Source organism: Pinus tabuliformis, chromosome 3_1 (genome assembly GCF_031772625.1).
Source record: "Pinus tabuliformis cultivar Carrire ecotype Pingquan chromosome 3_1, CPIR1, whole genome shotgun sequence".
Lineage (NCBI taxonomy): Eukaryota > Viridiplantae > Streptophyta > Pinopsida > Pinales > Pinaceae > Pinus > Pinus tabuliformis.
This window is the reverse complement of record NC_142301.1, coordinates 948,282,118-948,570,475: the sequence shown is the minus strand read 5'-3', so window position 1 is coordinate 948,570,475 and position 288,358 is coordinate 948,282,118. Positions and strand designations below refer to the sequence as shown.

General features: G+C 35.6%; 1 protein-coding gene and 1 long non-coding RNA gene across 5 annotated transcripts; both read right to left on the bottom strand.

Annotated features, from left to right (window-relative positions):
- Nucleotides 1-75,004: 75,004 nt before the first annotated feature.
- LOC149190912 (agamous-like MADS-box protein MADS1) lies at nt 75,005-283,607 on the bottom strand. 4 transcript variants are annotated; one of them, XM_089413471.1, is made up of 8 exons: nt 283,370-283,525; nt 282,908-283,219; nt 76,423-76,495; nt 76,139-76,200; nt 75,881-75,980; nt 75,703-75,744; nt 75,460-75,501; nt 75,005-75,376 (listed from the first exon to the last, which is right to left on the bottom strand). In XM_089413471.1, the coding sequence occupies exons 2-8, from the start codon at nt 283,087-283,089 to the stop codon at nt 75,290-75,292; spliced, it is 588 nt and encodes a 195-aa protein (XP_089269597.1). In that variant the 5' UTR covers nt 283,090-283,219; nt 283,370-283,525; the 3' UTR covers nt 75,005-75,289. The 4 variants fall into 4 exon arrangements, with proteins under 4 accessions (XP_089269597.1, XP_089269596.1, XP_089269594.1 ...); XM_089413470.1 differs by having other exon boundaries at nt 75,006-75,376; nt 76,423-76,504; nt 283,456-283,607; XM_089413468.1 differs by having other exon boundaries at nt 75,006-75,376; nt 76,423-76,504.
- Nucleotides 240,795-241,188, bottom strand: LOC149190913 (uncharacterized). Its single transcript, XR_016256530.1, has 2 exons — nt 241,095-241,188; nt 240,795-241,016 (listed from the first exon to the last, which is right to left on the bottom strand). It is a non-coding gene; the product is annotated as an uncharacterized LOC149190913 (long non-coding RNA).
- Nucleotides 283,608-288,358: the final 4,751 nt, after the last annotated feature.

Here is a 288,358-nt window from a genome sequence, read left to right as displayed (position 1 = left end):
TGCTTGACCTTCTGATGTGAGGAAGTATTGCGAAGGGATTAATCTCCTGGGATAGGGGACGTGGAGGAACTTGGAAGGTGAGTGACTACATGAAATGGGTGACCAGATTGTTTGAGGAACTATGTAGCAGAGAATGGAAGGTCAGGGATGGATTTGTTTTGGTCATTATATTTTCTAGATGGAATCATATACACATTAGAAGTGCACTCTAGAACAATGAGCTGATAATTGTTCAATGAGAGGACAAGTGGCACAGGATTGTAGCATTGTAAATTGGCTACAACTTTGACTTTGTTATTGGATTCTGGACTTCATGGGAAGGATGTGAATCCTAGCATTAATTTTGAGGGTGGATGTTGTCACCATTCAGTTGAGTGTACCATCATTCAGAGGGTTGTCATCATCATGTCAGGTTCCAATGGGTCATTTTACACTTTGTTCATGCTCCAGTTGTGCCTAGGTAAGGTTCATTTCCCTCTCCTAGGGTTTTGAAGGCAATTTCTCTTGGATGGTCAAATCATCAGCAAAACTTGTATCCTGATGTTCATACACCTTTCCCTATCCTTAATGTACCTTATTAATCACTTCCCATCACTGGTAACCCTCAAATTCCTCATTTTCACACAAACCCTAGTTTCTTGCTACAACTTGGCAATTTTCTAGGCTAGACCTGTGTTTTGCCCTTTTGGACCCCTTCCCCTCACTCAATCTCTGAATTCCACTTTCCTCTACTTCCTAACATCCCTCCCTACTTCCCAAAATTTTCTCAAGAATTTAGAAGCCCCTTATCCCCTTAATTTTGCTTCATTTTGACAAATCCCCTATTCCACACAGCGGGATAAGTTCTACTCCAATTATGTTTCTGAGCAAGAAAAGATGAATTTTGGAAAACTGAGAGAGGTTTTTATCCAAAATAGTCCAAGGAAGAAAATCCTCCTTCACTTTTTACACAGGTGTCATGGTTTTAGATAAATGTCAAAAATACAGTTGCCTCAGGAGAATTGATGCACCTCTGAAGTGACCTTGGGAAAATCAAGTTTTCTCCTAGCTTGCTTGGCCAAATGACTTTCATTATGAGTCAAATGATAACTAGACACAAATATATTTCCAATGAGCTATCATGAGCTCAATTGGGAGTTGAGGAAGACCTTCAAAAGTTGACTGCAACAACACTTTGCCTTTAGGCAGCCTCATTTTGCACATTTTGACCGGTCTTGGGAGGTTTGAAATTTGACAAGCAAAATGAACCCCAAATTGAAAAATTAAAATTAGGTTCGAAACTAGACTCAATAATATTTCCAAAGAGCTATTCCATGGCCAATTTGGACACTAGGAAGGCCTCCAAAACTCTCCTGCAAAAATCAGGACGCATTGGGTTTGGAGCGCATCGCTTTGGGCAGTGCACTGCAGTGTAAATTTTGAACGGGTGCGACGCATAGAGAAGGCGCGACGCGTTGGGTTTGTGGCATGGCACATAGATCTGTAAGCCTGATTTTACCCATAAAATCTCTCAAATTTCCAAATTTTCTCAATCCTATGGTGTGCAAGTAAGTCAAGCTTTCTTCCCTTGGTAGTGAATGAGTTTTTCTTAAAATTTATGGTGGTTTAGTGAGACAAAACTCAAACCCTACCTCCTTGCAATTCTTGCTCAAAAACAATTGCCTAGGGTTTTCACTTGTGTTTTTTGTTGCAAACTCCACAAAATTTCTCACTCCCTCACTCTTTCATTCTCTTATTACATTTTATCAAACCATTCCCCCAATCCTCATATCCCTAAGTCTACTAATTCTAAAGCCCTAATTGCTATCCCAAACCCTAGTCAAATATCCCAAAACCCTAATTGTTATCCCAAACCCTAGTTAAAGATCCCCAAACCCTAATTGTTGTCCCAAGAACCTAAGTACTATTCCCTAAACCCCCTATTTCCCAAAAAACTGGTCAACAACATTCCCAAAACACCTCATACACTTTCCCCTTCACAGTCCCTCATACATTCTCATCCTTGGTAGCAAAAATCTAAAGACACGATAAATCTCTTCATACTCCTCAAGAAAACTCGAACATTGGCAACCATGGAGTCTGATACTTCCTATGACTGTGATGAGGAGACACTCAGTGATTCTCCTAGAGAAATGCATGCACTAAGGAGGCCTCGCAAAAGTGGAAAACATAACCGAGAGGAACCCACTTCACTTGCCGAGTTGCAGCAGCAGCAAAATGAGTACTATCTCCACCCGGGGTGGAAGGGGTCTCATTTTCACCATCAGTAGAGAAGGTACAGGACAAGGGTAAGAATCCCTTGCATGATGAGGGATCGTCAAGAGGTCAAGAGGTAGATTTCATCCTCATTCAGGATGATGAAACAGATTTGGGCTCACAAAGCTCAAAGCTCAAAGAAGTCATTCGGGAGCAGCAAGATGACACTCATCATTTGTCTCTCAATCTGGAAAGAGCCAAGTGGATAATTAACTATTTGGAGTAGAGGAACAAACAACTAGAAGATCAACAAACCATAATGGAGTTGCAAAACATACGAGAAAACTGCCAAGCTGCCAAAAGAAGGAAGGTGAAGCTCACATCACTTGAGCAAGAAATCAATGCTGATCAAGAATCATGGCTTGAAAGAGCTAATATCCACTTGGAGAGTCAGTTGGAGAAAGCCATCGATGAGAAGAATATGTTGAGAAACATGGCATATCATTATTTGTCAAGGAATATGGTGTGCCAAGCTAAAATCAGGAGCTTGAAGGAAAAATTGAAGAAGAGATTGAGGAGGCAAAAATCGTAAGATATACTTCAGATCTTGGCTGAGGCTTCCTTGGCCCAACACAGAACTTGAAGAAGAACACTCAGCCCAAATTTCAAAAATTTTGGGACACTTTCTTCATTCTTGAAATTTTTGGGCTAAAACACAGAATTTTCTGCCCTATGCATCGCGCCACCTGGCACTCGATTTTGATGGGAACTTCCAAATGAAAAAAACTCAAAACTTTTGGATTTGGCATGAAAAAATATGCTTTCCTACCAATGACCAAGAAATTTTGACAGGTTTTGAGCCCTCAAAAAGGTCAAAAACACTCAAAAAATGACCTTACTGCCCCTATTTTGACACAGAGGAAGTAGTGTTGGGAGAACTCAATTTTGGAGGGGAAAAGGGAGGCCAAATTCAGAAATTCCACTTGGGTTGGAAAGTAGACAGGTGGACCTTTCCAAAAAGAACACTTGGAGAAAATTTGGATGTCAGGAAGGCCTCCAAAAGTGGCTGCAAATAGGTGCTACAGATAGAGAAATCAGCGCAACGCATAGGGGAAATTTTGCTCAGTTTGACCAAGTATACTCTATTTTTTGCCTAGTTCCTTGACAGTTTGACTTTCCTCTTTCTTAATGTCAAACTTATGTTTTAATTTAATGTAAATTGATGGATCTTGATGTAGTTATGTCAAATTTTCACTCATGTAAGTAGATTCATTCATAAAAAATTAGTTTGCAACTGAATGAATCAGTTCCCTAGTTTTTAGAGGCATGTTGTTCCACTGCATAATTTGTAGTTCTTAGTTTAGAATTAGTTGGAAAAGCTCCTAAACTCAAAATCTCAACCCCTGGAGGCTAGGATGAATTTTTTTTTGCCTATATCTTATGTTTTTTTAGTCATTAGCATGGTTGGACTTTTGGGAAAGCTTGGAGCTTATTGTATACTCATTTCAGCAGTTTTGGCTAAGGAAAAGACCAGTGGTTTGCAGCACTCTATGGGATTCATGTGGCATGTTGCTTTGATATTGTGTTTCCTTTTGTAAATGTAAGTTTTATGTATGCCATTATCTCTCTTGTTTATTCTTAACTAAAACAAACAAGGATAAAGGTAGAATCCATTGAAATTGCAGTGCTCTACCTAGGGTTTGCTTAGTTATTTATGTTTTCAGCTGTTTGAAGAGGATCCTTGAGGTTTTCTTGCCCCCTTCAACTCCTCACCTATCTAAATCTCTCCATTTCATTCAATTTGAAGTATCGAATCACTTTCATACCTTTCCCCATTAAGACCTCTGCAAAACTGAGCCTCATTCCCAAGACCCAAAATTTTCCTTTCCATTCGAGCCAACAAAACATCATCAAATTCAATCAAGCCCTTTTGCACAAATACCTAGCCTAAAATCAGTCTTCATTCAAGTCACCTCAAGCTTCATTGATCATTTTTGTTGAGATTGATAGGAGAGAGCCCTCTCCTGATCTGGTAGGGCTAGCTACCAGGTTAAGCTTGGTTTGATGTTACCCTCGATCCTACCTTTCTCAGCCTGAGGTAGATTTAGGCACTAACATAGTGGTGACCATACTAGGGAAGAAACTATTATCATTGTTTTTCTTTGTAAACTATAGATGGAGCTTGGAGATAGCCAGGTAGCCTTCGAAACGCTCTTGCTTTGCATTAGCGAAAGTAGATGAATGTTGCTTCAGTGAATCTCTAGTCTAGTTTATGAACTGAACATCTGGTTTCCTCAGTAAAATGTAATCAAGTTCAAATCTGATTGTTGATGGTGGACAACAATTAGACACCGCAAGGCTAAAATCATTCACCTGGTGACTCTAAATCAGTTTCGAGATCAGATCCAAGGACTCCACTAGAGGATGAACTTGACCAGCAGAAACATGAAAGGACAATATGGAAAGATCAGGTATTCAAGTTGGAATTTCATCCAAGAAATTTTGTTCTTTGTCATAAATTATTTCTTCTCTTTTCTCGAGAATGTCAAGAAGGCTTTGCAAAGTATATTGTATTTGAGAAAATATCCTCGGCCTGCATTTGATTCCTTCCCTTTGAATATTGTGAATACCAAAGATTTGCATGCCTTTGAGCTTGATCAAGACCCTTCTTTTGAATCTTGTGATGACCGTCTTCAAATTGATGAGCCTTAAGAGATCAAGATTGATTCTACAACTTCTGTACATATTCCTATACCTTGTAAAATTATAGATCGATACAAGCCTCTGATTTTACCTCCTATATCCCATGCTTTCCCTAAAAATCATGACCTATATCTACCAAGATTTGATGGTGAACGCGACAATATCATTGTTTAGAGACATGTATTGAATTTTGAGTCCTTTCTTGACCTTTTTGAAGTTGATGAAGAAGATGTTAGTATTAGGCTTTTTGCTCTTTCTTTGCAAGGCAAAGTCAAGAGTTAGTTTAAAACCCTGCCTGATGCGAGCATCTAAGATTTTTAGCAGTTCGTCAAAGTTTTTCTTGACAGGTGGGTGGTAAGACAAAACACTTTCTTGATTATAGAAGAGTATAACCAACTGAAAAGATTGCCAGGGGAGACAGTACAACAATTTTCTACCAGGTTTAACCAAGTTTATTATTCGATGCCTGTTAATATAAGACTTCCTCTTGGATCTGCTCTCTTGCACTACCTGGGTGCCTTTGATCTGGAAATGGAGTTTCAGCTGAGAGAAAGGAATCTTGCAACACTTGAAGAAATGTAGAATAGTGCAGTAGATGTAGAGGCTCATTTGCTAATCCGAAGGGCAAAGTTGAAGGAAGAAGAGATGAAAAACATAGATCCAGAGGAATCGACATCTCTAGAGGTAAAGCTTGACATTTTGGTAAGTGTAGTGGAAGAGATGATGCAAAAGGATCATCACAAGGAACAAGTATAATGTTCAAGCCCATGGCTCGCTAATTGAAGAAGAACAAGCTGCCAATCCAAAACATTTTCTTTCTTATCCCAGTTGTCATATATCTGATAATGATTGTTTTATAGATCATCTTGGAGAAGAGAGATCTGTTGATATGACATGTATGCTTGATGATGTATTTTTTACTGACGATTTGCCTCAGTTTGATTAGTATGATGATGATTATGTTCTCCAAACCGAAGCTAGTCTTGCAGACAAATCAACAGCTAGTTTGTGGGAGAAACAAGTTCACTTTCAACAGCTTGAATACAGTGATCATCCATAGCATATTAACTATGGAAATGATGAGGAAAGTGCAGAAAATTTTGAAGTAAGTGAAGGATCTTTGCCTTTTTGTTTTGCTTCGTTTCAGTTCATTAGAGATAACTTTCATGCAATCAAAAATCAACTGTCCACAAGTCTTGATTTGGACCATCTTGAGAGCAATGAAAACCTTGTTCAAGACTTTTCATATCCAGAGTTGTAGCCCCCGAATCCCATTGATTGTCAAGTTGTAGATGAAAACATGGAAGCTGGACTATATGATCAAATGATGCAAGATGATTATGTACCTTTTTGTTTTGAATCAATTCAGTTTTTGAAGGAAAATTTGCATAGTACATCTTCAGTAAAGGATGAGCAGCTTGTAGAAAATCATGCAATCTCATTAGAACCAATAGAAAATGGGTTGCAGTAGTCTTTTCAAGTTTTTCATGATCCAATAGCTGATGTTTTGGATGAGGTCTGCAATCAAAGTCCTTCTCCATTGACTATATGTGAGCTTGAAACATGTACTGATACAAACTTGATCCGGCAGCCGGCCTCTTTGTCATTTTCAGCAGGAGTCTCGTCACAAAGCTCAGATCAAAGTTTGCATTCATGGTATGAGGAGAAGAAAAGTAATTCAGTGGATGAGCTAAGTCTCAGTGTGCATGAATTCCAAGATCCTTATGCAGTGTTTTTGGAGTCAGATAGAGAATCCATATTATTCAACAGATCTGTTCACAAGTTTTCATGGGAGTTGCCTTTCAGTAGTTCTCTCTTGTTGTTCATAAGCGAGCACTTGCGGAGAATTCAAACAGCAGCCAGAATACTTACTTGGTTGCATTGGTTGTTTCATTTCACTTGATCACGTGATGAATGGAATTGTTAGAGTAGGTTTTGATGAATAAGCTCTATTTTGAGCATATTTTCCAGTTTGTCGGTTGTGTTTAATTATCGAGTTAGTTTTTAGTTGAGTGAGAGTTAACTTGTGTCGTCAAGTCGTCAGTTTTCAATCATGCATTTCAGCTTGATTTTTTGACTCCATTGCCCAGTGGATGAAGGCACTATTTGCTTTCCAAATATCTGTAGTTCTTGGCACCTCCAAGGAGCTACCATCCCCATTGGAGCCAATGTTAGTTTCAGTCTTTGCAGCCCTCCTCCAATGATCAAACATGCTCTTAAAAAGTGATTTTAAGGTGTCAAGGTCAAATTTTATCATTTCAGTGAGTCTTCAAGCAAAATTTGGTCACTAGGTATTAGGTCTAGGGTTTGTTTTCACCCCTTTCAAAGTTGTCCAAATGTCGGTCCATGTCACCATTCAGCTAAGTGTACCATCATTCAGAGGGTTGTTATCATCATGTTAGATTCCAATGGGTCATTTTACACCTTGTTCATGCTTTAGTTGTGCCTAGGTAAGGTTCATTTCCCTCTCCTAGGGTTTTGAAGGCAATTTCTCCTGGATGGTCAAATCATCAGCAAAACTTGTATCCTAATGTTCATACAACTTCCCCTATCCTTATTGTACCTTATTAAAAACTTCCCATCACCGATATCCCTCAAATTCCTCTTTTTCGCACAAACCCTAGTTTCTTGCTATAACTTGGAAATTTTCTAGGCTAGAACTATGTTTTGCCCTTTTGGACCACTTCCCCTAACTCAATCTCTGAAATTCCACATTCCCCTACTTCCTAGCATCCCTCCCTACTTCCCAAAATTTTCTCAAGAATTTGGAAGCCCCTTATCCCCTTCATTTCTCTTCATTTTGACAAATCCCTTGTTCCACACATCAGGATAGGATTTACTACAATGATGTTTCTGAGCAAGAAAAGATAAATTTTGGAAAACTGAGAAAGGTTTTTGTCCACAATAGGCCAAGGAATAAAAACGTCCTTTAATTTTTACACAGGTGTCATGGTTTTAGAGAAATGTCAAAAATACATTTGCCTCAGGAGAATTGATGTACCGCTAAAGTGACCTTGGGAAAATCAAGTTTTCTCTTAGCTTGGTTGGCCAAATGACTTTCTTTATGAATCAAATGATAACTAGACACAAATATCTCTCCAATGAGCTATCATGAGCTAAATTGGGAGTTGCGGAAGACCTCCAAAAGCTGACTGTAACAGCACTCTGCCTTTAGGCTACCTCATTTTTCTCAGTTTGACCAGTCTTGGGAGATTTGACTTTTGACAGGGCAAATGAACTCCAAATTGAAAAATTCAAATTGGGCTGGAAAGTAGACTAAATAAGATTTCTAATGAGCTATTCCCTGGCCAATTTAGACACTGGCAAGGCCTCCAAAAGTCTCCTGCAAAAAGCACGACGCATTGGGTTTGGAGCGCGGTGCATTGAAAGGGCGCGACACATTGGGCAGTGCTTTGCAGTGTAAATTTTGAACAGGCACAACGCATAGAGTAGGCGCGGCGCGTTGGGTTTGTGGTGCGACAGATAGAGCTGTAAGTCTGATTTCACCCATAAACTCTCTCAAATTTCCAAATTTTCTCAATCCTATGGTGTGCAAGTAAGTCAATCTTTCTTCCCTTGCTAGTGAATGAGTTTTTCTTAAAATTTATGGTGGTTTAGTGAGACAAAACTCAAACCCTACCTCCTTGCAATTTTTGCTCAAAAACAATTGCCTAGGGTTTGCACTTGTGTTTTTTGCTGCCAACTCCACAAAATTTCTCACTCCCTCACTCTTTCATTCTCTCATTACATTTTATCAAACCATTCCCCCAATCCCCATATCCCTAAGTCTACTAATTCTAAAACCCTAATTGCTATCCCAAACCCTAGTCAAATATCCCCAAACCCTAATTGTTGTCCCAAGAACCTAAGTACTATTCCCTAAACCCCCTATTTCCAAAAAAACTTGTCAACAACATTCCCAAAACCCCTCATACACTTTCCCCTTCACAGTCCCTCATACATTCTCATCCTTGGCAGCAAAAATCTAAAGACACCATAAATCTCTTCATACTCATCAAGAAAACTCAAACATTGGCAAACATGGAGTCTAATCCTTCCTATGACCATGATGAGGAGACACTCAGTGATTCTCCTAGAGAAATGCGTGCACTAAGGAGGCCTCGCAAAAGTGGATAACATAACCGGGAGGAGCCCACTTCACTTGCCAAGTTGCAGCAGCAGCCAAACGAGTACTATCTCGACATAGGGTGGAAGGGGTCTCATTTTCACCATCAGCAGAGTAGGTACAGGACAAGGGTAAGAATCCCTTGCATGATGGGGTATCGTCAGGAGGTCAAGAGGCAGATTTCATCCTCATTCAGGATGATGACACAGATTTGGGCTCACAAAGCTCAAAGCTCAAAGCTCAAAGAAGTCATTTGGGAGCAGCAAGATGACATTCATCATTTGTCTCTCAATCTAGAAAGAGCCAAATGGATAATTAACTATTTGGAGTAGAGGAACAAACAACTAGAAGATCAGCAAACCATAATGGAGTTGTAAAACATACGAGAAAACCGCCAAGCTGCCAAAAGAAGCAAGGTGAAGCTCACATCACTTGAGCAAGAAATCAATGCCGATCAAGAATCATGTCTTGAAAGAGCTAATATCCACTTGGAGAAAGCCATCAATAAGAAGAATATGTTGAGAAACATGGCATATCATTATTTGTCAAGGAATATGGTGTGCCAAGCTAAAATCAGGAGCTTGAAGGCAAAATTGAAGAAGAGATTAAGGAGGCAAAAAGCGTAAGATAAACTTCAGATCTTGGTTGAGGCTTCCTTGGACCAACACAGCACTTGAAGAAGAACACTCAGCCCAAATTTCAAAAAATTTGGGACACTTTTTGCACTCTTGAAATTTTTGGGCTAAAACACAGAATTTTCTGCCCTATGCGCCATGCCACCTGGCGCTCGCTTTTGATGGGAGCCTCCAAATGACAAAAAATCAGCATTTTTGGATTTGGCATGAAAAAATATGCTTTCCTACCAATGGCCAAGAAATTTTGACAAGTTTTGAGCCCTCTAAAAGGTCAAAAACACTCAAAACATGACCTTACTGCCCCTATTTTGACACACAGGAAGTAGTGTTGGGAGAACTCAATTGTGGATGGGCAAATGGAGGCCCAATTCAAAAATTACACTTGGGTCGGAAAGTAGACAGGTATACCTTTCCAAAAAGCACACTTGGCACAAATTTGGACACTGGGAAGGCCTCCAAAGTTGGATGCAAACAGACACTATGCATAGAGAAATCAGCGCGGCGCATAGGGGAAATTTTGCTTAGTTTGAGTAAGTATACTCTGTTTTTCGCCTAGTTGCTTGATAGTTTGAATTTCCTCTTTCTTAATGTCAAACTTATGATGTATTTTAATGTAAATTGATGGATCTTGATGTAATTATGTCAAATTTTCACTCATGGAGGTAGATTCATCCATAAAAAGTTAGTTTGCAACTGAATGAATCAGTTCCCTAGTTTTTAGAGGCATGCTGTTCCACTTCCTAATTTGTAGTTCTCAGTTTAGAATTAGTTGGAATAGCTCCTAAACTCGTGAGCTCGACCCTTGTAGGTTAGAATGAGTTCTTGTTTGCCTATATCTTATGTTTTTTCAGTCATTAGCATGGTTGGACTTTTGGGAAAGCTTGGAGCTTATTGTATACTCATTTTAGTAGTTTTGGCTAAGGAATAGATGAGTGGTTTGCAGTGCTCTATGGGATTCATGTGGCGTGTTGCTTTGATATTGTGTTTCCTTCTATAAATGTAAGTTTTATGTATGCCATTATCTCTCTTGATTCTTCTTAACTAAAACAAATAAGGATAAAGGTAGAATCCATTGAAATTGCAGTGCTCTACCTAGGGTTTGCTTAGTTATTTATGTTTTCAGCTGTTTGAAGAGGATCCTTGAGGTTTTCTTGCCCCCTTCAACTCCTCACCTATTTAAATCTCTCCATTTCATTCAATTTAAAGTATCAAATCACTTGCCTACCTTGCCCCATTGATACCTCTATAAAACTGAGCCTCATTCCTAAGACCCAAAACTTTCCTTTCCATTTGAGCCAACAAAACATCATCAAATTCAATGAAGCCCTTTTGCACAAATACCTAGCCTAAAATCAGTCTTCATTCAAGTCATCTCAAGCCTCATTGATCATTTTTGCTGAGATTGATAGGAGAGAGCCCTCTCTTGACCTGGTAGGGTTAGCTAGCAGGTTAAGCTTGGTTTGATGTTACCCTAGATCCTACCTTTCTCAGCCTGAGGTAGATTTAGGCACTAACAGATGTGTAAGCCACTAGATTCCCTTATTGATGATGCAGGAATCGTATCCTTTTATTTGCTGGTTTAACAAATGTGCATACGTGGTTATTATGCATACCGTAATGAGCTATGTTATAAAGGTCCAATAGACTATATGTTTTTCATGTTTCAACAGTGGTCATTGTAAATAATGCAATGAGCTAACTTATAAATCTTCATGGGTAGTATGTTCCATTGCAATAGTGTTGCTAGTTATAGGTGTCATTGAACACCGAGGGTGGTTTTACCCCAAGGGAGAGGGTTCTATAACAACCCTGGTCAAAATTCCATGTAAAAGTTAATAAAGGAATAAATAAGAACAAGGTCACGAGACAGATATTCCAAGCTGAATGGTGGGAAAACCATCCTAGTGGGTCTTATTTTAAGTTATTATGGCTAAAGGAACTTGGAAACGGCAACGAAAAATGATTTGGAAAGGAAAAATGGCATTTTGGCACATTTATTTATGAAAATAATGGAAATTAGGAGAAAATGAAGTTGAAACGTCACAAGTTACACGTGAGGAGGAAAATGAAAAAAATAGAGGCCTCATTAATAAAAAGGCTTCTGGGCATGAGTTGGCAAGATTTTTTCTCAACCTTTTTGCCACATCATTATTGGAGGTATCTTATTATTCACTCTCTCTCTCACTCTTGGACACTTGAGGTTTTCTTGGAGCACTTTGGCATTGGACCAAGAAAGGAAAAGAAGGCAAGAGGAAGGAAAGATCAAGCAAATAGAAGAGGATCAAGCAACTAAAATACGATCCTTTACAGGTATCAATTTGCATGTGTGATTTCCTTGCTAGATTTGGAATGCATGGTATTGCATGTGCTTCTTTGTTTTCATGGCATGGGTTTTGCCAGGTGTGATAATGTTTTCAGCCAAGCCTTTCCATTTTTGAATAGACACAGTGTGATGGGTTTATCATGTTTGGTTGAGATGGATTACTTAATGGATTCGAAGCCCTGTGAGGTGGATCTCTAAAAGAAATATCACATGGCCTAGTGATCCCTGAACTGGACTGTGGATTGTGGTCAATCCACTAGTTTGTTGACCCTTGAAATAGATTGGGGTCGTAGTAAAATGAGGTATTGTGTGCCTCGGTGGGCCTACGAATCATCAATCGGTTAATGATAGGATATATGGTAAAGCCTAGAGGTGGTTTCCCTTGATTAGGCCTAGGAATCCTTATTAGTCAAAGGCGGTATATATGGTAAAAGCTAGAGGGTGGAGTCTTGGTTAAGGCCTAGTAATCCTGTGTGGATTGTGGGAAAGCCTAGAGAATTGGAGACAAGAAAATTCCTGACGATGTAGGTAGATAAATCTAGTGGCATCCATTCTTGTTTTATGGTCTAGTGATCTAGGATGGATTGTGGTAAATCCTGGTTTTAATTGATGAGGGTGAGGTGTTTTAGCCTCGAGAATCCTTGGTTAAGTTTCATTTTAAGTCCCATATTCATGCTTGGAATATGGCACAAGGGGGATTGATTGAAAGAAATATTTGGCTAAGCCAATCTATGGTTGTTCGTTGCATTCATTAATACGAGGCTATTTCTCCTTGTTAATTCATGATTACTATACATGTTTACATGTCGATTATATGTCTATTCCTTCCTTTGTATTTTGTTGTTATTAGAGGTTTGATGCACTAAAACATCAGCTTGTCTTAGGGGCTAGTTACTTGAGTGGTTGGGATGGCTCTTGGGAGTTCTGTTGCTAATGTGGAAGGTGTGGTGTGCTTTTGTTGATTCCACTTCCGTAAGGTGAAATAGGAGGTTAAATACCATTATAGTGGTCTCTCGTAAAATATTTACCATGGTTGGCTGGTTACTTGGGTAGATGTGGGATTAGGGTGTTTAAGTCAAGTGGTAAAACTTGACTGTAATGAATAATTTATAATTGAGTTGTGGCATGATTGAATCTAAGATGGTTAGTATAATTGATTAGTTAGTATTACATGACGAACTATCAAAATGTATATGCATGAATATGTTTTGATAAAAGTTTATTACAAGTTGTAAACACATGATTGTGTTAGTTTACTTCATATTGTTGGTATTCTCGTAACAATGCAATGTCGAATTGGAATGTTTTGATTATTACCATAATTTTTATTGACACTTACACATTAATGATAAATCATTTTTTTTTTAATTATTAAAGTTTTGATTAATATTATATGCACATGCAAGAAAAATACAATGATTGGACAAGCGAGTATTGGTTTAACCATTCATACCTATGATTTCTTGTTCTTGAAGATGACAGAACTTGGATCTTGATACAATAGTCTTGTTAAAGTGACTGATTTGATAGTTCTACTAGCTTCATGTTAGAGCTAGTAGTAGTCAAATGATTTTCATTACCTTGTTTGTTTAAACCTCACAACTTTACAAATTGATGATTCCATGATGATGATAGTTGGTTTGCATCTTATATTTAACAAATATTTTAATTACATATTTTATAAATGCATCCAGTGTATGTGAATACTTCAGTGACAAAACATAGTTAATCTAATGAGAAAACTCCATCATTTTGTGGAAACATGGTGTTTTTAGCTCTCCTCGTAAAAGTAAAATTTAGATGGTGTTTGAATATATTAGTGTTACTAGTTTGAATAACCAAGAGAAGTATTTGTGAATGAATTGAATATAGTAGTGTTGGTTAATAATTTTTTGTTATATGCATATGAATAAATGAAATGAAATGTTGCATGAGTAAGAAATTCTAGGAATGACAATGATTAAATTATTGTTCCCTTAACTGTTGTTTTGGAAAAAAAAACTTATGGAAACTTTATTCTAACATGAGGATGTATCCTTGCTATATTAATTTCAATGTACAGAAATACGTTACAAAATTTTGTAACAAAGTGTTATTACAGAATATTTTTATGGAAGGTAATAGGACCAATACCTTTCTATGTGTTGAAACATTGAAAACATACATGCATGTGAAAGTGAAATGCATCTTGAATGTATTTGACAATTTTTTTGCGCGTAATAGTATTTTGGTAGAAGATATGTTTTGATAGAAAATTGTTATGACTAATATTGTTGATGTGATTAAGTAGGGGTAGCTTAATGGCAACATATGAACCTATGAAATGTAAAATGTTTCAATGTGAATTTCAACTGCATATGATAAGGTATAATTATGTTTAATGTTACAATATGCATGATTGGTATGATTTTATTAAAACTGCATGTTCATAATTGTATGAAAATTTGAAATGAATACCAACTATATGATATGATATGTTAGTTATGAAATATTGTCAATTTACTTTTACAAACTATGAGACCCATGTTGGGGATCAAGTATGAATGCATGATGTGCATAAATGTTCCTTTTTCTTTAATGATAATGTGCATATTGTTAGTTAAAGTGGTAAAAGGTGCTAAATGAGAATTTCACATGCCAGATAGTTAGGGACAATTTTAAAATACCAAGGAAGCCCAAAGAGTGAGCTATTGAGATCTAATTTCCTCACAGACTAGAGAAAAATTGTTGGAGATAAATGAAATGAGTCTCAATATAATTCTAATTATTATGTGAAATAAATGTTGGTGGAACCCTCAAATAAAAGGTAGGGCATTGTCAGGGTAATTGGTATGATGCTTCCAAGATGAGTCCTATATTAGACCAAGTGTTGTCACTATCAGAAAATTGTTCTGGATGTGAAAATAGCTCAAATTTGTTGTGGAAACCATTTACCATTGCTTGGGACGAGCATTTATTAGCCCACTATAGTTTTCATAGTAAAACAAGTTAATGAATCAGATAAATGATGTGTTAAAGATTATTTTTATATATATTTGTGTAAGGATTTTATGTACATCTTGACAGGAAAGGAGCCTAGTTCTCATAAATGAACTACTAAAAATTTAAGTCCCTCTATTGTATTACCAATCTTGTGAATTTCTTTAGCAGGGTCTAAGACACTATGCACTTGATGATATTATTAATCATTTTGACGATTACAGAGCTAGATTGTCTCTGAGTACATGTAACAATGTTGCGTGGATGTTGTAACAACCCTAGTGAAAATTCCAAGTAATAAAAGTTAATAAAGGAAAAAATAATAACCATGGTTTATGGGACTCTTATTTCAAGCTTAACGTTGGACAAGACATCTTAGTGGGTGTTCATTTGGTTTATTATGGCTAAAAAAATTGGCAAATGCAATGAATAAGGCTTTGGAAAGGTAAAATGGAATTTTTGGCACATTTATTTATGAAAATAATGGAAATGATGAGAAAAGGAAGGCAAAAGGTCACAGGTTGCATGTGAGGAGGAAAATGAAGGAAAATAATGGAAAATGAATAAAGTAGAGGCATGTTGGGTGATTTAATTGTCTGTTAAATCCCTAATACTTAATTTTCAACCTGAGGGTTTCGTAAAACTTAGAAGCAAACCAAAATATATCGGACCTCAGATGCAACTATAATCAGATTTAGAAGATAAGTTATGGAAACTGAAGGGAATGCAATTATAAACTAATTATAAGTGCATATTACAAATATAAAATTTAACTAAGTAATTTCTAATTCATTATGTAATAAGCAGGAGAAGCCGCTGCTAACTTAGGAGAACCTGATTTGTCCTTCTTCTAAAATACTACTTGATGAACATAAATAAAAAAAACACTAATGGAAAATAGCTTAAGATGCATAAACAAATAATAGAAGAGGTTCCTAACTAAGGAGGTCCTTGCTATTCTTCATTACAAATTCATTCATTGTTAATGCAATTGTTGGAAAACTAGAAATTCAGAAAATCACTTCAAACTAGAAAAAGAGAATGAATTTCAATTATTACTGATATGAAATGGAAGATAGCCTAACTTAGACCCTTGTTTGTCCTTTCATATGCTGATAAGATTTAAACAAAAATTAATTAATTAATAATGAAAAATATTCAAACATCTAAGTAATTAAATGAAAATAAAATCTATAATGAAATAAAATGTGTCTTTGATCCTTTTAGAGTGAGCTCAATTCTCTTAAGAACAAAGTGACAAATTATTCCATAAATTCATATAATACATTAAGACAATTTATATCTAAAACTATAGAAAGAAAAATTTATTGTATTCCATCATAAGTTAGAATATATGCTCCAAGAGTCCTCTCTTTGGAATGGAGGAGGTACTCCTATTTATACAAAAACATAAGAAACTAACTTATTAATGGAGATCCACTAATCCCTCCTAGATCCACAAATTCTTCATATGGTTACAACCAATATGAGACACATACTCCGTTATCCATGATTTTTCTCCATGAGATATGCTCGACCCCTATCTCAAATCTCCTTCAAATCTTCAAGAGAATTCGAATTTGAGTCTTGGAGGTGACATAAAGTGTCTTGGAACCTTCCAAATCACCTACACATGTCACCAAACTCGTTCCACCTTTGGGTATAACCAAATACATGTTATTTTTCTAACTTTTAATCATAAATTCACTTTAAATACATAAAATAAATAACTTTGGAAAATGAAAATAGAACCCATATGGTAATGGAAATATAATGATAATGTGATGAAATGAGGTGACAAAATGAGGATAAAGGTGAAAATGGAGTGAATGTGTATGCTAATTTGGCGGCCCAACATACCCCCCAACTTAAGTTATTGCATGTCCTTATGCAATCTATTACATTGATTTACTTTAATCATGATTTGATGTTTTGAATTTTATTCCTTTATAGGAACTTTGGCTGATGTTAATTCTTGCTTCATCTTCGCATAATCATTTAATAACTTTGTTCCTTTTGCAAAGTGTCCTTTTGAAAAATATTTGATTGCAGCATATTACATTGGTTGGTTCTTGTGTGGAAACCATCTTTTATTAGTATTGGTTCTTGTGTAACAATACTTTTGTTATTTTTGTGTTGCATCAAAAGACTTTGAAAACATTTAATCAACCATTCATTCTATGATCATCATTTGCAAAACATATAACATTTTAAATCATAATGCAATAGTATTTGTTTGGAAAAGTATGATGGTTAGGATGGCATGTGTATAAAGGACATATATGACATATGAAAGGTGATAATGGAATGTGAATGTGATATATATCATGAAATGTGAATATGAGGTATGAACATGAATTCCCCCTCTAACTAGAGATATGACAATGTGAAAAGGGAAGTGAGGAACTTTCCAAAGTTACAACTTTAAGCATTTTAAGGAATTTCATGAAGAAACATTAGAAAACCACATACCTTCACTTACCCTCAATGTGCATGAGTTGTGGATTGTGAAGAATGTGGCTGCTAATGATGTTGGATCATGGAGTATGTAAACAAAGGAATTCAGATGTTCTTCTGTGTTCTCTTTGCTGATGACAAAGTTTGAATCTTTATTGCTGCTAAAACAAATTGATCATCTGCAAACTGTTAAAATGATATAGTCTTCAATCATTACAACACTCAATGGTAAAATTCTAATCATGCGAATAAATGTGTCGATGTCAAGCATGAAGAGAATTCATTGGATTACCAACCATTGATGCATGTCGTTAACAAATGCGAAGCAACTCACCATTAATGTCAATGAGTGCCAAGGTACCTAAGTACATCTTGTGAAGGGTGAATAGATGAGCTGATGTCGAGCAACTTACAAGATCCAACGATCAAGGGACATTAGTGTATTCCCATGATTGCTGGCGAGAGAGCCTATCATTAAGGCATACAAGCCTCAAGGTACTACTAAGGACTCTAGCCTTAAAACTAGATAATGTGATGATGTCGATAGGCCAAGACTTGTTAGAAGGGAGGCCTTAAGGAATCCTCCATCATCTATCTCGAGCATGAAACAATAATTTTGAAGGATAATGGATGAGAAATTTTGCAGTGGATCAAGGTTTATTTGGAAAAATGAAAAGGAAATGGAATGAATCAGCTTTGTAGAGGAGCTGAATGTTTTTATTGACGGGGTACATTTAGTGAAAGTGAGGCAGGAAAATGACTATAAAGGAAAAGTTTTTGACTGAAAAAGTGAGAATGCAATGAAGGTTTTATTTACTGAAAGAGGAGGAATACAATGATGAATGTAAAGGGAAATTAGGCAAATTCTTTATTGACTGAAGAAGCATGGATGCAATGGAGGCATTAGCATCTAAAAGGCTTGCAAGTGATGGATCCGATCTGACGTCATCTGCTCATGCATTGATGTTTCATCTTTGTTGCTGCTTTGATCATTTTATTCTGAAAGAAATGTGGTATTTGAGAGTATTTTCAATTATTTTATAGATATGATGACATTCTCCCCCTTGGATTACCCAAAAGCATGTCCTCATGCTTGAAATGGGGTCTTTAAAAGACAATGTTTGCTTGTGGTCATTTTCTTATCTTCTTGGAACCTGCAAAAACTTAGTATTTTCTCTATAAAGAAATGTAATTGTATCATAAGAGAGAGGTGATCAATCTCTCTATTTATAACATTTACAAAAAAAACTGAGAATTAGTACTAATAAAAAAAATCATGAAAGAAAAATCGAAAGAATTTATACCTGTGTCGAAACTAGTGCCTCATTTTACCTATTATATCTTGTTAGAAATTTATTCATTATTTAAATGTTTAAAATTTTGATGATATATTTCTCATTATGTATATCCCATCGATATCTTTCCAATGATGCTTGAATCATCAAAATCTGATGTGGTATGAGAAAGTTGTGCTTATTTGAAATTTGGGTGAAACAGTGAAGATTGTCATAAGGTTTCTTAGTTGCAGGATTGCACTCTTCCTGAATCTAAAAATCTTGTCTATCTTCTTTGGCTGAGCCATGACATAAAATTTTCTAGTTTGTGATTCCGTTGGCTTTTGTACCTGCAAGACTCAAAGAAACATGATCATATAAAAATACTTTATGAAACGAAAATGCATGTCTACAGAATTCAGTCTTCCATACCCAGGATTCTCTTCAAGGCATTTTGTAAAAAAATAATCCCGTAGATGAAGCAACCTTATCGTTCTTCTTCTTGATCCATTTTCAGTGTTGAAAATTAAGCTGGCAGATGGAAGGTGACTGTGTAATAGTGATGTGGTAGTTGGTGACATGTCGATGACATGGAAAATTGATGATGTGACATGTTGACTGTTTCACTGAAGATATGACAATGAATGTGCAATATTGGCCAATGTTGTGTTGCCATGTGGTGGCAAAATTTTTGTTTAATTAAGTTGTGTCAAAATTGTAGAATAATGAAAAAATTCCAATCCCCACAAAATTTTAACTCATGACCTCCATTATGCAATTTGAATGACTTACCAAAAGATCACAAATCACATTTATGAATTTAATGAAATTTTGGAAATTTTTATTATTCTAAAAATGAAAATTGAAATAATAACTTGACAAGTGGCCAATCTAAATCCTAGATTTTTAGGAAAATATTATTCCAAAATATTTTCCATATCATTTTTCATATCTTTTCAATTCATACTTTCCAAGATTTTTAGGAAAATGGAATTCCAAAATATTTGCCAAATCATTTTTCATATCTCTTGAACTCATCCTTTTTGCCCAGAAAGTGGATATTTTTTAGCTAATTTTTATTCTATAAAATCTTGGGAAATGTTTATAATTCTTTTTATATATATATTTTTTTGTTGCAGGTTGTAAGCATGGAGAAAAGATCATTTCTGAAAATTTCTGCAGTCAAATTTTTTTTTGTTATTTAATTATTATTATTTTTTTAATTTATTGATTGATTTTTTTTCTCTACAGCTTGGAAACGCTATTGCGTGGCTAACCATGGCTCTGTGGCTGGGCCGTTGGATGGTCGTGGCCTTGGCCTTAACTGCAAGTTGCATTTAATTTAAAACCGTTTTTTTTCACACAACCTAGCAAATAAGGCTCCAGAGAACCACAAAATTCTATCAAACGATTGTGAATTTTGAGGAAAATACACACACTAAACATAAGTCACCCCGTTATGAGAAAAACCCATGTTTTATATTTTTTGAGATTCATTTTAGTTGGTCACAAATTTGACATTTTTAACATCCGCGTATTTGGCTTATGCTCAAGTAGCTACCAAGTGAAATTCATTTTTTTTTTTCAAAATCAGGAGAATGCATAGATAACTTTCATTTTTTCCAAAATCACGCATAACATTTTCAACAATTCTAGCTTCCATGAATTTTTGTTTATTTATTTAGATTTGCTTTATTCTCATTTTCGTTTTTGTGTTTTTATTTAATTTTATTCTTTCTTTATTTTTTTTAATGTTGTTTTGGTTTTGTGTTTTAAATTAATTTTTTTTTTTTTCAAATTTGTTTAAATAAGCAAAACACAATTTTTTTTTTTTTAATTTACATGTGTTCCATTCACTTTTAATATATATATATATATATATATATATATATAAACAATTTTTTTTTAAAGAAACATTTTTTTTTTTTTTTATGTTCCATTTACAATTTAATGAAACATTTAAAAAAAAAATGTTCCATTTTAAAGTTATATATATATATATATATATTAAAAGAAAAAATAATGAAAGATAATTTTTTTGTTTTTTAAAAAAAGATATACTAACAAGAAAATTCCTTTTTTCTGATCCTCTAGGTCACACCAAGCACAGGAGGAGATCATACTCAAGTTTTTATTAGTTGATTCCTTTATTTTAAGAAATTATATGCAAAACATTTTTATTGAATTTTTTCTTGCCAAGGATTAGTAGATGTGCGACTCTTAATGCACCACAAAATCACAAATTTATCCTAAAAATAACAAAAACGTGTTTTTTATCTGTTAATCATATTCTATTGAAAAATAAATCAAACATTCTCTTAAGTATAAGAGAATTGCCAATGCATCCATTTGCACAACAAGATCATGAGTAGACTCATATTCAAGTTTGAAAAGTAAACCCTATTGAATTCTTGGACATGATCATGAAGGCTGACTAATTGAAACCAAATTTAAATGTGATCTTTAGTTTTTTTTATTTTCTTCAATTGTCATAGCACGAAGCTCTTTAGATCTTGTTTTTGCAATTGGATTTTTTTTTTTTTTCAATGAATGGGGGTTATTGATTTTAATGTTCTATGTTTTCTATATGAAAATGAAAATAAATTTAAAAAAAAAAATGCCTAAATGCATCTAACCCCAAATGAAAATGACCTTAAAAGAAAATGTTTCCTAGACAATCCTCCTAACTTAGTTACATCTAATTTTTCTTCGCCAGCAACGACACCAAAATGTTGGGTGATTTAATTGTGTGTTAAATCCCTATTATTTAATTGTCAACCCGAGGGTTTCATAAAACTTAGAAGAAAACCAAAATATATGGGACCTCAAATGAAACTATAATCAAATTTAGTAGATAAGTTATGGAAACTGAAGGGAATACAATTATAGACTAATTAGAAGTGCATATTACAAATATAAAATTTAACTAAGTAATTTCTAATTCATTATGTAATAAGCAGGAGAAGTGGCTCTTAACTTAGGAGAACCAGATTTGTCATTCTTCTAGAGTACTACTTCATGAACAAAAATCAAAAACCACTAATAGAAAATAGCTTAAGATGCATAAAAAGTAATAGAAGTGGTTCTTAACTAAGGATGTTATGAAACCAACTCAAGAAAAAGATAGAAAAGATAGATCAACGCCTTAGAATTCAGCCTCTTCGAGGGGGCAACCTCCTTTACATTACATAAATGAACAATTCTTGGATAATTCAAATGAAAAAACCCCTTTCTATATATAGGAGTCTAAGGAGTCACAATATAACCCAGCCGACCTAACAATAATAATATAAAGCCACAAAAATAACAATAGAGGGATTCTATGGGGCACAATAATAACAATATGGGGATAATAGGGGCACAACAATATCAATAAGGGGTACAACTACAATAGTAATAAGGTAATCACTAGTATTATAGGGACCCAACATGCCCCTCTCCTTCAAAAAAGTGTTGTCCTCAACGCTTGAGAAGTTCTAGATGCTTCTGTATAAAATTCTCATCCTCCCATGTGGAATCTTCAGCGGATAAATTCTTCCACTTGATAAGATACTCCGAAATTGATCGATTTCGTAGCTGTCGAGTTCTTGTTTCTGTGACTGCTTCCGGTTCCAATATAATTTTTCCTTCCTCATCAAGTTCTGGCAACATTGTTTAAATTAGGAGCTTGTCGCCTATAACCTTCTTTAAACATGAAACATGGAAAACTGGGTGCAATCGAGAAGCTGCAGGAAGCTCCAATTTGTATGCCATAGTACCAATCTTTTGCAACAACTTGTATGGAACATAATACTTTGGTGATAATTTATTATCCTTCTTAACTTGCTTGAGGGACATTTGCTTATATGGTTGTAGCCGTAGGAATACCAAATCACCTACGTCAAAACTTCTTTCGCTACGAAGTTGATCTGCCTATTGTTTCATTCTATTATGTGCCAACACGAGGCTATCCTTTAAGAGTTGGAGGACTTGTTGTTGATGTTCGATGTGATGTTCCACTGCTTGAACCTTAGAATTTTCTCTTAAATATGATGTGATGGATGGTGGCTAATACCCATAAAGTGCCATAAATGGGGTCATTTTTGTTGTTGTATGGAAGGAAGTGTTATACCACCATTCAGCCAGAGGCAACCATTTGACCCATTGTGTCTGTTTATCAGATACAAAGAAACGAAGATATCCTTCCAAACATTTGTTTACTATCTTAGTTTACCCATCAGATTGAGGATGATAAGATGAGCTATGAGCTAACTGAGTACCAAGACAAGAAAATAATTCTGTCCAAAAATTTCCAGTGAAAATGGGATCTCTGTCACTTACAATAATCTTTGGGTTTCCATGTAGCTTTTGAATTGTTTCCATTAATGCAGTAGAAACTGTACTGGCTTTAAATGGATGTGATAATGCACAAAAGTGTGCATACTTGGTAAGTCTGTCAACTACCACCATGATGACAATCTTTCCCTCAGACTTGGGTAAACCTGTGATAAAATCCACTGAAACCTCCTCCCAACGTTGGCTTGGAATGGATAAAGGTTGTAATATACCCGGTGTCTTAATTGTTTCAATTTTATTTTGTTGCCAAACCAAACATTCCGCCACAAACTTTTGAATATCTGATTTAAGGCCATCCCAAAAAAATTCCTTCTTAACCCTGTGGTAAGTTTTTAAAAATCCTGAGTGCCCTCCTAAGGGAGAAGTGTGCAATTCCATAAGAATCTTTTGTTTTAGCTGGGAATTCTTACAGAGGTATAAGCGATCTTTGTACTATAACGAATCATTTTTCCAGCTAAATGTATCAGACATACTAGAATCTTGTTGTAACTTTCGAATAAGTGCCCACACTTCTTTGTCATTCTTCCATTCCTCCCTTGCTTTGTTTATCCAATCTGGTTGGATAATAGAAATGGCACACAACAATGCTTCCACATCCTCATCCTTTCTTGAGAGTGCATCTACCACCACATTTTGCTTCCCTTTTTTGTAGATGATTTCAAAGTCATAACCCAACATCTTTGTGACCCACTTTTATTGCTCTTCAGAAGATAATCTTTGTTCTAAAAAGTATTTAAGGCTATCATGATCCATTTTTACCTTGAAGTGTCTTCCCATTAGGTAGGGTCGCCATTTATTAAGTGCATAGAGTATTGCCAACATTTCCTTCTCATAAATAGCTTTGTGTAAAAACTTTCCCTTGATTGGATGACTTTCAAAAACAATGGGTCTTTCATCTTGCATTAAAACAGCACCAATTCCATTTCCTGAAGCATCACATTCCACAATAAAGGTTTTTGTGAAGTCCGGTGTAGCTAAGACCGGTGCTTGGCACATTGCCTCTTTAAGATGTTCGAATGCCTTTGTTGCTTCTGGAGTCCATGAAAATGCATCTTTCTTAAATAATGTTGTTAGAGGTGCTGCTATTCTCCCATAATTCTTAATAAACTTGCGATAATACCCTGTCAACCCAAGAAATCCTCGCAGATGCTTTATGGATGTGGGAATTTTCCATTCCTTAATGGCTTTAATTTTGCTAGGGTCTACCTTAACTCCTTCATGAGATATAAGATGACCCAGATATTCCACCTCTTGTACTCCAAAGAAACATTTGGATCTTTTTGCATATAATTGTTTGTCCTCCAATAGTTGTACCACCCTGTCAACATGTTCAACATGATCCTTCCAAGACTTGCTGTAGATTAGTATATCATCAAAAAATACTAACACAAATTTTCTAAGGAATGGTTTGAAAATTGAATTCATCAAACCTTGAAATGTTGAAGGTGCATTGGTAAGGCCAAAAGGCATGACCAAAAATTCATAATGACCCTCATGAGTTCTAAATGTTGTTTTCGGAATGTCTTCAGTCTTCATTCTGATTTGATGATATCCTAAACGAAGATCCAACTTGGTGAAGTAAATTGATCCATGCAATTCATCTAGTAATTCATCAATGACAGGAATGGGAAACTTATCTTTAATAGTGAGCTTGTTCAGCTCCCTATAATCCGGACACATGCGCCATGATCCATCCTTCTTGTGCACCAATACAACTGGAGCAGAGAAAGAACTTTGACTCGGTTGAATTATACCAGCCTCTAGCATTTCTGCAACCATACGTTCAATTTCACTCTTTTGGGCATAGGGATATCTGTATGGCCTGATGTTTGGAGGAACACTTCCTGGAATCAGATGAATAGCATGATCATGATCACGAATAGGTGGGAGACCTTTGGGAGTCTCAAATACCTTGGAATGATGTCCAAGAATTTCTGTAGATCTAGAGAAATAGATGATTCCAATGTGGAAACATCTAGCGAACATAATTGTGCAATTACACTTTTTTGTTCATTTTTTAGAAGCTTTGTCATACTGTTAGAGCTGATTATCTTTCCTGGTTTCCCTGTAATACCCCTTAATTCAACTTCCTTTCCTTCCACAGAAAATTTCATGAAAATTTCTTGAAAATTAAAAGCTATTGTACCCAAGGATTGTAGCCATTGGACTCCTAGTACAACATCAGCACCTCCCATTGGAATGGAAAGCATTGGGCTAGTCAATAAATATTCTCCCATGGATAGCTTGATATTATGGCACTTTCCCGAGCAATTTATTGTTCCTCCATTTGCAACCATCACTTGACACTCTGGTGCTAGATATAAGAAGCAATTCAATTCTTTTGCTACCTTACAATGAATAAAATTGTGGGTACTTCCTGAATCAATCAACACTATTACCTTTTTCTTCTTGATTTGTCCTTCTATATTGATGGTTTGAGGAGTGGTAATTCCCGCCAATGCATTACAAGATATGTTCGGATTCATTTCTTCTTTATCTAGGCTTTGTTCCTGGAGTATATCCTCTTCTTTTGACCTTTCTTGCTGCTTTTCTTCTTCCTCTTCACAATCTATGTAGAATAATTTCTTCTCAGCACACTTATGACCTTTAGTGTATTTTTTATCACAACTGTAACAAAGCCCTTTTGCTCTTTTTTCTTCCAATTGTTATGGTGTCAACCTTATAGGTTGTGGAAGACTAGGGGCAACAACACTTCCATCTTTATAGTTGTGAGTGGTATGCTTCCTGGTTGCCATAATTTTGCTTTCCATTTTTCTTGCTAACCTGAATGCCTTCTCTAATGAATCAGGTTCCCAAAGGCGAACATCATGTTGGATATTATCCTTTAAAGTCCCTATGAACACATCAATCCTATGCTCCTCTGGAATAATTTTTACCCTTATGTTCAATTTTTGGAACTCCTCAATGTGCTCCATTATTGAACCCTTTTGTTTGACACTTATCAATTGGCTAAAAAAAGTGTTGCTTTTTGTATCCTCATAATGTGCTGTGAATTCTTCCGTAAAAATTGCCCAAGTGATAATTTGTTTATGAGAGCAAAGCCATTGATACCATACAAACTGATTTGATTCCAAATATAAAGTTGCAATACGTACCTTTTGTGTGTTTTTCACATTATTGAGATCGAAAAATTGCTCCATCTGTAATATCCATGTTGCGGGATCCTTGCCATCAAACTTCCTCATATCGATTTTTGGAATATGGTGGGTCTTCGATCCAACATTAGGGTCTATGGAATCACGATTAACATTTCTTTTGTTCTCATCATGAGTTTCCTTTACTACCCTTTCACCATTAGTGACCATTTCTTGTAGCAACTTATTCATATTTATCTTCAATTCTTCCATGTCTGTCTTCAAATCTGTCTTCCAATCGTCCATCTTAGCTTCCATGCCATTCATCTTAGCTTCCACACCCTTTATCTTAGATTCCATGCCATTTATCTTAGCTTCTATTAGCTTTTGTGAGACTGACATTTGTTGCACTTAGTCTTGTAATTTTGATATATCATGTAGCATTTCTTCCTCTTCTTCGTGAGTCATGCTATTGCTTCCAGGTTTCTTACTAGGTGTTTGCATTTTCTTTCCTCTGGGTATTAGTTACTAATAAAATGCTCTACTATGCCCTTTGAATTCCTTCAAAATAATTTTTCAAACCAAGCTTAAGAAAAAATTTAAAAAAATCTACACACCTTTTTTCACTTTGTAGGAGCTCAATATTGCCTTTGATGTATCTTTGTAATTTCGAATCATCCAGTTCTGAAATTGCGACCTATAGTACCCCTCTGTGTCCTCTTTCCAATTCCACCAGTCTGATCCCAATTGGATTCCCCAAGAAAGAATTATGTCAAATCTCCAACAGTGACCTGATTATAGACTAGTTCAGTAGAGCGAACTTGTACAACGTGCCACGTGTCCCTGTTTTGACCTTTGGCTTTGAAAAAGATATACAAGAAACTACTATCCGTCCTCTTTCTGTAACTTCTTACTAAATTTCAATCCGATGCTCAGAGAGAAAGTTATGATGATTTTCCCCAGGTCACCTATTTGGAATGTAATTTAGGAGTCTGCAAAAAGACCAACTTCCTCAGATCATATCTTTGAAAATGTAGTGCGAAAAGCTTTGAAATTTGGAACCGAGATTCAATGCGACATCTTCTCAAATGGGTTTTTTTTTAGCTTCTGAAACATCGTAGAAAAAAAGTTCTAGTGAAGATGCCACGATGACCTGTTTGGAGCAGCGAAACCCTAGAATCCAAAGCTCTGATACCAAATGTTATGAAACCAGCTCAAGAAAAAGATAGATCAACGCCTTAGAATTCAGCCTCTTCGAGGGGGCAACCTCCTTTACATTACATAAATGAACAATTCTTGGATAATTCAAATGACAAAACCTCCTTTCTATATATAGGAGTCTAAGGAGTCACAATATAACCTAGCCGACCTAACAATAATAATATAAAGCCACAAAAATAACAATAGAGGGATTCTATGGCGCACAGTAATAACAATATGGGGATAATAGGGGCACAACAATATTAATAAGGGGTAAAATTACAATAGTAATGGGGTAATCACTAGTATTATACGGACCCAACAAAGGAGGTCCTTGCTATTCTTCATCACAAAATTAATTCATCATTAATGCCATTGTTAGAAAACTGGAAATTCAGAAAACCACTTAAAACTAGAAAAAGAGATTGATTTTCAATTATTACTCATATCAAATGGAACAGAGCCTAACATAGACGCTTGTTTTTCCTTTTATATGTTGATAAGATTTAAACTAAAATTCATTCATTAATAATGAAAAATCTTCAAAAATCTAAGTAATTAAATGAAAATAAAATCTATAATGAAATAAAATGTTTCTTTGATCCTTTTAGAGTGAGCTCAATTCTATTAATAACAAAGTGACAAACTATTCCATAAATTCATATACTACATTAAGACAATTTATATATAAAACTATAGAAAGAAAACTTTATTCTATTCCATCATAAGTTAGGATACATGCCCCAAGAGTCCTCTCTTTGAAATGGAGGAGGTACTCCTATTTATACAAAAACATAAGAAAATAACTCGTTAATGGAGATCCCCTAATCCCTCCTAGATCCACAAATCCTTCATATGGTTACAACCAATATGAGACACATATTCCTTTATCCATGATTTTTCTCCATGAGATATGCTTGACCCCTATCCCAAATCTCCTTCAAATCTTCAAGAGAATTCAAATTTGAGTCTTGGAGGCCACATAAGAGTGTCCTTGAACCTTCCAAATCACCTACACATGTTACCAAACTCATTCCACCTTTAGGTATATGCAAATACATGTTATTTTTCTAACTTTTAATCATAAATTCACTTTAAATACATAAAATAAATAACTTTGGAAAATGAAAATATGAACCCATATGGTAATGGAAATATAATGATAATGTGATGAAATGAGGTCACAAAATGAGGATAAAGGCAAAAATGGAGTGAAAGTGTATGCTAATTTGGCGGCCCAACAAGTCCTAATTGATAAAAAGGATTATGATGATTAGTTGTACCTTTTTTAAGCTCCTTTTTGGAGCTCTCTCATTATTCCCTCTCTCTCTGATACTCTTCGAAACTTAGAGTTTTCTTGGAAATTTTGGCATTGGATCAAGAAAGGAAAATGAGGCAAGAGGAAGGAAGGATCAAGTAGCTACAACAGTATGCTTTGCAGGTATTGATTTATATTTGTATTTTCCTTGCGAGATTTGGCATGCATGGTATTTCTTGTGATTATTTTGTTGTTGTGCAATGTGTTTTTCCAGATTTGACAATGTTTTTAGCTTAGTGTTTCCATTTCCTGATAGCCATGGTGTGATGGGGTTCTCATGCATTGGTTCAGCTGAATTGTTGGATGGATTCGAAGCTGAGTTAGGTGGATCTCTAAATGATAAAAAACATGGCCTAGTAACTCCTGAACCAGACTGTTTGTTGTGGTAAAGCTAGATTTTGTGTTGCCTCGGTTGGCCTCAGAACACTTGCCGGTGAATTACAGGATATACAATAAAGCAAAGAGGTGTTTTCCATTGATTAAGCCTAGAAATAATTTCTAGGGAATGGCGGGATATACAGTAAAGCCTAGAGGGTGGTGTTTAACTTTTAGGTTCTAGTGATCCCTAGATAAAACTGTGGATTGCGATAAAGCCTGAGATACTAGGAGTCATGAAGATTCCTCACAGTGTATGTGGAGAAATCCAGTGGCATCCATGCTTATTTTTCGTAATGAGCAAGTGGAGGTCATGGTAAAGATTGTTATTACATGTTTATTGTGTTGGCCTAGTTATCCGAGATGGATTACTGTAGGGCCTACTTTCTATTAATGACGGTGAGGTGGTTTAGGGTTGGGATGCCTTGGTTGGTTCCTTTGGTTTGAGTCCCACATTCATGCTTGGAAGATGGCATGGGGGTGAATGGCTGAAGAGAGATTTGGCTCAGTTGTTCTATGTTTGGGATGAATGTGGTAGTCCTATCCTTGGTTTGGATTTTGCTTCATTTGTTGGAAATAATACTAAGAGGGGGGGGGGGGGTGTGAATTAGTATTAGCCAACCCAATAATCCTTTTCTTTTCATACTAAAATTCATATATCCTACTTCAGTGAAGGTAACTCATGTGTACACGCAACTATGTTTAAGGCAACCAACGTATATCAAGCAAACTTATGATTCAGTTAATTCATCATATCTCGATCTTTAATCAGTGCATCAATACTTCATTAACCATATAAATAGTAACCATGTGCAGTAATATCAAAACAAACCATCACACATAAGAAACACACATGAACACCAAGATATGAGGTGGAAACCCAATGCGGGAGAAAACCCACCTGATGTTGTCTTCTTTTTAATATAAGAAAAACCTATTTATAGTCTTGTACTCGTGCAGACTCATACCAGTACCTAGGCACCCACCTGCAAAAGGCTACAACCTTCTCTTGTTCTCCAGCTACTACTGGAAGGGAGCTACAACCCCCTAGCTCTTGTACTAGCCGATCTATTTACTAGGACGTAGGCACCGACCTACTAAAGGCTCGAACCTTCACTCATTTTCCAGCTACTACTAGAAGGGAGCTCCAACCCCTTGGCTCTTGTACTGGCTAATATGTGTACCAGTACGTAGGCACTAGCCTACAGAAGGCTACAACCTCCTCTCTTCCTCCAGGGACTACGTTTCATAAATTTTCATACTGGATACTCCTGGAACATAACACCACAATCTGAAGGCCATGTTTCATCCAATTTTCATACTGGACCCATCATGAAGCTCAAAATCAATCACCACTATAATAGAAATATCAAATACATCTACATCAACCAATCACTGAAACTCAAACATCACAATTGAATCAATCAATATGATCATTCAGAATACTTTCACGAGAATACAGTCACCAGAACCCAAAGCAAAACCCAGAACTCTGCAACAGCAAACAGAAGCAACTGAAACATACTTCAGAAGGTATACGCTACTTCCCTGTGTCGAACCAGTGTGTGTATGCGCTTTTATCAAATCCAACCAATGTATACATATGTAAATGTTAATTCATAATTTTACAGCTATTTTAGACTTCAATTATACATAGATCATAACATTTACAGAATAATACATGCACCAGTATTAAGATCTAGAATATACATGAGCAAAACCACAAAATGATAATACATTCCAAGCCTTAAGATCTCGTTCCATCATCCGTCATCAGCCACATAGGTGCATCCTCAGCAAAGCATCACAAACCCATAACCTGCATATTGGATCTCACACTTCATCAAATATTCAATACTTGCACACTTTGGCCTAAGGATCTTTTCCTCCTTATATAGTTTTAGGCTTTTCTCAATACCATGGACCAAAACCACTTAGGACCAATACCTTGGATCAAATACCTAGGGTCAATACCTTGGACCAAATACCTTGGACCAATACTATGGATCAAAATACCATGGACCAAATAACTTAGACCAAAAACTTAGTTTTCCAAGATATACGTGCTTTTCCTTCTGTGAAAGTGCGTGTGTATGTATACACTACTTGTTTTCAGTGAATCTGCGTGTATACACAACTTGGTCAAGGTAAACCTGCGTATACCCCTTTCTTCATTCTTTGAAGTTTGATCTGTAATTCTGTGTCATTAACTTATTGTACTGTGATATGTCTGAGTGAATTGCCATCAAGGGCAACACCTGTATTATAATGCCAATAATCTCCCCATTTAGACTTGATGGCAACAACAACACCAAGTCACTCTCCCCCTTTGACATCAAGGGCAAAGGGTCATGCTCCCCCTTTGATATACATTATGATGATCATGCTCCCCTTGAGTATATGTTGAATTCTCTGATATGCTGAAGTGTACTGAATTAGCTCCCATGATTGAGTCCGTGCTCCCCCTGAGCACAAGTAAAGTCTACAAAAAGATTTTCTAAGAGAATAACATGACTCTATATAGACATCACCAATGACCTTCCTATCACCAATGACTCATACATACATCCATCTTCGAACCAAGTGGGGATATACCAAATTTGACTCATCCACCCAAGCAAGTGGGGATATACCAAATGTTTATACATGACTGAAATATAGCAATTATTACATCATCCTTCCCATGGATAGTGGGGTCAAAAGGACTCATCAAAAGACTATGACAGATAGAGAAAAATTATTACATCATGATTCTTTATATGACCTTTACATCGAATGATATACATGACATTTGTAATAGGGACCAACAAGCAAGACCATGATAGTCATCAACAACTATCATACACCATGAGCATCTGTCAATAGCATCCAGACCATCAACATGTATTAGTTCCCAAGACATCAACCTTCCACGTATCATCACTAGGGAACATCCCACATCTGATAAGCATCAATCAAAAGTCATCATCATTATGTGACTAAGTAATCCATGCCTTCAAATAGCTATATATTCATGAGACCTATAATAACGCTATTCTCTTGGTCAACCAACAATATTTATCAATATGCAAGTAATCATCATCATTGATTAGGTACCAAAGACTTCTAAACATAATGCCAACAATGCTTTATTAGAAGCATAACATGTTCTCCCCCTAAACTTGTTCCACCTGTTCATTGTCAAATCTCATCATGCATATTTCAGTAAGAATTATCAAGGCATCATCATCAATCAGATATAAATCAAATTATCAACAACTTGTGAGGATCAAAAACTCTTCTAAATAACATCCACAGACTGTAGTCATCTATCATTACGTCAGAAAAGATAACTGATAATTATTTGAATCATTTCAAATCAGTCTTTCCGAGTCTGTCCCACTGCCTTTTTCCTCAACCACATATACGTGACTGTGCAGCTTCGAACTCATGTATATACGTGACTTGTCTTCATGAAACTTGCGTATGAGATTTAGAACATTGAAGTTTCATACTTTCATCTCCCTTTGAGTCTTTTATGTCTGTATACTTTGCTATACGACATCTTTCTGACTGTACTTCCTTTTTCTTCCATATCTTCAAGTGTGATGATGATTTCTCCCTTTGGTATGGTGGCCGAAATTTGCTTCTGCATTCCTTTGCTTTGTGTCCAAACTTGTTACATGCATAGCATCTTACATGTTTCATATTCCTTCTATAGTAGTCAATGGCTTTGTGACCAAACATATTGTAAGAAAAACAATATCCCTTAAAGTACCTGGAAGCTGATGATCTTTCTGTGTGACGACCTTGAACCATTCTACATCTGCATCTCGCTGCAACATGTCCAAAGTTATGGTATATAAAACATTCAACATTATTCATTTGAGGAAATAACCGACTACCACTTCCATAGTTAGGAGTAAAATATTTTCTTTGAAGAATTTCTTTCCCTGGTTGTTGATGGGGCTGTCCTCTCATCTCCTTGTTTAGCATTTCAGATTTTGCATTAGAGTTCCTTGCCTCACCTTGTGAGCTATATTCACCTTCAACAGATTCATGAAAACCAAGACTAGTTTTGATGGTAGGAGACCTTTGACTACTAAGAATATTATCCAATATCTTAGTACTATTTTGAAATCTTAACAATTTATCCTTTTCTTCTAATATACCTTTTAAGATATTTACCTCAACCTGATATTCCTCTTCTTTTTCCAGATATTACTTCTTCAATATTTCTTCAGACTTTCTTCCTTCTTCCACTTGTTTTCTTAATTTAAGAATCTCATTTTCTTGTTCTTCATCTGCTTGAGATGGTTCTTCATTCTGCTTATTTTCAAGATCTTCTTTTAGCTTCTTTCCCATTGTTTCTATGAATCTCCTTCAAGCGATCAAGCTTCTACCAAAGGACCTTCTCTGATACCAATTGTTGGAAATAACACTTAGAGGGGGGGTGAATCAGTATTAGTCAACTCAATAATATTTTTCTTTTCATACTCAAATTCATATACGCTACTTCAATGAAGGTAACTCGTGTGTACACGCAACTGTGTTTAAGGCAACCAGCGTATATCAAGCAAACTTATGATTTAGTTAATTCATCACATGTTGATCTTTAATCAATGCATCAGTACTTCATTAACCATATAAACAGTAACCATGTGCAGTAATATCAGAACAAACCATCACACATAAGAAACACACATGAACACCAAGATATAAGGTGGAAACCCAATGCGGGACAAAAACCACCTGTTGTTGTCTTATTTTTAATATAAGAAAAACCTGTTTACAATGTTGTAGTAGTGGAGACTCATACTAGTATGCAGGCATCCACCTGCAGAAGGCTACAACCTTCTCTCATTCTCCAACTACTACTGGAAGGAAGCTACAACCCCTAGCTCTTGTACTAGCCGATCTATTTACTAGTACGTAGGCGCCAGCCTATTGAAGGCTCCAACCTTCACTCATTTTCCAGCCACTACTAGAAGGGAGCTCCAACCCCTGGCTCTTGTACTTGCCGATATGTTTACCAGTACATAGGTGCTGACCTACAAAAGGCTACGACCTTCTCTCTTCCTCTAGGGACCACGTTTCATAAATTTTCATACTGGATACTCCTGGAACATAACACCACAATCTGAAGGCCACGTTTCATCCAATTTTCATACTGGACCCATCAACAACATTGAAGCTCAAAATCAATCACCACCGCAATACAACTATCAAATACATCTACATTAACCAATCACTGAAACTCAAACATCACAACTGAATCAATCAATCTGATCATTCAGAATACTGTCACCAGAATATAGTCACCAGAACGCAAAGCAGAACCCAGAACTCTGCAATAGAAAATAGAAGCAACTGAAACATACTTCGTAAGGTATACCTTACTTCCCTATGTCGAACCAGCATGTGTACGTGCTTTTATCAAAGCCAACCAGCGTATACATCTGTAAATGTTAATTCATAATTTTACAACTATTCCAGACTTTAGTTATACCCATATCATAACATTTATAGAATAATACATGTGTCAGTATTAAGATCTAGAATATACATGAGCAAAACCACATTATGATAATACATTCCAAGCCTTAAGATCCCGATCCATCATCCATCATTAGCCACATAGGTGCATCCTTAGCAAAGCATCACAAACCCATAACTTGCATACTGGATCTCACACTTCATCAGATATTCAATACTTGCACACCTTGGCCTAATGATCTTTTCCTCCTTATATAGTTTTAGGCCTTGCTCAATACCATTGACCAAAACCACTTAGAACCAAGACCTTGGATCAAATACCTAGGGTCAATACCTCAGACCAAATACCCTGGACCAATACCATGGATCAAAATATCATGGACCAAATACCTCGGACCAAAAACTTAGTATTCCAAGATATACGTGCTTTTACTTCTGTGAAAGTGTGTGTGTATGTATACGCTACTTGTGTTCAGTGAACCTACATGTATACGCAACTTCGTCAAGGTGAACATGCGTATAACTCTCTTTATTCATTCTTTGAAGTCTGATCTGTAATTTTGTGTTGTTAACCTACTGTACTGTGATCTGTCATCTAAGTGAGTTGCTATCAAGGAAAACACCTATATTATAATGCCAACATCATTAAATATGAGGTTATTTATCCCTGTAATTCCATATGTATTATATTGGTTTATATGTCGATCATATGGTTGTGATTTACTCAGTATTTATGTTGTTATTATGTTGGTTATGTGTATTTTTTATGATAGTGGTTATGGATGGCTCTCATAATGTTTTTACTTGTAAATGAATGAATAATGTATCTATGACCTAACAGATGATAATGTAACAAATGATATAAGGGAACAATGCTTCATAGCGATTCTCAAATAAGTATGAGACCCCTATTCTTAAATATGTTGTTTACACCTGTAAATTACATATTTGTGATAAGTTTGATGAAATGTCTATCATGGCTATTAGGGGTCTGGTTAAGGGCTTGTTCAACTGTTTGCATTTTCATCATTGTTTCCTTCTTATATTTCTATTCTGAAGGTGTCATTCAATTATGGGTAGTGACCTAGGCTCTTGGCCTAAAAAAGTGGCTCAAATCCTGGGGACGTGTTGATGGTGTTGGACCCGCCAACATGTCAGGGGATTTCCCTGGTAAAAAGTCCCAATTAGTCCTTAGCCCATTTGGTGTAGGATTCCTAGCAGTAGGTCATATGGTAATTCTTTGACGGTGATTTCGCACAGAGGCAGGTAAGAAAACTCTGTTGATAGCAAGGGTGTGACAACTGCAGTGAGTCAAGGGAGGTGCATGAGAGGTTTTAACACATGGGGGTTGAGATGAGTGCGCCACTTGGAAACTTGTGATAGCATGCAGTTAATAAGGGAACACATGAGCAAAGATACATCACAACATGGAAGGCAAGTTAGCAAGAAATCCAAAGTGATGGTTAAACCAACAAAAATTTTTAGAAAGATTCATACATACATACATACATAGCTATACATGCATGCGTAAGTAAATAGATACATATATCATTTAGAGTAAACTAGATAGAATACAATACAATACAACATATAGATGAAACATGCTGGCTCTTGTTATATTAAGAAGTGTAAGTTCCAGTCATGCAATACATCCATGTCCAGCCACTAGTTCCGATAGCAGAACATTACAACCACAACCACATGCTCCTCCAAAGAGATGTAGTAGCTCTATGCAGTGGAGAAGCCAACGCTCATTACAATCATGTCCAAGCTCTCTCCAAGATAGTCTTATCAGAAGCTTGGCTGACCAAAAGCCTCTACAATGAGTTATGAGGGACTATTTATAGAAAAGGGTAGGGTGGCCCTTGACATTCCCCTTTGTGACAGTTCAAATACCCTCATGACTCTTCATCTACTCTATGACTATTAGATCCAACTATTGACACTTGACGTACACTTGACATGAAATTACATTACAATGCACATGTGCCCATGTGAGACAAAATGGCTTGAGAAAGCCATGCTAGACATCACCCTGACTTAGACAACCATGGAATTCCAACTCCTCAACATCCTAGCACTGATCAGTAGTAACATACTGATGCCAAGATTGGTAGTCCTTGATGGTGTCTGTGTGCTCCAAGGTGACATCTTTCTGGAACCTGACTCTTGCCTCCATAGCATCCCGGTACACTACTCAAGCTCCTCTGTCCAGCTCATTTGTAAGCATGCATATCACTATCTTCAATGCAGCTAGACCAGCAACATACTTGTGCATGATATCTTCACTGATGGGCAAGTCTGGGTTGGTAGCAATGCGCATCAACTCGTTGAAGTACGAGTCAAGCTCTAGTTGGACCTATGCCTTTGTCTTCGACTGGGTGAGAGTCCCAATATATGGGATCGCATGTGCACACACCACAACATCCATACACTTGAACACACGTGCATGAGAAGCCTATATACTAGTGATAAGCAGCGGGAGCTATTCATAGCTATAGATCTGACTCTGGATATGTGCCTTCAGCTCAAACACACTGACCTTCATAATCTTAGAAAAGTGAAGAGGGTCTCCCTTGTATATCATCATCCATGTTTGCATGTAATCAAAAACATCATACAAGTTCGTCAAGATACGTGCTCTTTTAGTACATCGCTACTGCCATTCGTTGAGATGGACGATTGCCTTACAAACAATACAAAACTTCGAGTACAACACTTGCATAACTGTGTCGAGGGACAATACTTCATTTATTATTACCTTCTTTAGTTCATCTAGGGCAGACGTTGTCACCAACTCTTCTCCTTGCTTGGCCATTCGTAGCTCCTTAGCCATTTGCTCATTTTCAACTATCAGAAAGCGAACACTTGAGCTTGTGGCTTTGGCATACACTCTAGTTGCATTAGCCAAGGTTGTTGGATGTTTGTGCACATCAGACACAATCACTCGTTCCTCAACTTGTGCAGGATATGTATGATCATCCAGAGTCGACACTCTGCGAGACTGCATAACTCTATGTTGAGACTCCTCGAATGAGATGTTGTGCATCTCTCCTTCCAAATGATCTCTGAGGATCTCAGTGCCTCCTTGGTCACTTGAGACTTGCTCATCATCTGGATGCGGTGAAGTAGGTAAGTTGACCTCTTGGTGGTGAGGCATAAGGTCAATGTCCTGTTCTAATTCTTGTTGCTCTATATCTGTATCCAACTGTTGAAGTGCTTATTCTATCTCATGAGCGAAGTCTTCCTCCTACGATGGTTCACCCTATCTACCTGATGCCAGCTATTCTGATGAATCCACTACTAGTACACGCATTGTTTCATCTTGTTGCACATGTCGTGCCCCATGTTGTACCTATTGCTATTGTGTTTCCCTCTCCTTCCTGGACAACCCTTGTTCCTTCCAGAGTTTCTCCTTCAGCCCATGTAACTCCTCGGCTTCATCAATTCTTCTCTTCTCCCTCTACCTTTGTGTGATTCACTTGTTGTGTTTTTGCCTCTTTGCCTCTATAACCATAGCTACTTTCTCTACCAATGGATCTTATCAGAACTTCTAGCTTTTCTCTTCCTCCATGCAATCGACAATCTTCCTCTTGCCCTTGTCGCACACTAGTATGCTTGCCCCTCCTGCTTCTGGTGCTAGTGCTCTCCAGGATGCTGCTTCACGTTGCTTCACTAACCACTCCACAGTGAAGTCCACTGGTTCATTTAGTCTGGAGGAGTTGTAACAATATCTCCATGGGTCCTCCTCTGCCCCATAACATGCCCCGTGGATCCAAGTAAACTATACTCTCGTGTAGTGATCTTTCACAATAGAATATGGGTCATACGGATTGTAGCTTTAGAGGTCAAATGTATACTTCTTCATCAGTTCTGCTTTGACATCCGCTTGCTTGAAACTCCGAATCTCGTATAACCCAATCCGCAACAGAAGAGTGGTCCAAGGTGCCTTCTTCTTCTGGTGCAGTCTAGTTGTCAATCCCATCGAGATGTGATATGCTACTTCCTGCATGACGGTTGTGTCCAAGGCAAACTTTGGTAGAACATGCGGATGCTTCTCTGCATTGAAGACTTGTATGAAGGTGTCAAATGGTGAGGCATACCAATCAACAATGTCTATGAGTGCCTCCATTGATTCCTTCGACATGCAGGGTGGATCCTGTTTGAATATCATCTTGTAAACTAGGGTGAAAAAATGATCGGACAACTGTGTGATTACTCCTCTGAAGCTACATTCAGACAACAACTTACAATATGTGTTGACAACAGTCTCTACCAGTGACCATACCCACTCCAAGCCTAGGAACTCCTATCGGGCACAGATTGCATCTAAGATGTAGGCGGACATGTAGATCTCAACTTTCATACCTTCGAGTGACTGTCGAGCCTTCCTTACCTGTTACATCAGTTGATGAGCCAACATTCCAAGCCAGTTACATGGTTTATCCTCTCTGGCTAGTTGGTCCAGTGTGATCATCCATATCTTTGGGAAGGTGTCGGTGCTTTCTTAGCCACATAGTTGACATGAAAATATGACCACGTATTGATATGCCTTCCCCAATATCTTATTCTTATAGATATGGTTGGGTGTCATCTTGAATCTAGCTACCTCCTTTACCTAGTTCTTCAGAATTTCTCTAGAGTTCGCCCTGCTGCTGGGTAAGCTGAAAGGTCTCTCCATGATGGTCACAGTCTTCGATATTTGATGCATTTCATCATAATCTTGTGCCTAGAAGGTGGCAATTTTTGTCTACTGAAACTTCTCAGAGTCATCGTCTCGGAATCAGTGTGTGAGATGATCCAACTTATCATGTCCACGCATGGGAACGTGGGGTATCTACATCGAATCCAGTACAAGCTGGACTTGTGAATGTTCACATAAACCTAACGATGTTTGAGTTCTTCCACAAAAGTGCCTGCAAATGTTTCATTGACCTCTTTCCATTTCAGCGTGATTTCCTTGTCTAGAAATTGTTTGGTATCTTCATATATCGGTAGAAATGCAGACACCTAGTCAATTGCTTCTCTAGTGGCACTTCTGTCAGTGTCCTTGGATTGTGCTCTCTTGGAAGCCATTAACCCTATATTTCGAAGAGGTGGATGAACACCTGAAAGATCTGGAGACAAGGCAACATGCACGGTAAGAAATCCATCAGAGAAAACCAAACCGAATACAGTGAATGACATAAAAATACCCGGGGAATGTTAGGCAAAGATTGCACAACTTCTTCTGGGAGGCTGGGTGACTAGGTGCTAGAACTATGCAAAAGGCTATCTGTGATGTCTAAGAGGCAAGACTAGTTGCTAGATTTATGCAATGTGCAATCTAGGCTAACCATTGATTGTTGGGATTGCACAATGCACAATTCTAGCTGGAAATGATTGCAGGCTCAAGGACTGCATTGAGCAATTTTCTAGGTCAACAGTCACTGTCCCTCAGAAAAGCACAAAATAGCCCTGGAGGATAGTGTCTGGGTAGAAATTCACATTTCTGGAGAGGAAGACAGAGCCTTTCTTTTCTAGATTACGCAATGTTGTCTGGGTGAGGCAGAGTTCGGGCCAAGACTGCTCAGACCGGCCAATGGGCAACTGAAAGTAAATATGAAAGTGGATGCATGGTGACACTAAGTGAAAGCATAAGTGATTGATCGTGCATGCAAATATTGAATGAAAGATTCAGTAAAAAGATGAACATGCATGTGGGTGAAGCGAGTCACCAAATCAGCGAATGTTCATGCCAAATAGTTTCATGCATGCAAGAGCAGTGAGAGAGCAATGAAGACTGAAATGGTGCTAGTACAAGCTAGTATGCATGTAAATGACATCAAGAGTTCAAATAAATCAAGAAAACAACACTCACACAAGTGAAAACACAAAAAGTGATAGAAATGTTGAAAAACACAAGTTGAGACCACTTACCCGTGAATAGCTAAGTTGAATGTGTCGAAGAGTCCTGGATGTGCTGTGGGATGTAAGAGCTTCAATATCGATGTGAAAGAATTAGCTCTGATGTGTTGAATAAATAAGTTTGAGCTCATGATGTGCATGCCACAAATCGAGGAAAAACTGACACTTGGAGGAAAGTTTCTAAAACAAACTTTGCATGTAACCTCCAGCTACTAAAAATAGCTCCCTAAATCATGGGATGCTTTTTACATGTTGCCATTCGCTATTCCAGGAAAAAGAAAGCCATGCATGCAAGTCAAGTTTCCTTGGTCTTGGTGGAACTCATCAACCCAACTACTCATTCATGAGGCTACTCAAATGCTGGGAGAAAATGCACATTTCTAGATGGGAGATGGGTTGGCTTCCCAGGAGATTTGCACAATTTCTGGGTAGAGAAACTTACTGTTGCCGAGGATTGCACAATTCCTGGGCTAAGCAGGCCTGTTGGGAAGGATTATGAAGTTATTTGGGTGAAACCTGACTGGCAGGATTGCACAATTCTGAAGCCCAGTAGGCTACCAGACAGAATTGTGCAATTTCTGGAGGGAAGGTTGGTTTCCCTCTAGAATTGCGCAATTTCTTGGTGAAGCTGCTCAGCCTGCAGCTTGACCAAGTCTAGGTGATCAACCTGTGAGGGGAATATATCAAGCTTGGATCGACAAGTTGTCTTTGTGCAAGAAAAATAGTGAAGCTTGTCTACTTGATGAATCAAGACAAGGTGCTGTGAAAGGTTGGTAGGGAGGCTCCAAAATGAAGTGGAGGCAAAATTTTGGAGGGTGGTTGTAGCCACTACAACACTTGGTGACACACTTGTAGAATTCCAGCTCTCTGAATGGACCTTGTTCGTGAAAAGAAAGTCTAACACCTCTGGAAGTATTGTTCAGTTCTCAGTTTGTCTTGGTTTCACACTAGCCTGATTGTAAGATGTAGCATTTGCCAAGCTCTTGGTCAATTGACACACATTGCAAGCCAAGGAAACATAGTTATTTCGATTAGGGTTGAGGGGTATGTTGGTGCACAAGCATTATAGTCGTCGGAGTCTTTGTTTCATCTATGGTGTTTCTCCACTGCTAGCAGGCTTAGACAGTAACCCAACAGAGTCACATAGGAATAAAAGCATGGCTTTGTTGCTAGCAAGCCTGGTTAGTACCCTGGTGGAGTTACTTGCATCACCTCTCTACATAGTAAGCCTTTCTCTTCTTTCACCTTATTCATTTTTCATTTTGAATTTGTTTACTTTTCATCTTTTTCATTATTCATATTTTCAATTATGCATAGCACTTATTCACTTTAGAGGCGGAAGAGTGATCCTACCTTATTGAGAGCAGAATAGGTTGTTCCTCCAAAGAAGTAGTTTATTATACCTTTGACGTGCCTGTTAAGGCTTTCCCCCTCACCTTACACTACTTTACTGAGATGACAAGGGTTAACCCAAAAACAACTGACTAGAGTATGTGACACTAGTTAGCATGCAAGTGTTGTGTTTTCACCAAGGTTTACTTCAAACAACGTGTATTTTCCTTCAATGTATTAGGACTAAAAGTAACAAGATCTTCACGCAGAGGTAGGATGATAGATAACCAAGTAGTGGTAGTTGTGGAAGGCCTCTTGTACTTTACCCAACTTGTTTCAAGAGTCATACATGGTTTCATGTGAAACTTACCTACGAAGAAAACAAGCGAACAAACACACAACAAAGCAAAGTAAGAGCAAAAGAAAAAGTGAAAGCAAAGCTAGTAAGAAAACAAGCAAGAAAAAAAACAAACAAACAAAGCAAGTAAGCAAACATGCATGAAAGAAAACCAACTGAAAGAAAACACTACTCCTACTCTTAAACTAACAGTGCATGGGCCTGACAATTTGAAGTGATATTTCCAATGTAGCCACCGGCACATTGGTTGACCTATGTTGGTGAAGGCTTGGTCCACGAGCAACCCAGTTGTGTGAACCAACAAGAAAGAAAGATATAACAATGAAGACAACCACACTTCATGTTTCAAAGTGCCCATGGAACATAAGTGAGTGCAAGTGTATGAAGAGCAGTCCATGGACTTACCACAGTGTTGTGTGACACTGCGTGCAACTTTGAAGTATATGCATACTCTTGACTATGAGATGCAAGAAAATGAAAGAAGCAAGGACAACTTTCAAAGTGCACGTGTGCTTGCAATGTAAGATTCCTTTAATGCATGAGCAATAGGATCATGTAGTTCGAATGGAGGAAGTATGATCTATGCATGAGATTGATCTTCAATGCATATAGATGGATGATCAAGAGCCTTGGGTGATTGAACAATTTCTTGATCGGAAGTGAGACTAACCCTAAGACAGCGAGGGCTTAACATAACCATTAGCTTGGGTTGAAGTGCCTCGACAGTCTTGGGTGTTTCAACTTCATCGTCAGATAGATCATCATAGACCGGTGGCTTCAAAAAATCAAATGTGATAGTATCATGATTGTAATCAAATATAGGAGTAAATGGATCATGGCTGCGATGATAAAAAAAATCAATGATTTCATCAACATCCTCATGATCAGATGAATCAAACAGAGGGGTAGATAAAAGGCAGACAAATTCATCCTTTGTGTTTTGGAAAAGGCAGATGAAAGAACAAGTGGATTTTCCATGAATAACGTACCCTCTCCATTGTTGGATGATGGAATGACATCCGGTGTGTCCTACAAGTGATTAACGATGGGTGCATTCGTGGATGAAGGTACACATGCAAAATCATGGATGGCAGGTTCACCAAAGATGTGAGGAAAGAACGGAGGAGGCTCAGATGAAAGGGAGTCATCCTTCTCCGACTGTTGATGCTCAAGCTCCCACTCATATTCTTCATGAATGACAATGCATCTTGGCTTTGCAACACAAAATCCGTCAATGTCTTATTCCTCATTCACAACAAGTGTTGAGTCTAGAGTGGAAGAACATAAGATAGTATTATCCGAAGGAACAACAGAGTGCGAAGACAGAGGTTGTGGAACGAAATGCATATGACAAATCGATGGACTCACAACCAAATCTGTGTGAAAATTAAGCGAAGTGATGTTGGGAGGATGTGACAATTGAACTACTATGTGAGCATGACCCTCAACATCACTCTATAGTGGTGGAGCTATTTGATAAGGGGATGGCAGACAATCACTTGTGACAGTGACCGCATCCGTCTGGGATTGTGTAGCTCCATCACTAAAGAATGTTGAGAAAAGCTTGATTGCAAACTTCTTCTTGGGATGAGAAGATTTCTTAACACAATACTAGAACCAGTCCTAAAGATAAAAAAAATCTTCTGTCTCTTCGGAGCTTGAAACTGCAAGTCGCAGAAGTGCTGCCAAAAATCCATAGTCGATTCATGCAGAGCCTTTCGTTGTTGTAACAATTTTTGGTCAAGATGGTCTATATCAAAATGATGGAAAGTGTCTTTAATGAGATCATAGAAGTGCTCAAGTTAGTGCACATTGTTAGTCAGTAGGATGCACAACAATCGAAGTGGATATTAACGAAGTGTGTATGCAAGAAGTAAGCTGGCATGTTCATCAGAACACCCATCTTCCTCATGAAGCATGGAAATAAAGTCATGTAAGAACTCATGCCAGGCCACTTCGCCTTCACCATCATACATGTAACTGGACAAGATATCAATGAACTCCCTCATGATGGTGACATCCTCATGATTCAAAAATAAACGTGGAGGGAGAAGAGTGTTTAATCCATGATAGATATGCAAAAGTTCAAAATAGGATGAGAGGACACATCTTATCATCTGGCCCTCCATCTAGTGCTAGAAATGTTGACGCGCTTGACCCGCCAACATGTCAGGAGATCTCCCCAGTAAGAAGTCCCAATTAGACCTCAGACTATTTGGTGTAGGAGTCCTAGCATTGGGTCGTATGGTAATGCCTTGACCGTGATTTCGCATAGAGGTAAGTAAGATACCTCTATTGGTAGCAATGGTGTGATAAATGTGGTGACTCAAGGGAGGTGCACGAGAGTTTCTAACATACGGGGGTTTAGATGAGTGTGCCCCTTGGAAACCTGTGATATCATGCATTTAAGAAGGTAACACATGAGCAAAGATACATCACAACATGGAAGGAAAGTTAGCAAGCAATCCAAAGTGATGGTTAAACCAACAACACATTTCAGAAAGATTCATACATACATACACAGGTAGTAGCTATACATGCATGTGTAAGTAAATAGATACATATATCATTTAGAGTAAACCAGATATAATACAATACAATACAACATATGCATGAAACATGTTGGATCTTGTTATATTAAGAAGTGTAAGTTCCATTCATACAATACATCCATGTCTAGCTACTAGTTCTAATAGTGGAACGTTATAGCCACAACCACCTGCTCCTCCAAAGAGATGTACTAGCTCTATGTAGTGGAGAAACCAAGTCTCATTACAATATTATCCAAGCTCTATCCAAGACAATCTTATCTGAAACTTGGCTAACCAAAAGCCTCTACAATGAGTTATGAGGTATTATTTATAACAAAGGGTGGGGTGGCCCTCGACATTCCCCTTTGTGATAGTTCAACTACCCTCATGACTGTTCATCTACTCTATGACTATTACATCCAACTATCAACACTTGACTTACACTTGACATGACATTACATTACAATGCACATGTACCCACGTGAGACAAAATGGCTTGAGCAAGCCATGCTAGACATCACTATGACTTAGACAACCATGGAATTCCAACTCGTCAACATCCTCGCACTGATCAGCAATAACATACTAATGCCAAGATTGGTAGTCCTTGATGGTGTCCGTGTCCTCTAAGGTTACATTTTTCTGAAACCTGACTCTTGCCTCCATAGCATCCAGGTACACTACACGATCTCCTCTGTCCAACTCATCTGTACGCATGCACATCATTGTCTTCAATTCAACTGGACCAGCAACATACTTATTCATGATGTCTGCACTAATGGGCAAGTTTGGGCTAGTAGCAATGCGCATCAACTCGTCGAAGTATGATTCAAGCTCTAGTCAGACCTATTACCTTGTCTTCGACTAGGTGAGAGTCCCAATAGATGGGATCGCATGTGCGTGCACCACAACATCCATACTCTTGAACACACATGCATGGGAAGCCTATATACTAGTGACGAGCAGTGGGAGCTATTCATAGTTCCGGATGTGACTCTAGATACGTGCCTTCAGCTTGACCACACTGGCCTTCATCATCTTAGGCAAGTGAAGTGGGGCTCCCTTGTATCTCATCGTCCATGTTTGCATGTAATCAACAAAATCATGAAAGTTCATCAAGATACATGCTCTTCTAGCACATCTCCAGTTCCATCCATTGAGATGGATGACTGCCTTATGCATGGTGCCAAACTTGGATTATAATGATCGCATAACTGTGTCAAGCGACAATACTACATCTAGTATTGCCTTCTTTAGCTTAGCTTGGGAAGATGTTGTCACCAACTATTCGCCTTTCATGGCCATCAGTAGCTCCTTAGCCATTCTCTCATTTTCGACTATCACAAAGCGAACACTTGAGCTAGTGGCTTCAGTATACACTATAGTCACATTAGCCAAGGCTACTGGATATTTGCACACGTCAGACACGATCACTCTTTCCTCAACTTGCGCAGGAGATGTATGATCATCCAAAGTCGACACTCTGTGAGACTCCACAACTATATATTGAGAGTCATCGAATGAGATGTCATGCATCTCTCCTTCTGGTTGATTTGTATCTCAGTGCCTCCTCGGTTTCTTGAGACTTGATCTTCAAATGGATGTGGTGAAGTAGGTAAGTCGACCTCTTGGTGGCGAGAAATAAGGTCGATGTCCTCTTCCAATTCCCATTTCTCGATATCTATATCCAACTATTGAAGTGCTTGTTCTATCTCATGAGTGAAGTCCTGCTCCTACGATGGTTTACCCTGTCTTCCTGATGCCAGCTGTTCCGTTGAATCCACTACTAGTACGGACATTGTTTCATCTGTTTCCACATGTTTCACTCCCTGCTATACCTATATCTACTATGCTTCCCTCTCCTGCCTGCGTAGCTCTTGCTCCTTCCAAAGTTTCTCCTTCATCTCATGCAACTCCTTCTCTACTTCCTCCATTCTTCTCTTCTCCCTTCGCCTTTGCACAATTCACTTGTCACGCTATTGCCTCTTCGCCTCTATAGCCATAGATGCTTTCTCTACCAATGGTTCTTCTCAGAACTTGTATCTTTTCTCTTCCTCCATGTGATCGAGAATCTTCCTCTGGCCCTTGTCATGCGCTGGTATTCTTGCCTCTACTGCTACTGCTACTTTTGGTGATGGTTCTCTTTGGGATGCTGCTTCAGGTTGCTTTTCTAACCAATCCACGGTGAAGCTTACCATTTCAATGAGTCCAGAGGATTTGTAACAATATCTCCATGGGTCCTCCTTTTTCCAATGGCATGCGCCATGGATCCAGATGAATTGTACTCTCTTGAAGTGATCTTTCACCATACAATGTAGGTCATACAGATTTTATCTTCAGAGGTAGAATGGATACTTCTTCGTTAGTTCTGCTTTGACATCTGCTTGCTTGAAACTCTGAATCTTGTATAAACCAATCTGTAATGGAAGAGCTGGCCAAGGTGCTTTCTTCTTTCAATGTAGTCTAGCTATCAATCCTACCGAGATGTGATATGTTACTTCCTGCATGACGAGTATGTCCAAGGAAAACTTTGGTAGAACATGCGGAGGCTTCTCCATGTTGAACATTTGTATGAATGTGTCGGATAGTGAGGCATACCAATTAGCAATGTTTATTAGTTCCTCCATTGCTTCCTTCGACACGTAGGGTGGATCCTGTTTGAATATCATCTTGTAAACTGGGGTGACAAAATGATCGAATAACCGTGTGATTACTCACTCCTCTGAAGATGCATTTAGGAAACAACTTACAATATGTGTTCATAGCAGTCTCTGGAAGTAACCATGACCACTCTAAGCCTAGGAACTCTTATCTGGCATAGATTGCATCTAAGATGTAGGCAGACATGTAGATCTCAGCTTGCATACCTCTGGGTGACTGCTGAGCCTTCGTTACGTATTCCTTGAGCTGATGAGACAACATGCCAGACCACTTACATGGTTTACCCTCTCTGGCCAGTTGGTCCAGCGCGATCACCCAACTCTATGGGAAGGTTTCCATGCTTTCTTGGCCACATAGTCGACATGCAAATATGACCAAGTATTGATACACCTTCCGCAGTATATTTATCTTATAGATCTAGTTGGGTGTCATCCTGAATCTAGCCAACTCCTTCACCTAGTTCTTCATAATGTCTCTAGAGTTGGCACTGCTGCTGGGTAAGCTAAAAGGAGTCTCCATGATAGTCATGGTCTTCGACATATGATACATTTCATCATAATCCCATGCCAAGAAGTTGGAAGCTTTGTCTTGCTGACACTACTCAGAGTCATGATCTCAGAATCAGTGTGTGAGACGATCTAGTGTATCATGTCTGCGCATGGGAATGCGAGGTATCTACATGCAATTTGGTACATGCTGGACTTGTGAATGTTCACATACACTTGATGTTCTTTGAGTTCTTTCGTAAAAGTTCCTGCAAATGCTTCACTGACCTCTTGCCATTTCAACTTGATGTCCTTGTCTAGAAAAAATTTGGTATATTCATAGATCGGTAGACATGCAAACACCTGCTCAATTGCTGCTCCAGTGGAATTTCCATCAGTGTCCTTGTATATTTCTCTCTTGGAGGCCATTGATCCTGTACTGCTAAGAGGTGGATGAACATCTGAAAGATCTGGATACAAAGCAACATGCATGGCAAGGAATCTTTCAGCGAAAACCAAAGCAAATTCGAGGAATGACATAACACATAACTGGGTAAAGATAAGAAAAGATGGCACAATTTCTTCTGGGAGGCTGGGTGACTGGCTACCAAAACTACGCAAAAGGAAGTCTAGGTTTTCTGGGAGGCAAGACTGGCTACTAGATTTGCACAATGTGCAATCCAGGCTAACTGTTGACTTCAATGATTGTGCAATATGCAATTCCACCTGGCAATGATTGCAAGCTCAGGGAAGGCATTCGTAATTTTCTAGGCCAGCAGTCACTGTCCCTCAGAAATGCACAAAACATTCCTAGAGGATAGTGTCTCGATAGAAATGCACATTTCTGGAGAGGAAGACAGAGCCCTCCTTTTCCAGATTCCATAATGTTGTCTCAGTGAGGATAGTTCGGGCCAAGACTGCCTAGACCCGCTGATAGGAAACTGAAAGAAAATTTGAAAGTGGATGCATGGTGACACTAAGTGAAAGAAGAAGTGATTGATCGTGCACGAAAATATTGAATGAAAGATTCATTAAAAAGATCAACATGCATGTGGGTGAAGGGAGTCACCGAATTAGTGACTATTTGTGCCAAACAGTTTCATCCATGCGATAGCAGTGAGATAGCATTGAAAACTAAAATTGTTCTAGTACAAGCTAGTATACACGTAAATGATAGCAATCCTTTAAATAAATCAAGCAAATAGCACTCACACAAGAAAAAACACAAAAAGAGACAGAAATGGTGAAAAAGAAAAGTTGAGACCACTTACCCATGAATAGTTGAGCCGGATGTGTTGAATAAAAAAGTTTGAGCTCATGACACGCAACCCACAAATCGAGGAAAAAGTGACACTTGGAGGAAATTTTCTAAAACGAACTTTGCATGTAACCTCCACCTGCTAAAAATAGCTCCCTCAATCATGGGAAGCTTTTTGCATGTTTCCTTTTGCTATTATGGGAAAAAGCAAGACATGCATGCAAGTCAAGTTTCCTTGGTCCTGGGTGGAACTGTTCAACCCAAATGCTCATGCATGAGACTGCTTAACTGCTGGGAGAAAATGCACATTTCTAGATGGGAGTTGGGCTGGCCGCCAAGGAGGTTTGTTGAATTTCTGGGCAGAGCAGTTGACTGCTACCCAGGATTGCACAATTCTTGGGCTGAGTAGGTCTACTGAGAAGGATTTTGCAGTTTTCTGGGTGAAGCCTAACTAGCAGGATTGTGCAATTTGGAGCCTAGCAGGATGCTAGATAGAATTGCACAATTTATGGAGGGAAGGTTGGTTTCCCTCTAGAATTGTGCAATTTCTTAGGGAAGCTTCTCAGCCCGCAGTTGGACCAACTCTGGGTGATCAGCCTGTTAAGGGAATGCATCAATCTTGGATCAATAGTCTATCTTTGTGCAAGAAAATGACTGAAGATTGTGTACTTGATGAATCAAGACAAGGTTCTGTGAAAAGTTGGTAGGGAGGCTCCAAGACAAAGGTAAGGAAAAATTTTGGAGGTTGGTTGTAGCTCCTACAATAGGACTGTTATGAAACTAGCTCACAAAAAGATAGAAAAGATAGATCAACGCCTTAGAATTCAGCCTCTTCAAGGGGGCAACCTCCTTTACATTACACAAATGAATGATTCCTTGATTGATACAAATGACAAGACCTCCTTTCTATATATAGGAGTCTAAGGGGTCAAAATATAATCAAAGCCGACATAACAATAATAATGTAAGGGCACAATAATAGCAATAGTGGGCTTCTATGGGGCACAATAATAACAATATGGGGAGTACATGGGCACAACAATATAATAAGGGGGTTGTACCAATAACAATAAGGGGTTACACTAGTAGTATAGGGGCCTAACATGCCCCTCTGCTTCAAAAAGTGTTGTCCTCAATGCTTGAGTAGTTCTTGATGCTTCTGTATAAAATTCTTGTCCTCCCATGTGGAATCTTCAGTGGGTTTCTTCCACTTGATGAGATACTCTGAAATTGATCAATTTTGTAACTGTCGGATTCTTATTTCTGTGACTGCTCTAGGTTCCAATATGATTTTTCCTTCCTCTTCAATTTCTGGCAATATTGTTTGAATTGGGATCTTTTGCAACTTTTGCAGAAGTGGCCATACTTCTTCATCCTTCTTCCATTCATTCCTTGCTTCGTTTATCCAATCTGGTTGGATAATAGAAATAATACAAAACAATGCTTCCACATCCTCATCCTTTCTTGAGAGCGCATCTGCAACAAAATTTTGCTTCCCTTTTCTATAGATGATGTCAAAGTCATAACCCAACATATTTGTGACCCATCTTTTTGTTCGTCTAAAGATAATAGTTGTTCTAAAAAGTAGTTAAGACTATCATGATCCATTTTTACCTTGAATTGTCTTCCCATTCGGTAAGGTCACCATTTCTTAAGTGCATATAGTATTGCCAACATTTCCTTCTCATAAATAGCTTGCTTGAGATGTAGCAGTAAAAATACCCAATCACCTACATCAAAACATTTTTCACTACGATGTTGATCTACTTGTTGTTTCATTTGATTTTGCACCAAAGTGGCGTTATCCTTTAAAAGTTGGAGAACTTGTTGTTGATGCTCAATGTGATCCTTCACTGCTTGAACCTTTTTTTCTTGATATGTCCTTCTATCTTTAGAGTTTGAGGAGTGGTAATTTCTTCCAATCCTTTACAAGATATGGTTGGATTCATTTCTTGATGCTCGATGTGATCTTTCACTTCTTGAACATTTTTCTTCTTGATATGCCCTTCTATCTTGATAGTTTAAGGAGTGGTAATTCCGACCAATGAATTATAAGATATGGTTGGATTCATTTTTTCTTTCTCGATGTGATCTTTCACTTCTTGCACCTTTCTCTTCTTGATATGTCCTTCTATCATGAGAGTTTGAGGAGTGGTAATTCTTGCCAATGCTTTACAAGATATCGTCTGATTCATTTCTTCTTTCTCTGGGGTTGGGTCCTGGTGTATATCCTCTTCTTTTGATGTTTCTTGATCCTTTTCTTCCTCCTCTTCATACTCTATGTAAAATAATTTATTCTCAGCACACTTATGACTTTTAGTGCATTTTCTATCACAATTGTAACAAATCCCTTTTTCTCTTTTTTATTCCAATTGTTGTGGTGTAACCCTTGTAGGTTGTGGAAGGCTAGAAGAAACAACACTTCCATCTTTATAGTTGTGAAGGGTAGACTTATTTGTTGCCATAATTTTACTTTCCACTATGTAACAAAGCCCTTTTACTCTTTCCAATTGTTGTGGTGTTGCTCTAAAGAAGGTGTTGCTCTTTGTATCCTCATAATGTGCTATCATTTCCTCCGTGAAAATTGACCACGTAACAAGTTGTTTACAAGAACAAAGCCCTTTATACCATAAAAATTTCTTTGCTTCCAAAAATGAATATGCAATACATACCTTTTGTAACAGTGGTATACCATGTAGATCAAAATATTGCTCCATCTGAAGTATCCAATTTACCGGATCCTTGCCATCAAACTTCCTCATCTTGCTTTTTCTTTATTTTAGGAGCTCGATCTTGAAACGACTGTAACTCTGTACTTTTGGAACTTTAAGTTCTGAAATTGCGACCTGCAGTAGCCCTCTGCATCCTACCTCCAATGCCACCAGTCTAATCGAAATTGGATTCTCCAAGGAAGAGTTACGCAAAATCTCCCACGGTGACCTGATTATAGAGTAGTTCAGTAGAGAAAAATTGTACGATGTGCCACATGTCACTGTTTTGACCTTTGGCTTCGAAAAATATATAAAAGAAACTACAGTCCGTCCGCTTTCTATACTTTCTTACGAAATTTCAATCTGATGCTCAGAGATAAAGTTATGACGATTTTCCCTAGGTCACCTATTTGGAATGTAATTCAGGAGTCTACAAAAAGGCCAACTCCCTCAGATCATATCTCCACAAATATAGTGTGAAAAACTCTGAAATTCAGGCCTAAGGTTTAGTGTGATTTCATCTCGAATGGGTTTTCTTTTTCGCTTCTGAAACGTCGCAGAAAAAGGTTATACCGAAAATGCCATGATGACCTATTAGGAGCAGCGAAACCCTAGAATCCAAAGCTCTAATACCAAATGTTATGAAACCAGCTCACAAAAAGATAGAAAAGATAGATCAACACCTTAGAATTTAGCCTCTTCAAGGGGGCAACCTCGTTTACATTACAAAAATGAATGATTCCTTGATTGATACAAATGACAAGACCTCCTTTCTATATATAGGAGTCTAAGGGGTCAAAATATAATCAGAGCTGACATAACAATAATAATGTAAGGGCACAATAATAGCAATAGTGGGCTTCTATGGGGCACAATAATAACAATATGGGGAATACATGGGCACAACAATAGAATAAGGGGGTTGTACTAATAACAATAAGGGGTTACACTAGTAGTATAGGGGCCTAACACTAGCACGACACTAAGAAAAATATTCCTTGGACATTGGCATGCCTTGTCATGAGAGCATCCAGAGCCTCCTAGACATTGTGAGGTCAATAGAATGGGAGAATCGAGAGGTCTCATGGTCATAAACCTTAGTGGGACCCAAGGGCTCATTACGAGAAAGGTTTGGATGGTTCATAGGAGTCCTTTTTATTATGTGGAAGGTTTATTTCATGTGTTTCTGTCGATTCCATTTCCTTAAGGTCACCTAGGAGGTTAAATCCAATCATAGTAGCCTCTCGTCAACTATTTACCTTGGTTGGCCAGGTACCTGGGTAGATGTGTGAGGATGGTTTTATAGAGTGGAATTAGAGCATGGTTCACCCATCAGACTAGATGGGTGGTGTGTTGGTCATACATTCATGTCATTTCCATGTGTGTTCATCTTTCTTGTGATCTATGTGCTTGTTAAATATGCATGATGTCAATCATGGTTGTAGTGATGTTGCCGTGTGAAAGAGGATGTTGTTGTTGTGAAAGGTGTTGTTGTGAGTGTATCATTGGTTACATATTTTTATGCTTTCATATTATCATCATACATTGGTATGGTTTCTTTTGTTATGCATGAGTTCATTGTATGTGTAGTTGATATGGCCATGCATTGCTGATTCGACTCTATCTAAACTGATGGTTACATGGTTATGTGATTATCTAGTATATGTATATATTCTATCATGATTATGCTATACATGTAATACATTGATTGGTTGATATTGCATATGAGATATCCTCCCTGAATTTTGATTAGGTATGTTGGTTTTTGGTGATTTGATTTAGTTAACATAGTATGCTTTGTAGGAAAGAGATCAAATGGCTAACAAGATGGTATACTACAAAGACTCTCCCTATGAATTAGATGAGTAGTGTGGTCTTGGGCACTCCTCTGATTTGGTAGACAAATTGAGAATCTTTAAGGAAGAAATAAGCAGTTGTAAGGTGGACAATTACAAAATCATGCATGCACAAGAGAAACAAGAAGAGGTTAATGCTATAGACTTTCCATGTTTGTCAGAATTGTAGTGACAAGGACCACATCAGATTAGCCATGAGAAGGAGGAAAAAAATAATGAGAAATATGGCAGTTGGTCTAATGGTGGTCACATTTTAGATAGATATGTCATCGTTAGATATGGTAGGTTGTTGGATATTTCGCGTAGGAGAGGTGATGGATACATGTACTATTCTATTTCTAGCTATGACATGCATCATGATAGTCACTGTTATCATCCTTATAGGAGGAGTGATAGGGGATACTTTCCGTATGAGTTTAGGAAATAAAATCCACTTAACTTTGATGGAGACTTAAAGAACCTAGAAGATGCAGAGGCTTGGATACATGGGATGAACAAGTTTTTTAAGTTGCTTGAGTACATAGAAAACATGAAGGCTATAATTGTTATCTTCATCTTGAAAGGTAAAGAAGATATATGGTGGGAATATGTGAAGTGGGTCAAAGACATCACGACAGAGGACTTGAGTTGGCATGAGTTCAAGAGGCTTGTCAGGAAGAAGTATTTTTCAAAAAGGTAATATGACAGTAAGGCCAAATAATTCTATGAGCTAAAGATGGGACCAATGAAAAATGAAGAGTACACAACTAAGTTCTTGGAGCTATTGAGGTATGTATTGTATCTTGAAGATGAGAAGGCTAAAGTTAAACAATTTGTCAGTGGATTTCCATTAGAATTTAGAGATCAGATTGAGTATGATGAGCCTCGGTCACTTGAGGAAGTAATTGGGAAATTGAATCATTGATATTAAGATTTAAAGTGTAAGAACGAATCTTATCAAGCATGGGAAGGAAAAGACAAAAGGAAATTGGGAACCAAAAATAGAAAGGACTCAAAATGCAGATGAGAAAGACAATGCGGCAATGCAAAAGAGGTTGAATGCAGCTAGATAGGGGCATGGGTCACAACAACAACATAAAGGTGATGATACTGGTTGGTTGGAGTGTTGGACATGCAATAAGAAGAAACTTAAGAGACATTTTCCATAGAATCAAGGCATTAGGCCTCAGATATATAGTGTATAGGAGATACACACTGTTGGGGATGTTGGCTAGAGCATTCCTCATATTTATAAAGCATTGGATAACAAACATGCAGACCATCAGGCATCTATCATTAAGATGGATGGTAAGATTTATGAGAAAGTTATTTCTATTTTGATTAGACATGGATCTAATTACAGTTATGTTAGTCTTGACTTGCTGGATATGTGTGGTTTGAATAAAGAAGTGCATGCAAAATCTTGGTTAGTGCAGTTGGCTATAGGTACAAAGAAGCGAGTTCATCATTGGGTAATAGCTTGCTCATATGATTTGAATGGTATGCCTACCACATCACATTTGAATGTATTATTGTTAGAATCATATAGTATGTTGTTGGGCATGGATTGGTTGTACCTTCATAGAACCAAGGTGGATTGTAAAGAGAAATCCATTGAGTGTGTGGATGAAAATGGGGAACCAAGAGTCTTGCAGGAAAAGAAAAAGCCATATCAGTTAGGATGGTGACAATTATGCAGGAAAATCATAGTCGTAGAAAAGGGTGTATGTTATTCGTAATGCACATTTCAGGTGATAAAGGTGAGGAAGTTGAGGATGCAGGTGTTTTTAGTAGCTACCCACTTCTAGAATAGTTCTAGGATGTATTTCCTGAGGACATTTTAGAGTTTCCACCTCATAGGGAGGTATACTTTTCTATTGGGTTAGTGCCAGGGGCAGCTCCAAGATCAAAAGCACCTTAGAGGATGAGCACACCTGAATTTGTAGATTTGATGTTGGAGTTGAAGGAAATGTTTGACAAGGGATGCATTAGGCTGTGTATCATCTTGGGGAGTACCGATATTTTTTGTGAGCAAGAAGGATGGTACTCTCATGTTATGCATTGCTTATAGGCTATGGAAAAAAATGACTATCAAGAATAGGTATCCATTGCTGAGGATTAATGACTCATTGGATCAGTTCAAGGGAGCAATAATGTTCTCAAAGTTTGGTTTGAGATCACGATACCACCAGGTATGCATTAAAGAGGAGGAAATTTACAAGACAATGTTTTGGACCAGGTATGGGAATTATGAGTTTGTTGTAGTTCCATTCGATTTGACTAATGCTCTAGCTACTTGATGTGATTGATGAATAGTTTGTTGCATGTGTATTTGGATAAGTTTGTTATTGTGTTCATTGATGATATATTGGTATATTATAAAAATGAGGAAGAACATGTTGAACATTTAACAGAGTGTTGAGATTTTTGAGAGAGCATCAGTTTTATGCTAAGCTCAATAAGTGAAATTTCTTTCAGACTAAGGTACATTACTTGCCATATGTTGTTTCCAAGGAGGGCATAGCAGTGGATCCAGAAACATTAAAGTAATTCATGGAGTGCGTAGCTCCGAGGAATGTGGATGAGGTGAGATCTTTCATTGGGTTTTTAGACTATTACAGGATAATCATTAGGAAATTCTCTCTGATTTCTTATCCTATTACATATTTGCATATGAAAGGTAAGAATTTTGAATGGACAGAGTGTGAGGCCAATTTTGAGCAACTTAAGTAGTTATTGACACATGCACCAATGTTACAGATTGTAGATATGGAAAAAGAGTTTGTAGTATGTATAGATGCTTGAAAAAGAGGACTTGGTGGAGTACTTATGCTGTATGGACAAGTGGTCTTCTATGAGTCACAAAAACTAAACAAGCATGAGAAGAACTACCCTACACATGATCTTGAGCTATCAATGATCACACATGAGTTGAAGATGTGCACGCACTATCTTCTTGGTAGGAGGTTTGCATTGATGATTGATCACATTGGGTTGAGGTATTTGTTTGACTAATCAAATCAAAATGCTTGACAATATAGACGATTGGCAACAATTAGTGAGTTTGACTTTGAGATCAAGTACATCAAAGGAAAGGAGAACAAGGCTGCAGATGCTCTTAGCAGGCGGGTACATGTAAATTACTTAGAATCTATAAGTTGCTATGGGACAGACTTATAGGATAGGATCCTACAGGAAGTTCAACAGAATGTCAGGGATATGGATGTTATGCAAAGGTTGCAGTAGGGTACAAGTATAGGTACAGGTATAGGCAATACATGTACATGTATAAGTAGTGGTATAGGTGCAGGTGCAGGTGCATAGGATGTGGATTATTGTCTTACAACAAATGGAATGGTTATATTTAGGGACAATATATATGTTCTAGAGAGTAATGAGCTCAAGAAGGTGACCTTGAGGGAGTTTCATGTGAAACCATATTTAGGTCACCTAGCCTATCAGAAGACATTGACCGCAGTAAGGAAATTTTATTATTGGCCGAATCTGAAGAAGGATGTAGTAGAGTTTCTGGCTAGGTGTTTTGATTATCAATGGGTGAAGGAAAAGTGTAAGAATCCAATTAGACTACTACAGCTGATTGTGATTCCAAAATGGAAATGGGAGGTTATTTCCATGAACTTTATCACAAGATTGTTGAGGACAGTGGGAAAACATGATTCCATCATCGTTGTTGTGGACACGTTCACAAACGTAGCACACATCATTCTAGTGAAGTCTACATTCTTAGCTAGTGATGCAACACATGTATTCATTAGAGATGTTGTCAGATTGTATGGAGTTCCAAATAAGATTGTGTCAGACAAGGATGCAAAGTTCACTTCAAATTTTTGGAAGGCGTTGTTTGGAGGTTTGGGCACAAAGTTAGCCTTCAATACAACTTATCATCCGTAGACATATGTACAAACTAAGAGGGTCAATAGGATATTGGAGGATATGTTGAATATGTACGTGATGCATCAATAATGAAGGTGGGAAGAGTACCTTCCACTGGTAGAGTTCACTTACAACAATGAGTATCATGGATCTTTAAGGATGAGTCCATTTGAGGCATTGTATGGGGGGAGGTGCAATAATCCCATCAGTTGGAGTGATCTGGTGAACAAGGTGTTGATTGGACTAGACATGTTGGTGGAAATGGAATAGGAAATGTAGGTAGTAAAGAAGAATTTGAAAGCAACACAGGATAGGTAGAATATATATGCATATCAGAACATGTTGTTCAAGTACATCCAGGTTAGCGAACAAGTGCACTTGCACATAAAACTAAAGAAGAGATCCTTGCGGATTGGATCATGTGCCATGATGGAACCACAGTTTTATGGACCCTTCATTATTATTAAGACGATTCAGCTAGTAGCCTATTGAGTTGCACTTCCTTTGACAGTGAAAGTCCATGATGTTTTCCATGTGTCATTACTTAAGAAATATGTTAAATATGTTGATCATGTGATTGACTAGTCTGTATTACAGGTGGAACCATATGGAGAATTCTAGTTGAAGCCTAAGTGTATATTGCAGAAAAGGGTACTCATGCTTCGAAACCAAGGAATCAAGTATGTTAAAGTGCAATGGAAGGAATTTGGGCCCGATGAAGCTACATTGGATATTGCGGATCAGATGTGGGATATGTTTCCTTCATTGTTTGTCGGTTGAGGAAGAGAAGTTTTGGTATCGTGTTTTAGTACATGTCCTTGGTATATGTTTTGCTACATGTTTGATGATGTTTGGTATATGTACATATGCATATGGATGTAAACATTGCCATGAGCTACGTTATAAAGCTCGTATAAGTGGTATGGGTGTCATGTAATTATACCTGTCATGTTGTTATGCTATCATGTTGGTTTTCTTTTCAGCAAGGCGATAATTGTAAATACTGCATCAATCTATGTTATAAATCTCCATGAGAAGTATGAGTGTTTTCAGTAGTTTTGCCGAGGTATAGGTGTGGTTGAACACCAAGGATGGTGTCCCCCAATAGGGAGGGTTTTGTAACATCCCTGGTGAAAATTCCATGTAATAAAATTTAATAAAGGAAAAATTAATAATCATGGCTAATGGGACACTTATTCCAAGTTGAATGTTCAGCAAGACATCCTAGTGGGTGTTCATTTGGTTTATTATGGCTAAGGAAATTGGAAAATGTAATGGCTAAGGCTTTGGAAAGGAAATGGAATTTTTTGAACATTTATTGATGAAAATAATGGAAATTAGGAGAAAAGTAAGGTGAAAAGTCACAGGTTGCATGTGAGGAGGAAAATGAAGGAAAATAATGGAAAATGGAGAAAATAGAGGCCTAATTGATAAAAATGCTTATGAGTATCAGTTGGTACCTTCTTTTATTTCCTGTTTTGGACCTCTGTCATTATTCTCTCTCTCACACACTCTTGAATACTTAGAGTTTTCTTGGAGCATTTTGGCATTGGATCAAGGAAGGAAAAGGAGGCAAGGTGAAGGAAGGAGAAAGCAAGGAAGAGCAAGATAAAGAAACTACGACAATATTCTTTGTAGGTATCGATTTGAATTTTTATTTTCCTTGCTATATTTGGCATGCATGGTATTGTATGTGGTTCTTTTGATGTTATGGCATGGGTTTTTCCAGGTGTGATAGTGTTTTTAGCCTAGCCTTTCCATTTCTAAATAGCCATGGTGTGATGGGATTCTCAGGTTTTGGTTGAGACGGATTATCAAATGGATTCAGAGCTGACTTAGGTGGATTTGTGAATGATAGAACACATGGCCTAGTAACCCCTAAATGAGACTGTGGGTTGTGATAAAGTCATATTTTTTTTGGCCTCAGTGGGCCTAGGAATCCTTATCGGTGAATGGAGGTATATAAGGTAAAGCCAGAGGTTCTTTCCCTTAATTATGCATAGGAATCCTTTCCGATGAATGATGAGATATACAGTAAATCCTAGAGGGTGGTGTTTCAGTTTAACGCCAAATGATCCCTTGATTAGACTGTGGATTAAAATAAATCCTGAGATATTAGGAGACATGAAAATTCCTCATGGCATAGGTGGAGAAATCTGGTGGCATACTTGCTTGTTTGGCCTAGTGATTGGGTGGAGGTAATGGTAAATCCTATTATTACATGTTTATTGTGTTGGCCTAGTGGCCTATGTATGGATCTCATGATGTAATTACATGTAAATGAATGAACAATGTATCTATGACCAAATAGAAAATAATGCAACAAATGATTTAAGGGACAATGATTCATATCGATTCTCAAATAAGTATAAGACCCCTTTGCTTAAATATGTTGTTTATATGTGTATATTAGATATTTGTGATATGTTTAATGAAATGCCTGTCATGGCTAGTAGGGGTCCGGTTAAGGCTTGTTTAGGTATTTTCATTTGCATCTTTGTTTCGTTGTTATGAAGTTGTCATTCAATTCTGGGCAGTGACCTGGGCTCTAGGCCTAAAAAAGTGTCTCCAGTCCCAAGGATGCTAGCACAACACTAAGAAAAATAGTCCCTGGATGATGGCATGCCTTGTCATGAGAGAGTCAAGAGCAACTTGGACGTTATGAGGCCCATAACATGGGAGCATCTATAGGTCAAGTGGTAAAAAACATTAGTGGGACCCAAGGGTTGGTTACCAGAAAGGTTAGGATAGTTCTTAGGAGTCTTGTTGATGATGTGGAAGGTTTGTATGATGTGTTTCCATTGATTCCATTTCCTTAAGGTCACGAAGAAGGTTGAATCCAATTATAGTAGCCTCTTGTCACATGTTTACCCTGGTTGGTCGGTTACTTTGGTAGATGTGGGAGGAGGTTGTTACAGATGTATTTGGTAGGGGTTAAGACAGTGTGCAATTGGTGCAATTCTTTATCACTTTTATGATTAGAGAGCTAGGTGATCTCTAACTAGTTATAAAAGTACCATGATTAAAATATCACTTGACATTGCATAATTCATTGATAGTGAAAAGTATTTCATTTGATTGAAAATTTTGTGACTAATGTGATTGAATTTTTCAGATTATAAATTAGAGGGTGCTTGCCATTGAGGTTGTGGAACCACCTATAATTATTTTTCTTGCATAAAGTGACCATGAATTCCAAGAGTAGTTGATAATTAATAGTAAGTTGGTATAGATACTTTGTTTTCATCTCAAAAAATTGAATAATGCCTAAGTGAAGGAATGTAGAAATTGGTTATTTTTGTAGCTATAAATTCTTATGATTATTGATAAAAATGATTGATTTTACTTATTGAACATAAAAATACTTCATTCTAAAGGGAAAGGATTCTGTTTTTTGTTATTTAGATTGTTATATTGTGAGTAAAATATAAAGTTCTAATGAGAGAAGAACACCTAGGATGATTTTCTCTTTAAAGAGGGGAGTATGTAATATGCTTGGTGTAAGCTACCGTAAATACTCTCATAAAACTCATATATTACATAATATAAAATATTACTAATATAATTTAATATATATAATGAAATACGTGGACGCAAGTCAAGAAATGGTTTCTTGAATAATTTGTTCCAAAACTAATTTTAATATCCATGAAATCAAAATCACTATGAGAATGGATAAGTGAAGAGAGGAAATTGATTCTTGAAAAAGGTTTCACAGAGGATTGCTGATTCATGAGCATTAGAGCTTCCAAGCCATTAAATATTTGTTGTGAAAAAGGCTTAAAAATGAGGTCTTAATTTTTTAGAAGAACTTATATTCTTGTATGTAAATAAATTGTATTTTCCAAGTTGGTATATTTTATGAGTTTTAGAACCAATGGGTTATAGTTTTAGAAAATCTATGGATAGGTGATATTTTTTCCATAAGGAAAATAAAAATATGCCTTGAAAAGCATGACCTATTCTAGGGATATATTGTGTGATTTTAGAATTTACAAAAATATGATTTATTGAGTGAATATTGAATTTAGGAAAATCAGATTTATGGAGCGATGTATGGATGGTTTATGGAGTTCTTTTAATATTTAGAAAGGATATTTTATTTCTTGATTCTATTTACTGCAAGCCTACCAGTAATGAGAACTAATGGCCAAATCCTTGTAGAATCAGGCCAATAAAGAGGAATGAGTGTTTTTGTAACATCATATGTACAAAATTTGTTTAATGAAAGTCGGTTCCATAGGGAACTTTGCACATGATTTATTCATCTCTTACCCAAACACTATTGGTGATAGTATTTTGGCATAAATTATCAATTAAACATAGAATAACCTGTCAGGAGTCTCATTGGGCTGAGGGAGTCCACACATTAAAAGATAAGTTATTTTTGCACCAATTTCTTAAAAGAATTTGCATATGCATGATATGAATATCTATTATCTTATATTTTCCTTAGAAAATAAATTACATATGCATAAAATTAATATATATTATGCTATATTTATTTTAGAAAATAATTAAATGTTTGAACTTAAGAAAATAGCTATTGTGGAAACAAGTATATGTTTGCATGAAAAAATAGATGCCACACATCTAGAAGTTTGATTTCTTGAAAATATTTCATGCATTATTGAAAAATGAAGATAATTTAATGAGACTAATCTTGGAAAATATTTGCATGAGTTATTGAAAAGTGAAGACAATTTAATGAGAATAAGCTTGCAAAGATTTGCATGACCTCTTTTAAAATGAAGATAAGTTAATGAGGGTAATTGTTGAGTGGATTTCATGGGTCCTTGAAAGGATTTTTGTGGGTTGTGAAAAATTAAATGTTAACTAGAGTAATTTCTTGAAAATAAACCATGAATCTGTGTAACCCATGTTGTTTTTCTGACAAGAATGCGGGAAATTTGTCCTTTTTATGCATCGATAGAACAACTCTTTGGGGTAATTTCTTGAGAAGGAATTATGTGTTTTTGCATGCATGGAAAGAAGAACTATTATGATTTTTTTTGGAAAATAAATTTGTAGAGATGCATAAAACAATAGCCATGATGTTAGTTCCCTTGAAAAGAACAGTTGTTTATGTAAATATAGAGATATATAATGCATTAGTGTTGTTGGAAAAGAATGTGGTGTTTTGTGTTGAATTATTTATATTTATATTGCATGCAAAGAATAAGTCATTATGATAGATTTCTTGGATATATATATATATATATATATATATATATATATATATATATATATATATATATATATATATATATATATATATATAGAAGAGAATATAATTATTGTGTAACACTTTTTGAAAAGAAATATGTAATTATATGCAATAAATATGATAGATTGTTAAGAAACCAACTCACAAAAAGATAGAAAAGATAGATAAGCGACTTAGAAATCAGCCTCTTCAAGGGGCAAACCTCCTTTACATTACACAAATGAAAAATTCTTAGATGATACAAATGACAAGACCTCCTTTCTATATATAGGAGCCTAAGGGGTCATAATATAATCAGAGCTGACATAACAGTAATAATTTAAGGGCAAAACAATAACAATAGTGGGCTTCGATGGGGAATAATAATAACAATATGGGTACTACATGGGGACAAAAATATAATAAGGGGGTTTCACTAATAACAATAAGGCTTTACACTAGTAGTATAGGGACGTAACATGCCCCTCTCCTTCAAAAACTGTTGTCCTCAACACTTGAGTAGTTCTGGATGCTTCTGTATAAAATTATGATCCTTCCATGTGGAATCTTTAGTGGGTAAGTTCTTCCACTTAATGAGATACTCTGAAATTGATCGATTTCGTAGTTGTCGATTTCTTGTTCTGTGATTGCTTCAGGTTCCAGTATGATTTTTCCTTCCTTGTTAAGTTCTGGCAATATTGTTTGAAATGGGATCTTCTGCACCTTTGAATGAGTTCCCACCCTACTTCGTCATTCTTCCATTCATCCCTTGCTTCGCTTATCAAATTTGGTTGGATAATTATACCAACCTCTAACATTTCTACAATCATACATTCAATTTCACTCCTTTCGGCATATGGATATCTCTAAGGCCTAATGTTTGGAGGAACACTTCCTAGAATCAAATGAATAGCATGATCATGATCAAAAATAGGTCAGAGGCCTTTTGGAGTCTCAAATAGCTTTGAATGATTGTTGAATATTTTTTGGAGATCTGGAGAAACAGATGATTTCAATGTGGGAACCTCTAGCGAACATAATTGTGCAATTATGCCTCGCTATTTTTATTTAGAAGCTTTGTCATTTTGTTAGAGATGATTATCTTCCCGGTTTCCCTGTGATACCCCTTAATTCAAATTCCTTTCCTTTCGAATAAAATTTCATGAAAAGTTATTGAAAATTAAAAGCTATTGTACCCAAGGATTGTAGCTATTAGACTCCTAGTACAACATCAAACCACCCATTGGAATGGAAAGCATTGGGCTATTCAATACATATTCTCCCATGGATAACTTGATATTGCGGCACTTTCCAGATCAATTTATGGTTCCTCCACTTGCAACCATCACTTGACACTCTGGTGCCAGATATTATGCGTACTGCCCAAATCAATCAACACTATTACATTTTTCTTCTTGATATGTCCTTCTATCTTGATAGTTTGAGGAGTGGTAATTCTGGCCAATGCATTACAAGATATGGCCAGATTCATTTCTTCTTTCTCTAGGGTTTGTTCCTGGTGTATATCCTCTCCTTTTGACATTTCTTGTTCCTTTTCTACCTCCTCTTTACAATCTATGCAAATTAATTTCTTCTCAGCACACCTATGACCTTTACCGTATTTTCTATCACAACTGTAACAAATACCTTTTTCTCTTTTTTATTCCAATTTTTGTGGTGTCAAACTTGTCGGTTGTGTAAGGCTAGGGGAACCAACACTTCCATATTTATAGTTGTGATTGGTAGGCTTCCTTGTTGCCATAACTTTTCTTTCCATTTTTCTTGCCAACCTGAATGCTTTCACCAATGAATCAAGTTCTCAAAGGTGAACCTCATGTTGGATCTTATCCCTTAAAGTCCCTATGAACACATCAATCCTATGTTCCTCTAGAATATCTTTTACCATTTTATTCAATTTTTGAAAGTTCTCAATGTTCTCCATCATTGAAGCCTTTTGTTTGAGATTTATCAATTGGCTAAAAAACGGTATGCTTTTTGTATCATCATAATGTGCTAGCATTTCTTTCGTAAAAATTTCCCAAGTGACAATTTTTTTACAAGACCAAATCCATCGATACCATACAAACTGATTTCATTCCAAATATAAAGTTACAATGCATACCTTTTGTGTGTTTTCCACATTATGGAGATCAAAATATTTCTCCATCTGTAGTATCCATGTTACGAGATCCTTTCAATCAAACTTTCTTGTATCAATCTTTGGAACATGGTGGGTCTTCAATCTGCCATTAGATTCTATGAAATAATGATTAACATTTATTTGGTTCTCATCATGAGTTTTCTCTACTACCTTTTCACCAATAGGAAGCATTTCTTGTAGCAATTTTTCAAACCTTCCATGTCTTTCTTTAGATCTTCAATGTTTTCATTCTTTGAATCATGATTAACATTTAGTTTGTTCTCATTCTGAGTTTTCTCTACTAACATTTCGCCATTAGGAAGCCTTTCTTGTAGCATCTTTGTGAAACATTCCTTCCAGCCTTCCATGTCCTTCTTCCAATATTTAATGTTGCCTTTCATACCATCCATATTAGCTTCCATGACTTTCTTTAAACCATCCATCTTATCTTCTATGTCTTTATTTAAACCATCCATCTTAGCTTCTATTAATTTTTTGAGAGTGAAATTTGTTGCACTTGGTCTTGTAATTTTGATATATCATGTTGCATTTCTTCATATTCTTCATGATTCATGCTAGAGCTTCTAGGTTTCTTACTAGGTGTTTCCATTTTATTTCTTCACAACATCAATTAATGATAATTATTCTTCACTATGCCCTTTGAATTCCTTCAAACTATTTTTTCAAACCAAACTTATGCAAAAAAATTTAAAACTGCACACCTTTTCTTACTTTGTAGGAGCTTGATATTGAATCTGAGGTGTCTCTGAAATTTCGGATCTCCAAGGTATGAAATTGTGAACTATGGTAGCCCTCTAATCCCTCTTTCCAACACCACTAGTCTGATTGAAATTGGATTCTCCAAGAAAGCATTATGCCCAATCTCCCAAGATGTCCTGATTATACACTTTTTCATTAGAGCGAACTTGTATGAAGTTCCACGTGTCACTGCTTAACCTGTTATCACCCAGTAATTTCCCAAGGTTAATGAAAGAGATCACTGAGGTAACCACAAACCAACTTTTAGGCTTAGGCTCTAGCCAACCTAAGTCCAGAGAGGGTTCTTTCTATATGATTTAGCTTTGTTTGATGGGATATTAGGCTAGTTATGAAAGTCTATGGGGGTCTTGATTTGTGTTGAATATTGGGCAGTGGAATTCTTGGAGTAGATGGATAGAGCTAGGTCTTCAAGCCATTGGGCTATGGAGTCAACAAATGGATAGCATAACTTGACCAGACCATTAAAGGGAATGTTCACAGGGTAGGCTAGCAAAGCAAAATGCAAATCTTTAGGCCTAATGGGTGAAGTGATTCTAACTAGGGTGAAAGAGCATTTAAGAATCCTTGGACCGGGATTAGAATGAAGAACAGAGGATGATCATGAACAAAGGGCAATTAAGAATCCTTTGCTATAGACCAGAGGAGAAACTATGGAAGCTAAGGAGCAGTTAAGAATTCCCTAGCTAAGATAGTTTAGGAGAAAACATTCAGAATGTAAAACAGTCAAGACAGAGTGTATTTAAGCAATTTCTGAAATATCATTCCTTGTTATACATTTAGATTTTAGATAAACAAATAATATTATGGAAAAAACATAATGAAAACAAAGTGAACATGAGAGAATACTTATTTGTATTTTGCTTTACACAAGAATCTTGTAAAATATCTTATCTTTATTCCTTGATCTAGCAAGCCAGTCCAGTCCTTGATACAATAGAACTTTGATTTGAGAGAAAAAGTCTATAGAAATGTCTTGGAATCCACCCCAAAATACTTCAAATGAAGAAGTTTTTTTACAAATTCTAAACTGAAATATCTTGAAAAAATATCAAGATTGGTTTTACAAATATCTCAAACTATTTTACATTAATAGAACTTAAATAAAGGACACTCAAAACTAATGAATCTATTTGGCACTATATTTATGGATTGAGGATGAAAAAAGAAGAGAAATTCGAATTTGATAGCAACTCTTAGTTGATGATGAGGCATCCCAGTTAGTAACTACATCCTTTCTTTGTGCATTCTGCCCCAGCAATTCTGCAAAATTAGGGTCGATTGATACCTTTGTATATCTCAATTTGAGATAGATATGTAAAAATTGAAATAGGTTATTGTAGATAAGTATGTTTTCGATATAAACCTCTCTCAATTTCCCAAAATTAAGCTCCAGCTGTTCACAATAATCTCTACAAAAAGATATCAAAAACAAGATTTTGCACAATCTAAAAAATAAGTTGTGAAGACATACACTTATCTCACTTTTAGTAATACCTGTGTAAAAGGTGTGATAGGATTTTGTAGATTAGACTTTTAAGAACACAAGTATCCTCCAGTTTCTCAAAATTAATCTTGGATTGGCTGAACTAGTTTCTGAAAAACTATGACTTAAACAGGAAATTTCTGAAGAATGTACCATTTCTGCTTCGATTTCATCTCTTAACCTTAAATTTATTTTAACTGTGTTTCACTTTTACTTTGGATAAAATTCATTGTTGCTTGTGAAAGTGTTTTCATCTCTATTTAACCCTTACTGCCTCCATGTTTACTTTTACTGCTCTGTTTTTTTTATCTATCTTCACTTTGACATGAATCTGTATGCTTTGTAACTGTCTTCCCTACCGTTTGTCTTCATGATAGCTTCTTTACTTGACTTGGTCCTCAATCTGATACTATTTAACCCTGATACACTTTGACTATTCTTTATTGTGTCCTTTTACCTTCACTATATATTTTAGTTTTTTACTATCTATTACAATAGTAAATCATTTAATTTCATGTTTCCTCTGCTTCTCTTTTAACTGTATGTTTATTTTCCATCTCTGTTTGAATAGATTTGAAAACAATCTTGGAGTAAATAGGTCTTATGACTAGTATTAAGACTGTCTATCCAAGGCTGTAGTCTTTTGATCGCCTATAAAATAAAACAAACTATTAGGAAAATGTTGGGTTGATAGGGAGGGTCATCAATGGCTTTATCAAGCTTTATATGTCTATGGAGTGAGTCCAAAGTTCTTTTGGGAGGTAAACCATGCTTGAATTGGTTAGCAGAGGATTCAGGTGGCGTAGAAGGGTTACACAGGGTTTTACTGCACAAACAGGCGAACACAAGCAAAACTGGGCTAAATTCCACTTCGACAAGTGAAACAGAGTAGATCAAGGCCTATGTAGGCTAAGATAGTGGTCGACCAACCTAGTATACATCTCTCGGCAAAACCCAAAAGCAGATAAAAAAAAATCCCATAAAAGCTAAAATCACATGTACTAACCTATTTAGGGGGAGATCACACTTTTTGGGACAGAAAGTGCACTCTAAACCTCCACATCGCACTTTTAGGGAAGAAAAGTGTGATTTTTTCTCCTTAGTTCTTGGGAGGCAAGTCTCAAAAAAATTTGTCGTCTCTGTCGTGACTGGTTCCTGTGACCTGCGGAAATAACCAGAAAACTTGCGGAATATAGAAATTTGATTGATCTAGGGTTAGAAAGCTAGTAACTACATTAAGAGACTGAAAAAGAAAAACCCTAAACTGAAAACTAAAGGTCAACCAAGTTTCTGAATCAGAGTTAAAAACGCAGTGGAGTCAGCCATGTGTTAATGAAAATCATAATTTCCCCAATGGAGTCACCAATATGTTAATAAGTATTCTTCTTGAATGTGTACAAAAAGAAACCACTTTAGGTTGTGGATAACAAACAACCCTAACAATAAAAATGATTATTAAACAATGTAGATCTAGAGAAAATGATAGAAACAAAACCTGCCAAAGCCATGATCTATGCCACAGAGATAGTTAAACAACAAGTTGGAATAGTAAAATAAGCGCAAATAACTCTAATAATCCAATGGAAACCATATATATAAAGAATATATTTTATTAAACAACACTTATGAAAGGAACAAATAATGTTACCAGTCCCCCTCTATTGGATGCGTTCTTGGCTATCCTCACTGTCTTCAGCTTTTGTAGAGTCTCTCGCCTCTATAATGTGTAAAACCCATCAAACAAAATGTTTGAGCTCAATGAGAACACAAATGGAAAAGAAGATGGTGTGTGACAATGATAATAACCATAGCTGCAACAATGAAAATAATCGAATGTGAAGAATGAATGGAAAACCCTTCTATTTATAAAAAAATATTAGGTTATCATTGAATAATGAGCAATAATAAAATATTATTAACCCCATTCTAGAATTAACCATTTGGAATATTTTATTATATTTGGTATGGAGGGAAAAAGTATTTAAACTTTTATTTAGAAATAATAAATAAATAAATGATTTTTTTATTATCTCAAGAAATATGATTAAGGAATAATAAACAAATAATGGTTTATTAAATCATTGCTAAGGGATTTGGTCAAACTTGCAAGGAATAATAAATAATAGGTGATTAATTAATTATTCCTAGAGAGAAATAAGATAATTAATGATATATCTATTTATTTCTCATAATTGGGTCAAATGTGACAAGGAATATTAATTAAGAAATGGTTTAATTAATTATTCGTAGAAGATAATTAAATAAATAGTGATTTATTTAATTATTTTTCATGGGTTTAATTATAAATGCCTTAACAAATGTGGTTTATTAAGTAATTTCTATGAGTGAAAACAACTTTACTATGGTAAAATTGACCCTACATGGTGTACTTCGATTAGTACATGCATTATGGCTAGATGGTCAATTTTTTGTGATAACAAAGTGGTTATAAACCCAAGTAATTTAGCACTCATATATCATATACCACTTATAAATATGCTCAACAGAATCAAGTAATTGTATTTGGTAGATGCAAAATAATAAGTTGTGTTAAAAAAAGAATAGAAGAAACATCATAATGAAACCTAACTTGGAATAAATTAGTATTCCAAGTTAAGTTACTAAAATTGTAATATAGTCATTTAAGGTTGCATTGAAAATTATGATTTTACAATTTTTTATTTTTGTAGTGTACTAGTACTCAATATCAAAATAGTGAAAATTATGTATTGAAATGATTTCAAAAGCACGCATGCACATACTTAAGCTATGAATTTTGACTTAGTATTTAGAAATAAAGGTTTGGATGATTTTAAATTTCCACCTCATTTCTCACAGGGTTGGTCTCATTAAAAATCCTTCTCATATGGTTGGTCTCATTAAAAATCCTAGTATATGTAATAAAAAGGTTGAAAAATAAATATTTTTTTCAAGTACATTATAATTATTCCTATTATTCATCATTAAACATTATTTCCTTTTTACTATTTAACTTTTAGTGTAATATTTTTATATTACTTTAGAATATATCATTTTTCATTTACCTATTTATCATGAAGCTTAACTAATCTATATATATTTTAACCAAGAATCAAATTCTTGCGATTTAAAAAAAATGAATTTTCAATAAATTCAATTCCTTTATATGCTTGCAAATTTGACAATTAAAATAGGTTTATAAAATAATTTTAAAATAAAATTTAGTTTACAAATATTTTTTTTAAATAAAATGATTTTTAAATAATTTTAAAATAAAATTTAGCTTAAAAATAATTTTTTTAATAAAATGATTTTTTCATTAAATTTATTTTATTTTAAAATAAAATATTCTATTTAAATTCAAATAAAGTAAAAATATAATTTAATTTAACAAATTAAATATTAAAGTAATAAATTTACTATTTATTTAATATTTTATTAATTCTTTTTATATAAAAATCTTACCATTAAATTTTTTCACACGAGTCATCTTCAGCACTCTGCCATTGTGGAAAAAGCCACCAAAAGAGAAATAGGACACTCGTAAAAAAAGTATTTTAATCCTGAGAATGAAGCAGGGGAGATCATTGAGGACTTTTTAAATAAAAAGATATGAATACCTAGGTTCACGATTGACAAACACCTCATAAATCAGAACCGATTCATCTCGAGGACCATCATGAAGCGTGGTTTTACAAGATGGGAAGTTTGGCCGATTCATTTAGAGGAGGATCATGAAGAGTGGTTTTACAGGAAGATGGGAAGGTTGGCCTACAAAGAGTTTATGTTTCGTAAAATTTAAATTAAAGAATTTCCATTATAGATGATTGAGAATGATTTGTCACTAGTTCTTATAGAAAGATGGATAAATGAAGAGTGGTTTTACAGGAAGATGGGAAGGTTGGCCTAGAAAGAGTTTTGTTTCATAAAATTTAAATTAAAGAATATCCATTAGAGATGATTGAGAATGATTTGTCACTGGTTCCTATAGAAAGATGGATAAAGAAAGGAAAGAAAAAATAACGAATGATTTTTATATTATTTAATATATATTTTTTTAATTTATTATTTATGATTTGGCAATGGTTTTTATAGAAAAATAGATTGAAAAAAAAAATTATATTACTTAGTATTTTCTTTTGAATTTATTATTTTTAATTTTTTCTCTGCTCAGCTTCACAAAATAAATTCTTTTAAGCAAAATAGAGTATTGTTTTTTTTATGTGAAATAAAATCACTAATTTTTCCATTTTCAAAATTATACAGTTTTTGCATATCCACTTTTTCCCTTGGGCATATCCCATAAGGCTGAGATCAAAACTTTGGCATAGAGATTCAATTTCAAATGAAATTAGATGATATACTCAACAAAAAATATCCACTGTTAAAAATAAAAGTGTCTTCTTTCTTCACACTAATTCCATCTTGCAATTAAAGATAAAATAGCACACAACAATATATTCTATATTATATTAATGAGGAAATTTACACACATATTCATACAAGCAATAGTCTTAAGATAGGAATTCTATCATAGACGTACAGTAGTGTGGTTGAGAGAATCTCTCAACCACACACTAAACTAGGAGAAACTAAATTCCTATTATGTAGGAACAAACTCCTCAAATGGAGAATTACAACTATAGATAAGTAGAAATTAATTATTTCTAACTCCCCCCCTTAATGACTACTTGTCATGATAGTCAAATCCACCACCATCAGGCGAATTGCATGTACAAAACCTCCAAAACACAATCTACCACAACTTCTCTGATCTGCCTCCTCTCGCAAATCGTCAAACGAAGATGAGGATTCCCGCGGATCCCCTTGAAGGTGAATTGGCGCGATATTTTCGTAAAATTCCGCACCAGTCTGGTATTTTGGCGCGGTGGCGCTATTAATGGCCTAACAGACGCGCCAGTTGCGCATCATGGCGCGACTGACAGCGCGAAAAGTGTGCCAATCCCCTTCTACTAAAAAAATTAAAAATCATCTGAGTCCGACCCAGGTGTTCTACAGTCCACCTGCTCAATTGAGCACAAAGCTCTCGTGTACACGCAGCCACAAAGGCACCTCAAGCCACAGAGGTGATTTTGCGACAAAGGCAAGCACTTCAGCCACAAAGACTCTATAGATGGTTTCTGGCTCACCACCAACCACCACATTACAATGACAAAAGATGGTTTCAGGCTGACCATAAACCATTACAAAGTGGTTTTAAGATCACCACGAACTTTCAGATGCCTTTAAAACTTACATTTCATTCCACATTTTGGAGTTTCTGGGTACATACAATGACCATTACAACAACTGGACTTTCTTATAACATGCCAGGGAGTCTATTCCACAAACCACACTAATTCAAACAAACATCTACTTTGTTGTCCACCATAAACGTTGTCGATGCTCCTTTACCTCATCTATTCATTGTTCACATCTTGGGCATCCTTGTCTATTCAAATAACTTCTTGGAACTCCATGCTTAACCTGTCATTCATTAGGGTTGCAAATTCTAACAAAATAACTTTACCTACATTGAGTTAGCTAGGCTCAATAAGGCACAATAATTTTATCCATAATTCCAAGAAATAAAAGAAATAACTTTCAGATTAACAAAGCATCAAATTTCTCTATCTCTGCAATTTGATAAATTCTGAAGCCCAAGTGCAACACTTAACACCATTCCAGCTATAAAGACTTTGTCTTTCCTCGCATTTAAGCTCGCACCCTCCAGCACCTTGATTCGCTTTATTATTACAGAATTTCGCAGTTCTGAAGTTGTGAACCAGACATTGTAAAGCAATTTCTCAGCTGTGACTTTCTGAGCATTCATGGCAGCTTTTGCTCTGGCATTAACAAATCACCATTGCATTAATCTGTTGTGAAGTATACGTAAATGATGGGCCTCTTCTACCTGGCTCGTCCCCTTCTTCCCCTTCCGAACATCTACACCAAAGTTTAGCAGATATGATCCACCAAGCACTGACGATGTACTATGGGAATGTACATGTAAAGAATTCGTTGGAGGCACCGACGATGGTAGCTGTGTCCTTGTTGGACTTGGTAGGCCTCTTGTGGGAGAAGATGAGGCCATCACCTTGATTGGGGAAAGAATGTTGTGGCCCTGAAAGTGGTGTTGCCTGAAACCGATTCGCAAACCGTGTAGAGGATTTTACTCATTTTGGCCCATTCATTATATGACCAGTTGTTGATGATACAACCTTTGAGCGTGTCGTTGACCTCGGGAACCCTGATGATATATCAAATTTTGGCGCAAGCGACCGCACCCCTGACAAACGATGCAATCTGTTATTAGTTTCCTGCCAAAAACGAGGCGGAACCGTTGTATTCCGGCTTATGTGACCTCCAAAACTACTTCTTTGACTGATACTGGTAGTTTCTTGTGCCACAGATTTGCTAACCATGTCAGGGCTCAAATCACTGAGTGCAGGACGCTGCCACTGCTACATCGAATTGGAACTCTGGAGCCACGGCAGAGCAGGACACTCCTCTAGCAACACCGTCAGCAGTGAGAGACTTGCAGACGTTGAGAATGGTTTGGCCCGGAGCCTTCACTTCCGCATTGCTCAGCAGCATAGATAAAACCATTTTAATCTTTGTCAAAGAACACGGAATGCTTCCTTCAGCTCCTCCTCAAAATCTATGCGGATCCACCGAGACAACACCATAACAAACTTATCCTCCGAACAAACATCACTGACACAAGCAATTCACTCTACACCGAGGCGATCTACTCAGTAGACTGGAAGCCTGAACTTTGAAATATCGAAACCCACAATGCCGTAAAGACTGGAACCCACTGATAAATCCGATAGCAATGATGCAATTCTTCTTCATTGTCATTACTAGGGACCCGCCATTTCCCGGTTCTCCGCAGGAAAAAGAAAAAAAAAACAAACCCGGACATCTTTCTAGGTTCGAAATCAAAGGTCTTCAAGAAATGATGAGAAGCAATCGAATGCTGCTACCACAAAAGCAAAAAAAAGACGCAACGGCCATAAGTACAGTCGACAGGCCCTCACCGACCTTCCTCACGCGCCTGGTACTCAGGCAGTCACCATCTCCCCCACGTAGGTGGAGCTCATCTTACGATCGAGGGCTCTGCATTACAAGCTAGCTCCTCATAGATTTCAACACAACTCACACCAGGCAATCTCCACCTCCAGGCTCCATGCAAATTTAGGTGCAATCAATACGCATGATCGATCAAGATCTGTTTACACAGATATGATCAATAAACACCTCCAGATCAATTCAGCCTCAACCTCCATACCATGATCCAACAAACACATAGATCCATGGCACCACCGATCTGTTAGCAGGTACTATTAACACGCCGCTCCAAACTCCGCTCACTGGAAGCCAGAACACCACCCGAAAACGACTTTTTCTCCGTGGTCTCATTAGGGTAGCTAGTGCTACTTTTCTGCGGTAGAATTTTTCTCTAACAGGTGTTGGCTCTTTAACAACACCAATAGATCTCAAACAGAACTCCAAACTCGCACTGTCCATGGTCGATTCCTCTGTTTCATAAACCGGCAGCGTGGCCTCTATTTACACAGGACAACGTTAAATATCGTAGCACCATAGTCGATGGACAAATATAAACAAATACATATACTTTTTATTTCCTCGGCCCAGGAGAGGCCAAGCCCACGAGGGGCCAGGCCCTCAGGGCTCTGATACCAAGATAAAATAACACACAGCGATATATTCTATATTATATTAATAAGGAAATTTACACACATATTTATACAAGCAATAGTCTTAATATAGGAATTCTATCTTAGACGTACAGTAGTGTGGTTGAGAGATTCTCTCAACCACACAATAAACTAGGAGAAACTAAATTCCTATTATGTAGGAACAAACTCAAAATTACAACCATAGGCAAGTAGGAATTAATTATTTCTAACTATTAACTAATTCAAATTAACCATTTTATTCTTTCAGTTTTTTCCTCCATTATTTCCACAAACACACCCCATGGTTTACCAGATTCATATAATGTACAATTTTACAACTCGTTTGAAAACGATCTGTCACCTACACGGCTAGTCATATTCAGTATACACCCCTATACATTGTAAAAATAAATCAGAATAACTAACACTTCAAATATATATTTTGTACAGAAAATTCAGGTGAGAGAACCCCTTAGTCATATTTAATACCGTTGTTTGCGCTGATCTCAACCAAATTTCCTTCAAGAAAATCTTAGATATGCAGTTGAGGAAGTGGCTCCTTATAAAAATGCAACACTGTACTCCCATTACTTCCATTCGCAATTTGGAACTCTCTTATCTAAAAATTAAACAATATTAATGAGTTAATACTGAACAATGTATAAATAATAATAGATGAATTATTATATTATGAGGATATACCTGGTTATGCAGGAATTGATTTTCTGCAATCAACATTTGCTCCTGTAAATCATAAAATGACATATGATTTCTAACGATTTGATTCAAAACAGGAACATTGTTTAAGTGTTATAACAGTAATCGCAAAATCCCACTCCAGTTATAACCACGACATAGAAATGAGATCTAAACTATATGATGAAAAATTAAAAAATCGAAGTGTTTATGATGTTAATAATTGATTTGGTTAAAGATGTATCATACCCTCTGTTGGGTAGCCTCGATCTCTTGAAGTAACATTTCTCTCTGAGTATTAAAAAGAAATTGGTATTTAACATATCCAAATGAGAACGATGATCAAATATCATTTCAATTTATTGCACTGATATATTGAAATATTGCAAAGGTGCCCAAATAAAAAAACCTGCATATATTATATCACCTTTTTGGATCGGACACGATGAATTCCTCTCCCAAGTCGAACTTCAAGTTCGTCGAGTTCCTTCCTATCTAATGATGAAAGGCTCTCTCCCATTAAATTCCTACATCGATAACATCAAAACTTATAATTAAAAAATCTATGATAAAACTTTATTGCAAAGCGTTAAACATTATAAAGATGTTATACTCTAAAAACGTTTAATATTCAGATTAAAATATGTTATCAAAGGTGCTTAATGAGCTATAGTTAAGTACAAACCTGTTAGTATTGGCTAGCATGTCAATTTCTCGTCTTAATTTTTGAGCGTCATTTTGCCAAAACTGTGAAATTAAAATGCATTTAGGAAACCAAACTGCATCATTTAAAAATTCTTTGAATGTTTTGAAATGTTAAAATTAAAAAAATTTAAAGATTTATATTTATTTAAATGCCCCAATTTGAAATATGTATATTTTAAACGCCAATTCTCTTTCTTTTACATATATAAGGGAAACAAAACGTGTAGAGAAATATATGCTGAAAAGAAATCCAAACGTCAATACCTCTGCACTTGACTGTGTAATTGGTTTGCATCGTATCTCCTTCGTTTGTGTCTTCTTATATCTCTCAATAGTTCTGTCAACACTTTTCACATAAACCAAAATCAAATTTTGTTAACAGTTATTTAATCCCATATATATAAAACTGTATATTTTAAGTTTGGAATATTATAATATAAATATAAATATAAAAATTCTGTGAACACTTTTTAGATAAACAAAAATCAATTTAACATTTATTTATTCTCATGTATATAAAACTGTATATTTTAAGTTCAGAATATTATAATATAAATATAAATATAATTTATAACTGTATATTTTAATTTTGGAATATTATAATATAAATATAAATATAATTTATAAGAAAATGATATTTAGTTTCATTGTGATTTACAAATATATATATATATATATATATATATATATATATATATTCTTTTATATTAATTTTTTATTTTATTTATAATACAGAATTATAAAATTTTATTTTAAAAAATTAATTAATTTTGATAGTTTTTAGTGAAAATATGAGATAAAATATAACATGGTGTTAAAGTTTTCTAATGGTCACTTTACTTTATCATGTTATTAATGTCCAATTATGTTTAGTACAATAGGTCTTCAAATTATGTATGTTTGTAGTGTTATATTTTTTTGGGTTAAATGCTATTCTTATCAATTCTATTATTTATCCTAAGAGCACAAAAGTCTTGGAAAGAGGTTGAGGTGCTTTGGTTTGAGATAAATTTGCTAAGTTTTTGTTCAAATCCAAAGAGTTGCATCTAGCATGCTCTACTTAAAGATGAACTTGCATAGTATTTTCATGAATTTGCTAGAGTTAGGAATGACCTTAATCTTCCCTTGTGAATCTAGGCTGCTATAGTTATGCATTATCTTCTTTAACATGGATGCCAAATACTTCCTAAATAGGCTTTGTGTCATTGTTTTTAGGTGTTCTTGATGGTGCTTGAGCTCAAGGAGGTTTAATTATTTAGGGGTTATGGGCCTTCTTTACCCCTTAACAATAGTTCGGAATTGGAACCCATTTCAACAATACAAAGCCTACTCATGATGTATTTATACACTTGAAGGCATGCAAATAACCCCTACAAAGGACTCATGTGTAGGTTGAACGTTTTCTTCAAATCTCTTGAGCCTAAGAAGATCCAAGAATATCCCAATGCACTTATTTTCCTTTCTTGACCATGTTTAAGGCCCTGTGATCCATCCTTGGTATGCAGAACCTCATAGTGGTATCCATATCCATCTCTAATGCGAATTACCCCTTTGAAAGGGCTTATTGTGTGGTTTTCAAGTTTTATTAATGGTGGTTGAATGCAAGAAGCTATCTATAAGGCCCAAGTGTTTTCCTTCCATATTTATGGTTCTTCAGCTCTATAAGTTTTATTTGGTTTTTAATCCCCTTGATTCCTCCTTGACCATGTTTACATATTGAGAAATGTTTCCTTTAGACAAAACCTACTCATGGCACTCGTATCTCACTGAAATGCTAAAAAACCCTAATCATGTCTTTGAGAACCATGATTGGCATGAGATTGAGATACATTTCTATTTGGGGATTAGGTTGTGTTTTTTTCATGATATTTATATTTTTCCACTAAGATTGAGATACCTTATAGGGGTACTATGTGGTTGTTCACGGATCATTGCATTAGTTTTCCTAAGAAGCCTCTTGGGTTATTGGTATTATTCATGAAACTTAAACTTGAGAAGATTCATTTAGGGAACATGGCCTTTATTTTCCTCCGGTAACCTTTGTTAGACATTCAAGTCCATTCTTGGTTGAAAACTAACCTAGTTATAACGATCATATACCATTTAGAGGTGAATGATCCCTAAAAAAATTATGTTGTTTAGTTTCATGGCTCATACATGGTGCTTGAGCTCAAGAAGCAAGGTTTAGAATTAGATAAAATTTCCCTTCATCTGATTATAGTAAAGCACCAAAAAGACATACATGATGCCCATGACCTCATACTGGTGCTTATATTTAACATGGATGTTAAATTCTCATTGTGGAGGTCTCATGTTGTGGTTTGTAAGTGTTGTTCATGGAAGTTGAGCTTGAGATCATTAGATTAGGGATTATGTTTATTTTTTCACATTGCCATGTTTATTCGTCAAAGCCCATTTCAAATTTAGGTAAATTACTCATGACACTTATATCCCACCTAGAGGTCTATAAATAACTCTACTAAGGACTTCTCCATTGGTTCAATGACTTGTTCAAAGTTATTGAGCCTAAGAAGATTCAATAAAATGTTGAGGTGTTTATTATTCTTCTCCAACAATGGTTACAAATTCATTACTCATCCTTTGTACATAATACTTTGTAATGTTGTCTCTTACCCATAAATATACATCAGTAACCAAAAGACAAAATTTTTCTTCTAAGATGTAGATTTCTAGCTTAAAACCTCATACAGTTCACGTATACTATCCTTAGATTCCTCATGGCCACTATTTGGTTATCTTGTCTACTTTACTAACATATTCATTGATGAAGGTGGGGTCATCTATTATGAGTTACATGAACCATTTTTACATATGAGGATTTTCATTTAGTGCTTTTGGCACTCTAGTATGGGTTATTGTTTGACACTAGATAATAGATCTTGATTCTTAGAACGTATAATAATTCGTCATTTCACCTTGGTGCTTATCATTTTCTTGTATTACAATGTGACCTTAGTTAGGGCCTTTCTTTAGCTATTTAGGAGGTGCACAATAAGGGTTTTGATTGTGGTATCATGTGTAGCATATTCATACTTAATATTTCCCATAACTTAATTACTCCTATGCCTATAACTTGATTGGATGTTGTTAGTCAATTATACTAGTTGCCTATATAATTCATCCTATGAGAAGAAGGGAATGGAAATGCATGAGGTTAATGTAGTAAAGAAAAAAGAATCATCATAGGGAAGAAGTTAGAATGAAAAAGAATGGTAAGTGATTTAAAGCAAATAAGAAGCCAATTATGCGAGAGCTCTACCCCTTCTTGTATATCTTCTCACCCATACGTTCCACGTGTATTGTATTCCTAAAAAAGTTAAAGGAACTTTTAAAAGAACATCTTGACCCTTATGAAGCGATAAATTTACCATAATCAAAGGGTTATATCATCATTATTGCATGATAATCAACAAAACTTGTTAAATGAGTCAATCAAAGAAAGAAAAAAGTCTTGACCCTTATGAAGCGATAAATTTACCATAATCAAAGGGTTATATCATCATTATTGCATGATAATCAACAAAACTTGTTAAATGAGTCAATCAAAGAAAGAAAAAAGGATAAAAAATGGGTACGGAAAAGAAAACATGAGGGAAGGTAACTAAAGAAACTAAGCACTCTTTCTATAGAGAAGATCATGGCTGATGGTTTTACATTTCCTAGTATAAGACTATCAAATCCTTCATGATGGAAACTGAAGATCCTAATATTTATCATTTACACTTGTCATTTGAAACAATTTTCCTAGGAACTATTCCTCCCCTTCAATTTGGAGGTACCTAATAGCGACATACACCCTCCCGTATCTAAATCTGACAAACTGTATATAGTCATAAGATAGTGAGACATTTGAACATGAAAACTAGTGTGATGTAATTTGATGTATCTCATATTAAATATGGTCCATATGTATGTTCCTAATATTATTTTATCCATAATGTTGACCTCACTTGATTTCTTCAATATGTTCTAGATAATACTCTAGGTGTAGATAGGATCCATTGAAGGATGACGAATATGCTTCTGTAGCACTTAATAGTTGATGCTCCACCTATTTCATAGATGAAATAAGGAAATTGCTATAGGATGCTAGGTAAATTTTGAGGACAATTTCCTATGATGATGACTTTGGACCCCTGCAAAGGGAATTTGACACCTTCTAGATTGATGAAACTATACCCTAACACAAGGGCATCACACTAGCACTAAATTTGATGATGATGTTGACCTTGGAGGATGATATTGGTCTTGAAAGGGCTAATTCTAATGATGAAGCACCACTCCTAGGTGATGATATATGATTTAAGGGAATGATACATGCCATTTTCTCCACATATTCCCACTTTGCATGGAGAAACATCACTTTGGAGGATGTTGTCACCATTTGGAAGGGGCTTTACTCACATGTGTCAACTATTTTAGGCTATTTTTAATAAATATGATAGATGCTATCATTGGTTGTTATCTTAATAACATACCCACCCTATATCATGGAATTTATACTCTTAGGGGCTTTTATCCTAATTAGAGGATCAAATCACTTGGTTCACCTCATATGTATAGGGGAGAAATTCACCTCCTCAGATCATTAAGACACTTGTAGATCATTTATATTTGATGTTGTATTTTCACTCTTGTGTGTTATGGATCACTAATTAAGAAATTTTCTTTTGGGAGATTCTTTGTGGATGGTTCTATTTTCATGGATGAATATTGGTGACATTTAATGATTTATTCTATGCTATCTAAGTTATCTTCCTCCAATATTTCCTTTTATCAAAGACTTAGGGTTATTAACTATTCATCAACATTTTGTCAATGTTTTATTTATCTCTAAATTCTCCTCGAAGAAGGATTTCATTAAGTTCCCTTATGGTGATATAGCGTTAGCTCCTTCACTTTATTTGTATAAAAATATAGAAGTATGTTAGGGTTAGAGGATTGAAGGACACTAAACTGTCTCCCTTATTCCTTTGAATCCAAATCCAGTGTGTTATTCTAAATATTAATACTTGTAGATTCAATTAGCCCTATATTAAGAAAGAAAATAGTATTATATTTTGTGCCAATCTTTAAATCCTTAAAAAATATTTTATTTACTTAATCTATGATAATTAAATGTTTATTTAAAGAAAAAATCATACATTTTTAGCATTAACAGTATTGGATGTTATTGTCCTAGGGTTGGGGGTTTCTTACAGTTAATTGGAAAAGAAAATTTGTTATTTTACTTTCATTTTCCATTCCCAATATAGGTACGATGTCTAGGGATTATGATATTCTAACAACAAAAAATTTGTTCTAATTTATTCTCTTATTTTGTTATTTACTCGTTATTGTATCCATCATGTTCCACCTTTTTATCATATATTCTGGGGCTAGTTTTATTACTATCATAAACTATTGTATTGTTGTTTGTTTATTTATTTAAATGGATGGCATATGTTAGCCAAGTGTAATTTCTAGATTGTGTATGCTTTGGAACCTATTTGAGCCTTTTTATTGAGCCATATGAGCTTTTGTAACTCAAATCCTAAGGTTTCTATTCGATCCACCTTGAACTCTAATTTCAATGCTTCTTATCCTCTGTGGAATTGAGGATTTAGTTTAAGGTAATTCGGTAACATGACCCTTAATATCAACTAGTGAATCCTTCCTTGTGTTGGATTTCATACATCAGTGAAATGAGGTGAGTTGTTGCTAAGGTGAAAATGGTAACACTCCCATTGTTGCACTCAATTTAAGTTTCCCCATTAGGTAATTTGCATTGATTTGATATATTTTACGGTAACATTTTTAGTCCCATCACTAGTGAGGAGTTGAGTCTTTCTTCTCAAGATATTAAATCTATGCTTCAACCTTTTTCTTGATTAGTATATCTCAAAACCTACTCTAGTTTACTCATATGGTGACTCCACATATGAGTTTATAAATTTTAGAATATAACACTATTATCACATATCAAAGATTATCTAAGAAACCTTTCCATTCAAATGGTATTGTATTTCAAAAACTTGCTAATATAATCGATATCAAACGATTGGATCAACATATCTTCAAACCTATTGATATGGTAAGTATACAAGGTCATGCCAATAAAATGGCTGAGGAATTTAAAGTAATGTTGCCAATATTCTGTGGAAATAATACCAACGTAGTTAAGTAACATTTCTACTATTTTAGTATGGCATGTCTTTCTTACCGAAAAATACATATAACCTAAGATATGATGATGATGATGATATTATTTTATTTATCCCTAGACAACAATGCAGAGGCTTGGTGTCAAATCCTTTTAGATAAAGACATCAAGACTTGGAAATATTTTGTGATGTTTCTGATTAAAATATGAGAGCATAAAATAGATGTAGTGGCCATATTTTTAGAGGAAGAAAATATTTTCAACCATAAATTTGATAGCTTGGTAGAGTTCATCCCTGAAAATAAATGAACATTAAATTGTTCCATCTTGAACATGGCATTGAAGATGTTGGAAATACTTAGAGGATTTCACTTCAATTAGTTAATTATTAAATTTAAAAGAATTAAAATAAAACCAAACATAAATCATCAACACATCATAAGAGCATTACAGAATATATTTTAAGTGGAAACCCTTGTCGGAGAAAAACCACTAAATGCTTTAATATCATTTATAAGTACAATATTTCTCAGCTCCAGTTGAAAGGGAAGCTCCAACATCCTAGTACTCTATAACATCATTCAATTTATTATGAAGCCTCAATTTCTAAAAGGATTCTCTAACACCTTGGTTAATCAACTCCAACTAGAAGGACACTTTAACACCCTAGTTTTATTAGCTGCAATGAAAAGGATGCTTCAACACCCTACAAACGTGAAGTATTTTCAAGCTCCAATCTGAGGTAGACTTCAATCTCTTACCTTGCATGACCCAACCACTATAAAAATAATTTTGGATCCCATACCAGGGACAATGAACAAATTACAATGGTATTAAATGAAACCCTTACAGTTGATGCATTAGATGCAAAAACTACTTCAATGGCCAAACTTTAGAAAAGTTCCTTATATAGATAAATGATTCTTGTACAAGCTTTTATGAATCATAGATATCAATTGATAGTATAGTAAGATATAACATAATGATAGCTCCTACCTTTTATTGCAGTACTTGATGTTTCCTTCAATCAAAATCCTTCACCTTTACTTGATATATTGTATTTAATATGCCTCAAAGTCTACTGTCCAATTCTTACCTTGATAATGAATTTATAATAAAACAAAAAATTGACCAAACATACCTCATGTAGGCTAATGAAAAGTGTGCCATTGATTTCTTCAACGTTTTCCCTGAATATGGTCCTATTCAACCCTTAATCATAGTCAAAAAATTTCCTCTAAAACATTAACAATTTTCACTCAAGGATTAACCCAAGACACCCTTGAATCACCATAGCTCTCTGCACACCCTCTCTCTAGACTCAACTAATACTAAAACAATCTTACAACACTTCAACCTTAGCTACAAAATCAATTCTTTAGAAGAATTTTCATTTTTACCTTACACAGTCCAGAAGTAATTAGACTAGAATGAACATGAATTTACTAATAATCCATCCCTAGTTTGGGTCATAAATTTCCCAAAATTATTCCCTTATATAGAGATCTAGCTCAGTCAGAGTTGAACTCACAAGTAGTCCGAAATTCTCCACAAAATCAATATCAAAAGGATGCCGAATTATGAAATGGAATAGGCCTTAAGAGTGTCGATATATGTATGAAAATGATTCCCAAGGAAGCTACATGAAACCTTTGGATTAGGGCCACAAGAGCTTCATAATAACCGTTAAAGTGGCATCATTTTTTTCATATCATTGAGTAAATGACATAGGAACTTTTCGTAGTTTCCATAAAGATATGAAGGAATTCAACAAGTAGGCCTCAACCATGGGAATGCTAAATCTAGAGGGATGAAAAAATTTCTTTAGAACATATCTAAATAGTAATTCCAATAGCCTTAGAATAGTCTCAAAAGTGGGTGCCATAGTTTTCTTTAGAAGAGACCAAATATACTATAGAAAAACATCCACAGAAGTCCTAGTGAAAGCCTCCAAAATAAACCTTCTTAGGTGGAAAATATATGCACATAGAAAAAATATGAATTTTCCCACAGAACCAATGAATTTAGCTTATATTTTCCCTCAATTAGTCCTTAAATATCTTCACAAACCAAAGAAAATCACAAGGAAAATATACCATGAACTTCTTTAAAAACATGGCCTCACTCCCTCAGATATGCGTGACTATACAAGGCCATAGGAAATCAGAACAATAGATAGATGAATGTGTGATAGATTAATTCCCATATGGAGAAGTCTGAGCTCAAATATATAGTGATGGAGGGGACTTCTAGAGGGGATAACATGGCCTTATTCCATGGAAGCCAACCTTGTAATTTGAAATTGAATTTTTAAAATTTGGAGCCAACATTTAAGTGCCACTTAACCTCCAAATTTGTCATAATTAACAAGCTTTATTTATGGGCTAAATTGGGTTGGGATAGTCCAAATAACAAGATTTAATAGGCCCATCATAATTTAATTGAAATTTTTGGTTAATAAATGCCATCAATAAACCAATCAACAAGCTTCTCTTATCATCTTATTTAGGGGATCATGACCACACAATTGGGTTCCAATTTTCATTAGGCATATCTCCTCAACCATGAGGAGTTATGGGTTGTGCCACCTATAGTTGGAATCTTCATGAAAATGATATGAAAGGAATATGGTGTTGTAAGAAAAAATATTGTTCTTCCCAAATCAATTTCCTCAACGAAAGAAAGATTTCTTCTGGCACGCTTGGGTTGACATCAATGACCACCAAATTCCAATAGAAAATAAATACATCCTTGACAATATTGATCATTATGATCATAGAAAATCTATAAAGCCATCCAAAAAGGTAAGAGCCTTAACAATATTAACAGAGGTGAAGGTTGCAAAATTAGTGTGAACTGGATTCCCACATTAACCTCTAGATCTATCTCCTACTAAGCCCTCCCCTTTCCTCTTTTAAATAAAATATGTGGTATTTAATATAGTATTTATATGTTATTATAAAATATAAAAGTTTATTGTGAGTCATATATTATTTATATAATATTATGAAATGTTATACCTCTTAATATAATATATTATATTAATAATTGAAAAAAGAAACATACTATTAACTATCATTCAATATCTACATATTACCTTTAATTTAAGTATTTTAGGGTTTCTTTGGTTTTTAATTCTTCTTCATGTCCCTCTTTCTCATTCTATCTTTAGGTTTATCCTTCAGGTTATATATATATATATATATATATATATATATATATATATAGTGGATTAAACTTTCCCATTATTCTTACATTCATCCTGATGATGAGCCACATATGTTGGTTTGAAATCTTTATGAAAATAAAAATCCTATGGATCTAGAAACAATTCAATGCAATTTCATATTTTTAAACTATATTTAAGTATTTAAAGAATATTTTACTTTTTCCTTTAGCAATAAATATCGATACTATTTTCCAATCACGGGAACATGCTTTCAATAATGAGGAAAATATTTTCATGAATAAACCCACCATTGGTACTATAAATGTGATCAATCCTTATAACGACTTTGTGATAAGTGCAAAAAAAATTACCTAATAATAGACTCCCCAAATACCTAAGACACATAATGTCATTGCCAAAAAAATAAGTATGCTACAAATGGGAGATCAAGTTCTCTTACATAACCCTTCTCCTACAATTACTTTCTTGATGGAACAAAAATGATTGCACCAAGGATATTTCAATCCCTCTTGCTTTTGATGAAATTTATCTTACTATCATCTTATATACAAAAAAGAATCATGAGAGTCATCCCCATTATTCATAACATTATTGTTTAATGGTTTCCCTCTCCATAATTGTAATGTAATGGGGATTGAAGGGATTCTACTACAGTAATGTTGCTAAAAATATGAAACAATTGGGATTGTAAATTAGTTGTCTATATAAAAATGTTTGTGTTATTTATTTACAGGATATTAATGTTTACTCCATAATCAAGGTTTTACTAGTATATATAGAATTCCACCATAGAATATTCATATAAATGGATGTAGTCTTTATAGATATTCCAAACTCTTGGGGCATGGTTTTATATAAGATAAGGAAAACTAGCTGGTATTATCAAAAGGGCTTTTTTTTATGGTAAGTTTTAGTAGGATTGAAATATTTTGTCTTGATATATAAGAAAATAGCTAAGAGGATTTGAGTTGAAGAATAAAACATTTCCTTGGATGATGAAAAATTGGAAGATAAATAAATTGGAAATTTCAGAATCCTCATTAATTCGATCTCTATTGAGGATGATTTGAATAAAGTTTTGACTATGTATTTTGATGGGGCTTGCTCTAAAATATGGCTTATTATTCTCATAATCCTACTTTCACCAACCGAGCTTTGCAAATTATTTTCCTATAGAATTTAGTTTGAATGTACCAACAATGTTGTAAAATATGAAACTCTTAATTTAGAACTTGATATTTCTTTGGATAGAAAATTTTAGATTTTTAATATTTTCTTCGAATATTTTTAAGAATGTAATTTTTTATATTGTTGGTGATATTGATCTAATTATATCCTAGATTAAGAAAAAAATTAGTACCAAAAATGAGAAGCTTAGAAGCTATAGAAATGTTGTATGGGAAACCATAGAAATTTTTGAGACTTTTTCTATATAGGATATACATAGAGAAAGAAAGGCCTTATTTGACTCATTATTTATTGCTTCGTCCATATTACAACGTAAAAAAAATATTATGTATGGAAAATGTAGTATGAAAGTATTTGTTAGACTAGTTGTAATAGATAACATTGAGCACTATCGTGTTTTAGTGATGATACATAAAATATTTCTTTTTGACATAGTGTAAAGGAATTCTCAAAATACCAAATAAATTTGAAGACTTGAAATTTGAATACCTTCTTGATGATTTCCTTCCTAAAAGAATGCTCCCCTTAAAAAATATTTTCAATAGATGTGATATGTGTAAGAAGGAATCAATAATTGATTGATATGAAAATAAATTGAAATCAATATTATCTCGAAATCAATTCCTCAAATAATTAAGGTAGGTAAAATAAATACTAATAATCAATGAAAATACCTTAAGCATTTATTACATGAATACAAACATGATTTTTCTTGGTCTTATCAAGACCTAAATTTCTATAGAAAATACATAATCCAACACACCATTCCCATATGTTAAAATTATTAGAGATAATTTGTGACATTTAAATCCAAAACTAACACCTCTCATCATTTTTTCTTTACAAAAGATGCTCGACAAAAAGATTATCATTCCCAATAGATCTTCTTCATGGGTAATAACCTTTTGGCAGGTTAGAAAAAGATAGATGATATTGGGTTGTTTGTTGATTTTAGGGGCTTCAATCAAGCTTTTCTTAAAGATAAGTATCCCCTTCCAAACAAGGAAAAATTTTGCAGTCAGTGGGGCTAGAATGTTGTCAATGATACATGGTGTTTTTAAGGATATAACCAAGTTTTTGTCAAAGAGAAAATCAATTAAAAACAAACTTTAATGTTCCATGGAAAATTTATAGATATTGAAGAAAGTCTTTTGGCCTCTTAAATTCTAGTTCAACTTTTCAAATAGTCATGGGCTTCACCATTAAAGACTTAAGTAGACATATATCAAGATGATATGAATGTATCTTTCAAAGCGAGGGATTCACATATACAACACTTAAAAAAAAAAATTTCATTAATGTAGGAAGTCTGGATTTTTCCATAATCCTAAGAAGTTAATATTTGGGTTTGATGGAGAGAAATTGCTAATATGCATTGTGTCTAAGGATGGTATTTCCATAAATATTGAAAGAATCAAGTCTATTCAAACAATACACCTCCTGAAATATAGGAAAGATTTATGATGTATCTTCGGTAAGATAAATTCATAAGAATATTTATCACAAATTTTGCAGAAGTCATTAAACCTATGAATGTTTTGTTAAAAAAATATGTTGAGCTTGTATAGAATGAAGCAAATAAGACATATTTTGAAGATATAAGTGAAAATTTTATATCTATTCCTACCATGGTTGGTGGAGGTTTTAACCCTATATAGAAATTACCTGCAAACGAATTCTTAAAAATAGAAAATATACAATGGCGAGAAACACAAAATAGATATACACAAAGATTTTCCACTTGATCCCAAAACTAAGACTACTAGATTTATTTTTATTTATATTCCTTTCAATGCTACAACACATATATATAAATGCCAAAGCATTCATAAACCCCAATCCATTAACCCTGGATTAGACCATAACCATAGTTCCCTTGACCGGATCTACAAGATACCATGGGCAGAAAACCATTATTCCCAAAACTATGTGCAAAACCCATGCACAAAACCATAGGTAGGTCTGACCACCTAATATAGGGTCCAAATTTTTTTTTCCCAAGGTACTACCCTAGACCCCATAAAGGGGCGCTACGCCCCCCTAGAGCCCCCAATAGGGGGGGTCTTCACCCCCCCATGACCGCCGAGCTGTGTTGGATGCAATGAAGGGGGCACTAACGGCCCCCCTCTAACCCCCTGCTTCATGTGTGGGGCTAGTCGTTGAAATAATATAACACACACTGAAAATTCTCCCACTTGTTGTTTTCTTTCCACAGAGGGGGTCACCTGAGAGCTTAGTCATTATTCCACCCAAGAAATTCCCATTGTTTCTCTACACCAATAAAACTTCTTAGTACTCACAGACTTCATCAATGCATCTACAGTGTTGTTCAAAGTCTCCACCTTTACTAACAACACCTTTTTATCCGCAACCATATCCCTAACAAAGTGATACTGAACATCAATGTGCTTTGTCTTTGAATGATAAGTAGGGTTATTTCACAAGAAAATTACACTTTGGTTGTCACAACGTATCCTTATAGCTCGTTGTATGAACCCCATACTTGAACACAATCTCTACAACCAAATTTCTTCCTTGCTTGCATGTGTGGCTGCCATGTGTTCTACCTCTATAGTTGAAAGTGTCACTAGAAACTATCTCTTGTTCATAGAATTGACCGCACCTCCAAATAGATTAAACACTTACCCACTTGTAGATATTCCATGATCCATATCTCCAGCTGATCATGCATCAACAAAGCCACGAATGTCCAAAACTCTATCCAATCCTAGTCTTCATTGGTAGCACAAACCATAATCACTAGTGCCATGAAAATACATGAAAAACCACTTCACTATTGTCCAATGCTCCTCCCCATTTTTTGACATAAACCTGCTCAATACTCCCATTGCATGTGCAATGTCTAGTCTAGTACAGACCATTCCATATATCATGCTACCGACTACACTGCATATGGGACACCAGACATGTCCTCTTCCTCTTCTTGTGTCTTGGGACACTGTGCAATAGAAAACTTTACGCCTATAGGAATACCAACCTTCATTGTTTTATTATCCTACATATTAAACCTCTGCAATATTGTTTCGACATACTTCCTCCGGTTTAACCAGAGCTTCCTCTTTTCCTGATTTCCATGCAAAAAATATATTTTGCAGCACCTAGATCCTTCATGCCAAATTTGGAGGAAACTTCGGTCTTCAGATCTTGGATAATTTCTTTGTCATTTCCAATTAGCAAGAGATCATCCACATAGAAGATCAAATAAATAACATAATCACCGATTAATTTAAATTACACATAGTGATCCGCTTTGCTTTTAGTGAAGCCAAGTTCCCATATAAATGCATCAAATTTCTGATACCACATACTTGGTGGCTCTTTTAACCCATACAAAGACATTTTTATCAGGTATACGAGTTCTTTCTTTCCCTTCACCGAAAAGTCTTCAAGCTAGTTCATGTAGATCTCTTCTTCCAGCTCCCTGTGAAGGAATGTTGTCTTCACATCCATCTATGCTACCTCAAAATCAAAAGCAACAATAACAAATAAAAGCACAAATAGAGTTACCTTGCATAAAAATCAATTCTCAGAACCTGGGAATAACCTTTCGTTACCAACAGAGCTTTGTATTTCTCCACCTTTCCTTCTGCATTCATTTTCTTCTTAAACACGCATTTTATTCCAATGGTTTTCCTTCCAGTCAGCAACTCCACCAGTTCCCAAGCCTCTTTTTTGTGCGAAAATGCCATCTCATCAACAATGGCCACTTTCCAGAGTTTTCCATCCTCTGAATCTACTGCCTCCCTCATAGTTTTTGGATCATCATCAGCAATAGATAAAGACAAATTTGAATATAAAGAAGATGGACTATACCTTTTTGGCTATCTTCTTTCTTGAACTGGTCTTCTCAAAGCTAGATTTTCCAGCACTTCATCTTCGTATTCCTCTTCTGTTGTAGAGTCTGATTCTTCCTCCTTTACCTCAAACTCTATCTTCTCAGGTTCCTTTGGTAGGAATTCATGCTTAATTACATATTTCACCTCTATAAACACCACATTTCAGTTGTACAAAACCTTCCTTTTTTCTATGTTCCAAAGCTTATAAATTTTTAAACCATCCTTATACCCAATAAATATGCACATTTTCAATTTACTATCCAACTTGGTTCTTTTCTCCTTTGGAACATATACATATGCATCACAGTCAAATACCCTCAGATGTGAAAGATGGGGTTTCTTACTACTCCTTACCTCACATGGAGACTTATCCTCCAAAGATGATGAATATGATCTGTTGAACAAGCAACATGTAGTCTCCACTGCCTCTGCCCAAAATTCATGTCATAACTTGGCACCACTGTGGATGCTTCATGACTTTTCCATCAACGTCCTATTCATTCTTTATGTAAATCCATTTTGTTGAGGTGTGTATGGAGAAGTATTTTGTCATGCTATACCACACTTATTACAAAACTCTTCGAATTCCTTCTTGCAAAACTATCCACCATTATCTTTCCTTAGCAGCTTTATCTCTTTCTCTATCTGGTTTTCCATGAGAGCCTAAATTCTTTAAACTTGCCAAAGACTTCAGATTTCTTCATGAGGAAATATATCCATGTATTACTTGAGAAGTCATCTATAAATGATACAGAGTACATAGACTTACCTAGTGATAGAACCAACACAGGTCCAAACGCATCACTGTGCACAAGCTCTAATATTCATTTCGCCGTTTTAGCAACAAAGGGGAAAATCACCTGATTCTGCTTCCCATATACACAATGTTCACAAAAATCAAATCCAGAGGGAAATTAGACATACCTTCTACCATACCATTACAATGAATTATTCGAAGGCACTTCTCTACAATATGTCCAAGCCTTTGATGCCATAGCCTGGTCTTTTCTCCAAATACCACTATATTTTCTGCTCCACTTTCAGGAACCACAGAACTGTTGGCCCCATCAATAAAATTATTACCCAAAAGCTTGTATAGAGTTCCAAACTAAACTCCCTACATCAATATCAGTGCTCCCTGAACCATCTTACATGTATATTTCTTGAACATTGTTTTTACACTTGTGTCATCCATCTTGCTTACATAAATCAAATTTATGGCCACTGCAGGAATATGCAGAACACTTGGAAGTGTTCTAATCATTCCACCTTGTATCTTCAACTTGAATTTTCCGCGTCCAATGATTCTAGCCTTCCTGTAATCTCTTAAGAAGGCATCACCACCTTCATATTTCTCATACTCGTAGATGCACCTAATTCAATCAACCATGCCTCATGATTTACATGTGTACTTGAAGAAGAAGCCAAGAACACATCCCCACCTTCATCTGAGGTTGTTTTTTCCTCTGCATAAGGAGCATCATCATATCCCTTTCCTTTCTCGGGAGCTTTAGATCTACAGTACTTTTTGAGGTGCCCTTCCTTTCCACATTTCCAACACACCTTTACAGGCTTTCCAGGAGACTTAGATCTCCCTCTAGATTTATATCTCCCACTCAAGGGCTTATTTTTATTTATGTTCTAGGACCGTCCTCGTATGACAAGGCATCTCCATTTTGTCCTTCCATATTTTTCTCTCATCTCCTTCGACAACAAGGATGAGAATATTTCATCAAACTTCAAGGTAGTTGTATTGCTACCTATTGCAACAACCAAAGTATTCCATGAATATGACAGAGAAAAAAGAAAACTCATGCACTTATCTTTGTCTAAAATTTTAATATTAATAGATAACAACTGACTTACCATATTATTAAAGGCATTCATATGCTTTGTCACCATGTCTCCATCCTTCATCATTAGGTTATATATCTTTTTCCGTAGGAACAGTTTGTTCACCAGAGACTTAGATTGGTATAAAGTCCTTAACATGTCCTACAAAGCCTTCAACGTAGCTTCCCTTTATACATTAAATAATATTGAATCTACAATACACAACTGTATTGTGCTATTTTCTTTCTTATCCAACTTCCCCCAATTTTCATCAGACATCGTCGTTGGTTTAGTGCCGAGATCTACCACGATCCACTAATCTTTATCCACCAGGAGATCCTCCATCTTCAATTTTCACAACTCAAAACTCTAACCATTAAATTTCTCAATGTCTATCTTTCCAGTACTCCCCATCCTCTTTCACGGCAAGAATCAATCCCACAGGTCTCCCATTGAACAGGGTCTACCACAAGGGCGAGCAAAACCCCTCAATAGAAAAGGCATCCCCTTGAAGCCAAAATAACTATGATACCAAATGTACATTTTAACCTTGTACAAAAATTGCTTGCAAAGAAATTCTTAAAAACAAAAAATATACAATAGAGAAAAACATAAATAGGATGTACACAAAGATTTTCCCCTATATCTCAAAACTAAGACTACCATATTGATTTTTCAATATATTCCTTTCAATGTTACATCACATATATATACGTATCGAAGCATTCATAAAACCCAATCCATTAATCCTGTATTAGAATGTAACCGAAGTTCCCTTGACCAGATCTACAAGATACCATCGGCATAAAACCATCATGCCCAAAATCAAGTGCAAAACTGATGCACAAAACCATAGGTAGGTTCGTCCACTAATATAGGGTCCAAAGAAAAAAATCTTGGGGCACTTCCGTGGACCCCATATACGGGGGCTACCACCCCCCTCAAACACCCTGACAGGGAGGGTTGTCACCCCCTCGCTATGCCTGCTGCAACAAAGGGGGGACTAACGCCCCCTCTATATCCCCCCACTTAATGTGTGGCGCTAGTCGTAGAAAGAATATAACACACAACCAACGATTGTTCTATATTACTCTCAATATTTTATTATTAATATTGGTTCATTTACATCAAAATAAACTATGGATGAAATGATTCTACAAAAAATATGACAAAAGGAATGAGAAATCTACTGAACTTATGAGTAAAGTTCCAAGATGCAGAATTGATATATATTATCATTGAGAAACAAGCCTATAAATTTGTAAAATATTTGAAGTTTTTTGAGCTAATGTTGGGAATAATGAAATCATGGCATATATCCCTCATCTTGTCATTTATTATGTGTTAACACAACAAGATTTCTTAGGGACTAGGGGTAAATAGGTTTTAACGATTCAAGAATTTTCCCTTAATCTTAGAGCAAGGAAAATTGTTAATGGAAAAGGATTAGAAAAAATATTAATGAAATAAAAAGGATTCTGAAATAGGATGAGATGATAAAGTTTGTGCTATTTTGAGTGAATTAGAAAATGATGAGTGGTAGTCTAATATCATCCATTATTTGAAAAATGTACCCACATATCCTCACTTAATTGATCATAGAAAAATGACATCGAAGTTGAAAGAAATGAAAATTTGCAAAACTCAATATGATATTGGTTGCAAAATTCTTAATGAAATAAAACTCAAATGCATCAATAGAGGAGAAACTAAAAATCTAATAAAAATATTGTTTTGGATATTTTAGGGGACATTTTATTGTGTCAACTACCGGATGCAAAATTTTTAAGGGTGGCACATTATTGTCACAACTTTTGTTGATACTCATAAAGATGTTAGATATTGTCAACCATGTTAATTTTTCATAGGAAATAAGCAACTCCCCATATTTTCCTTGAAATTTGTCAAAATTGAAGTACCTTTTCAATAATGGGGCTAAGCTATTATCAAGGAATTGAAATATAATTCTAGTGATGGATATTAATGGAGTTTGACTACCACATATTATTTCACAAGATGGACATCATGAATTTTCTTAAAGATAAAATAATTACAAGATTTGTAACCTCAACCAAGATTACAATAGATGATGTTAAAGAATTTAAATCAATCTCCCTAGCCAAGTTTTCCTTTAAATATGGGATCGTGATATTACACTTTTCTAATTTTTACCTACAAGGAAATGGATTGGAAGAATCCAACAATAACAATATCATAAACATTGTTAAGAAAATTGTGGGTAAATATAGAAAGAGTTGAGATGAAAAGATGAACTATGCATTATGGGTTGATAGTAATATTGTTAATACTTTTATTGAAAAAAATAACTCTGAACTTGTATATGGATTTGAATCCAAGTTCCCTATTCATTCCAATGACCTATTATTCAATTTATACAATGGCTCATGATATAAAAGAATGTAGTATATGTAAGAATTGATCCACTTTAGACTTACATGAATCTAACTGTCTTTATTTTTAACAAATATATAAAAAATAGGAAATAATTAAAGTAACATTCAACCAAAAGATGAGAGAAAGAGACTTTGAAGAAGGGAATATGTTTTTGTTAGGGTACAAGAGAAGAGAAAGGCCACGAAAGCATAAGAATTTGAGCCTCTGTCAAGGACTGTATATGATCCAGGGGAAAGCTGGAATTTATTCTTTCCATTATTCCAGCATCTTGGCATTATGGCAGGTTGACATGTTGTCGTTGATGTCAACTAGTTGGGGGATTGTGCTACTGATGAATTGTTGATACTACAAGTGCTTCATAGGTGATTCAACGTGTTCACATGTTGTATAGGTACTTGAAGACGTGTTGAAGAATTTGGAAGCAATTCTAGGCAGAGAGGATTGAAATTTACTTAGTAATACATAATTTCACAAGCTTCAGGTAGTAACAAAGCGTCACTGAATAAGTGGCACAAGCTTGCCACTCTGCGCTCACAACAATTGCTATAGTTTTTTATTCCATAGACCGTGGTTCATAGTATGCCAATTCACAGACTGCCAGTTGGCATTATGGCAGGTTCACATATTTCCATTGATCTCAACCTAGTGGTGGATCATGGTCCTAATTCATTATTAACGCTACAGGTACTTCAAATGTGATTGAAGGTGTTAACATGGTGTACAGGTACTTGAGTATGTGTTGAAGAATTTTGGTAGTAGTTCTGTGAAGAGATAATTTCAATTTACATAGTAATAGAGACAGCCGCAGGCCTGGGACAGTCAGATAGTGACACCGAGAAAGTGGCATAGGATTGCCACTGGGCGCCCACAACATAATCTACCATTTTTTATATAGTTGCACTGTTGACGGGATGTGCAAAGGGAAAAACTCGGGCCTTAACCATTGTAATTTCCCAAGGTTTTAGCATCAATGTTCATGTTGAATTGTTCTCAATCTGATCCAAAATGAGAATGAATGCAATGAAATATTTAGTGTTGTGTACTGATTGGGTCTAAGAAATCTGATTAGTCACAAAGAAATGTGATGAGTTTAATTAAGTTGATCTACTCTCCACATAAGTGTAAATGCGTTGTCTATTTTGGTAATGATTTAATGTTTAATCATTGTGTTAATAATTGATCTGGTTATTGCTTGTTAATGTGCTCATTTTGCTCATGCATTATTTCGGTCTGAGTATGATGATCTGGCCACAAGAGATGTGAATGTGTCGAAGACTTCATAGTGGTTTGGTGATCCTCCGTGCAAATAATTTACAAATATCTTGTTGTGCGATCATTATTAACATTACAATGTGTGAGTTTTGGTAAATTGTGTATGAAGTAAAGCTCAAGTTCTTGTGAACATGATTAAGGGTTAAATGAGGCTGATTAGTGAGTGTTTGTTCGACCATTGAATAGTATGTGATTATTTGTAAATGTCAAACATAGAGTGCCATGGATTTTTTGTGTAGAGAAAGAGAGTGATTGGAATAAATGCATTCACCAAATCAATGATGTAGTGCTAGCAGATTGATTAAGGTATAGGAGTGTGATGGCAGAGATCACCACATCAGTAGAAAGTTTGCGTTGAGATTTTTTTACTCTTGGATTAGGGATTAGATATCTTGAAGAGATTGATACATCAATAAGAGTGCATTGAGCCTTATTTGAGCATTGGATCAAGGATTATATGTCTTTTAGGGATCATTGTGATGATGCCTACATTTGTGAACTTGTAGAGTCCATTCTTAATGGACAGAGAATTGTCAATCAAATTGTTGTACGTTCATCACAAAGACAATATTTTACGATCAAGAATAAGTGAGGTTGTATCATTATATACTGTTTTTGTATGTTGCTTTAAAAAGTGAGATTGAAAGCATGACTAAGTGTGTGTTGTAGAAAATCCTGTAATGTCATATTTTGTTAGAAGTACTCTGTCAAAGTCCTATTTATACTACTCTTGAGGTTTTTCAGAGTTATATATGCTAAGTGAGAGAGCGAATTATAGTATATATGTTAAAAGTTGTATATTAGAGTGTGTTTGAGCCAACAAAGATGTATTGATGAACATAGACAAAGTTTGTTTGGTTTGTTTATGTAGTATTGATGAATATGGACAAAGTTTGTGAGGTTTGTTTATGTATTCATGGCTAAGTAAGTGTGTCTTGTATATTTATATATGTTACTAGGGCTTGGCAGTTTGTTGATATGTATATTGATTAGAGAATTAGTGTAGGTATGGTACTCATGAATGTGTTTGGCCATTGGGCTTGTGAGTGAGATGGTGGGGCAGAGATAATGATGTTGAGTAGAGTTTGCATGATCAAAAAGAGTGTTATTATGTATTGGGAAAAGAATTGGTTACGAGAAGTTTATATTAATGGTTATGTTTGGGTCAAGTATGAAAATGAATGAAATGGTGGTCCTTAGATCTTGAGGAGGTTGGGGCCTTTGGTAAGTGGTGGCTTGCGAAGATAGGAAGTTGGGGATTTCTAACTGGTAGTGGATAGAAAAAATTTGATTGGGAGTTGGGCATTCCTGGCTAGTAGTGGCCATCAAATTGTTTTAGGGGTGGTGGATCCTTACTTGTAGTAGCCAACTAAACTATGTAAAAGATATATAAGAATAATAAGAAAAGAAAGAAACAAAGTATTAGGATAGCTTTTCTCCCCTTAGAGGGTTTCCACCATAAAATCTTGTTTTCTATGTGCATCCTTGATATGATGCTTATGTTGATTATTTAATGTTGTTTACATGCTCAAATCCACTGATCATTTGTTGCGTAGAGATTTTTTAATAACTTGGAAAAAAGTTAAAATGGATATGATCACTATCACTACCAATTCACGGGCCCTCTCATTAGTGATGTATTTCCAACATAACCTTAATGGACTTTTGTTAGTATGTTTACTTTTGCAAAGATGGGACTTGGAATGAAGGAAGAAGATTTTTTACAACTCTTACCCAGTATATTGTTAAAGGAAACTAGAATTCTAGAAGATGTCAAGTTGCAGAATGTAAACTAATTTTGATGACAAAGAAAAGGAAATGAAAATCAAGGTGTTGTTTGGGAAATTGGAAGAATTGATAGTGAAGTTGGGTACAACCTAAGAAAAAGGATATGTTAGCAAGGTTCAAGAGTTCAAAAAAAAATTCTACAATAAAAGAGCGCACAAATGATTGGTTTTATTTTTTTGTATCAAGCGAGGAGGAAAAATGTTTTGATGGTAAGAAGAATCAACTCAAAACAATGGACATGTGGAAAATGGAAGCAAAAACTGAGTTATAAATTATAACTCATCTAAGTGTTTCATTTAAGGAGCTATGGATTAATACCCAAGACAATCCAAGGGAAACATTTTGGAGGCAGAAAATGATGCTAATGATGAAGGAAAGAATTAGACTACACAGTGACACACCAGAGAAAGGTGTTCGTAAAGAAAGCATGGAACTAAGTTTCAAATATTATAATACATTGAAAGGATACTTATGAAATTGTAGAATGTGTTGGGGAAAGGTGAAGTATCAAATTCAAAGAGGCAGGCAACGACCATTTTTTTAGAGTACACAACATGACAACAAGGGAAGTGGCAAGAAATCATATAATATTTAGAACCTAGGATGAAATTAACATTAAAAAACAACAACATGACAACAAGGGAAGTGGCAAGAAATAATATAATATTTAGAACCTAGGATGAAATTAACACAAAAAGTCTCACTAGTAGAAGATCATGAATATTTTGACATTGGGATGTACGATTCAGAAGAGATCCCATCAAATATCAATCACTTTGATTAGAACTAAGGATTATTTGAAATTTACTCAAAGGAGTGGGTCTCTTAATTAATTAGTTTTATTTTCGAAAGTTATAATCACATTCTAGAAGGATAAGGTTTCCTCCTTAATTATCACCTAAATGGCTTCTTTAAGTCAATTAGTTAAATATTGACTTAGTTAAATATTTGATGTTATCAATCCTCGTATGTATGAATATTATATTTATTATTTGTTATAGAATCTTAGGGGTCTTAGAATTTGTGGCGGGGGGGGATTTTACGATCTGAACCAAGTTTAGTATCAGTATCCTTTGGAGTTAAATATTGTATGTTGAAAGGAGTTAGAGAGTGGTTGTTATGCATATAGGCCAAGCATGGCCAAATAAGTGTGTGAAAGAGCGATCTGAGACATTCTTAATTTTATATATGTTTTTTTCGATGTCGAACTAATATTAGAACGGTGCGCGATTTGAATCCGAATTCTTATGCATTATTTGTCTCAATGGCTCCTTTCATGGTTTCTTATTAAATAATGTATTTATCATTTTATATCATAAGGAAGAAACCTATGTGTTTACAAGTATCTATATGTTGGATCAGTGGAAAAACAGTGCGGTATCAAATCCCTTTATAGCAGAAACTACTTCTTGAGCAATGGAATTGTGGAGTCTGTAAGGAACTAGTGATGGGAATCAATCCCACTACCGGTTATCACTGCATTAAAACTTTTTTCAGAGTTCTTTCCCTCAAAATGATCAAACAGATGTACAAACAAAGGATGAGTCTCGGTTAGAATCTTTGACATCAACAACGTTCGAATAGTAACTACATCCTTGGGTTGCAGGACTTATTGCCGAGTTGGAAGTGAAAAGAAGGAAATTTACACAGGAGAACTTAGAATTAATGGAAAAATTCTAGAATGTATTATATAAATCTTATTTATGAGGAAGTTGTTCTAACATCGCAATAAATTTGTAATACCTTAAATGTATATAATTTGTTGCTAATGAATGGTGATGTGGCATGTCAGCAGGCACTCTCACGTTGAGGTAGCCTCAACTGAGAGCTGACCATTTCTGTCCTAGATTGTCCATTGTTAATTGAGTTTGGTGTTAGGGGGTGTGTTTAGTCAGTTGTGTATTGGCGAACTGCTTACGATCTGTCGAGGAAAGGAAATCTTGGCCTACCATCTGGTGGTGTTGCTGAAGGTTTCGAATTTCTTTCTTCGTGGTAGTGGGTACGTCTCCCACTGTGGTCGTGAGTCAAACCCGGTGTGATTTGCGGCACTGGTGGAAAATTGACTGAAGTGTGAAGAATCTATGAGATATTGAACCTGATTCGAGAGTCGAGAGGTGCTTTTGGTGTTGTGTGAAGCACATGAACGTGTGGTGTAAATGAAGGCGTTGTCCAGCCTATTCCTGATCTAATCGATTATTTAACATTAACATAATTATTTTTCGCTGCACTCTCGACAAGAGTCTTAACTTCCAGCATGGTGGACGCTAGTTTTTTGTAGAGCGATGCTCGATTATACAGTACAGAGAGCATCAGGTTAAAGCTGAGTGAGTGAGTTTGAATAGGGCGTCAGGCTATGTGCAAAGAGAAAAGAAATCGATTCTACCGGTGAACCTGAGCTAAAGTGAAGCCTGGGAAGTGAATTATAAGTGCGTGCGTAGAAAGTGTATGTGTGGCATGGTGGTTTTGGAAACAGAGGTGCAGATAAGGGCGGATTGTGCCTTGGGAGATGCTGAAAGTCGTTGTTTTGAGAGAGATCGTTGCTCTTGCAATAAGACGACGTTAGTTGTGATTTAGCGGGGAATTTTTAAAGGGTGAATTTGACCGTGTGTTTGATAGTTGTTTGAAGCCGTAAGAGGTAGTGGAACCGTGAAAGGGAAGCGAGTGGGGATTGTTTGTAAGTCAAAACCAGGGCGAGCAAGAAGGTCGTTGACCATGAGGAGATGTGTGCCAGTGAATAAGTTGTGTTGCGTGGAATCTGCCGGAGAGTCGTGGTAAAGTTTTTGTAAGTTTATGAAGAGAACGACAGAGCTACGAGCAGGGAGAAGGATCGAATGCCATTCGGTGAATTTGTAGATCATTCTGCAGTAGAAGAGTTGTTATAGTATCTTTTTTGGTGTGTGAGAGGGCGCTGCCACTATAAATCATGCATTGTCAAGAGATCAATCCCTGTTGCAAGTGATCACTGCTCCAAAAAAAATTGGCGGTATGTCTCTGAGCAAAAGCAGTCGTTGTCTACGATGTATTTACCGTTAAAGTGTGATCAGTAAATTACCAAGAGACATCCACAATAGCCTGTACGAGAGATTTTCGTGGAGTTCTCAGGATATCGTTTTGTTTGAGCAGCCACCGCTGTCGTTAAGCGTTTAAATGCGTGAGAGATAGCATTAGAAGACTGCACCAGTCGGCCCATAAAGAAGATTATGTGTCATTGGTTGAAGCTGTTTCAATTGTTGTGATCCGTGAGATCACGTGGTGTACGAGGAAGGAGAAGCGGCTTTTTTCAAATGGCATAATGGTTAACGTCCAGAGGATCAGTAGGCGTTTTTGTTGTTGAGTTAGTGTGGAGTGTAGCGTATCATGATAGGAGGTGGTGTTTGAATTGGTCTGTTTCTTGTGTGGTTAAGGAGCGATCGTTGCATGCTTCGTGGCGTGAAGTCGTTCCAGACTTCTTGTCCGGATGGCGTTGTTCGAATTAAAAGCAACGTTAAAAGGTAAAATAAGAGTTGTGGTGCTGACTGTGCCTGAATGATACAGTTGTGTGAAGTTACTTGGGATCTTGCTTGTGGCTAGGTCATTGCCTTCCTGTTGTGATGTGAAGTATTAGGTGTGAAGTACGAAGGAAACAGTGAATCCGTGACCTATACAAACCAGAGATCATAGGAGGGCGACATCTATTGAAGTCAAGTCTTTTGTGAATTAAGGCCGAGCTGTGGATGCATTTGAGGATTGGCGCCCAGCCTTTCCAGAAATCGCCATTGTAGCATGCATCTCAGTTTGGAAAGGATTTCAAAGGCTTAAACTTGTTGCAAATTGGTTTCTCTCACCGTTATTACAAAGATGAGATCGAGAACACAGAGTAGATGCTGAAGCAAAAGAAAAAGCGTTTAGATATATTCCAGCCCTTTCCGAAGAAAATCTTCCTTGCAACTGCAATTGTTGTCTATTGTATGGTGGAGCCTTCGTAACGGCTGAGAAAGCATCAGAAAAAACATTACGTGGCGTTGGGAGCTGTGAAGAGCTACGCTATTATCTACAACGGGGGCAGATGTCACATAGATTGCTCATGTTGTTGATTGGAGGTGAGTGGTTTACCATAGTCATCGTGCTCGAGAAAGTGCTCGTCATGTTGGAGAAAGCTGCTGAGTTGAGCGATGTGGGTAATTTTAAGAATTTTTTTTAATGAGACAAAAGAAATATTTCTTAACAAATCACTTTATATTTTAGTTATTTTATATTACAAAAGTAGTTTAAAACAAAATACTTTTGTATTTTAATACAAAATTCGATATTTAAGACAAAAATAGTTTAAAACAAAAGTAGTTTGAGACAAAAATATTTTAAGAAAAAACTTTATATTTAAGACGAAGATATTTTGAGACAAAATTTTATATTTAAGACAAAAGTAGTTTGAGACAAACATTTAAAGACAAAACTTAATATTTAAGACAAAATTATATTAAGTCAAAATTTCATATTTAATTCAAAAACAATTTGAGACAAAAATATTTTAAGACAACTTTATATTTAAGGTAATGGTCACTTTAGATGAAACCTATTTAATACAATTAACAATTAAGACACAAACATATCAATTTAAGGCAATATTATCTAACAACTACAAAATTCACTCTCATAGTGCGCCCTAAGTCCACCAGCTTGCAGGCAACTACTGTCTTGCAGCTATACCGAGGTTGTTATTTTAGTTACCATTCATGTTATCTTATAGAAAGACAACAATTTGTTGGGCTCTTTGTTTTGTGGGGTTAGTCGACTAAGAAGAACGTGACAAATTTTACTAACAAGATTTCTCGGACATCAATTCCTCTTCTATCCCTTTCATATTTGATGATAGAATTAGAGACAACTTGTCTATCATTGCATTCAGCACTGCTACACGGAGGGTGATTTTAAGACAATTTTTTAAGAGAAAAGAAATATTTTGTCTTCAAATTTTCAATATGAGGCGCTAATAAAAAAAAAAGGTAAAGGATTAGGGGTATGTCTACTAGCATTCACCAAGTGGTTTGTTTACCATGGTTGTGAAGTGATATTAAACAAAGGAAAAACATTCCTGAGACACATAGCCACAGGACAGGTGAAGCAGATCAGGGTTCGTGTGAAGAATGTGTATAAGCTAGATGTGGAAGACTGTGATGCATTAAGCACTAAGGCAAAGAAAGTGCAGGTTGCAATGTCGATGAACTTTGGCACAAAATATTTGGTCATTTGCATCATGGTTCCTCAAATATTATACAACAAATAACCACTGGCCTCCCTAAAGGAGCACTTAAGTAGTAGGATGTATGCAAAGGATGTACGTTGCAGCAGTACATAAAATCTACATTCCATGATCGGGACAACAAAGCCCATGCAGTCCTAGAAAGGGTCCACTATGATGTTTATGGACCTTTCTCGACAACCTACACTGTGAGACACAAATATTTTGTGATTTTTATTGATGATTTCTCACGGAAGTGTTGGATCTTCTTCATGTGGAAAAAGGATGAGACATTCTCCAAGTTCGTAGAATTCAAGGCACTGGTTGAAAAAGAAGCTAGCAAGAAGGTGAAGGCTCTGTTGTAGTGACTGCAACACCCTCGAAAATTTTGGCCTGCACTTAAATTTCGGAGCCTACTATGGATATTGTGATCGATCGTTCCTTAGTCACTTATTGGTAAGTTGATCATGATCTCAAGCTCCCCTTTTCGATCTTAAGAGTCATTCATGCTTTTATTTTTACATAGAATGTGTCATCTTTGGGCATTTGGGTTATCGCTTGTCATACAAAGGGAGGTTTGTTTTGATTCAAGGGGAAATATTTATGAGAATGGTTTGTCCTCACCACATATACATGTTCCACACTCATTTCACACAGTCAATCATCCTCCCAAAGTCTATCATCGAAGCCGCACTTGCCGTAAGGTGCCACAAAGGTTGTTGCACTAAGCAAAGTATGTGTTATATGTTCTGAATAGTCTATGTTGTATCGCTAAGTTTTCAAGTGTCTGATCATAGTCAAGTTTTATCATTGTTCACATCAATTCCACTGCTCCCACAGTTAGCCAAATTTCAGAGTTTCCTTATCAACCTAGCCTCATCCAACTTTCCTGAACTTCACACTTCACATATGTAACCCTCAAGATTTTCCCTTACCAATTGGAACCATGCAATGCACAGAAATACCAACCTCCCTTAGCATTCAAAATTGCACAGTGGTTTCCTCCAATGTCCTTCCCTCAGTCGGAACCCAATGTCTCCAGAAACTATGCAGTTTTGTCCCTTTACTACCTAGTCTTCCTTGCATCCTGAAATTGCATAGATGTGTCCTCCCAGGGCCTCATCCCATAGTATTTCCTTTCATCCAGCTAAAACTGTGTAAATGTGTCCTCCCAGGGCCTCATCCTGCCATAATCATTGCTCGTTGAAACTACACAATTATGTCTCTGAGGGGCCACAAAGAAAGATGACATGATAGATGACTCTCAAGGAGCTCAGGATAAAAATAAGAAGACCAAGGAACCCAAGGTATGATAGAATATCGGGATCGCATGAACACTCCATCTGATGCATAACCCTTTGGAGGCTAGGTATGGAAAACAAAGCACATCTTTTGAAATACACCTCTTATTGTAGCTTAAAAGTTTGCTTATCATTGTTGTATCATTCTGTCTTCAATGACATGCATGGTTGCAAGAACTGAAAGTCATTCCATGTGTTTCCTCTACGTGGCTTTCTCTCTTTCACTTGTTTATTACATAGCTTAGAAGATGAAGAATAATACCACTTGTTTATTTAACCTTCAGAGGTTGTGACCAACATGATCTTATGACTAACCAGGCACGATGCAAGGCATCCTAAGTGGGATGAAATATGTTTGATGATATGTATATAGTTAGTACACTCCTTTGCATTAATCCTTGCTTTGTATCTTGCATGTACCCTCACTGCTTATCAAATTTGGCTACCTACCGCTAGTAGTCTCTTAGCTCTTTCCTGACAAAGCAGAGGTAGGAATTTCCTTCAACCTAATTTCTTCAAGGCTCTTCATAGGAAGTATAGAGCTAAGAGAAGGAGATGTGGAATATCACTATCAAACACTTGAAAATACTTTGCATGTTTGAACCTATTCAAACGATTAAGTTGCCACTCAACAACATTGTCAATCTTGGAAGACTCAAGAAATATCACATCTCTAGATATTATAAACTTCTTATTCATTTCATCATAGAGATGGTATGCTTTGGAAGTATGAGTACCCAATGAAGATACATTTGTGACTCCTTGCACTGAGTTTTTTTTATTTGTTCCTTAGGTCTGAAGGCATAATAGGAGGAACTGAAAACCCTAAGATGCCTCACAGAAGGAATGTCGCCATACCGCATTTCATAGGGAGTCTTGTTTCTAATAGCAAGAGATGGACACCTATTCTTTATATACACAACACATAGAACCACATCGGCCAAAAACCTTATGAACTTAACATGTGAACTATGCCAAGTTCATAGTGAAAGTAATAAATTCCAATGAACTATGTGTTGAAAAATGCAGCAAGAAATTATCAATTTGATTTTTCCTTGATTAAATTGAAAAAAATCGAATTTCCACATCAACAAACAACTTTGACGATGTTAACTTGTGTGACATGGCTTGTGTCACCTAGTTTACTCAATAAATTTGATTTGGAGGAGTTCAAGTTCAGTTATGCATACGCGAATGCTAATTTGTAGCAATAAAGGTCAATTATCTCAAGTTGTTGTCAGTTAAGCTATTTCTAACTTTTGGAGGAACTAATGGAAGGTAATTTAAGTAGTGGGACTTCAGTCAGACTAAGTGATCATCTAGTTAAGTGATCAATCAACCCAAAATAGTTGGGGCATGGAGAGAAGTCGAGTTCCCTAAGATTGGTGGAGATTCCAGGGCAGTTTTAATTTCTTATAGCTCACAGAGTTGTAAGAACTTACTATAACCATAGTGGAGGAGGTAGCTTGAGTAGGAGCTTCTTGTGAAATTGGAGAGGGAATGATTTTTGGTAGCATTAATAGCCTACCAACAATTTGTTTTGCACCACACTTCAATGTTTTGGGCAGTGTTTTTGAGGGTGGATAATTTTTTCTGATGCTTTTTGGTCATGCACGTCCTCACTATGTATCTTGGGCAGTCTGTAATAGTTCCTTGCATGCACATCCTCAGTAAATATGTTTTGGGATGTCTGTACTAGTTCCTTGCAAATTTCTATTTGTCAAGGCTTAACTACTTATGATCTTAGGTGCTCACAACAGTCCGATAGTTTATGGCACTCTCCAAATCACCATTCCTGAAAGGATCCAACAAAACGACTTGAGAGGAAGATGAGAAGGGCACACTCTTATTGGTACTAGCCTAGAACTAGTGGAATTGGTTGGTCCCAATGGTTTTAGAGTTGTACTAGTCTAGTTTGGTGGTTCCAATTAGCTAAGGCTGGTCTTGTATTGAACCAATCTTAAAACACCAAAGTGACTAGTTCTCTACTAAGCTGACCAATTCTGAAGAATGTAGCACAACATAGCTAATGATCACAAAATATTAATTTTTTAATAAAAAATACTTAAGAGGAAAAAAAAATATCTTAACCCCAGGGCCCTACAAAACCCAACCCGAGTAATTAACAGTAATATTTAATTTTTAAAGTTAAAGTAAAAGTTGACATTCTCCTTATCTTTCCTTTTTGAAAATGAAAGATAAGGATAATGTCAACTTTTACTTAAATTTTGAATACTAACATTAATTGTTTAGGGTTGTTTAAGAGTGGTTCCAACTTCATTCAATTTTGAGAAAGTCAAATTTTAGATCCCATTCAAAACTTAGTGGTGACTGTTTGAACCGCTTCTTTATAATGAGTCCTAGACTTTGAATTCCAATTTTTCATGTGCATTTATTGCATAATCATATTCCTCATGAGACTTTGCAATAGAAGTTGATCTTTAATCCATTGCAGGCACTTGGCCTAGCTTTTAGCCCTCCCAAGTTGCTCCTCAACATTGAAATTTTCTTTGGAAGTAGGCATTCATTTTATCCATTAGATCATTTTTTCCATTGTGACAGTCCAACAACACCCCCACCATCATATGCTTGACAATCCATCTCATCTTTACTATATACCATATAAAAGGTGTTAAATATTGTGTCTCCAATATAAAAGAGGAAGAACCATAAAATGCCTTCTTGACCCTCTTCTCAACCCACAATATGTTTAGCTTCTCTCTTGTGCTTACACTCTAGTCTTCTCGCAGCTTCAGAATGGCAGATCTTAAACACGGTCTCATGATGTGCATTCATAGAGGCATAATTCACCCTTGATTTGCATCAAATTAGCCCCCTAGCATTCCCTTTACCTTTACATGCAAGCATTTATTTTCCTTAGGGAAAACTGTTAAGCTTCCCATCCTTATTTCACCTCCCTCTCCTACCGCCATGAACCTTATAAGATGAATTTAACCAATCTCACTGTATCTGAGATAAACAACCCATCCAATCAGGTAGATTGAATTGAGACCCTTTTAGAAACTAAATCTATCCCTCCACAATGATATGTCCCTTTCCAACAACATCATCATGTTGTCTTCGAGATCTATCATTCCCGTCATCACCATAAATTTCCCATTCCTTCACTTACATCTTTGGTAATGTCATCATTCAGATCACTTATAATTTGATGTATTGTTTCTTGTGTTATGATTTCCTTTAATGGAAATATATCCCTAGTAGGCATGAGTAACCAAATTCAAGTTCTTATTGAACTCTCGTGTTAACATACTTAATTTTCATTTTTACCTATTTGGTTTCAAATTCTAGTGTGGTTCGTTTCTTGTTGACTACTAGCATTCACCAAACGGTTATTGATGATCATAGTTGGTTTAGAGTGAATGTTGGACTTTTCCTTGGAAACCAAGCCCCAAGAATATGCAATTATCATGGAACATTTCAGAGCTCATACTTTTCTATAAAGGATTACACTATTTTCATTCATCAAGAAAAGTTATATGAGAAAGAACCAAGTGGTTATGCTTTTCAACATTTTCACCTACATTTCCTATCTATCGTTTTCTTACTGAATGGTAAAGTTGGGTTTTTGGGATTTTCAAATTAAAGTTCTATGCTAGTGGTGTTCATATCACATTTTGGTCTCCTTCTAAAATCTTGTTTGGTATGTGCAAAATGAGCATTGGTGTAGCTTTTAGTGGTGCAATTTTTAAAGATATGAAAATTCTATATTGGTTTAAGACATGCAATGTTCAATATCTACATGATACCTTTTCTTGACATTCCATTCATAAATTTGAAATTTGTAACAAGTATAAATTTTACTAATTAATTATTATATTGATAATTACAAAATTAAAGACGAAGGAAGAATAATATATAATGTAGGTTTATGTGAATGGAAAATGTTAAGACAAAGGAATAATTATATAATGATAGGTGGACCATAGGGTTTGGGTTCCTTACCATCAATGTATTCTATATAAGGAGGGAGAAGAAGGAGAAGATGGCATCACTTTTTCTTGTGTAATTGAGGACAAGGCTAAGAAGAGACAACATAGTAATGGATTGATGGCTCATGCGTGACTTGTTTTTGAAATATCTGGAGCAATAAGGTCTATGGCTAGGTGAAGAGTAGAACTCCAAATATTTTTTGCAATAATCAATCTTGAGTGAATAGAATGTCATATCTACATAGACCTTTGCGAGAGTACTCTATTCTAGGTGACGATAGAGTACATCATTTCCTTATTGGAAGTAATTAAACTTTTATCATGGTATAATTTAATTATAAATATTTAAAATACTAGATGTTTACAATCAATTTTATAAAGGGTTATGGGCTTCTTAATATTTTTGTTGGAATTTTAAATATTGAGATAGAAATTTGTATTGATAATATAATGACCCCAATTCCTTGTGAATGCTATAAGTATCTACTATGTGTATTTTTTTCAAATCGAATAGAAATATGATCAACTTTGTTTTTGCTAATGAAAAAACACAACTATATTATATTATATAATATTTCTTGTTATTGTTAACAAAATTATTATCAAACATGGTTTATTTAGAAAATAACATATATTAAACTATATAATGAATTATTAAATTGATAACTATTAAATATGGGTTGAATTTTAGTGATGTTACTATGGATCATCTTATGATGTTGTGGATTATTTAGAAGTCACGTCACTAATAAGTCAATTTTTCATGTCTCCCTCTCATGTTTGTACAAAATAAAGTAGAGAATGGATGGGAATATTTAATTCATGATTAAAATGGGATCACAAATTATCTTAACATTACACACAATATATTGACAAGACTTTTCAATATATGAAAATATTAGGCTTCAAGAGTTCATGTGTTGTAGTGATGGATGCATTAAAGAGGGACAATCAAACTACTAGAATGGGATATTGATGGGTGGAGGTTAAGTTGTACCTATTATGGGAGTCTCATCTTTAGTATCTCCTTCATCTATATGTTCTGCTTAGGTAATGGAAATTTTTCACAAAACTATTTTGAGCGTTAACATTTTTTGATTACATAGTCATCTTGCTTCATTAATAGAATTATATTTCTTGATGAAACAAGTAGCAAAAATCCTATTTGTGTGTTAGGATTCAAAATAATTTTTCCTTCCCCTAATATTATTTTTTAACTTGAGGAGGTGGAGGATTTTGAGGATGGCATATTCTGTTCTTCTAAGCAATGTGAGCAGGCCTTGACGAAATTTAAGGCCTCAATCGAGAAACTTTGTGAAAGAGATAGTTGTTCGGTAAAATCTACTGATATTGTTGTCAGGATATCAGATGGCGCCTCCTACTTAACCTAGTCACACCTAACCTAGTCATAGTAACAGAAAATTGAACTTTGAAGTTCCACTTTAATTCTTCATGCTAAGCTTTTACCACAATCTTAAGGGACCTTGGTAAAATAAGTCCATTAATGATTAGTCGTGACATTCTGGTGTAATAATACTTGTACATACCATAGAGTACATAACTCCATATCAATAACTAACCTTGTGTATCTATGTGGATGATATTTTGGTTATGGATGACATAGTATCTTGGTGGAAATATGTTTGGATCCATATGAACATGGTGATAATATTTAACAAAATCCTCATGTCTATTCATCAATTTCAAGTGTGATTAGTCTGGACCCAACATGCACACTTGTACCTAGGATATAAGATTATGTAATCCTTTCTTCGATGACTCCATTGTCAACATTGAAGGAAATATTTATACCCCGAGCGACAAATAGGGTGCATGGATGGCTTTCGCAGATCCACTAGAATGAACAAAATACCACCCTCCTGATACTTCTCTAACTTACCGTACAAAAGGAGACACCACCAACCCCGGCTGAACCTCCATTCCCCATGGTGCCGAGTACATGCAATACAGAAAAAACAACCACCTACCATGAGCCAGAAGTATGCACCTCACCTAAAGTGGCCACCTGTGAGACACATTAACCAGAGCTTAATATTTTCGCTCCAATGGCTCCACCCAGCAACAAAGAATCCTATAAATGGACCGAAGAGGACACTACTACTCATTTGTTCCAGAAAAAACTAGTTCCCACTTGACCGGAACTAAAACTACACAAGATGAAATTGGGGCTCTTAGAGGGGCCGCAGAAGCCTTTTTTCCTAATTTTATCCCACGTAAGGATCTTTCCATGCCAAATGAGACAAAGAAAAGATTAAATCATGGTCCACAACTTTGAGTACCAGATTTGTTTCCATAATGGGTTAGGAACTTGGTTAGATGAGGTAGAAAGTGTTGAATAAGATTCTTTAAGAGAGAACATACCTTTTGAAAGGTGCCCCAACTGAAGCTTGTCTATTTTTCCTTTCTTCAGAATAGGACACTTACACAAAATTAGGGTGAGGTCTTCCTAATCTAAGGGCAAGTCCCACACTAGCCAATGATTCAGAGACATCCAAAATATCCACTTCGTCAATCCATTGGAGTCTTACCAAAACTATCTAACTTTCTTCACACCTAGATGGGTGGTGAAGGTTTGAATATCACATAGAATTTCCTCTATATTAAGTTTGGGGTGTTGCATCGAGGCCTCCTCCCAAAATCTAGGTTTACTGTTGTTTCTGATATCCCAAAAATGATAGTCCTCATTTAGTGCCCGGTTGTCTTTAGCCCTATTCTAGATGGAGGATCCACTCACCTAGAATAAGGGATGTAATGGTCATGCAAGTTCTGATGTGATGAGATCTATCGACTGTGCCATTGACTTGAAGGTGATGGTGGAGAAATATTTGATTAGTGAACTAATAAGCTACTATATTATCGTTAAGAAAACAAACCACTAAATAATTCATTTCTAATGTTTGTATATGTAAAATTTCTCCTTTGTCTCTTGGCACAACCATGAGAGCACTACCTTAACTCTTCAATGCCTTCTCCTCTAGTGTTGTCTCCTCGACCGGTGAGAGATAACATTAATAATGGGCACTTCTAACCCTCAACCACCTTACTCCAATCTCATCAAGAATGTTAGTGAAATTTTCCAACATCATTCAACCCCAATTGCATCACATTAAATATGTCACACCATGGCTAATTTTGGTTGCAAGAAACTTCTACATTTAATTTGACTAGGTACGGGTCATGTCTAGGTGAGAGAGTAAGTGGATTTAGGTATTAAATTTGGTTGGGTGAAGCTGTCAAAATACACAAGCAGGTAAGATTCGCTTAAACCAAACATCTGTAAGTTTGTCCCTTCCTTCGTTGCGTTAATTAATTTATTTTAAATGATAATTTCCATATGTTTAATTAGAGTTCCATTCATTCATGGTTCTCCACAATGGTGTTACAGTCAAAATTATCATTACAAGGGTAAGGTTAGAACATGGGGATTTCACAAGCCCCCCCACTCCACAATTATGTAGTGCACACAACCTAGTATTCACACAAATATGGTAAATTTGTTCCTTGTTGCAATAGGGAAAATAGTCATTAGGAGAAATTATATTACCTTTTAGTCTCGTTGTTCCCTACAACTAGGGGTGTTTTGGTTTTGGGGAGTTATACTCTTAAAGATGGATATGTTACCATTGGTAGCGATGCCTTTTGGAGATCCTTTGTCCATAAGAAAAACCCACCTAGGGGAAATAATCCTTTTTCTATTATTTTTTTCCCAAGACCCTAGAACCATAGGAGTAATAAATCCCTTTGGTATTGATTCAACCTCTAAAATTTGATTTATGGGAAGATGATAAAGTCCATGTGATGGTCATCATTTTTCCTAGATCCATTTGATCAAAATTAGTTGCAATTTTTAGGGTTTCTTCATATATTGGATTTGGATAAGCTAATCAATCATCACATATGCTATAACCCAAATTGGTCACCCATGCCTATTAAATTTCCTTTGAATATCCCAAATTTTTATGGAAATCCAGTAGCTAATTGCATGACACATATCACCAATGATCATTTGTGGTGTTCATGTACCTTTTTTGTGGATGTAGGTTAGTTTAGTTTTTATGAATTTTTTAATTTTAATAGTGTGAAATGTATAATGAAATTTTATGTTTATTATAAATTAATGTCTATCTCACTTTACCAATCATTTAATTTATATGAATGTATTAGTTATAAAATATATTATAATATTATTAAAAAACATGAAAAGCAAACGAGTAGAAATATACAATTTGTAATTTGTAATCATATGGGGTATCTAGCATAGACAAAATTTGTAATTTGTAATCATAAGTATCTACAGGAACAGGGCACGTTACAAAATTGTCTTTTAAAAGTTGGGAATTGACAGTCGAAGGTGTGGTTTTCCTATGAGAGCAATGTTTAAGTTGTGGTTTTCCTGTGAGAGAAGCGTTTATTAGGTACCCACGGCTGGGCTCCCAAATTGATTTTGGCAGAGCGACCCATCATTATTGAAATTGGTCATTGATTGTGAGGAATTTTCATGAATTACCTAAAATCTCTACCTGCCTTAAGGGGAGGTCGTGAAAATGTGAAAAAATTAGATCGAGGTTGTGGAAAATTAGATCCGAAAGGCAGCTTCGACTCTGAGGAAAAATCGGAGTTCTTTGAATAAGTATAACGAGTTGGAGAGTTTGAGAGAGGGTTTCAAGGAACTGAAGAATTTGCTCTTGGAAAATCTTGATAAATGTTTGCAGCTGTATTTGATTCACGAAGATGGTGACAATGCCATTGGGCATGTTGATTGTGCGTAATATTCTCCTGGAGTGCAATTGTCTCGAGTTAGTGATGCTAGTTAGTGATGCTAAGCCTGTGTTGGATTGAATTCCCTCTCTACATTATTTGAGGGTTCTGTAAATATGCACAGCGGATTGTGGTGGCCTGTGTTAGGAATATCAGAATTTATGCGCAAAAGGAGGGCCTTGTTTGCCCCATTGCAATGGAGGGTTTGTCAAGAAAATGGAGAGACAAACACAAACATTTGAGAGCCATGAGATGAGGGTTTGAGAGACGCTTAGGGTTTGAAAGCCACAAGGCGAGGTTTTCTGTGATGAGAATTAACGGCATGACGCCCAATGGTTATACCCCTTACTAGAATTCAGGGTACTAGAGCACATAATCCTTTATTGGTGGGTGGTTGAAGATAGATATTAAGACCATAATTCATAGGAAAAGTGGGAGAGAGGGGCACCGACTTAGTGGGAAACAACAGGAAACAACGGGCTAGGCTAGTTTAAAATGGAAACAAGCCGACTGAAACCACTGAAATTTTTTTGGTGTAGAGGCCAAAAATCATTTTGGCGCCAAATTGTTTTAGTTTTTATACGCTGGGGCTTTCATTGTTATTTTGCAAAGGAACTGGAAACTGAGCTAGAAGTTTCAAGGAAGACAACAGAGGGTTTATTTTCCACAGGAATTTTCCTTTCAATTTGATCATTTTCCTTGCATAGTTGTAGGCATTGGTATTATTTTCCTTGCACAGCTATAGGCATTGGTATAGTTGTAGGCATTGGGATTATTTTCATGGTATAGTTGTAGGCTTTATTAATATGATTAGAGAAACTATATCTTGGTGGCTTAGTGATTATTTTTGCAATTTCGTGCCTATCTTGTAGAAACTATATTTGACCATTCCTAGTCACAATTTTTTTTGGATATTTTTCTCATTTTCTCTAACCCTCTAAAGATTGATATTGAAAATACCAATCAGAGGGAAGACAACCTTCCTCATAACCAACTCCCTCTACCTCAATATTTGAAGTACCAGTTGTTATGCAATCTTTTAATACATGTTGTTTTAGTTTTGGATGAGCAATATCATTAAGATGGAATGAAGTTTGTACCATTATATCTGCTGACACTGTCAATTATGATCACTTCGTAATTGGAATTTGTAGGTGCATAAGCATGCATAGACATTTTACCTCTACCAACTACTAAGATTGCATGATGACTCTGCAAGTAAAATATATTCTTTCTTCCTACCGATGCAAAATATGAACCCTTAAGAGCATTTTCCTTGTTGGCAAATGCTTGGGAAAGATGAGAACAAACACATATCCTGGTATAAGAGCAGTTATGGAAGGGGACTACCAGGAAAGTGTGTGTAAAGTGCAATGATTAGCTTCTGGGTTTTTGTTAGCTAAAGTTTCTTAAATTCATAAAACTAAATTAAATTAAGTGTATGGCAGAATTCTATCACATTAGATAAATAAGGGGAATAGATAATAAACAAGTCTAACAAGTACATGTTAAAACATACCAAGGGAAATTACCTTTTACAATGATATAAAGCAGTTTAAATGTTAGAACCCTATGGTTGAAAACACATGAACCCAATATTCTACCCATCCCTAGAAGGATGTGAATAAATTCATGCACACTCATTTCTACAACATATTCATTGATTATTTTGATCCAGTTTTGTTAAATGCCATAGTAAATCTGAAGGGTTTCTACATGATTGTATTAGATTTTGATGAAGAGATCACTATAGATCTTCTATCTGTGTTCTCAACATGATATCAGTGTGACTCTTCCTCCCTTGGCCAGTAATATTTACAGGGTTGTCTTAGGTCTAAAAAATAGGGTTTTCGACACATTTTCTGGGGAGCACAAACAAAATTTTGTGTTTTTCTACTCTCTCTACCACCAGTACTCTCCATTATTTTATGTCTTTTCATTTTCCTAGCAAATTTTAGGGTTCTTTATTGCATATTGATTCTCTTCTAATGCAGCACACCATATCGCTTCATCTACCATAATAATTCCTTGGACTCTGATTAGTAGTTTCCATGCATGCTTAATATGCTTATTTGTTAAGCTAACAACATAGTCTGGATATATAGTACCATACGGACAACTAGTAGCTAAATTTCCCATTATTGTACCTATTCTTGCATGTTCATATTCCTTATGACAGATATCAAACAGTTCAACCATGCAAGGAGTATTAATTCCTCTTAGGAAAAGGGGTTCCAACCCTATTCTTATACCTCCAAAATGGAGATAGGATTATATCTTCATCAGTGAAAAATATTAAGTGCAACTATTTGAGTAGCAGGTCCAAACACATTGATTTTTACTTCAACTTGTTTTAACAGAAGTTTATTCCTTAAGAGTTGAATAATATTATTCTTATATACATCATTACTGGATAGTTTAGGAGGATTCCTTAAAATGTAAACATTGCATTTCTTTCCAAATGTTGATTTCACAGTTTAATATAAACTGATGATAATTTATTTAAATAATTTATATACAAAATGATGCTTGTTTGTTAGGAACACTGGTTGTTTGTTGAGCACCATACTCTGTCTTCAGGGCCTTTAGTATGCCCTCTTCTTTTGTAAAGATAGGGAGCATCTAGCCCTTGCCATCAAAGGCATATTCAAGAGCATGATTAAAAGGCAGAGTCAATCATGTACCTGGGCTACTCAAGAAGACATCTAGCACCACCAAAAAGCCCACAAGGATGACTCCAGCTAAAGCAACTCTAGTCCTCCCAATCTTCATTTTGCTCAGTGAGTTGGGCATGATTAATTCTCTTTTAAATATGGATCTCAGTTGTGTAATATTTTCAATCCATAATTGCAGAGAGTCAAACAAGCAGATATATTAGTTTGTATTATTCTACGAGACATATTAATACAGGTGCATGTTTTGTTCAAAGTGCAATGGTGGATTTGCTAGGTCTCCACCACTAAGCTCCAGATGATGCTCTTTGTTTGAGACATTTTTGTTGTTCGTTGAGACCAAAAACCTCCTTCAGAACTTTAACGATGGTTGTTTCCACTTTCTCTTCAAACTTTTCTACCTTGTATTCCAACTTCTCCATTTTAGTGATTATCAAATCCATTGTTGCATGAATGCATTCGACATATTTTTTCAGATCACCAAGTTGATTTGAAATCAAAAGAAGGTGGGAATGAATCTCTATTTTTAGATCCTCTCCTATATTAGATATCAACTCTGAGACTTCCTTTTTCATCATGTTGAGTTGCTCGTCTAGGGATTTATCAATACAATTCCCAGAAGTTGAGACCATACTGTCTTCCCTTCACTTTCTAATAATAATCAACTGCACTTTTAAATTTTGTATCCAACCCTTTATATCTTTGTCTAGGCCCAAGACAACTGCAGAGGAGCTCTGCTCACATTCAATGCTTACATCATGTCCTCGCTCAGAATGAATTTGAAGATCCATTGCTAAAACAAACAATTTGAGAGCACACATGAACAAAGGTGACCAATCCAACTCTAAAACAGTACTATCAGGTCTCACCCTGATATAGGAAGTTAATATTTTATCATTGTTTCTCCACTTGTCCTGATAACTCTTAATACTCCTCATGTGTTTCCATCTAGTTTCATGATTAGTGGGCTCCTTCATCCAAAATTGACGATCCTCGAGACTCTGTTTCTTGGAATTAAAAACATTTTTATGTGGATTGTCATAACTTAATTTCTTCTTAATGAGGTTCATTAGGACTATCCTCCCTTGAAGGGGTGAAATCATGGGATATGGCATACAGATATATTGTTTTGGTCTTCCACAATCATTTCTTGTGCTAAGTTAACTCCAATATTGACCTTTTCATCTTCTAACTGATTGATATCCATTCTAATATGGCAGAGATAGTTGTAGGCTTTATTAATATGATTATAAAAACTATATCTTGGTGGCTTAATGATTGTTTTTGCAATTTCTTGCATATCTTGTAGAAACTATATTTGACCATTCCTAGTCATAATTTTTCTTGGATACTTTTCTCATTTTTTTTGTCCCTCTAAAGATTGATATTGAAAATACCAATCAGAAGGAAGACAACCTTCTTCATAACCAACTCTCTCTACCTCAGTATTTAAAGTACCAGTTGTTATGCAATCTGTTAACACATGTTGTTTTAGTTTTGGATGAGCAGTATCATTAAGCAGGAATGAAGTTTGTACCATTACATATGCTGACACTATCAATTATGATCACTTCGTAATTGGAATTTGTAGGTGCATAAGCATGCATAAACATTTTTCCTCTACCAACTACTAAGATTGCATGATGAATCTGCAAGTAAAAGATATTCTTTCAACCTATCGATGCAGGATAAGAACCCTTAGTAGAATCTTCCTTGCTGGCAATTGCTTGGGCAAGATGAGAACAAACACATATCCAGGTATAAGAGCAGTTATGGAAGGGGACTACCAGGAAAGTGTGTGTAAAGTGCAATGATTAGATTCTGGGATTTTGTCGGTTAAAGTTTATTAAATTCAGAAAACTAAATCACAATAAGTGTATGGCAGAATTCTATCACATTAGATAAATAACAGGACTAGATAATAAACAAATCTAACAAGTACCTGTTAAAACATACCAAGGGAAATTACCTTTCACAATAATATAAAGCGGTTTAAATGTTAGAACCCTATGGTTGACAACACATGAACCCAATATTCTACCCTTCCCTAGAAGGATGTGAATAAATTCATGCACACTCATTTGTACAACATATTCATTGATTATTTCGATCCAGTTTTGTTAAATGCTGCAGTAAATCTAACGGGTTTCTACATGATTGTATTAGAGTTTGATGAAGAGATCACTATAGATCTTCTATCTATGTTCTCAACATGATATCAGTGTGACTCTTCCTGCCCTGGCCAATACTATTTACAAGGTTGTCTTAGGTCTGAAAAATAGGCTTTTCAACAATTTTCTAGGGAGCACAAACATAATTTTGGGTTTTTCTACCCTCTCTGCCACTAGTACTCTCCATTATTTTATGTCTTTTCATTTTCCCAAAAAATTTGAGGGTTCTTTATTTCATATTGGTTCTCTTCTAAGGTAGCACACCATATCGCTTCATCTACCATAATAACTCCTTGGACTCCAATTAGTAGTTTCCATGCATGCTTAATATGCTTATTTGTTAAGCTAACAACATAGTCTGGATATATAGTACCATATGGACAACTAGTAGCTAAATTTCCCATTATTGTACCTATTCTTGCATGTTCATATTCCTTATGATAGATATCAAACAGTTCAACCTTGCAAGGAGTATTAATTCCTCTTCAGAAAAGGGGTTCCAACCCTATTATCATACCTCCAAAATGGAGATAGGATTATATCTTCATCAGTGAAAGATATTAAGTGCAACTATTTGAGTAGCAAGTCCAAACACATTGATTTTTAATTCGACTTGTTTTAACAAAAGTTTATTCCTTAAGAGCTGAATAATATTATTCTTAGATACATCATTTCTGGATAATTAAGAAGGATTCCTTAAAATGTAAACATTGCATTGCTTTTCAAAAGTTGATTTCACAGCTTAATATAAACTGATGATAATTTATTTAAATAATTTATATACAAAATGATGCTTGTTTGTTGGGAACACTGCTTGTTTGTTGAGCACCATACTCTGTCTTTAGGGCCTTTAGTATGCCCTCTTCTTTTGTAAAGCTACAAAGCATCTAGCTCTTGCTATCAAAGGCATATTCAAGAGCATGATTAAAAGGCAAAGTCAATCATGTACCTGGGCTACTCAAGAAGACATATAGCACCACCAAAAAGCCCACAAGGATGACTCCAGCTAAAGCAACTCTAGTCCTCCCAATCTTCATTTTGTTCAGTGAGCTAGACATGATTAATTCTCTTTTAAATATGGATCTTAGTTGTGTAATATTTTCAATCCATAATTGCATAGAGTCAACCAACCAGATATATTAGTTTGTATTATTTTGGGAGACATCTTAATACAGGTGCATGTTTTGTTCAGAGTGCAATGGTGGATTTGCTAGGTCTCCACCACTAAGCTCCAGATGATGCTCTTTGTTTGAGACATTTTGTTGTTCGCTGAGACCAGAAACCTCCTTCAAAAATTTAATGATGGTTGTTTCCACTTTCGCTTCAAAATTTTCTACCTTGTATTCCAACTTCTCCATTTTGGTGATTATCAAATCCACTGTTGCATGCAGGCATTCCACATATTTTTTCAGATCACCAAGTTGATTTGAAATCAAAAGAAAGTGGGAACGACTCTTGCTGATTAGATTCTCTCCTATATTAGATATCAACTCTAAGACTTCCTTTTTCATCATTTCGAGTTTCCCGTTTAGGGGTTTATCAATAGAATTCCTAGAAGCTGAGACCATACTGTATGCTCTTCACCTTCTAATAATAATCAACTGCACTTTGAAATTTTGTATCCAAACATTTATATCTTTGTCTGGGCCATAGACAACTGTAGATGAGCTCTGCTCACATTCAATGCTTACATCATGCCCTCGATCAGAACGAATTTGAAGATCCATTGCTAAAACAAACAATTTGACAGAACACATGAACAAAGGTGACCAATCCAACTTTGAAATAGTACTATCAGGTCCCACCTTGATATAGGAAGTTTATATTTTATCATTGTTTCTCCACTTGTCCTGATACCTCTCCATACTCATGTGTTTCCATCTAGTTTACTGCTTAGTGGGCTCGTTCATCCAAAATTGATGATCCTCGAGACTCTCTTTCTTGGAATTGAAAACATTTTTATGCAGATTGTCATAACTTAATTTCTTCTTAATGAGGTTCATTGGTACTATCCTCCCTTGAAGGGGTGCAATCATGTGATATGGCATACAGATAGATTATTTTGGTCTTCCATAATCATTCCAAGTGCCAAGTTAACTCCAATATTGGCATGTTCATCTTCTAAAGTTAAAGTGATTGGTATCAGAAAACTAAATCACAGTAAGTGTATGGCAGAATTTTATCACATTAGATAAATAAGGGGACTAGATAATAAACAAATCTAACAAGTACATGTTAAAACATACCAAGGGAAATTACCTTTCACAATAATATAAAGCAGTTTAAATGTTAGAACCCTATGGTTGACAACACATAAACCCAATATTCTACAGAGAGATTACTTTGCATGATGTGACAACAATTTAAGACAGTGCATTGCCCTTTGTAATATAATCCAGAGAAAATTCATCTCTTACCCAAAAGAGGATCTGAGTCAGATTTTTTTTCTAACACAGAGGTTAGAGAGAAAAAACCTTCTAGCCAGATCTATGCATTATTCATCTTTATGGATTGTCACTATAGCTAGTGTTGATGTGTATAACACTATTTCTGTAACATAAAAGCCTTCATGATTCAAGAATTCCACTGATACAAAATCTGTGCTTGAGCATTGATTAATTGTTAGAGTATGGGTAATCTCCACTTAAGACCACATGGCGACCCACTACCTGATGTATTTGCTTACATATGGGAAAGCTACCCACTTTATTATTTATGACTAGGTTGGCCTAGTCACCCTCTTGGCACTAGTGCCCAACCCTAGAAGGATGTGAATAAATTCATGCACACTCATTTGTACAACATATTCATTGATTATTTTGATCCAGTGCCATATTTACCCAAGTACAATTCTCTATTTTTCTCTCTCATGCTATTTTGCTACAATTAATATTGTTGTTTTGTTAAATTCCGTAGTAAATCTGAAGGGTTTCTACATGATTGTATTAGATTTTGATGAAGAGATCACTATAGATCTTCTATCTGTGTTCTCAACATGATATCAGTGTGACTCTTCCTACCTTGGCTATTAGTATTTACAAGGTTGTCTTAGGTCTAGAAAATAGGGTTTTCAACCATTTTCGGGAGCACAAACAGAATTCTGGGTTTTTCTACCCCGTTTGCCACCAATTATTTTATGTCTTTTCATTTTCCTAGCAAATTTGAGGGTTCTTTATTGCATATTGGTGCTCTTCTAAGGCAACACACCATATCACTTCATCTACCATAATAATTCCTTGGACTCCGATTATTAGTTTCCATGCATGCTTAATATGCTTAATATGCATTGCTTTTCAAATGTTGATTTCATAGTTTAATATAAACTGATGATAATTTATTTAAATAATTTATATACAAAATGATGCTTGTTTGTTAGGAACACTGCTTGTTTGTTGAGCACCATATATGCAACCTCGTTGGTTTCACTAGTGTGAATATATAGTGGGTTGGGTTGGGTTGCGTGGGGTGGGGTGATTCTGACAATAAATGTAAACCCTTCTTCTAAAGCATCTCATAATTTACAATAGCAAGAAGATGTAGTGATCCATATGTTGTCACAGTGGCAGCTACCCTTCTCGATGGATGTTACATCCATGGCTGCCTAGTTACAGCTATCATAAATGTTGAGGGATAGGTGTTACTCTATCTTCCGGACCTTTAGTATGCCATGTTCTTTTATAAAGCTAGGGAGCATCTAGGCCTGGCCATCAAAGGCATATTCAAGAGAATGATTAAAAGGAAGAGTCAATCATGTACCTAGGCTACTCAAGAAGACAACTAGCCACACCAAAAAGCCCACAAGGATGACTCCAGCTAAAGCAACTCTAGTCCTCCCAATCTTAATTTCGCTCAGTGAGCTGGGCATGATTAATTCTCTTTTAAATATGGATCTCAACTGTGTAATATTTTCAATCCATAATTGCATAGAGTCAACCAACCAGACTTTCATTTAATTTTCTGCAATCTCTCACTTTAATCCAACTTCTAAATGTTGTTATATAAATCATAAACAAAAGCATAGGGAGAGTTTTCCTTGATACTGTTGCTCATGAAGAATTCTCCATCATATGATTTAGAGTCCTTGGAAGAGAATGGTGTCAATCATTGTCACACCGTGTCTCAAACCTCAATTGGCAACAGTGTCGATCACACCATGTCTCAAAGGATATATCATAAATGCTAAGGGATAGGTGTTACTCTATCTTTAGGGCTTTTAGTATGCCCTCCTCTTTTGTAAATCTAGGGAGCATCTAGCCCTTTCCATCAAAGGCATATTCAAGAGCATGATTAAAATGCAAAGTCAATCATGTACTTGGGCTACTCAAGAAGACAACTAGCACCACCAAAAAGCCCACAAAGATGACTCTTCTAAATATGGATCTCAGTTGTGTAAATCCATAGTTGCAGAGAGTCAACCAACCAGACTTTCATTTAATTTTCTGCAATCGCTCACTTTAATCCAACTTCTGAATTTTGTTATATAAATCCTAAACAAAAGCATAGGGAGAGTTTGCCCTGATACTGTTGGTCATGCAAAATTTTCCATCGTATGATTTAGAGTCTTGGGAACAGAATGGTGTCAATCACTGTCACACCATGTCTCAACCCTCAATTGTCAACAGTGTTGATCACACCACATCTCAAAGGATATATGAATAATGTTGAGGGATAGGGATTTATCAATACAATTCCCAGAAGCTGAGGCCATACTGTCTACTATTCACTTTCTAATAATAATCAACTACACTTTTAAATTTTGTATCCAACCCTTTATATCTTTTTCTGTTCCCGAGACAATTGCAGAGGAGCTTTGCTGACATTCAATGGTTACATCATGTCCTCGCTCAGAATTAATTTGAAGATCCATTGCTAAAACAAGCAATTTGAGAGCACACATTAACAAAGGTGACCAATCCAACTCTGATATAGTAATATCAGGTCTGACCCTGATATAGGAAGTTAATATTTTATCATTGTTTCTCCACTTGTCGTGATACCTCTCCATATTCCTTGTGTGTTTCCACCTAGTTTCCTAATTAGTGGGCTCCTTCATCCATAACTTAATTTCTTCTTAATAAGGTTCATTGGGACTATCCTACCTTGAAGGGGTACAATCATGGGATATGGCATACAAATAGATTATTTTGGTCTTCCACAATCATTCCTTGTGCCAAGTTAACTCCAATATTGGCTTGTTCATATTCTAATCGATTGGTATCCATTTTAATATGGTAGAGATAAAAACTCTCAAAATTATCTAAAAGGATCTTTATTCAGTGGTATATTGGACGAAAGTCATTCCCCCTGAAATGCTTCATCTTATAACATTTTTGTATAGTAATTAATGAGTCTTCAAATACACTTATGTTTTTTTCAGAGTGCAATGGAGGATTTTCTAGGTCTCCACCACTCAACTCGAGATGATGCTCGTATATATATATATATATATATATATAAAGAATGTATTTATATATATAATTTTTTGAGAAATATTATAGAGATGTTGGTAAATTTAGTAAGACTACATCATGTGAATTTAGTAGCTTGTAAAGTTTGAATTGGTCTACATTCACTACATGCATTTTAATCACAAAGATGCCTCAATGAAATTAGTATTATATGCACAAAAGTTTAAACCAACATATTTTAGAATAATTTTATGGTTTTACACATTGTCATATATTTCAACATTTATTTATGTAATGATCCTAACTAGTGTCCACAAAATTTTCTTCGCATATTTCTATTACATTATTCTATACAAAATGGCAGACCAGGTATTTATGTTGCTTTTGGTATTCGTAGTATTTATGTTGTTGATTTAGTTATAGGTTGGATTTATTCTTAGAAATAACTTTAAAACGATACTTCAAAAGTTTGTTTGTGACTAGTTAGATGCTTGTTGGAACACTCTGATAAGCTTGCCTGAAAGTGTTGGATAGATCTTCAATGCTCACTCAACACATTGGTAGAGTTTTGTTCAGGGTTCTGAACCTAGATCTCAATTTTTTTCATATCTAATTCCTACAGAAGCATTAAACACTACCTTGAAAAAAAAAAAAAAAAAAACTAAAGTACAAACAATCAAGTGATCAAAGAGCTAAAAAATACAATGAAAAGCTACATATTCATAGATTCACTCCCTAGGTTTATTCATTGGTCATGTTCTCTTGAAAAAGAAGTAATACCCAAGTTAAAAATTGTAGTCTTACTGTTTAAAAAACATGGTGCATTCAGGGAAATAGCACATTGTCATCTAAATATTCAGCTGAACAGGAAACAAGACCTACTCTAGGTACAGATGAATACTTCAATGAAATGATATATTAGAGTTGAAAAATGTGCCAAAATAGGAAACTAAAGAAGCAAAGGCTTGTTGGTATCCATAGATTGGACCATGGAGTTTATATAGAAGAGGTACATTATAATTAACAAATTTTTATTCTTATAAGAAATAAATATCCACATTATTTAATACATTATTTTTTATCATTTCATTTGATTTTTTTATTTATGAATTGTCGCCTCCGATTCCAAATATTCCTGAAGAACCAACGAAAGATATTGATAATAACGACTCTCAAGATGAAGAAAAGACAAATTTATGAATGAAGCCACTTCGCAGATAAATGAGGCTGGTGTCAATGAACTTATCCAAGACTTCTACACATCTTTTGAAGAAGTTGTTGATTCACCCCTAGCTCATTTGGCTAGGACACCTCTTTATGCAAATGTTGAATCTTCTACATTGGCGACACTTATGTTGTTGTTGAACTTGAAGGTTGCAAATGGATTGACAAACACATGCTTTACTAATATATTAAGGTTGGATTGATATTCCTATAAATTAATGCTCTAGATGTCTTAAAAGTTTTGAATATTGTGCATACTTATAAGAATCACTTGTTGCACTATGGATACTTTTGGCAAACAAAATACTTCTAAAGGACAATAGGTTTCGTCATTCTCATAGAGAAGTATCTTCAATAATGAAAGACATTGGAATGGAATACAAGACATATGATGCATGTCCAAATGACCATATATTGTATTACGGAAATAATGCAAATTTACAACAATGCCCAAAGTGTCACAGAAATAGGTATTGTCAAGATCAATTATCCAAGAATGTTCCTTATAAAGTATTACAATACATTCCACTAAAGCCAGGGTTTGAGAGAATGTTCAAATGCAAGGAGTTGGCAAAATATATGGATCATCATGCACAAGGGAGGAGCCAAGATGGTGTCATGCGTATGGTTGCAAATAGTAAATATTGGAAGGATATTGAGGTAAAATGGCCACATTTGAGAAAAGAGCCAAAATATGCAAGAATTTCTCTAGCAATGGATGGCGTAAATCCTTTTGGAGATCTTAGAACAACATACTCTATTTGGCCACTGTTAATTATAAACAACAATCTTCCCCCTTGGAAGGAAATGAAAAAGGAACATGCAATGTTAACTCTTATCATACCAGGTACTAGAACATGTGAACACAATGCTTTCTTGAAGATTATATAAAGATATTTCAATTCAGTTAATCCTAATAAAGAACTCTTTGTTCACTTAAGGAAATATCAGGTAAAGGATATGGATGTATACATGGAGCCCCTCATTGATGAGCTTCATGAATTATGGGATGGTGTAAATATGCTTGATGTATCAAGACCTATCAATAATAGAAACTTCCTATTTCATGCGATTCTTATCTGGACAATTCATGATGCCCCAGGGCTCTCTATTTGTTGTGGTAATATAATATAAACTACATTTATAACTATTATGTTCATTTTAGTATTTATTAAATATGGGTTCCAATCTTATTTTAGGACAACAAACAAAGGGGAAACATGGTTTTCCATCACGTGGGCCAAAATTGTTGCATAGGCCGTCAAGGGATCTCAATAAAACTGTCTATGATGAGTATCGACAATTCTTACCAAAAAATCATCGCTATCGAGTGCGTGATCAACATAAGTTCAATGGAAAAGAAGTGGAAATGAGGGAGCCAATAAAGGTGAACCCTGTTAGGTGGAAAGTGATGTATGACAAAAAAGAAGGGACAAGTTTTCCCCTAGGAATGAAAAGACTCTCTATTTTCTACAAATTAGAATATTATGAGAGCTTGCCAATAGCCCATCTATTTGATACTATGCATATCGAGAAAAATGTGGCAGAATGCTTGTGGAAACATCTAAATGGAAATAACATTGAAGCACAAATAAGTTAATAAAGGACCTTCGAGTTGCCAATATCATTCCGAATATGTGGTTGCACGAAGACAACTCATATGTTCATGCTCCATGGAAATTTACATCAAATGAGAAAGAAAACGTCATTTCTACTATGAAAAGCATGAAATTTCCTTCTGGCTTTGGTGCGACATTAAAAAACTTATTCACAAGAGATGGATTAGAGTTCTCAGGCCTAAAAACACATGATTGGCACAATTGGATAAAGGTAATGTTGTCACATGTTATATTTGCTGGAAACTTAATTAGCAAATTGTATATCCTAGTGATAATATCAATTCATGCATATTTGAACATGGATATTTGTTAATGGTCATGCAGTATGTGTTGCCTGCAGCATTACCAAGTACTTTTGACCACAATGTGACTTTGACTATTTACAAATTATGTAAATATCTGAGGTATTTTTCAATCCATCATGCATACTCTTCCATTAGTCTTATCATTTGAAGTGCATCATTGGTTATGCCCTTATATGAGTTTCTACTTTTAGTTTACAAGAAATAACAAGTCTTTATTGTAATACTTGTAGGTGGGTCTCATCTAAAGAGATACATCAGGATGACTTGAAGTATTGGAAGAGGAATGTTTCACTTTTGATGTGTGATATTAAACTGTGCTTCCATCCATGCTTCTTTAATTCTCAAGTGCTCTACCTTGTACACCTAGTAGAAGAGATTGAATAGTGTGGTCCTATTCATATTCAAACAATGTGGCTCGGGAAGAGATATATGAAGGTCTTAAAAAAAATTGTGAGGCAAAAGGCTCGACCAAAAGGGTCCATAGTTGAGGGGTACATGGTTTTCCAGGCCATGGTTCATTTGAGTGAGTACTTACCTCAATTGCATCTTGAAGCTCCGCGATTATGGAATTATAACCAATCTCAATCATTTGAAGGAGAAAAAATAGAGGTTGAAGGGACTTCAAATAGGATAAAAGGTATAAAAAAATGTTAGGAGTTATTTTTATCTTAAGTTTTATATTACATGGCTTTAAATAATTATTAATTCATTGAAAAAATACATTTTTCATTGTAGATGCTAAGGCGTGGGGGGCATTACATTTGTATGTTGCATACAATTCTGAATTTATGTTGGAATGGATGGAGAAGTACACTGAAAAAAATAAATTATAATATGAAAACGCATGGGCCAATATATATAATAGACAAGGTGAAAACACTACTCAAGGATTTCCTGCAAGCCATGAAAGAAAGTGGCCAGAGAGATGCTCGTGGAATTGGCTAAAAACCAATATTGAACATGAGTCAATAAAAGGGAATGATAGAGTAACACAACAACAATTGAATTTCATTAAAGGATCTATAAATGGGGAGGTGATATATATTAATATATTTCATATATTTAATAAAGTTTTTGTTAGATTTAATATCCTTGAATCTAATTAGTTAATATTTATATGAATTTAGGTAATATATTACAAAGGAATGTGGAATTTTGGTCATCATTTTCGCATCAGAAAAGTTGATGAAAAGAGAAAAACTTATGATTGTGGAATTTCAACATCATTTGAAGTGGAATGTCGTTCACATGCAAATGATAGACAACGAATGACAAGAACACTTCACTACTATGGAGTGTTGGAGGACATTACAGCGCTTGATTTTATGTCTTTCAAGAAAGTTATTTTTTGTGTTGAATGGTAGAAGCTTATTGAAGTGGGAGAAGGAAAAAATATCTTGCTCCATAATAATGGATTCCATATGATCAATACATCTAGGTTTGAACCCACTTCTGAACCTTATGTGTTTCCAAGTCAATGTCACCAAAATTTTCTCATTCCAAATTTAGAACAACCTGGTTGATCATTTGTGATTGATTATGATCCAAGAGGATGAAGAGTAACATTTGTTCAAGATGTAGAGGACCATGATTTACTTGAAGATGCAGAAGTTCCCCCTGAAAACATAGATGGCCAAGATGGAGATGATGAAGAATTTATTGTCAATGATGCATATGACCAAGATGAAGACCAGGATGATTTTACTGAAGTGTCTGAAGGACATGAGCAACCACATGGGTATCAACTCCATGAAGATGATGAATTCATTGATTTTAATTTACTGTAGTTGAAGGTGATGAAGACTATGAAAATGATGGTATTAATTTATTTGTGGATTTAGGGTCTATTAATGATGGGGTATATATGACATCAGATGAGGATATTTCATGTGAGGATGACATTTTTTTATCACTATGTTTACTTTAAGATAGTTTTAAGGATTCACTACAATACAATTTTCTTTACAAGTTAAGCATTGAGTTTTTAATTGTAATGAACATTAAGTAATTTGAATGTTTATTGTTTTACTTGTGAGGATGACATTTTTTTATCACTATGCTTACTTTAAGATGGTTGTAAGGATTCACTACAATATAATTTTTCTTTACAAGTTAAGTAATGAATTTTTAATTGTAATGAACATCAAGTAATTTGGATGTTTAAGGTTTTACTTGAAAGACATATATTTTGTGTTACCGATTCTATTTTCATATCGGTTTTTTGATCAAGGTTTTCTTATTTTTATGTTATTATGTGTTTTTTTAAGAATGTACCCATGGGTGTTACTGATGCTACTATGGGGGATTCAATGATTTTCATTAATTTTATGGAAATGTTAACAAATGCACGAGGGAAAGACGTTGCTATGATGATGCATGAGGTAAGCTTGAATATTGTCTTTTATAGGTTCAATTATCTTATGTTCCTTATTATATTATGCTAATTTATGTTTGTGGAATGCAGACAATGGCTAAAGTAATTCCAACCCCTATAACACCTTATAATACATCTAAGGTAATGCTAGTGGTAAAACTTGATCAATATTTTTGTGCATTTAGTTAACTTATTTCACTATATCTATTTATTAATATTTGTGTTTTTACTAAGTGTGCATTTTTTTGGCATGTAGGATTCATTTATGCCCCTCAATACACCTATTGTTGGCATGCAAGGATCATTAATGCCCCCATATACATCCAATGTTACGTAAAATGTAAGATTCAACCATTTGTTTGTGTGGGTTTGATTATGTTATTTGTTGAGAAATCTAGGGCATATATTTAATAAAGTTTTTTCACAACGACTCCATGAGTTATGAGGTTACCAAGAGCTACATCATGCCTTTCAATGGATCACCCCATCTGTTTTTTACTTCTTGTACGTGCAATACTATTTTAGCAAGTAACCCAAGCAATATATTATTCCAAAACATGATGTCAAGTTACTTTTCTAGGGTTTTTATGTAGTCAAGAGGTCATTTTAGGGTTTCTTAAATTCAAACCTTAGATCATACTCTTTTCCCTTTATGTCATTCTAAAGTTTATCCCATGCCCTAGAAATCAAATCATAGGGAACAAATACCTTAAGATTAAGGTTTCTAAATACTAGGGTATTTCTTAAAATATAAACCCACAAATTCAACCCTACTACATCTTATGATGGACCCTTTAAAAGAAAATTATTATGCATAACTCATGGACAGCTATCTGTAGTGCTTATTATTTTGGTTGCATGATTCTTTGCAACAGTACTATACATTTCATTGATCATTTGCCATGTTCATGACCTTCTTTTAATGAGTTTTCCGAGATATTGTCATTCTATAATGGGACTTGCTTCTTCATGTGTTCCATCAAGTTATAGTATGGTTGCTTATGGAACATTTCGAATTGGTCTTGGATGGTCATTTGACTCTATTTGACTCAAACAATTTTTTTTTTGCAATATGTAACATGCCGAAATGGGTCTTTATGACAACGACTCAATGACAAAATTTTAAGAGCTCACAATGGGAGGTTGATCTAGAATAAAATTCCTTGAGGATGAAACCCATGCGTCAAGCATAACAAAAATAATTTTCTTTTTCCTTTTTTACATAAATTACGCAGAATTGCGATTACATATCTCATTATGAAGACTGAACCTAGTTACATATTTCAACATTATTCATCTATTATTCCATCTTATTCTTTATATTTGTGCCTTGCGGGATGTTTCTAGGGTGACTCCAACAAGTATACAATCTGTTGGTATAGAGGGTCATGTTATGCCATATACACCTAGACCAGAACCCCATAACATGCCCTTTACATCAAATGTGGGTCCAGTCAGAATTCTCCCACCAGGACCAGAACAAGTTTCTTTGAGGAGTCTTATAGACTCATAAACAAGAATGTTATGTCTCCTACCAAGTATTCCTACAAATGTTCAAATCAGACAAGAAATAATTAAACAAATTCCATTATTGGAAATGTCATTATTGGAGAGAGTAGCTCCTGTAAGAGATCAACAGGTAAAATTATTTTATTTTTTTATAATTTCATTTGTTATGTTTAGGATAATTATTTTAGAAATCAAAAATAGTTTAATACTTTGGTTGGGTTCTTAACAGTTCCACAATTTCATTGTAAATGCAGGAAGTAAGTGACAAAGTGCCTAATGTACCTATAAGGGCATCTTCCTCAATCCCCAAGACTACAACAATATCATTGGTGACCACAAAAGGAATGCAAGAAGTTACAATCTTGCTCACTTCAGAAGGAAATCTCTTGAAGGATGAAATGGGGTTGAAATTTTATCACTTTATTTTTCGTCGTGTAGAACAATTATTTGGAAATACCATCCAAATGGATTGGAGGAAACAAGCCAATGCCAAAAAAAGGAACTATTTAAAGATGTAGTAATAGCATTTGGTAATCCTGGATTTGATAAGGAACTTATTTTAAAGATTGCAAGTAAATAGATGCACTCAAAGAGGTCCAATTTAAGGTCAAAGTTGAGAAAAAACTTGATGTATCCACGTCCAGCTTGGATCACAGACCAAGTGACGTGGGATGAACTTATGAAAGATGCCAAGTTTAAGAGGAACGTCCTCAAAAATCCAAACTATACACCATCTGCACAAGGAGGAGCTAAGAGATGACTCTGAGATACAAGAAAAGAAACCCAAGCAAGGGTGTCAAAAATTGGATCTCACAAATTATGCTCTGGTGGATATAATAGTATTCGTGGTGCCATGGTAAGTGATATTTCCATCTATTATATTTTCTATTTTAGGCAAAGTAACCATGGTCACGTTGAGTTAATTGTATATTATTAGTTATTTTACCTTATAAATATGATTATCCTTGTTAATGTAGGTTCACCAATTTCAAAAGGAAGCTTTAGAGGAAGACTTAAAATATGCTTTATTACATGGTTCCCAAGGTCTTCGCCAACACATGATAAATCGAGGGGAAAAATTAATTACTCGTTATGGATATGAGGTTAGTTGTTTATAATATTTTATGAATAATGCAATAATTCAATTGGAGGTATAATGTTATTCTAACAAGTTAAAGTCTGTTGTGTATAAGAATCAGGTGAAACATCTGGGAGTGAGCATGGGGACGAGATACAAGCACATGATTATTCGTTTGTTGCACACAATCATTCAATTGTCATTCATGAACCTTGGTAGGAAACCATTGTTGAATTTTAGTGAATGGGAGACAAAAATAATGAGGACGGTGTTCAATGTGATGAGCATTCCACACCCACAATTAATGTAGCGCCTCCCAAAAAGAGGACAAAAAGGATTGATATGTGTTAAATTTTAATAACTTGAACGTGCATTGCTCTAGCTTCTAAGGAGTGAACTAGGTTGTGAGGGTCCAAAGATAAACCAATTTTGTGTGCAAAAAAACAAATTTTGAAGATACTTTGTTCTTTTTATGAGTACTTACAAATTATGGGCATCACTAAGACCGTTGCAGGTCCTAACTTGTATTATTTGTTTGATTATGATCAATTTGATATGCTTATATTTGTGTTGTATGTAGATGACTTGGTCCTAACAGAGTTTAAAAAACTCTATCCCATGGTGCAAGAAGAAACTGGCAAGGGAAGTTGACATGAAGGACATCAACCTCATGAGTTATTTCTTGGTCTTCGAGGTTTGACTAAGGTGAGGTGAGTTGGTCCTCAAACAGGAGTAAGTATGCAATTGAGATTCTGAATAAGTTTCAGATAATGGACAATAACCCCTAGGCTAATTTTATGATACATATTTTGAAGTTATCAGTAGATTCAGAATCAGATTTGGTTGATTCGTCAGTGTACAAAAAGTATATAGGTTCCCTAACATGTCTGGTAGACTTTAGCAGTCAAATTGCTGTGTGGATGAGAGCCCTTTTCCCACAAACAAGGGGGGCTCAAACACCAATCTAGTGTCCATCTTGGCTGCTAATATATGGTTGAGCTGAGGTTTCTGCAAATCTAGTCCATGGTCTGAGGCATGCGAGGTGATTAAAGGGAACACTGGCATAGTGCTTTGAGATGCTGCATGCTTTAGTGGATTTTGACTGGGCCAGAGATGCAGGTGGCAGGAAGAGTGATTCATGGTTTTGTTTCAGCTTCGGTTCAGATATAATATATTTGTTAGGATGGGATACCCATGTATGCAAGTTGAGGAAGGCCCTTTCTGGGCTAAAGTAGCCTCCATGTGCTTGGTACTCATGGATTGATGAGTACTTACAGATTATGGGCATCACTAAGACTGTTGCAGGTCCTAAATTGTATTATTTGTTTGATTATGATAAAATTGATATTTTTATTTTTGTGTTGTATGTAGATGACCTCATCCTAACAGTTAGTTTAAAGAACTCTATCCCATGGTGCAAGAAGAAACTGGCAAGTGAAGTTGACATGAAGGACATCAACCTCATGTGTTATTTCTTGGCCTTGGAGGTTTCGCTGAGTTGAGGTGAGATGGTCCTCGAACATGAGTAAGTAAGCAATTGATATTCTGAAGAACTTTCAGATAATGGACAATAAACCCTAGGCTACTTTGATGATACATATTTTGAAGTTTTCAGTAGATTCAGATTCAAATTTGGCTGATTCGTCAGTGTACAAAAAGTAGATAGGTTCTCTAACATGTCTCATAGACTTTAGCAGTCAAATTGGTGTGTGGATGAGATCCCTTGTCTCACAAACAAGGGGGGATCAGACATCAATTTAGTGTCCAACTTGGCTACTAATATATGGTTGAGCTGAGGTTGCTGCAAATCTACTGAAAAATGCATGTGCCAGCCTTAGATGTGATTTTTTTGTCCAGTTTAGTTAAAAAATTAGAATGCCATGTGGATCAGACTTAGAAAGGGCACACTATTCCACAAGTGAGGTGATCTATTATAAGCATCTACTGCACATAGCCTATGTACACTTCCCTAGATTAGAATTACGGTTTGATTAGGATGCACTAGTTAAGGTGTCCCTACTTCTTTTTTTATTCATTTAGTTTACCAGAGTTCTAAAATTAGAATGCCATGTGTATCAGACTTAGCTAGCACACACTATTCCATAGCTGAGGTGATATATTATAAGCATCTGGTGCATGTAGCCCGGGTACACTTCCCTATAGTAGAATTAGGGTTTGATTAGGATGCACTAGTTAAGGTGTCACTGCTGTTTTTGTTATCCATTTAGTTTACCAGAGAGTGTGTGCACTGTTTTTCCTTTCCCAAGCTAATAAAGACAAATAGAGATGATTTTTTGAATGCTGTAAATTGTTTTGTTTTTCTATCAATTTTCAGTTAGCATTTGAGATTTCAGATCTATCACACAGAAGTAGTTTTGAGAGTTCCTTAAGTTTGCAAGTCTATTTTCCATGTAGTGAAATTTTAACATTCTGTTCTAGACATCGAAAAATTTTATGCTTCAAATAAAGTCTGCTCAAGATTTCCTAGCCTTTTGTATGCACTAGGGACGACTTTAGACAACTTGTCTTCATCTGAGTATTTTGGGGAATTGGTTTAAGTATGTAAGAGGACATAGATATTCAGTACTTTCTAGAAATTTTATTACATTATGGTTCGAAAGCATACTACATATCAATTGGTGATTTAAACATGTATTTCAAGCAGATTCATTAAGCAGATTTCCTGCTTCAGGCATGAGCACATGGGTATTATCTGCAGTATAAGAATAATTTATTGCATTCAAAATATTATAAATAAAGAAGATATTGTAGGCCTCTCTTGTTTAACATAAATTTTTTCCTTCTTTATACCATTTCTCCAACCATTCATGAATTCATTGTTAGTGTATCAAGAGGTTTGTGATTTGTACATGGGGATGTCGTTCTGGACATGTACAAGTCTGACATGGAAAGGGTAATCTTCTTCAGTAAGAGTAGTGAATATACTCTGTACCATAGTGATTTTGTTGTAGGAATAAATTGTTACATTCCTTGCAATTCAAATAGGTAGAAGTATTCATCCTTTTAATCTATCACTAAATGGGTTTGTGCTGACAGTCTTAGCCTTTTTGCTAGCAGTCTTTCCTTTGTTTTGTATTTTCAGAGTCTAGATGGGTACACTGTTGCATTGGCTGCAAGAGATAAGACTCATATGTTTTGGCAAGTCTTTGGAGCTCCTAATACCTTAAAGAGGAAAAAGAGTAAAGATGCTGCTGGTGCTTTTAACATGTATCTCACACATATCTATTAAGTAGATTTTCCTCCTTCAGGAATGAGCACAGGAGTATTATCTGCTCACATGGATTTAGCCAGAATTGGCTGACCTTATGGAAATATCCATATATGGTTAACGTAAGAGAGCTTTACAGGTAACACATCTATAATTCTGCATCTGGCAGAGGTATTCATTGTATTAATCTAATGCTAAATGGATTTTGGGTTGAAAGTCTTTGTTTTTGTGCTGAAAATCTTTCCTTTGTTTTTGTGTTGACACAATGACAACCTTTCCTTTGTATTTGAAGCTCTTGATACCTTAATGAGGACCAAAATTAAAGATGTAGCTAGTGCTTTAAACATGTATTTCAAGTATATTCTTTAAGCAAATTTTCTGCTTCAGGTATGAGCACATGGGTATTATCTGCGGTATAAGAATAATTTTTTGCATTCAAAATATTATAAATAAAGAAGATATTGTAAGCCTCTCTTGTTTAACATAACTGTTTTCCTTCTTTATACCATTTCTCTAACCATTCATGAATTCATTTTTAGTGTATCAAGAGGTTTGTGATTTGTACATGGAGATGTTGTTCTGGACATGTACAAGTCTGACATGGAAAGGGTAATATTCTTAGGTAAGAGTAGCGAATATACTTTGTACCATAATGATTTTGTTGTAGGAATAAATTGTTACATTCCTTGCAATTCAAATAGGCAGAGGTATTCATTCTATTGATCTATTGCTAAATGGGTTTGTGCTGACAGTCTTAGCCTTTTTGTTGACAATCTTTCCTTTGTTTTGTATTTTCAGAGTCTAGATGGGTACACTGTTGCATTGGTTGCAGGAGATGAGACTCTTAGGTTTTGGCAAGTCTTTGGAGCTCCTGATACCTTAAAGAGGACAAAGAGTAAAGATGTGACTGGTGCTTTTAACATGTATCTCATGCATATCCGTTAAGCAGATTGTCCTCCTTCAGGAATGAGCACAGGGGTATTATCTGCTCACATTGATTTAGCCAGAACCAACTGACCTTATGGAAATATCCATATATGGTTAAGATAAGAGAGCTTTACAGGTCACATGTCTAGAGTGTTGCATCTGGCAGAGGTATTCATTGTATTGATCTAACGCTAAATGGATTTTGTGTTTAAAGTCTTTGTTTTTGTGCTAATAGTCTTTCCTTTATTTTTGCATTGACACAATGACATCCTTTCCTTTGTATTTGGTAAGTCTTTGGAGCTCTTGATACCTTAAAGAGGACCAAGAGTAAAGATGCGGTTGGTGATTTAAACATGTATTTCAAGCAGATTCGTTAAGCAGATTTTCGCTTTAGATATGAGCACATGGGAATTATCTGCAGTATAAGAATAATTTCTTGCATTCAAAATATTATAAATAAAGGAGATATTGTAAGCCTCTCTTGTTTAACATAACTAGTTTTCCTTGTTTATACCATTTCTCTAACCATTCATGAATTCATTTTTAGTGTATGAAGAGGTTTGTGATTTGTACATGGAGATGTCGTTCTGGACATGTACAAGTCTGACATAGAAAGGGTAATCTTCTCAGCTAAGAGTATAAAATATACTCTGTACCATAGTGATTTTGTTATAGGAATAAATTGTTACATTCCTTGCAATTCAAATAGGCAGAGGTATTCATTCTATTGATCTATCACTACATGGGTTTGTGCTGACAGTCTTAGCCTTTTTGCTGACAATCTTTCCTTTGTTTTGTATTTTCAGAGTCTAGATGGGTACACTGTTTCATTGGCTACAGGAGATGAGACTCTTAGGTTTTTGAAATTCTTTGGAGCTCCTAATACCTTAAAGAAGACAAAGAGTAAAGATGCAGGTGGTGCTTTTAATATGCATCTCATGCATATCCATTAAGAATATTTTCCTCCTTCAAGAATGAGCACAGGGGTATTATATGCTCACATGCATTTAGCCAGAACCAATTGACCTTATAGAAATATCGATATATGGTTAAGATAAGAGAGGTTTATAGGTCACACGTCTAGAGTGTTGCATCTGGCAAAGGTATTCATTGTATTGATCTAACACTAAATGGATTTTGTGTTGAAAGTTTTTGTTTTTGTGTTGACAGTCTTTCCTTTATTTATGTGTTGACACAATGATAGCCTTTCCTTTGTATTTGGTAAGACTTTGGAGCTCTTGATACCTTAAATAGGACCAAGAGTAAAGATGCGGCTAGTGATTTAAACATGTATTTCAAGCAGATTTTCCGCTTCAGGGATTAGCACATGGGTATTATCTGCGGTATAAGAATAATTTCTTGCATTCAAAATATTATAAATAAAGAAGATACTGTAAGCCTCTCTTGTTTAAGATAACTATTTTTCCTTCTTTATACCATTTCTCTAACCATTCATAAATTCATTTTTAGTGTATCAAGAGGTTTGTGATGTGTACATGGAGATGCCGTTCTAGACATGTAAAAGTATGACATGGAAAGGGTAATCTTCTCAAGTAAGAGTATCGAATATAGTCTGTACCATAGTGATTTTGTTGTAGGAATAAATTATTACATTCCTTGCAATTCAAATAGGCATCGACTTATGTTATATTGAAGATGTTGTAAATCTATCTTGTTTATCATATCTGTTTTACCTTTTTATTCCAGTTATCTAACCATTCATGAATTCATTTAGTTTATTTAGAGGTCTGTATAGAGGGGCATATTAAACAACCAAAAGCATGTTCATGTATTACGTATAGTAGTGAAGGATTGCATTGAATAATTTGACCATTTTGTCCTTTCAGTTGAGTAATAGACTACTTCTCATGTAAGAAAGGTGAATGTGATGTTTTGAAAACTGTTTAGTGTTGGTTAAGCAACTTTTACTGCATATATCTATTTCCAAAGGATATGTATTTGGTTCTAACTAGAACATATAGCCTAGCCTGTATACATGGGTATGTTGAACATGTCTTTTGGAAATTTAAATATCGATGAGGAATAGAAACAACTTGAGTATAAATTATTTTTTACCCTACTCGAGTATAAATTATGTGAACCTTATGATCCTCGTTACAGGTATGTAACATGTGAGATGGAGTAAAGGAAAATGTGTTCCATAAAATCGATTTTATGGAAGTATAGGCAAGGTCATGGTAGTTGTTTCACTTATTATATATTTAGATATACCATTTATTAATAACTTAGGCTGTTGAAATTACATATACAATTAAAAAAAACTATATTTAAACAGGCTATTCTAATACTATTGAAATATTTCCAAAACTGGAAAATTACATATATCAGTAATTTTGATTTAGCAGATGCTGAGAGATCATTATTACTACGGTGAAATATGGCTTTGAAGTTAAACTACGGTGAATGGAAAAACGAACCTTAGCTCCAACCAACCAATGGAACTACCAACCTAAAACAATGAATTCCAATGTATAATAGATTCAAAGAATTATAAAAGAGTTGAAAAAAAACCAAGAATATATTCACTTTCAAGTTTAGTCGCATTCAGATCCTGTATTTAATCCACCTCGGCAATGCGATTTGAAGATCAATATCAAGATCAAATATTTGAGATGCACCATTATTTTTGTTTTCAAACATAACATGATCCATTAAGATAGAGAAATTAGGCAATAGGTTGCGAGCAGAGATCAATTTCTTGATTTCTATGGGCCGATTTTGCCAAGTTTCATTTGTTGTATTTTTGTGTATTTCAAAGGGCCATCCTCCTTGGTAAGGAAGCCCTTAATTTTTTATGAGAAAAATTTAATGAAGAGAAATTTGGAGGGTAAAATCTTTGTTGTTTGCTTGATTTTTTTCAGAGTATTTCTGCTGCAAAATTATCGAGTTAAAAGTACTAGAGTATTTTTGTTTTGTAGTTTTCAGAATTTATTTACTATAGAAAATTAATTTGCGGGGTAAAATAATTTTTGGGGCGCTGCAAAGAAACATAAAATTGAAAATGGTACTTAGAAATTAAAATTAGTTATCCCTTTTCTTGGCCTGCTTTTTCCACCCCGTGGTGCACCTCTAATTATTTATCTTTATTTGGTGCATAGCTTAGGAGCCCAAGTTTTCTTTATGCCTTTTCAATACTCCTTTAATATATAGAAGTTTCTCGCTCATCGAGGTTGGGACATTCAAGAGTTCCTTTGTTTGAGATTGAAGCATTAAATGCTTGAGGCACTAGGTGATAGCTAATGAGAAGGGTGGAGATCATGCTAGGCTTTGTCCGCGTGCTAAATCTGCCCCAACCATCTTTTGCATTTTACATTTTCTTTCCTTGTGGCTTTATGTTCTTTTATCATTCTTTTAGCTGCATCAACCTCCGGGCCAAGTTTTCTGTCCTTGACTTAAGGATGTGGATATAGGGGGACAATTCCAATGATGGGAGATGGATAATTGGAAAATATGGAAAGTGGTAAGTATGGATTACCTTGGACGTGCTCTATCAATCAATGTCTCCCCAATAGTGCCCTTCCTAAACCATAAGGCCTCAGAGGAGGTCTCACTGGACTGGAATCAAATACTAACCTCCCAAGTGAAGTGTGGGAACAAGGATACAATCCAGATTGGTCAGTCATCCAGTTTGCCTCATGATCCATATTAATATTCCCATAACATTATTATGAAAATATATGATTGCTAGAATGGTTGAGTACCTACCAAAATATGAGCCACCTTCATTCAAGAAGAATGCTAGATGGGAGAGAGATCTGACTGGAGCAATGGGTGGAAAACTGTGGCATAATGTTATGTGCTAACCATCATTGGGCTGTCGGCTGTCTGGCTGTCAAAATGAGGATAAGAAGTTTCACTTATGGTTTACCCACTTTTGGTGGGTAACATGCTACATGAAGAATATCACCAAACCATATAGATGTCAAATTTCTTAACAAAGCATGCCGCATATCCATCATATCAAGTTGTAGCAATCGATGAGGAAGCTGTATCCAATGTGTATGCCCATCATAGTTCAACTAAGGGTAGCTAACACACTATCTCCACATCATGTGAAGCACCCTTAAGCATGCTGTAAACACTTTGGAAGTAACCAAAAAGATAACATAAGGATCCACAATGTTGGTTTACTTAGACTCCCTAGTTCTAGAGAAGCTAGTATTTGGAATAGGTTTCCCAATCCCCACATCTATCTCAACATTTATGGTTCTACCTCTTATAATCTTGACGCTATCATCCATGGTCTCAACCTCTCTTCTCACTACTGAATGTTGGTTCAGTTAGAAGGTAGCAATATCTGTTGCCACCCTTGTCTTTTTCCTATGAGGAGAGGGTCCTCCTCCTTTCTTCTTTTGTTCCCTACACTTGGGTGGTCTACCTCGCATCCTCCTGGTTTTCCTCATGTTTGGGGCTTTGTGAACTAGACTACCAACTTTGGTAATGTTGTAATCCATGGTGTTTAACATAATAGACCAGATTGGTGATACTCGACACTACCAACCCTCCAGGGGAAAGCAAACCACCAACCCTTTTGAATGAAGATTCATTTTTCTCATCCTCTCTTCATTGAACTCATTTTCTCATGCTTCCCAACTTATTATTGTAATAAGTAATGGAATTTGTGGGAGAGTTCTCTCTGTGATTTATTGCAATAGCTAGAGTACCATCTAGTTGAGTAGTTCACTGGGAAGGAGGACATTTATTATGTTTTGAACCAACTTGCCTCTTCTCTATTTGATGTTTTCCAGTTCCATCACCACTTGATCTCACATCTTCTGGCTAGGTGGAACTCTTCACTTCTCTCTCCCCTATCTCCTCATTTAGGGAAAATCCCATATGCTTGTTGAGTATTGATGTTGATTAAGATTCTGCAAGTTATAATCAGAGATTTTGTTCACTCTTCTAAGAAGAGTTTTCAAAGACTTTCCATCCCACACCAGAGAAAAATAGGTACTTTACTCTCATTTTAAAAGGGTTTGAAACTTAACTTGTATTTTCACTAGTATTCATGACATTTTTGGGCTTTGAATGGGAACAAACAGTGCTACCAACCAAAAATAGAGATGGTATCATCATTAAAATTTATGTTTATATTAAAGAGTATATTGATATTGATTTTGAGCCATTTTTATATTGAGAGTTTAATAAGTTTGCAGAATTTTAATTTTATTTCAATTATTAATTATTATAAAGATGGTAGGTGTTTTTATCATAAAAAAAGTAAAATGACTCTACTATTGCATCTGCAGGTGCTCTGGGGAATCAGGCAAGGCAAGGCAAGTGATAATGAAGAAATACTAAGAGTGCACACATTTCTATTTCAGGTATGCACTACATTTATTTTATTTTATTTCAATAAGTAGCTCTCTTGGAAATGGTTGAACAATGGTATAAAACTTGCCTTACATGAATTTATTATTTTATTCTTAACATGAGGAAGGATGGGTGGTTTGGTGTGCCTCCAAGAAATGATTAACTGCCCAGAAAAAAGCTAGTGATAGAGACTTTTCTACAACCTCAGCTTGCTATGAAGTTGATCATAATAGTTCATTACCTGAATTAGATTCATTGGATATGAAGCTTCCTCGGGAACTAGATCACCACCAATTTGGTTACCAATTGCAACAATTCTCGGGCTGCAAACAAGAGATGGAGCCAACTCGAATTGTGAAAGCTAGTAGTGGAAAAGATAATTTTGTAGGTCACCAATAATTTGAGAATTGGCCTATATCATGTTGCCAGGACTTGTGTCAATTTTCCATCTTTTGTAAAACCTTCATGAAGACAGAATTTCCAATCAATTGTAGATTCAAATGCATATACATTATTACAATTCTTTGTTATCAAGGAAGCCAATTCCAATTATACAAGGGTCTTGAAATTGTGGTTTAACAACTGGATATGAATTTAATTTCCACCATTTAATGTGATTGAAGCTTTGAATTTATATGTTAGAGAGTAAACCCTCTTGTAGGATGGAGAAATCTAGAACATTTTTTTTCCTCATAATATGTCTTAAAATGAAGTTCCAACTGAGGATCCTGCATGTTCAAATGACATGAATGCATTTTCAGAAATATAAGTGTGTTGCCTTATTATTTTCAATGTTGCTTTCGAGAATTGTTTTTTCATTTAGATTTAAAATTACTTTGCTGTTAGCTTTAAAAATAATGGATTTATTTATTTTTTATTCTGTTGGTATCCATAAACAACAGAGATTTAAGGTAATTAAAATCACTATTTGGGAACTTTGAATGTTGAAACTACCTTGAAAGAACATTTAAAATGATTTTATTTTATTTTTAAATATTTTTTATATTGTCTCTAGAGAGACAATAGTTTGAATTATGGACATATAGTCTCTATAGAGACAATATGTTTTTAATCTCAACTATTGTCTCTAAAAAGACAAAAATGTAATTGTCTCTAAAGAGACAAAAATGAAAGTGTCTCTACAAAGACAAATGAAATTGTCTCTAGAGAGACAAATGAAATTGTCTCTTAATAGACAATAATTCTTGTCTTTATAGAGACAATAATAATATGTGTTCTATATTGTCTTTATAGAGACAAATTTTTGAGACATTAAATTTTGAGACACCCGCTTAAAGACAATATTTAAGACAATACACAAGTTTCTTTTTGTCTTAAGTTAAGACAATTGACTCAAATAGTCTTAAATATTGTCTTAAACCCCCCTACATGTAGTAGTGTGTGGAGTTGATTGCGTGGAGAGTCGACCTACCATGAGAGCCGATATGTTAGATAGATATCCCATTTGTCATCTCTATGTAGATTATTACCGACTGTGGAACTATTGTGGGCATGACCTAGAGATTTAATCGTTGTGCATAGAGGTCTTGATCTAGACAGACTAAAAGACATACTATTTGGGTAATTAATTCTGCCATTGCAATCTGAATTGTTACTAGTAATTTAAAAAAAATATATTGTATATGTTTCCTAGACAGAGGTAAGACAAAAGAGAAAGAAACAATGGGTAGGAAAAGTAAAATTAAAAAATTCCGAAGAGAATTTAAACAATTCAGGAGAAATTATTATAGGGCAGAGGCGGCATATGAAATGAAAAATATAGATTCAAATCAACTCAAAATGGAATGAAGTAAGGTAGTTGAAGATGGTGTTGTTGAAAGTATTCCTGTTGCTAAAGGTTTTGTTAAAAGTATTACAATTTATGAACAGGTATATGATGATGAAAACATTTCTAGTGAGGGTTTGTTACAAATGATATAGGAAAAGAATTTAATAGATTATTTGTTGAGTGGAAAAGTTCAATCTGTAGATATTAGCAGTGACAAGGAAGAAATAACAAATTTTGAAGAAGAGCTACAATTTATTAAAGAATGGATTGAAATACCATGTCTTGATAAAACCTACACAAAAGTCAGAGCTACATGTAAAGAATCCATGAATTATGGAGGGGACATGGAGATTGATAGAACAATTGATACATTTGAATAAGTTCATGGGATTCTTATGCAGTGGAGCCTTGGAGAAATTAGGCATTACTATAGGTTAATGTGGCAAAAATCCACCGAAAAAGGTATAGATGATGATAAAACACAAAAATCCACTTATGTATGTATTGAAAAATCTCTAACTATTGAAGAAAAATTATGGTCTCGAGAACTTGATGAGGTAATGCCTAGTTACATCATGTAGCTAACGAAATTAAGGAAGAAAAGTAAAAATGAAATATTTAAGGTCAAATTGTAATCGTGACTGAGACTGAAACGAACGTGCATGTTTTTTATGTTACTCTTGGAACCATTTCTCCATTAAGGGAGGAACTTGGACTTAATGGAGAAATTCTAGAATGTATTATTAGATGTTTGTTGAGATTATGGTGTCTCAGTGAAGTTGTGAGATTTATTTAGGATGTAGATCCTATTTATGAGGAAGTTGTTCCAACTTCTCAACATATTTGTATTACCTTACAGATATGTACTTTCTTTATAATGCATGGTGAAGTGGCCTATGAGCAGGCGCTCTCACCAAGGTGCATGTTTTTTATGTTATACTTTGATCTATTTCTCCATTAAAGGAAGAACTTGGAATTAATGGAGAAATTCTAGAATATATTATTAAGTATTTGTTGAGATTATGATGTCTCACTAAAGTTGTGAGATTTATTTAAGATATAGATCCTATTTACGAGGAAGTTGTTCCAACTTCTCAACATATTTGTATTAGTTTACATGTATGTACTTTGTTTATAATGAATGGTGAAGTGGCCTGTGAAATAGCCTCACGTGAGAGCTGACCATTTTTGTCATAGATTTTCCATCGTTAATTTTTAAATGGAGATGTCAACAATGATTCCTGGGAATTGAATCATAATGATAGTTGATGTAATGAATATTCGGGCTTTTAAAGTCTCTATGTATAAAACTGACGAATGTCGTGCCAAATCAACAGAGAAAATTTCCCATTTCTCTTGGCGTCTATGTCTCTTGGGCCTTCAAAATATCGAAGTGTTCATATAGTGCCATGAAACTCCTGCGTAGGTCGATCCAAGATTTTTTATCATGATATGTTAACTAATAGAGTCAACAATTTCATTCTATCTCAGGACCTGGAAAGGGAAACAGAGCTGCGGAAGGTCGATATTTCAAGACAGGAACCGAGCAGTATGATTTTTTATCTAACAGGAGCGAGAGACACAGAAAGTTGTGGTCATTTTTTGTTTTGATCTGAGTCTCGGATTTAGCCGCATAGTGCTTCCAACGATAAAATTGACGAAGGCTTGCACTATTAGATTTGATTGTAGAGATTGTTCAGTGAGCACTAAGGAAACATATAAAAGTCGGGATGGGCCTCCACTAAAAGATAACTTACTTAAATGAATAGTGATGAATTTTAGACGAAATATTCACAAGGGTTCATCTAATTTGAGAAGAAAAATCCTATGTAAAAATTGGAGAAGACATTATGATATTTCGATATACGTTAAGGGTACAATATTAGCACATTATTAAAAAATTTAATTAATTAACAAGACTAAATACAAATATATTTATGAAAAGTATTGAAGTGCATTATTATTGATTATATTTTATGTTGAAGGTTAATTAAGATGAAACTATAGATATAATGAAAAACTATGAATAACATTATGAGGCATGGGTTGTTAATTTTGTAAGCTTGGTGGGACTATATGTTCATCATGTCGAATATATGATTTGGATTGAGGTAGCAATTGAATCCGTGACTTCACATCAAGAAGTGCCTGAATTCACATCAAGGAGTGTTTGAAAATAACACCAGATCACATCTATCATAGACCCAGTGGGTGAGTGATGGGTTACTGTTGATTATATTCTATGTTAAATATTAACTAAAATAATAGTATAAATCCAATGAAAAATTAATTGAATAAATTTCAATTGTTGAAATTTGAAATAATTGGATCTAATATTGTTATCTTAGATAATGTTTAGTAAAAATGTTTTGGTCCAATAATGTAGTGAAGAAATTTTATACAACAGTGAAATTCTTGAAATGATAATGTAGAAACATAAAAGATCGTTTACTATTAGTGTCTATAAAGAATATTTGGGATGTGCTGAGGAAGACATGGAAAGTGATGACATGAATCGATGAGATATGTGGATGTGAATGAATGGTAAATAAGAGAAATGTCATCAATAATGGTTGAATGGATAAATTATGATATGTTAAAGCTTTAGAAAATCATTATCTAAGAACAAAAACATTCTATTAAGGATTTATTAGAATATCCTATATCCAATTAGATAACCCTTTCACAATTGATAATATTGGAGATAGGAACTTAGTATTGAGGATTTGATGGAGTAATCCCAACTCCATGCTGAGAGAGATGAGAAAGGCCCAAAGGCATTGCTACTTACCTAGAGAACCCAGGAGGATTATATGTCGGTATCACAAGACAATAACTAGGGTAATACCCATGATCGTACCAAATATGTATTCTATGGAATTGATTTATAAATGAAAAAAATGGTAGAGATCTTGAAACAATAACTTTCACTTTGGTCCTTCTACCTAAATACTTTTTTAATATGTGGGCATCTATGTATTATGTTCATGTTGTTGTTAGTAATATTTCGAGTAATTTATATTTTATTTATATTCATGATTATATCCAATTTATATGTGATGCAAGGCTGTTTGTGCCCATGCATTCCCTTGTGCCTTGTTGACAACACTAAGATAGGGAAGGGAGATTTCATCCTTGTCTTACACCAATGCTATTAGACTCTGGGATACCACTTTGTGAAATATGTTATGATATCACATAGAAAAGCGGTTGTGGATAAGAGGTAAGGATGATAATGAAATTGAGAAGAAAATGAAAGAAAGATGAAAAATTATGGTTTACATAAAATTAATGAAAAAGAAACTTTGAAATGAAGAATATGATTAATTGAATTAAAGATTACTAAAACGAAGATTATGATTAACTAAATTGAAGATTAAATATTGTTAATTTAAATCCACTTACAAACATGAAAAAAGATGAAATATATTTGTTTCAAGTGAGATGACAAAAATCATTGAACCTATCGTTCCATGATTTTATTTTATAATCAAGTGAATATATTGATAGAGTGTCTAGTCAAGAGGGAGAATTTATATTCGATTTAGTCAAGAAAATTTATATTTCATTTAAATTAATAAAGAGAATAAGAGATATCCCATATTGAGTAGTTAATACCATGTGGTGTAATTTTAAGAAAAATATCACTAAAATTATTATTAAAAAAATGGTAGATTACACAAATAATAATGTTAAAATATCACTATAATAACATCATTTAATGGAAAATGCACAATTGGGAAGGAGAGGAGTAATGCTTGTGGTGATCATGAAGAGAAACAATAAAAAAATCATGTTCAATTTTGGAAAATGCACAATGTGGGAGAAGAGGGGTAATGCTTGTGGTGGTCATGAAAGAGAAACAATAAAGAAATGATGTTTAATTTTGTAAATGGCATGAAAATGATATTGAAATATGACTATAAGATCATCATTGAATTTTAACGATATTAAAAACGATCATCATTGAATTTGAACGATATTAAAAACGCACAATTGAGAAGAAGATGAGTAGTGCTTTGGTGGTCATGGAAGAGAAATAAAAACAATAATAAAGAAATGATGTGCCATGTATCATAGTAAAAAGTTAGGTGTTCGTATTGTATATAGAGAGTTAATCTATAATGTGTTAGTAAAGTTTAAACTAACTTTTAATTAATAATATATATTTAGAATATAGAGCTTCATAAAGGAACCTCAAAAGTATTTTATATAGAGGGTTAATCTGTGATGTTAGTAAAGTAAGTTTTAATTTGAATATATAAACAAGGGAAGCTGCGAGGCAGCAAGTCCCTGCACTGAGCGAAGGGTGGAGGATGAACCAAGGGATAGGCGCCTAGGTAGACATGGTAGGTCTACCCAAGGCTGGGTTCAGACAATATGTCAACTCCAGGACCGGATGGTGAATTAGAAACACCAACTTCATCAAGAAGAATTACATTGGCCTGGTTTGTAGCCTGATCTACAAGATATTGTTTAGGGTGAGGGTTCAAATTATTTTCCACATCCTGTGTATTGCCAGTTCCCATTGCCTCTGAATTTTCCTGTTCAGTCATAACCAATTCAGCTTGATATTGACTGTCCATCTCTCGCCTTTCTGTGTTCCGAGTAGTATCCAATCTCACTTGTTGGTCATCATCTAATCGAGATGAATTATGCACGCTGATTGGTTCCTGGATTGATGTGCTTTGCATTGAACTTTTGATATTGTCATTACTTATTGATGTAGAAACCCTATCATCTTGTAAAAAAATCTCATCATCATGCCGTTGGCTAGCTAAGTGTCCAGGCATTATTTTAATTCCACTACCAGACTGTTCTGTACTATGTGGAATATCTCTACTTAAATTCAAACACTGTTCTCTTAATTTTAAGTACACTGAATCAACCTCCACCCTCTTGCACTCAAAATTCAGATGTACATTGGAAATTTCAAGAGATTTTTCCAGATCAATGTTGTATTTCAGAGATTCAGCTGTTGCCCAGCACTGCTGGAAGACATGATTATCTTTCAGAGTCTTTTGTTGGGATCTTTGAGTCCCGTTCTTGAGTTTGGATGACATGTTGATCATCACAATCCTGGTTGTAAATCTCATTCTTTTGTGTCCACGCTTTTACAAAAATGACAAAATGCTTTTATGTCATAGTTCTTGTTGAAAGAAGAGGAGCAAATGTGAGAATATGCACTACCTACCTCAATGCGGAGGTGGAGGCTGAAGATGGTGCTAATAATATGGAAAATAATCAGTCGTTCATCCCATTAATTAATCCATCTTGCGCAGTGGACCAAAAGGAGGACGAATCTGTTTGTGTATTAAAAAACAAAAAAATCTATTTGTATATTAATCTGTTTGTGTCCAGTACAGTTCAATCAAATGTAAGTAAATCATAAGCAAATTAAATGGCAAGGGTTCTGGTTAGTTACAACGGCAATTCATGGGATACAAGGACCTGCACATATGCATCCTTCCGCTTCCTGTTTCATTATGTTCCTGTGTAAAAGATATGAGGTGGGTTTTAAAAGTTATATTAAAAAGACAAAGAAACTTCCAAGCTGAAAAAAAACTTTCAAACACACAGGTCTTCAAGAATAGAAGAACTAAAACAAGGCAATAATAAATGATGTGAACGCTAGCAAACCAAAAAATCAAGACAACTCGGTAAATTAAATCAAAAGCAAATTAAATAAAAACTCGATCTGACCAGAGCTTAGGGTTCTGGTTAATTACAACGGGAAGTCATGGGATGCAAGGACCAGCACATATGCAGCCGTCCGCTTCCTGTTTTATTCTGTTCCTGTGTAAAAGAAAGGAGGTGGGTTTTGAAAGACACAGTAACTTCCAAGCTGGAAAAAAGCTTTCAAACACATATGTCATAAGCATAGATTGTTCACATTACCAACACCCAACTATCCATAATAATATTTTGAAAAAATAGTTGACGTTTAAATAAAGTGATTGCTTAATTTTGCATAATTAAAAAAAAATTAATTAAATGTGGCAATAAATTAAAAAAATTAATTAAATGTCGCAATGAATTAATTTAGTGCATAGTCTTGTGTGCACCAAACATTGAACAGTGTGGGGATCGATCTGAACCATTCTTTGAATATTTATCTGACGGTTGAAGTTTGCAAACAGATGGCAACAGTGCACAGTTAAAAAAGCATTAGTCATCATAGCATTGAAGGTAAATAGTAAAAGAAATTCACTGCGTTCAATTCAATACAGTTTTCATATCAGAATCCGCAACAGATGGCTGCGATCTCTATTTTTATGCACCACGACCGAAGGCCACCTTTGGATTGTCCAATCAGACGGCCAGCTGGATGCCCTGACACCTAGATGGGCTCATTCGCTTTCCTCCAGGCACAAAGAATTCTCGGAGGTAGAAAAAATGCAGAGACAGCGAAAGAAATTTTAAAGCTGGCGGTCATATGGCAGGGTGGGGTGGTTAAACGTCCATTCGAGCTTCAGCGTTTAACACTATGTGACTACCACCCTTTTTCTTTTTTAAGCAAAAGAACGATTTGATTGATTTCTTACGTCCAAACCTTAAGGAATCGATAGTCCCAACCTGGCACAATATGTCCTGCCACTGACGATATTATAGGTTGGAAGTAGCTATTCCCGATATCTATGCATGGTCAAACTGCCATTTGTTCGTTTCAACAAATCCACAAAGGTACCTTTGCATAGTCAAAATGCCATATGTTTGTTTTAGCAAATCCGAGACTATAGACGGTCACCACGTAGCAGAAATTGCAAGTTGGATATGGTCAAGCTTGCTACATTTGGCATGGCAATATAACTTGGTTGATTCCGAGGAGGAGCAACTAAACTAAATTTTTTAACTGCGTTTTCATTCTGCTGTCTTCTCGAAGAAAAGAAAGGAAGGAATTCTTCATATCAGGGACTTGCTTGACCGTCTTTTCATTTCCTTTGTCCTTCTCCTTTTTTCAGCTCGTAATTTGCCAGAAAAAGCATAGAGAAGTGTTACACAGAAATAACAGCTAGTGTCGAACCCTGCTTAAAAAACTTTGAGAGGTAAGAGCTTTTCTAAGTTTCCTATTACGCAGAAAGAAATCAACAGATCCAATTTGTGTGTCCCTTGAGCACAGTTGGGTGTTCTTTGAGCTGCATTTTCATTTGGAAGGAAAGAGTCATGAGATTCCGGAAAAATGAGGACTCTAGGCACTTTTTACCTCACCGCAGTCACTAGCAGGACAAGAGGCGCCCTTGACGGGAGCTCGAGTCGGCATATCTTTGTTTGAACCAGGTGATGCCCTTCATCCGCTTCGCGCATCTGACGGCGAACCAGGCAATACTCGACCCACCGAGTCACATCCTGCTCACTGACGCCGGAGCCGACATCCTGCTCACTGACGCCGAAGCCGACACTGAAGCACTACGCAAGACCATGTGATGGCTCAAATGATTGGCGCACACTCTCGGCCTGCGATTCGAATTCAACCCCTCCACAGGCAAAGCGCTTTCACGCAAGGAACTTCAACCAACAAACTCCCTGCGGTGAGAATAAACCCTGGCTCTGACTAATTCTTGACTAATTGATAGCTCGGTGAAAAGCCCTTGCCCCTCCTTTTTCTTCTCTGGCGGCTTCGCACCTTCATAAAATAGAGATAGGAACCAGATGTGCACCTCGGCGAGATGGCGTAATTACATATATAATACACTCTGCTTTCGTCCGAGATTACCAACATTGTGGCCTTCCAATGCCACGGCAGGAATGAACGCCACCAGAACTGGTCACAGGGTATGGACTCACAGGAAGGGTAAGCTTTCATGACGATTGCCTCGCTGTAAGCCCCCGAGACTCCCTTGTAAGCAATGCAGAGATGGGATCCATGATTATTGCAGTCACGCTTCCTGATTCAGAGAATTGCAGGGTTACAGAATGATTTCCCCCTAACACAGAGAAACAGAAAAGCAGGGTCTGCGAAGGGATGGCTTTGGTCAGGTATGTATCAATTTTACCAATGTTCGTTAGCTTAGCTTCTTCTAGTTCTGTATCAGCCCTACTTGAAACACAGCTTGAATGACAGCTTCAGCGTGAATGATAGCTTGACAGCTTGAACTTGAATGATAAGGTGGACTTGTGCCATGCAGAGTAGACACTGTAGACACATTGCAACATGCACATGTCTTCCCATCTTCATGCAACAACTTGTACGTCTGAAAGTACAATGTGCCAAGCATTATCCCAAAGTACAATGTGCCAAGCATTAAACACCTAGGATTAATGCTAGCGTTAATGGGATGTTTTACACTGCTCAAACAGTACAATGTGCCAAGCATTAAACGCCTAGGATTAATGCTAGCGTTAACGGGATGTTTTACACTGCTCAAACACTGATTGTAAAAAAATAATTCTATATAACCTATGTTTTTGCCTCCCGCCTCAGGAAGAGGCCAAATAACACAGTAAATTATTATGTACCAAAAAACATTCGGTATACTCCTCAACCGACACTATGAAGCAGGTCACAAACAGGTCAATTAACGTTAACATCGTGGTGGTTTCTGATTACTATAATCCCTGGCCATTGCCAGATGGTAGGGAATGTTAACATCGTGATGGTTTCCGATTACTATAATCCCTGGCCAGATGGCAGGGACTAATAAGGGGACTGAGATTCATAAGCCAAAACGACTTTTGCCGGCCAGTTTTCCTTGAAAATCAGCGAATTGGATTCTTATAGTTTCATAACCAGATCTATTGAGAGTTTTTCTCTAAAACTAGTGCGATCAAAATTATCCGATTGGTTAATAGGGCGCTGTCAGATTGTTAGTTAACATTGAGCTCGTGTTATCGAAAATTATCCAATCCTTTAATAAATCGTTTGCTCATTTTCAATTAAAATTCGGATCGAAACTATCGGATGTTTTCAGTTGGTGTTCCAGTTTTTATTACTTGGTGGGAACGTAATAAACCATTGATAAGCAAAAGGTTATGAATTCAAGCGATCAATATTTCAAATAACAATTTTAAAGACCTTAGTAAATCTGATTGGCAATTAAAAATTAATAAAATGTCACTTTAAACTTGTTATTTCATATCACTATTGTATCATAAAAAAAAATGTCCATAGGAAAAGGTTTTCATTGATGGTTAGCTACGGCCACGCGTAGAACCATCTACCAACGCTGAGAGTCGCTAAAGTAGGATAAACCATTTGAAAATCTCGAATTCAAGATTCAAAGACCGTCGTACACATATTGTATTATGTTAACGAATAGCCCATGCAACAGCTTGAATGTAAAGTATGATAAACCATTTCAAAATCTCGGATTCAAGATTCAAGGACCGTCGAACACATAATAGTATTATTTTAACGAATTTCCCAAGCAACGGCTCGAATGTAGCAAAATCTAGCTATGGGAGGTCTTTGCTTTTCTGGGTTTTGGCAATATAATTCGGGATGAGATCGCCAATTTTTGTTTACGATACCTTTTATTTTTGAATGTAGGAATAGATTGAGTGTTCTCAAAAGCCATGAACACTTTATTTCTCTAAGTTAGAAAACTAAAAATTAAAATTCCAATAAATTCAATGAAATTTCTAACAAAATTTTTAACAAAATTTACCGAAGAAAATGACCGGAAAAAATAGTAATCCGTAACACTAAAACTACGCCCTGCTAGAAGCACCTACAAAATCAAAATCAAAGTGCTGGCTATTGTCAAGAGTCGTACATATATAGCATTATGTTAATGAATAGGCTTTGTACAAGCGTCGTACATATATACCATTATGTTAATAAATAGTATGTGACGCGAGTAAATCATATACGAACGCAGAGAGCCTTTGGATGTTAGTTTATTGTTTGCAGCAATAGTTAAAATAACAATCAGCAATACCTTTGACCGGCTGGTTAGTTCGTACTACTCATATTCACACTCCATATTCCATTACTGTGGATGGCACAGTAGGGGTGGCTTTTTAGTTCGTGCATTCTTAACATAGGAGTCGTAACAACAACAGTATTCCAAGCACCAAAAATTTCTGTAGAATTCTGTGATGGCGGATTGTGGACGAGAATCTCCACGGCCATTGCATACCAGAACGGCTTATATTGTCCACCGGGCACAGTTTATTGCAATGCAGCAACAGCTATAAAAATATTTCATTACTGTTGGTGGTTTTAGTTCACGCGTTTTTAAGATTTGGAGCGGATATAAGAACGTTTCTGAAACTGTGATGGCTAATTGTGGAGTGAATGTCCCTGGCCATTCCATATCAAAACTGGTTAATCGTCCACGGTGTAGGCACAGTTTTCTATCTATAAGATAGAACCATGTCGATGTCATAATATAGCCCTCTTATGATGTAACCATAACCCTGACCCTAATACTTCACAGGGATATATATATATATATACGGCGGTGAATCCGTTCCCGGGCCTTGTACACACTGCCCGTCACACTATGGGAGCTGGCCATGCCCCAAGTCGTTACCTTAACCGCAAGGAGGGGGATGCCGAAGGGATATATATATATACATATATAACCCAAGAAGGGATATATATATATACATATATAACCCAAGAGTATATTTAATACTTACCAGCTATATATATATATTAATTATTTAATTATGATTCTGCATGGATTCATTCAATATAATCCAAGAGTATTCGTATTTAATAGTGCACAGTAATCTATTATATTAAGAGCAATTTATAATCTATCTTGAGCCGTTCGCAGTAATTTAGTGTAAGATGCATTTTAATCACAAATTTAGAGGTGGTTATGTATATATCTTATGTCATTTTTTGTTTTTATGTAAATTTTTTTGTTTGAATTGTATTTTTGAATGTAGGAATGGTTTTAATATTTAGATAATTTTTTTATATATTTGGATAGTGTAATTTACAGAAGTTAAATTTCAAATTGTAAAAAAATATAGATTGAAATTATTTAAAATATTAATTTTAAAAATATATTTTTTCAACGACTTCATATATATAGACGTTTTTATGAACTATATGATATGCATAGTTTCCATTCAAACAAAATAGTAAAATGTTTCCCTATTGTTAATATATTTTTAAATACAAGTTGATAGAGAAAAGGGCATAGTTAATTCATCAAAATCTCTCAATATAATTTCAAATTTTTTTGATATTTAAAATACATTTTTAAATGTATAAATAGATTTATCATCTTGAAAATCCCTCAAACATTACAATTATATATATTAAAAAATTTAAAATCAAATTTTTAAAAACTATACATCAAATTTTGATTAAAATTGAAAAAATATAATAAAAAATATCATTTCCTAAACTACACCTAGAAAAATACGAATCTGAAAATTATGATAAACCAGACGATATACAGTCAAACGCGTAATATTATGTTAACAAATAACTCATGTAGCCGCTGGAATAGAACAAAATAACTATTTCAAATAGGTTATATATATAGTTAACAAAATAACTATTTCAAATAGGTTATATATATATATATATATAGTTATTTTAAATAGGTTATATATATATATATAGTTTGGTGATATAATTGGGATCAAGTCATGAATTTTAATTATTTAAAATACATTCCATATACAATTGAGCATTCTAAGACCTCATGAACACTTTATTACTGTAAGTTAAAGACCTAAAATTCCAAAAAAAAATCAATAAAATTTCTAACCAAATTTATTGACCTAAAATTTAAAATTCCAAAAAATTCTATAAAATTTCTAACAAAATTTATCGAAGAAATGACCAAAAACAAACAAAACAATCTAACAATTAAATTCCTGCTGGTTCTATAAAAAATCCAAAACAAAATCTCGCTTTCTAAAGCGTCGTACATATATAGCATTATGTTGATGAATTGTCTGCGCCGCGAGTAAATCATATACAACGCAGAGAGCCTGTGGAGTGTTTGATTGCAAGGAAGAAGGTAAAACCCAAAAATTTATGGGCAGAAACAAGAGACAGTAACAGCAGAGTAAAAAAGAGTAACAACATGTAAAACAAAATAAAACAGAGTAAAATAGGGGATGCACTGTAAAGCTAGTAAATCATATACGAACACAGAGAGTTTGGTTGCAAGGAAAAAGGTAAAACCTAGAATTTATGTGCAGAAACAAAACACGGTAACAACACACATAACAACAGAGTAAAAAAAAGTACCATGTTGTAAAACAAAATAAAACACAGTAACAACAGAGTTAAAAAAGGTAACATGTTGTAAAACAAAATAAAACAGAGTAAAATAGGGGATGCATTGTAAAACTAGAAATCTGAGCGCCAAATAAAATACTTTATATTAACATTTTATGGCTGGAAAAAACGATTAAAAACTAAAAATGAAACTTCAGCTCATTCACTATTGTGAAATACAAAAATTTTACACATTGTAATTGCTCTCTCTTGTATGTTGTAGTAATAGATTGTATTAACATACAAAACTGTTCTCTGCTATTTTCCTCTTCTTCTCGTCTGCAGACCTCTGTTGTAAAGACTTCACTCCTCTTCACTGTTCAAAAGACTTGTGCTGATGCGTTAATATAGAAATATGGATACTGCAAATGACTAGTGCGACGACTTAACTTTTCATGACATGACAATAACATAAAGGAAAAGTATGGCAGTCACATAAATTAATTTTCTATCATTCTATATACTGCTGCAGCAACAACCTAACTTAGTAGTCACCAACTTTGCATCCTTAGGCCCGTAGAACATTAACTTGACATGAAAAGTATGGCAGTGAGTCACATAAATTAATTTTCTATCATTCTATATACTGCTGGAGCAACAACCTAACTTAGTAGTCACCAACTTTGCATCCTTAGGTGTCACGCTCTAACATATAGTAAAAAAAAAAAATTTCTTTATATACAACAAAAACATACTAATCCACTTATGTTATAACAAATCTCGTGTACACATATTCATACATTATTTGACTTAAGTGATTGTGCAATAATACTATAGCACGTATGACGGGTTTTCACTTTGACATACATGTTTTACACTGCGCCACATGCACGTTATAATCATCATGGAAATAATTCATTGACTTACTATGTGTATCCGCTTTGGTCTACATGCCATATATATAATGTACACAACTCTCTTATTGGATTATTCAACGGTGCTCTTTTGTATTAGTGTTAAGGTGCGGAGTCAAGGTTTTGCTGCCACGGTGCACTCCGGTACCCTGAGATGGCACCTCCTTAACTGCGGAATTAAAGGTTTATGCATTGGAGTTTGACTTAAACTGTTCTGATCTAAAGTGAGGACAGTGAGGCACTGTCGATTACAGTCCTTGATTAATGTGGTTCATCCATTTGGCGTGATCAACGGTCCTCCTCTGTCTTGCCATGTGCGGTGGCGTGCTGTTGAGTTGCATGACTTACGAGGCTAGCTCCTCTGTCTTGACACTTCGCGCTAAAAAGATCATTCCAAATTCTTCGCTCTGATCAAACGGTGGATGTAACCCTGTTCAGATCAAGGGTGTAGCGTGTGCCACGAATCAGGGTTATGGATTGAATATTTAAGGTTTGATTTATGGCGTCTTGGTTAATGTTTTCACTTTGCAGCAAGAGCCTGGCTGTCGAAGCTCTCGGCTCTGCCGCATTCGGCCGTCGACTGTTTAGATCTTCACTGCCCCAGGGTTCCATGATAATCCATGCCATAAGGAAACCAATACAACTCGGTCTCTGAACAGGTTAAGTTAAGTTCTGAAAAGCATTCTTATGGTATTTTCGTTTTAATTTACTAGCTCACAGCTCCTCGGCAAGGTTCTCAGTCATTACTTGTTCTCATGTTTTGTTTTCAGGGCAGGCTTGCAGTCATTCGAAGGGAATTTGGGAAGGAAATCCAACCCTCAAACCCTCGGCCCTTTCCATCACAGGTATGAGAGTTCTTTCGCTTCCCGTAGAGTTTATTCGGCTTTCCCACAGCGCCGTGGCTAACCTCTGTTCTACTGAACAGGGGAAGCCATGGTACCCTGCTCCCATGAGCATTCTGCCGCCATGCCACCAGGGTTTCGATACTATGAATCTATATAACTTAGGCTTAGTACTATTTGAGTTTGTATTTGGACTGTTGTTACATATTAAGTTCCGGCGACCTCTGTTTTAGTCCGGACCCTCGTTTAAATGTAACTAAGCACAGCTAAGTTCTGGTGTTGGTTCGGCTCATGGTATGACCGATAGTAAGATACAGTTTTGTCTCTGTATATTTAACTGTTGCTATAATTTAATCCCGAGCTCGTCTTTGTTTTACAAGCTATTGTATATTTATTTTGAATTTAATTACGCGTTATACTGTTCTCGGCACGTTTGTGAACTCGGCATGTATTATATGGTTTCTTTTCAGCCTTACGCAATTTATGCATTGCAACTATTTTGAGTAAGGATTTAAGTTCTGTATCTCCTTTCTGGTATATGTTGCAATATCCGTTTATGTTTGCTAGCTTTCAGCTATGGTGTTCTCCGCCATTCTCGATTGAACCCTAGCTCAACTAAGGTCGCTCGTTCTGAGTGAGGGTTTATGTAAATATTAGCTGAGAATGGTTGTAACCAGAGTTACCGCGCATTCCTCGGCATATTTATTCAAATGATTTAGTTAATAGTTTGCATATACATATGACTGTGGTTTGAATATGCGCATACGAATTTCAGAGGTTCTGTTCCAAGTATGTTACAGATCTTACGGCCCTCCTGGCCGAGGTTTTATACCTGAGTATTCTTTACTTGTTTCGAAATATTAATTCGGTTTCCGATAACATGCATTCTTTTCTAAGACGTATCAACATCTTTATATAGCTAAATGTCTTGTCTTTACATCATTTTACGTTCTTGATAGGGTGTCTGTATAATCTTTCGGATCTTGTTGTTCATGAAACTATGATTCCTTTCTTTGGCATGCATGTGTATCTAAGGGTCTGCACAGTTCTATCATTGAACATATTTTTGCTATCTCGGCAGTAGCAGTAACCTGCTTACTCCGTTACTACTGTTACTTCAGAGTAAAATATGCAAGGGTTTTACTTTTCGTTATTTTTCTTTAAAATGCAAATGTAGTCCAATCCGTCTATATTACAGTAACTATCATTTCTTGCTTATTTTCTGTTAAGAAAGATAATCAGATAGTTCTGCTGTATCTAACTTTTAGCACACAGCATACAGTCATATAAGAGACATTTCAGTAATTAATTTAATCATAGTAGGCCATACCTGTTTCTTGTATGCAACCTACTTGTAATGCTTGTCAAACCACCCGTCCGTAGGAAGCTCTTCACTCTCTTCCACCCCCAAGCACTTGCAGGTCCTACTCGACCGCAATTACACTGGTCTCGCCAGTAAAACGCTATATGATCCTAACCAGACATAGCGTGCACAGGAAAAAGCTTTTCCCTTATGCCATCTGATCCTAACCAGACATAGCATACATCTTCTTTTTCCTTTCTTCTCTCTGCCATCTGATCCCCTTCTCTTCTCCCGTATCCCCCCTTAGGGTGCTCGCTGCTGATCCATTTAACCAATGCCAAGAATTAGTTGTAACTGATATGTAATTTAAAATTACTTTTACGCAGGTTTGATTAACTGATTGGTAATTTAAAATTACCTTACGTGGGGTTAATCACAATAGGTATATTACATACTCCCCCCCTTAACAGGAACACCGTCCTCGGTGTTCATCTCTTTGTTGGAACTTTAGATTGTACTCAATGTATAATCATCTAATCCACACACAATGATGATCCTTCCTCTTTGGAATCCAAGATTCCATTCCAATTAATGACAATACCCGAGACAGTAATGATATAATCATAAGAAATATCATTAGTTATAAACGTCAATAATCATAAGCATTCGTAATTGCAAAATATGCAACTTTTAATCGCCACCACCTGGTCCTTATTCATTCATAATAAACAATTCTCTGTGTCAACTTACCATAGCTTACCATCCTATGCTTGAAAATCATGAATACTTTCATGTAAGCCTTTTAATAGTGGTTGGAAACTCTTCATTCCTCCACGGTAAGTAATTCCTGTAATATATGACTAACAATTCAATCACATTAGTCACTATATTTTGAGTCAAATGAAATACTTCTGACTAGCAATCAATTGTGCAGTGTTAGATGCTTTCTAAATCACAGTACTTTTACAAGTACTTAAAAAGCACTAATACTAATCATCAAATGATAAATCACTGTTCCACGTGCATACTGAACGAATTCTCACTAAATACATCCGCAAAGTACTTTGAGAAGTAACAAAAGAGCACCTAGCTCTCTAATCATTAAAACAGTCAATCACTGCACCAAGCAAAAATTGTCTTAGCTCCCACTAAGATGTTCACAACATTAATAATACAATAAAGGAATTAAAATTTCCAATTACTCCTTATTGAGCACTAAGCTCATTTCTTGCTAAATGTGCATAACATATTTCACACAACTATATATAGAATTTATTTTCAACATATCATATAGCTGATTCATTCATTTCTTTAGCTATGAGCATCATAATAGGCTAAAGAATTCCCAACCCATGGGAACTGGTTTCCATAACCAAACGAGTCATTTTCACATCCAGACAGTTTCTTCGATAGGGACCTTACTAGGTCTAACATAGAATTCCACTGGCCAACCAGCTCAAGAATTCTAGGGAGAGGAAATCTGGGCAGACAAGTACCATCAACCCCTCCGGGCAGGTAGCTGCCATCAACCCAACTCCGGGCAGACAAGTACCGTCAACCCCTCCGGGCAGGTAGCTGACATCAACCCAGCTCCGGGCAGACAAGTACCATCAACCCCTCTGGGCAGGTAATTGCCATCAACCCATGGCATTCCAGCCTTTCACAATCCGGGCAGACAAGTACCATCAACCCCTCCGGGCAGGTAACTGTCATCAACCCAAGGCATTCAAGCCTTTCACAATCCGGGCAGACAAGTACCATCAACCCCTCCGGGCAGGTAACTGTCATCAACCCAAGGCATTCAAGCCTTTCACAATCCGGGCAGACAAGTACCATCAACCCCTCCGGGCAGGTAACCGTCATCAACCCAAGGCATTCAAGCCTTTCACAATCTGGGCAGACAAGTACCATCAACCCCTCCGGGCAGGTAATTGTCATCAACCCAAGCACTTGCAGGTCCTACTCGACCGCAATTACACTGGTCTCGCCAGTAAACGCTATCTGATCCTAACCAGACATAGCGTACACAGGAAAATTCTTTCCTCTTATGCCATCTGATCCTAACCAGACATAGCATGAATATTTTCTTTCTCATTTATAATTGCATTTCACATTGCAGCAATTTATGTGATGAGTTTTCTTGTTGCCATTAAGCTGCCACTACTTAATCCCATCAGCAACGTTAGTTATAAATATGCATTAGTTAACACGTATTCCATTTCCAAGAATGTTCATGCATACAATATTGTCATGTATAAAAGCATATGCAAATATTCATCAATGTATAAATGTCAACAACAGTTGAGTTAATACTCTCAGCATTCCCAATTTTGCCATAGTCTGTTGTTCCAATTCAAATCATCATTAATGGAGTATTATCTTACGTTTACTATGGCTAGCTTTAGTCATGCATCGTTAGTGTAATTAAACATAATTTCTCTAACATACAAGAACATAACTCTTATGTCACAATGACTAATCTTTGTGCATACTATTGCTTATCATATAAGCCCTTCTTTAATGTATGCAACACTTATTCCCTTCACTAGAAGACCACCATCTTTTCATACGACAAAACACATACCTCTTTCTTAAAGGAAGTCATTTTAATCCTCATTTCTCTATCTTCTGACGTGAGGATTTCTCAAGATTCCCTTTCAAGAAATTATTAAAGATATCTATCTTTAGGCATAAAAATCAAGATACAAAAACAAGGTTTACTTATCCTTTATGCATCAAAATCAAGCAATCAACACAGCTCATTCAACAAGACAATCTCTCCAAGAGATTATTATTTTCAAGGAAGCTAACATGACCACTTTCTCTAAGTACACATGGACTCATAATTCCAAAGTCACAATAGCTACCAACATGCAATATGTGTTCTCCTAACACAATTACTTTGCTTTAATGCACATAGTTCTTTTCGTGAAACAAGTAAGGATTTTAGTTCTTGTATGAACACTTATTCTAATGTGTCTTTAAGGAAAGAACCTCTATTTTTTTTTTTTTCAAGAAAATTCTCATAAAATCCTGCATCTTCATACATGAAGTATGCATACTCTTAGGATGAGACTATATTTATGTATATATGTAATATACTCTTTCCTTAAGAAGATACTTTGGCCATATTTAGCAAGGATTTTATAGACAAGAGACAAGCATTTCACACACAAGACTCACGTGGAATCTTCCTAATAGGAACTACCTATTTGCTTTATTAAGAAAGTATATAAAATAACCAATCTTTAACTGTATGCCTTAACACATTTCCTTTACCAAGAAAATCTATAAAATAACTATTCTTTTATTGCATGCATTCAAATACTTTTTCTACTAAGAAATCATATAGAACATTCATATGTGTTCTTCAAGAAAGTGAACAAGACACTTACCTTATCCTTGGATCAACATGCATAACTAACAAATTAACCCACCCTTACCAGGAGCAATTACTCTACTTATGCATTTAGAAGCATAATCTCCTAAGTGTCACACATGCACCAGAGTTACCACTTGATGCTAGATGCAACAACTATCATAACTCTACTATGTGACCTTTTCAGAATAATGACTTCAAGGAGACATTACGAAAATTATTAACAGCAACACACTATAGTTATCATTTTCCAACTCCTTAAGCATGGTCAAGGAAATACTCACATGCTCATCGAGCACTATCTAGTCATCCCCAGACTTAGAGTCTTCTGCAAGATTCTGACACCCAAGGCTTGCGCTATCTAGTCATCACCAGACTTAGCGATTTCTTTTCCCATCTCCGTCTGTCCCTACAGCACGGTCTTCTTCCTTCTCCTTGCTTCCTTTTCCTTTGGAAGCATCTATAGTTGGGGAAGGTAGTTAGAGTTTACTGACAACTGTATTAACACAGGTAGTCTATTTATGAATAATTATCACATATAATTATACCATGAATGGGTCCTAGAAATGTTACCCAATGAACATGCCTCTCCAATTAAGTTCACACTGGGATGCAACATGCATAAGAAATCCATCATTCCCATAGTAGAGATAAATTCAACCATCATTAAATCGAGGCTCCAATGGTTTTATCTCTCAACAAGTAAGTATTAACATAAGCACATACCATGCTAATGGATTTCAATTAATTAGAGGGTAACATCATTAAATCTATTAGGACATAAGAATATACTATTCATCATGCATTCTCATGGTGAATTGAATTAAGAACTCTTCTCATGCACAACTGGGCTATAGCACAGAGAGAGTAAAAATCTTCATACGCACATTCCATGCATGCGACATCAATCAACCTTCACTTGTTCACGAACTGTAACAATCTTAGTCCAATTGAATTAATGCATATAAGTTCTATGGGTTAGTCATACAACACTAACCAATCTCAACTACCAATCGTCTTCATGCATCCATGACAAGACTGAATCAAAAGTTAGTTATGACAATCAAGTCTCGCTGCTTGACTTATTGCATGTTTTCAATATCTAAAGGGGTTCTTCTACTGTCCTTTTTAAAACAATTTTTCATCCTATTCAAGGATGTTCCCCTAATTTATATTCATGCATTGACTCATTAAGTTTTGTTCATTGTAACTTCAATTTTGTTCATTAAATACATCATTGTTATTGCCATATTTGCAAATCAAACTTGGTAGTTGATTGTCACTTCCGTCAGTGAGTGTTCAATATCGTTCTTAAGTGTAATGAGTACTCAATATAGTTCTTAGGTGTGACAAAAGTTTCATTGTCTTTTTATCCTCATCAGGAATTTAACGTTGTGAACGTAGTTATGCAACAACTTATTACATACTACTTAAAGCAGTTATAAACATGAATCACACCTATCATGCCAAAAGTAGTGTACTACATAAATGAATATGTGAATGATTAAACTCATACCTGAGTTAATGCCTACTGATGGCGTACCTCAATATCCTTCCTGCTTACCAATTCCCAAAGGCGCCAGTACTGCAACCTTTAGCTCTGATACCAATTTGTCACGCTCTAACATATAGTAAAAAAAAAAAAATTCTTTATATACAACAAAAACATACTAATCCACTTATGTTATAACAAATCTCGTGTACACATATTCATACATTATTTGACTTAAGTGATTGTGCAATAATACTATAGCACGTATGACGGGTTTTCACTTTGACATACATGTTTTACACTGCGCCACATGCACGTTATAATCATCATGGAAATAATTCATTGACTTACTATGTGTATCCGCTTTGGTCTACATGCCATATATATAATGTACACAACTCTCTTATTGGATTATTCAACGGTGCTCTTTTGTATTAGTGTTAAGGTGCGGAGTCAAGGTTTTGCTGCCACGGTGCACTCCGGGTACCCTGAGCTGGCACCTCCTTAACTGCGGAATTAAAGGTTTATGCATTGGAGTTTGACTTAAACTGTTCTGATCTAAAGTGAGGACAGTGAGGCACTGTCGATTACAGTCCTTGATTAATGTGGTTCATCCATTTGGCGTGATCAACGGTCCTCCTCTGTCTTGCCATGTGCGGTGGCGTGCTGTTGAGTTGCATGACTTACGAGGCTAGCTCCTCTGTCTTGACACTTCGCGCTAAAAAGATCATTCCAGATTCTTCGCTCTGATCAAACGGTGGATGTAACGCTGTTCAGATCAAGGGTGTAGCTTGTGCCACGAATCAGGGTTATGGATTGAATATTTAAGGTTTGATTTATGGCGTCTTGGTTAATGTTTTCACTTTGCAGCAAGAGCCTGGCTGTCGAAGCTCTCGGCTCTGCCGCATTCGGCCGTCGACTGTTTAGATCTTCACTGCTCCAGGGTTCCATGATAATCCATGCCATAAGGAAACCAATACAACTCGGTCTCTGAACAGGTTAAGTTAAGTTCTGAAAAGCATTCTTATGGTATTTTCGTTTTAATTTACTAGCTCGCAGCTGCTCGGCAAGGTTCTCAGTCATTACTTGTTCTCATGTTTTGTTTTCAGGGCAGGCTTGCAGTCATTCGAAGGGCATTTGGGAAGGAAATCCAACCCTCAAACCCTCGGCCCTTTCCATCACAGGTATGAGAGTTCTTTCGCTTCCCGTAGAGTTTATTCGGCTTTCCCACAGCGCCGTGGCTAACCTCTGTTCTACTGAACAGGGGAAGCCATGGTACCCTGCTCCCATGAGCATTCTGCCGCCATGCCACCAGGGTTTCGATACTATGAATCTATATAACTTAGGATTAGTACTATTTGAGTTTGTATTTGGACTGTTGTTACATATTAAGTTCCGGCGACCTCTGTTTTAGTCCGGACCCTCGTTTAAATGTAACTAAGCACAGCTAAGTTCTGGTGTTGGTTCGGCTCATGGTATGACCGATAGTAAGATACAGTTCTGTCTTTGTATATTTAACTGTTGCTATAATTTAATCCCGAGCTCGTCTTTGTTTTACAAGCTATTGTATATTTATTTTGAATTTAATTACGCGTTATACTGTTCTCGGCACGTTTGTGAACTCGGCATGTATTATATGGTTTCTTTTCAGCCTTACGCAATTTATGCATTACAACTATTTTGAGTAAGGATTTAAGTTCTGTATCTCCTTTCTGGTATATGTTGCAATATCCGTTTATGTTTGCTAGCTTTCAGCTATGGTGTTCTCCGCCATTCTCGATTGAACCCTAGCTCAACTAAGGTCGCTCGTTCTGAGTGAGGGTTTATGTAAATATTAGCTGAGAATGGTTGTAACCAGAGTTACCGCGCATTCCTCGGCATATTTATTCAAATGATTTAGTTAATAGTTTTCATATACATATGACTGTGGTTTGAATATGCGCATACGAATTTCAGAGGTTCTGTTCCAAGTATGTTACAGATCTTACGGCCCTCCTGGCCGAGGTTTTATACCTGAGTATTCTTTACTTGTTTCGAAATATTAATTCGGTTTCCGATAACATGCATTCTTTTCTAAGACGTATCAGCATCTTTATATAGCTAAATGTCTTGTCTTTACATCATTTTACGTTCTTGACAGGGTGTCTGTATAATCTTTCGGATCTTGCTGTTCATGAAACTATGATTCCTTTCTTTGGCATGCATGTGTATCTAAGGGTCTGCACAGTTCTATCATTGAACATATTTTTGCTATCTCGGCAGTAGCAGTAACCTGCTTACTCCGTTACTACTGTTACTTCAGAGTAAAATATGCAAGGGTTTTACTTTTCGTTATTTTTCTTTAAAATGCAAATGTAGTCCAATCCGTCTATATTACAGTAACTATCATTTCTTGCTTATTTTCTGTTAAGAAAGATAATCAGATAGTTCTACTGTATCTAACTTTTAGCACACAGCATACAGTCATATAAGAGACATTTCAGTAATTAATTTAATCATAGTAGGCCATACTTGTTTCTTGTATGCAACCTACTTGTAATGCTTGTCAAACCACCCGTCCGTAGGAAGCTCTTCACTCTCTTCCACCCCCAAGCACTTGCAGGTCCTACTCGACCGCAATTACACTGGTCTCGCCAGTAAAACGCTATCTGATCCTAACCAGACATAGCGTGCACAGGAAAAAGCTTTTCCCTTATGCCATCTGATCCTAACCAGACATAGCATACATCTTCTTTTTCCTTTCTTCTCTCTGCCATCTGATCCCCTTCTCTTCTCCCGTATCCCCCCTTAGGGTGCTCGCTGCTGATCCATTTAACCAATGCCAAGAATTAGTTGTAACTGATATGTAATTTAAAATTACTTTTACGCAGGTTTGATTAATTGATTGGTAATTTAAAATTACCTTACGTGGGGTTAATTACAATAGGTATATTACATTAGGCATGTAGAACATTAACTTGACATTCCTCCTCCAACTGATGTAGAAAATTTGCTTGCGTACTTTTTGAGATTAGCTGCTGGTAGTAGTTTAATGAGGTGGTTGAGAGTTATTTTCCAACCCTCCCCTTCAGTTACAACCGAAATTCATTATACCCAAACAATATTTAAGATAGACAAAATCATCTCTTGCTAGTGGCTTTGTAAATATGTTTGCAAATAGCTCATGTGACCTGCAAAACAATTTCTCCAGTGTTAATCAATTCTCTAATGAAATGATACTTAATGTCAATGTGTTTTCTCCTTTTGCTGAAACCATAATTCTTAGATAGAGCAATTGCATAATTATTGTCATAGTAAATTGTTGTTGTTCCTTCTTGTTTTTTTCCATAAATCCTTCAACATTTTTCTCATCCTCACTGCTTGACATGTTGTTGTTGTTGCAACAACATATTCAACTTCTTCTCTCTATACTGACATTATTGCCAGTTTCTTGGATGTCCATGAACTGGCTACCAAACCCATGTGAAATACATAGCTTGAAGTGCTTCATGTGAAATACATAGCTTGAAGTGCTTTTGCTATCATCAATACTTCCTTACTAATCACTCGCAGTGTAACCAACCAACTTGAAATCAGTTGTTGTAGAATCCAAAATACCATATTCCTTTCTCCCTTTGACATGCTTTAGGATTATTTTTACTGCTTACAATGATGTCTCCCTTGGTGTCTCCATGAATCTTGACACCAAGCTCACTACATACATTATATGAGGCCTGGTTGTTGTTAAATACATCAAGGTGACAACCATACTTATGTATAATGTCAGATTGACACTGTTATTACATCCTTCCTTACTGTTACGATATACTTTTTTGTTGCAATAACTTTTGCTTAATTTCAACCCCATGACAATTTGAGCCGGCATGGACCTTCTATCTTTCATATTAAACCTCTTCAGAATATGTGGCATACTTTGCTTGAGAGATAAAGATTCCATTTTCTCCTTTCTTCAGTTCCATTCCCAAAAAGTACCTTAACAACCCAAATCTGTCATTTTAATCTCACTTTTAATGACTTCTTTGAAATCAACACCGAGGAGGTCATTACTCCTTGTGAAAATCAAATCATCTACATATAAAACAATAATAAGAAGCTTATGGTCACTCTCTTTGATGTGGAAAGTAGAGTCATCATCACATGTTTCAAAGCCATTATCCACCAAGTATGAATCTATCCTATTGTACCATACATGTGGTGCTTGCTTAAGCCCATAAAGAGTTTTTTCAGTCTATACACTGTGTCTTCTTGGCCTTGAACCTCAAAACCCAATGGCTTCTGCACATATACTTCCTCTTTCAGTAGTCCATTCAAGAATGTCGACATCACATCCATTTGGTACAGCTTACATCTATGTTGTGCAACTATTGGCAACACTTTGTGTATGGTCTTCATTATTGTAACTTGTGTAAATTTCTCTACGTAATCATTTGACAACCAACCTTGCTTTGTGCCTTTCTATCTTTCCTTCAGCAGTGGTTTTGGTCTTATAGACCCACTTGACATCTAGGACTTATTTTCCTTTGGAAAGGTCCACTAACTCCCATGTGTCACTCATTTCTATTGCTTCCATTTCTTCATTCATTGCTATAGCCCATTTTTATTTTGTAACAATATCTTCAGAATAAATTGGATCATCTACATGACAAAAAAAAAACATATAAAGACCTCATACCTTTGCTACTAAGCTTCATTTTGCTCATAAATTTCACTAAAATATTAAAATTTTTGTCTTCTCATGCTTTCATAAGATGGAATTGACATGTCACTTGATATTTTTTTAGAGAAGATGATGTTGTGAGTCTCTTCAATGCACTGGGAGTAGTATTTTCTTGATTGTGTGACATTGTCTTGTTTCTTGCTGATGGTGTCACTCGATGAGTGCTTTGTTGAGCTTGAATAGGTGTAGGAGGAGTCACCAATGAGGAATGACTTGTTGTTGTCAATTCCTCTCCAAACTTCCATGCCATACTTCCTCTTCAATTAATTGCACATCTATGTTGATTATGACCTTCTTGGTTAATGTATTGTAGAGATTATAAACCTTGGATTCATCACTATATCCAAAAAATATGCATTTCTCCCCTTGATGTCCAAATTCTTCCTTAATTCATCTCAGACATGTGCATAAGCCACACATCCAAACACTCTCATATGAGTGACAATATGCTTCCTTCTACTCCATGCTTCTTCAGGAATCTTATTATTGACACTTTTTGTTGGACATCTATTTATAATATATGTTGCACAAACAATAAACTCAGGCCAATACTCATTTGGAAAATGTTTTTCCTTCATCATACTTCTTTCCATTTCTGCAATGGTTCTATTTTTCCTTTCTGCAACACCATTTTGTTGAGGTGTATACCTTGTTGTAAATTTCTTGTGAATGCCATGCTCCCTACAAAACCGACAAAAGTCATTTCAGATGTATTCTCCATCTCTGTAAATCCTCAAAACTTTTATGTAATATCCACTTTGCTTCTCAACAAGTTCTTTGTATTAGTAGAAGCATTCAAACACTTCACTTTTCTATTTTAAGAAGTAGACATATGTCTTCCTTGTATAATCTTTTGTGAATGCCAAGAAATAATAGTTGTCACCAATTGATGGTGTCTACATTGGTCCACATAAATCTAAATGGAAAATCTCCAAGGGTTCCTTTTTCCTATTTGACATTCCCACTAGAAATGATTCTCTATGTTGTTTATCCAAGATTCATCCTTCACATAAGTTGTTCGGTTCTTCTATAAGTGGAAATCCTTGCACCATGCCTTTCCTATGCAACAAATTTGAACCTCCAAAATTAAGATGACCAAATATTACATGTCATAACCATTTTTCATCCTTCAACTCTGCTTGAAAATTGGTTTCTGTAACAACATTTATCTGTATAAGAGCAACTGCCTTTCTTTTGCCCTGTGAAACCATTGACAGTCGTGCTTGTGCACCTTCTTCCTTTAAATCTAATTTTATCTTCAAGGGAAACATCCTATTTCTTGTCATTTTCACTTTTTCAATCAAATTCTTACTTAGAATTTTATCCGATAGCATGCATTCACCGTTTTTAAAGAAGAAATTGTAGCCCTTTTGCATGAGTTGTCCAATGCTTATAAGGTTGTGCTTCAAATAATGGAAAAAATATAAAACTGAAATATACTTCTTCTCCCCCTTATTTTCTAGAATGTTGACTCTTCCTTTTTCCACAACAAACACTTTGTTATAAGTCTCCAATGTCACTTCAAATTTCACACTTTAATCTATATTTGAAAACATTTCTATGTTCCCTTTCATGTGGTTGTTGCACCCTAAATCTAAATACCATACATCGTTTTGCTTATCTTGAGCTATATTGAAAGATAATAACATATTGTCTTGGTTCTGATTTTCCTTTATGAAATTTTCATTTCGTTTATTACTAAGTTCATGCTTGTTCTTCCTACATTCATTTGCACAATGGATATAATTCTTACAATAATTACATTAAATGTGGGATTTATCATACCTATGATCTTGTGCTTGATTTTGTCTTGGACCTTGACTTAGATTTTGATTTATGCCTCTTTCACTTGAGTTTGAAGGGCTCCCTCTCCCACTTCTATGTGGACTTCTTCCCCTTCTCATTTAATCTTCCTCTGCATCTACCTTGACCAATGGAAACTTGTGTCTTGAAGGCATGTTCCAATGAGTTGTTTTTTGTTCTATTGAACCTATGCTCATGAGAAATCAGTGATGCTTGAAGCCCATCCATTGAAAATTATGAGAGATCTTTTGTCTCTTTTATGGTAACAACAATATAGTCAAATATTGATGGAAAACTTCTCAAAATTTCCTCAAATATCCTTCTATCTTCAAGTGTCTCACCATAAGACTTGATTTGGGTAACCGGTCCAATAACTTGTGTGAAACATGAGTCTATATTATCAGATACTTTCATGCAAATGGTTTCAAAATCTCTTCTTAACATTTGTGGGTTTGTTGTCTTGACTTTTTCCATGCTTTGATAGGTTGTTTGGAGAATATCCCATGCTTGCTTGGACTTTATTACTATTGCAATCCTCAAAAATATGTTTTCATGTATCTCTAGAAAGATGTAGAAGAGGGATTTAGAGTCCTTGCTATTGTCTCTCAATAAATATCTTTCTTCTTGTGACAAAGAATCGTATTCTACTTACTGGTTTTCGGAATCCATTCTCCACCAAATCCAAAATATATTGAGAAGAAAACAAGGCCTTAATTTTGATAGCCCAATAATCATCATTTTTTCCATTGAACTGAGGTATTTGTGAGTTGGTCAAGTCCATTCTTGATGTTACTACTATCTTTAACTGTTAAAAAAAAAAACTTCTTGAACATGCTCTGATACCACTAATTGATTTAGGCAGAAGGTAAAACCAAAAAATTTATGTGCCAAAACAACACACTGTAACAACAGAGTAAAACAAAGTAACAACATGCTGTAAAACAAAGTAAAATAGAGTAAAATAAGGGATTAACTATAATTCTATAAATAGGAGTGTCCAAATAATACACTTTATATTAATATTTCATGGAGGGTAAAAATGATTGCAAGCTAAAACTAAGACTTTAGCTCAGCCTATTGTGAAAGACAAAAAATTTACATTGTAACTACTCTTTCTTATGTACTATAACAAATTGTATCAGCCTACAAAACTGCTCTTTGCTATTTTACTCTTCCTCTGGTCTGCAGATCATAGATCCCTTGTGAAGACTTTTCCCCTCTTCACTATCCAATAAACTTGTGTTGATGTGTTAATATAGAAATCCACATACCTCATGTGATTGTGTCACTGACATAACTTTTCATGATAGTGAGAAAAGTATACAGGAAAAATATGGTGATGAGTCAAATAAATTAATTTTTTGTCATTCCATATACTATTGGAGTAAGAGCCTAACTTAATAGTCACCAACTCGTGTCGTTAGGCCTGCAAAACAATAACTTGACATTCCTCTAGCTGATACACAAAATTTGCTTACGTACTTTCCCATTGGATGTTAGTTATTTAATGAGGTGGTTGGGAGTAATTTTCCAACATGGAGCTTAGTTTATTGTTTGTAGGAATAGTTAAAGAAAAACATTCAACAATACCCTTTTCAAGACTGGATGGTTAATGATTCAACGCACAATTCATGGGTTGAAAGCTGCAATGATGTCATCACTCAAAAGTCGCATTTTATGTCCCACACACGACTTTTGCATCAACATAGCATCAAGAAGTGCATTATTTGACTGGAGCATGAATCTCAGTGCGAGCATCAAGTCGATTGGGAGCACAAAGCACAAAAAAATAGTTTATGAAGTTTTTTTATCTCGGTAGACTTTTATTTCAAAGCTAAAAAAATAAGGTCACCCACGTAATTCTTTTTGAAAAAAAGGCCTACAGTTTTAGTTTTAAAATTTAAAAGGGCGTTCATGTCACTATTTTTGGAAAAAGGCTTCCAAAGGTACTAAAAGGAAAAGGGCTTATGTTAAAGGACTTCATTGTTTGTTCCTTTTCAAAAGGAAAAATGTCATTTTTTAAAATAGGATCTATTAAAAAAGTAACAAGCATTATGTTTCATTTTAAAAGGACTTTCTTCATATATTATTAAAAAAAAAGATATTGAAATCTTTAAATTGGGTCCATTAAAAGAAGTAGAACAAATTACTTAAATGGTTTTCTTTGAAACAATGACAGACAAATATGTGAAAGCTTTGTGAAAGTGTCACTTCTGTAGAGAACTTTGTACACTTATCTATTTTGCAGAAGCTAAGCAACAAAGAAGCCACCACAGAGGCATCTTTATTGCGGTCAATCACTGTGTCTACAGGACAAATTGTTGGTTGAGCCACATTCTATTAGTGCTCAACTGGGGGAACAACCAAGAGTCTAAGAAGGTCAAATGGGTAAAATCAAATGTTTGATATCATTTTCAAAGATTTGGAAACCAAAATGAAAAAAAAATCTTTTGCATTGAAATGCATAAAAGAATGCATAGACGACAACATTCTTCTCCTCATTGTAGATGAAAAGATAGTCAATGAGGCCTGGGATGCCCTTGAGAGGAGTTTTGGTGTAAGAGGGAGTAATCAAGTTGAAAATGAAGAGTTTGGTGAATCCCACTATGCTTGGCCACAACTAGATGATGATTATGAAGAATTTGCAGAAGAAACATAGAAACAATATACAAATTCTTTTGACTTGGTGAATACTTGTTCCCTAATGATGAATGGTTGTAGACTATGAAATAGGAAAATCATATCAACATGATGTTTTTTAGTGAGAGAAGCCCACTTGAGTCTCAAAGCCAAGTGGAAGACAACCTTTTTGAAGAAACCAAGGTTAGTAAAGAAGTGGAACCTACAAAGATAGATTAGGAAGTGCAACATCAGAAAAATCTCATTGCAGAGTGGAAGGAACAAAACCAATGTAGTTTTGCAAATTATTTTAATCCTAACATCTATTTCCATTGTGGAAGTGAACAAGATGATTATGAAGAAGAATTAAAGTTCCTTGAAGCATGTCTTGCAAAACAATTCCATCATAAAGTATGCATAGAGGTTGAAAAAATGAATGTTGAAGATGACATGGATGATGAAAACATTAATGATATTTTCATGAAGTGGAGTCTTGAATAGATAACTTTTTACTATAGACTTCTGTTGTAGTAAAATATTAATGATGAAAATCACACAACAAAATATGACATGTGACAGTAGCCCACATATAAGACATTTTTTGGAAAAGGCAAGGACATGCTTAGATATCCTGGAAAAATGGAAGAGCTACATCGTTAAATCAAGAATTTGAAATTAGAACCATACAACAAAAAGAAAATGTTACAGAAATTTAGAGGATACAAGATTTGGAAGAAAATAGAAAGAAAAGGAAATATGGTTCATGTAATTTTTTAAAACTATAAGTGTAGCTGAGACTTAGACCAATAGGCATCTTAGTTTAAATTTTTTTGGTTGAAATTAAGGGGGAATGTTGGAGAATCTAATTCCAACCACTTGCTAGGTATCATAACTACCTTTCCAATTGTCACGGTCAATTAGAGTTTAGTCTAGCTCGATTGAGTTGTAGTTCAGTCCCACTGCAGTAATTTAATACTGATGTCTCATATGTAACCTTATTTAATTGTTTGATAATATTGAGAATAGTATCTCCACTACACATGTTTTCATTCTCTATGAGGCTTGTGAATGTTTTTTCTAGAATGGTCACATAACGTAAGGAATTACTATAAGAGGCTTTGCCGACTTTGCCCAAGTATGATTTTTTTAATAGCACGTACAAGTTCTTTGTCATGGATCAAAGCATTGATGGATACATAATCATAATAATAATAAATTCGAGCTCATACTATAAAAAATTTGAATTAGACTGTATTATTAATCCATCAAATCAAATTTATGAATTTTGATACTATTGATGTCATTCAACCAAATTTAACGAAAATGAATTATTCGTCGGTGAAATGAAACTTTCAGATTTACATGATAAACAACCAAATTGAGAGAAACAATGGTCTATTTCAGGTAAAAATACAACACAAGTGGAAAAACCAAATTATTCTCTTTTAATGCAAATATTGTATAAATTTTGTGTTAATAATTAAAATGGAATGAGAAGAAAAATAATTATTAAGTAAACTTGTACCGAGAAAAATATTAATTTGAGAAAAAATTATTTAACAATAAATTTATTATTACTTTTCATTCAAATATAATAAGGATAATTCTCAGGTTTTTTTGAAGCCTTACAATGTATAATACCATCTATTTAATATTATGAGTCATTAATAAGAAACCACTATTGTTGACCTAATAAATTTGATTTTTTTAATTAGTGAAACAACAATTGCCCCTTCAAATTTGACTCGAGAAATTATTTGGATCCAATATAGAAAATACCCATGATCTCCCTCCTTATGATCTAGGTCTGCCACTATAATTTACCCCTAGATTTATGGATTCCTAACCAACTCTTATAGTGACATGTTCATTTACATGTAATTTAAACAAAAAATTTCCATAGCCAATTTTTGTTTTTTTAGTTGTTGTCCTAGAACTCAAAAAAACAATATCATCACTTTCACGCCAATACACAGAAAGTTATCTCCCCATGTTGCATCTTTCCAACCAACATCCTAATATAGTTTCCATCTACATTGAATTTGATCTTTGCTTGTGCATCTACTTACCATGCATTGCTCTCAATCCCTTTGTGTCTTGACAAAACACTTTATTTTATTTTTTACCAAGTAGGAACTTCTCATTTTTTGCCCTTATAAAGAAGCACACATAGACCATGTAGACCATGAATTATCCTCTAAAACCCCATTGAAGGCTAAAATGTTTCCTGTGCAACTAGCTACTAAAGCAGTGATCCAAGAAGGTCATCCATACATTCTGCTCGACCCCTTTGTGGATTGACCAAAAGCTTTATGGGAAACCAAGAAAGGCTCAGCAATCAGAAACATCTGGACAACAACGAAAAATCACACTACTTTCTTGGCAACATCTAAAACTCAAAAAGAAGGAAACATCAAAAACTAGAAAGGATGGAAACATCTCTATAGGTGTTTATCTAATAATGTAATTGATTTTTATCTCATATATTTTGTAATTAAAATTGCATATGGAGAATGTTTGCATTATTTATAAAATGCTCATCTTTCCCTCATAATAATATGATGGTATTGTCTTCTAGAACATCTATTTTATTTGCTCCTTTTTTGGATCTTTTTAGATCTGCATGTAGATCAATTGGTATCAGACCATAAGATCTTGGAAGCCATCCACTTGTTCAAAGATTTTTTTTGGGATTTATGGCTTAACAATTCAACACCCTTCTTAGTGCGCCCTCCTTGCTTCATATTCCAAGTTGCTTGAGGTCATACCTTTCAATTCCTTTAGTGGATAAAAATCATGCCACCCCGTCAAGAACCCTCAACCGAGGACTCACCAGTCCATGATTTAGCCATGGCTATTCAAGAGCTAATTACGTTGCAACAACAAAGACACCCTCCTGGACAAATGCAATTGGATACACGCTTTCAATTGCCCAAATTTTTAGGCCAAATGAATGGAGAGGCCATTGATTCTTGGCTCCACAGTCTCTCTACCTATTTCAAAACATGTCCCATGATGGAAGAGGACATGAAGCTTCAAATCACTAGTCTATAGTTGGAGGGCCTGGCGCAAACATGGTGGGATACTCAACTCGAGAATATATCCTTGGTTGTTGAGCTCGGAGACCAAGCCAAGACCAAATCCACACATATCGCATCTTGGGATGACTTCTGCCAAGCCTTAGGAGAACATTTTTACCGCCCAAGATATCTCTAGAATCTCCTTGCCAAATGGTTGCAACTCCGACAACTACTAAATCAATCAATGCAAGCATATATTGATGTTTTCTGCAAATTGCACATTCAACTCCATGCACTACTACACCAAGGGAACTTTTAAGAAAAAAGAAATCTTTTTTCTTAAAAAGCCACTTTTTATTTTAATTAGTTTACATTAAAATTTAATATCAATTGAATTGTCTTAAATATAAAATTTAAGACAAAAACAATTTGAGACAAAAATATTTTAAGACAAAAATTTATATTTAAGACAAAAACAACTTAAGGCAAATATATTTTAAGACAAAATTTTAAATTTAAGACAAAAATAGTTTAAGACAAAATATTTTAAGACAACTTTATATTTACGACAAAAACAGTTTAAGACAGAAATATTTTAAGACAAACAGTTTGAGACAAAACTATTTTAAGAAAAAACTTTATTTTAAGACAAAAATAGTTTAAGGCAAAATTATTTTAAGACAAAACTTTATATTTAAGACAAAAAAAGATTGAGACAAAAATATTTTAAGACAACTTTATATTTAAGACAATGGCCACTTAAGACGAAACTCATTTAAGAAAATTAACAATTAAGACAAAAACATATCAATTTAAGAAAATATTATCTAACAACTACAAAATTGACTCTAATAGTGCACCCTAAGTCCGCCATCTTGTGGGCTATCACTGTATCGCACATATACCAACGATGTTATTTCACTTTCCATTCATGTTATATTATATAAAGACAACGACTTGTTGGGCTCTTTGTTTTGTAGGGGTAGCCAACTCTGAAGAACATGAAAACTTTCCCTGGCAAGATTTCCCAAAAATTAATTACTCTTTTGTCCCTTCAATCTCTGTTGATACGACTTTAAGACAATTTTTTAACACAAAATAAATCTTTTTTCTTAAAACTTTCAATACGACGGGCTAGTAAAAAAGGTAAAGGATTAGGGTTTCATCTTTACGCTATTGATGGGTTCTTTGGGAAGTAGAGTGATGGAGGTTGACAACAACTAATGAGATTTAGGGCAATGGAGGTTGACAACAACTAATGGGATTTAGGGCGATGGAGGCTGAAAACAAAGGTGTACATCGTGAGAGGCGTGATGGAGGCACTTTTGATGAACGTTACTTGGTGGTAACATAGTTGGAGTACTTTTTGGGGTCTCCATCGATTGTGTTTTAATATGTGGTTTCTGACTGTTTTATTTATTTTGAATGCTACTTATATCCATTGGTTGTTGTTATTAGCACATTATTATGCCAGATTGGCAACATGGATTAGATTCACCTGAACGGTTGTTGAAAAATGCAGTGATAAATTCTCAATTTTATTTTACCTTGATTAAATTGAGAAAATTTGAATTTCCACATCAGCAGACAACTTGGATGAAATTAGCTTGTATGGCATGGTTTGTGTCACCCAATTTACTCAATAAATTCAATTTGGAGGACTTAGAGTTCAGTTAAGCATGTGTGATTGCTAATTTGTAGCAATCAAAGTCAATTATCTCAAGTTGTTTTTAGCTAAACTAGTTCTAACTGTTGGAGGAACTAGTGGAAAGCTAGTTGTGTAGTGGGACTTCAATAAAATGCAGGGATCATCTAGCTAATTGACCAATCAGCCCAAAATAGCTAGTGCATGCAAAGAATTTGAGTTCCCTAGCTATGGTGGAGATTCCAAGGCAGTGTAACATTATTTGTCGACTAGTCTTGAGCATACAGGTGTTGAATGTAGTCACATGATCAACCTTAGGAATTGCGCAATCCATTTTGGAAAAAAACCTAAAGAATAGGGGCCTAATTTCTCAAGTAATTGCACACGGAAATAGGGGCCCAAGAAGAGGCAGAAATTGACAAAGTTTTGGTTTGAGCTTCTTAGTGAGTACAGAGATAGGTTATTCACTTACAGGTTGTGCACAGTTGAGTAAAGCAATTGTAATACATATATATTCATAAGATTGATGCAAGAAGGCATTGGAGTCATTAGAAGATTGCTTTCCCTAGGAAAAATATTTTGTGAATGTGTTTTATTTCTTATTGCATGTCTGATTTTTTGTTCTAAATTGTGAATTAACTTCCATAGAGCAATAGAGTAGGTTTGTGTCTTATGATTTTGAAAACAAATCATGAGAAGTTGCAAATATACACTATGATTTCTTCATCGTATCATAGCAGGATTCACATTAGGGTAGATATTTTGATTTTTTTTCTCAGGAGGTTCGAATTTGCAGTTCAGTGTAGCAAGATCTCTTAAGAAGTGAAAATATGACCTTCAATGGGTTGACGCTAGAGTATGCCTTGGAAGGCAACTCTAATTTCATTAACTGGAAGGATCACATGGAGAAGGTATTCGATGACAATGGATTGCTAGAATACATCAAGAGAGATGTTACAAAACCAATAGAATCTTATGCCCAAAACCTTTCTCAGTGGAAGAAAATTGTAGCCAAGGTGTGGATAATAATATTGGAGGGAGTATGGAACGACATTGTCAACAATCTCCATGGGAAAGAAAATCCTTATGCAATGTGGTAGGCCCTAACAAATCTATTCTAGAAAAGTAGTGACCACAAAAAGTTGGTGCTCAAGGATAAACTTTGAAATATGAAGATGTAGAAGAATGACTTTATCCTGCAATATCTGAGGAGGTTCACACAAGTTCGTGATGAGCTTGTAGGATTTGGTGTTAATCTTTCAAAGGATGACTTTGTAAGAATATCCCTACTGGGCCTTCCCAAGAGTTTGCATAGCTATCAATATTAAGTGAACGGGAGGGAGAAACTACCAAATTGGGAACACTTATGGTATGATTTGGTATAGGAGGAAATAAGGTAGAATACTAGAGATGGGACCTCATCGAAGAGCAAGGACGAAGAAAACTTTTCATTGGTTGGAAAGGGAAAGAAGGTAATAGGGAAGAAATCTCAAACCAAACCAAAATCCAACCAAGGGAGAAAGAAGAAAGATTTGTCAAAAATTAAATGCTTCCATTGTCATGAATACGAGCACTATGCCATGAATTTCCCATAGAAGAAAACAAGCAAAAAGACCTTAGGAGGAGCAGTGGGTGAAGCTTTGGCTTCACAGTTCGACCTTGAATTTACCCTTATCACATGCATGTCCAACATAGTGATGGGGAGAGTGTGGTACTTGGACTCAGGTGCATTGTTCCACATGACAGGGTGTAGAGATTTTTTTAGTGACCTGGAGGTGAAAGATATCCAGATGCACATCAAGCTAGGGGACAACGGAAGGTATAACATGACCAGTATTGGTATAGTCACCTTTCAGAGGGATTCAGGCTCCCCTCTAAGACTCAAGGATGTCATGTTTGTTCTAGGCCTAAAGAAAAATCTCATCTTTATTGCAGTTTTGGAAGACCGTGGTTATGACATGATCTTCAACAAAGTAAAAACATTCCTGAGACACATTGCCACGAGACAGGTGAAGAAGATCAAGGTTTGTGTGAAGAATCTATATAAGTTAGATGTGGAAGTTTGTGTTACATTAAGAACTAAGGAAGAGAAAGTGTAGCGCCATGATGTAGGTGAATTTTAGCACATAAGAGTTGGCCATTTGAATAATGGCACCTCAAATATTATACAGCAAATAGCCACTAGCCTCCCTAAAGGAGAGATTGAGCGACAAAATGTATGCAAAGGGTGTACCTTTGGGAAGTACATAAAATCCACATTCCCTGATCAGGACAACAAAGCACATGCAGTCCAAGAAAGGATCCACTTTGATGTCTGTGGACCCTCCTTGATAACCTCCATTACCAAACACAAATATTTTGTCCTTTTTATTGATGACTTCTCACATAAGTGTTGGATCTATTCACGCAGAAGAAAGATGAGACATTCTCCAAGCTCGTAGAATTCAAGGCACTGATTGAGAAAGAAACGAACAAGAAGGTGAAGGCTCTCAGGAGCAATAATGGAGGTGAGTATGTGTTGAATGAATTTAAAAATTTATGTGCGAAAGAAGGCATTCAAAAAGAGTTTACAACACCCCACAACCCACATCACAATGGGGTCGCTGAGAGAAATATCCATAGCATTTTTGGAGCAACGAGGGTGATGTTGCATGACCAAGGACTACCTCTGCATTTGTGGGTTGAGGCATGCAATACAATAGTATGTTTGCATAACTGAAGTCCTCATCAGATTCTTGGCATGATTACATCGGAGGAGGCTTTCTTGAGAAGAAAGCCAGATGTGTCACACTTCAAGATTTTTGGAGCCTCTATTTACTACCATGTCTCCCATGAATCAAAGAATAAGGTTTAGTTGACTGTAGAATTGGGGGTATTTGTGGGTTACATAGAAACTCCCCACAACTAACATGTGTACTTATCATCACTCATAATGATAGTTGTGTGAAGGGATGTAAATTTTGATGAGGAGAAATATATGTGGTGCTCTCTTGAGAGGGAGCTTTAGATCCCACCAAAAGATGAGATTTTAGCTCCAAAAGAGGAACCTCAGGAAGTTGTAGAGCAACCACAAATTGCGGAGGAGAGAGTGGAGACATTCACTAAAGGAAAACTTCCAAAGAAGCAAGAAAAAGAACTAAGGAAGTTGATAGACTTGTGCAGGATGTGAGGGAGAATGTGCGATATCCTTCAAATTTATGTAAGCAAAGGAGGTCACCTGAGAGGTACACTGGCTACATGGCTCTTATGACTAAGCTTATAGAGATTGAGCCATCCTATTTTGAAGAAGAAATAGAGCAACTTGTATGGGTTGATGCAATGGTGGAGGAATATGAATCCATTGCAAAGAATCGTGTTTGGGAAAACATCCCAAGACCAACATATCAATCAATAGTGGGTTTGAGATGGATCTTCAAGGTGAAGTAGGCAATAGATGAAAGCATAGGGAAGTATAAGGCCAGATTTGTGGCCAAGGGGTAAGTTGAGGGAATTGACTATGTGGAGACATTTTGTCTTGTAGCAAGGTACTCATCCATTAGATCAATTCTTGGTCTTGCTACGTATATGGGGTGGAATATCCACCAAATGGGTGTAAAAACAACATTTCGGAATCGGGTTATTAAGGAGGAGGTGTACATAGAGTAACAAAAAGGCTTTGAGACATTTAATCAAGAGTCTCATGTATGCAGACTCAAGTGAGAATTGTACGACCTCAAACAAGTTCCTCGTGCTTGGTACACCAAGACCGATAGTTATCTCACTGGTTTGGGCTTCACCATAAGTGAAGTGGATGTAAACCTCATCACATCTTGATAGAAGGTAAATTTATTATTATTTTCTTATATGTTGATAATTTTATTTTAGCTAGTGATAAGTCGTTGATAATATCTTGCAAGGAGGACCTTGCAAGGGAATTTGAAATGAGGGACATGGGTCTCATGCACTAATTTCTCGAGTTAGAAGAATGACAAGGTGATGGGGAATTATTTCTCTCAAGGCAAGTATGAAAATGAGATACTACATAGGTTCTACATGGAGAGTTGTAAACCCATGGAAACACCTCTAACGAAAAACTAGAGAAAGGAGGATGCCACTTCAGGTGAAGTGGATGCTACCATTTATCAATAGCCAATGGGTCCACTCATGTATCTTGTGAACACATGACCAGATATGTGTTGTGCAGTCAATCAGATAAGCCAAGCTATGGTTAGGTCAACCAAAATATTTTGGAAGGAAACTAAGCATGCTTTACGGTACCTCACAAGCACTACCAAGTTTAGACTATGGTACAAATGAGTACATGGAGTGAATTTGTTCAGCTTCACAGATGTTGATTGGGTACAATGTCCATCAAACCAAAAGAGTACATCAAGTGGAATTTTTAGTGTTGGGTACGTAGTTCTTTCTTGGTATGACAAGAAGCAAAGCTCTGTGGTGCTCAGCTAGATAGAAGCATAATACATGGCTGCAAGTCAAGCAATGCGTTGAAGCGATATGGATCAAAAAGATAATTGTTGGACTATTTGGTCAGATGATGGATCCAATTGAGATAATCAGAGTTGCATCAATCTCTCTGAGAATCCTATATTTTACGATTGATCTAAGCATATGGATATCCAATATCACCATTTATGGGACTGTGTCTAGAGGCAGATCATGTTGCTACACTCCATTCTAATAGAGGAGTAAGATGTTGACATTTTAACAAAAGCTTTGTCAAGAGGGAAATTCAAATTTCGTAGGTGTAGGATAGGGGTGGTTGATAGTCCCTTTCTTGCAGAGAGGGAGTCCTGAAAAATGCAAGAAGAAATTCTCAGTTTGATTTTTCCTTGATTAAATTGAGAAAATTTGAATTTCCACATCAATAGATAGCTTGGATACAGTTAACTTGTGCGACATGATTTGTATCACCCAGTTTACTTAGTAAATTTGAGTTGGAGGAGTTAGAGTTCAGTTAAGCATGTATGAATGCTAATTTGTGTTAGGTCAAGAAAAAGGTATGTTTTCTCCTTAGTAATAGCTTTATTTAGCACTCATCCTCACATGATTATCTTTGTTTATGAATAAAAGTAGAGGAAATAATAGCTAAAGTCGAGTAAAAGTAATCAGTAACAAATTCGATGAATCTAAGCAGGAAAAACTGATTTTTACTATCTTTATGTGCAAAGGTCACGAATTGATCGATAGTTGCTCAATTGACATAACGACAACATCTCATAAGGGAAAGCGACAGCGTCAGAGGCAAGGCAGGATAATGGAAGACCAGGCAAACCAATGACTATTTTATGACTGAATCAGATCAAATACAGAAAAATCCTCAGGATCTGCTGATCCTGAGGATTCACTTTTATCTATTTACTTTCTAAATGTAATATATAAGGTTGAAAGGTAAAACTGCACAGAGTTCATAATTTCATAGTTTGTAATTATTCTTTTGGACATATAACACTATTATATTGGATGTTGTAACTTGGTTACTTATTTTAATGAAGAAGCACTGCGTTTAACTCATACTTATATTCTGTGTATCTCTTAGTGGAGACTTATGGCGACTCTGGGCCCAGTGAAGAGAAGATCTATTGCTTCACTTGTGTCATAATCTTTTCTATTTAACTCTTGATTGCTTGTTAATGTTAAGTTAATATTACTTTTCATTATTGTAAGGATTTTTTATTCGGTTTTCTTTTGTTGTTCATTCGAGATTCAGAGTGATCCATGTGTTATATTCAAGTAATACTTTTGATTGAATTGGTTATGCTAGTTCCAACTCAGATCGTTTTTCATTTCAAGTAATGTTATCATAGATTTCAGAGATAGAATTTATCTCTTTATGATTATACAGACATTTTCCATTCAGATAACGTTTTTTATTCCTATATCATTCGTTGTTCAATTCGGAATTGCTGTTTAATTTAGATTTGTTGTTCAATTCAGAATTGTTGCTTAATTAGGATTTGTTGTTTAATTAGGATCTACTGTTCAATTACCATTGCTGTCAATTGTTACAGATCTCTTTCATGAGTGAGCAAGTTAGCTTCAATTCTATTTAAGACTACCAAGCGTGATTCTTTACAAGTTGTATTCAGATCCATTTGCTTTCATGACAGGTCAAGTAGAATCACAAAGTGTGTTATGAATTTCTTTTAGAGCTGTTTGGATTGAGTTTGAAGAAGATAGTCATTAGAAATTACAACGATTTGTTATTAGTTAACCTCTGAATTCATTGCATATATAGTGTTGACACTCTTGAAATAAAAATACTTGCCTTAGGTTGACAATTAATGTAGGAATTAAGATTACCTATAGAAAGACATCTTAGTGCACCAACATTTTGGCATTGTTTCTAGGGAGAGTGTTCCAAAGTGATTTCCTTTTTATCTTGCTGCAAAAGAATTGGGTTTTAAAAATGAAAGGTAAGAACCTGCATACCTGGCAAGTAAAGTGCTTTCTTACCAGCCCGCTTTTCAGCAAACACTTAGAGGTTAAATAGGAATTGGTTTTTATGAATGACTAGGAATATAAAGAAAAAAAAAGAACAAAACCCCCTCCAAAATCCACAAAAACAAAGGGATCGGTGAACCTTGGGAGAATGACCTGTATAGATGAAATTGTGAGAAAAGTAGAGTCTCGAGTGTCAGTAGGATTCCGAAGTGTATCTGGAAAAAGTTCTACTATAATCCCTCAAGCAGTAGGCTCATCATCTGCAGCTTATGTTGAGATTCAAAGCCAAATTGGAGGATCTGAACAGATTCTTCAAGTTACAGTAAGCTTACATTCTAATCCTCTACAAGAGGGAAAATCGTGTAACTTAAGAAGGAGAAGAAGAACCTACTAGAACTGCTAAGGTAGGACCTCAGCTGTCTAAATAAGGGTCTCTTGTGATCCCATATCTAGGCAATGCTGTGAAGCCATCTCGGGTTGTTAATCCTCTGCTTACTCGAAAAATATCCACTAGAATCCCTGAAGAGTATTAGCACATCTTTGACCAAATAGAAAATCAACTACCTCAATGTCAAACCTCAACATTGGAATACCTCATAGTCGACCAAGTGGCCAATGCCCCCAAGATGGCTATTCCTCTGTAGAGCATCCCAAATTTTCATGGGATGATCACAGAGGATCCTAATGCCTTCCTATTCGAATTTGATGTCCTCTACAGAGGGTATGACTACACCACTAACCCCCAAAAGCTAAAACTATTCCCTTCTACTCTGAAAGGAGCAACATTAAGATGGTTCATGGGTCTGGGTGGACACACTATTAATTCTTGGGACGATATGAAAACCTCCTTCCTCACAAGATACTAGGGCTTTCACAAGACGAGGGAGCTAAAGGGTGAAATATTTAAGATGGCTACAAAGGATAATGAAACTATAGAAGAATACGTCGAACGATTTCATTATAACTTGCAGAGATCTCCACACACCACCCTACCAAAAGAAGTCCTAGGAGCTATCTTAATTAAAGGAATGAAAGAGGAGTGGTTAGAAACTCTAAATTTAATGGGGAAAGGAGTTATTTCTCAGGAAGATTATGATGAAATCATTTGCTTGTGTATCAGGTGTTCGCGAGGAAGCTCATGCACAGGAGAAACAAGCTGAGATCCCATGAGCAAGGGAGGTAAGCCACACAGTGGAGGCATAACACGAATTGAAATCTGTAACCCCTTGGAAGATTTCAAAACAGACATCCTGGGCACCCTCACAACACAGTTGGACGTGCTACAGGCTAAACAAAAATAAGCTTTAACAGAACAAAACTTGTCCATTTTTTGTCCACGCCATTAGAAGAAGCACAACCAACGTCAGTGTCCATTAGGCATGGTTCAGACATGCACTATCTGTACCAAGGATCACACCACTGAACAATGTCCATCTCTCCCGGGGTTGAAAGTAGTGTTCAAGGAAGCAGAAGAAGAGACAGAGACAGTATATCTAATGAACCAGCATTGACAGTGGTAGGCCAAAACTCTAGGTATGTCACAAGATGCATCCTAGTTATTTCCTTCTTCATAGTTTAATCAGCGACATAACCCTTGGGTAGCATGGCAAGGCCAATCACACTACTCGAATTGGAAACCTCATCTATTCCCTATGACACCATGGTCAACTCAATCCTTTCCAGGTAGTGGTTGGCCAAATTTTGTTTTTACTCTTGTTTGGCAAGGCAATCCCTATCAATCCTAGTGGCCTGCCTCCACTTCTCAAAACCCGAATTGGTTTATAAATTGGCAGTGACCTTTGGGGATATCCAACAATCCTATGGGGATAGGTCTGCAACCTCAACCCACATTGTCTGCCCCTTATCCATTACAACAAAATCCTCAGCCTCTTTTGCACCCTCAACTACCAGCCCAGCCGAATCCAAATCCCAATAACAAAATGGTCCAGCTGGTGTGAATTGTAGAAAGCTCAGACTATGATATTGAGCAAAAAGAATGTAATGAACTTAGATTGAGGTCAGGATGTGTCATCACCCTTGAGGAAAATAGGGATCAACCATCAATTGTGATCAAAACAAGACCTGTACATATACCACCACCTATAATTGATACTCAAATGAAACGAGGAGAAGAGACAAATCAACAGAAAGATCCAGAGGAATTCATAGTCACTTCTCCCTCGTTCCCTGAAAGTTTAACGATACCTAAGCCGATTGTTTACACAGAATTTGATCTTGTAAGGGAACTAAAAAATCTTTGTATAAAAATTCCACTCCTCTAGGCCATTCAAGACATTGCCATCTATGCTAAAACAATTAAAGAGTTATGTGTAAAGAAGCCTATGAGGAAAGCAAAAACTTCACCCACCATTCATGTTGTAGGAACCTTATGTAATTTACTCTTGGCAGGGGAAACTCCGGTAAAGTATGAAGGTCCAGAGAATCCTATAGTGACAGTTCAGATATATGGCTACTCTTTTCCCAATACGCTAGTCAATCTAGGTACAACTATTAATATTTTAACAATAGAAACCTGTCAAGCACTTGGTATTACAACCTTGGAACCAACCACCACCTTACTAGAACTTGTTGATCGTTTGGTGGTAAGGCCAGAAGGAACTCTACAAGATATCACAATTTCTATTGATTCATGGGAATATCCAGTAGATTTTCTTGTTATAAACCTGAAGAGTCGATTGGATGGGCACCCTCTAATACTGGGCCAACCTTGGCTGGCGACAGTTGATGCATATATAGGCTTCCGGGAGGGAAACATGACTATTGCAAAGGGGGATGCTATAAAAAATCTTGTTTTATATACCCCTACCAAACCAAGCCTGCCCATTATAAAAATATGTAAACAACCACCATCATACCTGGAAGAAAGGATGCATTCACCACTCATAGTAGTAGAGGCACTAGAATTCAAAGATCAGACTGAGGATGACATTATCAACAATTTCATCAATCAACCAACTAATGTGAGCAATGTGAAGTGTCAAATGCTGAAAGCAATTCTTGATAATGAAGCATTGGAAGATCCCTTGAAGGATACTAATGATCAACACATCCAAACGACTATTGTTCATAACAGCAAGCGAGTCGAAATTGAACTAGGCAAAGTTTTAAACATTAATGATAGCTTGGACATTGATCAGCAACAAAAGCTCATTCAGATCCTGCAAAAATACAAAAGGGCTTTTTCCTGGTATTATCAGGGTATAGACCCACAGTTGTGCACACATCACATCTATACCGAGATGGATGCTCGACCTATCTACCAGCCTCAGTAGAAATTGAATCCACACCTTAAGGATATTGTGAAAGAAGAATTACAGAAGTTGTTGGATGTAAATTTCATTTATCCTATTTCGGATAGAAAATGGGTTTCTCCATTGGTTGTCGTCCCCGAGAAAAATGGGAAATGGAATATCAGTGTAGATTACCGGAAACTGAACAAGGCAACACAGAAGGATCATTTCCCTCTCCCATTTATCAATCAAGTCCTTGATACCTTGGTAGGGAAGCAATTATTTTCCTTCCTAGATGGCTTTAGCGGCTACAATCAGATTTAGATTGCCCCTGAAGGTAACGAGGAAAAAACCTTCACCTGTCCCTAGGGTACGTTCGCTTACAGAGTATTACCATTCGTCTTATATAATGTCCTGGCCACGTTTCAAAAAGCTATACTCAGAATTTTTTCCGACCTGATGAACGAAGGACTTGAGGTATATATGGATGACTTTACTCCATATGGGGATGGCTTTCATCAAGCACTACAAACATTAGAATTTTTTTTAGAACGATGCATTGATACCAGGTTATTTTTAAGCAATGTCAAGTGTCACCTGATGATGACCGAAGGTGTAATCTTGGGACATTATATTTTTGCAGTAGGGATACATGTAGACCCAAAAAAAATACAGGTAATTCTTTTACTTCCTATTCTATGTAATCAGACAGAGGTACTTAGTTTCCTGGGATATGCAGGCTATTATTGTAGGTCTATTAAAAAAATTTCACAAATTGCTGCACCTTTATATGCTTTAACTGGAAATGTTGATTTCAAATGGTCTGACAAATGTGACACAACTTTTACACGTTTAAAGAAGCTAGTCTCGACGACACCAATATTATGTGGACCAAACTAGGAGCTACCTTTTCACATATCCACGGACGCATAAGATGTAGCTATAGGCGTTATCCTCGATCAGGTAGAGGACAGGAAGCCTTATGCTATATATTATATTAATAAAAATCTTACTCATGCAGAACTTAGGTATACAGTAACAGAAAAAGAATTCTTGGCTGTTATTTATGCAATAAATAAATTTAGACATTACGTAACTAGCTACCAAGTTTTTGTGTATACTAATCACTCTATTGTTCGGTATTTAGCTAACAAACCTATCAGAAATGGTCGAGTGACTCATTGGCTATTGCTTTTGCAAGAGTTTGACATTACTATTAAGGATTGTTTGGGGAAGGAAAACCTAGTTGCTGATTTTCTATCTCAAATCCCAAAGGTAAATAATCCACTAGAAGTGGACGACCAATTCCTAGATGAACATTTGTTTGTTGTGACAGTCAAGATGCCATGGTATGCAGATGTGGAAAATTATCTAGTAGTAGGGAAGCTACCCAGGCATTTGACAGCGAGGGAGAGGAAACAGATCATTCAGCGCAACACTCGATTCTCTTAGCTTGGCGGATATATTTTTCACACAGGGTCTGATATGTGTATATGCAGATGCGTTCGCAAGGATGAGATTGATGACATCCTGAAAGCTTGCCATGATGATCCCTACAGAGGACAGTTCGCAGATCGAAGGACAAGGCATAAGGTACTATAGAAGGACTATTATTGGCCCACTATTTTTAAAGATGATAAGAAATATGCCAAGGCTTGTGATAGCTGCCAAAGGATGGGCTAACCTAGCCAATTTGATGAAATTCCCTGCAACCCCAAATAGTCATAGAACCCTTTGAATGATGGGCATTGGACTTTGTTGGTCCATTCCATTCGCCATCGAATCAGAAAGACTACATATTGGTTTCCACATATTATGTGACGAAATGCATGGAAATAATAGATTTACCAAGAGCTATAGAGGAAGCCGTGATTAACTTCCTCTTTGGGCTATTCGTGTGGTATGGTTTACCATGGGAAGTGATAACAGATGGGGGAGGGAAATTTGTAGGAGACAAGATTACCACTGCTCTCAGAAACCATCGCATTCGACATAGGATCACTTCCCTGTATCACCCATAGGAGAACGGGCAGGTTGAAAGCACCAATAACGTCATTGAAGCGATTCTGACAAAACCAGTCTCAACACATTGGTGAGACTGGGCTACTAGACTGCGAGAGGCCTTGTGGGCCTATTGCACGACTTGGAGGAATACTACTAGATACTCTCCGTACTAGCTCTTGTTCAGAAAAGAACCTATTTTTTTTATCAAATTCGAAATAAAGACTCTAAGAACGGCTTAGGAAGTGGGGTTGGATTTAACAGAAGCCCGAACTAGGAAACTTCAACAAATCAACGAACTAGATGAAGCTTGACTGCTAACTTTGCAACGTACTGAAATTATTTAGAAACAAAGGACAAAATGGCATGACAACGTTATAAAAAATAAGACATTTCAAAAAGGGTATTGGGTACTCGTTTACGACTCTAGATTCCAGGATTTTCTGGGCAAGTTGCAAACAAGATGGCTCAACCCTTATGAGATTCAAGAAGTACATAACAATTGCACTCTTACTTTGACTACCATTGATGGATTTTGCCATTCCTTTAAGGTGAATGGGCATCAGGTCCATCTCTACCACAAACCACTCACCAAGGAGTCTTTCTGATAGCAGGTACGCAAGGACCCCTCCATGCAAATCGTAGCTACAGAGAGTGATGACCCTATAGCTTTTCTTTCAAGAAACAAATATTTTTTTAAATTGTAAATAATGTATATATTCTTTTTGATTGATTGTAATTCAGTTAGGTATCACCATGTAAATATGAGGATTTTTCTTGTTTTAAGTGTTTGGTAAGCGTTATTCAATCGATTGAATGATTGTTGTTCAATCAATTGAACAACACTTATGTATATGCGTGCGTCGTTGCTCAGTGGATTGAACAATTGATGTTCAATCAATTTAAAAATATTTTTGCATTTTTTATTTTGTTGTTCAAATGATTGAACGATTGTTGTTGAATCGATTGAATAACACTTATGCGTTCTTGATGATATTTGTTGTTGAAATGGTTGGATGATTGTTGTTCAATTGATTGAACAACACTTTTTATGTTTTTTATTTTCAAATTTTCGCTCTTCAAACGATTGAATGATTGTTGTTCAATCGATTGAACAACACCTTTTGCGTTTTTATTTTTATTTTTAAATTTTCATTGTTCAAACGATTGCAGGATTGTTGTTCAATCGATTGAACAACACTTTTCGCGTTTTTATTTTTAAACTTTCGTTGTTCAAACGATTGAGCGATTGTTGTTCAATCAATTGAACAACACTTTTTGCATTTTTTATTTTTGATTTTTCGTTGCTCAAATGATTGAACGATTGCTGTTCAATCGATTGAGGAATACTTTTTTCGTTTTTTATTTTTAAATTTTTGTTGTTCAAACAATTGAACGATTGTTGCTCAATCGATTGAACAACACTTTTGTGTTTTTCTTTAATGATATTTGTTGTTCAAACGATTGAACTATTGTTGTTCAATCAATTGAACAACACTTATGCACTTGTTATTTATCAATTCTCGTTGTTCAAACGATTGAATGCTTGTTGTCTAATCGAGTGAAAAACAATTTTGCGTTTGTTTTTTCTTTCTATTTTTTTTTTGCTGTTCAAACAATTAAATGACTTTTGTTCAATCGATTGAATGACACTTTTGACTTTTTAGTTTCAAATTTTTCTATTCAAATGATTGAACGATTGCTATTCAAATGATTGAACAACACTTATGAGTTTTTATTTTCAATTTTTTCTATTCATACGATTGAACGATTGTTGTTCAATCGATTGAACAACACTTTTGTGTTTTTTTCTTATTGATATTTTCTGTTCAAACGATTGAACGATTTTTGTTCAATCATTTGAACAACACTCTTGAGTGTTTTCCATTCGATTTTGCCAATCAATCGATTAAACGATTGCTATTCAATCAATTGAACAACAATTTTGTTTTCCTTTCAATTTTGTTGTTCAATCGATTGAACGACTGCTGTTCAACCAATTGAACAAAAATTTTGTTTTCTTTTCGATTTTTCTATTCAAATGATTGAACGATTGTTGTTCAATCAATTGAATAGCACTTTTACGCTTATTTTAGGACAAATTGTGATTTCTTTTATTGATTCATTATCGATCATTGTGTCATCTTCTTTTTCTTTTATGTTTTGAATAAACACCATCTGAGTGGATTTGTGTCTAACATAAAGAAAAACAGTAATGTCAATGCTATTATGATCTATGAGGCCTCTCGATGGTTATCCTTATTCAAAAGATGATATGGTGCATCTCTATAATGACTAGCTAGACATCTTTTTTGGACACATCATAAAATGATTGATTATTTCAAACCATGTTAGCTTATTTACCACACTTTCAAATAGACAAATCCCTTTGATATGATGAGATGGGGGTAAAAGTATAACCTTTCCTTGGAATCTTTTTACTTCTTACACCATCCCTAACTCTTAAGGAGCAAATGAGCCTCCCTCTTTTTATAAAAACATCAAAAGGTAAGAAAAAGGAAAATAAAGAAATATGAAAATACAATGAACACTGTCTTAAAGAGGATATGGGGTCTCATTATGAGTCAGCCTACCATGATCAGAAAGATGTAACAGGTGAAATTCCATTTTTGGCCCCCAAACCAAGGTAATGACCTTCTTGATGATTAAAAACTATTAGAAGGACAACGGGTCTCATTACGAGCCAACGTGATCATTTTTTTATATCTTGGCGAATGGCACTATGATCATCTGGTCACCGTTCCAGCATGGTGGTCTCCTTATGGCATAAAAAAAAGAATCATCTATATACAGAAATGATGACTCCTGCCCATTTGTGGGGTTAAAAAGAAACCCTGTCGAGGCTATGAATGCTTGCTGCCAGCAGTGGCTCTACCTGTGGTATTCGAGTATTATCTTACACTACCAAATGATCTCTATTCTATTGCCACCTATGGGTTCATTTCTATGTAGATTTCCCATTTGAACATCACTCTTACAAGCCAACATGCATGGTAACTTATGTTATATATTCATTATATTATATTTGTCCAATCATTTCATGACAATGATTACTATTTACTACCAATTATGTGTTTATTACTAATACCGCTTGAGATGAAAATCTTTTCACATAATAATTTAGATATCTGTTTTTATCTTTTTTGGCCATTTTTACCTCTGATACATGTACTGATTTAATTTCTTTGTCATAAATTGCGTCACTTTTTTGGATTGGTTGTCTGCATTTATGAATCCTCAATTCATCCGCTTGATTTTCACATGCTTGGTAGACATGGACATCCTTTTTCCCATTGGAGGGGGGATGGTTTGCGTATGAACATCGTATGTGACAGTTATGGATAATTGAATGCTAATTATTAAATTGATTTCCGGGTAAAGGCTGCATGATGATTGGATATGCATAATAATTAGCAAGGTATTTCTGATTGGAGAAATGATGACAACCATTATGGATGGCATGCGAATTTATTATGAGCCTACGTCAGATATGGTTGACGAGACAAATGACTTGACTGTGTATGTTGTTAATTCCCAAATCAATGTCATTTTCCTGTTAATTGCTTTAACGATCTTTGTTGTTGTTCTAAATTGTGAAAGAGTAGGAGAACTAGTCATAGGAACACAATGACCATGGGAGGTAAAGCTATCCAAAATGAGCCCACAATACTCATGGTATCGAACTAGGCTTGTGCAATTCTCAAGCGTGCAAGATGGCTACAATATTTGAATACATTACAAGGATTTCACAAAGAAATGACACTCGAATTCATGTAGAATTTGCAGAATGGCAGCACCACAGTAAGAGGCAAGGATATAACAGTCTCTGAAGTGATCATAGTTGTAGTCACTAGACTTCTAGCTAAGGGAACAAAATGGATAGACAAGCATGTCCTTCTGCACAATGTAATCGCAGTGTTCCAGGACCCGAGTGAGCAATTAGCATGAACAGGGAAATGGATTCACCCTTCAGCGTTAAGACAGGCATGGCAGAAGTTGGCAGTCATCGTGCAACATTGCATCACATGTGATGGTCACCAGGATGTGGTAAAGCCCCATCAACTCAAATTTTTAGTCATCCTAAAATATAAAATTTCAGTTAATTTTTTGTTTTACTTGAATTCTCTATTGCATGATGTCGCTCTATGAGTTAGGAAAGCTAAGGACCCACGCACTGTCATCAACCATCACGGACTAATCAAATTTCTTATCATGCATGGACTGGCCCAACAGCAGTTAACCTAAGACAATATTGTAAATCCTACTCTAACCCCACCCCCAAAAAACCCAGTAACAGAACAACAAGGGCCTAGAACCCTAGGTCCGAGAAGGACACTAAAGAGGAAAAATTCCTCTGTGCTCTTGAACCCGAAAAAAATGCAGGCGCTCTATGTGGGTGAAGTCCCAATGGCATACCCCAATTCAAACAAATGAGGTTGGGCCATCGCTCACAACACCTCCAAGTCCATAGAATACCCCTTTACAAGACTATAAGGAAGAGGTGGCTAAGGTATTGGAAAACATGGGGATGTTTGGCGAGGGAAGAGAACAATCTAAGAATGTTGAAGGACAAAATTTTACCCCCAACCAATCTACCTTTGCTGATAGCCCTGGTTGTGATCAAACCTTTCCATTTATTGATTTCTTAGAAGAACAGAGGGAACGAGTCCCTTATGTGGGAAAACCCATTGAAGTCGAGATGCATGAAGAGGAAGATATTAGAGAAGAAAATCAAACAGCAGATATTGGTTGAGTGGACCACCCAGCTGAAGAAAATCCTGCAGCTGAAACACTGGGAGATGAAAATCAACCAGGAAATACTATTTTTTCTATGTCCCCTGAGGACAAGACCTACCTAGAAGAAAACCCGGAGAATGATAACTTCTCAGGAAACACCATTTTATTGGGATCTCCTGAGAGAAAAATTCATGACAAAGATGAAATAGAAGGTGAAGCTCCATCGGGAGATACAGTTCTAGTTGAAACTCTCCATGATGTTGACACAATACCACTTGAGCATGAACCTGACGAAAATGCAGCCGCACCACTGCCTGTTGGAAGTCCCAGAATAAAGAAGTCCTACAAGGACAGGCTCAGAAAAATGCTAAAAAAATATAGAAAACAAAAGCGAATAATTGGGAAACTAAGACAGTAGTTAAAAGAGGCCATCAGAGCCAGAAAATTGAAAGTGGAAAGAGAGACCACAAGAACACAGACAGAACATTGTTCTGGAAAGGATGCTAAAACCCAAAATGAGATTATTTTGGTCTATTCAAAGGAATCTCAGAGAGAGCCATGTCTTGTAAAGGACACTGCAATGCAGACTGAAGACCCCTATGTTTGTTCGCAGGAGACCCAAATAGACTACCCTACTATGAATGTTGTCGTTCAGACTGATGCTGAAGAAATCATCCCAATTAATTATTGCATAACTCAAGAAGCAGCCGAGAGTGTTATCCAAACTGAGCCTATGGAGACATAAGATAATGATGCCCAAACAGAGGAGACACCTGCTTACATTCCCATAGTAAGGGAGGCATTTATTAGGAGACTACATAATGAACTACTAAAGGTTCAATAGGAATTAACTCAACACAAGGAGGAGGTAGTGCCCCTACGTATACCTCAAAAATTAAAGAAAAAGTTTGAGGCACTCACAACGACTGAGGATGAGACCTTCACCTAGTACAAAGTTGAACATAAAAAGGTTGAGAAAGTAAGGACAAATTACAAAAGGCTAAAGATCAGTTGGAGATTGTCTACTCTCTTTATTTAGACACCCTATAATGCAGATCCCCTGCTACAAATTATGCCCTATTCCTCCTGGAAAGGTACCTCCTGCTGAAAATCAAAGTTGTTAAGACTGGGAAGTCTGTGGAAATCAAAACTACCTTGGAATTTTTCAAGTGCTTCATAGAATAGAACGAGTAGGCACAACGCCTCCTCTGTGAAATTTATATGCACAATCTATTTTCGGAAGATGACAGAGACAACAACCCTGGCCCCTTTATAGGGGATGTCCAATTCCAAGAATTTCTCTCTTTTGCTACTAAGCAACTCAAGTGGGCCAAAGCTCACAATACTTTTAGAAAGCGTGAATATGGAATCGATCTATGGGTCAGAAGGGAACCTACGAAACCCCTGCATCTCTTGGTTAGGCACAAGCAATTCATGAAGCGAGACGGTGTTGTGGGCCAATTGGGGCCATTTCACAAAGATATTATACAAGATGGAAAGGAGTACTTCCAAGAGATTAAGGAGGAAGCCTTGTCTGCATCCAGACAAAGGTGGAAAGTCTCCAACACTACTATTAGAATCGAGAACCATTTGGATACCGGAACTTTAAAGATGCCTCCTCTTGTATCCATAAGTACAGTAACATGGTCTTAACCATGGGGCCTAAATGGATAGGATGTCAGTATAAAACTCCAATCATATGGTATTCTCCAGATAAGTATTGCAGTGAATACACCTTGAGGGATCAAGACATTAACCATACTTTTGTTGTACTTAAGAAGAAAGATGGCTTCAGAATTTATAAGGAGGAGGTATATCTTGTCTATTCCCTAACTCAACTACACCTCATCCATTTAATTGCACGAGGTCATGCAACAAGGTAAGCTGGGAGTATGTTGGGTCAAGAAAAAGGTATGTTTTCTCCTTGGTAATTGCTTTATTTAGCACTCATCCTCAGATGATTGTCTCTGTTTATGAATAAAAGTAGAGGAAATAATAGCTAAATTCGAGTAAAAGTAATCAGTAACAAATTAGACGAATCTAAGCAGGAAAAAATGATTTTTACCATCTTTATGTGCAAAAGTCATGAATTAATTGATAGTTGCTCAATCAACAGAACAATAGCATCTCATAAGGGAAAGCGACAACGTCATAGGCAAGTTAGGACAATGGAAGACCGGAAAAATTAATGACTATTTTATGACAGAATTAGATCAAGTATAGCAAAATCCTTAGGATCCCCTGATCCGAAGGATTCACTTTTATCTATTTACTTTCTAAATGTAATATATAAGGTCGAAAGGCAAAACTGCATGGAGTTCATAAATTCACAGTTTGTAATTATTCTTTTGGACATATAAGACTATTATCTTGGATGTTGTAACTTGGTTACTTATTTTAATGAAGAAAGACTGCGTTTAACTCATACTTATATTCTGAGTATCTCTTAGCAGAGACTTATGGCGACTCTGGGTCGAGTCAAGAGAAGATCTATTGCTTCACCTGTCTCATAATCTTTTCTATTTCATTCTTGGTTGCTTGTTAATGTTAAGTTAATATTACTTTTGATTATCGTAAGGATTGACAATTTAGTTTTCTTTTGTAGTTCATTCGAGATTCAGATTGATCTGTGTGTTATATGCGAGTAATACTTTTGATTGAGTTGGTTATGCTAGTTCTAGCTCAGACTGTTGTTTATTTAAAGTAATGTTATCATAGATTTCAAAGATAGAATTGATCACTTTATGCTTCTACAGTCATTTTCTATTCAGATAATGTTTTTTATACGTGTATCATTTACTGTTCAATTTAGAATTGCTATTCAATTCAGATTTGTTGTTCAATTCAGAATTGTTGCTTAATTAGGATTTCTTATTTAATTAGGATTTGTTGTTCAATTACCATTTTTGTCAATTGTTACAGTTCTTTTTCATGAGTGAGCGAGTTAGCTTCAATTGTATTTAAGACTGCCAAGCCATGATTCTTTACAAGTTGTATTCAAATCCATTTCATTTCATGATAGGTTAAGTAGAATTGCAAAGTGTGCTTTGAATTTATTTTAGAGTTGTTTGGATTGAGTTTGAAGAAGATAGTCATTAGCAATTACAATGATTTGTTATTAGTTAATCTCTGAATTCACTGCTTATATAGTGCTGACACTCTTCAAATAAAAAGACTTGCCTTGGATTGACAACTAATGTAGGAATTAAGATTGTCTGTAGAAAGACATCTTAGTACACCAACAATTTGTAGCAATCAAAATTAGTTATCTCAAGTTGTTTTTAGTTAAACTAGTTCCAACTGCTTGAGGAACTAGTGGAAGGAAATTGTGCAGTGGGACTTTAGTCAAACTCAGTGATCATCCAGTTAACTGATCAACCGACCTAAAATATCTTGTGCATGGAGAATTCAAGTTTACCATCTATGGTGGAGATTCCAAGGCAGTGTAACATCAATTGTAGACTACCCTTGAGTGTACAGGTGATGCATGCAGTCAGATGATCAACCTTGGGAATTTCACAATCCATTTTATAAAAATTCCTAAATAATAGGGGCCTAATTTCTCAAGGAATTACACAAGGAAATATGGGCTCAAGCAGAGGTAGAAATTTACTAAGGCTGGGTTAGAGCTTCCTAGTGAGCAGAGGGACATGTTATTCACTTGTAGGTTGTGCTCAGTTGAGCAAATAAATTGCAATACATTTTGAGCAAATAAATTGCAATACTTATAGATAAAATCCACTATAAACTTTTATCATGGGCACATGGGTGGCTCTCCCTAGGAGGCAATTTGACTCTAGTTTGAGTAGTCCTTCAGAGCATGTCTATATATTGGCTTCATATTTTGGCTCTACCTAAGAATACCAGTTAATGTATCTTTTCAGTATCATCTTGGCATGGGACAATTTGTGTTGTAAAGGAAATAGTGGGTCTGGCTTTTTTTTACTTTGTATGGAGGTGATGGATGACCATAATCATCTATTTCTTTTATTCTCCTTAGAAAAATCAATCTGGAATGGTGTATTTAATATGTTGCATTTACGGGCAGATTAAAACTAATCTTTTGTGGTTGATTGTATTCGAGACTGGATTATTGAATATAAAACATTTGGACCACTTCCAATATACATTGCAGTTTCGACCCAAAGAATGCATTATTGTCCCAAGCTCCTTTGTTGTGATACATCCACCTCCATCCTTGTCAAAAAGAGTAAAAGCCTCTGTGAACTTAGACATAACCTCCATCCCATATTCCTTTTGTAGATAAAACCCTTCTCTCATTTTCTGATCATGCCAATCTACCGTCCATCCCATATTCTCTCTTGAGCCCTGTGTAAACCACCATTTCATTCAAGGATGGGGATTTCGATGTGTACTCTAACCATATTTGTTAGATACTTCCCCCCTTTTCTAGCTTATGGTTTCTTGAGTTGGCCTCCTCTAAATATGCCCTACTCTCCTTAGATTATTTGGAAGGTAGCCTTTGGCTACTAACCCCATTTTACTGGAGATCCTTGAGTCACATGTCCCTTGAAATTTTGATTCAGCCCCATGATCAATTTTGTGCCTGTGAGTCGAAATCTTTAGATTGATTTGCCACATATTCATTCACAACCAAACACTATACCACTAGTTCTAAGAATCTTGTGGATACTATCACCACAATAAATGTATATTATATTTTAGAGGAGACAAGAATTGTATATGGCCTTTTGGGACACTGCAAAAATATTTTGATGCACCCTATTTCTCTAACACTCTAGCCTACTTTATGACCTTAATTCCCATTCCATGTTCATCCATGTGGATGCACTTTATGATGTTCTAGGAAAACCTAATGTCCTTGTCAACTCCCTGTCATCTTCTTTGTCATATTTTCTAGGATTTGTGTATCCAACAAGAAATTTGGGAGATGAATGCCATCAAGGTAGAAAATTAAGGGGTTTTCAAGTCATTTATTTAGGGTTCCCACTAGCATAGTCCCACCATATGATCCACGCATTCCCTAAGTTGGGGTCTAGTGCTATTTCAATTAATTATTAGATGATCATGGTGGGCCATAATTCCAAGTTAAATGTTATGACTCTTCATAGGATATTATTGGAGATACTTGAGGAGATATTTCTTTGGCTAAATGGTTAAGGGAGGATTTTGACTTCAATATATAACCAACAACCATATCCTCAACATTTGTCGCATCAACCATATTGTCAACATATCGAACCAACAATAAAAAAGACAACTGAGGTGAAGCATGGGAATCCTCTCTCGCCCATGTTGTTCAGGATATATATCAACCTATGAATGCCTCTACACTCCACCAACTATGCATCAATCAAAATTTTGGGTATCCCCACTATCCACCAAGATGGATACGATTGTCCCTGCACTGTGCCTTTGAATGCCAAAATTGGGATTTCCATGTAAAAATTTTAATTCAAGACTGACCATGCATTTGAAGGACATTAACACAATATTAAGACATAAAAAAGGAATAATTCACACAATACCAAATATGGTACATACATCGAGTTTTATCTCACAAGGTATCTAGATGCTGATTGAGCAAGTTCACACGAAGAGAGAAAGGCAATGTCATGATACATTGTTCAATTTGTAATCAAGAGAATTATCTTGGATAGGGGAGAAGTAACATTTATTTTCTTTCTCATATACAAAGGAAAAATTATGAATCAATGTCAAATGCCTTTCATGAAGGAATGTTGTTTTAAAGGGTATTAGAAAGCTGACATTGTAGGCAAGACCCTCACACCAAACTAGATTGTGTTAACCAAAGCATGTTAACCATGTCTAGTGATCTCAAATTTCATGAGCATGTTCAATGAGTGACCATAAATGAGGGGTGTCAGAGTGGCTAATAATCATAGTTTATAGTGGATGATTGTCATCATACATAACATCTGTGGTCCAAGTCATTTGTTTGGTGCCCAATGTTGGTGAATCATTGTATTGCATCATGGTAGCATATATTGCCTTTTTTAAAGAAAAAAAATATTGAAAATAAATTAAGTTATGTCTCATGCAAATGTTCAATATTGTTGTGTTGTGAGTGGTTTTCATAATATATGTATCATATATCTATAATCACTTATTTCAAGCTTGCTTTAAGGAACAAAGGAAGAGTTGTAGGGCCTTTCCATAGGAAGGACTACCACCAACTCCTCTCCTCGTAGCAATCTTTCAAACGTTAGCCCATAAATCAAACACATGCCCTTGTTTCTCTAGTTTGGAAACCCCTGGATGTATCTGACAATGAACTCCTCCCAACCACTACTTTAACCATCTATTAAATGCCTTTGATTGGTATGTGAATGATTTTTATTTATTCCCTGAGAGGTGTGAAATCTAATTTTGCATTGACATAATACAAACACCAAATTTAACCTGTGGTAGCCAAAATTTCATCCTTACAACTCTCTCAACCAATATTAAATACTTCACTAATTAGTCGAGGGGTAATCTCCTTAACAATATATTAAATATTGGAAGCATTCATATTAACAGAAAAAATAAGAATAGTATTTAATATTAAGTTATAATGCAGGTAGCTGCCAAGTTGACATATGAGACCCCCTTTTTGTGAGACAAGGGATGCCCTCCATTCAATGCTTTAACCATTTAATATATGGAGGTGTACATACCTTAATTTCCTTTAGATCCAATCATGTGACCTTTAAAGAGGAAACAGTTTAACACAAATAAAACAAGTAAATACAAACTTAATTTGTATATGTATCAAAGTTACATTGAGAGTTGCATGTCACACTTAATTTTGTACAGAAGCAAGGGAAAGCTTGAGGGTTGATCACAACAAACATGTATGGTTAATTATGATTATCATTGGGATATTAGTTTGGTTTGCCCAATCCAGAACTTGGAGACTTTGTTACTACTGTTAAAGGCATGCCATGTTGGTTTACTAGTTTAACATCATGTACATTTAGTTGTGTCTATTAAAGGCATGTCAGTTCAATGAAAAGCCCAATGGTTTGTCAACTTGGTCAAGTTAGTGAGTTATGTGTTAATCATATCAGTGAACAACATATTAGGTCTATTAGCGTAGTCATTGAAATGAACATTGCATTGTCACTATTAGTGATATGTTAGGTTGGATATTAACATGTATTTTTTATTAACATTATGTAGGAGATTGACCAAATCAACATGCATGTTTGACTACAATTGTGGGAGATATGTTAGATAGGTCTGTTATAGACATATTTGGGCACTGCAACCCCAATCACATATGTCGATAAACCAAGGGCTCTCAAACCCCTAAAAGTGTTGTTTCATACCCTAAAGGATCAAGGTCAACTGATTACATCATTTCCTAGAAGTTCTCCCTGAAAAATTGCTCAGAACTGGTCAAAACTAGACCATACAGACTGCTCCATGCTGAGGATGTGATGCATCTCACCTGCTACACACAAAGGGTGTGATGCATACTAAAAATCCCTTCTATAGGGTGCGATGAGCGAGAGCAGACAAATGGCAGAGGTAGTTTGCTAGGTGGAAACTCAGAGAATCTTCTAGAAACTGCTCATATGACACTTGCCTCTCTGAATTCGCCCAAGGATGAGTAAAAGATCATGAAATCTCCAAGTGGAACCAAGAACTATCAATGAAATGACACTAATCAAAATCCCAGAAGTTCACTCACTCCCCTGCAGATATCTATATATGGATCCCTCATCCTAGAGATCCAAAGGTCGGAATTTTGTAATTTTTAAGGAAGTGTTGTTGGTTTCTCTTTGAGACATTGTATTGTTGGGTGATCTAGCTTTTCATGAGGTGAAGAGGGCTTTCATGCTGGGAGGATGATGTTGGATCAGACAGCTAGGTTGTAATCCTCTCTTCTACTACTTCTATCAATAAAGCTATTTGATTTTTCCTCCATATACTTGTATATTTCTGAATCTTGTATTTGTGTACACATTTGTATGGTTAATGTACATCTGATTCTGCATCGTTTACGGTTATAGATCTCAATGCTTTGATGGTATTCTGCTGCTTTGACTCCACAGGTGTTCTTTGAAGCGGGACAAGTGAGAAAGGAGTGGTGAACCTCTATCAAAGGAGAGAGGAAACAAGCAAGGAGCCAAGCGAAAGATTGAGGTTGGTACTCTCTGCTTCTCTCTCATCTATCTCTCATAAAGGAAACCACAAGTTACTTTGAATTGTTTGTTTCTAAGATAGCTACCCGTCTTAGTGGGACTAACAACTCTGAATGGACACTAGTTTTCCCGGAAACAAAATGGTGACTCCGCTGGGGAATGAATAATTTGTTTGTTTGTTACTATTGTTTTCTTTATAAACTATAGACGGAGCCTGAAGTTAAGCCAGCTAGCCTTCGAACGGCTTTTGCTATGCAACTGAAAATTAGATCAACGCTGCTTCAGTCAATCTCCGGGTTGGTTTATGAACTGACCATCTTACTTGCAAACATCCTAAGTGCCCTGGTGGTAGCTCAATAACCTCATTAGATCAGCCCCTATACTTTGTGTTTACTATCTATCATAAGCTCAGCCTAAATCCCTGAACTTAGCTGCAAATTGTGGGTGAAAACCAAGCTCAGTCTCATCCCTGGACCATCACACTGTCTCTCATTGGCAGTCTGAATACAACGCACCTCCCGTGTGCTACTGTTATGAAACCAGCTCAAGAAAAGACAGAAAAGATAGATCAATGCCTTAGAATTCAGCCTCTTCGAGGGGGCAACCTCCTTTACATTACATAAATGAAGAATTCTTCGATGATTCGAATGACAAAACCTCCTTTCTATATATAGGATTCTAAGGAGTCACAATATAACCCAGCCGACCTAACAATAATAATATAAAGGCACAAAAATAACAATAGAGGGATTCTATGGGGCACAGTAATAACAATATGGGAATAATAGGGGCACAACAATATTAATAAGGGATACAACTACAATAGTAATGGGGTAATCACTAGTATTATAAGGACCCAACATGCCCCTCTCCTTCAAAAAAGTGTTGTCCTCAACGCTTGAGAAGTTCTGGATGCTTCTGCATAAAATTCTCATCCTCCCATGTGGAATCTTTAGCGGATAAGTTCTTCCACTTGATAAGATACTCCGAAATTGATCGATTTCGTAGCTGTCGAGTTCTTGTTTCTGTGACTACTTCTGGTTCCAATATAATTTTTCCTTCCTCGTCAAGTTCTGGCAATATTGTTTGAACTAGGAGCTTGTTGCCTATAACCTTCTTTAAACATGAAACATGGAAAACTAGGTGCAATTGAGAAGCTGCAGGAAGCTCCAATTTGTATGCCATAGTACCAATCTTTTGCAACACTTTGTATGGACCATAATACGTTGGTGATAATTTATTATCCTTCTTAGCTTGCTTTAGGGACATTTGCTTATATGGTTGTAGCCGTAGGAATACCCAATCACCTACATCAAAACTTCTTTCGATGCGATGTTGATCTGCCTGTTGTTTCATTCTATTTTGTGCCAACACGAGGTTATCCTTTAAGAGTTGGAGGACTTGTTGTTGATGTTCGATGTGATGTTCCACTGCTTGAACCTTAGAATTTTCTCTTAAATATGATGTGATGGATGGTGGTTGATACCCATAAAGTGCCATAAATGGGGTCATTTTTGTTGCTGTATGGAAGGAAGTGTTATACCACCATTCAGCCAGAGGCAACCATTTGACCCATTGTGTTTGTTTATCAGATACAAAGCAACGAAGATATCCTTCCAAACATTTGTTTACTATCTCAGTTTGCCCATCAGATTGAGGATGATAAGATGAGCTATGAGCTAACTGAGTACCAAGACAAGAAAATAATTCTGTCCAAAAATTTCCAGTGAAAATGGGATCTCTTTCACTTACAATAATCTTTGGGTTTCCATGTTGCTTTTGAATTTTTTCCATAAATGCAGTAGAAATTGTACTGGCTTTAAATAGATGTGATAATGCACAAAAGTGTGCATACTTGGTAAGTCTGTCATCTACCACCATGATGACACTCTTTCCCTCAGACTTCGGTAAACCTGTGATAAAATCCATTGAAACCTCCTCCCAACATTGGCTTGGAATGGATAAAGGTTGTAATAGACCCAGTGTCTTAATTGTTTCAACTTTATTTTGTTGGAAGACCAAACATTCCACCACAAACTTTTGAATATCTGATTTAAGGCCATCCCAAAAAAATTCCTTCTTAACCCTGTGGTAAGTTTTTAAAAATCCTGAGTGCCCTCCTAAGGTAGAAGTTTTCAATTCCATAAGAATCTTTTGTTTTAGCTGGGAATTCTTACAGACGTATAAGAAATCTTTGTACCATAACGAATCATTTTGCCAGCTAAATGTATCAGACATACTAGAATCTTGTTGTAACTTTCGAATAAGTGCCCACACTTCTTCGTCATTCTTCCATTCCTCCCTTGCTTCGTTTATCCAATCTGGTTGGATAATAGAAATGGCACACAACAATGCTTCCACATCCTCATACTTTCTTGAGAGTGCATCTGCCACCACATTTTGCTTCCCTTTTTTGTAGATGATTTCAAAGTCATAACCCAACATCTTTGTGACCCATTTTTGTTGTTCTTCAGAGGATAATCTTTGTTCTAAAAAGTATTTAAGGCTATCATGATCCATTTTTACCTTGAAGTGTCTTCCCATTAGGTAGGGTCGCCATTTCTTAAGTGCATGGAGTATTGCCAACATTTCCTTCTCATAAATAGCTTTGTGTAAAAACTTTCCCTTGATTGGATGACTTTCAAAAGCAATGGGTCTTTCATCTTGCATTAAAACAACATCAATTCCATTTCCTGAAGCATCACATTCCACAATAAAGGTTTTTGTGAAGTTCGGTGTAGCTAAGACTGGTGCTTGGCACATTGCCTCTTTAAGATGTTCGAATGCCTTTGTTGCTTCTGGAGTCCATGAAAATGCATCTTTCTTCAATAATGTTGTTAGAGGTGCTGCTATTCTCCCATAATTCTTAACAAACTTGCGATAATACCCTATCAACCCAAGAAATCCTCGCAAATGCTTTATGGATGTGGGAATTTTCCATTCCTTAATGGCTTTAATTTTGCTAGAGTCTACCTTAACTCCTTCATGAGATACAATATGACGCAGATATTCCACCTCTTGTACTCCAAAGAAACATTTGCATCTTTTTGCATATAATTGTTTCTCCTCCAATAGTTGTAGCACCCTGTCAACATGTTCAACATGATCCTTCCAAGACTTGTTGTAGATTAGTATATCATCAAAAATTATTAACACAAATTTTCTAAGGAATGGTTTGAAAATTGAATTCATCACACCTTGAAATGTTGAAGGTGCATTGGTAAGGCCAAAAGGCATGACCAAAAATTCATAATGACCCTCATGAGTTCTAAATGCTATTTTCAAAATGTCTTCAGTCTTCATTCTGATTTGATGATATCCTGAATGAAGATCCAACTTGGTGAAGTAAATTGATCCATGCAATTCATCCAGTAATTCATCAATGACAGGAATGAGAAACTTATCTTTAATAGTGAGCTTGTTGAGCTCCCTATAATCAGGACACATGTGCCATGATCCATCCTTCTTGTGCACCAATACTACTGGAGCAGAGAAAGAACTTTAACTCGGTTGAATTATACCAGCCTCTAGCATTTCTGCAACCATACGTTCAATTTCACTCTTTTGGGCATAGGGATATCTGTACGGCCTGATTTTTGGAGGAACACTTCCTAGAATCAGATGAATAGCATGATCATGATCACGAATAGGTGGGAGACCTTTGGGAGTCTCAAATACCTTGGAATGATTGTCCAAGACTTTTTGGAGATCTGGAGAAATAGATGATTCCAATATGGGAACATCTAGTGAACATAATTGTGCAATTACACCTCTTTGTTCCTTTTTTAGAAGCTTTGTCATATCGTTGGAGCTGATTATCTTTCCCGGTTTCCCTGCAATACCCCTTAATTCCACTTCCTTTCCTTCCACAAAAAATTTCATGAAAAGTTCTTGAAAATTAAAAGCTATTGTACCCAAGGATTGTAGCCATTGGACTCCTAGTACAACATCAGCACCTCCCATTGGAATAGAAAGCATTGGGCTAGTCAATACATATTCTCCCATGGATAGCTTGATATTATGGCACTTTCCGGAGCAATTTATTGTTCCTCCATTTGAAACCATCACTTGACACTCTGGTGCTAGATATAAGAAGCAATTCAATTCTTTTGCTACCTTACAATGAATAAAATTGTGGGTACTTCCTAAATCAATCAAAACTATTACCTTTTCCTTCTTGATTTGTCATTCTATCTTGATGGTTTGAGGAGTGGTAATTCCCACCAGTGCATTACAAGATATGGTTGGACTCATTTCTTCTTTATCTAGACTTTGTTCCTGGAGTATATCCTCTTCTTTTGACTTCTCTTGCTCTTTTTCTTCTTCCTCTTCACAATCTATGTAGAATAATTTCTTCTCAGCACACTTATAACCTTTAGTGTATTTGCTATCACAACTGTAACAAAGCCCTTTTGCTCCTTTTTCTTCCAATTGTTGTGGTGTCAACCTTATAGGTTGTGGAAGACTAGGGGCAACAACATTTCCATCTTTATAGTTGTGAGTGGTATGCTTCCTGGTTGCCATAATTTTGCTTTCCATTTTTTGGCTAACCTGAATGCCTTCTCTAATGAATCAGGTTCCCAAAGGCAAACATCATATTGGATATTATCCTTTAAAGTCCCTATGAACACATCAATCCTATGCTCCTCTAGAATATTTTTTACCCTTATGTTCAATTTTTGGAACTCCTCAATGTGCTCCATTATTGAACCCTTTTGTTTGAGACTTATCAATTGGATAAAAAAAAGTGTTGCTTTTTGTATCCTCATAATGTGTTGTCAATTCTTCCATAAAAATTGCCCAAGTGATAATTTGTTTACGAGATCAAAGCCATTGATACCATACAAACTGATTTGGTTCCAAATATAAAGTTGCAATACGTACCTTTTGTGTGTTTTGCACATTATTGAGATCGAAAAATTGCTCCATTTGTAATATCCATGTTGCGGGATCCTTGCCATCAAACTTCCTCATATTGATTTTTGGAATATGGTGGGTTTTCGATCCAACACTAGGGTCTATGGAATCATGATTAACATTTCTTTTGTTCTCATCATGAGTTTCCTTTACTACCCTTTCACCATTAGTGACCATTTCTTGTAGCAACTTATTCATATTTATCTTCAATTCTTCCATGTCTGTCTTCAAATCTCTCTTCCAATCATCCATCTTAACTTCCATGCCATTCATCTTAGCTTCCACAACCTTTATCTTAGATTCCATGCCATTTATCTTAGCCTCTGTTAGCTTTTGTGAGCGTGACATTTGTTGCACTTATTCTTGTAATTTTGATATATCATGTAGCATTTCTTCCTCTTCGTCATGAGTCATGCTAGGGCTTTCAGGTTCCTTACTAGGTGTTTGCATTTTCTTTCCTCGCGGCATCCGTTACCGATAATAATGTTCTACTATGCCCTTTGAATTCCTTCAAAATAAATTTTCAAACCAATCTTAAGCAAATATTTAAAAGAATCTACACACCTTTTTTCACTTTGTAGGAGCTCGATATTTCCTCTGATGTATCTCTATACTTTCAGATCATCTAGTTCTAAAATTGCGACCTGCGGTAGCCCTCGGTGTCCTCTTTCCAATGCCGCCAATCTGATCCAAATTGGATTCTCCAAGGAAGAGTTATGCAAAATCTCCCACAGTGACCTGATTATAGACTAGTTTAGAAGGGCGAACTTGTACGACGTGCCACGAGTCACTGTTTCGACCTTTGGCTCTAAAAAATATATACAAGAAACTACAGACCGTCCTTTTCTGTACCTTCTTACGAAATTTCAATCAGATGCTCAGAGGGAAAGTTATGACGATTTTCCCCAGGTCACTTGTTTGGAATGAAATTCAGGATTCTGCAAGAAGACCAACTTCCTCAGATCATATCTCTGCAAATATAGCGTGAACAACTCTGAAATTTGGACTCGAGATTCAACACGATTTCTTATCAAATGGGTTTATTTTTAGCTTCTGAAACGTCGCAGAAAAAAATTTATAGCGAAAATTCAACGATGACCTGTTTGGGGCAGCGAAACCCTAGAATCCAAAGCTCTGATACCAATTGTTATGAAACCAACTCAAGAAAATATAGAAAAGATAGATCAACACCTTAGAATTCAACCTCTTCGAGGGGGAAACCTCCTTTACATTATATAAATGAACAATTCTTCAATGATTCAAATGACAAAACCTCCTTTCTATATATAGGAGTCTAAGGAGTCACAATATAACCCAACTGACCTAACAATAATAATATAAAGCCACAAAAATAACTATAGAGGGATTCTATGGGGCACAGTAATAACAATATGGGGATAATAGGGGCACAAAAATATTAATAAGGGGTACAACTACAATAGTAATGGGGTAATCACTAGTATTATAGGTACCCAACAACTGCAGGTGAGATGCATCCCTGTTTTCCTTAAGGACAGGTGCGATGATTGAATGAGACTATTTCTGCCTCCAGATTTTGGTTTTTTCTTCATTGTTTTCAGCTCTATTCAGTAGTTTTGTTGTCTATGATCAATATATCACTATTGAAACCTTCTTCCTTCACATTATTTAGCCTCCATTTATAAGGAATTGTGAATGTTTTTTTATGTATTTTTCATCATTTACAGTCCTCCTTTGCAAACAGTAGCTTAATCGAACTGTCGTCTTTTGATTCGAAAGTGTCGCAACTGTCGTTTTCAGTCAAGAAAAAGAGTGTCATAAAGTCTTCCTCTTTTAGATAGTCGATTACACTTTTTCCATTGTACTTGATTTGAATTATCAATTCTTTGAAGTGTCGAAAATAGTTTTCAATTCAAAAGAGAAAGTGTTGTCTTAGTCTTCCTTTCGCTTTTTGAAAAGAAATTGTTAAAGTGTCGCTTCGAAGAAAAGTAGTTCAGATTTGTACTTAGTTTCATTTTTGTCAACCTCACATTAAGGAAACTGAAAAAACAAATACATGCATGTGCATTTGCATTTAGACTGCATGCGGAAATTGATTTAGGAAAAGTGCATTTAGTGTGTGCTCTCTTCTCTATGTTGAAAGAAACATATTTTTCTTTCCTTAGTAGCTAGGATTTTCATTGCTAAAAGAAAATAAATGACTGTTTATCATTTTAGATTGCATATTTAGGAGTTGTACATCTACATCACGCGGTGAACCTTGAAAGGCAAACTTCTTAAGAAAGATCAACTATAAAATAAACCTCAATGAACATAAAAATGCTTTGGAACCTAACACACAACATCTAGAAGTCTAGGCTAGAGACATATTCCGGCGTCGTAAAGCCTGGTAACTATCGTTTTCATCGTATGTTGGGTGATTGCTCCTCTTTTATATGACAAGTGCCAGTATGGACTTGTGCTCCCACGTACCATCAAGTATATATTCGGAGACCACAATAGGCTGATATCCTTTATCCTTAGGAAGCCGTGTCTACCACCCTATCAATGGCAATGAACTGAACACAACATTCAGGAAGATTGACTGCCGTATGTAAAGTCCTCGGTAGTTTCTCTATAATTTACCACCGAGGTGTATATTGCAGTTTTGCGATTGGTTTGGTAATCCTTCTGTCTATATTTCCTGAGTAGTCACTTTCGTTCCTTTTCAGACTCCTTAAAAGAAAAGGTCCATCTGAGCACTTGTCACTTCATGCTCATTAAAAATCGAAGGTGACTAGAGTTATCTTTAGCTTTTTATCGACTCCTAAAAATTGAAAAAGCAAGTTGTGTCAAAGCGTCATAAAATTCATTTAATTCGGAATAACATCATTGTTCCCCCGTTGGTCTTAGGTTGAGAAAATGGAGTCCACCAATCAAGGATTTCCCCTTGGGACTCACAATTGGCCTGCTAGTATGGCTATTCTTGACCTCTGTCATTCAAAACACCATAATTCCTCAACAATCAAATCAGCAACTAGATGATACTGAAGTTGCTACCCCACCTTCCACTTCATTTGTTTATCCCTGTCCTTCTTCTTCTTCGCTTGGTGAAACTAGTAACACTAAGAACCAAGTAACTAAGAAGAAGAAGGGGGGAAGGAGGAGAAGAAGAAGAAGCCAACAGCGAAAGGGGGCAACCATGCATCGTCTGGCGAAAATCCACACACTGCAGCATCCAAACCTAAATCTCCATGTGTCATTTTCAAAGGAGACCACTATCATCGAGATTGTCCCTGCGTCCCGCGGATCTTGAGAGATTGGTCTCCTCGCTTGCGGAATTTGGTGTCTTCAACCTCTGTCGATCATGTTGAGATTACACTGTCAACTAGTGAAAATGAAGTCAATGGGCAAAAAGGAATATTTAAGTTTCCTTGTAGGTTGTGTGAAGGCAATCATGCCCTCCACCATTGCCCTTTCCTAGACGAAGCTAAAAGAGTCTTGGATAACCGTCCTACTTCACCGCAGTGACTTCCTCATGGATACAAGAAACTCTTGCCAAGTCCATCGCTAGTTGAAAATCCAACTGACACACCTCTGTTGTCAGTCGAAACGCCTATCATTGAAGATAAACCGTTTGAGTCCACACTAGACCAAAGTCAACAGGTCGAGATAGTAGTCGACCCAGTTTTGTCTTTAGAAGGTCTGCTTTCAGATGATACAGTCTCCAAAGAGAATGAGGACAACACTGTTCAAATTATTTTTGTTAACATAGAATCGGATGAACGGGGGGGAAATCTACCCATTCCTCTACCACAGGAAGGAAGTTCCTCAGTTCAAGAGATTCATCCGGCCATTTATGCAGTCCCTCCTCCAAGCAATCTAGTCGTTTCCTTTCATTGGAATCTACTAGCGAGACCCCGCCTACCATCTAATGTACCATTCCAAATCATAGTACAAGCTTACAGAATGATCATGGCTGGTATTATCATAGATGAAAGGGCTTATGTGAATATCCTTTCCTCAACTGCTTGGAAAGCGCTTGGTTCGCCATTGCTTCTGCCTGAGATTTGAAATCTATCAGGCTTCAATAAAGGAACCAGTCAACCGTTAGAGATCCTTTCAAATTTGCCTATAACTTTGAGAAGGAAAATTGTTCATCTAAATGTGATGGTAGTCCAAGGGCCTCTAGATTACAATCTACTCCTTGGGCATGACTACATTTACAGCATGGGAGCTATTGTTTCCTCACTCTTTCGGGTGATGTGTTTCCCGTATGAAGGTAGAATGGTCCAGCTCGTTGACCAGCTTTCATTCCCCGGTTCAAACATGGCTACTAGTCAAATGCCATCCCTAAATGGTCTTTTTGCACAAGGAATGTCTCATCAACCTCCAGTCCGTCCACCTAATGATCGCGAGTGATTCGATGAATGTGACTAAACCTAGGGGGCATGCGCCCTAGTCTACTTCGGCAGGAAAACCCCAAATATAAGGTAGGTTTCCTCGTAGGATATATGACTAGTCTGACACACCCGTCCATTTAGGAAAATGGGATCAGTCTGGAATAAGATTTCCTCATCGAAGGTTATGTGATTGGAAGCTCCCACCATTCACCTTTGTCTTTTTCGATAGACAAAGCCATGGAAGTGTTTCGTCTACAACGTGGATGAAATAACCTTGCTTTAATGCAAGAACTTCCATATGGTAACCTGGAAACTCTACTTCTCTTTATACCTGGGGGCATGCAAACCTTTTTTACACAAGTGAAAAATGACCAGCGTAACTCTAACCCCGTAGTTTTACTAACTTCAACTGCTTAAGTTAGGTGATTGGTCTGATCCACCATTCACCTTTGCTGGGACCGGCGACAACGGCAAAGCAAAGGAAATGTTTCCCATCGAGAAACTATCCTACCTAACCTCAGTAGTTCTTTAACCCTTAGGACAGTAGTTGGTCGTTCCTAGCTTGCATACAAAAGGCTCGGAGCAAAGTTTCACATGGGGAAAGCTCCCTAAAAAATGAACCTACTAATGAGAGACATCCTTATTAAACGACTGGCATGAGCACGTTTCCGCGAAGTTCAAGCTCATTAAAAAATAAACCTAGCAACAAGCACGTTTCCGCAAAGTTCAAGCTTGTTAAAAAATAAACCTAGCAACAAGAACGTTTCCACGAAGTTCAAGCTCGTTAAAAAATAAACCTAGCAATGAGCATATGTTCCACCAGAGTTCAAGCTCATTAAAAAAATGAACCCACCTTCAGCAAATAACCTTCGTGATCGCATTGCTATCAGCTTTTGAGCCGTGGTCGTGTTCTTACCATCACCTCCACTTTTTAGCCGATCATTCGCCTGCATTTGATTGTTTACCCTTTTGAGGAACAACTGCGACGAGTGATTCTGTTAGCCACCTTCTTTACACTGTTGTGATTGAAAAGTTCCAAACCTTACCTGGAACCAGTTGCTATCCGAAAACATCACTCGTTCTTCAAAAACAAGTCTCCTTTAAGCTCTTTTTATACTCGTAAAATATGAAAAGATTTCCGAGCAATTGGCCTCTCCAGCTCGTTAAAATGATTGGAAGTGCCATCCCTCCTCTATATTTTAATCTTTTTGGACCTAAGGGATCATTACACAAAAAGACCGAGTGCTTGTCTTTTTTGGCTTGCTAAAGTGATCAGAAAAGTCATCCCTTTCATATTATTTTATACTTTTTCAGACTTAAGGGATTATACTACGAAAAAGGACTACTGGAGTTTCCTTTCCGTCTCTTTTCAGACTCTCTAAAATTGAAAAGGACCAAGTTATCTTTGTCATTAAACTCGTTAAAACAATAGCGACAAACTTTTCCATACGAACAAGAGCGAGTTTCACTGTCACTAGGCTCACTAAAACATAGTGACAGGTTTGCCCGAAGGGCAAATTATAGAACAAGCATATGTTATCCTCCTCAAGCTTGACAAAAATAAAAAAGTACCAGTCAGCAATGACTGGGCAAAAAGGGAAGGAAACTTGAAGAACTTCATTGGTAGCAGGTCGCTCTTCAACATGACACTTTCACTCCATCACCATGATTGAGTTGGGTTGGGTTATTCCGTTCACCAGTCATATCACCATTGGTCCTCCGTACCATCCATTTTGGGGTTAATGCTACCAATCCATTCCAGTGTCACCGATATCTTCAAGAGAAATCGCTCAGAGAATTCACCATCCCAGCTAATGCCTCATTCGCTGCAATACCTTCACGCTCCATTCTTTCATGACCGCCACCCTGAACCTTGTATCATTATATCGTTTTCACCTCCACAAAATCATTTGCTCTGTTCCATGTCTTAGATGTGGGACTCATTAAGGCCCTCCTACGATGGGTCACTTCTTGTCGACATCAGCTCATTATCTAAGAAGACGACTTAGGAACAACCCTTTCAGTACTTTGAAGCTTGCATGCCTCAATGGAAAGTTTCTCACCTCTGACGATAGGTTTACATCAATGGCCTTCGACCTGAAGATTTTGCATGGTGTTCGACATCGACTCATGTATTCACACCACGTGAATTGTACTACAGTACCTTGAGGGTGATTATCATTATCGGTGATTCCTCTCACGCCTTATAGGAACTTACATCATTGGCTAGTAATCAGGTGATGTCTTTCCATGTTCGACATCAGAACATCTTTTCACATGGATCGACTTGTACTTCGAGCGAAGATTGAATGAGTTTGAAGACCCTGGATCTAGTTTCATCCATCTGGACTGCGATATATTCAGGAAAATAAAGACATCAAATGTACACCATAGCTGCACAAATAATCATCCAAGCTAAGGGATGATGGCTCTACTAGAATCATCAGTCTGCCACATGGACGGTTGTCTGTCCTATGTACATGAAAATGAATTTATAAAGCTAAGCATGGGAATGCCCACCTCAGCTAGATCACGAAAATATTATGAAGATAATGTATTGTATTGTATCTTATTACAGGTCACCTTCCAGTTCGAAAAACTCAGATCATCATGATAAAGCATTTCACCCAACATCAGAAGATTTATGACCTCATGCTTTAGGGCACAACTGTTATAGACATATTTGGGCACTTCAACCCCAATCACATATGTCGATAAACCAAGGGCTCTAAAACCCCTAAAAGTGCTGCTTCATACCCTAAAGGATCAAGGTCAATTGATTACATCATTTCCCAGAAGTTCTCCCTGAAAAACAACTTAGAACTGGTCAAAACTAGACCATACAGACTGCTCCATGTTGAGGGTGCGATGCATCTCACCTGCTACACACAAAGGGTGTGATGCATACTAAAAATCCCTTTTGTAGGGTGCGATGAGGGAGAGCAGACAAATGGCAAAGGCAGTTTGCTAGGTGGAAACTCAGAGAATCTTGTAGAAACTTCTCATATGACACTTGCCTCTCTGAATTCGCCCAGGGATGAGTAAAAGATCATGAAATCTCCAAGTGGAACCAAAAACTATCAGTGAAATGACACTAATCAAAATCCTAGAAGCTGACTCACTCCCTTGCAGATATCTATATATGGATCCCTCATCCTAGAGATCCAAAGGCTAGAATTTTGTAATTTATAAGAAAGTGTTGTTGGTTTCTCTTTGAGACATTGTACTGTTGGGTCATCTAGCTTTTCATGAGGTGAAGAGGGCTTTCACACTGGGAGGATGATGTTGGATCAGACAGCTGGATTGTAATCCTCTCTTCTACTACTTCTGTCAATAAAGCTATTTGAGTTTTCCTCCATATACTTGTATATTTCTGAATCTTGTATTTGTGTACGCATTTGTATGGTTAATGTACATCTTATTCTACATTGTTTATGGTTATAGATCTCTATGCTTTGATGGTATTTTGCTACTTTGACTCTACAGGTGTTCTTTGAAGCGAGACAAGTGAGAAAGGAGTGGTGAAGCTCTATCAAAGGAGAGAGGAAACAAGCAAGGAGCCAAGCGAAAGACTGAGGTTGGTACTCTCTACTTCTCTCTCATCTATCTCTCATAAAGGAAAACACAAGTTACTTTGAATTGTTTGTTTCTAAGATAGCTACCCGTCTTAGTGGGACTAACAGCTCTGAATGGACACTAGTTTTCCCGGAAACAAGGTCAACCCCATCAAGAACATTTATGTTCAATTGCACATGTTAGATGCATGAAACAATGGTCACTTGACTAGTAACATGTACATTTTGGTTATCACTATTAAAGGTGTGTTAGATTGGTTAACTTGATTAACGACTTGTATTTTTGGTTATAATTATTAAAGCCCCACTTGATTGTTTAATGCAGTAAATGAAGTGTAAGTCCAGTTACCATTGTCGAAGGCATGTTTTGTTGGTTAAATTAGTTAACATCATATACATTCAACTATGATTGCTAGAGCCATCCAAGGCTACTAAACCCATTTAAGGTAGTGCATAACATCGATGTGGGCTTGCTTATTGCATTGTGTGTGAGTATAGTGTGTTATTTTTTTTGTAAGTTGAATATTTTTCATTAATCAAAAAGTATGTACAAGGGCATCAAAATGCATGTGGCCTCACCCCAGCCAGGTTTTTTTACCAATGTTATTACCATGGTACTGACAAAAACAAAAATATCCAACTGGGTGACCCACAACCTTATAGGCCTTACATGCCAAAAAAAAAAAAGAACTAACAAGATACCAGTTACGATAATTAGTCATCAGAAGTGATAGAGGCAAGATTATCTGGCCCCATCCCTTGAGGAGGAGGTGGGCGATATTGATAGTGGACATGTGTATAGTGTGCTATTATTCCCCCACGTGTTCAATTATGCCACGTGACATGTTCACCCTTCATGCATTAAATTTCCTTCTTACGGGGGTTTCTTTTTGAACAAGGGGCTATGTCTAAGTCTCAATTGACTTTAATAGAATAAATTCCATTTGGTTTTGATTTTTGAGCCAAAGAGGTGCTTTCATAACTTTTTAGATGCTTCTACCACACTGCAATGTCTCAAATCAAATAATTGCCACTTGCTTGTGTTCATTGAAAACATTTCAATCCAAAAGACAAATGTATGCCAAATATAGTTAAGTAGCCCAATTCTCATTGACCCACACCACCAACCTTCTTAAATTTATCTCCTTTCTTATGTTTGTTGGGGTTCAACCTCATCCCCCCACCATACTTCATTTACTCCACCATTACGTACACATGCATATCTCTAAAAATCATGCCAAACTTAACCATTTTCATGCCTTACAAAAGAATTTCAAAACATTGTTACATTGTGAAAAAAAAACTTGCAATAGGAAGGAAAAATTCCCAATCCACGGTGAGAAGGCTAGAAAAATTAAAAGATATCAAATGTGACCATGCTAGTCAAAACACGGTCACTGCGTAGAGTTTCTTTTAACCTAAGTTAAAACTAGGATATTTGAGTAAGAGATCACGTAGGAAAAGAAAGGACCCCATAGTGCACATCGTGCTGAGATTGAAGAAAGAGGTGCGAGTTCTATCACGATGTTCATGTAGTAGATTCAAACTCTAAACATCTCGACAATTTCCCAAGCCGATCATTTAGTTTTTCGAATTTGGTGTAACATCCCCTTCTAAGTTTTGTGGGAGAGCTATAAACTCAGTTGAGTACATATGCGATTGTCGAAAACTTATCTTTCTTTCTGTGTATTGCAGTTATATCACTAGTTATTAGTGCAAATTAATTTTCCCCTTTCTGCATGTTGTATGAATATGAACCCTTGGGTCCTTGTTATTTGATAGTATATTTGAGAAATCTGCGATGGGTTTATCTCGTAACTCCCTTATATGTTGGTCTAAGCCATGAATTTGATGTTTTATAGTTTCAACATCCATTTATGAGAAGGTTTATGGGAAAAAAATTATGTTGGGTTTGTGTGACTGATGTCAAGGGTTTTATTTGGCTGTCCTATTAATTTCTTGCTTAAATGTGTACCCTGTCCTTTGGATGTCTTGAGTTTTTCTTCATCCTCTGTATAACATGAGCTAATTGAGCTCTGGCTGTTGTATGACACATGATATTGAGTATTTTTTATTCGATCTAACTTTTCACAGCTCTAGTTCAATAAAAAAGGTGGCGCAACATTTTACCCTTTTAATCAAATCTACTCCTCCCTGCCTCACTCGAATGACAACAAAAGCTACGAAAGCATAGTTTTATTTGTTCGTCAAATTTTAAAACCCTCACTGGTTCAAGGGTTTCCAATTTGCACTTCGGCTTTCCATACAGATCCCGGGATCTATCCTCTGCAGCTGAGCCACGCCGAGAAATGGGCAAGCACGGTAGGAGTTCATCAGAAGACCTGGCTTCCTATAAGGAAGAACGTCCACAGAATGAAGAATCGATCCCAGATGAAGAAGAGGATGACCAGGAAGAGTTTAAAGTTGTAACTTGTCTGACGATAGATGACGATGAAGATGATGAAGAAAATCAGTTGATGAATGCATCCAGTGCAGACGACGATCAAGATGCTTCTGCCGAAACTAATGATGAGGTAATTTTGTCAAACTCTATTTCTTTTGCACTCCCTTTATTTGTCTTTGGCGCTTTTCAAAGCCCTTTTTCTTAAAATTTTATCATTTTTTCCTATCCCCCCTCTGCTTGTCTTTGGCACATCGTGCAAGTTTGAGTCTTTCATTCTGTGTGGTCTAGGGTAGGCAGTGATTGCTATGAGTAATAGAGGTAAAAACCATAAATCCAACACGCTAATGCAGCAGAGGAGAATTTTCAGTTATGGGATATGAATCTATAAATCCAATACAAAAATAGGTGAAAAACTATAAGTAGATCCCTAGAAACCAATGACGAGGATGGAAACATAAAATCCAAAGTCAATAAGAGTGCACTCTTAGATAACAATAATATAAATTCCTGATTATGGACTTTATAGCAATTTAGTTTCTAGTTCAGCTTATTGCATCTAAGTGTCTTAATGACAGATTGTACAGATCTAGATGTAGGATTTAGATCTCATGCACTGGTCCTTCTTGCGCTTGTGACGAGGAGGAGGCTAATTCGATTTAGAAAAAGCTCTACAACGTCACAATTGCATTTTCCCTGAGAAAGGATTGTGCAAAGCTAGACGTAGGATTTAGATTGGGTGCAATTTCCCTAACTGCTTATGTGAAGGGAGATAACTATTTTGATTTAGCAATAGCTCTGCAACATCAAAATTGCATTTTCCTTTAGAAAATATTGTGGGGAACTAGATGTAGGATCTAGATCTGATGCAGTTTCTTTACTTGCTTATTTGGTATTTGCAAGAGAGAAGGCTATTTGATTCATAGAAAGCTCCTTGATGTAGGATTTAATCTTGTTAATTAGGATTTAATGAGGTCTCGCTGGTTATATATTGTTAGTTATGATTTAATAATATTTAGTCAGATTTCAATTTTAATGAGTTTGTTTATAGCCATACACTGCAAGAGTTATATATTTAAATAATACCGAATTTTCTTTTGGCTCTTCCCATAAATAAGATACATTTTCCTTTTTTGTCGGATTTTAACTTCTATGGATTTTTTATAGCCATTAGCGCAAGAGTTTTATGTTCAAATGGCTGTGAATTTCGTTGGGGTCATCCCATAAAGAAGGCATGTGTTTCTTAGTTGTTGGATTTAACTTTTATGAGCTTTCTATAGCCACACAAAGAAAACAATTTATGTTCAAATGGTACCCAATTTCCTTTCAAGTAACCCCATAACCAGGATCTGTGTTCCTCTTTAGTCGGATTTCTAATTATATCAACTTGTTATGGAAATATATGGCAGTCATTTTATATTCAAATGTATGATTTAAAATTTTGCATCTCAATACTTTAGTGTTACAGATTTCTCTGTTTGCACGTGTATTGTTCTCTTCGAATTATGATAGGGTTGTTACTACGAAACACTCATAAATAGACAAGTCTAATAACTTGGCTCTTGTTATGAGTATAGCAATTTCAATGTCTTCCTAGAGATGCATAAGATCCACAATGCATATATTGGAATGGTGCCCAATCTCCTTTTGGGTCATTGTTTAATGAAAATCCATGTTCGTTTTTAGCGGGACTTCAACTTTTACGAGTTTTTGATAGCCATATGGGGCAGGTATTTTATATTCGAATATATGATTTGAAATTCTATGCATTCCCTTAAACCTTAGGGTTCCACATCTTTTAGTGTGCATATTTATTCTTCCCTTAGAAACGTTAAGAGGTTAAGAATCTCTATGGTTAAATTAGGAGGTAGAATTTGGTTATAATGGTTACATCTCACTATATGTATCATTCCTTCTGCAGTTTAAGAAAGGCACTCTAATGTTTAAACATAAGTGATTTCCTTACCTTTTAATTGTTTTTATTTGTGAAATATCACTAAAGCAGAAGCCAGGATGGAGAAAATTTTTAGGTTATATTAGACCTGCAGTTCTTGTGTCCATAGTCTTCATGGATCCTGGAATGTGTATGTAGTTACTAATCTTTAACAATTTTATTTCGTATATATTTGGGTATCGATGTCGATATCGAGAATTATAATTGTCTCAATGGCGTCTGATTTGCACGGAGGGGCTAGGTTCAAATATGAGGTATTTAATAATAATAATAATAAGCTCTCGAATGAGATGATTGATTCTGATTAATCACTTTTTCAATCAAAATAATTTAGAATTCATCCTAATATAATATTGTTTGCTCAATTTTTTGTGTTTTTTATAGTTACTCTAGGTCATTCTCGTGATGTCTATAAGTGGCTTGATTACTCAATATCTTGCATCGAATTTAGGAGTTTCAACAGGTCTGTCCCTCATTTGTCTTCTTTGCCAAAAAATTATATGAATTGATATTATGCTCACCCTTGAACCTGCTAGTCCATCAGGTAAGCATCTCGCGCAACACTACAAGGAAGAATATCCAATAAATCTAGATTTTATCTTATGGTTCCTACCAGAAGTGGGTATCATTGTTGCATATATTCCTAAAGGTTAGCATTTTCAAGAATGATTTTGCAAATTAAAATTCTTTTATTTTGATTTCTGTTGTAGTAATCTTATTTTATTTTACTCTGTGCGTCGAAATGAAACTGCACTCTTCTCAAGAAATTACTTTGTCTTCGAGTTAATAGCATTTCCACCATTTCGCGTACTGGAAAAAATCAATCTAGTAACTAATCCAAGGCACGTGAATTGCTTTCCAGTGCTTTTTTCAATGTTGAAACACTGAGCTAGCAAGGAGTATATAGTGAATGCGCCTCCTGTAAACTAGTTCACACTTTAGCACTAACCTGCAGTCTATGATAAACCATCAATTACTTTTGAATATTAAATATTCCTATTTAGTGGCACAAATCCATCCAAATTGGGTCTCAAATGCACCTCTCAAAGCTGAAGCAGAAGGGTGCATATCTCAAGTTCAAAGAAACGGAAATGGAAGTAAGCAGTGACAAAATTCATAACCATGGTGAAGTTCAAGATTGGATGTGTCTCCAATGGCAAAATATGCAACCTCAAAATGCATATCCCTCTAAATGCATATCATACCCTGGTCTAAATGGGCTTGTGATAATGTGCATATTTAATACAACCAACCCTCAATAGCCACAAAATGGTATTTTTTCAAAACAGGGGAAACCCTTGAAATCCAAGCATTTACAATCTTAGAAGCTGTAAGTAAAGTGGAACACATTTGAAATAAAATCCATTACCTTCTCCATGATCATCTGCTCGAAGGACAATTATAAGATACTTGACCAAGGAAATCATGGTTACATTCCAAAATATGAGGCTAAGAATTCCCAGTACTTCTCTCTCCTTTGGATTTTCAACACCAACAGAAGAGAAGACATACAAGGGAGAAGTTCCAAGATCTCCATACACTACCCCAATTGTCTGATAAGCTAGAAACAATGTTTCTCACTTTCCAAAAATATACACAGTATACATTCCCATCAACTATCTCATATACCAAAAAAATATATTTAACAAATTAAAATAAGCATATGTTGTGATGAAGCAATCAATAAGTACCCAACAATAGGGCAATTAACATTATATATGTTACGATACACATTGAAATTCAAATTACCTTTAAGTACCTGAAATGTTGGGATATACATCATTAAATTCAAAGTATCTTCAAATATTAGAATATGCATTGTTGAATTCAAAGTACCTTCAGAATTTTAGATCCCACTATAAATGCTGGATTATATGCTACTAGATTTGGATTTGAACTTCAAATTCATCTATATATATATATATATATATATATATATATATATATATATATATATATATATGTGCCAAATGTTGATATGGAAATATAAAACTTTTTTCTATGAGATTGCATCTAATGGTGAGATATTGTTTACATTTCTTTCTTTCAAGGAAAAAAGTGAGGTACTCTTTATTGCTTTCATTTTTAACAAATAATTTATTTAAAAATATATATATTAACTCTTTTTTTTTCAATTGAATTTGATGGATCTAACAACACCCCATTTTCATCAACCCAATAACCTCCCATGACTTAAGGTTACGATATGGGCACAAAATAACAAGCATGCATGCTTACCTTTTGCTTGTGAAATGGAATTTCATAAGACTGCATCATTGTCCTATAATTATCTGGTTTCCCTTTATCAATCATACCCTCTTCATTTTGAATTGATACCACTTCCAGTGCACCTCCATGATTGGCCTTTGAAATTGCAGGTGCGTGTTTAGATTCTCCAACGACTTCCATCTTTATGACTCTTGAGCCATATTTCCAGTTCGTTTCGATTCCCATTTGTTGTTCAGATTTTTTTTATCTCCAGTAACATAGGTAACTCCATAATTTCTCTATTAGGTAGTGAGAATGACCTGCATCTTAATATGACCATAACCTTTCATTTTACCCATATAGATGGCATGAAACTCCATATTATGAAGATAAAGTATAGTACAGTCTACTGCGAACAAACTACATTTGCGGTCTATATTTGTCGCCTAAGATAGCCATCAAAGAACGTGGTCATATTAATTGTGTTCAAAATTAGTTACATCTATTTGTAGCTTTGCAAGCACAGAATGATCCTCGTATGAAGGGAAAGGAGTCCATATGGAATTTTTCATAAGCTATATGGAATTGTTTTAGGAGATGCAATGGGACTCCCATGTTGTATGGACACTAGATATTACAAATATTATTATTAAGCCTTAGGTGTGGTTTATAAGGTGGAGAGGAATTTTGACTTTTTAATAATTAAATGGATAAAATTTGATATTATATTATAGATATTATTAAGCGGTAGGTGTGGTCTTTAAGGTTGAGTGTTTCTGCAAGATGCTCTGCAAACTGTTTTGAAGATAGATGATGAAGTAGTGCAATACTCTAAAGCATCAGTAGATCTTACAGCGATGTATATAAACCAAGATCATGTACTAAAAAGTAAAATGAATGTCACAACCGAAACAAAAAATAAAGCTCACTACAACCAATATACAACAGGGGGTGTTATTGTTTGCAGAAAAACACTAACCTACAAATATTAACCAATGTTCAATGGATGGTTCAAGAGATACTGAGATTGCTATGGGTGCATATCAACCACAATATACATGGTCTAAAAAGTGAGACCATCCACATGACCAGGTGACTGGCTTAAGATTTCCTACCATGTTTATATCATGCTTTGGTATTTTCTATTTTTGTTTTCTCTGCAACAACTATTTTTCGAGGCACTCCCTTGTTTACAAACTCCTAAACATTATTATGCTGAAAATAACATCTCCAAAATGGGCATGCATTGTGAGGGGGAACACTGCACTTTCTTTCTAATTTGGTCCTTAAAAGAAACTTTATTGTCAGCACTGCCAACTATGTTTGTTCACTCTTCATTCTTGCTTGGTCATGTTTCAGATATGGGTTTATGGCAATAGTTCCGAATCTTTTCTTGTGGCAATTGTTATACCTGATCAAAAGGCACTTGAAAGCTGGGCTGCCAGCAATGAGGTAAGAGTGAATTTTGAATCTTTGTGCGAAAAACAGAAGGAAAAGCAATACATCCTACACAAGCTCAATGCAACTGGGAAAATCCACAAGGTAGCACATTCTGAATCATCCATCATGATCTCACTTCATGTTTTGAATTTCCCTTTCCAATACACCTTTGGGAACCTTCTTTCAGTTATGATTCATTTTTATTAGTTATCTGTTAATTTCATGATTCTTGGAATTTTTTATGTTGAATCTAGCTCAAGAGTTTCGAGATGCTGAAAAGTATTGACCTTGAACCTAAGCCATTTGATGTGGAAAGGGACCTAATCACTCCAGCGTTTAAATTGAAGCAAGATCAATTACTGAAGTACTACAAGGTAAGATTTTTGAAATATTTATTGTACTTGTTTCTAGTTCTTTGTGGTGCTTTCAACCTCACCTTTTATTGATATTGTTTCCCTGAAATTCTATGCAATACATCCATTACAGATGGAAATATATCTATATTGTTTTCTAAAGATGTTTATGTTTATTATACTACACAAATATGGACACAATCCTTATCAACTTGATCTCTTTTTCTTGATGTAGGACATCATTGATGACCTCTACAAGACCTCCAAGTAAACCACATAGGCACAAGATGAATGTGTGTAAATAAGATTCCATCATATGACACCATTGAATACCATCCCATATAGTTGTCACTTATCTTTTATATATGCATAAGAATGACTACATTTGCAGTCTATATTTGTTGCCTAAGACAACCATCAACGAACGCAGTCATATTAATTGTGTTCAAAATTAGTTACATCTATTTGCAGCTTTTCAAGCACAAAACGATCCTTGTATGAAGGGAAAGGAGTCCATCTGGCTTTTTTGATAAGCTATATGGAATTTTTTTAGGAGATGCCATGGCATTCCCATCTTGTATGGACACTGGATATTATAGATATTATTATTAAGTTGTAGGTGTGGTTTATAGGGCGATGAGAATTTTCATTTTTTAATAATTAAATGGATAAATTTTGATATTATATTATAGATATTATTAAGTGATAGGTGTGGTCTATAGGGTGTGGTCTATAAGGTTGAGTGTTTCTGTAGGATGCTCTACAAACTGTTTTGAAAATACGTGCTGAAGCAGTGCAATACTCCAAGGCATCAGTAGATATTACAGCGATGTATATAAACCAAGAGCATATACTGAAAAATAAAAAGAATGTCACAACCAAAACAAATATACAAGCTCACTACAACCAATATACAACAAGGGAGTTATTCTTCATAGAAAAACACTAACCTGCAAATATTAACCAAAGTTCAATGCATGGATCAAGAGATACTAAGATTGTTATGGGAGCATATCAACCACAATATACATGGTCTAAAAAGCAATACCATCCCATATAGTTGTCACTTATCTTTTATATATGCATAAGAATGACTACATTTGCAGTCTATATTTGTCACCTAAGACAACCATCAAAGAACACAGTCATATTAATTGTGTTCAAAATTGGTTACATCTATTTGCAGCTTTGCAAGCACAAAATGATCCTTGTATGAAGGGAAAGGAGTCCATCTGGCTTTTTTCATAAGCTATATGGAATTTTTTTAGGAGATGCCATGGCATTCCCATCTTGTATGGACACTGGATATTATAGATATTATTATTAAGTTGTAGTTGTGGTTTATAGGGCGATGAGAATTTTGATTTTTTAATAATTAAATGGATAAAATTTGATTTTATATTATAGATATTATTAAGTGATAGGTGTGGTCTATAGGGTGTGGTCTATAAGGTTGAGTGTTTCTGTAGGATGCTCTGCAAACTGTTTTGAAAATACGTGCTGAAGCAGTGCAATACTCCAAGGCATCAGTAGATATTACAGCGATGTATATAAACCAAGAGCATACACTGAAAAATAAAAAGAATGTCACAACCAAAACAAAAATACAAGCTCACTACAACCAATATACAACAAGGGAGTTATTCTTCACAGAAAAACACTAACCTACAAATATTAACCAAAGTTCAATGCATGGTTCAAGAGATACTAAGATTGTTATGGGAGCATATCAACCACAATATACATGGTCTAAAAAGCAATACCATCCACATGGCCAGGTGATTGGATTAAGATTTTTTACCATGTTTCTATCATGCTTTGGTATTCTTTATTTTTGTTTTCTCTACAGCAACTGTTTTCCGAGGCACTCCCTTGTTTACAAACTCCTAAGCATTATTATGCTGAAAATAGCATCTCCAAAATGGACATTCATTGTGTGGGGGAACACTGCACTTTCTTTCTAATTTGGTCCTTAAACGAAACTTTATTGTCAGCACTGCCAGCGATGTTTTTTCACTCTTCATTCTTGTTTGGTCATGTTTCAAATGTGGTTTTATGGCAATAGTTTCGAATATTTTCTTGTGGAAATTGTTATCCCTGATAAAAAGGCACTTGAAAGTTGGGCTGCCACCAATGAGGTAAGAGTGAATTTTGAATCTGTGTGCGAAAATCGGAAGGAAAAGCAATACATCCTACACGAGCTCAATGCAATTGGGAAAAACCACAAGGTAACACATTTTGAATCATCCATCATGGTGTCGCTTCATGTTTTGAATTTCCCTTTCCAATACATCTTTGCGAACTTTCTTTCAGTTATGATTCATTTTTATTACTTATCTGTTATTTTCATGATTGTTGGAGTTTTTTATGTTGAATCTAGCTCAAGGGTTTTGAGATGCTGAAAGGTATTCACCTTGAACCTAAGCCATTTGATGTGGAAAGGGACCTGATCGCTCCAACATTTAAATTGAATCAACCTCCATTACTGAAGTACTACAAGGTAAGATTCTTGAAATATTTATTGTACTTGTTGTTGGTTCTTTGTGGTGATTTCAACCTCACCTTTATAGATATTGTTTCCTCAAAATTCTATCCAATACAACCATTGCAGCTGGAAATATATCTATATTATTTTCTAAAGAGGTTTATGTTTATCATACTACACAAATATGGACACAATCCTTATAAACTTGATCTCTTTTTCTTTATGTAGGCATCATTGATGACCTCTACAAGACCTCCAAGTAAACCACAGAGGCACAAGATGACTATGTGTAAATAGGAGTTCATCATATCACACCATTGAAGACCATCCCATATAGTTGTCACTTATCTTTTATATATGCATAAGAATGACTACATTTGTAGTCTATATTTGTCACCTAAGGCAGCCATTAGAGAACGTGGTCATATTAATTATGTCCAAAATTGGTTACGTCTATCTGTAGCTTTGCAAGCATGGAATGATTCTCGTATGAAGGCAAAGGATTCCATCTGGATTTTTTCATAAGCTATATGGACTTGTTTTAGGAAATTCCATGACACTCCCATGTTGTATGGACACTGGATATTATAGATATTATTATTAAGCCGTAGGTGTGGTTTATAGGGCGGTGAGGAATTTCGATTTTTTAATAATTGAATGGATAAAATTTGATATTATATTATAGATATTATTAAGTGGTAGGTGTGGTATATAGGGTGTGGTCTATAGGGTTGAGTGTTTCTGCAGGATGCTCTGCAAATTGTTTTGAAGATACGTGCTGAAGCAGTGCAGTACTCCAAAGCATCAGCAGATCTTACAACAATGTATATAAACCAAGAGCATATACTGAAAAATAAAATGAATGTCACAACCAAAACAAAAAATACAAGCTCACTACAACCAATATACAACAGGGTAGTTATTCTTCGTAGAAAAATACTAACCTAAAATATTAACCAACATTCAATGGATGGTCCAAGGGATACTGAGATTTCTATGGGTGCATATAACCCACAATATACATGGTCTAAAAAGTGAAACCATCAACATGGCCAGGTGATTGGTTTAAGATTTTGTACCATGTTTTTATCATGCTTTGGTATTTTTTATTTTTGTTTTCTATGCAGCTATTGCTTTCCAAGGCACTCCCTTGTTTACAAACTCCTAAACATTATTACGCTGAAAATAGAATCTCTGAAATGGACATGCATTGTGAGGGGGAACACTGCACTTTCTTTCTAATTCGGTCCTGTTGTGGTAAAACACAACCCCCCCATTTTTGACTTGTTCACTTCAAATAATGGGGACCCTTTCTATAAATTTTTGGCTAAACGCCTTTTAGGGTTTTTATTAAGTTGATTATCCTACGATTTTGTTAATTTTTCATTTTCTTTAGATTCTTGTTTTGATTACTTTATTAAAATCAATTTTTTATAAGCTTCCCATTGATACTCGTTTCACCTCATTTAGTCAACTGATTCGTAAACAACACTCATTTGAAGTCTAATCATTTATGTTTCCTGGGTTAAAATGCATAAAATATACAATATTCCATGTTTGTAAACAAATTAGTTCAATAATGCATTTATTTTAAATATTAACCCCTAATTTGTTATTACTAACATTTTTAATTTTTTTTTACTTATACAGTCAAATCATGAAGAATCAAGATTTTAGTAATTGATTCCAATTTCCAAATTAATTACTAATCTCAAAAAACCCAAAATATCAAAGTGGCTGTAGTTTATTTTTATTTTTAGTGGTTGTAGTTTAGATAAATTCATAGTTTAATTAAACATCATTAAATAAAACCAAAGCAAAAAACTTATTAAAAAAAAACATTTCTCGCAAAACAATAACATATTGCAAAAAGCTCCATCGCAAAACTCCTCTCGCATAAACAACAAACCTTAACATATTTGCGAAAAGGCCGATGCGATAAACACTTCACTTCGACTTTGGTTTTGTTTTCAAAGACATTTGGAACTAATGGAGAATGTAATACGTACATGTTAATAACTTAATATAATTAATATATATTAAATATTAATAAATTAATATTTATTAAATTATTTTAATATAATTAAAATTAGTTAATATTTAAATATATAATTAATTAAATTAAATTAAATTAAAATTAATTATTAGTTAGATTAATAAGTGGTTTATTAAATAATTAGTTAGTTTATGATTAACCATTAAATTAGTATTAATTATCAGATATTTAGAGTTTAATTTAGGATTAAATCTTTTAATTAAAATTCTGATTTTTTTAGCCCAGCAATAGAAATTGCAGAATTGTGTCAGATTTCACCCATCAAATTTGGAGGCTCATAAGTTGAGTTTTACTTAGCCAAATGAGGCCCAGGATGACTCATTGGAAAGATAAAATCAATGAGAATATTTTTGAGGAGGTTTTACTAACAGATTTAGTCATTTATTGAGTCAAAAATCAGGCAGAAGATCAAGCTCCGAATTTTGAAAACAAAATCAATTTTCTGAGTTTTATTTTCTTCATTTTCATTTTCCCAAGCCTCTTCTAATTGCATATTCACTCATCAATAATATCCTTGGCTAATTAAACCATCCCAAGCATCAATAGAGAGCTTATATTTTATTTTCAATTATTTATTTAAATAGAATTTGATTGGATTTATTTTAATGCCAGAAATGATATTTTGATTTTATTGTTGCATCTTAATTCATTTTGATTTTTTTTTGCAGGAAAACAGTAGAAGAGATATGGAGAAAAAGATCTCAATCAATGAGAATGCTCCAATAATTAAATATGATAATTTTAAGCAAACAAAATTGATTTGACAGATTTTTCTTCAACAAACTTTCCTCTCAAGAATTCATTTGCAAATATTATAAATAATAGATTGCAGAATGTAATAAGGGGTTGCTCTCCTTTGCAATTCTGGAATTCTAAAAGCACTTTTGTAATAGGGATTTAAAGTTGTAGGTGGGAGGAGTTGAATCTCAGATCTTGGGATTATTGAGGTTTTTCTTCCACATTCTGAGTTATGTATAATGAACAAAATTTGCACTATTGTAGCTCTGGTTTTGAAAGCAGAAGCTCAGGCATTGTAAAGGACTATTAGAGACCGGAGCTGGAGAAATGGATCAATAAATTTGTATTTCGAATACTATTATTTTAAATGCTGGTTTTATTTTATGATAACAAGAATTGTGTTAATTACTTACATATTTGTGCACTTTTGTCGATATGGATAATTTGCCTCTATTTTATGTTGTTATTTATCTCTGCTCTTATGGGCTGAATTCTGATTTCTGAGTAACTATTTACTCATAAATCTGTCTTTTAATACTGGTTTAATAAATAGTGATATGTTGTGAACTTCTTCCACATATTATTGTTTAATAATTCAAGTTATTGAAAAAATGATTAATATCATTTTGTGAACTTCTTCCTGAGTGTTTTTGATCGATTATTTCAGTTAGGAGGTCTCAATAGGATGTGTTTTGGTATCTATAATGTCAGTTAATTGAACTATTTCATTAACATGATATTCATTATAAACAAGACATATTTCAATCCCAATATTATAAATACCTGCTCTTGGTTGGGTTAGATCTATATCTGCCTAATTGAGATAGGATTAAGATAGTTTCTTTTGCTTGCATCTTAGAACAAGTTTGCATTTAGAATAATTTCTACATTCTTTTAAGTCCTCTTCCCAAAGAGGCAAACTTTAGTAGTGGATTGGCTGAGCCCTAAATCAGCTTAAGGATCACTTTCTTGCCTGATCAACAAGAAGGTTGATCTGATGTCTCTTTTCCATTGGTGAATGAAAGTCATATTTTAAAGCCATTGGAGATTGAGAGAAGGTAACTGGACCTAGTTGAACCAGTCGGAACCACCATTCCAAACAGAAAAGGAGCTGCTTTAAGGTCCGGACCGGGTGGTCATCCCCCATGTTGTTGCAGCGATTTTCGAGGCTTCAACAGGTCCCAAAATGAAACTTTATTGTTAGCATTGCCAGTTGTGTTTGTTCACTCTTCATTCTTGTTTGTTCATGTTTCAGATATGGGTTTATGGCAACAGTTTCGAATCTTTTCTTGTGGCAATTGTTATACTTGATCAAAAGGAACTTGAAAGCTGGGCTGCCACCAATGAGGTAACAATGAATTTTGAATCTTTGTGCAAAAATCCAAAGGAACAGTAATACATCCTACACGATCTCAATGCAGCTGAGAAAAAACACAAGGTAAGACATTATGAATCATCCATCATGATGTCGCTTCATGTTTTGAATTTCCCTTTCTAATACATATTTGGGAAATTTATTTTAGTTCTCATTCATTTTTATTAGTTATCTGTTAATTTCATGATTATTGGATTTTTTTATGTTGAATCTAGCTCAAGTTTCGAGATGCTGAAAGGTATTCACCTTGAACCTAAGCCATTTGATGTGGAAAGGGACCTGATCACTCCAACATTTAAATTGAAGCGCCCTCAATTACTGAAGTACTACAAGGTAAGATTGTTGAAATATTTATTGTACTTGTTGTTGCTTCTTTGTGGTGCTTTCATCCTCTCCTTTTATAGATATTGTTTCCCCGAAATGTATGAAATACAACCATTGCAACTGGGAATATATCTATATTTTTTTATGAATATGTTTATGTTTATCATACTACACAAATATGGACACAATCCTTATAAACTTGATCTCTTTTTCTTGATGTAGGCATCATTGATGACCTCCACAAGGCCTCCAAGTAAACCACAGAGGCACAATACGACTGTGTGTAAATAAGAGTTCATCATTTCACACCATTGAAGACCATCCCATATAGTTGTCGCTTATCTTTTATATATGCATAAGAATGACTACATTTGCAGTCTATATTTGTCGCCTAAGAAAGCCATGAGAGCACGTGGTCATATTAATTGTGTTCAAAATTGGTTACATCTATTTGTAGCTTTGCAAGCACAGAATGATCCTTGTATGAAGGGAAAGGAGTCCATCTGGCTTTTTTCACAAGCTATATGGACTTGTTTTAGGATATTCCATGGCTCTCCCATGTTGTATGGACACTGGATATTATAGATATTATTATTAATCCACAGGTGTGGCTTATAGGGTGGTGAGAAATTTTGATTTTTTAATAATTGAATGGATAAAATTTGATATTATATTATAGATATTATTAAGTGGTAGGTGTGGTCTATAGGGTTGAGTGTTAATGCACGATGTTATGCAAGCTATTTTGAAGATACGTGCTAAAGTAGTGCAATATTCCAAAGCATCAACAAATATTACAATGATTTATATCAACCAAGAGCATATAATGAAAAATAAAATGAATGTCACAACCAAAACAAAAAATAAAGCTCACTACAACCAATATACAACAGGGTAGTTATTCTTCACAGGAAAACACTAACCTACAAATATCAACCAACTTTCAATGGATGGTTCAAGAGATACTGAGATTTCTATGGGTGCATATCAACCACAATATACATGGTCTAAAAAGCGAGACCATCCACATGGCCAGGTGATTGGCTTAAGATTTCGTACCATGTTTATATCATGATTTAGTATTGTTTATTTTTGTTTTCTCTCTAGCAACTGTTGTCCGAGGCACTCCCTCCCTCCCAACCTAAATACATACTGAAGCATCCCCTCCTCTTTTATTTTTAGAGAGAACTATGCAAATTTTGGCATGAGTGGGTGCAAAATTCTTGCCATGTGTCAGTTTTGGGATGCCCAACCATGCATACACTGAGCATCAAACATGGGTTAGTTGGGGTAGACTCACATCAAGCTTCTACTAGACCACAAACCAACCTACATAAATTGAAGCACACTTACTAGAGGTCATGCCCGTTGTTACTGAAATTGATGTTGCATGAAGATGGAAGCTAAAATTATATGGGAAGTGGTGAACATATCCAGTTTAGTTGGAATTTTATTTAGAGATTATAGATCCAAATCAGCTCATGTCTTTCTTTGTTCCAAGCTTTTAGTTGAGTGAATTTTCCATGCAACCTCCTCCTACCATAACATCATAATGCACTTGTTAGTTAGGCTTCATCCTTTTGCTTCATTGCTTTTGTATTGTGCTATCTTTCTACTTGTACAATGTATGAATTGCATTAAAGAATAACCTCCCTTACAATGAACAAGGATTTTTTGGGGCTCCATTTTAGACATTAATAGAATTTATATGCTCTTGATTTTGTAGGTCAAACATGTTGTTGTTTCACTACCAAAGAGGTTTGGTGAGCCTGCGTGTGCTGTAAGATACTCTAAATTTTTCATTATTAATGTCAAGTTAGAATAGTTATTTGCACTTTTTCTTTTTACATTTGAATTTTTATAATCTCTCATAGGAAAACAAAGTTTGCAAAGCCTGCATTTATGGTTTTATATATTCTCTGATATCTGGCAAAATTTCTTTCTATTTTTCAAATATAGATTAAAAGCTTTATGACTTGCTTTCTTGTATGGTCATTAGTAGAAACCCTCCTATCTTGACATCAACTCTTGCAAGTACCCCTTTATTTACAAATGCTAGTATTATGAATATAGATTAAAAGGAAGCATGGGCTTGCAACACCCAAACACCAAAAACCCATGCACCTTTCGTAGGACCTACTTGTGTACTAAGTCTTATAGTTTTTTTTTAATAAATCATTTTACATACTCTTGTTGTTTTTTTGTGCAATTATAATCCTACTCCTTGTCTTAAAAGTTACACTAATATTGAGCTCATATTAGCCATGGATTTGCTTCTCCATGCTTCATATCATATTGTTGATTGCTCTATCATGTACCTTATGGTCAGAATTTTGTGTACTATATTTTGAGAGACAAACTATTTTTCCAATTTGAATACATGGAATTAACTTTTGTCAACTCTATTTCCAAATTTCCATAGAAGGATGGTTTATCTTTAGATGGTGACAAATGGCACTGGGTGGTTAGAATTATGGATTTAGTTACTTTTGTGAAGTTGTTCCTCATAATGTATTGTCAAAGTTTTACTAATGAGATTGTGAAGGCATATGCTCAAGATCATTTATTTGATGTGATCACCAACACAATTGGTCTAATTGTTGCTATTCTTGCAAGTACTCTGTACTGGTGGATAGATTTTGCTGGAGAAATTGTGGTAAGAAGTTCTTTGACCTTTTGCTTTACAGTTCATAGTTTGCAACTTTTCACATGTTATGCTTACTATTTTGTTGAGTGTGTGCCATGGTTTCTTGGCACTGGCTACTGAAGAGTATTTTGTCTCCCATTATGTCATCCTCTCCTTTTTATAATCAACATCCATGTGTTTAATAAGAAACTTGTTGTTGTTTTTTTCATTATCATGATATATCTTTGCATTTATTAGCAACATAGATGAAATTTTTAGCACATGTTCTTGCTCATCAATATTCTTCAGTGTCATAAAAAATGATGGTGTGGAACTCCCAAGCCATAGAGGGCCCCGAATAATTGTGGAGCTAGGATGAAGCCATGAATCTATCTAGCTTAAAATTCAAAGGAAAAACATATTCCAAGTCTATTAACTTTTAAGTAGGGAGAAATGATTGAAAAGGTGCAAGAGAATATATCCACTCCATTTCATTTCTTTTGCTTTTATAATGAATCAATCACAGATTGTAGATTCACAAATCATAATTATGTTTGTTTTACATTTGTAAATCAAGACATTTTGTTATAGAAGTTTATATGGGTGCATATACACAATAATAGACACATACATGTGTGGAGAAGAAGATGAAGAAAAAGAAGTCTTAACATGGAATGAAATCCCAACGCAAGGATATGCCACTGTTGCAAGATAGCCTATATACATGAACATTTAACTATATACTAATAGAAGATTTTGAATTTTTTTGCTAGAGATATAATTTGCCTCTCTTTGCAACTTTTGGGGCAATTGCTAGTTTTATTAAGTTAAAAATACGGTCTACATGATTATAGTTTTTATAAAGATTATATATCATGTGTCAGATTTTTCTATTTATTGTTAATCAATGGCTATAAGTGTAGTTTTCAGGATTGCAAGAACTCTTCATGTAATTCTTTAAAGTGTGCTAGCTCAATGGAAGAGCGCATGCCTTAGAAGGAGGTTGATGGTTCGATTCCACTGTGCGCTAACATGGATTAATCAACGATTTTGTAGTTTATTTTTAATTGAATGTTTTTTATATCGATTTATTTCAATGGTGAGATATTTCTAGATTCATTATTTTATATTGTCTCTGGAGAGATAGAAGTGATCTTTAAATAAAAAAATTATTGTCTCTAGAGAGAAAATAGCTAGTATTAAAGACATATTGTCTCTAATCCAAGTGGTCTCTAGAGAGACAAAAATGAAATTGTCTCAAGAGAGACAAAAATGAAATTGTCTCTTAAGAGACAATAATGCTTGTGTTATATATTGTCTTTATAGAGACAATTTTTTAAGACAATAATCTGTAAGATAATATTTTTTAAGACAATAATCTTTAAGACAATAATTTTTAAGACAATAATCTTTAAAACAATAATTTTTTAGACACCCGCTTAAAGACAATATTTAAAACAATACACAACTTTTTTTTGTCTCAAGTTAAGACAATTTACACAAAAATTGTCTTAAATGTTGTCTTAAAACCCCCCTTTATATAGTAGTGATATCTCTGATCCAAAAGAGGTATTAATTATTAAATTTAATTTTGGTCTACTAATGTTTTTTCGTCAAGAAGTTGAGTTGCTTCAGAGTACTTCCTTGGACAAGGCCTTTATTGGGGCCTTGGTTGTAGAACATAAAATGGCTCCTCAAATCCGATCTCCTCAAACCAAAAATGGTCTGTCTCCTGCTAGTCCATCCAATGTGGCCCCTAACTCATCTTGCTGGTGGACATTTGATAAGACCAACTCACATGCTTCAACAAACTATCATGTACTTCAAAATATGCACCCGAACAAGAATCTTTTTACAGAGGTAGACAGAGAAAATTTTGAGGATGGAAATTTATTTTAAAGTTTATAAATCTTGGCGAATCTCATTAGTGTCTAATCAGAAAACTATAAAATATTTGTTGATATATTTATAAAAATATCCAAATTTCTAATTACTTTATAGGTAGAGTCCATATAATTGTGGTGATTTTTAAGGTAAATTAATTTTATACTATAAAATTTGGGTGAATCTTTTTTTTGGAAAAATCATTGAAAATTAGCCCACTTGCGAATATTAGCCCCTAGAATTTTCCATGGAGGTAGAGAAACCAAATTCCTCTACCTCACTTGAAATTGTTTCTCTTGAAAATCAGACCCCTCTCTCATCCTCATGACTGCTAATGAATTTGGAACATCTGCTCCACCTCTATTTACCCATAATTGTCAAATCAAACATGAGTTGGTGACTATTATCCTCAACAATTGGAGTCAAAATAATCTTGTGGCATAAGACTTGGTTCACCACCTTAGCCTTCCCACCACTCCACAACCCAATCCATATCAGCTATGTTGGGTTCAAAACGAAAGCCCTCGTCTTGCTATCTCCCAACATTGTGCCATCACCTTTGTTATTGGTCCTTTTCGAGATATTGTGGTATGTGATGTTTCTCCTCTTGATTGTGTTGATTTGTTACTAGGCATTCCATACCAACAAGCCCGAGATGTTGTTTATCATGCTAAAGATCACAAATACTATTTGCAACATGAGCACTACACCTATGTGTTCACATCCGCGGCCTTCACATCAATCCAACCTCTTACTGGAAATGCTGCTACTAAGAAAGTCAATATAAACCAATACATTCCTTTGTGTTTGGTTCGCTCTGTCAAGCCAGAAAACAACACCAACCCAATACCCCCTGCCATGGCTCCACTAGAGCTAGAATTTTTAAATATCTTCATGAAACCCACAGTGTTGCATCCCCAATTCTCTATTGAACACCAAATCAATCTTATTCCAAGTGCTTCCTTATCCACCACCCCATCCTTTTTCCTTGTTGGAAAACCATCTATTCGAAATGATTCATCAAAGAGACATTTTGTTGCCAAAGGTCAGACTAGACACAAAAATATGTAGGTTGTAAAGAGATATGCAACATCTAATGGTGGTAATAATGGGGTTCAAAGAAAGCCATCAATGGTAGCAATGGATGAAAGCTCAAGTTCAAATTCTAGTCGCAAGAGTGCCACACAAGTTGGGGCAAAGCCATTGTCAACAACTTTTGGGCAGAGTGTGGATATTGTATTCAACAACAGGAAAACAACTGAAGAATGGCAGTCAATGAAGGGCCCTATTCTCAAAAATTTGAAGGGCCCTATTGTGGAAGATTCTATGTTAGACAAGAAACCTTTTGCTTGTTCTCAAATTCATGCTACTTTTTATGCAGGAATAATCTCAATAGCTCACCACTCACCACATCTAATGAGCAAGCATGCAATGCGTTTTGTTGTTTCAAAAGGGTAACTCTCATTGAGTAGAATGACATCGGTTAGGGGTATCAATGTGGCTCCTAACTTATCATATCTTGTTGGTTGGAAGGTACACACACGAGTGCATACCCAATGGCTAAAAATAGAACTATTGAAGCACAATTTCCCTCCTTTGGTAGAGGAAGTCAGGATGCCTCCCACTCTAAATAGGGAGGAATTGAGCAACCAAGAAAGGCTCACCAATCAGAAACATCTAGATAACAAGGGAAAAGCACACTACTTTCTTGGAAACATCTAAAACTCAAACAGAAAGAAACATCAAAAACTAGTAAAGATGGAAACATCTCTATAGTTGTTTTATTTAATAATGTAATTGATTTTTATCTCATATATTTTATAATTAAAAATGCATGAGGAGAATGTTTTCATTGTTTATAAAATGTTCATCTTTCCCTCATAATAAGATGATGGTATTGTTTTCCAGAACATTTGTGTTATTCACTCCTTTTCTGAATCCTTTTAGATCTGGATGTAGATCACTTTAGTTCCTTATTTACCATGAAACAACCTCTCAGTTTTTTCCTTATAAATAATTGCAAATAAACCACTTATGCCATGATTTATCCTCTAAAACCCCATTCAATAATAATAATAATAATAGATATATTATTATTTATTTATACAATGATTTATGCTCGAAAACCCCACCAGGGGAACCATCAAATTGTAGGATTTATTAGTATCCTTGACTCAAATGTCGCCAATCTAGCCAATACCCTAGCCTCAGCCAAGTTGGGCCTTCTTCTAAAATCGGGTGCATTACAATGAATGATTCACAAGCCCTTTAAATATTACAGCATATAGTAACATGTTCTCAATACCATAGGTCACCATTATCTGGTGCTCAGAATCACCATTGTTGACATACAACCTTCACTGTTTCAGTAGGTCAATATTACATAACAATCCTCCCTTAAACTATTGGGAAATTCTTGAGATCGAATATGGAAAACATGCTCTCTTCCCCTATCACTTAGGTCTATATCTAGACTTTACTTTCAGAGATACACATGGCTAATTAGATTTAATAGTTTTATGCCCATTCACATGTACATAGAAAAAACAAAAAAAAATCATCTACATTTTTTTTCTTTTTACTTATGGTCCAGTCACTTAAGTGGTCATCCTCTTTCCTTAACACTGGTTCACACCAACTGGTTTCCTAATGCCACTTCTATCTCAACAAACATCTTAATGTGATTTTTGTCTACATTAACATTGATATTTTGATATGAATCTTCAAAATAGCAAGTGCCCTAACCCATCACACCTAAGCCTAGTCAAAATATATTATCAATTAGAATGAAAACAAATTTATTTATTATTCTTTATAAGATTTCATTTTTATTCAGAAGATTTAATTTTTATTAAATTTTAAATTTAAATTTTATTAGGAGTTGATGGTGAAAGATAGTTTTGATGTTCGGCCTGGAGTATGCCGTAAAACTGCTTCTGCTTGGCTAAGAGCTCGTCTTCCTCGGACGTAAGGAAACAGGTCAACGGCCCAAGACCCAGAGGCATCTGGCAGGAGTGAAAGCCTGCTCCCTTACGGACCACCAGCGGGTTATTACAGGTGGCGTGGTTTTCCTTGATAACGGTGATGAGTCAAACCGATATTCGTGGATAGCAGCCAGAAATGGTTGTCCTCACTATTGGTTTGACCCCTGAGTTTGATAGGTTTTGCCACCTTCCGGAAGAGAAAGATAGTTTTGATGAACTAAATTATTCCATATCAAAGAGGCCAAACACTAGGTTCCCTTAAATCTTTTAGAAAGAAAGTCCAATATAAAGTAATAGATTAGAATACCAACTTCCTACTGCAGAAGTTACATTAATGCAATAAATTTTTTCAGTTGTGTCGTTCGACTCCTTAAACACGCATGTCCTAGCCTCCCTTTTTTAGAAAAAGGCCAATAGCAGTTCAAACCAATAGATTAAAATACCAATTTCCTGTTGCACAAGTCAGATTCAATGCAATTCTTTTTTTCAGTTGCGTCGTTCGACTCCTTTAACAGAGTTTACTTGCGTGCCATCCACTAAAATACACGGAGGCCTTCTCCGACAGGGTTATGTTCACCGGTTCTATAATTATATATTTAGCTTCGCATCTCGTATTCCAATACTGTTTTCAGTGAGAGTTATGAATACAACGTACACTTGTACTTTTATGATGATGAACTATAACTATTCGGAAGTATTGTAATCAATTTCAATAAGGGAGAGACGTGTGTCAGCTTTATTAAGGTGAAAAATACAGAGATTACTATCCTCTAATTTTAGAGAAGTTCATTCAAGGCTTCACTGAAAGAAAGATGAATCAACTAAGGATATGCTTGTGAAGTATCGGAAAACATAAGCAATAATTCTCTAAGAATGAGCGATGCACACTAATTCTGTTTTGGTGTATGCTATTCTGTAGAAATATTGTAATTATATCTCTAGCTTGGCATCTCGTATTCCAACACTGTTTTCAGTGAGAGTTATGAATACAACGTACACTTGTACTTTTATGATGATGAACTATAACTTTTCGGAATTATTGTAATCAATTTCAATAAGGGAGAGACGTGTGTCAGCTTTATTAAGGTGAAAAATACAGAGATTACTATCCTCTAATTTTAGAGAAGTTCATTCAAGGCTTCACTGAAAGAAAGATGAATCAACTAAGGATATGCTTGTGAAGTATCGGAAAACATAAGCAATAATTCTCTAAGAATGAGCGATGCACACTAATTCTGTTTTGGTGTATGCTATTCTGTAGAAATATTGTAATTATATCTCTAGCTTGGCATCTCGTATTCCAACACTGTTTTCAGCGAGAGTTATGAATACAACGTACACTTGTACTTTTATGATGATGAACCATAACTATTCGGAATTATTGTAATCATTTTCAATAAGGGAGAGACGTGTGTCAGCTTTATTAAGGTGAAAAATACAGAGATTACTATCCTCTAATTTTAGAGAAGCTCATTCAAGGCTTCACTGAAAGAAGGATGAATCAATTTAGGATATGCTTGTGAAGTATTGGAAAACATAAGCAATAATTCTCTAAAAATGAGCGACGCACACTAATTCTGTTTTGGTGTATGCTATTCTGTAGAAATATTGTAATTATATCTTTAGCTTGGCATCTCGTATTCCAATACTGTTTTCAGTGAGAGTTATGAATACAACGTACATTTGTACTTTTATGATGATTAACTATAACTATTCGGAATTATTGTAATCATTTTCAACAAGGGAGAGACGTGTGGCAGCTTTTATTAAGGTGAAAAATACGGAGATTACTATCCTCTAATTTTAGAGAAGCTCATTCAAGGCTTCTCTGAAAGAAAGGTGAATCAATTTAGGATATGCTTATGAAGTTTCGGAAAACATAAACAATAATTCTCTAAGAATGAGCGATGCACACTAATTCTGTTTTGGTGTATGCCATTCTGTAGAAATATTGTAACGGTGTTATCATATATACACATAATGAACAATGCACACTAAATATATTTTAGAAGGTATGATACTGATATTGGTACAACGATGTTGTATAGCAAAATAAGACAGACTATGAAGGGTAGCATTTGCATCTAATAATAATAGATATATTAAGATCATTCCAATTACAGAATTAATTTCGAATATATGCTTTAAAAAGAAAGTGATTCTTTAAATATGTAATATAGTTTTAAATGGTTTGTCTAGTCATGTCTAATCATTTGTATAGATTTATTTTAATTTAAGATTTAATAAGATTTTAGAGATCAAATTTTTTAAATGTTAATTTTTTTAGAGTGTAAAATATAATGTGTAGTTTTTCATTTTTAGAATTGTAATTTTGAATGTTATATAAAATACATTTTGTAAATCCAAAAAATATTTGCTGGATTTAAACAAAAAATAACTTATACCTAAAAAAACAAAATTTAAAATGTTGAGGCCAACTTCAAACATTTTAATAATAAAAACTTAAATTTTCTTTATACTATATATACATAATGTAATGCTCCTCGTGAAGTGTTAATGTTGGTAAAATAGTAAATTAACTGTGAGCTAAAACTCTGTTTGATAAGTATACAAACTCTGTTGTTAGTGTTGCTAACTATTATGATAATTAATTGAGTCATCACTATTTAATTTGAGTATATGATTAATTGTGGTTAATAACTGTTGAGGTAGTTGAATAAAAAAACCTAACTACCTTCATGAGGCAGTTGAGACCCCAGGAGGAAAAGGGGGAAAAATGCCAAGTCTGGTTAGGATCAGATGGCAAGATTGGAAAAAGTGCTATGTCTGGTAGTGACCAGATAGCATAGTTGAAAGGAAAAGATTTCCTGAATCCGCTATGTCTGGTTAGGATCAGATAGCGAGACCTGGCATAGTGAGTGAGATTGCAGACAAGAGGATCTGCAAAAGTGCTTGGGGGTGGAAGATCGAGAAGGATCTTCCTACGGACGGGAGGTTGACAAGCATTACGAACAGGGTTGCTGCAAAACAGGTATGGCTTATTAAGCATATTAACTGTAGAATCCTTTTATGGTCTTTTGTAAGCGAAATAAATAATGGAAAAGCAATCTGTTCATTTCTTTTAAAAAAAATCTAGTTTCTGTGCAACCGGCAGAGACAGAATCTGTAACTTTCAGTCAAAGAATACAAGCATAGAACACATTGAACTGAAGACTTTGTAGTACAGCTGGTAGCAAGATTATTAAACAGAAGGAAACGGTAAAACCCTTCTCTGTAATCAAATGCAAGCGAAAACGAAAAGAAATCTAGCCATATACAGAATAAATAGCTTCCTATTCTGAATCATAATAGCATTAAAACAATGGATTAACCAAACCCTCTACCAAATAAAAGTGCAGGCCGAACAGTCGTTGGCGGAATAAAACACAAGCTCTGGAGCGACAATATTTTCCTGCTATTATATAACTGAATCATTTGACTGAAAATATATGCATGCGGAATAAGACATTTACAGACGGATACATATGCATGTGGAACAAGACATTTACAGACGGTTACATCCTTGTCACCGTGGAACAAAGAAAGAACCATTAATCATTATGTACGCGTATCAGATATTAACAATTTTTCCCGGCTCTAAAGATGTCGCCATAGCTGAGCTTAAGCATGTGCTTAGCCAGCAGGGGCTCTAATGCCGAACCATTAATAGAAAAGTACTAACCATAGAAAAACTAATTTACACTGAAAAGAAATGAGTAGAGATTCGTTTATAAGTCGAGTTTAAAGTAAAGCTATAGAAAAGGCGAGAAAGCCAGAAAATATCTTCATACAGAGCCAGAGCCATACCAAAAAAATTCCTGTGTCACAATAATAATTTCGTAACCAAAACCAAACCAAGGAATAGTATTATATATATACTGTAAACATCGTTTTTAACAAGATGCATTGTCTATGCTCAGGAGAGTAAACCAAATAACGAAAGACAGTTATACAACTTAAGCCCGGCGTACAGCGCCTTTGGCGGTGGTTCCGCCTGAGTATGGGCAAAGAAAATTAAATATAATGTAGCCACCCAAAATGGGAATGAGACATAAAAACATTCCAGCGAGGGAACCCTTGATGTATGGCGGAGGAACTCCAAATACAGGAGCAGGACCCTCGACCTTCCTGTTCAGGTGAACAGCGGTTCAGCCATTACCTTTGGAAAAATTAAAAATAGGTCCTATGGTAACGCATGGCTCTTACCTGAGGTTGGATGGCAGAGGAGTGGAGCAGACTCCCCACATTGCTGGTTAGCCGTCGAACCACCCTCCTGAACACAACAATAAAACCATGAATTTAGAACTTTACATGAAAACACCGAGAGAAAAGAAAAACAAATTAACAAGAGACTGTAGTCATATCTGGAGCCGCGAAGATTGCATCTGGCAAAACACAAGAAGGATAAGAAGCGGGACTTGAATAAGAGTGATTATACCTGAAACCGGGTGGAATGGCAGCGGCATTCTGCTGTGCACCGATTACCTGGAGACGAAAGGTTCAGGGTATGGCAGAGCGCCACAACGCTGTAAGTGCCACACAGTCGCTCCACAATGAAACAAGAAACAAGCCGAAAGGAGAAATGCTTCTTAAATGTTTCAATGCTATCTCTGCCTCGTGGCTTAACATTGGCCCTCGATCTGACCGAACCTATTACCATCGTCCGATCGGCAGGAGAGAACCCGGAAAAACAACCGCGAAATGGCAAGTTCGAGAAGTCAGGCCGCATGGCGTTTGGAGCACCGGGCACGCTACAGCACATGGCAGCTTGATGGCTAACCATTCATCAAGCCAGATGGACGACGCACAACAGACCAGCTGGATGAGCGCCGGTGCCGGTCAGAATACCACCGCATCAGCACCCTCGGGGATATAAAGTAGTACATAACATAGTAATTGCCATAAAGAAAACATTTACGAAGGAGATCTGCTCACTGTACCCTAAATACACTTTGGAATTTGTAAACCATATATTATGAATTTGCCACATATCAAGTTACCCAGTGCATAAATGTTACCAAATCATGGGTATGGGAAAATGGGTATAGGGGAAATTGTTAACCCTCGCATGAACGGATGGATGGATTCAAATCATAATATTTGTATTATGCTAAGTAAGTACTTTGATTATATTGCTCAGGAATAGTGGTTTATTGTAATTTGTCGGGCGGTGCAAGAAATTCCATATGAATTACATATATATACTTATTTGCATGATGGTAAAACAAAACAAAAAAATTTAGATCTGTAATGGTATGTGACAAATTGGTATCAGAGCCCAGGTTTACAACTCTGTGACCTCAGGTAAATTTTAATAAAACAACAATGCATAAATAGTGTCATGGCAAACAAGTTAGGAGTATACTGAAATATACAACTACATCTGTTGAATGAGCTAATCTTGTACAGGTAACAGCGGAATGAGGAGAGCAAGTAGCGCTCCTCATGGAAATTTGGATCAACCAGATAATGTTGCTCATCCTCAGGGGAATGCTGAGCTATGGATACAACTAGGGGCAGAAGGCCGTAACACTGATTTGACTATATTGAGAAAAGTCCAGGAGCTGAAGGACGAAATGGCCCGTTTGCGTGAGGACAACGCAAGATTAAACATGGAACAAGAGAGGATTCTGAAAAGTTTATCTGATAAACAACATCAACAGCAGTCTCATCCTAGGCCTGAACAGACACGAGTAACAGATGAACAAAGCTATCACACTGAACAGGAGGAAGCAGAGGAAAGGGAGGAGACGCGAGGAGAGAAGTCTGTTAACGCTTCTGAATATCAAACTCCAAAAAGACCGCGAATAGAATTACAAGGGGAGTTTCGGAAGATTAAACCACCTCATTTCGATGGGGAATCAGAAGAAGCTGCAGAGGCATGGCTAATCAATATGAATAAGTATTTCCAAGTGTACGAGTATGATCACCATCTTAAGGCACGGCTGGCTATATTCCAGCTGCAGGCCAAGGCCACATTATGGTGGGAAGAGGTCAAGATGGTGTGGGGGGTGAGTGAGCAGGATGTGACTTGGGAGACTTTTCAAAGATACTTTAAGGAAAAATACCTGACAGAACGCTTCTATGATGAAAAAGCACGAGAATTCCATGATCTGCGGCTTGGACAGCAGACCATAGATGAGTTCATAACTAAATTTACATCCCTGCTTCGCTATGTACCGTACATTCGAGAGGAGAAGGCTAAGGTGCAGTGGTTTGTTAGCAGCCTACCCCTGGCCATGCGAGAAAGAATTGAGTTTGATAATCCGAAGACGATGGATGAAGCGATTCAGAAAGCTAGACTATGTTACCAGTAGAGCAAACAAAAAGGATAAAATTCTGGGAAGCGCTGGGCAGATAAAAAAAGTAGCAGAATGACTGTGGGAGCTAAGGGAACTCGCAGCAGCTTTCACAAGGGATTCTCGAAAGGGGCCAGCACTAAAAACCCATCGAGAAGTCAGATCAGATTTAAGCCACCTGCTGAATCTAAATATAGTGAACAACAGGTTAGAATGGATAATGAAGGCTCAGCTAGGCCACCGGTTCAGTGCTGGGGTTGCGGCGGACCCCATTATATTAAAAATTGTCCTCATCGGAAAGAAAGCGATCAGTTGTCCCAGATCTACGAAGCTTCTACGGTGGGAGATGTGGCCCGATCGATGCCCAGAATAAACGCAACACTTGAGGATCGACAAGATGATTACCAGCCAACAATGATAGAGTTTGAAGGTAAGATCTTTGATCGAACTATTTCTATTTTAGTAGACCCAGGAGCTACTTTAAGCTATGTAAGTCCCAAAGTTGTGGAAAGCTGTAGTTTGCAAACTATTAAGTTTAAAAATCCTTGGTTAGTACAGCTGGCCACTGGGGCCAAAAGACGAGTACTGACTAAGGTCAGCAACTGTCCACTAAGGTTAGCTGGTTAGACAATAATAACAGAATTGAATGTACTCCCTCTTGGATCATATGATGTGCTGATAGGAATGGACTGGTTGGAAAAGCGATGGTCTGTAATTAACTGTAAGACAAAAACAATTTCTTACCGAGATGAACTGGGAGTGGAAAAAGAAATTCAAGGCATCCAAAAACCGGTGCAGATCCGGCCAATTACGGCCTCACAGCTAGCTAAAAGTGTCCGGAAGAAATGCCAAATATATGCAATACAAGTAGGGTATGCTAGGTCTGAAGATAAAATTGCGACTGTGGAAAATATACCGGTAGTGCAAGATTTTGCAGATGTATTTCCAGAAGAAATACCAGGGCTGCCGCCCAAAAGAGATTTGGACTTCACCATCGAATTGGTACCCGGTGCAGCCCCAGTATCCCGAGCACCCTATCGGATGAGTGTGCCAGAATTAACTGAGTTAAAGATGCAGCTGCAAGAGTTGTTGGATAAGAAGTATATCCGTCCCAGTGTATCCCCTTGGGGGGCTCCTGTGTTGTTTGTTAGGAAAAAGGATGGAACTCTTCGTATGTGCATAGATTATAGACAGCTGAACAAATTGACAGTTAAAAACAAATATCCACTACCCCGCATTGATGAGCTGTTTGATCAGGTGAAGGGGGCGACAATCTTTTCAAAGATCGACTTGAGGTCGGGCTATCATCAAATCAGAATTAAGAATGAGGACATAGCCAAAACAGCTTTTCGTACTCGTTATGGACACTACGATTTTGTGGTACTGCCTTTCGAGTTGACTAATGCACCTGCGACATTTATGTGCTTGATGAACAGTGTATTTCATCAGTACCTTGACAAATTCGTGTTAGTCTTTATTGATGATATACTTATATACTCCCGGAATATTAAAGAGCATGAGGAGCATCTTAGAATAGTGTTACAGACGCTACGGGAGCATCAGCTATACGGTAAATTTAGGAAATGTGATTTTTATAAAGAACAGATCCAGTATTTGGGACATATCATTACAAAAGAAGGTATAGTTGTGGACACCGAAAAGATCAAAACTATAATGGAATGGCCAATACCCAAAGACGTAGCAGATATCCGATCCTTCATGGGGCTGGCTGGATATTACCGATGGTTTGTAGAAGGTTTTTCCAGGGTTGCATACCCTATCACCTCCTTGCAAAAGAAGGGAAAAGTATTTAAGTGGACAGCAGATTGTCAACGGAGCTTTGAACAGCTCAAACACCTGCTCACCACCGCACTTGTGCTGAGTGTTGCAGATCCAGAAAAAGAATATGTAGTTTGCACAGATGCAAGTAAAGAGGGCGTAGGTGGGGTGTTAATGCAGGAAGGTAAGGTGATTGCATATGAATCCAGAAAGTTAAAAGAACATGAGCAGAAGTATTCTGCCTATGATCTGGAATTAACCGCGGTAGTTCATGCGCTGAAAATGTGGCGCCATTATTTAGTGGGAAGAAAATTCTTGCTGATGACCGATCACCATAGTTTGACTAGCTACTTTAGTCAACCAACCTTAAACGCTAGACAAGCGAGATGGGTGGACTTTTTGGGAAATTTCGATTTTGAAATTAAGCACTTGAAAGGAAAAGAAAACAGGGTAGCTGATGCACTGAGCCGAAAGGTGCATTGCATTTATGAAATTGGTATTAGTGAAGGACGGTCCACCCTTGACAAAGAAATTGAAGAGGCTGCTGCACAAGATCAGATTTACCTACAAAAGAAGCAGCTGGTGCAGGATTTAAATACCCACATAATACAACAAGGGTACAATTTGAATGCAGCCAGAATTCTGTGTTACCAGAAGAGAATTTATGTACCCAATCAGAGCGGTATTAAATAAAATATTTTGGATGAACATCATAAAAGTCCTTATGCGGGGCATCCGGGCTACCAAAAATTAATCACCTCGCTTCGGAAGGACTACCACTGGCCAGGCATGAAGAGGGATGTGGTAGAATATCTGGCGCGATGCTTAGAATGTCAACAGGTTAAGGCTGAACATCAGCACCCTGCGGGTTTACTACAGCCATTACCCATACCAGAATGGAAATGGGAGACCACTACCATGGACTTTATTACGGGATTTCCAAAATAAAAAAAAAAACAATGATTCTATAATGGTTGTAGTAGACAAACTCAGTAAGTCAGCTCACTTCATACCGGTTCAATCCACATATCGTGCGGCTCAAATCGCAAATGTTTTTATGCAGAATATATTTAAACTTCATGGGCTGCCAAAAACAATAATATCCGATCGTGATGTTAAATTCACATCAGTTTTTTGGAGGACCTTGTTTGAAGGTCTGGGAACTCAATTGAACTTCAGCACCACTTATCATCTGCAGACTGACGGGCAGGCTGAGCGGGTGAATCAAGTGGTGGAAGACATGCTGAGATCTTATGTGATGCAACAACCTACTCGATGGGAGGAGTATTTACACCTTGTAGAGTTTGCTTATAACAATGGATATCATGCATCCTTGAGGATGAGTCCATTCGAAGTGCTTTACGGCCGGAAATGCCGTACACCATCCAGTTGGGGTGGACCGGAGGACAAACTCTTGCTGGGTCCTGAGATGTTGGAAGAGATGGAAGTCATGGTCAAGAGGGTCCGGGCTAATTTAAAAATAGCTCAGGACAGACAGAAAAATTTTGCAGATCGGAAGAGAACATTTAAAGAATATCAGGTGGGTGAGCATGTGTATGTCAGAATCCGAGCTAGGAAAAGTACTCTCCAATGGAATGCTTGTGCCAAATTGGCACCTCGCTTCTGTGGGCCCTTCCAGATTTTAGCGCGAGTGGGGCCGGTAGCTTATCAGCTAGCCCTACCCAGCCATATCCGGGTCCATAATGTCTTCCATGTATCAGTTTTAAAGAAATATGTTTATGACCCTAGGCACATAATAAGTTGGCAGGACATTCAGGTAAGAAAAGGCTGTTAATAAACGTAAACTAAAATAGAATGTTAGTAAGCAGCTAATCTGAATACTATGTGTTTCAGGTGGAACCGGAAGGAGAGTTCATGGTCGAGCCAGTGAACATACTAGATCAGAGAAGAGTCGAGCTACGGAAAAGGGTCATCAACCAGGTTAAAGTGCAGTGGCAGCACTTTGGGCCTGATGAGGCCACCTGGGAGGATGAGCAGAGTATGAGGGAAGCTTATCCCAGACTGTTTTTGGATGAACAACAACATCGGGATGATGTAGAACTTCAGGAGGGGGAGATGTAATGCTCCTCGTGAAGTGTTAATGTTGGTAAAATAGTAAATTTAACTGTGAGCTAAAACTCTGTTTGATAAGTATAAAAACTCTGTTGTTAGTGTTGCTAACTATTATGATAATTAATTGAGTCATCACTATTTAATTTGAGTATATGATTAATTGTGGTTAATAACTGTTGAGGTAGTTGAATAAAAAAACCTAACTACCTTCATGAGGCAGTTGAGACCCCAGGAGGAAAAGGGGGAAAAATGCCAAGTCTGGTTAGGATCAGATGGCAGGATTGGAAAAAGTGCTATGTCTGGTAGTGACCAGATAGCATAGTTGAAAGGAAAAGATTTCCTGAATCCGCTATGTTTGGTTAGGATCAGATAGCGAGACCTGGCATAGCCAGTGAGATTGCAGACAAGAGGATCTGCAGAAGTGCTTGGGGGTGGAAGATCGAGAAGGATCTTCCTACAGACGGGAGGTTGACAAGCATTACAAACAGGTTTGCTGCAAAACAAGTATGGCTTATTAAGCATATTAACTGTAGAATCCTTTTATGGTCTTTTGTAAGCGAAATAAATAATGGAAAAGCAATCTGTTCATTTCTTTTAAAAAAAATCTAGTTTCTGTGCAACCGGCAGAGACAGAATCTGTAACTTTCAGTCAAGAATACAAGCATAGAACACATTGAACTGAAGACTTTGTAGTACAGGTGGTAGCAAGAATATTAAACAGAAGGAAACGGTAAAACCCTTCTCTGTAATCAAATGCAAGCGAAAACGAAAAGAAATCTAGCCATATACAGAATAAATAGCTTCCTATTCCGAATCATAATAGCATTAAAACAATGGAATACCCAAACCCTCTACCAAAGAAAAGTGCAGGCCGAACAATCGTCGGCGGAATAAAACACAAGCTCTGGAGCGACAATATTTTCCCGCTATTATATAACTGAAACATTTGACTGAAAATATATGCATGCGGAATAAGACATTTACAGACGGATACATATGCATGCGGAACAAGACATTTACAGACAATTACATCCCTGTCACCGTGGAACAAAGAAAGAACCATTAATCATTATGTACGCACAACAGATATTAACAATTTGTCCCGGCTCTAAAGATGTCGCCATAGCTGAGCTTAAGCATGTGCTTAGCCAGCAGGGGCTCTAATGCCGAACCATTAATAGAAAAGTACTAACCATAGAATAACTAATTTACACTGAAAAGAAATGAGTAGAGATTCGTTTATAAGTCGAGTTTAAAGTAAAGCTATAGAAAAGGCGAGAAAGCCAGAAAATATCTTCATACAGAGCCAGAGCCATACCAAAAAAATTCCTGTGTCACAATAACAATTTCGTAACCAAAACCAAACCAAGGAATAGTATTATATATATACTGTAAACATCGTTTAACAAGAGGCATTGTCTGTGCTCAGGAGCGTAAACCAAATAATGAAAGACAGTTATACAACTTAAGCCCGGCGTACAGCGCCTTTGGCGGTGGTTCCGCCTGAGTATGGGCAAAGAAAACTAAATATAATGTAGCCACCCAAAATGGGAATGAGACATAAAAACTTTCCAGCGAGGAAACCCTTGATGTATGGCGGAGGGACTCCAAATACAAGAGCAGGACCCTCGACCTTCCTGTTCAGGTGAACAGCGGTTCAGCCATTACCTTTGGAAAAATTAAAAACAGGTCCTATGGTAACGCATTTCTCTTACCTGAGGTTGGATGGCAGAGGAGTGGAGCAGACTCCCCACATTACTGATTAGCCGTCGAACCACCCTCCTGAACACAACAATTAAACCATGAATTAGAACTTTACATGAATACACCGAGAGAAAAGAAAGACAAATTAACAAGAGACTGTAGTCATATCTGGAGCTGCGAAGATTGCACCCGACAAATACAAGAAGGTTAAGAAGCGGGACTTGAATAAGAGTGAATATACCTGAAACCGGGTGGAATGGCAGCGGCATTCTGCTGTGCACCGATTACCTGGAGACGAAAGGTTCAGGGTATGGCAGAGTGCCACAACGCTGTAAGTGCCACACAGTCGCTCCACAATGAAACAAGAAACAAGCCGAAAGGAGAAATGCTTCTTAAATATTTCAATGCTATCTCTGCCTCGTGGCTTAACATTGGCCCTCGATCTGACCGAACCTATTACCATCGTCCGATCGGCGGGAGAGAACCGGGAAAAACAACCGCGAAATGGCAAGTTCGAGAAGTCAGGCCGCATGGCGTTTGGAGCACCGGGCACGCTACAGCACATGGCAGCTTGATGGCTGACCGTTCATCAAGCCAGATGGACGACGCACAACAGACCAGCTGGATGAGCGCCGGAGCCGGTCAGAATACCACCGCATCAGCACCCTCGGGGATATAAAGCAGTACATAACATAGTAATTGCCATAAAGAAAACATTTACGAAGGAGAACCGTTCACTGTACCCGGAATACACCTTGGATTTTGTAAACCATATATTATGAATTCGCCACATATCAAGTTACCCAGCGCATAAATGTTACCAAATCATGGGTATGGGAAAATGGGTATAGGGGAAATTGTTAACCCTCGCATGAACGGATGGATGGATTCAAATCATAATATTTGTATTATGCTAAGTAAGTACTTTGATTATATTGCTCAGGAATAGTGGTCTATTGTAATTTGTCGGGCGGTGCAAGAAATTCCATATGAATTACATATATATACTTATTTGCATGATGGTAAAACAAAAAAAAAAAATTTAGATCTGTAATGGTATGTGACACATAACTTTTTAAAAATAATATATAATATATACATAATTTGACATTAAAATATTTTATTGACAATCTACATTGAATATTTTATTATATACAACATTAAAATATAATAAAATATTATATTTTACTGTTTTACTATATAAATATATATGAAATTGATATAGATATAAATTAGTTAACATAGATCTTCCAATAGTTTATTTAAATCCCATGTTGATTTTTTTTTTGAAAAATACAATGTTTAAATATCTTACACATTTTTATACTTCTAATTATTTTACTTGAACTAATTAAAAATGCATAGCATATTCATTTTATTTTTATTATAACCCCATTAAATTACTTTTAAAAAATATTTTATTATGATTTTAGAAAAACACTTATCAATTCCACATTAAATATAAACACAATTACATATTACCTTCATACTAAACTATAAAATTACAATCAATTACAAAATTAAATAATATTTTTTAACGAAAAAAAATATAATATTTCGATGATGTTAAATATCACCCATTGATATACTTTTATAAATAACAACCTCAAACTTAACAAAACGATGAACCGCGGTTAAAAATGCATTGTTCTAATTGTTTTAAACAGGTCAACAAAAAAAACTTTAAGAAAATTGTCTCTGGTCCTATCATTTGGAGTAGTTGTAAAAGGTGAAAACCTAAAACATTATATAACCGTGTTTACCAACGACAGTAACTTCATCTTCACTCAGCATCAAAAACTTTAATCTAGAAAAGGAGAACTATGTGTATAAAGACTTAACGTGGAAATAAAGATGGAAGATCAACCAACCAGCATTTTCGGAATTTTGTTGTAGGAATGTTTGTGAATATAAATAATGATAATAAATCAAAAATTTTATTTCGAAATAAAGATGGAAGATCAGTTATTTAATGGAATTTTGTTGTTTATATAATCATGAATAATTCAAAATGGATAATATGTTGTAGAGAAGCTAAAGGTCTTGTATCCTTCTATGTCATGTATCAATAAGAAGTATTTAAGAAGAAAGGATTGCAGGAAGATGTATTGAGAAATAAAGGTTTGTAAAATATTGTTGTTGGGATGGTATTTAAGTCTATAGGCAAATTAGTTTTTTAGAATTTTAGTTTATTTACGTGTAAAAATAAGTTTTTACAATTTTAGTTTATTTATGTGTAAAAATAGGTGGCTGACGGAGATTTAAACTTGAAAAATATCTAAAGAATCAAGGTTTTATATTAAATTATAATAAATTATATTTTTCTTCAAAATTTTAATTAAAATAAAATAATTAACATTACCGCTTTTAAGTTAGGTTCAATGAATTTTATAGATACTGCTCATTCCGTGAATAACTAATCATCTCGAAAGACTCATACCCACCATTTGTTATAGTGGATTTATAGATTAATTAAATATGCCGCTAGAATATAAAATAAGTTAGGAAATCGGTGCTTATGGGGGTGCTTATGGGTTGCAAGGGGTTGGGATTTGCAGAAGAAACTCTTTGTCGGTCGATACTATGGCCACCTAGAAAGAGCTACTTAAATATAAGTTATTGGCATGCATATCACTTCTTTTAGTTTGATATCTAATATATCAAAATGTTAATTTTTTTTTTCACATAAAAGGTTGTGCAATGAATTTTCTTAAAAGTAATATTTTATTTGTATTTATGAGAAATAGAATTTAGATATTCATGTCTACAAAACAAGATAAAGATAAAATATAAGTATTCACGTAAGTATATATTTGTTAAGAATGTATATGAAAGAGGTGAAATATAATATTGTGTTTATATTTTTTAAATTCTATATATATTTTGAAATTTTTTTAGCAAATGTTTTTTAGATTAATTATATTATTATTTTTTGTGAAGTTTCGAATGATATAATGTGTTTTATCCTTATGAAAAAGTTTCGAAACATCAAACAATAAATGATAATGTGATTTAATCACATTATCATTTTTTGGTCGACGTTTTGAATCATCTAATGTGCTTCATTCTCATCAAAAATGTTTAAAAACATTAAACATTAAATGATAATGTGTTTAATACGGAAGACATTCAATAAATCAATGTGGATCACAAAAGCCTTTTATGAGAGACAATTTGTGTACCACAATTTTAACTGCCTTTATTGCTCCAACATAATTTTTAACGAATTTACCACAATTTCAACTGTGTTTATTTCTCCAACGTATTTTTTCAAAAATTTAAATGCTCCAACATATTTTTTAACAAATTTACCACAATTTCAACTGTGTTTATTGCTCCAACATATTTTTTCAAAAATTTAAATCTACATTCAAATGAAAATCATTATAAGAAAACACCCATAGAATCAATAATTAAAACTAGCCTAGATCCATCTTAACTATGGATTGCCAAGGGATGATAGGGATCAATTCTTTTCATGTGCAAATCTATTTTGGAGTGAAAAGTGATTTGATCCCTCTCCATGATTGATAGGTCAAGAGTTAAGATCCCTCATTATATAAATTTCACATCTTTGTATATAAAGTATTCTTATTTTCCATTTTATTCAAACATTTATTTAATATCTATAAAATATCCACAAATTTTTTTAGTATCGCTGATGATAGAAAATTTATAACCATTTTCCTTTTATATTTAATTAAAAAATGTTGTAAAAACAAATTAAACTAGAATATTCATAAGATATTTTTATTGTGATTTTTTTTTTTGACACGTGGTACTGATAAGCCATGGTACTAGCTCATAGAATTGTAACAAAGCCTATTTACAAGTTATTGATATCCATGGTAAATTTGGGGTAAATATCCATGGTAAAAAATTTATATGCTTATTAATTAACTTTACATATGGCTACAAAATCATTATTAGTTCCTACCCAAGGCATGACTCTAGCGATAGAATTTCCATTTATCATTATTAGTTTATCATTGATCAATGCAACTTATAATGGTTAGCTTTGAAAAACAAATATTTATTCTTCTATATTATTAAAAAAATTATTTTTCAAATATTAAGTTGGTCTTATTTTAGTATTTGCATAATATAATGTCATGCGGATAACTGCATGACATATTTTATGCCAGGATTTATTGATATGGTTCCAAAAATAAAATCCTTGAAAATTGCTCACATTCAGGTAAATCACATATTTTCCATTAATTACGTTTTACAACAACTCAACAAAATATTAATATAAAAAATGGATAGAAATAACATATAAATAAATATAAATTCAACATATTAAACCAACATTAAAAAAATGTTGAAATACTATCATTATTATATTACTTACACATCCCTTTACTTCTTATCATAATTTAAAAAAATATTTATTTAAAAAATAGATAAAAATATCATATAAATAAATTTAAATTCAACATATTAAACTAAGATTAACAAAATATTAAGATACTATTTTTATTGCATTATTTACACATCCATATTTACACATCCATTTTAGTAAATGATAAAATACCCCTTACCATAATTATTATTTCTTCATAATTAAAATTATGAAATTCTCCTAATAAAAATCTTAGACATATGTAATCTCACTCGAATCAATGAATCTTCAACATTCTAACTTTTCCCCTTTCTCATTGTTTCTGAACTTTAAATTTTTTTTTATCAAGCCATAACCACAAAATGAATATTGCAATTTATTTGTAACTTTCTTTTTCAGTATTTACGAATGGTGTTGTAAATTTTGGAAATTTAGTGCTTGATTCAAAAGGGGATATACATAGACTCAACTAGAATTATTTAAGAACGCTAAATGTTTATGTTAAGTCATACATTTCCCTTTCAATTAATCTATTTGTTTTTGGGTATTGATTGGATTATTCTACTCAGTAATCAATGCTTATTTATAACATCTTCATAATGAAGTTGGATTTATATTGTGAATATTTTAAGTTTTCTGTAATTTTTTATGGTTTTCCAACTTTAAGGTTTTTATTATCAAACCACAACCACAAAGTGCATATTGCAATATATTTGTAACTTTCTTTTTTAGTATTTACGAATGGTGTTGTAAATTTTGGAAATTTAGTGCTGATTCAAAAGGAGCTATAAATAGACTCAAATAGAATTCTTTAAGAGCGCTAAATGTTTATGTTAAGTCATACATTTCCCTTTCAATTAATCTATTTTTTTAGGTATTGATTGGATTATTTTAGTAAGTAATGGATGCTTATTTATAACATTTTCATAATGAAATTGGATTTCAATTGTGAATTTTTTAAATTTTCTATAATGTACTTCGAAAAGAGATTTGCATTTTTGAGTACTTAATAAATCTAGAATTAAGATAGATTTAAGATTTGTGTAATATAAGTATTTTATTAGATAATCAATGCCTATCTATAACATCTCTAATACTTCATAACTAAATTAGACTTCAGTTATTTTGTGAATTTTCTATGTTTTCACTAAAATTTTAATTTGTATAATATTTTTAAGATTTATCTATAAAAATGTTTATTGAGAATTTCAACCATTTATTTATATGTTTTTGTAGTAAATATAAATAATAAAAAATCTACCAAAATAGATTATAATTAATTCACTTCTTCATTAAAGATTTTGTAATTTTAAATATTTTTAAACCTCTCTATAATAATGTGGAGAATCTAAAAGAATGATATACTTCCAATTCCTCCATTAATAAAATGCCATTGAAAAAAAAAAAGGACAAAGGAGATGTGGATAAGCTAAAGGCCAGGTATACTTCCATGTCATCAATTAATAAAATGCTATGGAAAAAAAATTCGAACAAAAATAAAGGGAAAAAATTATCCAAAAATTTAAATGAATTTAAAATGTTGAAGAAATAATTGGATTCCATTGGAAATGAACTTCTCTCCACATTGGTATGGTAGATTAATAGGAAAATTTGGTAGTCTATGAAATGAGCTTGTAGGGATAACCGAAAGATTGAAACAATTATCTGATTGTTATCGAATGATGAATGAATGCAATTAATGTCTTTATGTATAGAAGCATTTGTTACAAAAGGTCACTGTAATGGAAGGTAAAACAATAGAATTCATAAAGACTCGAGTGAAAGGGTTAAAACACTTTGAAATAAGAAACAATGGTTTGTATCTAGAAGAGAAATTTAAAATGGGAATGCACTTTATTAGATATTATATAATTTATATTAGATATTATTTATTTACTCTAGCGTATAGTGAAACATGGTATGTAGACTATGAAGCTTCATTTTATATGACTAGCTTGAAAATAGATAAATAGAGAAAGGATGTTGGTAGGTGATGAGAAAGAAAATAATGGTGTAGGTAGAGGGTTTATTCTAAAAAAATAGTGAGGTAATTTACAAATGTATAAGTAGATGAATTTTTTATAAAGAATTTCTAGAATATTTTGGTAGAGGTGCATTGGCTTAAGGCTAAGGGAATCAATCTTGGTACTTTATAGATTGGATGTTACTATTAATTTTGAGATTAGTAGTACTGCGCAACAATTAAGAAAAGTTTGAGAACTAAGGAAGCACTTAAAGGGACTATAATGTGCATGCTTGTTATGAAACTAGCTCACAAAAAGATAGAAAAGAGAGATCCACGCCTTAGAATTCAGCCTCTTCGAGGGGGAAACCTCCTTTACATTACATAAATGAACAATTCTTGGATGATACAAATGACAAAACCTCCTTTCTATATATAGGAGTCTAAGGAGTCACAATATAATCCAGCCGACCTAACAATAATAATATAAAGCCACAAAAATAACAATAGAGGGATTCTATGGGGCACAAAAATAACAATATGGGGGTAATAGGGGCACAACAATATAAATAAGGGGTATAACTACAATAGTAATGGGGTAATCACTAGTATTATAGGGACCCAACATGCCCCTCTCCTTCAAAAAAGTGTTGTCCTCAACGCTTGAGTAGTTCTGGATACTTCTGCATAAAATTCTCATCCTCCCATGTGGAATCTTCAGCGGATAAGTTCTTCCACTTGATAAGATACTTTGAAATTGATCGATTTCGTAGCTGTCGAGTTCTTGTTTCTGTGACTGCTTCCGGTTCCAATATAATTTTTCCTTCCTCGTCAAGTTCTGGCAATATTGTTTGAACTGGGAGCTTGTCACCTATAACCTTCTTTAAACATGAAACATGGAAAACTGGGTGCAATCGAGAAGCTGCAGGAAGCTCCAATTTGTATGCCATAGTACCAATCTTTTGCAACACCTTGTACAGACCATAATACTTTGGTGATAATTTATTATCCTTCTTAGCTTGCTTTAGGGACATTTGCTTATATGGTTGTAGCCGTAGGAATACCCAATCACCTACATCAAAACTTCTTTCACTGCGATGTTGATCTGCCTGTTGTTTCATTCTATTTTGTGCCAACACAAGGTTATCCTTTAAGAGTTGGAGGACTTGTTGTTGATGTTCGATGTGATGTTCCACTGCCTGAACCTTAGAATTTTCTCTTAAATATGATGTGATGGATGGTGGTTGATACCCATAAAGTGCCATAAATGGGGTCATTTTTGTTGCTGTATGGAAGGAAGTGTTATACCACCATTCAGCTAGAGGCAACCATTTGACCCATTGTGTTTGTTTATCAGATACAAAGCAACGAAGATATCCTTCCAAACATTTGTTTACTATCTCAGTTTGCCCATCAGATTGAGGATGATAAGATGAGCTATGAGCTAACTGAGTACCAAGACAAGAAAATAATTCTGTCCAAAAATTTCCAGTGAAAATGGGATCTCTATCACTTACAATAATCTTTGGGTTTCCATGTAGCTTTTGAACTGTTTCCATAAATGCAATAGAAATTGTACTGGCTTTAAATGGATGTGATAATGCACAAAAGTGTGCATACTTTGTAAGTCTGTCAACTACCACCATGATGACACTCTTTCCCTCAGACTTGGGTAAACCTGTGATAAAATCCATTGAAACCTCCTCCCAACGTTGGCTTGGAATGGATAAAGGTTGTAATAGACCTGGTGTCTTAATTGTTTCAACTTTATTTTGTTGGCAAACCAAACATTCCGCCACAAACTTTTGAATATCTGATTTAAGGCCATCCCAAAAAAATTCCTTCTTAACCCTGTGGTAAGTTTTTAAAAATCCTGAGTGCCCTCCTAAGGGAGAAGTGTGCAATTCCATAAGAATCTTTTGTTTTAGCTGGGAATTCTTACAGAGGTATAAGCGATCTTTGTACCATAACGAATCATTTTGCCAGCTAAATGTATCAGAAGTACTGGAATCTTGTTGTAGCTTTTGAATAAGTGCCCACACTTCTTTGTCATTCTTCCATTCCTCCCTTGCTTCGTTTATCCAATCTGGTTGGATAATAGAAATGGCACACAACAATGCTTCCACATCCTCATCCTTTCTTGAGAGTGCATCTGCCACCACATTTTGCTTCCCTTTTTTGTAGATGATTTCAAAGTCATAACCCAACATCTTTGTGACCCACTTTTGTTGCTCTTCAGAGGATAATCTTTGTTCTAAAAAGTATTTAAGGCTATCATGATCCGTTTTTACCTTGAAGTGTCTTCCCATTAGGTAGGGTCGCCATTTCTTAAGTGCATGGAGTATTGCCAACATTTCCTTCTCATAAATAGCTTTGCTTAAAAACTTTCCCTTGATTGGACGACTTTCAAAAGCAATGGGTCTTTCATCTTGCATTAGAACAGCACCAATTCCATTTCCTGAAGCATCACATTCCACAATAAAGGTTTTTGTGAAGTCCGGTGTAGCTAAGACCGGTGCTTGGCACATTGCCTCTTTAAGATGTTCAAAGGCCTTTGTTGCTTCCGGAGTCCATGAAAATGAATCTTTCTTCAATAATGTTGTTAGAGGTGCTGCTATTCTCCCATAATTCTTAACAAACTTGCGATAATACCCTGTCAACCCAAGAAATCCTCGCAGATGCTTTATGGATGTGGGGATTTTCCATTCCTTAATGGCTTTAATTTTGCTAGGGTCTACCTTAACTCCTTCATGAGATACAATATGACCCAAATATTCCACCTCCTGGACTCCAAAGAAACATTTGGATCTTTTTGCATATAATTGTTTCTCCTCCAATAGTTGTAGCACCCTGTCAACATGTTCAACATGATCCTTCCAAGACTTGCTGTAGATTAGTATATCATCAAAAAATACTAACACAAATTTTCTAAGGAATGGTTTGAAAATTGAATTCATCAAACCTTGAAATGTTGAAGGTGCATTGGTAAGGCCAAAAGGCATGACCAAAAATTCATAATGACCCTCATGAGTTCTAAATGCCGTTTTTGGAATGTCTTCAATCTTCATTCTGATTTGATGATATCCCAAACGAAGATCCAACTTGGTGAAGTAAATTGATCCATGCAATTCATCCAGTAATTCATCAATGACAGGAATGGGGAACTTATCTTTAATAGTGAGCTTGTTGAGCTCCCTATAATCTGGACACATGCGCCATGATCCATCCTTCTTGTGCACCAATACTACTGGAGCTGAGAAAGAACTTTGACTCGGTTGAATTATACCAGCCTCTAGCATTTCTGCAACCATACGTTCAATTTCACTTTTTTGGACATAGGGATATCTGTACGGCCTGATGTTTGGAGGAACACTTCCTGGAATCAGATGAATAGCATGATCATGATCACGCATAGGTGGGAGACCTTTGGGAGTCTCAAATACCTTGGAATGATTGTCCAGGACTTTTTGGAGATCTGGAGAAATAGATGATTCCAATGTGGAAACATCTAGCGAACATAATTGTGCAATTACACCTCTTTGCTCCTTTTTTAGAAGCTTTGTCATGCCATTAGAGCTGATTATCTTTCCTGGTTTCCCTGCAATACCCCTTAATTCAACTTCCTTTCCTTCCGCAGAAAATTTCATGAAAAGTTCTTGAAAATTAAAAGCTATTGTACCCAAGGATTGTAGCCATTGGACTCCTAGTACAACATCAGCACCTCCCATTGGAATGGAAAGCATTGGGCTAGTCAATACATATTCTCCCATGGATAGCTTGATATTATGGCACTTTCCAGAGCAATTTATTGTTCCTCCATTTGCAATCATCACTTGACACTCTGGTGCTGGATATAGGAAGCAATTCAATTCTTTTGCTACCCTACAATGAATAAAATTGTGGGTGCTTCCTGAATCAATCAACACTATTACCTTTTTCTTCTTGATTTGTCCTTCTATCTTGATGGTTTGAGGAGTGGTAATTCCCGCCAATGCATTACAAGATATGGTCGGATTTATTTGTTCTTCATCTAGGCTTTGTTCCTGGAGTATATCCTCTTCTTTTGACCTTTCTTGCTCCTTTTCTTCTTCCTCTTCACAATCTATGTAGAATAATTTCTTCTCAGCACACTTATGACCTTTTGTGTATTTGCTATCACAATTGTAACAAAGCCCTTTTGCTCTTTTTTCTTCCAATTGTTGTGGTGTCAACCTTGTAGGTTGTGGAAGACTATGGGAAACAACACTTCCGTCTTTATAGTTGTGAATGGTATGCTTCCTAGTTGCCATAATTTTGCTTTCCATTTTTCTTGCTAACCTGAATGCCTTCTCTAATGAATCAGGTTCCCAAAGGCGAACATCATGTTGGATATTATCCTTTAAAGACCCTATGAACACATCAATCCTATGCTCCTCTGGAATATCTTTTACCCTTATGTTCAATTTTTGGAACTCCTCAATGTGCTCCATTACTGAACCCTTTTGTTTGAGACTTATCAATTGGCTAAAAAAAGTGTTGCTTTTTGTATCTTCATAATGTGCTATCAATTCTTCCGTAAAAATTTCCCAAGTGATAAATTTTTTACGAGAGCAAAGCCATTGATACCATACAAACTGATTTGGTTCCAAATATACAGTTTCCATACGTACCTTTTGTGTGTTTTGCACATTATTGAGATCGAAGAACTGCTCCATCTGTAATATCCATGTGGCGGGATCCTTGCCATCAAACTTCCTCATATCGATTTTTGGAATATGGTGGGTGTTCGATCCAACATTAGCGTCTATGGAATCATGATTAACATTACTTTTGTTCACATCATGAGTTTCCTTTACAACCTTTTCACCATTAGTAAGTATTTCTTGTAGAAAATTTGTCAAATCTGTCTTCAAATCTGCCATGTCTGTCTTCAATTCTGTCTTCAAATCTGCCATGTCTCTCTTCAAATCTATTTTCGAATCATCCATCTTAGCTTCCATGCCCTTTATCTTAGATTCCACGCCACTTATCTTAGCTTCTGTTAGCTTTTGTGAGCGTGACATTTGTTGCACTTGTTCTTGTAATTTTGATATATCATGTAGCATTTCTTCTTCTTCTTCATGAGTCATGCTAGAGCTTTCAGGTTCCTTACTAGGTGTTTGCATTTTCTTTCCTCGGGGCATCAGTTACCGATAATAATGCTTTACTATGCCCTTTGAATTCCGTTAAACCAAGCTTACACAAAAATTTAAAAAAAAACTACACACATTTTTTCACTTTATAGAAGCCTGATATTGAATCTGATGTATCTCTGTAATTTCGGATCATCCAGTTCTGAAATTGCTACCTGTAGTAGCCTTCTGCGTCCTCTTTCCAATGCCACAAGTCTGAGCCAAATTGGATTCTCCAAGGAAGTGTTATGTGAAATCTCCCATAGTGACTTGCTTTTAGACTGGTTCAGTAGAGCGAACTTGTACGACGTGCCACGAGTCACTGTTTCAACCTTTGAATCTGAAACACACACACAAGAAACTACAGTCCGTCCTCTTTTTGTACCTTTTTACGAAATTTCAATCCGATCCTCAGAGAGAGAGTTATGACGATTTTCCCCAGGTCACCTGTTTTGAATGTAATTCAGGAGTCTGAAAAAAGGCCAACTTCCTCAGATCTATCTCCGAAAATATCGCGCAAAAAGCTCTGAAATTCGGACCCAAGTTTCAACGCCAATTCTTCTCAAATGGGTTTTTTTTGCGACTTCTGAAACGTCACAGAAAACAAGTTATAGCGAAAATGCCACGATGACCTGTTTGGAGCAGCGAAACCCTAGAATCCAAAGCTCTGATACCAAATGTTATGAAACCAGCTCACAAAAAGATAGAAAAGAGAGATCCACGCCTTAGAATTCAGCCTCTTCGAGGGGGCAACCTCCTTTACATTACATAAATGAACAATTCTTGGATGATACAAATGACAAAACCTCCTTTCTATATATAGGAGTCTAAGGAGTCACAATATAATCCAGCCGACCTAACAATAATAATATAAAGCCACAAAAATAACAATAGAGGGATTCTATGGGGCACAGAAATAACAATATGGGGGTAATAGGGGCACAACAATATAAATAAGGGGTATAAATACAATAGTAATGGGGTAAGCACTAGTATTATAGGGACCCAACAATGCTAAATGGTAATGAGGATGCTCATTTGAATGAGAAAAGTATAAAAGGCATGCACTTTAAATGCATGAACCATGTGCATTGATTAAATGTGGAATGGTGTAATATTTTCTTAGAGCTAGAGAGATACTATAATTAATGCAAGTGTATGTGTATGTATGACTATTCTCAATTCACGGTGCTTAAGTTTTTACTTTTATTTGTGGTGCTTAATCTTTGACTAATTATATAAACTATTACCAGCTAAAACAATGTACGAGAACAGTGGCCCATGGGGCATAGAATAGATAGTGATGGGATGTACTATTAAGGCACCCCATGATGTGATGGTAAGCGATTTGAAACTCCACGGGGAAAAATCCAACCATGTTAAGGGTTGGTGTGGCCTAAATCAACTGCAATACCTGAGTGGTTTTGATGGCTTAGATGCCCATGAGTGACATTTTCTCAAACCAAAGGTTTAGCTCACAATCATCTCAGGGCTCAAACAATTTAGCAAAGAGAAGGAAAATGTTGGAGAAGTGTGGAAATATATTTTAGTCATGGAAAAAAGGTATAAATATGATATATGTTCGTTGCTTTTAAGAATGGAAAGAAAATTTCTCTACTCTATATTATGTATAAAAGGGAAATAATGAATAAAATGGTTAAAGATTTCATTTGTATAAATTTAGCTTTTTGTGTTTCTTCATGACTTTCATCTGTTTTTTTGAAGTATGGTATTCTATTTTTTTTTAGACTGTGAATATTGTTTTCCAACATGGAGACAGACTTAGAAATACTAGCTAAAAAACAAGTAAATAGACTCAAATGCACCTTTCTAGATTTAACAAGCTATGCATGAGTCAATTTTCCTAAGATTTCTAGTGACAACCAAGTGAAAGAACACCTTAACTATATTACAAAGTTTTTTCAAGGATTAAATAACTTACAGATCCATAAAATTTAAATTTTTTTTTGTGTAAGTGAGGAGATTATATTATATAACAAAATATAGTACAAAAAATCTGCTGTGGTGGATCGAAAGCAGGGAATAATAGTGAACCATGTCTAAACACCTGCTCAGAGAATTCACCAAAACAAGTCTGTAAACAGCACACCTCGCAAGGTGGCTCGACCTGAGCTTGTTCCTATCCTTCGACACAACTAAGACATTACATAACATGACCTCTACATAGACAAACTGAAACAGAAACATATATAAAGCCGAAGAGAACCACACCGGGAGCAAGGATAGATGAATTTTCCCATCTGGCTTATGGTATCCAGACCCATCTGCCGCATATGAGTGTCCATCCTAGCTTGCACTGCTGCCATGGATTCATTCTCCTGTACCTCAGTCGTGGCAGGCTGCGGGGTGCCGGGAGCAGTGTTGACCGTGTCTCTCAGAATCCTGATGAGCAGGGTTAGCTTCTTGTTGACAATTTGAACGGCTTCATGCACTGTGTTGATCCGTCCTTCCAGAGAGTTGTTGTAGTTGATAACCTTTGCCATCTGAGCCTCTGTTAGGTTCACTTCAGTTGCCATGTGCTGCTTCTCATTCTCCATTGTTTCCAGGGCTTTGGCTATGAGCATTTTGGTGCGCCAGCTTTCGGCCTTTGTCCTGACAAATTGTGTGGCCCTTTTTGATGGTGTTCCCGAGTCCCTCAGCCAATCAACTTCCGCTGCAATCTTCTCCTCCGTGCGCCCGTCCTCCGCTTGCTTGACCTTAGCCTCCAGCTCCGCTACCTTACGCTTGTTCCTAGCGGCAGCACGGGTTTCATATCCCTTCTTCGCATCAAGCAGGTCCTGATTTGCTGCAGCACAGCGACATCCATCCGCTTCCATCCTGACCTCTCTGTGCTTCTTCCAGCCACTATTCCTATCGCTCACTGGAGCTAGCTCTTCACTATAAAAAGAAACTGTGGTGAGAACAAAGTAAAGGCCCGCTGCTTTATAGCTTTTTCGAATATGGATCCTCCGAAAATTGGTCTTGAACCGGCTGTAGGTAGGAGTACTATTGCAATCAATTCGATTGAGGTCCACACACGCGAGGCTGATGCAGGTCGACTTAGAATGAGTGTGGTTGCTCATGAGCCATTTATCAATTTGCCAAGTGTTCTGTACGTCTGAGTGGTTGTTATGGATGCGAATGGAGTCGGACAGACCCTGTTTGCCTTCCTTCCGATTCTCCATGCTCTGAGCCTTGATCCATCCTGCCTGATTCACCGTGAACATAAATGTTACTGATGTTTTTTGATACGGCTCCCTTCCAAGTGTCATGTTATTAAGTCTACTGATGCCTTGAATTTTGTGGCGCGATCTGTAATGATCGCTTGTTTGGCTGGCCTGCCGCCGCCGATAAAGCCACCTCCCTATTAGTCCTGTCATGCCGTTACTCCGGTTTCTAGTGTATCTTTCACCGGATTTCTCAGTCTTCCGGTATCGATTGTCTAAGCCATTATCGGCTGATCCATAAAATTTAATTATTAAGGAATGAATCTAATAATTTTTTAATAATCCATAAATTAAGTATTTATAGCCTACTCACATCACCAACACTAATCATTGTGGACTTTAAATCCACCTCTCTTTATTTGTGTTATGTAGATATATCTATCTCATGAATCGTTATGAGGCATCCACTGCTCTTTATTTGTGTTATTTAGATGTATCTATCTCATGAATTGCTATGAGGCATATCCTACCGATAACAACCCTCTAACGATACAAATAATAAATAGGATCCATAGTATCTTTCTCTATGGTTATTACTAGGAAAGAACATAAGTATTAGTGGGGATTCTTGGCTTGATTCCTTTCATGTTTTAAATTTTGTATTCTCGGGACCCAATCTAATGAAAAACACTCTAACTATGTTTTGTAATTAACACTATCCACTAAGAATTTTGTTATTAGTGAAACTCTTTCAAAAAGAAATACCTATGTACCTTGAATATCTCAAGGTGGTTAAGGTTGAGACGTATTTATTCTAGCTGTGTGTTAAATTGGGATTGTATTGGCTTGACCATGAGCCAATCACTTATCTATGATGAAAACAAATAATGCACAATTTTGAAATTGATTATTTCAATCAAAATAACGGACAACACAACCTCACCCAGTGGAAATTCTTAGGTTTAATATGTATGTGCTCCAACTATAATTTAAATTCTAAATCTTTCCACTACTCATATGCATATGTATTGTCTTCTCACACAAAGAAATTTCATGGAAATGTGTTTTCTCTCTCCACACAGAGAGACTTCATCAAATAATGATGAGGGAGATAATTAGCATAAATTCAAAGGGATTAGATCAATGAATTTGATATATGATGCAATATCTAAGGTGATGACTTCAATAGCATATAAGGGATTAGACAATCACAAGTAATGTCAAAGTAGATGGAATCATAGTAAGTACAAGTGACTTACATCGTGATATAAAAACATTGGGCAGAATGGAATGATCATCACAGGGTACTCGCTCAACACTGGAATTGATAATGTAATTGATGCCACATGTAATTTTATTTGACAGTTTAAATGCTAGAAGGAGATGGAAATCTATGCATAACAAAATAGGTAGAGAACCAACACACTAGTAGTGCATATGACTTGCTAGAGGAATTGTGCAGTTTATGGATAGCCGAGGAGACCTTCCTAAACTACTTATGGAATGTACAACCTACATAAGACCTCAAAGACAATGAGTTCATTTGCATGCAACTTCAATGATAATTAGTATGAAGCATTCAACGCCGAATTCATTATTCTCCATGTTACATTTACATCTAAACTATCCCATTGATTGAATTATGTCGTTTCTTCATCTTTAGAATTTTAAAAATCGGGTTAAGATTGTGATGGATAACTTCCAAAATCCATTGATCTTAATAAAAAGCAAGGAAGTGATGGAGATCATTACATAATTTTTGGGTTTCATAGAGTAAGAATGAGAGGAATACAATTCTGAGTAAGGTTAATAAATTTATAGTGAGGAATTTTTCATTACAACCATGATTCTGAATATAGGTAATAGTTTCTTCATGGTTAAGAATATCAAATTCTCTTTATCAAAATCCGTGTTATATGTAATTCTCTCATTATGGAACGAGTCTCCAACATTTTAATTTTTCATCCTTCTCATTGTTCAACTTTGGGGTTTTCTTGTTGGGCCACAACCACGAAGTGCATAGTGCAAGCTATTTTTAGCTTTGTGTTGTACTATTTATCAACAAAGTTGAACATTTTGGAAATTTAGGGTTTGATTCAAAAAAGACCATACAAAAATTCAAAAATATTTTTTTTAAGAAAGCTTCAAATTTTTGTTAGATTATACGTTTCTATTTCAAGTAATAAATTTGGGGTATCATAGTCTTTTTACTACATAATCAATGTCCATTAATAATATATGTAATTTACCATTTACCATAATACGATGAGTATTTATTCACTTTGTAAACGTTAATATCTCTAAAGCTCCCATGACAAAGGAAACGTGAGAGAATTGAAAGGCCTTGTATAGCTTCAGGTCATTAATTAATAAGATGTCATTGAGAAAAAGCATTATGGACAAAAATGGAGGTAAAAAATTATAAAAAAAATTAAATAAATTTAATATGATGATGAAATAATTAGATTCTATATGAGATCGACTTCTGTCTAAATTAGTATGCTAGATTAATGGAAAAATTTTGTTAATGGATATGTACTCATCTCGTAGAGATAACCCAAAGACTTAAACCACTATCTAACATATAATTATGAAGGAATGTAATTTATATCTTTATATTTAATATCATTTGTTACAGAAGGCCACTTTAAGGAAAGGAAAGATAATAAAGGCAATGGGTTTCGTGCAGTCTCAAGTCTAAGAGTAAAATAACTAGCATGAAGATAAAATGTGAAGCATTTCACTTTAAATGCGACCAAAATGGACATATAAAGGATTCCTAATAAAAAAGAATATGTCACTTTGGTGGTCTCTACAAGCTAAGAGTATGGGTAAAAATGGGAATGCACTTTATTAGATATTATTTATTTACTCTAGCGTATAGTGACAAGGAGTATGGATAAAAATAGAATATGTCACTATAGTGGTCTCTACTAACTAGGAGTATGGGTAAAAATGGGAATGCATTTTATTAGATATTATTTATTTACTCCAGCGTATAGTGAAACAAGGAGTATGGCTAAAAATTGGAATGCACTTTATTAGATGTTATTTATTTACTCTAGCATACAGTGAAACATGGGTAAAAATGGGTATGCACTTTATTACATATTATTTATTTATTCTAGCGTGTAGTGAAACCTGTCTGGTAGAATTTGAAGCTTCATTTTATGTGACTCCTCTTTCGAAGGGGTTGGAATCCTATAAATAACAAAGCCTATAATGTAGTGGGCAGAGGGTCTACGCCAAAAATAAAGAAAGATGGGACAATCATGTAATTGCATGCATGTGGGATAAAAGTAATATTCTCTTAGTAATCCAATTGACTAATGCATGCTAGATGCAATTTTCATGAGGAGATGCATTGGTATTAGCTAAGGGAATCAATATTAGAACCTTCTAGATTGGATGTTACTACTAATGTTGACGTTAGTAGTATTTTGGAAACAAATAAGAAGAGTCTAACATCTAAGAAAACACCTAAAAGAAATTTAAATAGCATGTGAAATGGTAAGGAGCATGGTCACTTGAATGAGAAAATTATACAAGACATGCAATCAAAAGGAATAATCAAGGTATGGACCTAAATTTTGATTCATTTGAGTTTCGTGAATCATGTGTGTTTGGTAAACATGGAATGGTATAATGTTTTCCTAGAGCTAAGAGATACTAAAGACTAAAATTAATGCATACATATGTGTGTATCCATAAGTGACCTGAAATAATGGTGCTTGATATTTTACTTCTATTGGTGCTTAAAATTTTATTATTTTTTAAATGATTATGAGATGAAATAATGCTCGAGAAGTGTGGAAACTTATTTTAGTAATTTCAAAAAAATAATTTCCAATTATAAAATGGAATCTAAAAGAATTAGGAAATATGTTCCTCGTTTTTAAGAATGGAGAACAATTTCCTCTAATATTTATTCTTTAATTTTTGTAACATATAGATTGACTTGAAAATATTAGCTAAAAAAAATGACTCAAAGGAACCCATATGGATTCACCAAGCTATGAATGAGTCAATTTTCCCAATATTTCAAATTAAAACCAATTTCTTCAAAAGTGTTTTCAAGGAATAAATAACTTAAATATCCACATAATTCAGTGGCTAAGAAAGTATATTGACATTTTGTTAACAATCCATAAATGGGGGACTTATAACCTACTCACTTCACCATCACTAATCCTTGCGGACTTATAATTTGCCTCTATTTGTTTCTGTTATGTTGATATATCTATCCTTTGAATGGCTATGAGGACTATCTTCTCACCATATCCTATAGACAATAACCACCTAGTAATCTAAATAAGAAATAGGATCTTCCGTTGATTTATCTATGGTTATCAGCAGGAAAGCACATAAGTATTGGTGGTGTTTCTTGGCTTGAGTTCTTTCAAGTTTTGAATGTTGTATTGTAAAGACCCAATTGAATGAATCACAATCCAACTATGTTTTTGAAGTAATAATATCCACTAGGAAATTTGTTATTAGTGAAACTCTTTTGCACACAAATACCTAAATAAGTTGAATCTATCAAGGTGGTTAAGGTTGATACATATTTCTTCTATGGATGTGTTTACCCTCGATTTTACTTTCCTAACCACAAGATAATTACCTCTATATGGCCAAAAGAAATGGCACAATGCTACTTCACTCAATGGAAATGCTTAATAATAAAAAAAGAAAACAAATATCACTTCCAAGTTTAATATGTATAGGCTCAAGCTCTAATTAAACTCTAAATCTTTACAATGCTTTATATGCATATATATTTTATTCTAACAAAAAGGAATTTCATTTAAATTTTTTTTCTCTAGCTCTCTACACACAAAGAGACTTCATCAGATCATGATGAGTGAGAAAATTACAATAAATTTAAGAGGATTATATTAATAAATTGTTCTATATGATACAATAGCTAAGGTAACAACTTCAATATCATATAAGAGATAAGACAAACACAAGTAATTTCAAAGAAGTTTGAAGCATAGTAAGTACAAGTGACTTACACCATGATATGCAAACATTGGGAATAACACAATGATCATCACAGGTTAGTCACTCAACATTGAATTGACAATGGAATGATGACACATGTGAGCTAATTTAGAAAATTAAGTTCTAGAAGGAGATGCAACACAATGTGTTACAAAATAGGTAGAGAAGCAACCCACTAGTGGTGCATATAACTTCCCAGATGAATTATGCATTTTATGGAAATGAGAGACCTTCAAAAACTAGTTATGGAATGTAAAACCTACATAATAGCTTAAAGGCAAGGAATTCATTTGCAATTATCATCAATGATAAGAGATATGAAGTGTTCAACCTCTAATTTGTTATTCTTTGTGATTCATTAGATCTTAACTATCCCAATGATTGAATTATGTTATATATTCATGTATATAATTTCAAATTGGTTTAAAATTATAATAGATAGCTTCCAATATGCATTAATCTAAATCCAAAAAGGAAGTTATGGAGCTCGTTACATCATCATTGTGTTCCATAGAGTAAGAATAAAAGGAAAATAATTTCTAAGTGAGGTTAATAAAACTATAGTGAGGAAATCTTCATTATAACTATGATTTTAACTATAGGTAATAGATTAAATATTCATAAGATCACTAGTAAATTATCAATGATATTTAACACAACATGTCAAGAAATTCATTATAATAATACACCATATTTATTTTGGAAACCTGAATGGGAAAACGAGCTTTGAATTGTTTCTAAGTTATTATTTCAACAATGCTTAGTTGTAATGTATCTTATGGCTCTTTATGCATTATGACCTCTATTGGTCAGCGAACGAAGAATTCCCATAATTATATAAGAGTATTGATGTCTAATGGAAAGGGAGAGTACTCCTTGAACTTTCATTTCGCATTCCCCTCTTTTTCTTTGTCCTATTTTCTTTTACAATCTACATTTGATTCCTTTGGTTTTCCTCTCTTATTTGTTTAATTTAATATTTATTTATTTTATTATATTATATTTTATGTTTTATCTAACCTGCATTAAATTTCAAATCACATCTTATGGATATTGATCCTTACAACCATTCATTTGTTCAGATTGATTTTCGATCACACCTCCCAAATGAGAAGCTTTTTTGTTTCCATGAACATAGAGGAAAGCAATATTAGTCAATATACTTTATTTCTAATTCTTAGGAACATTTATCTAACTTTAGCTCCTAAATATAGCTCATACCTTGTCTTTGGTTATGGCGTTGGTTCCTACTACAACACTAGCTTTTGTTCCTAGCTCTTTTTTTTTAATGATTTACCACTAAATATTAGCTATAAGCAAAATCTATATCCAAAGTCTTCACTTACAACTCATTCCTACATTCAACATTCAAGTCCCTTCTAGTTTTAGAATTATAAATGTTCTATCTTGATTGCCAATAAAATACGAGTTGAATTCTATTCTTTACTCATTTAGTGAGATTCTAGAAAGCATATTCGATCATGTAGAAAAACCATAAAAACAGTTGTGATTTATCCTATTATGCTATTATGAATTGTTTCTTCGAATACAAATAGGTCTTTGGTACATCATATTCTTGCACAACACTTCATCTATGTAGAAGTATCTATGAATGATCAATCCTCCATTTCCCACTAGCTACTTCAATTGTTTGCTAATAAGAAATATGTTTCAAAAATTGTTGAATCATTCTTCAACTAGATTACAATGAAAGAAATTTCATCCCGAGTTTGATATCCTTCTTTTCTCTCTATGTCTTCCAAAATGGAAATTATTGCTTCATTTTTTAGGTTGATCTCTTATGCTACCGCAAATCTGCAAACTCTTCCAACAACTTGGGATGTCAAGGTAAGGAGACCATCATATCCTTTTGACTTCACTCTTCACAAATTTTTCTTAGTCACATATTGATAGTGATAATATCTATATGAAGTCACCAATACTTCCATTCCAAATGTCCACTCAACTTATACTAGTATAAAACACTCCTAGCACTATTGCATGGACTCTAGTTCTTTTCTCATCATGCCTTTCAAACCACTACTTGCTTTTGTATGTCTTATTACCATTCCTCCTTTGAAATAAACCTTTCTTGTGGAATGTGGCTTGCTTCTCCTTAAATGAAGCCATATAATGGCCTTTCTTTTAATACCAATAGTTAGTAGCATTATCGATTTTCCTTTTGCAAAAATGAAAAATGAAGAATTCCATGCGTACTGCATACCTTCTCTTCTTCTTCTTACTCCAATTGATTTTCTTATTTCTTATTTCACATATAGTCTCTCTATACATTCATCATTGATTCCATTTTTAAATATCCTAGAAGAAGGATGTATTGGAAGTGTGCTTCCATTTTAATTCACCAATTTTTTTAAAATGAACAAGTCAACTCTACTATCTTCTTCCTTAAAGTTTGTCATCTTCGTTTATGTTTTGTTTTTCTCCTTTCCATTAAATCCCAAGCCTTGATGATTGACTCTTGTTTTAGATAAAATGGGGCTTGTGATGCTTCCTTTCTCTTACCTAGCCCTTGTTTGTTTTGTTCCATATTCCCTAATTATTGTGACACGTTACATCTTATATGTTTACCAAATTTAACAAATTTTGTTGAGAAAGGTACAAAAATGTGAACTTATTATGCTTGGCCTAATCATGGTGTTGTCTTGATAGTGACAATTGACGGTGGATTTACATCCTTGGTCTCTTGGATAGCTACATGTAGATTTTACATTTCTTCTTCCTTGTTTTACATTTCTTATTAGAGCTAATCCATTATTTGAGTGAGCCTACACACCTACCAACTATCCATTTGAATATCTTTTCGCAATTGCATCAGATGAAATCTATTTCAGTCGTGATACACCATTATAGTACTAAGAGAGTCTTCATGTTCATCAAATTATGTATCTTGCAATAGAAAACATCTTGCCAATTTATGAAGGTTTCTCTCCATCTTCCATCGTTTAGTCTTGTCCTTCAAGTGTCCATTCACTTCCTGATGGTGCACATTAATAGTCTATAATTCTACCAACCATTCAATTTTTTCTTTGCATATGATGTGTCTTTGTTCTCTTGAAATTTCTAGTAGCTAGGCCATGTTCAAGGATTTGGTACCTCTAATGATACATAAATAATAGATGTGTATCCCAGTTTCCTCACCAACATGGACCTTTATGGAATTAAAACATGATATCTATTTCTTTCTCTTATGCCCATATATTTAACATATGTATGACTACAAGGCATTTGTTCTCAATGTAGTTTGCAAAAAAAACTAATAAATAATGCCAATAAGAAACATTTGTTTGGGTTGGATTTTTTATGGTTACCATTAAGCATGGGCTTAAGGATTAGCTATATTTCTTCGAAACTTGATTTATCTCATGTTTGTCTTTCTCTATTATCAATAACCAATCAAATGATGCAACCTTTGATTTTTTTTGGAATAACAACCAAGAAATCTACCTTTGGTCCAACTGCTTTGCACATGAATTCGTAATCGAAGTAAATCTATCAAGATGGTTAGGCCTAAGACATAATCATAGTTTTATGTGTGTGTTTAGTTCTAATTATAATGGATTTGTTTTAGGCTAACTACTATAGATACACCATGCATCGTAAAGTGTAATAAACCCAAATATAAATATAAATGAAAACGAAAAAATCCAAAATTTATTATGGCCAATAATATACCTATAGGTAGTACCAAAAAATTAAAAAAAACCAATATTCTACAAGTATATTCCCAATTGAACCAACTCTAACATAACAATAGTATTCCCTTTTCAATTCAACTTATAATTTGAGATATAATTTTCCATGTATGTAACATAGTTGTTCCACCTAAGTTTACAATTGAAAATTCATGCAAATAATTTTATTGTATGAAAAAATGAATACCACAAATTTGTAAACTTTATTGTTCTAAAAAAATATAAGGGACAAGGCTACTTCAATCATTAGAAATCCTTAATAATAAAAACTATAAAAAGAATGCATTAAATCCATGCTTCATATGTATAAGTTAGATATATTATTCCTATTATACTACTATGCAATGGTTACATATATGTATATAATTAATTAATTAATTAATTAATTAATTAATGTTATATCAATATCTTCACAAGTATTATGCTCTAGATAGATGTGAAGAGACTTCATAAAATAACTATGAACGAGACAAATACCATGACGTCAAAGGGATTAGACAAATTAATTTAACTCCATGTGGCAATCACTAAGGTTATGTCTTCAAAAAAAGAGATAACTATGAACAATACAAATACCATGACGTCAAAGGGATTAGACCAATTAATTTAGCTCCATGTTGCAGTCACTACGGTTATGTATTCAAAAGTGTAGAAGAGATGAGGCAATTTCGAATAATGTTAAAATAATTTGAAGCATGATAAGTGCAAACAAATTACAATATAAGACCTAAAATATTAGGAGTTGAATTATCATGTGAGGGCGTCTGCTCAACACCTGAATTGAGTAAGGAATTGTGGGAAGATGTGAGTTAGTTTCATAAATTAAGTGCTAAAATGAGACCCAACTTTGTGTGCAACAAAAAAGGAATAGGAATGACCACACAAGTAGTGCATACAACCCACTAAAGCGACTTTGTGTGCAACAAAAAAGGAATAGGAATGACCACACAAGTAGTGCATACAACCTACTAAAGCGCTTTTTTTCATTCAATGGAAATGAAAGGAGAACTCCCTAATTAATAAATCGAATATGAAACCTATATACAACCTCAAGTGCAAGGAATTCACTGTGTAGCTTAAGAAACAAGTAATAGTGTAGCGCAAGAAACAAGTAATAGGTAGTCTTCAACCACTAATTTATTCCTCTTCAAGCTAGATTTAGACTTTAATGGTCCCAACTACTCAATTTCATAGTTTCTTTAATTGAAAATTTATAAATTTAACTTAAAAATACAACACCTCGATGGAGATAATTACAAGCTGTTTGCTTTAAAAAATAAAAAATGAGAGGAATTATTCATTATAATAATAATGAATTCAAAAATGGGAAACAAATTAAACATTTTGAAAACCATAAGAGACTTAACCATATATCTAATACTATGCAACTAAATTCACCACACATAGTATTTATATTGTAAATCTAAATGGGAAAGCCAAGTTGAAATGGTTTCTTTATTCTCATTTTGATAATCTCCTCTTGCAAAAATGCAACTCTTTATTTTTTTTGGTCCATTCTCACCTCTCTCAGTGAAGCCAAAGTAACTTTGTGAGAATGTCTATAAAAAAATATCTAGGATAGAGAGTGAAAATTGGGAAGGCCAAGTATCCCTTACCTTTTCATTTCAAATTCCCCTCTTCTTCTTCTCTTATATTCATTTATATTCTATATTTAATTATTTTACTTTCCTTCTTCTTTACATTACTTTATTATGTTTTATTGATTTCATTATCTTTTATATTTTAACTAGCATTCAATAATTGTACAATTACACTTGTAGACACTAAATATTACAACTATTGTCTTGTTCATATCCATTTTAGATCTAACTTCTCCATTAACAGGATTTATGCTTTGTAAAATCCTAGAAGAAACTAATACAGATCAACATTAATTTTATCTACTTCTCTTATTCATGGTTTTAATTCTCATTCTTAGCTATATATCTAACTTTGAATTCGATTTATTGGTTCATGTTCTTCTAGGTTATAGATGTATTCTCATTAGCTCTCACTTTAGATTAATATCTAGGCTCAAATTCTTCACTCAGAATCATGCTGGTCTTCATCATGTAAGTCCCTTGTATTCTTATACTTGGAGATGGACTCTCCTAATATCTAATGAAATAAATTTTGGAGTTACTAATATATTTAAAAACATATGACATCATATAAAAAATCAACAAAATAAAGTGTGGTGTTCTCTCTTTTGTAATGATATATTACTTCTTGACATAGAAATAATTTGTAGTATTACATTTGCTTGCACAAAATTCCATGTTTCCATTAATACCAACCAAATGACAATGCCATTAATTATCGAGTCTCTATTTAACAATTGCTTCGCTAATTTTATACTAATATGTAAGATGGATCATTGGTTGGTGAGTCATTCTTCAACCAAATTGTAGCGAAAGATGCATCGAGCTCTTAACACCCCCTCTACCCTCTTTCCATTGGACAACTATTTCCTTTGTTACGAGGCTCACCGCTTACACTATCGCAAGTATACAAATATGTTTTTTCACCTTAGGTTACCAAGTGATAGATTTATTCATCAACTTTACACTTCACTCTCTACACCCTTCTTTTCGTTGGGTCATTGTTGGGATGAAGGTATAGATGTAGTTACCAACATTTTTCTTCCCAATTCCTTTGAAGTTGTACCCATGACAAAAGTTCTGAGCACCACTCTATGGATTTCTTGACATTTTCTTTTCTCCTTGTGCCTCAATTAATTTTGTGTTTAGGGAAGTCTTTTTTTTATTTCTCTTTTGATGAAAATATAGTTTATTGCAAGTGCCTTATTTCTCCCAATAAGGTTACACATGATGGGCTTTCTTCCTAAAAAGTGATACGATATCTATTTACTAATATATGGTAGTGGTATCTCTTTTATTATTTCAAAAGGGAAAAATGAGGAATGTCTTACTTGATGCATACCTCCTTTCCTTCTTCTTGTTGCTCTAGTTGATATGCATGTTGCTTCCTCTATGTGTTGGCCTTGATAGTGGAAACAAAAAGTGGTTTCGTTTTCTTATTCTCATATAAAACTACTTGTAGCTTTGAGAATATTTATTTCTTCTTTCCCAACTCTCATTGCATTGAAGCCATCATCTAAGTGAGGCTATCCTCTTTCCAACTACCTAGTTATCCATTTTGATGACATTCTCTCCCAATTTGACACGTTCAACACTAGATTTGTTCAAATACAATGTCACAATAGTGAGAAACTCTTGACATTCATCAAATAGATTCCTCAACCATGAAAAAACTATTGTTGAGGTCTCAAAATTAATTTCTTTATTTTCAATCCTTTCATTTTCTCTTTCGATTGAATATTCTCTTCTTCAAGATTCATATTAATAGCCTTTAGGTCTTCCAACATTTCTCTTTATTCTTTACCCAACTATACATAGGCAACATCCTCTTCAAAATTATATTACTTGTGTCATGGTGAAGGATGCAAGAAATCTAAAATCTTATAACCCATAAGCATATGAATTATGTTCCACTTGTTTGTTTAAAGTATATCCTTATGGAATTAAAATATATATTTTTGTTATCTATGTTATGAAGAAACGTTTTTCCTTGAAGTGGCTATAAGGTCTTTGTTGTCATATCACCTAAGCACAACAACCAACCAATAATGGAAATAATACACAAACGTTGGTTTCTTTTTCATTATCACAAGTTAGGAACAAAAGTATTTGTCGGTGTCTTTCTCCCTTCAAAGTTATATTTATTTTTATGTCTTTAATGCTCTATTCTCAAAATCCAATTGAATGAAAAACCCTCTAAATTTGTTTATGCGTAAATTCTATTCCTGGACAACTTTATCTTTGATGCAACTCCTTTCTGCATGAATATTAAACTGAATTAAATATTCCAAGGTGGTTGATGCTGAGATGCTACCATGGTTATATGCTGGATTATAATGCCTTTATTCCGAGCTAATTACTTCACGTAAACCGCATATTGTAAACTACGATTAAAAAAATGAAAAAATCAATGAGAATGTAAGTATTCTACATTTAATATGAGCAACAATATTCATATATGAAATATCGAACACTCTTGTCTTTTATAGATTCAAAAGAGATATTCTCTACCAATATATGGTCCACGTAACTCACTTCAACCTAACAATATAACTTCCCGAGTGCAATCCAACTTGCAATATAATATTTACTATTGAAATATGTGACCTAATTATTCTAGGTCTATTTAGAAGTGAGACGCTCTATTGTAGAGATAGAATCGTGGAACCAATTACCTTCTCATTGAAAAAGAAATTGAAATCAAAATTTTCGACAAATACGAGGGAGAACAATACTATACTCAATGAAAGGTTTAATAAATTATAAGAAATTTGATTTCACAATTAAAGATTTCATATGTTTAGGTTCAAGCTTTTTTAGGCTTAAATACTTAATAGCTTTTAAATACTTAATAGCTTTTATACGTATTTATGTTGTCTTTTTATATAAAAGAATTTCATATCAATTCTTTTGTATGTATTTTACTTTATATCTTTGAGGGTTAGTTTAATTGATCATGTCTATGTCATTAAATCACTTTTTTCCTATTGAGAGGTCATGGATTCAATTCTCTTGACACTATTTTGAGTAGATAAAAAGTGATACCTTGAGGTGGACATTCCTACTATAAATATTCCATGGATGTAACAAACACCAATCTCCACAAAATGTGAACCACGTAGAAAAAAAAGATGAAAGAAAAAATATTCCACTTTGTAGACATATTAAGAGATTTTATCAAGACATAATGAATAACACAATTACAATGATGTCAAAAGGATTAGACCAATGAATACAACTATAGGATACAATGGATAAGGTGATGATTTCAAAAGTGTATAAGAGATAAGGACATTGAAAATAATTTGAAAGCATTTGAAGCATGGTAAGATGAAATTGATTTGGGGTAGAGAGTTCATCCCCTGCAAAAAGCTAATTATGACATAGTTACAACGCCGTGAACAACAATAGCTAAAGGAAACAAAAATCCATGCATTTTACTATAGTGACCAACAACAATTAAATATGTAATACACGGGCCCATTTTCAAGGGCTCGACATTAAGAAAACATAATAAACACTGTGCAGTAGGACTATTCGCGAGCATGACCAAGTTGATTGGAACAAAATCAACAAATGTCCCCGTAATCACCCACTTCTCCCAACAAAGACAGTCCAAGTGAAAACAAGACCATCAAACCAGTCCCTATAGACATCCACCAAAAGAATGCGCTCATTGTCAACAGTTGCATATGGAAGACATGAATTGGCAAACAACACTAGAGGAGCTCACAGGTGCGGATCACCGGGAGCTCCTACAAGAAAATACGCCGCATAGGTTTCACACTAAAATCCCATAATAAATAGATACACTTAGTTAGGGATAGTAAATCAAATCCCTGAATGATAGGAACTGAATGTCCAAGAAAAACACAATCATAACTATGTAACAATATTGACCTAATCTCCATTAATTCTAACACTTCCCCTTAATGGAGAAAGGGTTCTTAAACACACCTAATATGTCCCTAAACAAATCAAACTTCAGTCTTCCCAGAGCCTTAGTAAATATATCAGCCATATTATCACAAGAATTACAATATTCAACACAAATCTCTTTGGACTACACCTTCTCCCTAATAAATGAAATTGAGTGTCTATGTGCTTAGTGTTTTTATGAAACACAGGATTGTAGACTAATTTGATGGAAATTTGATTATCGCAATTGATAACTGTAGCTTCTGTTTGTTCTTCTCCTACCTCTTGGAGAAGTCTACCCAACTAAACTGCTTCACATGCTGCTGCACACATAGCTTGATATTCTGCTTCTACTGAGGATAAGGTAACAGTATGATGCTTCTTGCTGCACCAAGAGATGACCCTGGACCCAATGCTGAAGGCGTAACCTGTAATTGATCTTCTATCATATAAATTTCCTGCCCAATCGGAGTTTGTATAACCTGTCAAACTAACATCAAATGAGTCAGAATACAAAATACCAAAGTTTGAAGTTCCTTGCAGATACCTCAGAACTCCTTTTACTGCACTCTAGTGGTTCTCATGAGGTCGAGTCATGAACTAACTCAAAACACTCACTGCAGAAGCTAGATTTGGTCTCGTTGTAGTCAAATAGATAATACTACCAACCAACTATCTGTACAATGTTGCATCTACATATTTTGAATCATCATCCTCCTGAAGTTTGTTGTTCTGCTATAAAGGCACAAATGTAGCCTTGCACTCATCCATTTTGAATTTAGTCAACAAACTCTTAGCATACTTACCCTGGGACAAGAAAGTTTGGTTTGAATCTCTCCAAACTTCTAGACCCAAACAGTAATGCATTTCTCCAAGGTCCTTCATCTCAAATTTATGTGATAATTGCTGCTTGATTTCTTCAATGAGATTGTCTGCACTCCCTGTCATGATCAGATCATCTACATATAAAGAAATCAACGCTATATGTCCCTCATCATTAAAAACAGTATACAAATTGGGATCATTTTTGCTCCTTTTATAACCATGCATGAGGAAAAATGAGTCAATTTTTTCGTACTAAGATCTAGGTGCCTGCTTTAAACCATATAAAGCTTTCTTTAATATACATACTAAGTGCTCTTCTCCCTTCTTAATAGACCCCTCAGGCTGCACTAAGTATACTTCTTCTTTTAAATCACCATTTAAGAAAGCAGATTTAACATCTAATTGATGTATTTTCCAATGATGCTTAGTGGCTAAAGCAATAATCAATCTAATGGTATTTAGTTTTGCAACAGGGGAAAATGTTTCCTCAAAATCAATAACTTCTTTTGGGAATACCCCTTTGCCACCAACCTTGCTTTATGCTTATCAATAGACCCATCTGCTTTAAATTCCAACTTAAATAACCATCTGGAACCTATGGGTTGTTTACCATTAGGAAGCTTTACTAGATCCCAAGTATTGTTCTTAATAATAGATTCATATTCCTCTTTCATTGCTTCCTTCCATTTAGAACTCTTACTAGCTTCATAAAAATTAGAAGGTTCTGCAATGTTTAACATACCAGTCATGAGCACACAATCCCTATATCGAGTTGGTAACTGTTTCGGCCTGCTAGATCTCCTGAGCGGTGGGGGTTCAACTATTCTGCTGTGTTCTTCTCTTTGTGGACTGAACTCGATTTCTTCCTCTTTATCCTGTTGCTGTTGCTCCTGCTGTTGTTCCTATTGCTATTGTTGTTGCTGACTGATCCCTATTTCACTATCCTCATCTGAAAGTAAGGGTACATGCCATTCTTCATTGTTTTGAACAGGATTTCCATCATCAACATGTTCATGGAATACTACGTCTCTACTAACAAACACCTTGTGAGTAGAAGGATCAAACATTTTATAAGCCTTATACTCACTGCAGTATCCAATGAAGGTACATTTAATGGCCTTTGAATCTAACTTCTTCCTGTTCTCTTTGGGAACATGTGCAAAAGATTTACAACCAAATACTCTAAGGTGACTTACTGCAGGCTTGAAGCCAAACAATGCTTCAAAAGGAGTTTTATAATCAAGACTTTTAGTGGGACTCCTATTCTTCAAATACACTACAGTATTAATAGCTTCTGCCCAAAAACCATTAGTTAGATTCTTACCTTTCAACATACTGCAAGCACACTCCACTAGTGTTCTATTTTTCCTCTCAGCTACTCCATTCTGCTGAGGAGTGTAAGGTGTTGTAAACTGTTGTTGTATCCCATGCTCTTTGCAGTATTTGATGAAAACCCCTTTCTTGAATTCTTCGCCTTGATCTGATTGAAGAATCCTGATGAACTTTCCTATCTGCTTCTCAAGCATGTTTATGAATTACTTGAAATACTCAAAAGCATGACTCTTCTATTTAAGAAAATATACCCATGTGAATCTTGTACAATCATCAACAAAGATTAAAAAATAGTAGGCCCCACCAGACTTATCTGATAAAACACAACCAGCACAATCATCGCAACTATTTTTCTCGGATCCGCAACTAGTCGCAGATGTACACCTGAATCTTGCGACGATGCGTCGCCGAGGTACACCAAAATCCTGCAACGATGCAACAAATTAAAAATGGGTGAAGTCCCAAAGAGGGTCAGTGTGATTATTCTTTAGCTGCCCGCAACAACGGTGCGATTACTCTTCAGCTCCACACGCGACAATGTCACATTCCTCAACTCAGCGTACAGGCCTCTCATTCCTGCATCTCTGATACCATGTCAACAGTTGCATATGGAAGACATGAATTGGAAAACAACACTACAGGAGCTCACAGGTGCGGATCACCAGGAGCTCCTACAAGAAAATATGCCACATAAGCTTCACATTAAACTCCCATAATAAATAGATACGCTTAGTTAGGGATAGTAAATCAAATCCATGAATGATAGGAATTGAATGTCCAAGAAAAGCACAATCATAACTATGTAACAATATTCACCTAATCTCCATTAGTTCTAACACTCACTAGCAAAATACATTGCATAGAAGACAGTGAAAGACGCAAACCATAGTTGAGACATTTTAAGAGGCATAACCTAAGTATCCATAGAAAACAATTTCCCACAAGTACCATTTCCAATGTCACTGTGAGAGATATGTTCTCCCAAGAGACAAGTGTTCAACACCAACTAAGCCAACTAAACTATGATGCACCATGTCCCCTTCAAAAAGGGACAACCTTGATGATCCCTTTGACATCACTAGAACAAAACTATCAAAGCATCAACAAAAGACATAGGATGCCAAAAGCTAATCTTGTTCTAAAGGGATATCAACCCAATCCTATCTACTATCCACAAGAGAGTCACTTGGATCCCCAAGATGATCAGTCAAGTAGCAGAATCTGAAACCAAAAAGGTCTCCACGCTCGACGGTTTGGAATCAACATTATTAATACATAATCAAATATTTCTTAGCATTCATTTAACATATTCCAATCTAGAGAAAAAAAAAATTATATTTTTCTACCTACTTTTCCTTAAAACTTGAGTTGTAACAATGTATTCATTTGCTGGTGCAATGAGAGAGAGTACAAAAAATGCAACTTTTTCCTCTGGAATCCCCAAAGGTCTAGGACCCTATTCATTTCTACAACTAACTCCAAAAGCTAAGAGTCATAATGATAGAGATGATCTTCATTTTCTTTGGCCTCCCAAAACATAATTTCCCTTCTAACTTGAAGAGATACTGCATCAAAAAAGGTGCCCACGAAATCAAACACAAAAGGCCTAGTTTTCTTAACTCCCACATTTCCACAGCCACCCCTTCTGCGAGGCATTCTTTGGTGGGGGGGCATTGTGAAAGGAAAACAAGGAATACAATTGCGAAATCCATGTTGAGTAAAAAATGAGGTTGGGAAGACAACAAACCCTTACAATCTAGATCACAAAACCACTATATTGTCTCCCAACACCACTCCCAAGTACCAAGCACTAGCAAATAAGCTAATTCAAGGCATACGAAAGATATATATTCACATAGTCCACCTAACAAAAAAATTCATGATAAAAGCGTGAACCCAACCCAAATACAAAAGACAAACATAGTACCCCTAACACATAAATGGTCACATGATAGGAAAAGGGGCCCGAAAGCACAGTGTGTGCAGACCAAAGAAGATGAAGGAAGACTCTGCAAAAGTGAACCAAATTGACATGCAAGGAAATGAAATGGACGCCACTGGTCCAAGAACTATACAAGAAGTAATCCAGACTCAAAGAAACGGAAAGACGACCCCGTGACAGTCCAAAGAAATCAAACAAGAAGTTGTGCCAAATCCTACTTGGACAAAATATAAAGACAAATTGAACAAGAACCCAATTATCAATTACACAAAACAAGAGTTGAATCATCAGACGTCATACCTCTCCATAATTTCGGAACACCTCCAGACCACACCAAGGTGAAGAACTCGACTCAAAAGCTTGAAAGACTCAAAAGAAAATTATTTGAATGATTGAAACCAATGTTAGGAGATTGAAGAAATTGATTAATGGTCATGTTAATAAGATTGATCAAACGTATGACTGACACTGACATTTTAATCTATATATTGATGTAATCACGATTATTTTATGCATAAAGAAGAAGGAAAGCGATCCTGCAGTAGCATACGTTTAAGTTGTTTACTGTGTCAATCTCGTTACTGTTTATGGTTCGTTTTCTGTTTTAATGTGAACACTGCTCTAATCCTTTAGGCATGGGGATTGAGAAGAAGCCTCACATACCAAAAGAAATACATTAACCGCTTAATGCCGCTGGAAGAATTGATGGATTATTCAGTTCTGGCGAGAAATTTCCCCTATGTTTAAAGACATCAAGAGGGTTATGGTATAAAGTATAGCCGTGTGTCTGTCCGTATAGTAAAATTTGATTCTGCATTCTCGCAGATTTGTTGTGAAGGTTTGTATACAACAGCGGGGAGGTGGATTTCTACAGATTTGGATGTTCCAGATAAATGGGTGTGAAGACCTTGGCCTTTGACATACTGAATCTAATAAAATTGAAATTACAGCCTGCTAGCCATTGCTATTATAAGTTATCTTTGCCATATTACTTAAGGGGATTTTTCATATGCTGAATTTTATGGGCTATTTTGAGTTTTTTGGCATGAAGTGTTACCTGAAAAATATTAATAACCTGTACCATATAATGGTATACCCATACAGTAGGAAAACAATGGCGTGTACCATACCATGGTATACCCATTCAGTAGGAAAATAATGGATGGCAGTGAATGGAAGGAGCTCGAGTAAGTAATCACCATACCTTTTATTAGCAAATTCGAATAGTTTTCCACGGCCTGAAAAGATGATTAGTGCCACCTCGGCTTCGCAAAGCACAGACAATTCATACGCCTTCTTCAGTAATCCGTTTCGACGCTTGCAGAAAGTCACTAGCCGATTTGTAGTATTCTCGATCCGCTTGATCTCAATCTTTCCGCGGCCCATTGTGATATTGTACGCACCTTATAACAATCCAGTCACATCCACAGAGTCCTTAGGTTAACGAAACCCTAGTCCTGCTATTGCTATTAGCTGGCAAGCCCACGATGATCTGCGTATTGGCGGTTATTTCGACCTGCAGAGAGATATGAGGAAATTAGTGGATGCGGCCGGCCGTAATATCTACTAAATAAAATTAGTCCATGCGGCTGCGGATAATAACTCTAACAAAAGATGACTCATTTCAGTTGGAGTGGATCATCAGGCTTTCCGAGAGAGCGCTTACAGACAAAGAAGAAACAGAACCAGCAAACCCTCCATGGAAGATGGAAAGAAACACAGTCAAATATGTGGTTGAGAGGAAGGGAAAACCTTGCTAGTAGATGGAAAGGAAGTCAGTCATCTATGCGGTGGAGGCTCTTTCTCGGGGCCGGCGAAGTAGTTGGTACTCAACATGTGGCGTTGTCTTATTCTTTATGGAGACTCCATTTTTTATTGATGTACAGTCGATAGATTTGTTTATTACCGAAAATCTATTTGAGTTATGAATTGCAATGCCAGGAATCGAAATCGGTCTCGACCGCTTGCCCGCTGTTCCTGGGCCATTCTCTTCCAATGGCAAACGAGCAATATAGTTAAGAAAAACATGGTAGACAATGTTTACATGATCAATCAGAATCAAATACGAGGCTCATATTCTTCTGCCTCGCTGTATATAATATTGGTTTTTCTCATTCAAAAATGTTACGGCCCCGACATTTTACTGATCCATGTGACCACACTTACACCACGCTGCAGAACTCCATTCTTGAGATGCTAAATGGAAAACCGTGAAAAGACCCCCTCCCCACCCCCCGCCTCCGGTTTCTATTAAACCTATCAATCCTGCGGCCACGTGCCGCACTATAGATAATTCTGTTGAGGGGATTGGAGGCGTACAGAGGGTGGTACTATTCATTTCCCGAACGGGAAATGCACAAATTTCATTCTTGTTTTCGCCGTTTGTTTTCAACATTCAAATCAAACGCAAAACCAAAAATGTGGAACACACCTTCTCCATCCCTGATAAAAGGAAGACATCTTTCATGCGCCTAATGGCCATTGTCTTGTCTTAAATAGTAACATGCTTACTATAATAGCCTGGAATTTATTAATCACCCAATCACCTCTTTTAGTTGTCAAAATCAATAACTTTATTATAATATTATTAATTTTATAAATCACCCATTTTAGGGTCAGTCAAGATCAATAACTTTATCGTACATAAACTTCAATGAAATTAATATTTAATATGCCCATCTAAACTTCCATCAAATCATGATTCATATGTCCATAAAATAAAATCAATATTTAAATATGTGATCAGAGCCTTGGGTTCTCGATCAAAATGATATATTTGCGGTCGTCGCGAAGTATAGGGCTATTGTTGTTATAAAACCTATATTAATATTAAAATAATAGTAATAATATTTTAGAAATATTATATTATTGTTAGTTAAAATTAAAATTATGATTAAGATGTATGCGTTTTTAATGTTTATAAAATAGGAGATTTGCATATATATATTAGTTTTGAAATTTTGAATTTACAAGTTTTTTTTAAAAAAAAAATTATCTTTAAATTCATTTATAAAATATATAAATAACATTTTATTAAACAATAATGAAGATATAAACAAAGTTTTATTAAGTGAGAGTAATAGTTATAATTAGATTAATATTTATTGGTTCTTTTTTCCAGGTTACCTGCAAACAACTTTGCGTCTTCAATTTTTCTTTCTACCTCTTATGCCCCCAAATTCCCCTCACAGTTGAACTCTTGCAAGCATGACATCCATTGGGGGAGGATCCCTTGGCTCCTCCACTCCCCAACAACACGTGGTCGCCTCTGCAACTTATGGCCCAAAACCCTCTAACCCCATTGCACAAACTTCCAAGATCAAACTACAAAGTGACAAATTTGTTGATGTTATTATGCATCAACCTAGGGTTCACCCCGAATCAAAGCAGAGGAACACTAGCACATGTAAGGCCAAATCAAAGAAGATCCCAAGGTTGCACATTGCTCCAGGGCGGTTAAATAACAACATTCAGTTCATCTAAGACCATACACTGATTGTAAGTTCATCAATGTTTGGCCAACACAGAAAATGTTCTTGCATTGGATCACTCTGCGATGGAAGCCAAAATATCACTACGATGTCAAACTTGTCTCTAAGTGCTTCTTCACAGTGATTTTCACACATCAAGATGATCTCAAATCAGTTCTGGAGGGAGGTCCTTACTTTCTCAATTCTATAGGTCTTTACATTCAATAATGGACCTCGTACTTCATCCAAGAAAATGAGCAATTCTCTTGGATGTCTGTATGGATCTGACTCTACTCTTTATCCTACGAGTATTGGGACCTTAACACTCTTCGCGATATAGGAAATAGCCTAGGGAAGTTTTTCTACCTCTCAGAACAAACCGTCTAAGGTTTCTATACAGCCTACGCATGAATGCTTATCTATATGGATATCTCTCTCTCTCTCTCACTAAAGCCATATCTATGGAATTAGGAGATAGTGATTGGTTCCAAATGCTTGATTATGAGCATGTCCCATTCTGATGCAGAAAGTGCCACCAATGTGGTCATTTATTCAGGGACTATCCCTTCAATGACTCCAAGCCAAAGGCCTCAGATGCTAGTCCCGCTGATGGAGATGACTTTACAAAAATCCCCACCAAGCGAAGGCACACGAAGAAACAAGGTTCCTCATCGCAACCCAAGTGTCTAACATCCAATAATAACTTTCAAGTGTTGGATGATCTCCTAAAAGAAGCAAAGAAAAAATAGAAAATCAGGTCGAAGTAGCACCCAACTCAACAAAATACCAACATGCGACAATGGACAAAGGAAAGGCCCAACATCCATGGAACGAACAGACATGAAGGACTCGTAGCCCTATGATGAAGGTATCCCCATGGAAAAAGACAATGACTTCACTTACTTGAAAGGTCTAGACCTCATCGTCATGGAAGACGTCTGTCGCTGGAATGCAACTAACACCATTCCTGACAAACATATATACCTTCTCACTACAACACTCCCGAAAATGAAATCCATTATACATCTAGGGGTTCAAACCATAATAACTAGAGAAGGTAATAAAAGTAGCATAGAATTCAAGAAGAGAAGAAGAAACTCTATGATTCAAAGACTATGCACTCTAGGCCACAAGCTAGTGGAATCAAGATAATACAAGCAGATCTCATAGATCTACTCCAAATATGGAATTTCCTTATGAATATCATCTCCTGGAACATAAGGGTCATAGAAAGCCACTAAAAGCATCAATCCCTTCCTAGAAAGATTTAGCAGGACCTTCCTACAATCTTTCTCATCCAAGAAACTAAGTTCTCTAGCACTGATTTTGCATCTATGATATCCAAAATTTTTAATGGGTCGAAATCGTTGCAGTGGACATTGAATGAGCCTCTAGATGCCTAGGAATCGCCTAGAACCCTTCTCAAATTAGTGTCGAACACCTCTTCCTTAACCATATTGTTCTTACTTCCTTGTTTTTCCTTCTAGGAGCCAGTCTTCATGCTTTCCTCTCAAATGTTTATGAACCCCAAGCCCCTTCCAAGAAACAAGCTTTGTTAGATCATCTCTCCTCTCTAAAGAACCAACTTGATCCTACCAAAATGTGCTTTTGGGGGCGATCTCAACATCATCACCTACTCTAAGAAGAAAAGGATTTCAAAGATACTTGGATCATGAATACAATCTTTTAAGAGCTTTCGTAAGAGAAACCAATCTGGTTCATATAAAAGCCACCAATGACCTCTAAGCTTAGAACATCAAAAGAGGTGGATCAACCAAATCTCCTCGTGTCTACACATATTTCTAGTTTCTGTTTTACTCTCAATCAATGGTCACAAGCTCTCTGTGGAGATGTTATCCTCCTATGGATTGTACCGTTGCCCCATTTCCTTCTCCCAGAGAACCTTTGGAAAACTAATGAGGAAATGTTTTTGATCTGAGCAATTTTGGTTCACAAACTTGAACCTCATCTCCAAGATATAAAGCTAGTGGAAAGGGATGTACCATTACAAAAGATACAAAACATATATGTTTCATGTTATTCACCCGTCAAGCACCCAAGTCTAGGGAGAGAAGTTCTCAATCCACCAGATATAGGAGCTAGGTGATCAAGGTTGCAATGGCAGGGGAGGAGGGAGGCCAATTCTGTTTAGGCTAAGGATCTTCAATTCATTTGTTTGCAATGAATTCGTCAAGGGAGTTGGTGTTGTGCTTGACGTGGGAGAATACAATTACTTCTTGATGGGAGAGGATGTTATCCAAGTATTGTACATGATACTCAAAGCACTAGTTGATGGGTTGAATGGTTGTAGGAGGTCCATTGACAATGTGAGTAGCTATTTGAATTATAATATGAGAGTCTCCTTTTAAGAATCTTAAGATACTAAAGATTATAAAGATCCTATATATTCCAGCCATAATTCCCAACGGGCTATCTTGCGTGTCAAATAAATATCATATGCAAAAGTTACAACCCCATGAAGTTGTTGTTTCAACTTACCCCATCTTGGGGCCATAAGTCTTTAGCGCTTTATCTCTTAGGGTTAGGATTTTAGATGTTTAGAGTTTTTATTATTGGTTATTTATGATCAAAATTCTTTGTATTATCATTGTAATAAGTTTAGGAAGGTGCATATTTTTCACATCTCTTCCAAGAGATAAGCTACCAACGTTGAGTTTGTTTGATTTCATTCTACTTCTATACAATTTTTAGCATTTTCCATTATTTAATTGAAGTCAAGTTTTGTTGTATCTCTATATTTAAGTTAGTAATATGTATTTTATTTCATTCCCTTCATAAAATCAAATTAATGGTTTCAGAGTGGTCTTCTCTTTCTCTATTTTTATATGCATTTCCCCAACGAGGTTAAGGTATAAGGAATTAGGAGTCAAACTATTAGGTCCCTATAATACTACTGATTCCCCCATTACTATTGTCATTGTATCCTTTATTGTTATTGTGGTGCCCCTATTGTCCACATATTTTTATTATTGTGCCCCATAGAAGGCCACTATTGTTATTATTGTGCCCTTATATTATTATTGTTATGTCGGCTTTGATTATATTCTGACCATGTAGACTCCTATATATAGAAAGGAGTTTTTGTCATTTGTATCATCCAAGGATTTTTCGTTTTCATAATGTAAAGGAGGTTTCCCCCTCGAAGAGGCTAATTTTGAAGTCAT

Coding starts and splice junctions, on each gene's coding strand:
- LOC149190912 (XM_089413470.1), bottom strand. CDS start 283,089: ATGGGCCGCGGAAAGATTGAGATCAAGCGGATCGAGAATACTACAAAT. Junction 76,505..282,907: donor TTCGAATTTGCTAATAAAAG/GTATGGTGATTA, acceptor TTATGTGAAAAG/TGTTGACAGAACTATTGAGA. Junction 75,377..75,459: donor ATCAATTCCTGCATAACCAG/GTATATCCTCAT, acceptor TTTAATTTTTAG/ATAAGAGAGTTCCAAATTGC.